The 227156-nt window shown below is 51.6% G+C and overlaps 3 protein-coding genes, 1 long non-coding RNA gene and 1 other non-coding gene across 24 annotated transcripts; 2 read left to right on the top strand and 3 right to left on the bottom strand.

Annotated features, from left to right (window-relative positions):
- Positions 1-12150: 12150 nt before the first annotated feature.
- Positions 12151-59219, top strand: CTNNBIP1 (catenin beta interacting protein 1). 9 transcript variants are annotated; one of them, XM_045776853.2, is made up of 8 exons: positions 12154-12381; positions 19791-19844; positions 23126-23202; positions 25864-26043; positions 34132-34216; positions 38840-38958; positions 39520-39610; positions 56807-59219. In XM_045776853.2, exons 6-8 carry the CDS (start codon positions 38863-38865, stop codon positions 56863-56865), a joined length of 246 nt encoding a protein of 81 aa, XP_045632809.1. In that variant the 5' UTR covers positions 12154-12381; positions 19791-19844; positions 23126-23202; positions 25864-26043; positions 34132-34216; positions 38840-38862; the 3' UTR covers positions 56866-59219. The 9 variants fall into 9 exon arrangements, with proteins under 9 accessions (XP_087714477.1, XP_045632809.1, XP_045632814.1 ...); XM_045776858.2 differs by lacking the exon at positions 25864-26043; XM_087858349.1 differs by lacking the exon at positions 19791-19844.
- On the bottom strand, positions 24471-27948 carry LOC148107244 (uncharacterized). The gene is made up of 3 exons (XR_015722700.1): positions 27741-27948; positions 25641-25786; positions 24471-25421 (listed from the first exon to the last, which is right to left on the bottom strand). It is a non-coding gene; the product is annotated as an uncharacterized LOC148107244 (long non-coding RNA).
- Positions 59220-78970: 19751 nt separating the features above from the next.
- Positions 78971-155185, top strand: CLSTN1 (calsyntenin 1). 8 transcript variants are annotated; one of them, XM_087858344.1, is made up of 19 exons: positions 78971-79283; positions 118931-119053; positions 131258-131287; positions 132493-132688; positions 134284-134492; positions 135812-135961; positions 136077-136262; positions 138647-138895; positions 139267-139388; positions 143894-144056; positions 147016-147072; positions 148234-148391; positions 149487-149635; positions 149855-150081; positions 150769-150963; positions 151341-151486; positions 152510-152645; positions 152962-153146; positions 153607-155185. In XM_087858344.1, the coding sequence occupies exons 1-19, from the start codon at positions 79193-79195 to the stop codon at positions 153802-153804; spliced, it is 2970 nt and encodes a 989-aa protein (XP_087714470.1). In that variant the 5' UTR covers positions 78971-79192; the 3' UTR covers positions 153805-155185. The 8 variants fall into 8 exon arrangements, with proteins under 8 accessions (XP_087714470.1, XP_087714472.1, XP_087714471.1 ...); XM_045776819.2 differs by having other exon boundaries at positions 78972-79283; positions 150793-150963; XM_087858346.1 differs by lacking the exon at positions 147016-147072.
- LOC123779120 (small nucleolar RNA SNORA40) lies at positions 121203-121327 on the bottom strand. The gene has a single exon (XR_006776079.1). It is a non-coding gene; the product is annotated as a small nucleolar RNA SNORA40 (small nucleolar RNA).
- Positions 154120-205284, bottom strand: PIK3CD (phosphatidylinositol-4,5-bisphosphate 3-kinase catalytic subunit delta). 5 transcript variants are annotated; one of them, XM_087858343.1, is made up of 24 exons: positions 205181-205284; positions 184027-184145; positions 168153-168325; positions 165929-166157; positions 165623-165852; positions 165043-165222; positions 164585-164734; positions 163990-164079; positions 162705-162926; positions 162026-162122; positions 161807-161937; positions 161347-161397; positions 161111-161275; positions 160867-160988; positions 160576-160719; positions 160363-160462; positions 160041-160219; positions 159847-159959; positions 159648-159726; positions 158916-159083; positions 158189-158312; positions 157915-158060; positions 157674-157806; positions 154120-157011 (listed from the first exon to the last, which is right to left on the bottom strand). In XM_087858343.1, exons 3-24 carry the CDS (start codon positions 168291-168293, stop codon positions 156874-156876), a joined length of 3132 nt encoding a protein of 1043 aa, XP_087714469.1. In that variant the 5' UTR covers positions 168294-168325; positions 184027-184145; positions 205181-205284; the 3' UTR covers positions 154120-156873. The 5 variants fall into 5 exon arrangements, with proteins under 5 accessions (XP_087714469.1, XP_087714466.1, XP_045632770.1 ...); XM_087858340.1 differs by having other exon boundaries at positions 161111-161278; XM_045776814.2 differs by lacking the exon at positions 205181-205284 and adding an exon at positions 185930-185957 and having other exon boundaries at positions 161111-161278.
- Positions 205285-227156: the final 21872 nt, after the last annotated feature.

Genomic DNA, 227156 nt, shown 5'->3' on the forward strand with positions numbered 1-227156 from the left:
GAGAGAGAATCTCCAGCACACTCTGCGCTGAGCACAGAGCCCGACAAGGGGCTCGATCCCAGCACCCTGAGATCATGACCTGAGCTGAAACCAAGAGTCAGATGCTCGACTGACTGAACCACGAAGGCACCCCTAGTGTCTTGTTTTCTTGTCTTTTGTTTTTAATGACTCTTTAGGAGGCACCTGGGTGGCTCAGTTGCTAAGCATCTGCCTTCAACCTGGGTCATGATTGCCAGGGTCTGGGAGCCCCAGGTCTGGCTCCCTGCTCAGCAGGGGTCTGATTCTCCCTCTCCCTCTGCCCCCCCCACCCTCTCTCTCTCTCAAGTAAATAAAATCTTTTAAAAAATGACTGTTTAAGAGCACTCGGGTGGCTCAGTTGGTTAAGCGACTGCCTTTGCCTTCAGCTCGGGTCATGATCCCAGGGTCCTGGGATCAAGCCCCATGTTGGGCTCTCTGCTCAGTGGGGAACCTGCGTCTTCCTCTCCCTCTCCCTCTGTTGCTTCTCTGCCTGTGCACGCGCTCTCTCTCTTTCTCTGTGTCAAATAAATAAATAAAATCTTTTTTTAAAAAAATGATTCTTTAGTATTTATATAATTAATAGAGGTTTAGGGGTGCCTGGGTGGCTCAGTCGGTTAAGCGTTTGCCTTCAGCTCAGGTCATGATCCTGGGGTCCTGGGATTGAGCCCTGCGTTGGGCTCCCTGTTCAGCGGGGGTCTGCTTCTCTCTCTCTGTGCTCTCTTTCAAGTAAATAAATAAAATCTTGTTAAAAAAAATAGAGGTTCAGATATCCAGCTGCATTACCAAGAGGCTTATTTTACAGTGATAAAATTAGATTTTAAATGGACCTAACAATAATAAAAAAAAAAAAGATATTTGTTGCTCTATCATAGTTGGCTGGGTCCCTAGAAACATTACTTCGATGTGTATCTATATACTGTAAAGAATATTATGCTTGGAAATAATCCTGATCTATATAATTTGACCTAAATGATCTCTTTCATCTATAATATTTTACTTCACCTTTTGGTCAATCTTGGAAACTACATAGCTCGCAAAAATATTTGTGCCGTTTTTCAAATTCCTTCGACTTAAAATATTCCATGTGCCAAGGTACCATATTTTGAGGAAGCATGTCCCGAAGCCTTGTCACTCCATTTCTAGTCCTAATTCTGCCACTCTTTCATGTCTGTCCCACTTTGTGACGTTGCCTTGCATGTGAGAGGCACCCTTCCAGTACCTAGAAGCAGCAGCATCCTTATCTCCCAAGACAAGGGATAGGGAGAGGAATCCCAACAAAAACAACTTGCTAAGATTCAGTTCACTACACTTCTCTCATCTTTACTACACTTTATCAACATCTTTATGTGACTTTCCACTCTTCATCAAACCCAGCATAAAAGCACTCAGGTTTAACTATTTCTTGGGACTTCATTTCCTTATGAAGACTCCTGTGTCATATAAAATGTGTATTAATTAAATTTGTGTCTTTTCTCTTGTTAATGTCTTTTGTAATAGGGGTCCCAGTCAACAGCATTAAAGGGTAGCGGAAAGATATTTTTCCTCCCCTACAGAAGTATTCCACCTTTCTCTCCATTTAGTATTCTCTAAAACAACACAAATATTTTCAGACATTCAGGTAGCTATTTTGTGAAGAGTGGCTACTAAAGGTATAAATTGCTTTGAAACCACCGTGTAAGGAACTGTATAAAAGCTAAATAATACCACTTTTATTAGAATAAAATTTTAAATCTCAAAACATGCATTTTACTTTTTTAAAAAATCTTATTTATTTATTTGACAGAGAGAGACAGCCAGCGAGAGAGGGAACACAAGCAGGGGGAGTGGGAGAGGAAGAAGCAGGCTCCCAGCGGAGGAGCCTGATGCGGGGCTCGATCCCAGAACGCCGGGACCACGCCCTGAGCCGAAGGCAGATGCTTAACCGCTGTGCCACCCAGGCGCCCCTCAAAACATGCATTTTAAAAATGCTAAATAAAATGGAGGCATTGTGTTTGGTTTGACTAAGGGAAGCTCACGTTCATATTCCAGATGTTTGAAGTAATGGGAAATTAAGATCATAAAATTACCTGGGAGTACCTAATGTGGGAAAGAGCCTACCTTTGTTACTTTTGTTTTTTTCCTTTCCTGGACGTGAGATAAATTACTTTTTCTGTTCTATTTCCTTTTAATGATAGAAGTTCTGCTAAGGAGATCTTATAATAACCCAAGACATTCTACTGAAAGAATGTTCCTGGGAGTTTATGGGAATTTGTGTGTTAATATTATAGTCTGTCTCAGCAGGGTGTCCTTAGCTGAAGAAATGGAAGGCATATTAAAACTGGCCTCTTTATCTTTTCCAGACACTGCAGCCCCTTTAGCACGCTGTTTCTATGTGTCTCTTCTTACTCTGAAAAGAAATTAAATGGAAATTGCCTGCTCAAAGTTGTTTTAAAAAGTCACAAGTGTCACCTGTATGTTTGCTTGAGGACTCCCTGCCTCCTGTGAGCCTGTCTTCTCTTTCCCAAGAAAGCTTTTCTACTTATTAGTGAAATAAGTGTCCCTTTCTGTTCTGTCTGTACTTAGCCACCAATTAGTAAGATGAGCAGAAATGCTCCCTTGCTGAGCCTGTGCTGGGGGCATGGAAGCAGCTGACACGACTTCAGGAGGCAAGCTATATAAGCACCTTTTTATCTCCCAGGAGAGGTTCTCAATAGGTTTGGTCTACCCCCTGGAGCCTGGAGCTATTTCAGTCTTAACTACTCATTAAAGTCAACCTAAGATATTGCGAAAGCCTTTGGGTTCTTTAAGTGAATTGCCACCACTTGAATTCAGCTAAGAATAGTTCACTTTTACTCCCCAGGGCTGCTTCTGACTTAACCCGAACTTACCCCTCACCCTAACACCCCACCAAAAATACTGATGCCCATAACAAGCCTAGCTTCTTAAAGACCCAGGACAATTGCTGTGAATACATGCCTAACTGCTAAAGCTGAACCCAAGAATATGAGATAAGAAACCAGGGCTTTGGGGAGAAAAACAAACAAACCCCCAGATTTTCTTTTTCCCACAAAAAATAAATTATTTTTTTTAAAGCAAAAAACAAAACTATCTAAACATTGATCAGCGAGGGGCGCCTGGGTGGCTCAGTTGGTGAAGCATCTGCCCTCGGCTCAGGTTGTGATCCCGGGGTCCTGGGATTGAGTCCCGTGTTGGGCTCCCTGTTCAGCAGGGAGCCTGCTTCTCCCTCGGTCCCTCCCTGCTCTTGCTCTCTCTCTCGCTATCTCTGTCTCTCCCTCTCTCAAGAAATAAGATCTTTTAAAAAATAAACACTGATGAGAGTACATAGCACTGTGCCAGACCCATCTGTCATAAATCAGGTATTTACTATGACTTTCTGTCCTGTCCATTTGGAACCCATTGTAGAAGTGGTAGCTGAAGAAGAGGGAGTGTTCCCCGGCAAGGCGGAGGCAGGAAGAAACTCCTGTCATGTTTGCAAAGAAGTGCAAAAAGCAGTCGATTTGTTTCTGAAAACTTGTAAAATCATCATTGCATCCATAGATCCAGTGAAAAAATTGGGGTTGAGGACCCTAAACTGTTTTGTCAATGATTGAAGTCGTTCTAGGCCAGTAATACACCAGTTTTATACCCTATCCTACCTGTTAAAGAATTCTGGGAGGGGTGCCTGGGTGGCTTGGCCATTAGGCGTCTGCCTTCCGCTCGGATCATGATCCCAGGGTCCTGGGATCGAGCCTCACATCGGGCTCCCTGCTCGGCGGGAAGCCTGCTTCTCCCTCTCCCACTCCCCTTGCTTGTCTTTCCTCTCTCACTGTCTCTCTCTGTCAAATAAATAAAATCTTTATAAAAAAAAGAATTCAGGGAAAATTAGAGCAGTCGTTTGGGGGCTAAAGCAAGGTGGCTCAGGATGAGGAAAGCAATAGCCTCTACCATTTATTTGGTGTCATCAGAATGGAAAATGCCTTGATCATCCTCACTTCGTTATGTTGGCATATTACTCACCATCCCCCTGTTTTGGGCTCGGCCATGAGACTGCATGTGGCCAATGGAAGGTTTATGGATATAACTTTGGAGGTCTTCAATGTGCATCCCCGGTTTGGCTTGGCATTCTTGCTCTTTCATCGTAAGAAGAATATGTCCTGTGTAGCCTCTGGTCGAAGGAGAATGAGGAGACATGTGGAACAGACTTAATCCCATCCTGAAGCTAAATCCTGCTGATCCCAGCCCGAACCAGCAGAGTCAGTCAACCCACAGCCTGAAGCAGACCCACACCAGGCAATTCACAGACCCCTTAACAAAAATTATAAATGCTTGTTTCTGCCATTGAGTTTTTGAGGTGTTTTTTTATGCAGCAATAGTTGACTGATACATCATTTTTTTAAAAAGTTTTTATTTGAGAGAGAAAGCACGCATGAGCAGGGGAAGGGGGAGAAGCAGAGGGAGAAGCAGGCTCCCCGCCCAGCAGGGAGCCTGAGATGTGGCGCTCAATCCCAGGAACCCAGGATCCCAGGATCATGACCTGAGCCAAAGGCAGAGGCTTAACCGACTGAGTCACCCAGACGCCCTGATATATCACTGTTGTTCTATTTTAGTCCATTCTCCATGTTAAAGCCATAGTTCTCTATTTATTTACTAGATAGAGCGCGTGCAAATCAGTGGTGGGGAGGGCAGAGGGAAAGAGAGAGAGAATCTCAAGCAGGCTCTACGCTCAGCACAGGGCCCAGTGCAGGGCTCAATCTCACGATCCTGAGATCATGACCCTGAGATCATGACCTGAGCCGAAATCTCACGTTGGATACTTAACCAACTGAGCCATCCAGGTGCCCCATAGTTCTCTATTTAAATACAAACCCCCCGTATCACGTCCTTGTTTAAACCTCTCAGTAGTTCTTATTTTGGAATAAAGACCAAATGTTTAGCATGATCTATAAAGAGTTGTACCCTCAATGCCTGGCCTCTTTCCCATCGCTCTGCGCTCCAGCCACCCTGCCTTCTCTCAGTTGTTTGATCTCACCGTGCTTTCTTTTCTCCCCATGACCTTTTTATGGACTGGTCCCACATGTGCTAACCTCTCCTCCCCACCCTCTGCTTAGTTAATGCCTAGTTAAGAGGAAGCTTAAATGTTACCTCGCCAAGTAGGTTCTCCTTGACCCTAATGCAAGGTTAGATGGTCAATAATATGGTCTCACAGCCTGTTGTATTTCAGCTTTTAGCTCTTAACTACAGTTGCGGTGAATTATTCACTTGTGTAACTCATCTTACCCATCTCGAGGGCAAGGACAATATTTGTCTGATGTGCTGCTTTATCCCTCGCTGAGCTCGAGGACATGTACCTGGGAAGCAGTTCATCGTTCTTGAGTGAGTGAGTACAGAGACTGTGCTTGAACAGAAGTCGGGGGACACAGGACAGGTCATCCGTGATGTTCATGATCAGTTCATCGGAAACATCTGGTAAGGACGGAGCATCAGAGGGTGTGAATACTGGAACAGGGTAAAACAAAACAAAACAAAACAAAACAAAAACAAAAAAAACACCTGCAGAGGAACCAGTCTCTTGTTAGTCACAGAGCCAGGTTTGTTATAATCATGATGAGAGTTGGATTTCTAAACGGGACTGAATTAGAAAAGAAAACTGATTACAAGAGGAAATGTCATTAGGCGAGGGACTGGCAATGTGGGAAGGTTGGACCGCACTAGAACGCCCAGTGAGCTTCAAGCGAGTAAAGATGGTCCAAGAATTTGAAAATAAAATCAGACCTGTGCCCTCCTGTATTCACAGCGTTTGGGTTCTTAACTTTTTAAATCGTGTCACGGTTGACCTGAGAGAGAAAAACTGTTCTAGGTATCATGATATAGATACAGAGAAAAAGTCAAACATAGCAGGAATGACGCGAGCTTTGAAATTTGAAGTGAAAATCTCATGAAGGTTTCAGTCCAAAGTACAAAGGAAAGAAAATCCGGGTGGAGGGAGCTTCAACTTTCGAGTTTCAACGTCCTTACCGCTTATGAACACAAAAGACAGGTCTCCAGGGGAGCCCTGGGACTCACGGCCTCAGGATTCACTAACACCCGCGAACACCCGACTGAGCCTCTTCCAGTCGCCCCCACGCGCCACTGCCCCCCCCTTCCATCCCTGAAGGGAGCCTGCGGAAGCCATGTCACTGTCCTGTTCCAGTTTATCAGCAACATACACAAATGGAAGCTAAGGTATCTTTTCTTTTAAGGGACAAAAAGTGGTAAAGAATCTTTAAAACTTCTTTAGCTATTACGTATCTTGGTCTATTTCCCCTGGCTCTGTAGCTTGTGCTAATTAAAGTGGTTTCAGCAGAGGATCTTAGAGTGCAGCTTCCTTTTTTTTTTCTCCCCTGCCTGTGTTGGCTCTCATGTTCTTTGCTTAAATAATTAATAATCATTACTATCTGTTATGCAGCATGGGGGAGAAGAGTGAGTAATCTCTGATCCCAGGACATTTGCACCATGCCTGTCCCCTTTGCATAAGCTTTCATCTGAGGCTCTTTGGTAGCTGGCACTGGCGTGTACATGAGCCGCCCTCAGCCTTCCGTGTTTATTAACTATAAAAAAGAGCCCCATCTGATGCACCAGCTGGGGGCTAATACTGCTGATGGGAAGTAATTTCCCGGAAGAACAGTAATGAAGACAGTGAGGGGAGGAGGACGGGGAGGAAAGAAAACCACAAAGTTCATTTAGATTGAGAAATCTCTGCTGGATCAAAACACAAAATCTAAGTGTCTGTTACATTACCCCAAAGCCAGACTTCGGGGTCACAAACAGCAAAGGATTTCAGGAACCCCCTGGCAAACCTATGAATGTGAAACAGGAGGGTTTATAGTCTCAGATAGGTTTAAAAATTTCTGCTCTGAACACAGTGCAGGGTAGGAGCAAAGCTACACAGATTTAATCGTAACAGGCCCCTCTTCTTGTTCACGACAATAAACTACTGGGCAGTCTGTACCTCAACAGGGTGACGAACGGCCTGTCAAGAATGTTCTTCAGTCTCACCCTGAGAACACTGGTAGCATTGCACACCTGCTGATAGGAAGCGCGTTGCTGGTATGCGCTGGGGGAAAGAGCTGTTTATTGTTTATTCCCAGAGAGTAGAGGCTATTTGCTTTCAGGAATGGTAATTTTTCTTTTTAATTCATTTTGAGAGAGAGAGAGAGAACTAGGTCCCAAAAGCCAGGGAAGGAGCAGAGGGAGAGGGAGAAGCAGACTCCCCACCAAGCAGGGAGCCCAATCCAAGGCTCAATCCCAGGACCTTGAGATCATGACCTGAGCTGAGGGCAGATGCTTAACTGACTGAGCCACCCAGGAGCCCTGGGAATAGTAATTTTTTAGTACTTAATTAGACGATAACCAGCAGGGGAAAAAGGTGACAAACAGACAAGTATGCCTAAAGGATAATAAGTTGAGTATTGGGGGCACCTGGGTGGCTCAGATGGTTAAGTGTCTGCCTTCGGCTCGGGTCATGATCCCAGGGTCCTGGGATCGAGCCCCGCATCGGGCTCCTTGCTCAGCGGGGATCCGGGTTCTCCCTCTCCCTCTGGCTGCTGCTCTCTTGCTCTGTCAAATAAATAAATAAAATCTTAAAAAAAAAATTAAGCTGAGTATTTGGATCCAAACTGAAGTCTTTTTTTTTTTAAAGATTATTTATTTATTTGACAGAGAGAGGCAGCGAGAGAGGGAACACAAGCAGTGGGAGTGGGAGAGGAAGAAGCAGGCTCTCAGAGGAGGAGCCTGATGTGGGGCTCGATCCCAGAACGCCGGGATCACGCCCTGAGCCGAAGGCAGACGCTTAACCGCTGTGCCACCCAGGCGCCCCCAAACTGAAGTCTTATGTTGGTTTGTCTTCACTAGGTGATTAAAACGTTTCTGCACAGACAAAATACACTTACAAGACATGTTGGTCTATCAGAACACTCAGCCAAGGAAACGAATAATCATTTCTTTCTATTGTTCCCAAGTGCACTACGAACAGGGTTCTGTGATTTAGGAGGACCTACCCATGCAGAAACCATCGCTCTGGGGACAGCCTGGCAGAGAGCCAGGTGTTCACAGCTGCACATAGCCCACTCGTGACACAAAATATGTATATTCACTGATCTACAAAATGCTTTCATCGCTGTGTTTAGTAATTCCTTATTATCTCCAAAGTAAAATTAGATGACAAGTCATTGCCAAAGCGAAACACAGGAGAACGGCGCATGACTGCGACGCTCCTTGCCTGCGGTGCCCTTAGCCTCCTTATCACCCTGTCCTCTGAAAAGTCAGAGCTGCACCGAATGTAAACAGGAAGGCAAACATCGGGACCAAAAGACAAACTCTTTTACCTTCTATCTTTCTGGAAATTATTAATTAATATTTGAAATGTGGTTCTCAAAATACAAAAAGAAAGGGTTCTCATTTTTCTGTGCTATCAAACCTCGTCCTATTTAGCGCGAAGTCTCTTCCTTTCTCTCCTGTCCTCGTCTTGTACTTGCTAACCTAGACAGCAAGGCCATCTTATGGGGTAAAACTTGAGGACCGCTCTTGGCAAACCTACTTCAGAATAGGTCTCCTTCCCTGTAACCGTTGGCTCCGCTGTTGTTTCACATGTGGCCTAAAATTTTTTACTGTTAACAGTTATCCCTTCGGCAGAGGGGATAGAGATTTTTTTTTTGGCCCTGGACAACTAGTATTTAAAGATACATACGTGTCTGGGAGCACAGAGGGACCCTCCCCAAAGCTGAAAGGATAAAATCCAGAATCATAAATTCGATGAGTGAAGAGCGAGGAGAGGGTTGATAGCACTGGGGTTGGGGGTGGAGCTGGGCAAGTAGGAGTGGGTGCCCAATAGAAACGACAGTCCTGGGCAGGGTATCTAAGCGGGTTTTATTCATTCATTCATTCATTCATTCATGCAACACTATTTGGAGGGCATCTGCGTGTGCCAGATCTTGTACTAGGTGGCAGTGGTTTTCAGGGACGTCCTTGCCCCCCTGGAAAGTATGGCCATGCTGGACTGCGGCTAGCACAGGTTAAGAAAAGCCTCCTTAAAGAAGATCAAATATTCAGTCGAGTGACAAGGGAGAAGCGGAGAAGAACTACCGAGGCAAAGGGAACTGCACACCTAGGAGTCGTGAAGCACGAAGTACCCTATGATCAATGGACAGGGAGAAGGCCCACGTGTGGCTGGAGCCCAGTCAGCAAACGTGGTTCAAGATCAGGCTGGAACCAGATGATGCAGGGCTTCGCAGCCATGCTGAAAGCTTTGAAGTTCATCACAAAGTCAAAGAGAAGTCATTGAAGAGCAGAGGACTCACAAGATTGGTACATTTTAAAAAGGACAATGGGGGGGGCCCTGGGTGGCTCAGTCTGGTAAACATCTGCCTTTGGCTCAGGTCATGACCCCAGGGTCCTGGGATCAAGTTCCAAGACAGGCTCTCCGCTCAGCTGGAAGTCTGCTTCCCTCTCCCTCTGCCCCTCCCCCGGCTTGTGCTCTCACTCGCTCTCTCTCAAATAAATAAAATCTTTTTTTTCTTTAAAGATTTTATTTATTTACTTGACAGAGACACACACAGAGAGAGAGTGAACACAACAGGGGGAGTGGGAGAGGGAGAAGCAGGCTCCCCGCTGAGCAGGGAGCCTGATGTGGGGCTCGATCCCAGGACCCTGGGATCCTGACCTGAGCCAAAGGCAGACACTTAATGACTGAGCCACCCAGGCGCCCCAAATAAAATCTTTTAAAAAAGAAAAAAAGAAAGTTTTAGGGAAGGACTCCAACTGGCTCGGCTTGGGACATATCCTGCTTCTTATCCAATAGTCAAGAGAATGTAGCACTTAACTGGTCCAGTTTGCATCCCATGTTTCCCCTGTTTGTTTGTGGGCTTTTTTTAATGAAGCGGAGAGGGCAGAATACTGTAATTGATAGCCTCATCAGACCCTCTGGAGGGTAGATGGTAGGGAGGAGCAGTTTTCCAAGGGGAAGAGACAGTGCTGGGCTGTCAGAACTAACAGATGTTCCCTACATCCTAAACCTTCAGTGTTTCATTCTAAGACCCCACAGATAGGTGGAGCCTGCGTTAATCCTGAAGTAATACTGTTGTCTAGAAAGGAAGAATTTTCTGCTATGAGCTGATAGGGTAGCTGAGGGACTGACTGTGATGAACGTATTATAACTTTGAAATATAAAAACAATAGATTTATGAAAAATTTGAGAAAAGGAAAAGCATCCATTATTTCACATGGACACATTTGCATTTTATGCATTGCTTTCCCACCTTTATCCTTAAGCATATGTCTCTCTTTTTTTTTAAGATTATTTATTTATTTATTTATTTGAGAGAGAGAGAGAGAGAGAGAGCAAGAGCAGGGGGTAGAGGAAGAAGCAAGCTCCCCACTGAGCTGGGAGCCTGACGCGGCACTCAATCCCAGGACCCTGGGACCATGACCTGAGCCGAAGGCAGATGCCCAACCAACTGAGCCACCCAGGTGCCCCAGCATGTCTTTTAAAAAGGGTATGCATTTGGGGCACCTGGGTGGCTCAGTTGGTTAAGCATCTGCCTTTGGTTCAGGTCATGATCTCAGGGTCCTGGGATGGAACCCCACTCAGGCTCCCTGCTCAGTGTGGAGTCTGTTTCTCCCTCTCCCTCTGCTGCTCCCCCTGCTTGTCCTGGCTCTCTCAAATAAACAAAATCTTTTTTAAAAATGTATTTATACATTATGTCTTGAACACCAAGCAACTTGTTCAGTTTTAATTCATTTGTTTAAACATCAATATTTACATAAAAATAATTCGAATGTGTACATTTTTTGCATTGGTGTGCACTGGGAAACTTGAAGGATCAGCTGGTACACTGTATGGGCAAATATTGGTTGAGCCCTTGCCCTGGGGATACAGGCAAGTCCACCTAATTTTGATAAAATTAAAATATTCAATTATAACTAAAATAGTCATTAACTCAAAAAGAGTAATATGGACATTATGAAATGTAAACACAATAAAGTAAAAATATATATATATCTCATATTCTTGCATAAGAATGGGGAAGAAATGTGAGGGGAGTGGAGAAGGGTGGGACGGAAAAGAGGCGAAAGGAAAGGCTGGAAAAGCTGGGCAGGAGGTCTTCTTAAGTGTGGTTAGTGTAACACTACGTAACTGTTAAAAATGTTGAAAATGGGCCACTCTTAAAGACATGCGTCCCTTTAAAAGGGAAAGTGGGTGTTCAAAGCAATTCATATTTTGCCCAAAAAGGGCTATTTCTCCCTGTACTCTATCCAGACAGAGCCATCTAGCAGATTAACATTTTTTAATCATGGACCCCTTCTCCCCAGAAAAATGTACTTCCCACCAAAACACATGATACTTTAAGTTTAATGGGCCCACGGAGGCCCATCCCTGAGCTTTCTGGGCTCCGTGGATCCAATTCAAGAGTGGACCTAGCTGCTTCAAAGGTAGCTATGTTCCCAGTTCCACCGCGCAGGAAGACCACGCCTCTAAATGTTTTGCAACCTCGTCCGTTTCAAATTTTTCAGGGGTCCTGGAGAAACCGGCCTCACCGAGGATTCCGCCCCGTCTGACCGCTCCCATTTTTAAACACAGACTCGTGTGTGGGAGAGGCCATTATTTTTATGGGATCTATGTGCTCCTGGAGCAGCTAGGGACAGGCAGAGTCGCTTCACCGCAGAGGCAGCTCCATCCTTAATTTGGGCTCCGCCCTCAGACCGCCTCCTCCTCCGAGCCCCCGCCCCTCTTCCCCTGCCCACCCTCCGCTCCACCTCTTTGCTCTGAGCGCCGCTCGGCCACTACTCACGACCCTGTTCCACCCGCCCATCTCGTGGCCCCGCCCCGGGATCCCTGGCCCCACCTTCTCCTGCGGAGGCCAATGAGCGTCCCCGCGCTCCCCCCAGCACCCTCCCCGTATGCAGGAGACCCCGCCCCATGGGCCGATTTAACCAATGGGCGCCCGACGGCCCCGCGGCCCCGCCCCACCCTCGGGACCCTCCCCCGGCGCCAGGCCCTCCTTCCCCCCCCCTCCCTCCCCCTCCCCGGGGCGTTGCGGTGGCCGCGCCTCCGCCGCCCGCGCGGAGCCAGATGCCGCCCCCTCCGCCGGTCCCTCCCCCGGCGGCCTGGCGCCTCCCTCCTTCCCCGCCGCGGTGACTCACGGAGCGGGAGGCGGAGGCTCAACCGGCCGCTCCCGCTGCTGCTGCTGCTGCCGCTGCTGCTGCTGCTGCCGCCGCCGCTGCCGCCGCCGCCTCTGCTGCTGCTGCCGCCGCCGCGGCTGCTCGGGCTGAGCGCGCCCCGGAACAGGCCGCCGCGCGCCGTGCACGGACCCGCAGCCCCCGCCGGCCCGGCCGGGTCGGGCGGCCCAGGTAAGCGCCGAGGCCGGCCCCGCGCCCACAGCGCCGCGCCGGGGCTCGGGGGAGCCGCCGGCCCTTTGTCTCCCGGGGAGGGGCCGCGGAGGGCGCCCCCGACCCCTCTCGGACCCACTGGCTGGCCCCCGGTGCGGCGCCCTGGTCTGGGCCCGGCCTCCTCGCCCCGCCTGGTCGTCGCCGCCACCCGCCTCCCGCCGCTCGCCGCCCTCGACCCCGCCACAGACCACCCTCCAGCCGTCCTCACCTTCGCCCAGGGGTCGCCTCCACAGGTGTCCAAGCCACCCACTCTGTTGTTCACCCCACCGCGTCGGCGCGGTTGTCACCGTCTGTCAGCACTCCAGGTCCCGTGCCCTCCTGACTCTCCCCTCACCTGCTCCTCACGCTCAGCATTCCGATCCTCTGTATAGAGCCCGTCCATATTTCCCCAAAGTAAATGCTGCCAAGGTCTGGCCACTGGGCCGCCCTTCCTCCCTCTCGTGTGATTGAACTGTCGCTTCCCCCTTCCACCTCTCCCCGTGAGTGTTCCTGGAAGGTGCACATTGCAGGCACATGTTTCACCTGTATGGCGGGTGTGTATACGTGAGCCTGCAAAATGAACCACTGGGAGCCCCAAACTGCACTTGTCACCTCCTTTTCATCACCCCCACCCAACCACCTTCCTTATTCTTGAACCTGGTAACCGAGGCACACAGATAGGTCTGGACACCGAACCTCTGTTAGGCCCCACATGCTTCCCTCTCTCTTGTGTGCTGAACTTGTCTGAGCAGTACCTGCTGTCAGGTTAGCCCCTGGGAAGGCCGAGGAGGCTTGCGTTGGCAGCAAATCAAGAGTTTTATGAATAATGAGATGTGTGGCTTGCAGCACCTCCTATCTGAGAATCTAAGTATGCTCTAGCTGTTAATTATTTTGTCTCCTGTCACTCAAAGAACTTACGGAAGTGTGCCTGGCCGGCTGCTGGGTAAATTGAGGCACGGAGTGTGCCAGTATAGGACCTGGAGGCAAGTCAGAGTTTGTCCTGAGGTTTTGTTCCCAAGTGCCTTGGATCTTACCTCCCTGCTGCAACTACTGGGCTCTTGTTCCTGGCTTTAGACCCTAAGTGATACTCATCTTTTGGGCCATTAAAATGTCCAGAGATACTAGTTTCCTCTGATTTAAAGCAGGACTTTGAATCATAAAAAAGGTGCTGGCTGTTAAATGTCAGTGTGTCATTCATGGTTTTCTGGTGGAGTTAGTGGGCCTTGTAAATACAAGTTGCCTCTGTGAGGTGGAGATTCATCCATTCAGTGGTGAGCGCTCCCTATGTGACAGGCACCATGCCGAGCACTGGGGCTCCAATGGTGAAAACAGACCCAGCCTCTGTCCTCCCGAAGTAGACACTCTAAAGAGGAGGGAGTAAACAAATAAGCAAAATAATTTCAGTGGCGTTAAGTGCTATGAAGGACCGGTTTGGCTCTTATTCCAAGTGCAGTTAGAAGCTGTTAGAGGATTTTAAGCAGAAGGTGATAAGATCTAAGTTTTCAAAGATTGTTCTGGCTGCTGTATAGAGACTGGATTGTAAGGCGCAAGGGTAGAAGCAGGGATACCAGCTGGGGGATAGACGACTGCAGCTTCTGGGCAAGAGATGGTGGTGGCTCGGGGGACCAGGCTGGTGGTAGTAAAAGTAAAGAGCTGGAACCTGTCTCCTCCGCCCAGAAGAGGCTGAGAGCTGTAAAGCACACCTTCAGGAAACACCGACTCAGATCTACCCGTCTAGCAGATCATTTCTGGATCATAGTCAGGTTTAGCTCAGCTAACCCTGCTCAGCCCCTGTTGTGAGTCAGCTATTGTGCTAGACTCTAGGGTTACAGACAAGAACAAGGGAATATAACGACGTGCTCACAGAAGGGTCACCCCCTCTTTGACGGAGAGGGCTTGTGGGTTTAAAAGCCAGTTAGAGGTGGAGGAGCGCAGAGCACACTGGGCTTCGGTCTCATATCTGGCTGCATTATTTAAATGAAAGCATTTTTATTGCCCTGCCGATGCTATAAGATGCTCAAAGAAATTGGGACTGTTCTCATGGTAGATGAGACAACTAGTCAGTGGCCATGCACTTGAACTATTAACCAGAATAAAACTTGATCTCTGTGCTGCTCCAAATCTGTGCTGTCAGAACATGTCAGAGGCAGAGGACCTTGGGGGTTGTGTAGGCCAGCCCCCTCTTTTCTGGCCAGGGACCTATGGCCCCTAGAGGCTACATAACTCCTGAAATCCCATAGCAGTTTGTACATTTGTAATGGCACCTGCCACTTTCTACCTCTATTTCAGCTCCAAATGTGTGTACCTGCATGACTCTCAGCTTTCTGAGGCTAGGATCTGTGGTGGATTCATCTTTGCATCCCTCCCAATGTCAAGATCACTGTCTTGCCCAAAAAATAAACTCATCAAATATTAGTTGACTTGTGTGGGTGTCTCAGCACCTGAAACTAGAAGCCAGGAATCCTGGCCCTGTCCCTGTCTCAACATCAGAGCACACTTCCCTGCAGATCCCTCCTCATCCAGGGTGCAGTACAGTGGTTAAGCCAGCCGTCTCCACCGCACTGACCTCACAGAACAGGGCAGCCCTTCCTCGATGGATCTGCTCTCTCTCCAGCCCTGCCTACAGAGAACAGCTGTGGGGGGCGCTGACCACGTCGTTACTCAACACTCAGCAAAGATGAAGTGTAGCTCTTACTCAGAGCATGGACTTTGTACCAAGGCTATCTGGGTTTGGATCTTGGTTTCCGCGGTTACCAGCTGCGTGACCTTCAGCAAGTAACTTAACCTAACCTCTCTGTGCCTCAGTTTCCCCATCTGTAAAATACTAACCAGTTAGGGAGTTGTTGGGAGGATTAAATTAGGTAACACCTATCAGATGCTTAGAATGGCTCCAAACCCAAAGTATGTGGTTAGTTGAAGTAGTAGTTATCATCCCACTGTTATTTATCTGTTTCTTATCTGCCACCAGAAGCTCTTCGAGGGCAGAGATTTTGTCTTTTTTTTTTTGTCTACTGTTGTAGTCCGGTGTCTAAACTTTGTAGGCACTCAGTAAATATTTGCTGAATTGAAACACGTATTGAATGCCTACTTTATGCCAGGCCCTGTGGTAGGTGCTGGGGATATAGCCAAGAACAAGATGACCAGGATCCTCGGTCTGATGGAGACTATGTTCCGGTGGGAGAGACAACCAGTGAAAAGGTAAAACAAAATAATGCAGGATGGTGAAAAGAGAGGCAGGGAGAGTAAAACAGGGCACTAAGATGGAGATGACTGGGATAGGGGTCAGGATCAGAACTCTAGCTTGCTCTCAGGACGTGACTTTGAATGGGGGCCCAGCTGATGGGCACAGAGGACAGCAGGAGCCATAAGCCCAGTGGGGCTGGAACATGGTGAGCGACGAGTTGACAGGGGCTGGACCTGTGGCCATGGTGAGGAGTTTGGGTCTTACTCACCTATTCTGAACAGTGGGAAGTCACTGCACGAGAACTCTTCCATGAGGGTGCACGCTAGGAGAAAGAGCAGGATGGCAGGAAGAGCAGTGAGTGGGCTCTCCTTGTCCTGGGAAGGCTTTTAGAGGCCAGCAGCCTAGCAGTGTTGGCTTCATTCCCATCAGGTTCCTCATTTCTCTGGCCTAGGTGCCCAGGAGATAGGGGAGCCATCAGCTAGGTGTGTGTCTGTGTGTCCTGCAGATTCCTTTGAGCCTTCTTTCCCCGCCCTGAGAATGAGGGTAATCAGAGTCTTGAGTTGAATGAATGAGCATTGCCAGCTCTTAGCATCTTGCCTTGTACCGTGACATGTCCTATTTCTCTACTCCTCTCTGGATGAGTTAAAGCTTCTGGTTTTTTGTTTTTTTTTTTTTGTTTTTTTAATTAAATACCTCTCCTACTTTTTTTTTTTTTTAAGATTTTATTTTTTTTGTTTGGCTCAGGGCGTGATCCCAGAGTCCTGGGATCGAGCCCCACATCGGGCTCCTCTGCTGGGAGCCTGCTTCTCCCTCTTACACTCCCCCTGCTTGTGTTCCCTCTCTCGCTGGCTGTCTCTCTCTCTGTCAAATAAATAAAATAAAAATCTTAAAAAAAAAAAGATTTTATTTTTTTATTTAGAGAGAGAACACAAGCAGGGGGAGCAGCAGGCAGAGGGAGAGGGAGAAGCAGGCTCCCCACTGAGCAAGGAGCCCGACACAGGGCTCAATCCCAGGACCCTGAGATCATGACCTGAGCTGAAGGCAGATGCCTAACTGACTGAGCCACCCAGGCGCCCCAAGTTAAAGCTTCTTGTCCTGGCAGTGACACTGAAAAAACAGAGTTTTGCGACTGGCCTTCATGTGTGCGTCAGGGATGGCCACACACGTGAATGTCACAGAGTCTTTGTCGGGGGTATCCTGAAATTGACTGCGTCGCTGTCCTCCCCCAGCCCACCACCACTTCTCTTCCAGGCCCCTGCTCAGTATCAGCTGTCCCTCTGTAGAGGGTCTGGCCACACTGTCACCCACGAACACCTCCTGTTTGATCAGGACCATGGTGGTACCGAGAGGGCATTGGCTGTCCTTGGTCTGGGCTGAGTGCATGCGTGCAGTTGGGAAGCTCAGCAGAGCACTCCGAGAAGTGGCATTTGGAACCCAGGGGTTCAGCTGGCCAGGAATCCCGAGCTGGCCTCGTTAGACGGGGTGCTGTTGGCCGGCTTCTCATTCAGGCATCCGCCTTGTCAGTTGTGTTCACGATGCCACTTGCTCTGCTAACCTTGAGAGGCCAGCACAAGTCGGTGGGAATCTAAACTTGGTGTTGCAAGTCACTTTCAGGCTCCTGGGACATTTCATTGGCAGAATCCAAAATGCCTGTTAGTCGTATGTCATCTGCAGCCTTATAAAAACTAAGCCCAGAGTGGGTGCAACCCTTTTCTCAAGTAACTTCTTTTTTTTTTTTCCAATGAGAGTGATATGTGCTCATTGAGAAAATGAATGAAAATGGCATTTTACATACATTGTCTCATTTAATCCTCACGCTAGTTTTGGAGATCGCACCATTAGTACCATTTTACACATTCAGACGCTGAGGCCCGCAAAGGTTAAGTAATTTGTTACAGGTCAAGCTAGTCAGGAACAGATCAGGATTCAAACCCAGGCAGTGTGTCTCCTGGTCACCAGCTCGGAGCCCCATGTTAGATACTGCTTCTCAGCACAAACAGTAGAGAAGAGAAAAATCTCTCTTAAGCCCAGTGTGGGTGACACTGGCCAGAGTTAGCTGACTGGCTGCTGCAAAGGGTTTGAATCCTACACCCTTTCCCTGTCTCATCTGACCTTGGGCAAGCTAATTAACCTCCCTTTACCTTACTTTCCCCAACTGTAAATGGGGATAATGATACTTGTACCTTCATAGCTCCCAGGGGCATTGTGATGTTTGAGCCAAAGTGCTTTTGAACTTGTTTTACGAAAGGGCGCTGAGCACCAATTGCTGTTACGCGCAGTTATTAAAGACCCATTATGCCTTGATCCTCCACAAAGGCTTGTTAAAAGGGAAAGACAACAGTCCCCAGAGGGAGAGGTGTCCTTGTGGAGGACACAGCTGGACCAAAGCACTGTTTTCCTCCTTCCAAAGTTTCTTAAGGATCAAGGGTCATGACTGTTTCTCCATTTTTCCTGGTTGTGTTGTAGTGTGTAAGCTTCTGTAAGTAGGTCTCTATGCCTCATACAGGATTGAGGACTACCGATGGCAAGGCAGAGAAGGGGAATAAAGGGCTCGGTTTCTAATCCTGGTTGTGATGTCTTTATAGGATAAGCCAAGAACACAGAGATACCAAGAAGTGATGGCGGTTTTCCATTCGTCCTTCCTTCCTACCCTCCTTCCTTCTAATGATTCACTGATTCAATTAATAAATATTTACAGAACTTTTATTATGATCTGTGTAATGAGCAGAGTAAAAATAGTTCTTCCCCATGCAAAGCTTCTAGTCTAGGGCCAGGAGGCTTATTATCTAGATGGAGCCATGGGAATAAACAAAGAATGTGTTGGTGAATGTTTTGAACTCTCAAGGAAGAGTCAGGATATAATTTCCAGGCGTGTACATCAGCTCCCCGTGGATACCTGCCCCAGGTGGGCCTTAAGGTGTGGGACGGTGTTTGGCTTCCCAGAAGAACAAGGGAAGTGTTAACAGATTAGAGCCCCTCTGTGTCGTACTTAGAGCCCCTCTGTGTCGTACTTAGCAAAAGCTGCACATTTCCACCGAGAGCCTTGACCCTTTGTTATTTGAATTCAAGTCAGGAAGGAATGATCATAGGTTCTTCCCAATTTTTTTTTCTTTTTTTAAGTTTATGCCACCAGTCTGGTGCCTTTCTTAAGAAATGACCACTAGACCTTGTCTCTCCTGCCTGTCAGGTCTCCCTCTGCCAGCCCTGGAAAGCAGGCATCTGGCAGCAGGCCCCAGTGGGGCTAGCTGCTTGGTGCTCTCCGGCAGGCCTGCGGAGTTCCCGAGGGGACTGGTGCCTGTAGACACCTATGTGGGGTCAATTTATAGATACGGGGGCGGGGAGGGTTATTTCTTCCCCAAGTCTTCCCAGCATCAGGCCTCGGGATCCCTTCAAAGAGCGAGGTCAGGGAGGCCCAGCAGGTCATGGGAAAGCACATAGTGTTCTTCCTCTGTCCCTCCAGCAGGGCTGGGGTGGAGAGGGCAAAGGGCTGGCAGAGACATCTGCCCATATTCAGAGTGAGAGGAGGATCCAGGACAGCACACTCCTGGGTGACGTGACTTTTACCAGCCCCTGACATGTCACTGCCTTCCTGGTGCTAATCAGCTGCCCCTTTGGTCTGGGGACTCATCACCATCCGCTCCGGGATCAGGAGCAAACGGCTGGCCCAGCAAGAAGGCCAGGTCCCTCAGTGTCCCCGGACTTCTTTAAGTGTGGTTGGAGCCCACAGTGATGCTGGTTCAGCCAGGAGAATGTGACACTTCCATGTCCTCTCCCATGTGGGGAGCTGGGTGGGAGGCTTTTGGAGACCAGCTCCAATTAAGGTTTTTTCAGGCCCGACTATCTCCTGAGTGTCCCACCCACATGTTTCCTGCTGCTGGAATCCTGTGGTCCGTGCCCCTGAGCTGAATAACAGCTCCAAGACAGATGAAGTTACCGCCTCGTCATCCCGCAGTCCTGGATTCCGCGAGCCAGGCTTCCTGTGGAGATCAGGATCCCGTGGGTTCAAACACCTTTCCTGATGTGGGCCCCACCCTTGTTCTTCCTGCTAAATCACCAGGCAAACCAGAGGCCCTGTTGCCAAGGACAGGCGTTAGCCTTGACACGCCCCCACCCAGACCAGGGCTCACAGCCCCCTGCTCCAGGCAGCCCTGGCTTCCCACAGACCCCTCCTGACCCTCGTCTCTCACAGAATGTTCTTCTGCTGCAGGAATATGAACTGAAACGTGTTTCGGACCTTCCGGGTTTCTTCTGTTCTCTTCAGGTAGAGAACATTTGAATGATTTTCTCTTTGTAATTTTGTTTCTCCCGTGGGGGTGGGGGATGGAAGAAGGCCGATTTATAGCCATGAAGATGTAAATACTACCGAGATGATTTGGGGATTTTAAGCGGGTCAAGTGGTTCTGAGCCCCCGAATGATCCAATCATATTTACAAAGGTAGGGGCAAAAGGTGGTAGGTCAGCTCGGGGAAGCCATGATCTCAGACCTGTGAGGGCCATTGCTGACCGTGTGCTCAGCTTCCCGACTGAGGCAGAGGGTGTGTCAACCCCCTGTCCCCGACCCGTGTCTGTTCCCGCTGTTGCCACTACCCGCTGGCCTCTCTCAAGGCACACGGCGTCCCTCCGGCCGATCGCTGGAGTTGCAGGAAGATGGGGTGCCAGTGATATTTAGGAGGATGTGGGGGGGCCTACAAGCCAGCAGGTCGACTGTGGGGGTGTCTCTCCAGGGCCCTGGCTCTGCTTTTTTGCACAGGGCAGCCTTCTGGAGCTTACGGTAGAGTGGAGTCAGCCAAAACACGTACAGAGTCCTCCCACCCCCGCCAGGGGGAATCTGCCACTCTGCCTGAGGCCGCGTGCGCCCGTCACCCCACGTTTGCCGCAGGTGTCGGCTGCCCACGGGAGAGAAGAGGCTCGTTAGGCCTGAGAGCCAGGACAAGGGAGTTTGAATGTTCCCCACCAAGCACTTCCTGGACCGGCGGGACCATCCAGAGGAAGAGCTCTCTCTTATTCCTGTCTTCTGACCCCATTCCCCTTCCTTTAAAAAAAAGCACTCATTTCTTTTGGCCTGGGTCAGCGAGACATAGTATAGAATTCAGAAGGCTACACAGTCTTCCTTCCTGGCTTCCCAGCCCCAGAAGAGACCGCTGTCAGCCTGTGTCCTGTGCGTCTTAGCCAGCGACATTCTGCACGTGTGCACGTGTGTCATGCACACGCGTGATCACACACACATGCACTGTTTTCACACTGTCATACACAGTGTTCTGCGTCCTGTTGTTTCCCACCTCACAATAAATACTGGAACTCATTCCATCCCAGCACCATCTTCGTTGTCATCATTCAGCTAATACCTCTCGAGCACTTCTCATGTGCTGGGTATTGCTTTTTTTTTTTTTTTTTTTTTTTAGATAGGCTCCACGTCCTGCGTGGGGCTTGAACTCATGACCCTGAGATCAGCAGTCACATGCTAGATGCCCCCACATGTGCTGGGTATTGTTAAAAGTGCTTTACTTATAGTACTCATTTACTCCTCACAAAAATCCTGCAAACTAAGTACTGTTATTGTCCACAGTTGGCAGACGAGTAAACTGAGGCATGGAGAGATTAAGTTACTTGCCTAAGTTCATTTAGAACTATCTTACTCATTTTAATGGTTCCATAGCATTCTTTTGATGGGTCGTATTTTAATTTCTTAAAACCAGTCCCCTATTGGTGAGCATTTAAGTTTTCCGTCTTTTATTACTATTAACAAGGAACATTCTTATACACATTTTTGTGCACTTAAGGGTATCTGTAGGACAAATTCTAGCTGAATCGCTAGAGCAAAGGGTGCGTCTGTTTAGATTTGCAGTATTGTCAACTCACTGTCATGGAGATGGTAACATTTTATGTGCCCATGAAAATTGTACAGGAATACCTATTTCCCCCATCCCTTGGCAGAAGTTGTCAAACTTTTTGATTGCTGCTAATCTGATAGGTTAGAAGTGGTATGTCATTATAGTTTTAATTGGCATTTTCCTTATGAAGAAATAGAGGAATTTTTCATTTCATAGCTTCAAGAGCCATTTATGAGCAATGTGTTACACCGTTTGCTCATTTCTTTCTTGAGCTGGCAGTCTTTTCTTATGGCTCAACAGGTGTTCTTTATATATTAAGAAAGTTTGTCCTACTGCTGTGATATAGTGTACACCTAGCTCAACAATTCCTCGTTATTCTTTTGATTATATATTTCTTTCTATGCGTAGAGTTTTGATTTTTGTATGATCAGATTTCTGAATCTTTTATAATGTTTAGGTTTCATTTCATACTATTTTCTTGTCCCACCACTTTCCTGCATTTTCATGCAATATACTTACTCTCTATTTTAGACATTTAAAACGTTGTTCCAAAGCGAAGGCATCAAAGCCGGCATCACCAGAAATGGGGCGAACCAGCCCTGGGTGCCTCCAGTGGGGTGTTGGCAACAGCTATGATAGCTTCTTGCCCAACAGTTAGCCTTATTCTAATTCTAGGGAACAGATAGGCAAATCCAGGTTGTGGGACGTCCTAAATACAACGTTCCCGGACTCTAAAAAATGTTCTTGTCGTGATAGACAAAGAAAAGCTGGTGAACCACTCCAGGCTAAGGGAGGTGAAAGAGCGTGGAGATCGAATGCACTTGAGATCCCCCACTGGATCTTGGATTGAAAACCAGGGACGGCCAGGGTGCCTGGACTCGGTGGATTGTGTGACTCTTGATCTCATGGTCATGAGTTCAAGTTGCACGTTGGGTGTTGGGATTACTTAAAAATAAAATCTTTTTTTTTTTTTAAGATTTTATTTATTTATTCGACAGAGATAGAGACAGCCAGCGAGAGAGGGAACACAAGCAGGGGGAGTGGGAGAGGAAGAAGCAGGCTCATAGCGGAGGAGCCTGATGTGGGGCTCGATCCCATAACACCGGGATGACGCCCTGAGCCCAAGGCAGACGCTTAACCGCTGTGCCACCCAGGCACCCCTTAAAAATAAAATCTTAAAAAAAAAAAAAAAAGGAAACCAGTGATGGCCACAGAGGGGGGCTGGGAAACTGGGACATGGGCATACGTCACAAAATACTACTGGGTCAATATGAAATTCCTGGGGGGTGCAAATAGTGTCCCAGTTCTCTGTGGGAGGATGGCCTTAGGAGACAGTGATGAGACACTGAGCAAAGTATTGTGGTGTCCACAGCTTACTTTCAGATGGCTCAGGAAGAAAAGCAGGGTACACATCTCCATATGCCCACAACATGGAAAGACATGAGGCAAATGTGGCAAAATGTTAGCAAGCGGTGACTCCAGGGGCAGGTATTGGGACGTTCCCTGTACCAGTCTTTCAGCTTTTCCATGGCTTTGACATTTGTCACAATAAAAAGGTGAGGGAAAAAAACCCCAACTTTGTTCCATCTGGAATCTATTTTGGTCTGGTTCCCTTGGCTTTGCCTGGTGCTCCTGGGTTACCGTCCTGGATTTCTGGCTTCTTTCCTCTTCCCTTCCAGTGTATACCGTTGTCTATTTCCCTTTCTCTTAGGAACCTCTTTTTTGGAGCTGGAAATTTTTATGACCTGGTATCTTTCTGGCAGACTTACGTGGCTTTTCTAGAAGCAGGTAAGACCAGTGCGCATTGGTGCTGGTATTCTTGTTTTGTTCCTACGTGGCATTATGTGCTCCAAGTAAATTTGCAAGGAAGTTTAGTTCTCTGAGACTGGAAGCCTCAGTCCTTGAGATTACCATCAAACTAGTATGTAGTGTCGTTAACCTCTCTCCCCACGATCCTTGATAGAAGCTTTTTCTTCTCAGCTGCGAGTTTTTGCAAGAGGTCAGGCTCCGCTTGCCTTACGTGGACACGGGCTTGTAAAAGACTCCTGTGTCTCATTTTATGAAATGTGACAGTCTTGGGTGGGTAGCTGGCCTGTAAAACCAGGAGCCTTTTTGTCAGGGGAGTGGTAACAAGCCAGTTTTGCTGGGAGCTTCTGCTCCCCGTCCGTGGCTTGGTGACTAATGGTTTCGTGGCTTTGGGAATGAAGGATGTCATTACAAATGGATGATGGGGATTTGGCGGCTGAACTCGATTATCTGGGTGTGCCTCGTCTGGGTGTTTATGCCTACACCCTTTGGGAATGGGGACAGTTTCTTTCTCAGCCCTCACACGGGCCCCAGCAGCCCCCAGTCCATTTCGGTCCACTGTTCTGAGCTTCTCTGTGGTGGCCCTGGCCTGGAGCAAACCCTCTAGGTGAGCACGGCTGGATTCCTGCTGCGCTCCGTGCTGCGTTTTCCCACCCCCTAGGAGCACGTGTGTTTTCCCTGACCACCCCTCACCTCTCCAGCCGCCACCACGTTTGCCCTCAGGCTGGAGTTTTGTGGCCCACTGGGGAGTTCTCATCTTCATGTTACCTCCCCATCCCCCCCACCTCGAGCTAATGGAATAAACGCATGTGGATTCTGGCGTTGTCTTTGTTTAAAACATTTTTGTTTTTGATTATCAGCTTGTTAAACATTTAGAGAGGGAGGAAACTGAGTCTCACAGCCTCTTCTGGGGAGGTTTCCTCCCTCCTCGGATTATTTTTTTGTTCAGAGGTAGCTGGAGGGAAAGGAGAGGGGAGGTCACTGCCTGTGTCATAGAGCAGAAGCAGTTACCCAAACAAACAGTGTGGCTAATGGGACGCGTGGGTAGAATGGATCCTTGCAATTTGTGGGAATGGCATGTGTATGGTTTTGAGGTCAACAAACATACCTATGCTTTATACAAATCAATGCATACCTAGATGTTGAAAGCTTACAGGGAAGAGGAGGCAGTAATCCTAAAATTTATGTTCTTTTTTTTTTTAAGATGTTTAAATTTATTTATTTGAGAGAGAGAGAGAGAGCAAGCACCCCGGGGGGAGGGGAGGGAGAAGCAGGCTCCCCACTGAGCAGGGGCTCAATCCCAGGACCCTGGGATCATGACCTGAGCCGAAGGCAGATGCTTCACCAACTGAGCCACCCAGGCGTCCCCTAGAACTTACTTTCTTAAGAATTTATAGGAAGAATTTTCACCCAGGAGGCCATACTTGGAGCCTCCCAGCGGATCCCAAGGATAGTCATCCCAGAGCTGGGCGGGAAGGACCTGCGGGCTCTGGGGGCACAACCAGGGGACTGAGCCCTTGCCCGGCAGGCGACCCCATTGATTTAATGACCTAATTCTCACAACAGGAAGTTGGAGGCCTTCCTGCCCTGGGATTCTGAGGGGATGCAGTGAACCCATTCAGGAAGCTTATTTATTTGAACCAATTATAAGAGACTTTAATGGAGGGAAGGGATGGAGGGAGAGCTGAGGCAGAGGGAGAAGAGCTGCTGAGGCCGGTGACGGGAGGGGAGGGGAGGGCCGGGCCGGGCCGGGCCATGCCTGGGCCTGCCTCTGGGAATGAGGCTTGTCCCTGCCATTATGAGGGTGGTGTGAACTTGTCCATAGGTTTCTGAGTGAAGGGACCTCATGTAGCTCCTGATAAATAAATAGCGTTGGCAGTCTTTCCCCTTCCTCTTTAAAAAAAATCTTTTAAATTTCCCAATTTAATTAAAAAATTTAAATGGTGACCCTGTAAGAATTGGCATAGCTGTGGGCAGTGGGGTTGACAGGATTTCCATGGGTTGAAATTTCCACTGTGGCCTCCCTCCTTCTCTGGAGGTGACACAAGGTCTGTGAAACCTCCCGGCCAGGCTCCTTCCCGCTAGGCCTGCAGCGGACTTCCGCTCTCTCCCTCGGAAGACTGACCGGCAAGGCAAAGTGAGTTTTCTCTTGGTAGAGGGAGCAGGGGCGTCAGCAAGCTGGGGACATCTCAGATATTGATCTAGGTCACAGGAGAGAAAAAGGGTCCTTCTGTCACCAGCCTGCACGGGGTGGCTTTGGACACCACCAGGTGCTCAGCCCGTGGTGAGGATTGGGTCATCCAGCCTGGGACACCTCCTGCCCGGGAGGGGGGAAGAGTGGGCTTGTACCCATTTGAGAGCTGACGCTTCCAGCTCTACCATCACTTATAAATAGACCAGGGCTCTGGAGTCTGCATTACCCACTCCCTGGAACCTGCCAGAGGCCGAGGGTCACGAATCAGACTGAATCAGAGGAAGATCCGGAGCCGGGTTTTGTAGGCGCGCTGGTTCCTGACTTCAGGTCTCCGGCTCTGGCTTGGCCAGGTTTCAGGGCTCCAGCTGTTCTCTGGGAAGAAAAAAGAATCTTTTAAAATTGGGTCAAAAGATGCCTTTTTCCTTCTGTCCTCTTCCCCTATTGTGCAGAGAGAACACCGCCACCACCTGCGTGTGCCTTGGTCAGAACCACAGTCTCGTCACTCAGCCGGGGATCAGGAGTGTCCCCGGGCAGCTGGGGAAACTTCCTCCGGCTCTGGCTCCGCGTTCCCTTCCTGTTTGCATTGTTCTCAGCTGAACCGCAAGAGGCTGTCAGAGCAGGCCTGCCAGGTACTCTTTCTTAGCTGTAAAAAGGGGGGTTTCACCCAAGTCAAGACTTGAAGATACAGTACTATCTGAGTAACTTACTTTTATCAGTTAGGCCAAAATCATTGGAAAAATGTCTTTTGAGCCTGAAGGTCTAAACAGATGCTTCTATCAGTGCAGCCGCACCAACATTATATAGTCTATTCAGACGGGCCCCTTCTGTTCCTCCATGCCTCAGATTCTCTGTGGTGATGGCGCTGAGGCTGGGAGCTCCTTTGTGGTTCCCAGGTGACTCTAACAGGCTCCCCAAATCCTTTCATTCACATGACAGAGCCCCAGATGGGACCAGCGGCGCTGTTCTCCCCTCCCCATCCAGATTCTTCAGCACACAGCCTACGGCCTGCAAGCTCTCTGAGGGTCCACAAAAATACTGGAGACTGAAGAAAAAGCATCAGCTCCCTCTATGACTTAGAGCAGAATCCCACGTCATGAGATACATGCGTTCATTTTAATGTCTCTGAGAATAAGGCTGCCTGGGGCCTGCCCACAGACAGCTTCCAGCTGGGAGGTGGAAGGAGATGTGCAGACACCCCCCGGGGGGAATGTCAGGCGGCACCATGAGGCAGGAAACTTGGGCAGGTGTGAACCCAGGGCTCAGGGCAGCCCAGGGAGGGTGGTACAGAGCAGAGAACAGTAAGTAGGAAAGGGTGTTCTAGGCCGAGGGACCCGCAGCTGCTAAGGCCCAGAGGTGTTGGAGGAGCCCCGTGCAGCTGATAACTTGGAGGTGGCCGCTGAGCGGGTGTAGGGGCCGGGGCTGCCACAGGCATCCCAGGGCATTCGGCAACATCCCTGGCCCCTACCCACTAGCATCCTCCCCATTACGACGACCAGAAATGTCTCAGACATCGCCAGATGCCCCCGACTGAGCACACCCGCTGCACAGGGATGTGGTGGACAGCGGGGTCTGACCACCTGCCCCTGCCCAAGGCGGGGTGTGGGGGAGCCCTTTCTTCTCGCCTCCTGTCCAGTGCGCAGGTCCCGGGGAGCCCTCTCTGGGCAGGTCTGTGCCCGTCCTGCAGCCCTTTGTTGTTGTTGTTGAAAGATTGATTGAGGGGCGCCTGGGTGGCGCAGTCGTTAGGCGTCTGCCTTCGGCTCAGGGCGTGATCCCAGCGTTCCGAGATCGAGCCCCACATCGGGCTCCTCTGCTAGGAGCCTGCTTCTTCCTCTCCCACTCCCCCTGCTGTGTTCCCTCTCTCACTGGCTGTCTCACTGTCAAATAAATAAATAAAATCTTTAAAAAAAAAAAAAAAGAAAGATTGATTTAGGGGAGAAAGAAGGAGGGAGAGTAGGGGAGAAGCGGAGGGAGAGGGAGAGGGAGAGAATCTCCAGCAGACTCTGCTGAGTGAGGAGCTCGACACGGGGCTTCGTCCCTGGACCCTGAGATCTGACCTGAGCCAAAATCAAGAGTCAGCCGCTTAACTGACTGAGCCCCCCAGGCACCCCCTAGAGTGCCTTTGGTTTATGTGACATCCCCTCGGATGCCATGTGCCTGAGAGCCTTGCTCTGCTCTGAGGGGGAGTCTTATCCCCGAGGCCCTCCTGACGCTTCCAGGTGCCGCCCTCCCAGCCTAACTGTGCTCTTCTGTGTGGCTGCCTTCCCCTGGTTGTCAGGACAGCGGCTGCGCTCTGCTTTCTGTTGGGTTGTTTTGAATCGGGTCTTACCGGTTTGATTTTAAAGCTGCAAGAACCTTCACCCGGGGCCTTCATCAGAGCCGTTCACGCCTGGAATGGAATGAGCCGACCGCATTGCCGTGAAAGGCAGGTTCAGCTCTGAGGTGGGAGGTGTTTGGGGGGTGAACCCCAAGAGTTTGGCATCACTCCTGTGCCCACGGGCCCGCAGCCAGAGAGGAGCAGGGCTCAGCTGTGTTTAGGCCTCAGTCCCCACTGCAGCAGGGCCTTCCGATTGGGCTACACACAGCTCCCCACCCCTCAGGGGTGCCCTCCCCAGAGAGCAAGTGCAGGCCCCTCCTATTTGACCATGTCCCCGTGGCTTTTCAGTGTTTTCACAGCTTTTCATTTTGATTTCAAAGCTGCGGAAAAGTCGAAATAGTAGTGAACTATGCCCTTTACCTGGTTTCAGCAGTGTTAACCTTTTGCCACAGTTGCTCATGCACTCAGTGCACGCTCGCACGCACTTACGCGCACGCATTTTCCCCCTGTACACTTGAGAGTAAGCTGCAAGCCTCGGGGCTTTCACCCTTGCATACTCCAGCCCGTATGGCTTAAGGACCAGGGTATTTTCCAGCGCAACCAGGATAAAATCACATTCAACACACACAACATTGATACAATACCATTATCGAATCAATACTCCCTAGTAAAGCTTCCCTAATTGCCCAATAATGGCCTTTATGACTCCTTCCCGCGTCCCCCTCCCCTGGATCCCATCAAGGACCATTCACTGTGTTTAGTTGTTATGCTGTATTATCTTCTTTTCTGATTGGCAGGAGTTTGGGGCTCTGGCCTTTTTTTTTTTTTTTTTTTCCTCTAAAGTGGATTTTCATTTTAATTTCAGTTAAAATGACTGACACTTCTCTCAACTCCTGAGCCAGGAGGGGCTTGATAGGATGGAAGGAACTCATGCATTCAAATCCAGGCCCTGTCACTTCTTAGCTCCGTGGCCTTGGGCAGGTTACTTACCATCCCTATCAAATGGGAATAATTCTTACCTTGCAGGCTTGTTGCAAGTACTAAAATTAAACGAGACAATGTGGTGAATGTGACTTACCGTGTGCCTGGCCCTCGGAGAATGCTCCAGAAACAGCAGTAATTATCATTGTTGTTCTGCCACATGGCCTGGCTTCACAGAGCAGGAAGGAGCTTTGAGTCAGGGTTAACTTGGGTTGGCGACCTCAGGAGGAACTCCTTATCCCAAGCTCATGCCCGGAAGAATGATGCTGCGTCCTGCAGACTCCCGGACTGGCCAGAGCTGCCATTAGACCTGTTTTGCTCCTCCTGGTGGAACATGGTTCGAGAATGCTGAGCCTGGCTCTGGATTGAGGAGGCTGCAATATGGAATTTATTAATTAAGGCAGTTGCTCATGAGGCCCCAGAGTCCAGGAGGTTGCAGTTTAATTACTGAGAGCAGAGCTTATGGAAATTCTCTCCAGTGCCCCAGTTTTGATGTCGCTGAGGGTCTGAGCTGCCGCCTGGTACGGAGCAGCAGACCAGGCTCGGGCCCGCCTCCCTCTCCTTGGCCCTGAGTGCTTTCTGCCCATTTACATGTAGCCTGGACAGCATGTCGCATAGTGGTTCAGAACTTGGACGGTCTGGGTTTGAATCCTGCCTCAGTGGAGAGTGGAACGGACTGGCTGAGTGATCACTGGGTGATCTCTGCAGCTCCGTGTCCTCCTTTGTTGAACCTTATAAGGACGTTTGTTCTGAAGCCTGAATGATTCATGTACATGAAGGGGTGAGCGCAGCACTTGGCCAATAGTTAGAATGCGCGTCAACTATTTCTTTAAAGGCGTTCTCACCCCGGGGTGATTGTGCCTCCCGGGGAACACATGGCAATGTCCGGAGACATTTTGGTTGTCACAACCAAGGAGGAGCCGCCGCTGGCATCTCGCGGAGAGAGCCCGGGGAGGCTGCTGAATGTCGTATGATGCCCCTGACCGTCCTCACAGCAAAGAACTCCAAAATCTCCATTGTGCCAAGGTTGGGAAACTGCTTGAAAGCACCCCAGTGATTTAGGGCACTGTGTGGAACATGGAGGTGGGGTCCTGCCCTCCCCCCCCACCCAACCCCGTAGTTCTTCACCCCTTATCATTCCTTTGAGCCAGTTGGGGACCGATGGTTGAACTGGGAGGGAAGAGGGAAGAAGGGAAGCTGGGTGTGTTAAGCCTTTGAATTCTTACTGTGTAGTCTTGTTCCCACCACCCCCCATCCTATAACAAAAAGATCACCTACTCACATTGTCTGTTGTCACCTTGTGATCTCATTAGAGTAACTAGTGTTTATAGAGCGTTTGCTGTGTGCCAGGCACTGTGCCGAGTGCTCTCTCTCTCTCTTATCTCATTTACAGCCCTGATAGGCAGGTGCCATTATCATTCCCATTCTACAGATAAGGAAACTGAGGCTTTCTGATGGGAAGGCTCTAAGCTGTCTGCGGCTCAACCCCTGGTCCTTTCCAAAACTGTTCCGCTGCGTCTCTCCCGTCTTGGTTGATAGGAGTGCCGCCTTCAGCTGCTCAGCCCCCAGGCCTGGGCGACCCTGTCTCATGCACCTGCCCCCACTGCATGCCGCGCCTGCTGGCCCTCCCGATGTCCTGTCCACTCCTCTTGCCTGGATTCCCACCACGGCCTCCCCTTGCGTCTGCTCTCAGCCTCCCGCCTCCTCTCTGTGTCAGACTCAGGGCGGTCCTGCCAACACCCAAGTCAGGCCAGGCTATACCTCTGCTTGCTGCCCCTTCTTACAGGTCCAGGTCAGGTTTTCCAGAGGCCTCACTGCTCTTTGCCCCTTGTCCCCGTGCGCATTCCCTTCCTGTGGCACCCGGGGCCTTCCTTGCTATTCCTCCAGCACACCCACCCTGGGGCCTCCATCCAGCTCTGCGACAGCTCCCTCCGTCACCCCGTTCCAGTCTTTGCTGAGGAAGGCCCACCCAGCCACCCCACATTCCTGGTTCCCCTCACCCAGCTCGATTTTTATCCTAGCACCTGTCGGTCACCTTCTTCCATCCACACTATATTATTTCCCATTGATTGATTTTTATTTTGTTTCGTCTGCTCTCCCCTCTCACCAGAGCATGTAGGGATTTTTGGTTGTTTTTTCACTGATATATCCCAATACGTAGTAAAATACATTTGTTGATTGATGACTTCCCCAGGGCCACCGGGCTGGTGATGCGGTCGCCAGGATGCCAGATCTTCACCTTTACACATGTTGCTCCGTCCCCCTCACCCCGTTCAGGGCCTCGTCTCCCAGATCTGGCTGCTTACCACGTTTTGACTCTGTCTCCGGAACACTTTGCAGATGTCCACTGTAGGAGCAACTTTCTCTGAAGGACGGTTCCGCCCTACTTGCCAGCCCTCGTGGGCTCCTCCGTGGCCCGTGGAGCCCAGTCCTCGCTCTAAAGCCTGTCCTCACGGCCCTTACCAACAGGCCTCCCACACCCCTGCCCGCGGCCGCCGTGCCAGCCACACTCTCACCCAGCTGCCATCCTGCAGTTCCGCCTGCCAGCATGCCCCCATCCCCCATCCTCACCATCCCTTCGCCGGCATTCCCAGCCCAGGCCCCGGCTCCCTGCTGGTCCGGAGGGGGCTTCCCCTCCAGCTCTGCCCCACGGTCTCCTTCCCGCTGCAGCCACAGTGGTCTCGTGAAGCTCAGACTGAGTACCCCGGCTTCAGTGCCTCTCCTCAGCCCTCTCAGAGCCCCTTGGGGCCCAGTACCAGCTCCCCTTGACGCCTCTCACCCGACACCTTCTTCCTCCAGGTTTTCCAAAGACTACATCTTCTCCTCTGGATGCCTTCCCTCAGGGCTGAGTCAGGCTCCCCGCTGCGTGTCCTCAGGGCACCTTGCACTTATCCTGTGCACTTATCCCTCCCGGTGTCTGGGGGTGCACGCACCTGGGTGTGACTCACTGGGAGCCCCTCATCACAGGCAGACCACGGCTGTTTTCTCTCAGCTGTGTATCTTCGATGCCTGGCACGGGGCCTGGCATGGAATAGACGCTCAGCAATCGTTCAGAGAACGTCCCTGTGCCTCCAGTGCCCTTCTTCCTCTCTGCCGGCAAACTCCTATTCATCCTTCAAGACCTAGCTCCAGGTTGCTCTCCCCGGAGCTCCTCCGCTGTGTTCTTGCAGAACTTTGCACACTCCTATTCTGCCACTTACTGCACTGGGCCCGAGCCCCCGGCCTTTCCCTGCGGCTGCTGAGCTGCTCTGGGGGAGGGGCTGGGCATGGCCACACACGCATCTGGCTCTCTGGCAGTGTTCGTGTCTTAACCCGATATATTTCTTTGGCTCGTCCTTACGTACTGTTTGTGTTGTTTTCTGTTTGCTTTGTGTAGTGTGATTTCCTCAGCCGCTTGGTGGCTTCCTGGAAGGCAGGCTTGATGTCACAGCCCCACTTTTGTATCTCCTGTTCCCTGAGCCTGACACGGGGCTGTATACCCCAAGGAAGGTGTGAATCCTGCTGGAGTCAGTGTCGCATCTACTTCAGGTTCCGGGGCCCACGGCAGTTTGCGAGGCACCTTGACATTCTTTTTCTCATTCTGGACCACTTTATAATTTGCAGGGCCCCTCATAGGGCCCCTTATTCAAAAATGATTAAGCATTTCAAGATGGTGATAGCCGAGCTCTAAACCAAGGATGGGATCTGCTAGGCCTCAGCTCATGAAGCCCGCCCTGATCTCATTGTAGCCAGTGCAGGGAGACATGGTAGAGGTCATGATTTCCTTTTTATGGTGGGCAAAATGAAGGGCCCAAAGGGCAGTGACCAAGCTCGGGGAGCACAGTTGATCGGCAACAAAGCAGAACTGAAAACAGTCCAGCTCCTGGAGCACGCTTACTGCCTTCCACTGGCTCAGGAGCCCCCAGAACTTTGAGCCTCAGTTTTCTTCTCTGTAAAATGGGGACATTGACCTGATCCTAAAAATGGCAAATAGAACAGCTGGTCACCAATCCCCGGACAGTCCCATCTGGAACAGACCTGCAGCCTTTGGATGCCTTCCCCTTAAAATCACTAATACAAGGTCCTCTCTGCTTCTTGGAAGGACCCGGGTCCTGTAGACAGTAGGAGGCTAATTGGCTGTTGTGGTAGTTGAAGAAATTAAAGACCCTCAGAAGTGGGAGGAGGCTGCCTCTTCTCATCTCTTTTTGAAGGAACGTGGGGACTTGGGTGGAAGGTTCCCCAGGGAGCCTTGGTATTTCGGTGCTTTGATATCTAGAGGAATAAAAGAGCAATTAATCGCTAAAGATGCCTGTTCCCATAGGGGCGGCTGTTCCCGCAGTCTGAGGGCAGAGGGAGTGTTCCCACAGGGGTGGGTGACGGTTCCTCCCTCCGAGGGCCACTGCTGCTTGAAGAGATGCACAGACCAGAGACCGGAGGGTTCGGTCAGCGTCCATCTGTAGGGCAGGCTTTTGAAATCTCACTTTCTCCGGGAAACACGTTTTCTTCAGGCCACCCCCCCTCCCCGGGTGAGTGAGCATCTTTCTTTGCCAAAAGATAGTGGAAGAGGGGCTTCCCAGCTGTCCTCGGTCCCGCACCTCCCGCAGAACAGGTGTCTCAAAGTGTCACCCTCAGACCTCTGTCCTCACAGCAGGGCTGAGAGTTGGGAGTCCCCCTGTAACCCGGGGCTCCGAGGTCAGTGCGCACAGCGGAGGAGGTGGCCGGGCTGGCGCGGTGGGCACCGCTCCCTGGTGCCCCCCACCTGCCTCAGTAACCTGCACGGGACCTCCGCAATGAGGTTGTGCGGCAGAGGCGAAAGAGGAGAAGACAGTGTTCTTTGATTCCTGCAAGAGGGGTGTTAGGGGCCGGGAGACGTGTGGGCAGGCGGGCAGCCTGTAAATGACCCGCAGCTGTGTTTTATGTGTGTGTGTGTGGGGGGGGTTAGTTTATGTTTACACGTCCAGCTACAGATGTTCACCAGGCACAGGACAAACAGAAATGCACATCTGAGCACACAGCAGGCGGAGCACGCGGTCCCGGCGCCTGGCTCAGGTGACGTGCAGTGGGTGGGACGCCTTCTGGTGCAGGTGCGGGACTTGCCCGTCAGCTGCCTCGAGTGACTCACTCTAGCGGCAACATCTCCCAGCTCAGCTCTCCATTGGACTTGGTGACTAACCCGAGGCAGGAGGGTGTGTGGTGACCTGCTTTAGCCGGAAACGACAGGCGAGCCTAGCTGCAGTCAGCACCTGATCCCAGAGGTGTTGGTGCAGGTTCCCCGGGCCGGCCAGACACACAGGTATTTCCAGACCGCGGCAGAGCCCGTTGCCACGAGCTTCCCACCAGTGTGGTGGGTCCATGGGCGTGGGCCGTGTGCTCTAGCTTCGACTCCCGTAGCCCCGCGGGCCGTCCCGGCTCCTCCCATGACCCGTGTTCTGTGTTTCCACAGGGCCCCACCTTCCTATTTCTCCCCGGCCACAGCCCGCCCATCACAGTCGAGCAGCTGTTTCCCTGAAGTTAATTTCCAGAGGCAGGTAAGGACCCCTGGGGAAGGACTCTGGTAGCAGGCCGTAGGGCAGTGCTGGGGAGCGGGCCTTGGGTTTGGGCTGCGGGGCTCGAATGCAAAGGGAGCTCCTCTCGCTTCCTTCTCCCACCGTGCCCGATACTGCTCATAGTCACCTGCCCGTCAGTGCCATGGCACTGCTCTTTGCTTTTAGGCTAAGATGTGTGCAGTGTCTGAATTAATATTTTGTGTAAGTTCTGTGAATCACACAATTATAGAACGTTGTTTTACATTGCATACATGTAAACGTACCTTTTTAAATGTAAGCGTTTAAAATATATCACAACTTTAAAAAAAATGGGTAGAACGAAGACAAGTGTGGGGACCCACAGAGCAGAGGTGGGTTGTGTGGGTAAAGGACACCCCCGTTGTCTTGCCCCAGCTTGAAGTGACTCACTGTTTTCCAAGCAGGTGTAAGACCACCCCGGGTGTAAATGTATATTCCAGTTTTATAAATGTGGGTATTCAAACAGCATGAGCTTCAAGTTTCTACATAAGGATGCACGCAGGTGGCTGTGTTTGTGTGCAGGGCCATTCGTGCCCATCAGAAGGAGGCCAGTTTTCAACGCTGTTTATCAGAATGGCCTGATTGCTGCATGGAACACTTGGCTGTCCTGCTCTGGGGTTCCTTCTGAGCCGAGGTTCTTCTGAAGTGACGGCCGCTGCTTCAAGCTGGAGACCGTGTGCTGGGAGAGGCTGGGTTCCTGCAGGGCAGGGCAGGAGCGTGCTATCTCACGTGTGAGCTCGATGTCTCCCACGGACTGCAGTGTGGCCTCTTAGGCCACGGGCCACCTTGTCACTTTGTATGGATCCCTCCTAGTGGTTGGGATCCCCGTGCCAATCAGCCTTCCTCCCACAGAGATGCGGGCTCAGAACCAACAGGAACGAAGGGGGTGTGCTGGGGAATATGTCTGTACCTTGGTTTCCCTTAATCACATCGGTCCCTATCAGATGTAAGTTTCTGGACTTATACCCATGTCTGTAGCCACGGGCCTCTGCCCTCACCATTTCATTTGGGTAGCTGATGGTTTCCTGTTTCCGTTTTCCATTTTCTGGCTCATCTACATTTTCCCTAGTTAGCTCCCACAGTGGTGGCTAGGAGAGGGAGCAGGTCTGTCTCTGACTTGGGCAGTTAACATCGAGACATTTTCTCAGGACTTAGAATGGAAGTACCGCCTTTCTAGATGATGGGATGTTTCCAGAGCAGCTGGGAGACCATAACTGAGAACGGCTTGTCACCTTTGCCTCACGGCTCAGGACTGCACAACTATTTTGTCCAAATTACTTGCAGTTTGGACTTACGTAATTCAGACCCATTTCACTGGAGCCCAGTTCCTCATCCCTACAGGGGAGGATGAGGGTTTTCTAGTGAAGTTAATCTGACGCTTGTGAGAATGGTGATGGAAATCGAATAGCATGTTTGCTGGGATAGGCACCGAACCCAAGAATGCTTTAGTAGACTTGCCGCCTGTCAGCGACTGTCGCGTGTGTGTTGTTTGGGTGATTATGATTTACTCTCTTCAGTTACTAATTTTCTTCACGTGGACACCCCCGCTGCAGATTCTGTTTAGGACAGAACCCTGTAAAGCAGTCATGATGTCCTCCTCTGTTTTGGATTGAAGTGTGAAGGGCGGGCGCGTGTGCTCGTGGCTGCTACTTTCTGCCCCAGACCCAGCCCTGGGCGTTTCCCCTAGCAGGCAGAAGGGCAGAACAGCTCCCGTAGAGCTCGAAGAATACTAGAAAGCCAGAATTTTTAGAAATGATGACTCTTCCTCAAAGCAAGAACAGACAGTTTAAGAAACTGTTTCTGCCAAGGAAGCTGAAGTGGGAGTAACCTGGCCCCAAACACCCACTCAAGCCCCATGACACCTGAGGCCCATAGCTGGGTGGCGTTTACCCCCCACCCCCCGTAATCACAGTTTGAGTGTGGGAGGTCCCCCGGACACCGAGGCTCCAGTGGAGGACAATGGGATGACATCCATCTGTACGTGATGCCAGGATTGCTGGACAGAGCAAATTCTGTAAAATAGACCATGTAGAGATTCACACACACCCACGCTCATGGTCACGCTCACACACTTCTGCAGTTCTGAGCCCACGTCTCTGGTTGGAGGAAGCTTGGCTGGTCAGGGACGGACAGTGAGGAAGGGGTCCCCAACCCCTGGGAAGCCAGGACCCCTAGGTCCTGGGATATGCAGCATGACCAGATACGTATCCTTGCCCGAGTGGGGCCGGCCCCTGGATGATGACTAGATCTCGCTGTGGGAACTGGGGCTGGGGTGTGCTTTGTGACATAGGATCAGAATAGGGGCTTGAACCAGATGGGCCTGTTGGGGAGTTGGGGTGGGGGTAGGCGGGGAATCTTGCTGGAATTCTGGTTCTTTTGTGTGTGGTGACACCTAGTGGCAGGTCACCACCGGTCTTCGATGCTGTCTTTCACAAGGAGAGGGCAAACTGACTGTTTAGCCCTTGGACACAGGACGGGGGTGGAAGATTTTTACTCCCCGAAGCCCTGACTCCCAGTTTGAAGGCTTTGTGGAGTGTGTCAGAAGTCCTCTGGGGAACAGGACAGCCCACGGCACTCCACCCGCTTGAACGGGAGCCCTCTGCCACGGCTCAGCTTGGTTATGGAGCCTGGATTAGGCACTTCGGTCAGTTTCAACACGGCGACATTTGGCCCTAAATCAGTGTGGATACTGTAGAAGGGAGAAGCTTAGACCCCACAGACCGTCCTGATTTTCTACTCAGCCAGCCGGCGGTATCTGTTAAGGGCCTCCCAGGCACAGTGCTGGGCTGTGGAGGATGGGGTGAGCTAAGCGGGCCCTGGCCCTCTAGTCGAGCAGGGGAGAAATGATAAGCAAGTACTCCAGCAAGACCCTCTCAGAAAATTGGGATGAGCCTGGGCTATGTGACCCAGAGGATGTAAGGGTTGGGGGGACACAGAACCTGCTTCAGTTAATGCTGTCAGGAAAGGTTCCTTGGGAAGCCATCTTTAAGCAAGTCAAAGGATGAAAAGAAGCCAGCCCGGGCTCAGGGGACACCCAGTGCAAAGGCTGCTGGGGGAAAGATCTTCTTGGTATGTTCTAGAAATAGACCGGGGTCAGGAAGGCAGGACGCGAGGGGAGGCGTGAGAAGGAGGCAGGGCCGCCCGTGCAGGCCTCGTGGGTACTCGCGTGGCTTAGTGGAGTGGAAGGAAGTGAGGAGGGGCTCCATGTGAGAAGTGACGTCCCACAACAGGGCTCTCCCACTCAGTGGTACTGGGGAGTTAGTGTTGTCCACTGGGCATGGCGGGGCTGCCTCCCATCAGTGGCCCTCTGGAGGTGGCTTACCCGTCTTTCCTGGTTATCAGTGTTCATTAGGTTTTTTTCTGAGCCCAGAGGAGGTGGCAGGTGAGAAGATGGTACAATAGGGAGTCTGGGGGGGAAAGAATGTGGGGGGAAGGAAGGCCCCAGAAGGAGACATGCTACATCCAGTATACAGCTCTACGTAAGCCCCAGCTTGCCAGCTTTTTAGCCCATCGTGTGGACTTTTAGGGCCAGAGCCCCTGTGAGCTTATGGGGACTGAGCAGTTGACAGGGACCTCCAGGGAGGCTGGTGCCCAGGGCTCTGGCACATTTCTGAGTCCACCCTCTGCACAGAGAGCAGGCCGGCCTGGGAGAGCCTGCTGGTCCAGGGCTTGCTGGCCCCTGGATGGACGGCATGAGGAGTGTCCTTGGCTCACGAGCCAGGTTCCCTTGGTCTCCAAGTGCAGCTCCTTGGCGCCAGGGCTGCCGAGGCTCCACCCCCACCAGCTGCTGCGTTATTTCTGACTCATCCAGGAGTTACAAGTGTGTAACCCAAACCCCTCCACGCCCGGCTTCCTCTCAGCCGGCTCCTCCTAGAGGGGGGAAACCCTGGGACTTCTCTCCTGGGACCTTTGTGCAGGTCGGGTCCTTGCTGTCCCTGGACACAGCTGCTGCCTGCAGGCGCTGCCCTCTGACGAGGGGTGGGCGTGTGAGGGTGACGGCAGTGAGCTCAGGTAGGTATCTGTGCCCCATAGCCCGGGCCTGCCTGACCCCATCGAGGGACTCCTTGGAGCCCAGCCCAGGTGCCGGCCTCTTGAAGTCGTCAGGGGCTTTTGCGGAGGGGGCTGCCCTAGTGTTCGGGGCTGGGTCCCGATCTCACGGTATCTCCAGCCAGAGGCGCCGGCTGGCTGCCTCTGGTCGTGTCACTTTTGCTCCTTGTGGAAGTTGCACAAGGGGCACTTTGGGCTTCATTCAGCACATCTCCTGTGGCTCATCTCAGGGTTCTTGCTGAGGGGGTGGCTGGAAGGTTGAGCTGGCCAGAAGTCCTGGGTCAGCTCAGTGTCCCTGGGCCCGACAGCTCCTCGCAGAGGGTGCTGGCCGCCAGCGCCGCTCCAGGATCGAGCCGCTCAGTCTGGCTGTCTGGGGCCAGGAGGGGTGAGGGAGGAACGTGCAACTCGCCAGCTGCTCTGGGCTCTCAGAAGCGAGACCCTGAAGCCCTGCGGGCTGCCTGGCAGCTCCTGCCGAGCCCCCGTCTGAGTCTGGTGTGTCTCGTTCTGACCCCCACTTCAGTGCTTCTCCTTACCCTACAGGAGTCCCTAGGGCTGGCCAGGGAATGAACCGCGAGGGGGCTCCCGGGAAGAGTCCGGAAGAGATGTACATTCAGCAGAAGGTCCGAGTGCTGCTCATGCTGAGGAAGATGGGATCAAATGTGAGTGCCTTCAGGGTGCCGAGCCACGGGTCCCCCAGGGAGGGTGCAGAGCAGAGAGCGGCAGCCACCTCCTGTGACAGCCCTGCTCTGGGAAGGGGGGTGCTGGCTTTGTGGTTCGGCCAATTCATGTCACTCAGAGCCCTGCCCGTCCGTTCCGGGGGGACTGCTGGGGTGGTCTTCCCATCCCTGTGCTGAGCTTGGGCCCGGGGTGGGGGCAGGGCGGTGAGCCCCTATAGGCCCTGGACTTACTCTCCTCCCGTCTCCCCAGGAGCTGTCCGAGGGGCGCTGGGCAGGATGGGCCCTGAGAGGGTAGCATTATTCAGCAAGAAAGGGATGGGCTCCCTGGGCAGGCCCCGTGCTCCTCGGAACCCAGTCTCAGATTGGATCTGAGCGGCAAGGCCTGTGGGACCATGGGCCAGGCTTCAGGGTGGGGGGAGGGGGTGCTCGCTCTGGAACTGAAGGGTCAGGACTCAGGGACGGGATGCCAGGGGTAAGAGGAGGAGGTACCTTTGGGGAGCCCGTGCGTGGCGCCCCTCACCCGTGGCTGTCTCCCCCTTGCAGCTGACGGCCAGTGAGGAGGAGTTCCTGCGCACGTATGCGGGGGTAGTCAGCAGCCAGCTCAGCCAGCTCCCCCAGCACTCCATCGACCAGGGTGAGTCCCAGCCGGGCGCCCAGCCGCGCCCTTCCTGGAGGCACTAAGTTGTGGTTCCTGGGGCGGACCAGGAGGGGTGTAGCCGCCTCCCATCCATAGAACTCAGTCCCAGGCCTGGGCCCATCTCTTTCCCCAGGTGGGAGCCGAGGACCCCATCAGGTAATGTTGGGAATCCCCCTTTTTAAGCCTGGAGAAGGCGAGAGATAGAGGCATTGGGGAGCCCCTGTGACTGCAGAGGCTCTGGTTTTTGCATTTCCTGTTTTTGGCTTGATCCCCGCCCACCCAGCACCCGGTGCAGGAAGACCACCCTCGTGGGCTAGACCTGTCCTGGGCACCAGCCGTGCAGGTGCTACCCAGGCCAGAGGCTCCAAGGGCTCTGCATGCCTGAGGGCTCCATCTGCCCGGGGGAGTCATTTCCATTCTGGTGCCCTTACCCGATCATGATAATGGTGGCGGGTGACACTAGGGTATTTATTGTCTAGCAGGCACCTGCTGAGTCCCGGACACACATCATTTCATTTAATCGTAGAGCGGAACCGGTGGTATTACTTGCACTTCACAGGCAAGGAAATGGGTTCAGCAGCAGTAAGGGGTCGCCCTGGTCGTATAGCCCGTCACCAGAGGGCTCAGGATGCACAACCTGCTGCCCGGCTCCAGGGCAGGGCTCGACGCGGTCTGTCCTGGAGCAGCAGGAGGCTGGGCACTTATGGGCTTTCCCATCCTGGAAGGCTTACTCTGACCCTGGAGCCCGCAGTGTCCTCACCAGCACATCCATCTAGTCCTTTCCTTTTATTTTTCTCCTCGTTGGCATTATCGGCCATGAAACCGTGCGGCCTGGCCTGCGGGGCATCCGATGTGAGCTGGCCCCCATCATCGGAGCACCGAGGGGCGTGTGGCTGATCCGTGGGGCCCAGGAGGAGAGCAGGTGTAGCACTCGAGGCCGCTTGTCTTGAAGCTGTCCTTGCTCTCCTGGAGATCACAGGCCTCAGCCCTGGCGCAGGGCCCGGCTCCCTAGCTCTGACGCCAGCTGTCACCTGGCCTGTGCACCCCACTCAGCAGAAACGTACAGGGCGTCCCCGTGGCTCCGGCAGCTCCCGGGACAGGCACTCGCCAAGCACAGCCTGCCTGGGTCACGCTCCTGCCGCAGCCTGTTCTGTACCGACGGTACTGCCAGGGGTGGAGTCCGCCCCTCCTGGGGTTTTGTTTCCGGGAGAGACCCTTTCTCATCCACGGCTGGTCTGGGTTTCCAGCACGGGCCCCCCCTCACTCCCCAGGCTCCTGAACCATATCTCCCTGAAACCCTCAAGCCCCTGTGTCCCTAGAACATCGCTTTTTCTCCCACCCCAATTTTAAGTCACTGAATTAACCAGAATTGGGGCTGGGTGATAAGGATGCCTCTAGTAGGGTGCTCTTAAAGGAAAAAATCAGTAAGTTGTAGAACTGTATGTCATTGTGGAAAACACCCCCACAAACACACACACACTCACACATGTATGTGTATAGGAAAACAAGCTGAAAGAACATAGACCAGGCTGTTAATAGGAAATTTTAATAGAGGGTAGAACTATATAAGGGACTTTAACTTTCCAAGTCACATGTTTTTGAAAAACTAGTATTTTTACATTGCACATGCATTTCTTTTGTAATAAGGGGAAGTTTAAAAAAGCATTAAGAGACCTCTGTCTCTCACCTAGCTAAACCAGCAGTTGAGAATAAAAATGAACTGTGTGGAGTTAAGGTCATGATAACCTCACCTGGCCTGAAACTGCTGAGCAGTCAGAAGTAAGCCGTGGGCATGTGGGTGTGGCCCCAGAATCTGGGCCTTCCTAGTTGTGGGGTGTCCATAGGACAGCCAGGCAGGCCTCAGATACATCTCCCCAGGGAGCAGGCTTCTGGAGCTGCACCAGGACCCAGCTGGTGGCTGGTGTGGTTCCCTGCTGTTGGGGCACCCTGCCTGCTACCCCGGGTCCCCACAGTCACCCCCGAGCTGAACCACGCAGGAAGACACGCTGCCGCAGAAAGTCCTGAGGATTCCTGTGAACTGAGTAGGAGGCGAATGGGCAGCCGTGTGTGGAAGACCTTTACGATCTTGGCATTATTTTTGTGTGCGTAAGGACCCTACAGACAAATGCACAAATGCACAAATGCACAACAAAACAGCAATCAGTAAGTCTGTCCCGTTCTGGGGGTACAACCCCGAGAACAGGACCCTGCGTCTCTGCCCATACTGTGGGGCCAAATGGGGCTTGGCTAACTTCCTAGCCTGCCCACCTTATCTGTTGGCAGGACCTGTTAGCTGATGCCACAGGGATGCTGCTGGCAGGGATTCGGGTGCTGTCCAAGTGGTAAAAGTCCCGGATCATTGCTTCCAGTGCGTGGGATCCCAGCATAAGAGACCCCCCCCCCCCAAAGGCCTAAGAGCAGTCAGCGTGGTGCGTGACAGTCTGGCAGAAATCTGGTGTGAGCACCTCCTGCCACGAGGTGGCACTGTGTCTCAGCAAATGCCCAGCACTGTCCTCTGCAAGAGACAGAACAGCCTCCTTGAGCTCCCCTCAGTGGGGTCCTGAGACCAGCCACCAACAGGACAGAGCTTGGCATTGGTCTGCCATCATTAGACTCACACACGCTTCCCCTCTGTGGCTGGAGGGGTCTGGTACAAGGAGCGCTGCTGGCCCTCCCTAGCCCCAGGGAGGAGAGGGGGCTGGGCATCCCTCGCCCCACGCCCAGGCCTCCCGGTCTTCCCTCAGTGAAGTGTGATCCTGTACTGTATCTGCTGGGTCCGGGCAGGTGCCAGACACCGTGCTGCATGGGCCTGCACCATAGGGGCTCCCTAACCAGCACTGAGCCTTGGGCCTGCCTGGCCTCTGTTGGGCCGAGACCTCCCATGATGGCCTCTTTCTGGAAGCCCTCCTTCCCCTCCCTTGTCCTCTGTGATACACCTCTCTCACCTCTCTCTCTGTCTCTCCATCCCCCGCAGCTCATCTTCTGCCCCCTCTGCTCACTGTCCTTGAGCGCTCCTTTTCCCACACCACACTGATGCTTTCCATGTTCTGCCCTCCCTTCTGTCACACCTTCCCCTGGGGGGGTCTCACCGGCCCTGGTCGACGTCCTCCAAAAACACCCTCAGCCCAGACCCTCTCCTGACCCGCCAGAACTTTACATTCCCCTCCCTCCCCACCATCTTGCCACAGACAACCCACACTCAGATCCAGATTCTGGATCTACCCCCACGAACCTATTCTTCTGCCTGTATTCTCAGTGGCGGATGTACCACCAAATGCCCAGTGCGCCGGGCACTCCTCTTTGAAGACCCGAGTGTCTAGTAAGTTACCAAGCCCTTGTGATCCTTCTGCCCCAGTGCTCCTCAGATCCGCCCTGTCTCCATCTTGGTTCGAAGCCTCATTTTGTCCAGAGCCATATTCATTTTTGTCTTGACCCCTGCAGACGGTTCTGGCATCTTGACTTCCCACCACGCCCCTCCAGTGCACTTCCTACCCTTACCTCAGCAGGTCTTTCCCCTACTTAAAATCTTTCAGTGGCTCCTTACTGCCTTGCGATTGAAATCCAGCCCCCTTGCGTGATAAGCAAGACCCCCTGCCACGGTGACTTCATGCACCGTGAACAGCCATAGCGAATGGCTTTCAGTTCCTGTCTCGGGCTGGCTGGCCGTTGTGCCTTTGCATTTGCATGTGGGCTGCCGGGAGCTCAGCCCTGACCCCCAACCTTCCCCTACCTCTCGCAGGCTGGGCCAGGCCCTCCTGTGATTACCATCACACATGTGCACCCCACCTGTGCTTCTCCCCACACCGTCTCCCGGTCCGTCTCTTGAGCAACTCTGAGCCCCTTCAGCTTGGGACTGTGGCTTTCCCCCTTTGTATTTCTGGGGCTGGGCCCCCATAAGCCCCAGGGCATGCTTGGACAAATGAATGGACCAGGCTGTGGGCCTGAGGGCCCACTGTCTCCCAGAAAGGCAAGAACATGGAGCCAATTCTCTGAGCACTGTCTCCTACTCCCCGGGGGTGGCCAAGCAGACCCGACAGCCAGGTAGGGCTGACTCTGAGCCAGAGGAGATCAGTACCGCTCTGGGAAGGTCGCAGTGCTGAGAAAGCCAGCTGGAAGCGTGGGGGGTCGAGAGCTGTAGCTTCCAAAAAGCAGGCTCGACAGAATGCTGAGTTCATTCCTTTCTTATCGCTGGTGCTACTCTCTCCATAACACATATTGATCTTTTTTCCTGGTTATAAAATAATGCACAGTCATTGTAGAAAGCGGGGGAAGGGAGAAGCAGCAGAAAAGCTGGAAGGATTGAATCCGACCACAAGGCTGCAAGCTCTATCACCTCCTGCTCAAGTTCCCATCAGCCTTTTAAAAATAGGCTCGTATCGGGCACCTGGGTGGCTCAGTCGGTTAAGCGTCTGCCTTGGGCTCAGGTCATGATCCCAGGGTCCTGGGATCGAGCCTCACATCGGTGTCTTTGCTCAGCGGGGAGTCTGCTTCTCCCCCTGCTTGTGCGCTTGCTTTCGCACTTGCGCTCTCTCTCTGACAAATAAAATCTTAAAAAAAAAAAATAGGCGTGTATTTACATCATAAATTTGGGACCATACAGTATGAACATTTTAATATCCATTTTAACATCCACGTTTCACTTATGATAATTGTATAGTATTTTCTAAAATATTTTGTGTATTTATTTGAGATAGAGAGCCTTAGAGAGAGCACGAGCAGGGGGCCGAGGGGGAGGGAGAAACAGGCTTGCTGCTGAGCAGGGAGCCCGATGCGGGCCTTGAACTCAGGACCCTGGGATCATGACCAGAGCCGAAGGCAGACGCTTCACCGACTAAGCCATCCAGGCACCCCAATAATTTTATAGTATTTTCAAACAATTTTCAGGAAAACATTTTAGCGATCGCATGACGTGCGGCCAGCTGGCTGTGGTATAGTTCGTTGACCAATCCTTTCCCATTGGGTTTTTCTTTCTCATTTTTGCTACTAATTACAGTGACAGCAAACATTGGTTGAGCTCCTACTGTGTGCCGGCTTCGTTGTCAAGCCGCACACAGGAGTGACCCCGGTGAGTCCCCGCGGCAGTCCTGTGAGACAGGTGCCGTCGCGGCCCCACCTTCGAGAGGAGAAGACAGGCCTGGAGAGGGTTAGTCGGCGCTGGGCCGCAGAGCCACGAGGGCAGGTGGGCGCGGAGCACCCATCCTCACACTTCAGCACTTCTTTTAAGATGAATTCTAGGAGTAGCTTTCAGGTCCTGTGCGTGTTTGAGCAGGGCTGTTTTATCTGAGGAACAGGCGTGATTTAGGCGATAATGTATTTCAGGAAGGTGCAGAAAACATTTGGAGTTTGTCGCTGCCTTTTAATCCCAGGCCCTTCACCCGAGGTGCCTTTGAATGTGCTGGTTCTCTGAGCGCTCTGTTGAGGGGATGGGACGCCCAGCGAGGGCCAGGCCCCGGCCCCCACTGGCACTCTGCCAAGCCTCCCTGTGACAAGGTGTCTACAGAACTCTCGTCCTTGTGCGGTGCCGTGGATAGGCGCTTGTCCGGTCTAGACGGGGCCCATTTTGTGAAGGAAGCTTCTGTCCCTTCCCTGCCCCGGGGCCTCCCAGGACATCCCTTGGTCGGCCGCCGCCCCCCCCCTTGGCCGTGGGAGCCACAGTGCTGGCGCGGCCGCCGCTCAGGGCTGTTCCAGCCTCTGTCTGATCACACTCTTTCTCCAAGAGACTTTCCAGGGAAGGTCCCCAGCCTGAGCCAGCTGGGCTGTCCCAGGGCTCTTCTGGCTTTCCCCCCTGGAAGCCAGAGCTGCTGCTCAGGGTATGCCGCCAGAGAGCCTCAAATAGGTCATTTGGTCTCAGGGTTACACTGGGAACCTTGTTAAAATAGTTGTGGTCACAGGCAAACCCGCAGGAAGCCAGCGACTCCGGGGGAGGGCCTGCCACCACGCGGGCTTCACGGTTGACCAAGGGAGTGCCCTCCTCCACTCATGCCCCCCTTTGTGGCCCTCTCAGTGCCCCTGGTGAGGTGCTGGCATCACAGGCCCCATTCCCAGCCAGCTTCTTCCTGGAGCGCTCTCCCCCCCCCCCGCCCGTGGCTTCAGCTCTTTCACTGCCTCCACGGAGCCCTCTCGGACTCCTTCCGGGGTCAGCCCGTGCCCCTCCTTTCGCTCTGCAGCTCCCTGTGACCGTTCTTGCAGTGTAGCTGCTGTGCCCTTTGGGACCCAAAGCTGTGCTGTGTTCTCAGTGACACACTCAGCCCCTAGGCCAGCTTCTGGCCCTGAGCTAGGGTTTCCTGAATACTTGCACAGACCGGGCCTCCGGGAGGTGAGTCCTGTAAGAGCGGGGACCGTCTGCTGGGGGTTCTGTGTCCTCTCGTCCCCCAGGTGGGGCTCCAAGGCTTTTCCCAGAGGCTCCCAGCAACGACAAACTCTGGACTGAAATGGCAGTCAGGCCTCGGGAGAATTCCAGTCTATGGGGCAGGAAGATGATTTTTTTTTTTAACTTTAATCAACACTTAGATGAGAATTACCTGTAACCTAGTAATAATAAAAGTGAACCAAAAAGATCATAAACATTGAATCAGACTGAAAAGTCAATCAGAAGGATTGGGTACGTGATAACCCAGGTCACAGGAAAAGAAAAAAGCATCCCAAGACCGGGTCAGGGGTGTGCTGAAATGCAGGGCCGGTTGCCCCTTCCAGCCTCTGGTCCTGGCCTGGGAAGGGCTGCTTTGACCCTTCTTTACCCAGCCTAGTGGGTTCTAGTGCATAGAGCCAGATCAAGGGCCTCAGAGTCCTCAAAGCCCTCCTGCAGGACCGCACTGACCTCCCAACACCCCATCAAAGGCAGGTCTCTGTCTTGGAGCGGGGTGTCAAGGGGCTGCTCGGTCCAGCGTGGATGGGACAGTGTTGCTCCCTTTTGGCCATCAGTCCATGGGCCGGGCATGGTGCCAGGTGACAGCCCCCGCCCTCGAGCTGCCAGTCCAGCAGGGCAGACAGACGCACGAACAAATGCACAGATCGCAGTGTGACTCATCCCGAGGGAAGGGAAGCCCACCCAGAATTGCCGGAGTCCTGATGGATGTGTGGGAATGTGAGTGGGGGGGAAATCGGAGGAAGCCTCTGGAGCCTGCCCAGCGTGAGTGTTGGGCGTCTTTGTGTCCCCCTAAGAGACGGGTGTGGGGTGGCCAGGTGGGTGGTGAGTGGCTGGGAAGGCACATGGGCTCTGGACAGAGTTCATCCTGAGGACTGCAAGGGGTCCCCACGGATCCAAAGGGGGGGATTGGCTAGGTCAGATTGTCATCCGTTTAGGGTGAGCGCTGGTGAGAGGTCACAGGACACAGGGTAAGGCAGGGCGATAGTTGGAAGGTCACAGTGACCTTCCACCACATGTGAGGCAATGCAGATATTTTTCAGAGGCAGGACGTTTAAGACCGAGGACCTGCAGGCTGTGTGAACCGGTGGGGTCAGGGTTTGAGACCCAGGGCCCAGTGGCCCAGCGCCAGAGGCACCGGATCTGAGTAGCTGTGGCGGAGAGGCAGGAAGGGGAGCTCCGAGGGGGAGTTGCCTGGGGGTGTCTGGCCGGGGTGGGAGCCAGGTCAGAGCTCAGGTTCAAGGTGGGAGCAGGTGAGGGGTATGGCCGGGGGGAGGCGGGGAGTCGAGGGAGGTCACACAGGGAGAGCAGGCAGAGTGAGGGGAGGACGGAGCCCAGTGAGCACAGCTGTGAGGGCAGTGGGGAACGTGGTGCAGCTCCGGAAGGAGGGGAGGGGCAGCAGGGTCTTTGTCAGGGTCCCCCAGGCTTGTCATGAAAGGGTCAGGGGCAACTTTACTAAAACAGTTTCTGCGGAGCCCTGGCTGGGAGCCAGATTGCCGTGGGCCTGGGATCAGTGAGGAAATGGAAGTGGGAGGAGAGGTCTCTTTCAGAATGCTGTTGGACAAGGGACATCAGCTCAGGGGTGGGGTGGGGGTCAGGGGACTGTCTGTAGCATTGAGTTCTCGGCGTACAGGCCACAGACCACGACCCCTGAATCACCGAGTGTATTTGTTAAAAATGCAGACTCCTGGGCCCCACCCCAGCTCCACTGAATCAGAATGCCTGCCAGCTGAGCCTGGGAATCTGCATTTGAAACACCCCCCCCACCCCGGGTGATTCTGATGCCCACTAGAATTTGAGAATATACCAGGGCTTTAGATGAAGACCTGGTCAGTCCTGACCCCTTACACCCAGTCCTCCCAGATTCTGTCCCTTCTGCATACAGCCAAGCTCTCTGGTCTAGGAGAGCTTACATTTTGGGGGGAACCGAAGAATTTGAGGAAAACAAGTACCTCACTGGGAAAACAAGCCCAGAGGTAGGGGGTATGTGTGTTGGGCTCAGTGGGGGTGTGGGAGGGCACGAGGTGGGTTTGAGGGAGCTTGTCTGGGACTAGAACAGAACAGGCGTACTACAACTCCAAGTTGTGACACCCCCCCCACACACACACCAGAAGTTGTTTATGATGCTTTCTGCTGCAGACGTCATCCTGGCTGGTCAGATGGGTGGGCCAGGTGGGACTTGTCACGTTTCACAGATGAGAAAATGGAGGTAGGTGTGCGGACAGGTTGCTCAGGTGGGCAGGGTCAGACCCAGGCCCAGCTGCTGGGGTGCCAGTGTCCCCTGAGGGCGCCTAAGCCCAGGGAGGCCCTCGCTGGCTGGTCAGGAAGCCCAGCGCCTCTGCCAGGATCCCGTCCCATGTCTGGTGCCGCGTGCTCACCTTCTGGCCGCCGGAGTGCCTGGTGCTGCGACTGTCAGCCTGGAGCCCAGGAGGCGCCCCCGAGCCCGGAGCCTGGTTTGGCTGCTGAGACCTTGGTGGATCTGTGGCCGCTGTCCCCATGGCAACCAGCCTCGTGCTGTCTCTAGGTAAAAGCCATCCCCTGGGAACTTGAGGCATCAGCGCTGAGATGTATCCGGCTCCGGGCTGCGGGGCCGTGGCTGCTAAAAACAGCGCATGCCGCCCAGCGGCTTCGTCTGCGAGGAGGCCTCGTCCAGGGTGGCACTGGTGCCTCATCCCCATGGAAACTGTCCCCCGTGGAGGAGGGTCTGGGACCTGTTTTTCCAGAAGCCTGGCTGCCTGGCTTATCTCCCCGGAGCTCGGAGCTCGTAGCTGAGCCACGCCGCTTGGGGTAGCTAGGGAGCAGACCCTGTCGTATCGACAGCAGGCTCCTGGGTCTCAGGAGAAAGTGTCACAACCGAAGAGCCTTGGTGAGAGAAGGGGCAGACCAGGAGGTGGGAGTTACCCTGGACACTCTGGAGCATGTGGTCATGCTTCCTCTCCAGCCCATCAGCCGTGTGCGTGGAGGATGGCCAGGGTTTGGCAGGTCAGATGCCCGGGACTGTTTGGAAGCCCTTGGCCAAAGCGAGCTTCCTTTGTTGTCTCTGGCTTCCAGCAGCCATGGGGATTTGAAGGACTACTGGACTAGTCCTAGGAGGCTCCGGCCAGCGAGGGACGCAGGGGTTTCAGAGAACCTTGCTGCCTTCAGAGCCCGCCCCTCGGTTGTGAGAGGCAGGGCCTGCAAGAGCTCACCGCTCCAAGTTGGGTGATGGGGACACCCCCACCAGTGACTGATGCTGTTCCTGCGACTCCCCCCTCACTCCAGTGACACCTGTGCAGGGCTGTATCCTGGACCATGGGGCCGGGGGCCGGCCGCCTTTGGGAGCTGGACCAGGCTTTCCATACCATGTGTCGATTTCTAGGCAGGGTCTGCCCTAAAAGCTGTCTCCCCTCCCCGTCCACCTGTGAGTGCTGCTGCGGAGGTGGCCTTTGCAGCCTCCAGAGCTGGAAGAGCTCCCAGGGTCCGTCTGTTCCCCTGCAGCCAGGCGCTTTGGTGCAACGCAGGCAGGAACTGCATGTTCAGTGCGTCATAGCTGCCTAGGAGGCCTGGTCTCTTCCTTCCCCCATGCCTGCCTCTCGCTGGGCAGGGTCCCTCCTGGAGAGGGAGGGTGGGGTTCGGAGCAGTCCTTGTCGGCCCGAGGCTTGCGTGGTAGGGTCTGTGCATTTCCAAGACAAGCTCCGCCTTTCCTGGAAAAGGATGAAGGGCTCTGCTAGGATTTCTCCAGACGGGTTTGTGCAACAGGCCACGTGTACCCTCTCCACATCGGCCTCAGGGCTGTGGCTACCTCCAGGCTCCTCTTTCCTGTTCTTTGTCATGCATGATCACTGAGCCACCTAGAAACTGACGCTGATGGGAGAGTGTTCTAGCAATTCAGGAAACATACTGAGGTGCTTACATATTGATGAAAAGACCTTTAAAAGACTTTATGTTAGAGCCTCCATTAACGAGAGAGATTCTCCAGATGCTGGGGCTTGTCTCTGTGCCCCTGGGGCGTTCTCCATACCGTGCTGCCCTGGGCCCCCTGCCCCCAGCCCCCTGTAGGGAGCCTCACTTCTTGAGGGCCGGGTGCAGGTGCCACCGTAAGCCGACACGGCTGTGGGTGGGGCCGGTGCTGGTGTGTGGAGCCTGTTCTGGGATTTCTGCGGCTGTGAATTCATCCTGAGCTTGCAGACAGACCAGTGAGCCCATTGTCTGTCTCCCGCCCCCGGCGGGGGGCCGGCTTCTCTTTTCTAAGCTCCTGCATAGTTGTCATTTTTCTCTGCCCAGTCACTTGACTGGACTCTGTTAAAGGGGCAAAGCTGGCATTGGGCGTGGGATGGGTACCCTGCCCTGGTTCAGAGAGCTGTGTTCTCACCAGCGCCTTGGCCCTGTTGCCCTAGCAGGTGAACCATGGGACTAGGGAGACATCTGGCAGAGCTCTAGGTCAGGGCGGGGAGTTGGGGGCAGGAGGGAGGGGTCTGGGCTCAGGGGTCCTCCCGGGATGGTGCTCTGGGCTCCACGCTGAATTCTCTCCAACTCTCCCAGAGCTGTTTTGGTGGTGTTTTTTAAATCCTGGGTCTTGGTTCCATTCTGATAGGGGCAGAGGAATGGGTCTGGTCTCTGATGGGAAGCCTGAGCCACCACGGTGCTCTGGGTGACCGGAGCAGGTCAGTTCCTGCCTCCTCCTGAGGAGAAACGGCGATGTGTGGTGGTGGTGAAGACATGGACTTCAGGGTCTAGGTCAGGGTCCTCCCTGTGCCACTGACACACCGAGGTGCTTTGACTCTCTGAGCTTCAAGTTCCCCGTCTATAAAATGAGGATTCATCCTGTGTCCCAGGAACTCTCCCAGGTGCTGCGAATATGGGAGTGAACAAGATAAAGTCCTTGATTACGTGGAATGTACTTTCTGGTAGGGAATCAGATCACGTCAATATATAACTCTGGAGGTCACTGACACAGGGCACGGCTTTAGAAGCTGTGGTCCGGGAGGGCCTGAGGAGCTGATTTTGCCCAGGCACTGGTTTAAAGTGCAAGAACTATGACATGAACTTGGGGAAGAGCACTGAGGCAAAGGAAACAGCAAGTGCAAAGGTCCTGAGGTGCAAGTTACTTGTGCCTGAAGGACGCAGAGCCCAGGAGGCCCGTGGCGATGGAGTGGAGTGAGGAGAGGGGTATGTATAAAAGGAGGTGAAGAGGCCGCCAGAAGCCAGAGCATGTCGGGTCTTGCAGGCCAGGTATGGGGTTTGGAGTTTACTTTGAGTGTGATGAGAAATCTTGCCTTAAGAAGCCTTTGGAGAGTTTTGAGCAAAGGAGTGGCAGGGTCTGACTTATGTTTTTACGAACTTCTTTCTGACTGCTGTGTGGAGAATGGACAATCAGCGGCCAGAGTGGGGAGATCCAGGAAAAGGGTTTACAGGAAGCTAGTGAGGGATGTGGGAGCCTGGACTGGGTGGTCGTAGAGGAAACAGCGATGTATTCAGGATATCGTTTTAAAGTAGAGCCAGGGGCACCTGGGTGGCTCGCTCACCAGTGGCAGAGCGTCCGACTCTTGATTTCGGCTCAGGTCGTGACCTTGGGGTCATGGGATTGAGCCCGTGTTGGGCTCTGCTGAGCTTAATCTCAGGGTTGTAAATTTGAGCCCCACATTGGGTGTAGAGATTACTAAAACAAAATGAAAACAAAAGCACTTCAAAAAAATAAGAGGGACACCTGGGTAGCCCAGTCGGTTGGGCGTCTAACTCTTGGTTTTGGCTGGGGTTGTGGTCTCAGTGTTGTGAGATCGAGCCCTGCGTGGGCTCCGCACTAGGTTGTGGAGCCTGCGTGAGATTCTCTCTCTCCCTCCCACTTCCCCTCCCCGATCTCTCTCTCTTTCTCTGTCTCTTTCAAATAAATTAAATCTTTTAAAAAATAATAATAAAGGTAGAGCCAGGAACATTTGCTGGTGTGCTATACGTAGAGTGTGTGCGCACAGGACGGGGTGGGGGTGGGGAATCAGGAAGTACCCCCACCCTGGGTTTTTGAGCAACTAGAGGATGGCGGTGCTGTCACCGAGGTGGGGAAGGCTGAGGGTGGAGTGGGCTTGGGAGCCGCACCGCTTGGCATTCCACCAGCAGCGTGTGAGGGTTCCAACTTCTCCACCTCCTCCCTAACTCCTGTCATTGTCACTTTCTGATTCCAGCCATCCTAGTGGGTGTGAAGTGTCTCATTGTAGCTTCGGTTTGCATTTCCATAGTGACTAATGATGTTGAGCATCTTTGCGCGTGCTTGTTGACCATTCTTATATCTTTGGAGAAATCTCTATTCAAGTTCTTTGCCCATTTTAAAAATTGAGTTGACTTTTTATTATTACCGAGTTGTGTTATTTGTATATTCTGGGTACTGGTCCCTTCCCAGATTATATGACTTGCAAATATTTTCTCCCAGCCTGTTGCTTGCCTTTCTACTTTTTTTTTTTAATAGTAAGTCTTCTCATTGTAATTTATTTTAATTTTATTTTTTAAAGCTTTTCTTTTTTTAAGTTTATTTATTTACATTTATGTATGTATGTATGTAATCTGTAAACCCAGCGTGGGGCTCGAACTCACCACCGTTGAGATCAAGAATCACATGCTTCTCCAACTGAGCCAGCCAGGTGCCTCTCCACCTCCTTTTCACTTTTTTGGTGGTATCCTTTGAAGCATAAATGTTTTTAAGTTCGAGAAAGCCCAATTTATCTATTTTTTCCTTTATTGCTTGTGTTTAGGGTGTCATCTCTGAGAAATCCTGTCCTAACCCAAGGTCATAAAGATTTACTCCTGTGTTTTCTTGTAAGAGTTTTATAATCTTAGCACTTACAGGTAGGTCATTGGTGCATTTTGAGTTAATTTCTAAAATAACGGTGCAAGGTAAGGGTTCAACTTCATCCTTGTCATGTGACTATCCAGTTGTCCCAGAACCACCTGTTCACTTCTTTCCCACCCTATTGTCTTGATACCCTTGTCAAAACTTAACTGACCCTAAGTGGGAGGGTTTATTTCTGAACTCTTTGTTCTGTTCCATCGTCCTACACGTCTCTCCGTACACCAGTCCCACCACGTCTTGTTTACTGTGGCTTTGTAGTAGATATAAAATCCAAAAGTGTGGGTCCAACTTTGTTCTTCTTTCTCAAGATGATTTTGGCTGTTCTGGACCCTTTGCATTTCCCTACAAATTTTAGGAGCAGCTTGTCAATTTCTGCAAAAAAGGCACCTGGGATTTTGATAGGAGTTGTGTCGAATTTCTTTCTATGATGTTTTCGCACAGTGATGTTTTGTACTTTTCTGAGTACAAATTCCATACTCCATTTGTTAAATTTATTGCTAAGTGTTTTATTATTTTTGATATTATTGTAAATGAAGTTGTTTTCTTCATTTCATTTGCAGATTATTCATCGCTAATGTATAGAAATACAAATGGCATTTGTATATCGATCTGGTATCCTGCAACTTTATTTGTTCTAATAGTTTTTTAGTGGATTCCTTAGGATTTTCTGTATACAAGATCCATGTCATCTTCAAATACAGTTTTACTTCTTTCCCGTTCCAATTTGGATGCCTCTTATTTCTTTTTCTTGCCTAATTGTCCTGAATTGAACTTTCAACACGACGTTGAATAGAAATGGCAGGAGTGGACATCCTTTCCTCCTTCCTAATCTTGAGCGGCGAAAACTTCCAGCCTTTTACCATTAAGTATGATAGTAGCTGTGGGTTTTTAGTAAATGCTCGTTATCAGATTGAGGAACCTCCCTTCTATTACTAGTGTGTTGAGCGTGTTTCCATGAAGGGGTGTTGAATTTTGTCAGATGTGTTTTCTGTGTCTGTTCAGACAGTTGTATGGTTTTTCTCCCTTTTTACCTTTCGATAGTCTGTGTTACATTAGTTGATTTTCAGGTGTTAAAACACCCTTGCATTTCTGGGGTAAATCTCACTTGTTCAGAGCATGGAATCCTATTTGTATATTGCCGTATTGTTTGCTAGGACTTTGTTGAGTATTTTTGGATATCACAGGTATTATGAATATCTGTATTTGTAAGAGAGACGGGTGTGTGTTCTCTTTTCTCAGGATGCCTTCATCTGGTTTTGGCCATCTTCATCTCTCGGTGTGTCAGAGAGTGTTGAACAGGAAAGGCTGCTTAGCTTCTCCCCTTCCATGCTCACCTGCATCAGGTGGGAAGGGATGGACGGAAGCTCTGAGTCCGAGTCCAGACAGGGCCAGCCGAGCTAACAATGGGATGGACACAGCCCCGTCTGTAAAATGGTATAGGAAACCGGCTGACAGCCTGGAGGCAGTGGGCTGGGCCTTCCCGTTCTGAGCCTTGTGATGGCCAGCAGTGAGAGCACCCAAGGGAGCCACCACTTACTGGACTTTAATGAGGGAGGGACCGTGGGGACCCACCTGAGGCCCCCAGCTCTAAAGTTCTAAGAGCTCGATTACAACAGCTAACTGAGCAGCTCACCCTCCCTGTTAGGCTGTTGGGCCAAATTTCATGGAGAAGAGGAGAGAGGAAAGCAACATCCTTGCCTAGAGGCCTGCACGGTTCCCGGTCAGGCCCTCGTGGAATGACGAGAGCCAGCCAGCCGATGATAAGGACAGGTCAGACAATGCTCTGCAAGGGCCTGTCCCCTCTTGGTGAGGCCTGGAAAACAGCAAGCCCTTAAGGAACGGAGCAGGGCACAGGATGGGCAGCAGCTCTGTGGGCCCTTCCACACCCGGCCCCAGCGGCAGGGTGGGAGGCTCTAAAAATGAAAGCTGCCGATTTCCCCACCCCAGCCGGGGACGGGAGACCAGCTGGCACTGTGGCGCCAGTGGGACTCTAGCAAACCTTCTGCTTCAGGTGTCTTGCTAAAGAGGAGGCGTCAGAGTCCCTGTGTGACCTTGAGGAGGTCACTTCCTTCCCCAACTCAGAGCGTAGCCCAGGTACACAGGCCAGGCAGACTGCAGTGATGGGAGTCCTAGCCCCTGGGTCTGTTCCCCCTGCAGACTCACCATTCCCTCCTAGGGTAGCCAGTGCTATTTTTGTGCCTGCAACTCAGTATAGAGGCCTAAGGTCCCTGTGAGAGAGCCTACGAGGCAGGCAAGGAAGGAAGCAAGTGGGCTGCCACTGCTCGTGGCTGACCACGCCCCTTTCCCAGCCCCCGCCAGCCCCTCCTGATGAGTGCACTGGGCAGGCGGCGCCCGCCCGGGAAGAGCTGGCATCTGGTAGGTAACCAGCTCGGCTGCCATGCAGGGTATGATGTCATCTTGGATTCTGTGGTTGCTAGGAAAATTCTGCCTGCAGTGATATTTCGTGGTCCTAGGACTGAGGCGAGAACAGAATGTTCCCAAAAAGACAAGGGAAGGATTTGTAGGGCCTCCCAGGCAAAGGAGCCCCTATCCCAAGAAGTCAGATAATTTGAGCTTCTTTCTAGACGCCTATTTCCCTGTTCAGGAATGGAAGTTGTGCTGGCAACAGCAGAACCCCTCAAGGCAGATCGGGGTGTGAGTGGTGGGCTTGGTTCCCTTGGTGGCACCTTGGTGCGCTGGTGGACAGAGTGAAGGCCATCTCTGCGATGTCACATCCTTGTGGGTGAGCCCTCCTCCTGCAGCACCCACAGCTGCAGGTGTAGTGGGACAGTTAGGAAGGAAGGGGGGAAGCCCCCTTGTGGTGTGGAGGAAGCCGGCCGACTCTGTGCTGGGGCTGGCCAGGCAGAATGCTGCCCTTCCCGGATTCTGCTTCACACTCCAGAAAACTCTCCCATGCACCACGCACACTGGCTCCCTCTTCTGTGGCCTTTCCTGTGTCCGCTCTTCCCATCCTCTCCTCCTGGGGAGAATCCCTCCAACGGTATAGAAGAGAAGTATGTCGGAGAGGCCACAGGCCACTGATTCTTGTTCAGGGCATGACCGAGAACCGTCCTTTAGAAAAAGGGGAGGGGCACCTAGCCGGCTCAGTCGGTAGAGCTGCGACTTGATCTCGGGGTTGTGAGCTTGAGCCCCATACTGGGGGTAGAGATTACTTAAAATTTTTTTAAAAAATGCTTAAAAACAAATACTATGTTGAAAGAAAGAAAGAAAGCGAGAAGAGAAAGCAAGCAAGCAAGAAAGAAAGAAAAAGAAAGAAAAAAGGGAGAAAGCAGTAGGCCCCAGGGAGGGCAGGGCCCCGGGGGCGGGGCGGGACCTGCAGGTCGGCTCACCTTGCTCTGGTGGCTGCGGCAGGTTCCAGGTTCGTATTTTAAGCTCTTTCCCTCCCCCCCCCCCTTGCCTTTTCTGGCTGCATGTCAGAGCCTGTCTTGTGGAAAACAAGACAAAGGAAGTGATTTCATGAGTGCCTGGACCAGAATCTCAAATCCATGATTAAAAATAACAATAATAAAGATTCTGGCCATTATCTCTCTGTCGGAGCCAGGCCGACTGCAGGCTGGAAATGGGCCCGGCTGTGCGCCTTTGAGCAGGTGCTGGGTTTGGGCAAAGAGGGATGGCTATTAGAAGTCCCAGTGAGCAAGAACCTGCAGCGAGATCAAGACCCGAGTCTGGAGAAGAAAGACGGAGGTTCCCAGTGCCCCTGGCTTTGGAGACCACGGAGCAAAGGATGTGAGCCCTGCTCTAGGACCAGCAGCCCTGTCGGTGGCATAGCCTTGTGCAAGCCTCCGAGCCTCACCCCGACGGCCCCCCTGCCACCCTCCGGTGGGGCTGCTGGCATGTCCCCTGGCCAGGCTGCCTTGGAAGCACTGGGTACTGGGAAGGACCGCACTAGGGCAGACCAATGCTGAAACAGGGGCCCCGGCCGACTTGCATTGTCCTGACTGCAGCCCGACGCCAGAGGCCCATCCAACGGTTCTTTTCCCCTGGTCTGCAGGTGCAGAGGATGTGGTGATGGCGTTTTCCAGGTCGGAGACGGAGGACCGGAGGCAGTAGCGGTGAACCCCTTGGAACACCCTGGAAGCTGGCAAGGGCCAAGAGATCTGTGTGGACCTCGGCCAGCTGAGTGGCAGCAGATCACCTTCCCGATTCCCCAGGCCCCTACACCCCCCAACCCCACCCCACAGTCACTCAGCAGGGCTGACATCGAGGGAGTCACCGGTGGTGCAGTTACAATTGGCTTAAAGGGACGGACTCATGATTGGCTGCAGAAAGAAACCCTTTTATTTTTAAATCTTGACCAACAGAAACCTTTTATTTTTATTTCTGACTTTTTCTTTTTTCTTTTTTTTTTTAATTTGCGCCTCGGTATATGGCTTCCCAGGAAGCTCTCCGAGATCTGGTGCTTTATTTAGGTCACTTTTTAGGAATGTGAAGAGGCCCGATTGGCTGCTTAAACTGGAAAAGGATTTTGATTGGCCGGCTAGTGGGAAACGGTTTTTTTTCTTTGATTGGCTGCAGGTGTTCTGCTGATAGCAACAGCTCCTCTCTTGAATGCTGAAAACAGGGTTCGGGACATTGGTTGTTATATTTGACTTGAAAAAAAAAAAGAAAGAAACCAAGTGCGCTTTGCAATATTTATTACACAAAGAGCTTGCTGCTGCTTTCCCATGTTTTGTTTGTGTTTGCTGTTGATTGGTTTCTGATACGTGTGTTTGGTTTCTCATTGGCTCATCCATGACTCCCGTTGCCATGGGTTGCCCCCACTCTGCCGCGCAAGCAGTCCCTCTCCAGCCGGGGATCCACCTGGAGAGTGCATTTGCTTTAACGACCACACCTGGCTCCCCCAGCGAGGGGACCTCCAAGACCCCATGCAAGGTCTACAGCTGGAAAACAGAGCCCCCGAAGAGGTTTGTGCTGTCCTGAACGCGCAGACCGGAGCTTAGAGGTGACCGTTAGGCAGGATTTATGTGCGTCACTTCCAAGGGTTGGCAACCAGCCAGCTCCCCGTTGGGGGAATGGAATTGCTCGAACGCTGGCTGGGCCTCTCCGGCCTGCCCGTGCTGAGCAGAGGAGGACCACACTGGGCGGCTGCCTTTTCAGCCCTTCCCTCCAGATCTACTTCCGGAGGCCTCGTCTGGGGTTCCTGCTGTAAAGGGCAGGAGCTTCTCCCAGCTGTGAGACCCCACCGTGTAGCAGAGGTCTCTGCCTGGGAGCCCGGAGCCTCACAAAGCCTGGCTCACGAAGCCCGGGAAGCCTTCAGCTCTAAACCCCCAGCCCTGACCTCCGCCAGCCAGGCTCCCAGGGTGCCGGCCGCTGGGCAGTAGGCCCTGGGCAGCACTCGGAGTTCTCGGATCCCAGGCCCGAGCCCCTCACTGCACCGCCTTCTGAAGGGTCTCTCTCCATGTCAGCCTGGAATGGACAGAGTCGTTGTTTGTTTATGAAGTGCCACCTGAGACAGCTGGCTGGGCTGTCACTGAGCAGGTCCCACCAGGCTGGCCCTCAACCCAGGGACACACACTGGAAACACACTGCCAAGCAGCTGTATGTGAAGAGCTGGAAGGACCCCAGGTCTTCGAACTGTCCTCCCCCTTCCCTTGGGGGTGGCCTGCCCTTCTCCCTGTATCTCTCACCAGAGCAGAACCTGGGTGGGGAGGTGGTGAAGGATTAGGCCTCAGGGATGGGAGCCTCTGCCCTCCTCCTGAGATAGTAAATGGCTGAGGCCTCCTTTTTTGCCCCAGGTACCCAGAGCCAGGAGAAGATTCTCGGAGCCAAATTTCTGCCTTCTCAGGGCTGGGGCTGTCATGGATCCCAGGAGCTGACCTGGGACCATATGGGCAGTTCATGCTGTGCTCTGAGCATCGTCTGGGCCTTGCTCCAGGAGGACCTGTGTATCACAGCATAGATGGCCCTGACGTCCTCCACACGCAGGCGCCTGGCCCTAGTTAGCTGACCTGGTTAGGCTACCCTGCAAAGACTGTTGATCCCCAGGGAACGAGGACCGTGCGGACTCCGGCAGGGGCCTGAGAGCATCTTCTTCCAGGAGAGGTGGGACGTGTGTGTACTCACAGACACACTCCCAGCTCGGTGTCCTGCGGCTCCAGCTGAGCCCCTGGGGAAGCCCCACCTCCCAGGTTATGACATCTGTCACCAGGCACCAACACAGTGTTGCCATTTGCCCTCTCTTTGTACCTGTAGCCCCCACGAAGGGTCCGTGTCCTGGCCAACGGCGTGTTCTCTGCCCCAGCCTGCCCTTGTCAAGGTCACGGGCCTCCCTCTTGTAACAGCGATGGCCCGATCTGTCTTGTCATCTGAACGGGAGACGCGAAGGTGTTGCTGTGGCTTCATATTTCAACTAAAAATATTATCTGTTAGAGAAAAAAAATTAACAATAAAGATTTTTAATAGCTTGTTGTGTGAGTTGAGTTATCTCCCTCAGAGCTGGGTGCACTCACTGATTCCCTGTGTCTCATGGGCTCTGCTGCCGGGCCTTCTCTCCTCAAGGAGGCACCATAAGGAGGGTCAAAAATACCACATTTGCTAGTTTAATTGTCTGCGACCTGGAGTGGAGCTCGGGCTTTGGAAGTATTCTGAGATCTACCTAGCCCAGCTCTTGGGTTCATAGAAGGCTGAGCCCCCTTTTTGGGAGATTCTAAATATCATCCTAGATCGGACTGAGGTCAGTAGTCTTCAGAGGTGACCTTGTCCCTCCATGCTCCTGAGCAGACAGACACTGAGCACCCTGAAAGGTGCTCCCTCCACCCTACACACCCAGCATCCTGTGTGATGGCAGTGGTCTTGGGCTGCTTGTAACAAAAGTCCAAACAAAATATCCGGTCCTTCCGTCATCCCAGAAATGAGAGATTTATTGGTGTTCAGCTGTACGTTTAAGTTTAGAAGCTGAAATCATTTCTCCTTTAGGAATTTTTGCTTTGGAAGCATTTTCTAGAATCTATCATTTCCACCCTTCATCATTCCATTTTAGGTCTTTTTTTTTTTTTTTTTTTTCTGCTACATGGACTCACTGCTTCTGTTTTCTTTTCAAAGAGTTTCGCTGGGTGCTAAACACTGGGGTTCATAGACTAGGAGGACAGATGGCACAGTCAACATCATTCACTCTTGTGAACGTGTTGGGAGAGAGGTTGACGGTTGCCTAGCAGCCCACGCAGTGGCCAGATGTGTGTGTCACCTCTGAAATAGCTCTAAAAAAGGTTTATCTAGCCTTTGCTCGAATACCCTCTCGGACAGGGGACTCGCTACCTCACAAGTCAGCCCATTCCACCTTCAGGTAACTTACGTTCATCTTTACATTGAGTTGACCCGCCTTTCTCTGTAACTTCTATTTCCAGGAAGGACTTTATGGTTCTTGAGAAACAGACCAAAAAAAAAAAAAAAAGACAGTTATGTTAGTCAAACATCACAGAGACACACCAAGGGCTCGCGTTAGGTAAATTATTTGTGTTCTGAGTTGCACTGTCGGGGAGTTGACCTCGGAGCCAATCTGCTCTTCTAAGCTGAACCACAGAGCAGAGGAAAGGGCTGGCTGGCCCTGGTGCCACTGCCCAGCCCCCAGCAGCGAGCCTGGAATTGGAGCCAGGAGGGAGGGAGGCAGGCATCCGCTGGGGTTGTCTAACTAATGGGAATTAGGCCACCAGGAAAGAGGAGTTGGGACACCTCAGCAGGCCAAGGGAAAACACTGGGGGCAGCACGGAGTCTGCACTGAGTCTGGGAGGGTCCCTCATCCTGCACAGCAGGCAACCTTCTGGGTTTACCTTCCCAAGTACAGGTGCATGCAGCCAGAACTGACTACAACAGGTGGGACTGGGACTGCCGGGGCCTGAGACCAGCTGGGGGCCAGGCTGAGTCTGGGGGAGGCCAGGGATGGGCTGAGAAGGGGGGCAGGGCACCCTGCCTTCTGTTGGTGTTTCCCAGCCCTGGGGGGCGGGGGGTGGTTGAGAATGAAGGGCAGCTTTTGCCTGATCCTGCAGGTGCTTAGCAGCTGGGAGAATCCAGGCTGCTCCAGCCTTTGAACGGAACCCTTTGTAGCAGGGAAACTGATCCCTCCATGGCACCTGGTTCGGTGGGGGGATAGGAGCCAGCTTCCAGGGCCGGGAGCTCGGGGGTCCCAGGGGACCCCACCACTACCCACCTGCCTTGCCTGCCCTGGGCACTCTCTCAGTTTGCCTGTTGCCCATGGCACCCACCCCTTTCCCAGAAGATGAAATAGTCCCAGACAGACCTGAGGCCATGCTTAGGAAACACTTCTGTGTCCAAGGAAGGAACTGACTTTTCTCGGGCAATAACTGTGTGTTTAGAAGATTGGAGGGGAGGGCTTGGGGGTGACTGTGGCTGCTAGTCCTGATTTAAAGAAAGGCCTCATAGGATAAGGGCAGTGAAATGCTTGTTGAATATCAGCCAGTGCTTTGCCTTCATTTTCCTCCTTGACCTTGGAACTGCTCCCTCATGGATGGTTTCCCACAGGGACCCGCCAGTCCTGCCAAGCGGGCAGGCCAGGGGAGCTGCTGACAGGAGCTAAGCCACACCCTGCCCTGCCTGGGCGTCTTCCTGAGTCCCCAGGGAAGGAGCAGGGTGTGCAACAGGTGGCCTCCCTGTTTGCACACCTGTGGGAGCCCCACCCCACATACACGGCCCCAGGAGGTGATTTCAGACCCAGAACCTTTGAGAGTTTCCACCTCCTTGAAGAGTTTGGGTTTTCACAAACATCTTTTATGCAGGTAACTGCCTTGTCCCCGTCTTAATAACACAAGGAATGTTGGGGCACCTGGGTGGCTGGGTCGTTAAGCGTCTGCCTTCGGCTCAGGTCATGATCCCGGGGTCCTGGGATCCAGCCCCGAGTCGGGCTCCCTGCTCAGCGGGAAGCCTGCTTCTCCCTCTCCCACTCCCTCTGCTTGTGTTTCCATCTCTCTCTCTCTCTCTCTGTCTAATAAATAAATAAAATTTTAAAAATATACTAACACAAGGACTGTGTGTTTGAGTACCACCTGTGTGCGGAGCACACTGCATACACACCAACTTCAGTTGTGTGTGAGGTAAGCATGGTATTATCCGCATTTTTCAGATGAGGGAATGGGGGTTATGTAGTTTGCTAGTGGTCAGCGTGGTACAGTCAGAACTTGGACCCAGGTTGCCTAACCCCAGACTCCATGCTTGAAGCCACTACTTTGGGGCGGGGGAGGCAGGAAGAGCGGCGGTGGGGGGTAGAGTAAACGCTACATCACCTGGTTGCCCGGTGCCCTCTCTGTGACCCCAAGACCAATCTGGGGTTTGTCCTTGTTCTCCTGTCGTGTCCGGCTCTCGCAGGTTGTTAAATATTTGTCAGGTGCTGGGTCCTCAGGCCAGTCCTCACCCTCCGGGGAGAAGCCGCTGCCTTTGCAGCCTGGGTGTGAAGCTGGCCTCCCACCAACTCACGGTGCCCCAGCAGCTGCCCGCAGCTGGCCATCGAAACTGCTGCCCTTCACCTTTCACCCACTCTGATGCCTCACATGGGGACATGGCAGTTCTCCAGACAAAGCTGGTTTTTCTAGAATAGGTTCCTCTTCCACTTCTCCCTGCCCCTTCCTGTTCACAGCCCGTGGCCCGCATCTGGCAGTCCAGCCTCAAAGCACACCTGTCCCCATGGGCGGTCAGTGAAAGAGCTCCGAGTTGGGGGACTGCAGGCGAGGCTAGGAGCCCTGCCACCCTACTGTGAGCTCTGGACTCTTGGGCAGGTCTCAGCCTTAATTAATGGGAAAATAAAACCAATTGTACCTTTAACAGATTCTGCACAAAAAAATGCTTTGAATCCAATAAAGCCCTAGATAAGCATGATTCTCTCTTGACCTTGGTTTATACTGTTTAGTCCCACAGTATAAATCTTTATGTCCATGCGGTTGGGGGCTGGGGAGACAGTGAGACCTCTGGAGGCCAGCTGGTGGGATTGAGAACTGGCCCTGCCACTCGGCAGCTGCGTGACTTGGGGCAAATTATCCAATTTATTGGAAAAATGGGAACAATGAGAGCATCTATGCCATAAGGCTGTTGCTGAGAATTATGATATAATGCAAATGACAAGTTTAGCAGAGACCTGCCCACAGTGGGTGGTCGGGACATATGGGCATCGTTAAGTCACATGATGGTGTCTCCCACCCCCATCCTCTCTACTTAGAAGTCATTCAGAGCAAGGCCTGCGTGCAGCTCCTGGAGGGGAGGAATGTGGCCCCAGGTCCAGGCAGGTGCTTGTTAAATGGTGGGGTTTTTTTAAGATTTATTTATTTATTTGAGAGAGAAAGAGAGAGAGAGCGAGAGAGCAAACAGGGGGGAGGGGCAGAGAGGGAGAGAGAGGATCCCAAGCAGACTCCCTGCTGAGCACAGAGCCCAATGTTGGGCTTGACCCCACGACCCTGAGATCATGACCTGAGCTGAAATCAAGAGCTCGATGATTAGCCAACCGAGTCACCCAGGCGCCCCTGTTAAACACTTTTTTGTTGAGTAAGAAAGAGCTGAGATGATCCCTTGATCGAGGCTGAGGGAAGAGCTGCTCCCCTCCCCACCCCAACTCTCCCTCTGCTCAGCAGCTTTGTGAGGGGGGAGGGCGTGGATTGGAGCAGTCCCTCAGCCTTCGCTCAAGCCTCCAGGGCTGAGGGGGTCCCCCAGATCAACCTTGTCTTATCTGGACGGGCAAGGAGGGGCCTTGCTGAGCCAGAGGGTGGGAGTCCTGTCTTCCAGGGACCCTTCTGCTCACTAGCTCGTGCTTAAACTCCAAATAGAATCAGAGCCAGCCAGAGAAGGGGATAAAATTAAATCCTTGATCATGATCAAGTGGTTAAAAAAAACCCATCACAGCCAGAGGCTCCTTCCCACTGCAGCCGGCTCTGCTTCCGAGCAACCAGGAGGAGGAGGACAGGGGAGCTGCTGTGCCCTGAGGCCTGAGCTCCCAGCACCCTGCCCTCCCTGCCCTCCTCCAGCCCCTCCCAGGTCACAGATCTCAGCCCCCAGGGCCTCAAGTTACCCTTCCCGCACTGAACCCCAAGGAGTGGGATGAAGCCGCTACAGGCCTCAGGCAGTGGCTGCTGTCAGGGGAGGCCCTCCTGGGCTCTGGGCTCAGCTGCACACACCTGCGTTCCAATTCAGGCTCTGACAGTTATAAGCTCTGTGTGTGTGTGTGTGTGTGTGTGTGTGTGTGTGTGTGTGTGTGTGTGTGTGTGACAAGGCCCATCTGGGGGACCCGCTCAGCTCTGTGGTTGCTGGAGGGCTGAGGGACTGCTCCAGTTAATGCCCTTCCCCCTTGCAAACCTCAAGTTTCTCTCCTGTGTGGAATCCAACTCCGGGCTCCATGTCGACCCCGAGATCCAGACCCGAGCTGAGATCGAGAGTCAGATGCTTGAGCGACGGAACCACCGAGGCGCCCCTAGTTCAAGCTGTTGGGTGGGGACGCAGCAGTCAACACCGTCAAGCCTGCTTCCCAATCTGGAACATGGGGTAGTAACGTCAGTACCTCCCGGTTGCTGCCTGGAGTGGGCACGTGAGCAGCCGGGGTGCCTGCCCCCCCGCCCCCCAGCATCGTCAGGCAATAGGGGGTGCATTGGCTGGGGAGAATTTCACAGCCACAGGACTATCGGCAGGCCAGGCTCCTCCTTTCCGTCTCCAGGAACCAGCCGCTCGAACCCTGGGGGCTGAGGGAGGGGGCGGCCCCAATTTCATCCTCCCCTGAGGCAGGGGCCGGGCTGCTCGAGGGGTTTCTTCTGAACAGGCCGTGGTGGGTTGAAACAGCCAGGTGTCGGGGGAAGACAGGCTGAGATGCCCTCCGTGGCCATGGGCGGGCCCCCAGGCCTGGCTCGGGCGCCCTCTGGGCCCTTCCCGGCCTCAGGCCCCCTCCGCAGCCGGGCCGCCCGAGGGAGAGCCTGGTGGCCGCGGGCGCCGGCGGGGAGAGCGGTGGTGGCCGGGCAGGCCCCGGAGCCGGGGAGGCTGCGAGGAGGGAGGACTGAGGCGGCCCTCGGCCTGGGATCTAGGAGCCGAGAGCGGAAACAATGAGGCGGTCAAAAGAGCTTTGTTCACCGCAGGCCGCACATCCTCGTGTGTGCTTGTGTTTGTGTGAAGGAAAAGCACCGACCACCGCGGGGAGCCGGGGCAGCACACCCCGGGCCCGGGCGTGCTGGGGGGCTCAGCTGTGAGTGGAGAGGGGGCCTGGCTGAGGGGACAGCGGGACAGGTCCCCGGGGGGCCAGCCTCGCCCTCGGCTGTTCCCACACACGCTCCCACCGCCACAGTGCTCAGGCTCGAAATGGCCTCGCGGGCCTCGCGGGCCTCCATGGGCCGCTCCTGACGCAGCTGCCTCCGCGCTCCCTCCGCGACACCCTGTCAGCCCGCTGCTCCTGCTGGCTGGGCCCTCGGGAACCGGTCTGGGTGTGGTGGTCCAGCATCCCCGGAGAAGGTGGTCTGTGCACTTTCCTCCGGCTGAATCACCCCCACACCCCAGCCGGAGCTGCCATTCCCTGGGAGGGGCAGCCTGGACTCTGGTCCCTCCAGGTTTCTATCCGGAACCTTCCTTCTTTGTAGCTCCCACAGATCCTCCCAGCTCACGCGGCTTGCTCCAGAGGTGGGCGAACCCTGAGCCATCTGGATGACCCCCAGACTTCTCCAGACTCCGGGGAGTGAACCCGGCCCAGCTGCACCGCTGAGCCAGTGAGGAGCTGCTGACCAAGGACCCGCCGTGTGCGAGCTGAGGGGGCAGGGACGAGAGGGCGCAGCCTGGCCCTGTGGTGTCCGAGGCCGCCGGGGCTGACTGACCTGGAAACAGGCTGCAACAGAACAGCGTCCCGCGGAGAAGGAAAACCCTGGTCACTGAGGAGGCGGAGCAGGGCTGGCACCCCCAGGCTTGTCCGCAGGGAGCTGAGGTCGTCAGGAGGGCCCCTCAGAACTCCTGCACCTGCCCGTGGGCCATCCTTCTCCGGGCCATGCCGTGCGGCTCATGCTGTGGTCAGGGCCAGGTGGTGGCAGAGGCCTGTGTGTGCCCTGGCTGGTCCCTCGCTCCTCCCCAGTAGCCAGACAGAGAGAGGGCAGCCGGAGAGGCCCCTGAAGCTGCTTCAGTAGGAGAAAACACTTGGAGCGATGTGTCAGGGCGAGTCCCGGATTCAGGCTGGAGCCTGGGGTGGTGGGAAAACCAGCCACACGCCATGACCCGCCTGGCCTGGGGTGTTCCTGCTGGTGCCGGGTGGGCCTGCTCTTGCCACCCCCTCCCTCCCCAGGCTGTGCGATCTCCTCAGGGCCCCGAGCATTTGTCCCTGGGGGAAGGAAAGACAAAAGGGGTGTCTTAGTACCCTGTCCCCCTCTGAGACGCCAGCAGGACAAGCTTGGGTGTGGAAGGCAGAGAGGCTTAGGAGATTAAGGTCCTCAAGGTCATTAGCCAGCAGAGGAGGCCGGGCACTAGGGGCGTGAGGAGGGGGTGGGGCCCTGCAGACAGAGCGCCGGGCCACCCTCAGTCCCCTGATCTTGGTTGATTCTATTCCATGTGTCCGAGCCTCAGTTTCCCAGCTGTAAAACAGGGTTGTGGGAGTCAGTGCTGCTCCTTGGATCCTCCTGGCTCCCTACCTTCCAGGCACGTGGAAGGGTTGTGTCCCCCTCTCCCTTTTTTTATAAGGACTGGCCTTAGCTAATGAAGTAAGGGTGGAAGTGATGGGTCATTGCAGGTAGAAGCTTGAAGAGCCGCTTGGGAATATTCCAGAGGCTGCTGCCCATCCTCCTGGGTCCTGGCCAAGCCCCAGCCAGTCCAGTGAGCCCCAGCCAGTGAGCAAGGAAGTGTGTGGTTTTGTGCCCTGGGGGTCTTGGGTCTGCCTGTGTCTGCGCCATCGGCCGGCCTCCCCTGACCACTACGTGGCCTCAGGGATCTCGAGCTTCTGAAGCTATGTGGCTTCTGACTCTTGTTGTACCTGAGAATACTCTGGTCCACTCCCAGCCCCACGGCTTCCCTGAAAGGTTGTGTCTGGGAGCTGCCGCTCTCTTTTCTGGGATGTGAGAAAACACCAGTAACACCTCCTGCCCCAGTCCCCACCCTGGAGTCTGTAAGGCAGTGGCTGCCCTTTGCACTCAGGATACGAACCTCCCCTTCCTATCGTGGGCGGCCGCGGGGCCTCAGGGCCCTGGCTCCTGGGGATCTCCGACCTCCTCTCCCACCGCTGTCCCCTCGTCCTCACTCCCAGCCTCATGTCCCTCAGACACGCGAGCCTGCCCCACCTCAGAGCTCATGTGCGTGTCCTCCCGCTGCCTGCGCTGCTCTTCCCACACCCCTGAATCCTCAGCTTCTAGTTGTCAGCTTAAATGTCACCCCCTGCCTCAGACTCCTCGGGCTGCTCTGACAAAATCCCACACTCTGGGCGGCTCATAAGCAAGAGGAATTCATTCCTCGCAGTTCGGAGGCTGGAGGTCCAAGATTAAGGTGTCAGCGTGGTCGGGTTCTGGTGAGACCCACCTTCCAGGTTCTGTCTTCCCTCTGTGTCCTCCCGTGATGCGAGGGCCAAGCGAGCCCTGTGGGCTCTCTTTCACGAGGGCAGCAACCCCACCCATGGGGCTCCAACCCTGTGACCTAATCCCCTCCCCAAGGTCCACCTCCTAAGACCGCCACATCAGGGGTTAGGATTTCTACAGGTGAATTTTGGGGGGGGGGACACGAACATTCAGACCATAACACCCCCACAGAGGATTTTTTAAAAAGATTTTAGGTATTTATTTGAGAGAGAGAGCATGTGTGTGTGAGCAGGGGGGAGGGGAAAAGCAATGGGGAGAAGCAGACTCCCCGCTGAGCAGGAACCCAGTTGGGGGACTCGATCCCAGGACCCTGAGATCACAACCTGAGCCAAAGGCAGACGCTTAACCAACTGAGCCGCCCAGGCGCCCCAACCGCTCAGAGGATCTTAACTGACCCGCCCTATTTTGCTTTCTAGTCTCTGACTGCTCTGTTTTCTTTATCTGAAACATCTGCTTGTTTCTCTCTCGTTCCACCAGAAGGTAAGCTCGCGGGCGCAGGCCACCAGAGCCACGTGCAGGGGGCAGCAGCGGTCCCAGGGGAAGAATGCTGGGTGGTCGGGGACAAGCTGTCCACTATGGGGCTCTGGTGCTGGCTGAAACTCTGCGTCAGGAAACCCCGCGGTGACACCAACCCTGGTGCTCAGCCAGCCCGCCATGGGGGAGAGGAAGAGCAGGGGGAGGAAGGGGACCCTCCCGTGGAGCCTGAGATCAGAGCTTTCTTCTTCCCCATTCGGACCTGGTTATGCCATCCGAGAGCAGGGCTGTGGTGTCACGCAGCTCTGTCTGAAACGGGAGGTGTCCCACAAAAGTAAAAGAAGGCTGGAAGATGTTGCACGCTGTACAAGTTCATTTGGAGAGTCACAATATAGTGAAGGTTCTGAGAAGTCCTGCAACGAAGACATCCATTTCGTTTAGCTTCTACCTTACCTATTAGACCGCAGAACTCTTAAGTTTCTTAGGTATTCCATAGAATATTCCATAAGAACTGCTCTTGTAAGAGTACAAGGTGTAAAATCAGAACTCAAGTTCCGAGTCCTGCTCGTTACAGGTTGTGTGTGGCTTCTCTAAGCCTCAGCCTCCCCATCTGTAAAATAAGGGGTAATACCAACCCCCGCAGGGTTGTTGCAAGTGTGGAACAAGAACAGGCCTTTGGTAAGTGTCTCCCAGGCTGCGAAGCACTGTGCGGCTACCTGACCGTTATAACTGGCTTAACCTGGAAAATAGCATACACTACCTTGCAAGGTAAGGGGATGCCAAAGGGAAAGGAAGTGATTCATCCAAGATTGGCCAAGCGGGTGCCTGGTTAGAGATGCGCTCCGAGGGAAGGAGGAGCTCTAGCAACAGGACTGTAAAGAATGAAGGCCCAGGGGCCAGGAGGACAGAGATGACATTGATGGGTGGCAAGCCCTGGGAACAGGTGCCTGGTGGGAGGGAGGTGCTGACTATCTCTACTGATCCCTTCTTGAGACTTCTGAGCAGACAGCAATGCTGGTGTCCCCTCTCCTTGTCACCCTCCTGCCCCAGGGCGGGGACTCTGCCTGGAACAGAGTGGGTCTATGAGTTTGCTCGGGCTGCCTCAGTGAAACCCTGTAGGTACTTAACCAACAGAAACAAACCATCTCACGTTCTGGAAGCCAGAAACCCGAAATCAGGTGGGAGTCGGGTTAGCTCCTTCCGAGGGCCGTGCAGGAGAACGTGCTCTAGGCCTCTCTGCTCGGCTTCTCCCTTGTCTCTTCATACTATCTTCCCTCTCTGTGGCTCAATTTCCCCTTTTTATGAGGACTCCAGTCATATTGGATTAGGTCCACCCCAGTGACCTCATTTTAACTCAGATGATGTCTGTAAAGATCCTTCCTCCAAGAAGGTCACATTCCGAGGTACTGGGGGTTAGGACTTCAGCATACGGTTTTTGCGGGGAGGGGGGGCTCGCCATCCAACCCATAACAGTGGGCACTTTCCCCAGTGGGCACCCCCTCCATCTCACCAGCCCAGTTCCTTGGCCGAAAGCATGTGGATTCTGGCCTGCCGGAAGAGAGAGCCCATAATTGTGTTAATTGCCACAATACTAGATCTGCAATTAATATGCCTTGGGAACAAAGAGCAAATGCACTAATAGCACATAATTGGACCTAAACTACACCCTCGGCAGAGCAGTGCGACTGAGCTCTGCTGTTTATGCTCCTTTTCAAATTAGCAAAGATGAGCAAATTAACATCCGCCTCCCCTTCACCCTGCTCCGAGGGGAGCTATGGGGGGAACCTCGGGGATGGGGAATGGTTGGTGGGGCACCCCGGTCAGATCCTGTCCAGAGCCAAGCACCCGGGCCTGACTTTTAGAACTGGAGGCAAGTGAGGACTTTGAAGGAGTGAGGGATCCAGACATGTCCTCAAGTTCTGACATCATGACAACCTGTCTGGGCCTCGGCAGATGCCCGGCCCCGGGGTGGCAGGGATTGCTGAGATTGGGGCGTGTGGAGTGACTCACAGAACACTGCAATTCTTTGGGGCCCTGGGGCAGGTTTGAGTCCATTTGGAAGCTTGAGGCTTAAGTGCTGCAACGTCTCCTCCTCCGTTCCTGGGGTGGCGGTCAGGTCTGGAGGCAGGGGGCAGACCCCCCTCAGAAGGGCCGATAAATGCTCTTGGCCTCTCTGCCCTCTCAGCGTGCAGGCCTGACTGCCCTGTGTCTCTGTGGCTCCGGGGACGGGCTGTCTGGGGCCTGCCCTGCCCACGCTTGCCTCCTTCGGCTGGAAGGCGCCCTGCTCAGGCCTGGAGGCGGCCGGCAAGAGCTATAGTCTCAGCTTGTCCCATTGTCTACCCAGCTAGTGCCAGGCAGAGCCTCCCCGCCCCCCACCGCGTGTCTGGGCCTCCTTGTCCTTGGTCTCCCCATCTTCCTCTTCCCTCTTCCTCCAGCTCCCAGGCCTGCCACCGCGGATGCAGCGTGGTCTCAGCCTGCAGCCTGCAGGTCAAGTCCCCTTTCCTCATCCACCCATCACTGCGCCTTGCAGGGCCTGTGAAGCCAGGGGGCCCGGTGGCAGTAGGATTAAGACTCCTCCGCTGGTCCCTTCCCCTCCCCTCTAGGCCACCAGGTCGCCCCTGCCTCCCTGGACCTGGGCAGAGGGTGACGGCACTATTTGCTTGGCGCTTTCCTGCAATTTGCCTCCTTGCACTTCCCGGGCTGTGCTGGCCTCCTCCCTGGCTCCTGCCAAGCCAGCCACAGCAAGGCTCACTGAGAATTCTCTGAGTCCTATCTGCCAGCCTCGAGAAGACTCTCTTCCTCCAGCAGACAGCCTCCTCATTTGCATCCCCGAAATCAATGCCCTCAGCTGATCAAAGCCCAGCACTGCTTGGCTTGGGAGGGGAGAAGAGGCAGGACTCCCCTCCCCCTCTCCTGCTGCCCCTTGAGCCCAAGGGGAACTGGAAATAGGAGGCTCTTGGGAGTGCAAAAAGGGGCAGGAGCAGAAGTCCTTCTCTAGGTAAGGTTCTCTTCCCCTGCTGTGATGTTGTGGGCCCTGAACGTGACTGGGCCCCTGAGTCAGGACTAGAGGGAAGGGAGGCTCTGGGAGGGAGCCACCTAGCAATTCCTGCCTGGTCAGACATGCAAGAGCTGAGGCCTCAGGGCCCTTAAAGAACCAGCAGGACTCGGGGAGGCAGAGGGAAGAGGGTTAATTCCCCTCCACACTCTTCCCCATCCATGTGTGACCAAAAACATCCTCACTGGTATGATAGCGAACATCGATTGAGCACTGACTACGTGCCGGGCACAGTGCTGAGTCCTTTCTGTGCATTATCTCATTTAATCCACACAGCATGTGTCATTCTGATCCTCATTTTATAAATAACAAATCAGAGGAGAGGCCACCAAACCAGGAAGTGGCAGACTTTGGGTTAAATGAGAGAAGGTCCAAGAAAGGCGGAGTCATCTGACAAGAGATATAGGTAGGAGAGCGGGCCCTGGCTGCAGGTGTGTGAGGGTGGGAGCCCGCCTGGGATGATAAGGACAGGACTGTCCTTACACAGAGGGGACATCTTGGCTGCCCTTTGCGATGGAGCAGGAGGCCTGGTCCTTGGTCAGGGCATCTGCTTCTCCTCATGGCCCACCGAACTTCTTGGCTCCCTCCTGACTACCCACCACACCATGAGCGAGACGGGGATCAGCCAAGCAATTCTCCCATCTTGATGTCTTCTGACCTTCCAGGGCCATGCAGAAACTTCCGCCATCAGACAGCTTCTGCGAGATAGTAACGTCATGGGTAAGAGCCTCTGTTTTGGAGCCAGAAAGATCTAGGTTCAAATCCTGACTCTCCCACTCAACTGTGTGGCCTTGGCAAATCACTTAATCTCTCTCAGCCCCTGTGTTGTGCTGTGTAAAGGAAGGATAATAACAGTGGTCATTGCTGTGAGCACGGAATCAGACCACGCACGCACAAGGCTTCGGGCAGGGCCGGCCCACAGCAGACACTCCCTGTGTGAGTCCTGGTGTCTAGGGGCCGTTAATCCCTGCTACCCAGATGAGGAAGGAGGAAAAGGAGAAGAAATCCTGAGCAAGTAAATGAGCTAGAGGCTTGAAAGGACCAGAAAGTCTGAACTCTTGACTTTCACCGGTGCTTGCTGGCCCGGGGAGTTTGAGGGCCAAGGAAAAAGCACAAAAAGCCAGAGGAGCCTCACCTGAGGCCAGCCGAACTACTTCTCCACTGACAAGTCACTTAACCCCTCTGAACTCCTGCTTCCCATCGGTTAAATAGGGATGAGTGAACACCTGTACCAGGAAGATTCCCGTGAGGCCCCAGAGCATATAGATGCCCTTCCAAAAAAAAAAGGAGGGGTGCCTGGGTGGCTCAGTCATTAAGCGTCTGCCAGAGTCCTGGGATCGAGCCCCACATCAGGCTCCTCCGCTGGGAGCCTGCTTCTTCCTCTCCCACTCCCCCTGCTTGTGTTCCCTCTCTCGCTGGCTGTCTCTCTCTCTCTGTCAAATAAATAAATAAAATCTTAAAAAAAAAAAAAGGAGTATGCTGAAAAAATGCAAACTGTAAAGTGCTGTGTGAACGCAGTTTTTTTTATTTTTTATTTTTTATTTTTTTAGAGAGCGAGAGGGTCAGGGGGAGGGAGAGGCAGAGGGAGAGAGAAAATCTTAGGCAGGCTCCACACCCAGCTTGGAGCACAATCGGCGCTTCATCTCACAACCCTGAGATCATGACCTGAGCCAAAGGCAGGTGCTTGAGTGACTTAAGTGACACAGGCACCCCTGTGAAAGCAGTTATGACCATTATCATCTCCTCAGACTTTTCAAAGCATATTCACACATATTGTCATCATGGTGAGAAGAGTTACTGCTAATTGAGCACCTACTATGTGCCACACACAGAGCTAAACCCTTGATACGCCTCCTCTCATTCAATCTTCCCAATAACGCAAAGGCGGTATTATTACTGTATGCCCATTTTACAGATTACAAAACTGAAGCTCAGTGTAATTACGTTGTCCGGTCTTTTCTGCTAATAACCGGAACCCAGGTCTGTCTGAATCCAGACGATGTGAGTAAGACATTTCTCCTATATTTTTAAAACCACTTTGTCCTACCACCACCAGTTCTCCCGTCCAGTTTCGGGAAATCTGATGGAACGATGGCTAGAACCCTAGGATTGGTGCTGCTTCCACGGAGCCCGAGCAATGGCCGCTCTCCGTCAGTGGTGCGGGGGAAGCAGTGCTCTTTCTGCCCCTGCCTTTCTCTCCTCCCTTGCTCCTCCCCAGACACCTAGCCCAGTCCTGTCCATTGGGATGTTGCGTGCAGACAGGGCACATCACGTTGGGCTTGTGCATCCACAGAGGGGCCATGCTTGCCCATGTGTTGTGTGTGGGTAGTGCACTGGGTGTATAATTCATGCTGCAGAATGACAGAGCCACCCCTCCCCTCCACCACACAGAAGAGTGAGGAGTAGGTCCTGTGCCTTTCCCAGCTGCCCATCCAAAGACAGTAGGGGACTATGCTGTGTGTTACCTTTGGGAAAAGCGTAAGTAGGAAACCCCAATCCTTGTCTCACCTTTTGAGGGTGCAAAAGCGAGCGGCCTGGCTTCTATGGGAAAGTGAGATTTTCCTTCTTTGGAAATTCTCAGCAGCTAGGGATAGCTGATGTTGCCTGCGTGGGAATGCCTACTTCCTTTGCAAATGGAGAGCCATAGAAAGCATCAGAGGGAGGCTGAAACAAACCGTCAGGCCTCAACCTGACTCCCTGGAGACCACAGGGATGTCCCTTCCTAAGTCAGGGTTTCTGCCCCTGCCAGAAAGGCACGACGCTCTGAGCCATGGACAGTAATGAACAATAATGATAGCGACTGCTGTGTGTTGGTTCATCTATTCCTCACCACCCCCCAGTGAGGCAGGCACCGACTTATCTGTTTTACAGATGAGATACTGAGATTGGAGAGATGAAGTGCCTTACCCAAGAGTTAGAAATCCACACAGCAAGAATCACAAAAAGGCTCCCTGCAGCTCTCTTTGTAAAGGCAAAAGACTGGAAACAGCCCATTAGTGTGGGAGAAAGAGTCAGGGCTGATTCAGTCAATTCCGGTATGTCCCCATGAAGGAAAACATGACATGTACACATGTTGGACGTATCAACATTATACGTATGTCACACTTCTGACACCACGTGTGTGGGGTTTCCACACCAAGCAATTCTCTGATTCTCTGCAGACACTGACTAGGAGTGCTACAATTAAATTCAGTTCCGACACTAACTACCTAGAGTTAACACAAACCCCACGGGTTAAGGGCTCAGTCTCCCCCTGCCCCCACTGCAGAAGCCAGTTGTAAGCAGCAGGCTCCCAGGTGACCTCCACTTCTGTCTAACTTGGCCACTTTTCCAGGGATCCCATGACCCCTCCTCAGGTTCACTATTTTGCCATAAGGGCTCACAAAACTCAGGGAAACGCTTTACTTAACATTTACCAGTTTATGCTAAAGACGATTATAAAAGATACAAGGGAACAGCCAGATGGGGAGCACCTAGGGTAAGGTGTGTGGAAGGGTCCTGGGCACAGGAGCAACGTTCCTGTGGAGTTAGGGTGCCCCACCCTCCCGGCACATGGATGTGTTCACCAGCCCAGAGGTCTCTGCACCCCTGTAGCTCAGGGATTTTGGGGAGGCTTCACACATCGGCATGATTGATCACTAAGTTGGTCTTCAACCGCCCCCGCTCCCCCAAATTGGTGGGGGCGGGGGCTGAAAGCTCCAAGCTTCTAATCGTGGCTTGGTTATTCTGGTGGCCAGCCCCCAACCAGGGGCCACCCAGGAACCTGCCTAGAGTTGTCTCATGCAACAAAAGATGCTCCTCTCGCCCAGGAAATTCCAAGGGATTTAGCAGCTCTGTGCTAGGAATTGGAGACGAAGACCAACTGTCTATTTCTTATCATATCAGAATATCACACCGCATAAGGGAGTGAGATGCAGCTCTGAAAGGGATACTGACATGGAGCCATCTCCAGGATAGTTTATTAATTGAAAAAAAGCAAGATGTGGATGTGATATGCTTCTTTTTACCTAAGAAAGAGGAGAGAAGTATATTGGAATACTTGCTTGTATTTTAAAAACCCACAGTGGAAGGATAAGCCAAAAACAGACAGAACGGTAATTTTAAAGGCAGGAAGGGACAGGGAGGAGCAGACAGGAATGGAACTAGACTTTTCCGAGCACCTTGTTTTCTGGATTTGCCTTTGGAGCCTTGTAACTCTTTAATATGGCTGTAAAAGAGAATTAAGTGGAAATTCTGCAAAAGGAAAGGAAATGGATAGGGATGGGTTTGAGCCCGGAGGGGCCAAGTGAAGTCCCGGCGGCTCTTGCCCCTCATAAACTATCCCTTCTCACAGCCATGGAGATAACTGGCCAGGCCACCAGAAGGCAGAGACGGGGCCAGATCTTGAAACTTCTGGGGCTCCAGAGGGAGCTGGGGGCTGTGGTTTTAGTATTTTGGGGGCGTTTGATTGCTGGCTCTCATCAAGATTCCCACAGCCACCTTCTGCTGCGTCCCTAAAGTGGGTTAACTTCCAAGCATATCATTCCTAGTGGCCACAATGAGTGCTTACTGCCTCTAACTCGGTCCCACCAACACTGGCCACACTGTGCTAACAGTCCTAACGCACCACCTGACAGGGCTCAGCTTCCCGGCAAAGAGTTTTCCTTCATGCGACCATGTTTCCTCCTCTCGGCAGCTCTGGACCTGGGGATGACAGTCTTGGTGAGAAACCCAGGCTGGATAAGGATGCCTCCCATGTCTTCAGAAGAGCTGCCAGGTGGAGCCAACCCCCCCCCCCCCGCCCCGACTGTGGTGGACCAGGCTGATGACTCCACGCTGCGGGATCCTGGATAGGGCTTCCCCCCCGCCTTTGGTATTTGAGGTGTCATTTCACACAGGGGCTGAGGCATTGTTTGGGGCTCAGACCTACATGACATTGAATCCCAGGTGTCCTGCTTTCTAGCAACGGGCTCTTCATCAAATGTTACATTTTTTCTCATCTAGCACAATCAGAGTACCTTCTGGAAAGGTTGCTGGAGGCATAAATGAAACGTCCCCAGTAAAGAGCTCAGTGGAGACTGTCACTACTAGCAAGAATCATTACAAAAGATGCAGCACCCTGGAAATTCCGTGTTCTTCGACCTATCTCACAGACAGGTCGACTACATGCCCAAGCGCTCAAGACTTCTTGGCCTGGTCACCAAAGCCTCCTCCTTATCCTCCCACGCCTGACCCTGACTAGGACAAGCCTGGGGTGCTGCCTCATTTCCCACTGCTCTGGGACCCCTGGTGCTCTCTCAGCGGCTGGCTTAGCTCAGGAGAGGCCCCTCTCTGCTAACTGTTAAGGCTGGATCGATCCCGTCTCAGGGCCATTTTGAGGATTAACTAATTCATCACGTGGAGACCTTTGAAAAGTGCCAATATGGCCGAGGCTATTGTCAGGCAGACTGCAAACTGAGTTCACTGCTTTCCCTGGCTTCCAAGACAGTCAAGCTGAGCCTTGCAGCTGGATGAACTCTCCTGTGGGCAGAATCTCAGCGTGTGCAGTTGCTCTGAGCTCACTGGCCGTCTGTCTGCCCACCTGCCACTGAACCTTTTTGATCTGCCTCTTTGTTTCTTTAAGGGACAGTGAGGGTAAGAAGATAAAGGGATCAGGATTCCAGACACCAAAGCGCTTTTGTTTGTGTTTTTAATAGAACCGAATACATTACCTGTTCTCTCTTGGCATCAGCCTATTGACTCAAGACATAGTTCTGAGATTTATACCTTTCCGATTCTATGTTTTGTTAATGTCCCTGGAAACCTACAGGGTATGTTTTTTTATTCTCTGAGGTGTGATCTCCACAATATAAAAATGAATACAGGAAGTCATTGAGCTCGTCGCGGAGTATTTATTGAGTGCCTACTGTATGTTCGGCAGTACACAAGCAGCCCAGAAGTTTCCCAAGGGAAAAGGAGAAATTCCTATGTGTTTAGACCTACCACATATTAGGCTCTGGGAGGCACATTCATTGCATCATCTTATTTAATTCTGACAACTCCAGGAAATAGGTATTGCTATCCCATCTCACAGGTGAGGAAAGAGACCCAAAGTTCTGTGACTTGTCGAGATCATTCATAGTAGAAGCAGCCAGAGTTCCTGTCTGGTGCTGTCTGACTGTACTGTCTGGGTCCCTCCCCCTAGAACACAGTGGGGAGCAGAGAAGGACACACATGGGTTAGTCAATGGCACAAAGTAGCAGATTATCGATCCTGGACTGCCAGGTTCAGAGCAGGTGGCGATGGGGGAGGGACGGCCTGATGGTCAGGAGGACTTCCTGCAGGAGCTAGCCCAGGTGTGACTCAGAGCAAAGGTGGGGGAGGATATGCTATGTAGCGCTGGCCCCGGGTAGACATGACCTTGAGCACAGACTGTGTCGAGAGAGCAGGCCCTGAGGTCAGCAGGGTGGGACCCGAGGGAGAGAGGTGGGAAGCCTGGCAGAGCTGTCTGGACCAGATAAAGTGGCAACAAGGAGCTAGCAGAAGCCGGAGGGGGAGGGAAGCAAAAGGAGTGCCTGGAGAGGATGACTCTGCAGTGCTGGCTGGGAGGCGTGGCGTGGTGAGGCCTGGAGATGGTAGGGGCCAGGCAGGTACCTGGGAGGGGTCCACCCAAGGGGAATCCAGTCCTCCTGGACCCAGGGAAGGGGGTGGCAGGGGAAGGACAGATGGAGTCTGCAGGCTTTGGTAGAGGATGCCTTTGAGGGACGAAGGACAGGGAGGAGCATATCCCATCACAGGATGTTCTGACACCCCCATCAGGTCACATTATGCCTCTGTTCACTGCTGTTTGAGGTCCTCCTGTGGCCACTTAAGGAACCTCACACTCTGGCCTGAGTCTACTTTTTGGGCTCTTCACCCACTACCCTCCTAAATAAGTCCTCTGCTCTCCTCTTACTTCTCGCAGCCTCCAAAGGGGTGCATCTCCTGAACCCCACCTCAAGCTGGCCTCCACAAAGCCCACCAGCCTGCCCTACCCTCTTAGCTCTCATGGCTATGACAATCACAGCGTTCCAATCACCTTCCACAGCTCTTCCAACACAGTCTTGAATAATTCACGTTTTATTGTTATCTAGCTTTTGCTGTTGGGGTCTCCCTAACGTCACCTCCCTGTCCTTGAGGGCTGAGTGTTCTTTTCATTGCAGTTGTCAAAACTGGGGCTGTCATTTTGCCTTTTAGTCTTTGTTCCTTCATCTGCAAAATGGGGACAATAATGTCTCATAGCGCCAGGCACAGGAGCCCATCCATGACTGTGCCAGCCCTTTCCTGTAGTGTGGGGTGGTCCCAGGGGCCGAGGGAAGGCGGGGGACAAAAAGGGAGGGCTCAAGCCCCCGGGAGGAACCCTTCTTTATCCAGTTGGATCTCTGCATTTCTAAGGGACCATTGGCATCGCACTAAGATCATCCACAAAGGGCACGCACAAGCCGCCTTTAACAAGCCATCACAGATTTCTCCAGCAAAAGAAGGAATTCGGACTTAGAAATTCAGGACGGACTCCCTGGGGCAGCTAATGCCCCCTCCCGGGATTGAACCCTGGCAGCACGTGCTGCGCGGTCATTGACTGTTTACAAAGTGCGTTTCGCTGACCTCCATCTCCTTGAAAACCTTTCACGACCCCGCAGGCTCCCTGTCATCACCTCTATTTGGCAGAAGAGGACACCAAGACTCTGGGAGGCGACGTGCCTTGCCCGAAACGGCCCAGCGTGTTGGCGCTCAGGCGCCCCGGGCTGCCCCCTCCAGCGGGGTCTGCACTCCGCGGGGCTGCGGTGCGAAGGGCTGAAAGGCCGGCGCCGGCCCCAGGGTGCCGCTCGCTTGGCTCCCGAGCCTGGGGCGCGCGGGAATGAGGAGTTGATGCTTTCGGCGGCAGCGCGGGCAGGGGGTGCAGCCCCCAGACACCTCGCCGCTGCTCGGGAGGTACCCCAGGCGCGGCTCCGCGGGCGCGCGCTCCGGGCTCCGCCGGCGACTCGAGGCGCGCGCCCCGCCCCCGCCCTCCCGCGCGCGCGCCTCTCTCCGCCTCTCCCGCGCGCGCGCGCCCCTCCCGCCGCCACCCCGCCCCCGCCGGTACCCTCGCCGGACCCGAGAGAGCGCGCCGCCGCCATCTTAGTTGCTGCCGCCGCCTCCAGCCAAGCGCTACCTCGGCGGAGGGGAGGGCGCCCGCGGCCCGAGCGCGCGGCCCAGCGTCGCGGCGGCGGCTCGTCGGACCCCAGACTCGCCGCGGCGCGAAGCAGCTGGTCCCGGGCCGCGAGAGCCCTGCTCGGCGCCCCGCGCGCGTGCCTGCCGCTCCCGCCTCGGGCCGGCCGCGGCGCCGGGAGCCGGAGCGATGCTGCGCCGCCCTGCGCCCGCGCTGGCCCCGGCCGCCTGGCTGCTGCTGGCCGGGCTGCTGAGCGGCGGCGGGGTCTGGGCCTCGCGAGGTAAGCGGCGGGCCGCGGCGGGCGCGGGGGACTCGGGGCGGGCGCGGGCGGCCGGGGAGGCCGGGCTCCGTCCCCGGGCGGGGCGCCGGACCCCCGGGTGGAGGCTGCGCGGGTCTAGGGGAACGTGCAGACGGGCCCAGGGGTCGGTCCCCTTTCCTCCGCAGCGCCCGCAGGCGGGGGTGCACCCCGGTGAGAGGCCGTGTACGTGTGTTGTGTGCTCAGATGTGCATCAGGCTGGGGTGCACGCACAGTTTTTGGTGTGTGCTTACATAAGAGCCCACTCCTCCGCATCCTTTTCCAGGATCCCGGTTTTCTGCTGCTGCACCGCGGACACCGCATCCTCGCCCCTTTCCGCCTCCTCCCGGGGTCCTTTAAATCTTGTCTGTTTTCAAAGGAGCAGAAGCTGAAACTTCTCTCGCTCCCCTCCCACGTTTCATCCAAAGGTGAAATTGTGACGAGGTTTACGATCGCGGTCTCACCCCGCGTTAGAAACCTGCATCTCCTCCACTCCCGACACCTTGGTGCAGTTTTTCTGACGGTAATTTAGATCGTTCGAGGGGCTTACATATCCTCAACAGAAACCTCTCTGATCCTTCAGGGCCGACATTATTGTACGGTTACTTGGCAAAAAAAAAAAAAAAAAAAAATAGTGAATTGATTGTTTTGTTGTTGTTTTAACCTTCATCCACTTAACCTTTTAAACAGTACCCGCTTTCTGATATTGACTGATCTTGCCAACGAAAAGCTTACGCATTGCAGATACATGCTTCCGAATGGATCTTGGAATCGTAAACCTTTTCCTTGGCCTTGGAGCAAAGTAATCTAGGTGTAGTCTATGGAAGACTTAGGTCTATTCTTTTGATTTTTGATTTTTAATAAAAAATCTTGGGGGGAGAGAGCTGATGAAAGTCTAGATGAAACGGTCATCCTATTAGCTGGCTTTAAAAAAATCCTCATTTTCTCTTCCTTGGCATGACAGACGGAGAGAAGTATGGTGCTTACAAATTAAAGGGCAGAAGAGGCAAATGCATCTTTTGTTTCATGTTCCTTTCTTCACATTGGGGATGATAAACTTTGAATACTTCATTTCTAACATTCTGTTGACTGTCATAGTCAAGTATCAGTCACTAAGTATCTATTGCTCTCTGTTTGAATTTTAAAAGTTACATCAAGCTGAGTTTGAAATGTTCTTTCCAGATGTGGAATGGAGGTCTGAAAGTCTAATATATCCAAGAGAAAATGTCAAAGTTCTGCTTCTCTTGGGGAAAACCCACACATTTCAAAAATATGTGCTTGGATTGAGTATTTTGGGAACAGCTCAAATATATTTAGTCAGTGATAACATTTCTTGTTCAAATCCGTATTTTCTTGTTTGTCCATTCACCTCTATTTGCTATTCATTATTGAATTACTTGGGTTATTCAACAAATATAAATTTCAGCTGTCAAGTATCTTCATTGTGGTGGACTAACATTAATCTTATGTGAAAGATGTGTTGAGTGCTGAGTCCTTTGTAATTTGCTGACTTTCTAAGCTTTTCTTGGTGCGTTTATAGTACTTAAGAATAATTAGTCTTCAAAATAAAAACACATTCTAAACATCATTCCGTTGCTTTTTTTTCTTTTCCCCAGCCTGCAAGGTAGAAAATGTCTTGTGAATATTACAAGAAATGCTAATAAAATGGTTTCATTTTGAGGGGTTATAAGTGGATTTTATGTGTAAATATGCAGTTTGTAGAAACACTTTCTGTGGGCTTATTTTAGAAGGTGATCATTTCAACTAATAATCTGACTTTTTTTAAATTGCTGTGAGACAGTATGACGTGAACTGCTGGCCATACTCTAGCTATCTCTAATAATTATTCATGGAATAAGTATCACATATAAATTGATGGAGAGACTGTTAGGTTTTGTAATATAAATTGCATTTGACTTTTAATTGTTTAATAGAGAACTCCGAATTTCACTTTAATTTGTAGCTGTAGTTCTTAAAAAACACCGAGTAAATAAAAATATTAGGCATATCCTTGGCATGCCCTAGGCTGCCTGCTTTCTCTCCAGTCAGTCAATGATCAGGAAACAGTAAATTGAAATAGAGCATATAGAAAACATACATATATATATATATATATATATATATATATATATATACACATATATATATATGTATATATATATTTTTAATGCAAGCACAGACTGCATTTCTAAGCCAAAGAAATAATTTTCATTGTTATTTTCCTGTTCGCACACAGACTTCTCGGTGGGGCCTCTCCATACCGTCCTATGGGCAATTTCATCTCTCTCTGACCCCCTGAATCCTCCCTTCCCTGCCTCACTTTTTCTCTTTTCTCTTTCCATAGCACTTAATCCCATTCAAACAGCCTCATTTTGTTTATTGTCTGTCTCCCCTCCCTAGGACATAGGCCCCAAGATGGAAAGGTGTTTGGTCTGTTTGGTTCGCATGTGAATGCTAGCACGCCCACACAGTACCAGTAGGTATCTGCTGAGTGATTGAATGGATGGACAACTGTATCTCACCTTCCACAGCATAGTATTATGTCCTAATTTTCATCTGACAGATAAACGTTATATACTGAAAAAGGCATTACAGACTATAAAACAAACCTAAATTCTGCATTATGATATAGAAATTCATTAGCAGATAATTTTTCAAGGGTGTGTTCTGTTGATTGCAGTGTTGGGGATATTAGACCATAAAAATCCGTAGCATTGTGTGAAGGCTGTAGCGCTCTGGCTACCACTCTGAGTCTCATTGTTAAAAATCCTGTCATTCTCTGCTTTTTTGGACGGTGGTTTCTTAATTTGTTACCTTGTTTTTCAGAAGTAACTTTGAGGAAAAGTCCTTTGACTATTAATCTAACAGTTGTGTTGCTGGGAGTAAATGTCATTTATTTCATATAGGAGACCTATAATTACTAAAGAAATAAAAAAATATATTTTTTAAATAATTTATTTTATTTTTTAAATTTTAATTTTTTTTCTTTTTGATTTTATTCTCGAGAGGGAGAGAAAGAGTGCAGGAGCAGAGGAGAGGGGCAGGGGGAGAGCAAGAGGGAGAAACAGACTCCCGGCTGAGCAGGGAGCCCGACGTGGGCTTGATCCCAGGACCCTGGGATCATGATCTGAGCTGAAGGCAGACGCTTAACTGACTGAGCCACTCAGGCACCCCAGAAATGATAAAATATTAATAATTCTGAATGTATTCCAGTTTAAGAGCTCTAACTCAGTTAACTGGTACCTTCAATTAACTAGAGTTCATCTTCTGACTGCAGACCCCTTTTAGGAGGAAAAGCATAAAACCAAGCAGTTTCATGGGAATTCTTTTGCAGAAGGAAGTTTGAGGAGTTCATGTCATACATTATCTATGTCAGTACTATTTGATTTTTTTAAACCAAAAAAAGCAATTAATATTTTGGTTTTAGATATGGAGAATATGACCCATAAATGAAATTTTAATGAAATATAACATTTTTTGCATTCAAGTTAGAAAATGCTGTAATTCCATGATACTGGTTTCAGGACTGGGCCGTTTATTAAACCACTTCTTAATGTCTAACGTGAGGATGTTAAAGTTTTAAGACATTTTAAAAAAGGATTGAGTTATTTTTATTATTGCTTCCTAAGGCAGGAAAATATAAATTCAGGGGCAAAGATAAAGTTTTCACTTGTAAGAGTTGAAACAAAATAGGAGGTCTGATTATCCTGGAAATCACCAAGAGTCTATTTCTCACATATTTTGGTTAATTGAGGTTTGGGATTATTATGCTTTTTAAAAAATGTATCTTGCTTTTTCTGTGGTCTTGATCTGGTAAGAGCAGAGGCATTTGAAGAAATGTGTCTTTTATAAACAGAATTTAAGATAATTGATTTGTTATAAAATACAGAGTTTGATACAGCTTCAGAAATAGGGATTCAAGATTGGGGGAAATGATTTATGCGGCGCTGTGTTCTAGCACTGTGAAAAACCAAACCAAAACAAAAGTGACATTTTGATAGCAGTAGAGACTGTGCAAAAGCCAGAGATGGGAACCCTCAAACTGGCGATGTTCCCGTACCTGCTGTCAGGCTGGTGACGTGCCCTGGCCATCCGTTCGCAGGGCCGCCACCACCTCGCAATGGGGATACTGCATTTATTTGTCCCCGATTATAGAGATTCTTTCTTCTCTGTGTTTTAGGCATATTTTTGTTCATTTTCTCCTTTAGCTGCAGGATGATATCGTTATTCAAGTTTTTTCACAAGATGTGTTGCTAAGGCTTTTTCATTTTTAAAGTTTAAATGAAAATTCATTTACTTTAAAGTAACCAAATTGAGGGGCGCCTGGGTGGCACAGCGGTTAAGCGTCTGCCTTCGGCTCAGGGCATGATCCCGGCGTTATGGGATCGAGCCCCACATCAGGCTCCTCCGCTATGAGCCTGCTTCTTCCTCTCCCACTCCCCCTGCTTGTGTTCCCTCTCTCGCTGGCTGTCTCTATCTCTGTCGAATAAATAAATAAATAAATAAAATCTTTTAAAATTAAAAAAAAAATAAAGTAACCAAATTGAGACCATCTTAAAAACCTATAAAACACATCTATTCCAGGGGCACCTGGGTGGCTCAATCGTTAAGCGTCGCCTTTGGCTCAGATCATGATCCAGGTGTTCTGGGATCGAGCCCCGCATCGGGCTTCGTGCTCGGCGGGAAGCCTGCTTCTCCCTCTCCCACTCCCCCTGCTCCCACTCCCCCACTCCCTCTCTCACTGCCTCTCTCTCCGTCAAATAAATAAATAAAATCTTAAAAAAAAAAAAGTCTATTCCAGAAGCCCAATAAAAAGTAGGAAGAAAGAATCGTGTTTTTCCTTTTTACCTTAGGTCAGAGTGGATATTATCTTTCAGCCATCCTGTTTTGGACCAGTCTGATTCTCTTGTGACAAGAACTTTTTAGAATCTGCTGCTTTTCAAGTCTACCTTGATCCGTGCTTTCTTAAACTCATTATTTAGGGCAAAAAAAGACTTTCTTTTCCTTCGTTCCCTCTTTTATTTATTTTTTTATTCTTTTTAAAGATTTGTTTTAGAGAGAGAGCGCCCACGTGTAAGTGTGCGTGAGCAGTGGAGGGGAGAGGCAGAGAGAGAGAGAGACTCTCAAGCAGACTCCCCACTGAGTGCAGATCCCAATGCAGGGCTCAGTCTCAGGACCCCGAGATCACAACCTGAGCCAAAACCACGAGTCAGGTGCTCAGCTGACTGTGCCCCCCAGGCACCCTTCTTCATTCATTCCCTTGTTTTAAAGGTATTTTTTGTTGTTGTTTTGAAGATTCTGGGTTTTTTTAAATTTTATTTTTAAAATTTTTTTATTTTACTTTATTTCTTTAAAGATTTTATTTATTTGACAGAGCGCACAAGCAAGGGGAGCGGCAGGCAGAGGGAGAGGGAGAAGCAGACTCCCCACTGAGCAAGGAGCTCGATTCAGGACTCGATCTCAGGACCCTGGGATCATGATCTAAGCCAAAGGCAGCTGCTTAACCGACTGAGCCACCAACCAGATGCCCATAAAATTTTTATTTTTTAAACTTTTTTTTTTTTTTTTAGAGAGTGTGCATGAACAGGGGTCGGGGTGGGGTGGGGTGGGGGGGTAGGGAAGGGCAGAGGAAGAGAGAGAATCTTAAGCAGGCTCTTATACCCAGTGCAGGGCTCGATCTCATGACCCTGAGATCATGACCTGAGCTGAAATCAAGAATTGGTTGCTTAGCCAACTGAGCTACCCAGCTGCCCCTAAACATTTTATTTTTAAGTACTGTCTATGCCCATTTGTGGGGCTTGAACTCACAACCCTGAGATCAAGAATTGCATGCTTTACTGGCTGAGCCAGCCAGGCACCCCTAGTAGGTTTTTTTGTTTTGTTTTGTTTTTAAGTAAGTTCTCTGCCTAACGTGGGGCTTGAATTCACGACCACAAGATGAAGAGGGGCATACTCTACTGACTGAGCCAGCCAGGTGCCCTCATTTCAGAACATTCTCATCACCCCAAAGAGGAGCCCCTGAGACCTTAACTGTCCCTCTAATTTCCCCTTTCCCCCAGCTCTTGGCAACCACCGGTCTACTTCCTGTCTCTGTGGATTTGCGTGTTTTGGACATTTCGTATCAATGTGGTCTGTCTGTGACTGGCTTCTTACACTTGATGTTTTCAGGGTTGGTCTATGTTGTAACGTGCATCAGCACTTCATTCCTTTTTACGGCTGAATAATATTTGCCATAGGTGTGTGTCCCTCCCGGATTCGTATGTTGAAACCAAATCCCCAATATCACGGTATTGGGAGGTGGCTTTTGAGAGGGGATTAGGGCATGAGGGTAGAGCCCTCACGAATGGCGTGAGTTCCCTTATAAAAGAGAACCCAGAGAGCTCACCAGCCCCTTCCACCAAGCGAGACACAGCGAGAACACGGCCGGCTGCAAACCAGAAGAGGGAGCTCACCAGAGCTCAAACACGCCAGCGCCTTGATCTTGGACTTCCCGGTCTCCGGGTCTGTAAGAAATAAATTTCGGTTGTTCATAAGCCACCCAGTCTATGGTGTTTTGTTTTGGCAGCCCAAATAGACTAAGACAACATTTCTTTGTGTGGTTGGACCACCTTTTGTTGGTATGTTCATCAGTCGGTGGACGTTCGGGTGGTTTCTGCCGTGCGGCTCCCGTGAATAATGCCGTCGTGCGTGTTTGTGTACGGGCTCGGTGTGCACACGTGTTTTCGGTTCTCGGGGGCGTACACCAAGAGTGGAGTTGCTGGGTCACATGGTCACTGTTTTACACGTTGGGGATCTGCAGAACCGTTTCCCAGAGTGGCTGCACCACCTTACACTCGCTCTTGACCTCTGTAATCGCTCCTGGGAGCTTTTGTCTAATCAGGAACCTATTTCACAGTTGTCTACGTTTTCTTACAAGGGTTTTAAATTGCTGACGTTTTCCTGCTCTAGGGATAAACCGGCGTTTCATCCAACCAGCCCCTTCCTCCACCACCCTCTCCCGCATCATTTCTAACGTTGAAAGGTCTGCCCTCTACACCTAAGTAGCCTTCCCTGTGAAAACAGATATTTCTCCACACTTCCCTGACATTTGATCATTCAGCCTGGGCACCTGCTAGCACAAAAAGCAACACTTCCATGAAAAACACTGAGACTTCAGTTGGCGTGGCTTAGGTCTGGAGCTTGCCAGTCCTTCAAATCCTTGCCGCGTCCAGCCCTGCAGCTCTTTTGTTTTACCACCTCTCACTCTAAGGAAGGCTGAGCCCGTTTTCCAGCCTGCATCCAACCCCAGGCTCTGATTTCTGGTTGTGTTGAGGAATGATGAGCTCTCAGGGTGCAGACTCTGCGGTTGGGGGACAAGCAGAGTGAACCTCCAGCTTCCAGGAGCAGGGTTCAGCTTTTTGAAAGGAACTGGATGAAATGCTAGAATTCTTTTTTTTTTTTCCCTAAAGATTTTATTTATTTATTCCAGAGACACAGAGAGAGAGAGAGCCAGCAAGAAGGGGGAGGAGCAGAGGGAGAGGGACAAGCAGAATCCTCACGTAGCGTGGAGCCTGACGTGGGGCTTGATCCCAGGACCCTGAGATCATGACCTGAGCTGAGACCAAGAGTCAGACACTTAACTGACTGAGCCACCCAGGAGCCCCCGAAATGCAAAATGCTTAAGCAATTAGTTTATGACATTCCTTCATTCATTACATTATTCAGCTAATTGGCTAACAAGCATGCTTTGTTAAAGTTAATTATTTTGTCTGGTCCTTTGACTTTATTCTTTAAGTAACTATTTGTTATTTACCCAGTCTTTTTTTTTTTAAGATTTTATTTATTCATTCGGCAGAGAGAGAGACAGCCAGAGAGAGAGGGAACACAAGCAGAGGGAGTGGGAGAGGAAGAAGCAGGCTCCCAACGGAGGAGCCTGATGTGGGGCTCGATCCCAGGACTCCGGGATCACGCCCTGAGCCGAAGGCAGACGCTTAACGACTGAGCCACCCAGGTGCCCTGTCAAGTGGCTTTTAAAGAGCATAATTTATTCCATCTGAAATGCAGAATCCAGTCACATTTAATTTTACATATTTCAGATGTAGTTAATGATAAATATTGAGAGGACAAGCTGCATAATATGTGGGGCCAAGTGCAAAGTCAAAGTGTGGGCCCTTTTGCTCAAATATTATTAATAATTTCAAGATGACAGAGAGCATTAAACCAAGCATGGGGCCCAGCAAACCTAGAAGATTGTCTTGAGGTTTGATAGACTTACATGGCAGGGTATTCATAGTCGGAAAGTGGGCCTGGCCCTGGGATTTTCACCAGAGCGCTTGGTCTTCTAGACCTGCGCAGATGAATGAGCTGATGCCCCCCTCCTCGTGGCAAGACTGGCATTCTCTGGTGGCCTTAGGGTGGGGGGTGTGTACTCTTCTCTCCTCCACACCTAGCAAAGGACAGCGTATACTCAGCTCACAGTAGTGCCAGCAAATCAGAGGTAGGAGCTAATTGAGGAATAGGGTCACTTTTGATTTGGGGGATTAAAGCCTTTGCGTCAGCGGATTATGTTTACTTTTAAAATGCCTTGACTAATTCATGCCAGTTTCCTGTTACTTATGGAATCCGTAACGAGGACCACAGAAGTGATTAAAATTCTTGGATAATCCCTAATCTTTTTTTGCCACGCTTTTCAAACGTTTATCAGAGCAGCTAGTAAGTAGTGAAATGCACTGGCTTGAATTGAATTTTCTTCCTAGGCCCTACTCACTTGGGCTGCAGTTATTATAGGAACGGGGTAGGGATTAAAAGGTGGGCGGTGGCTGTTTTCGGTATGGGAACACCTCGGTTACTGGTGCTGTGATAATGCCAGGGTACCTTGATAATCCCCAGCCTGTGTTATAAAGCCCTGAATCGGCAATGTTCTTGAGCTTGCTTCTGAGATGTTTGTAAGATATCCATTAATATCTGCCCATGATTCCTGAATGTAGCATTTTCATTTGGCAAGGGTTTAAAAAGTCCATGCCCAAGTGTAGGAAACTGCTTGTTTAATTAAGAGGAGCAACTAAGAAGCATCTTCCAAACATTCAAAGCCCAGAATAGAAAATGACTTACATGCTTTTTTTTATATGAAATCGATCATTTTTAAGCCTGGAGGAACATGTGCCAGTGGGATTTTGCATAACGTAGTGTCCCTTTTCCCCTTGATGATGACTTTGGTTAAGAACAACTGCAGTATTGATATTTGTTTGATGAAATGTTTTAGATAGGTCATCAATGCCAGTCAGTGATCAGGGCGCCCGGGTGGCTCAGTCAGTTAAGCGTCTGCCTACCGCCCAGGTCATGATCCCAGGGTCCTGGGATGGAACCCCGAGTCAGGCTCCCTGCTCAGCGGTGAGTCTGCTTCTCCCTCAGCTCCCGCTCGTGCTCGCTCGTGCTGTTGCTATCTTCATCTTTCTCTTAAATCTTTAAAAAATTAAATAAATACCAGTGATTAGTATATATTTGCTTATTCAGTTGATAAAATTTATTAACCCCACTTTTTGTAGAATTGTTGGGTATTCTTGAAAGGTTTGAGGTTTTTACCACTACTTTAAAAAAGTAATGAATAAGGCAAGTATGTATTTGTTGTGTTTTTTTCTTTTCCTATGAAGTGTATGTTTATGTGGTTTTCAGTACTGATGGACAGAGTGAAACCAGGGGCAGTGAGAAAGGAAGTATGGGCCACTTCGACCAGGCTTTGATGGTTTAGGCCTGAAGGAAGAACACTAGAAGGGTTTCCTGAAGTTTCTGTTTTATCTGGAAACTCAGCTCCGTGGTGTGGGAGAGCAGACAGGGACGTGGGGCAAAAGCCTTGGCTTGGAACAGAGCAGGCCTGACTGTACCTTCTTATCTTCTGGGAATTCAAGTACAGGCAGGCACACTGAGGCAGGCTGGTGCAGGGAGCCGTGATGGAGCCCCAGCGCCCTCAGCGGTCGCTAACAGTTAGACGCCTGAGTACGAGCTCCTTGACTACCTCAGCTCTGTGCCGTCTTCTCGTCTTCTCGTTCAGTTGTTAACGAGCCTTGGCTGGCTGTGTTGTTTCCTGGGGCCCATTTCTGATTCCCAGATGACCTGAAAAGGAATTTGTATCCACCTATTAGGAATTCAAGTTAGAACTCAAATTGCATTTTCCCCGGAAACATTGTTATACACCCTTTAAGCTCTAAAAGTGATCATCAGAAACCAATTTGACCCATAACACAAGTGGAAACGAGGCAAATTTGTAGTAAAATACAGCACGCCATTGCAGTATTAATTTTATAAACCAGAGATGAAGTGCTAGTTAAAATGTGGTAAGTAGGTCTTGAAGTAGGTAGAGTAGCTCTTAAAGATTTTGTGGGGGGCATCGGCTGTGATCAGTCACGCTCGGCTCACACCTGGGCCGAAGAGGGTGACTTCTAAGTGACCTGGCCCGTGAGAGGGATGGGTGGGAATGTGACCCCTTCACTGTGATCTTGGAGAGGAAGGAAGCAGAAGCGGGGAGACGTGGGCCCGCAGGCCGCCTGGCGACCAGGTGGCGGCACTGCAGGGGTGGCTGCCTGGGGGGACCCAGCGGCCGGCTGGGTGCCATTGGTCTTCCGCTCACAGCTGTGTGTCCACGGCGCGGAGAACCGCCGGAGCGTGCAGGTCACCCCTTGCAGAGAGTGCTTACCGATGTGCGTCACTTAAAGGGATGACTTACACTCAGATGTACTTTGTGTTTTTCATCAAAGAAGATTTTACTTAAGAATTGCCGTTTAAAACCATTGCTTGAGGGGCGCCTGGGTGGCACAGCTGTTAAGCGTCTGCCTTCGGCTCAGGGCGTGATCTCGGCGTTATGGGATCGAGCCCCACATCGGGCTCTTCTGCTATGAGCCTGCTTCTTCCTCTCCCACTCCCCCTGCTTGTGTTCCCTCTCTCGCTGGCTGTCTCTATCTCTGTCGAATAAATAAATAAAATCTTTAAAAAAAAATAAAAAATAAAAAAATAAAAAAAAATAAAACCATTGCTTGAATTGTCCAAGTACCAAAATGTATACGAATTAAATTTACTCCTTGTAAGAGCTATTTTACTAAAGCAAATGTAAAAAAGGTGGTTTACATAACCCCCAGTATTCTTGATTAGATGTGTACGTGTTGTTTACTGGAGGTCATCCATTCCAAATAGTGGTGACCTGGTGACTTCTAACAGTAATGATAAAGGATGCCTGCAGACCCCCTCTCCAGATCATTGTTCAGGATGATCTCTGAGGCAGTGTTTCCCTAAGGGTGTTATGTGGTAAAAGAGCTCTGTCGGTTACCTAAGTTTGGGAAATGCTGTCAGTGCTGTAGGACTTCTCAGAACCTTTAGCGGACTGTGTTGAAGAATTGCTGGGGATGGGGAGGTATAATCCACATTCATCCAGCTAACAACCATGGACTCTTTCGTGACACCACTATACCATAGAACACAGTTAGGGAAATGCTGTCACCTCCATATTGTAGAAGAAGAAAAATCTGATTTCGTGCAAAAAGAGTAGGTTAAAATGACCTAAAATGCTGCCTCTTTGAGATCACTAGTCTTAAACCTTTTGTGTATATCTCTAGATTTTTTTCTCTTGTAAAAATTTATCTATGTAGTCAAAGTTTTAAACAAAATGAGTTCATCTTATATGAGTTGTTTTGTAACTTTCTCAATGTCATTCATTAAACATTTGTCCCGGGCATGATGGGTATATCCATTAGAAGGATGTATGTGGTAGGATCTATTTAACTAATCCTGTTGGGTTCCAGACTCTTTGGTCTCATGGAACGTCTGTGCTCTCAAAAATTATTGAAGACCTCAAAGAGATTGTGTTTAAGTGGGTTTTATCGATCAATATTTACTCTTAGAAATTAAACTGAGAACCTATTAAAATATTTATTAATTTATTTAAAGTAGCAGTAATAAACCCATTAAGTGATAACATTATTTACTATATTAAAATTGAAATATAGTTGGGTAACATTATATTTTTAAGGAAACACTGTATTTTCCAAAGCAAAAAACAATTTAGAAGACTGGCATTGTTTTACATTTTTGCTAATCTCTGTAATGTGGGTTTAAGGGAAGTCAGCCAGATTTTGTATTCAACCCCTTGCTACCTATTGTTTAGTTGAAGTCGGTGAAGAAAATTTAGCCTCACCAAATACGTGGCTGGAGAAGGGAGGACTTTGTGGACCTCCTGAAGGGGTCTTGGGGACCCCAGGAGCCCTCAGACCCACCACATTCTGATAACAGTGGTTGATGTCAAAATACAGTTGAGGGGTATGCCGCCTGTAATTTGCTTCTAAATAATAGATGTAGAAAGCACAGCTTGCAAAGGATTTGCTTAAAAAAGAGAGAGAGAGAAATTAGAGTTAATTCAGCTGATTCCTGTAATCCTGTCTCTCTCTTATTTACATTGTCGTTTGCTTTCTTGAGTGTAGAGGACAGTGCGGTTCTGGGGCCCAGGTGTGGGCTAGCCTGTGACATGCAGATGGACAGCACATCTTGCTGCCACCCAGTGTGGGGCCTTTACAGGTGGGCCGTTAATACCCTGTGTGTGAGGAATCGGGATCTTGTGTGCCTGGGCTTGATTACTTGGGTTTCCTTTTTAATTTTGCTACACATTTTTAATGAGGGAAAGGCAAGAATAGGTGAAAAAGTAGAGAAAGATGATAAAATCAGATTTATTTGGGCTTTTTCTTTGGGAGTATATACTTTATCAGTATTTCTAGAATGAGAGCTACAAAAAAATCAAGCTTTTTTTTTTTAAGTTCAATATTAAAAAAAAAAAAAGATTACCATCTTCCTTTTTCTTCCTAAGACGGCCCCTTTGAGACCTTTAAATGGCTGATTTCATTGTAAAAATGCTTTTCATAACGACCCGAATAAAGGAAGTCTCTAGTGCTATTTGCTTTCTTTTCCTAAAAAATCTTTTGTAGTTTTTTCAGGATCTGAAATAAGTTCTTCATCCGTACCTGTCGTGCGTGTCTTGGTGGGCCGTGGTCGGTTGGTGGTTTGGGCGGCACTCTTGGTTAACCAGTGACCGAGTTCTCGGTGGCACTACCTTCCATAAATCCGGTTTCCGCTTGAAAGGTCATCTAATCCTTTCCCCGCTTTTACGATAAAGTCCTTTACTTTCATTTTTTTATTCTTTTAAAGATTTTATATTTAAGTAATGTCCAGACCCAACGTGGGGCCCAAACTCACAACCCTGAGATTAAGATTCATGTACTCTTACGACTGAGCCAGCCAGGCGCCCCAGTCCCAGTCCTTTACTTTTTAAAAAAAAATTTTGTTATTTTAAAAGATTTATCTATTTATTTTAGTGGGGGTGGGGAGGAGTAGAGGGAGAGGGAGGGAGAGTCTTAAGCAGACTCTGCACTCAGCACAGAGCCCGACGTGGGGGTCGACCTCACAACCGGGAGATCACGACCGAAGTGGAAACCACAAATTGGACACTTAACCAACAGCCAGCCAGGCGCCCCAGCCCCAGTCCTTTACTTTTAAAACCCGACAATTTCTTTTCCCACTTAAGTAATCTCTGGTTACTTGTATATTATTTCATTAGAACAAGTACTTTTTTAAACCTAGCCTAAAAACCTCATCTATCTAAAAAGTCAGTTTTTGAATTATATGGCTAGAATTCTAGAAATGTAAAGGATTTTAGAATCAATTTAGCTTAATCAGCCCATTTTTACCAAGGAAGAAACAGGTGAAGTAGTTACTGTTGTCAGGATGATATGTTATAGCTTATCCTATGAAAAGCAGAATTGCGGAGCCCCATCTACAGTCTTTAGCTGCATTTTTCTCTGTAATAAGGAATATTCAGAAAGCATAAATTTGAGTGACTAGTTAGGAACTTCTCATGTGCAGTTGAGTCAATGAGTCAGTAATGATTATGAAATTGGAGTAGAGTTTTAAAAATTCTGGAGAAAGTACATTGTATTAAAGTTACATCATTTTTAATTTTGTACCACTTGTTTGTGCAAACATGCCAGAAGTTTGCACACTATGCCCAAATCAGTGTCAGAGTTGACAGGGATTCTTGGCATGTGATTCTTCTCTACAGTGAGGACTGGCATCAGTTAGCTAGTATCTGCTGGGGTTCGTCTAATCTGAGAGCTCCTTTCATTTTGGGGGGCAGCCTTCGTTGCCAGATTTAAATTTCTTTAAAAGACTTTATTTATTTGAGAGAAAGAGTGAGCGAGTGAAAGAGAGAGCACGAGCAGAGGGAGAGGGAGAGGGAGAAGTAGGCTCCCTACTGAGCAGAGAGCCTGATGTGGGGCTCGATCCCCGGCCCCTGAGACCATGACCTGAGCTGAAGCCAGATGCTTTAAGTGACTGAACCACCCAGGCGCCCCTGTCAGATTTAAATTAATGAACTTTTTTTTTTTAAAAAGCGGTTCAGAGCAAAATTGTGCGGAAAGTATAGAGTTCATATACCCTGTTCCTCACACATGTACAACTTGCCCCACTATTGACATCTGTAGTGTTACACGTATTACAATCAAAGACACATCATTATCACCCAAAGTCCATAGTGTACGTTAAGGTTCACTCCTGGTGTTTGTTGTACATTCTGTGGGTTTTGACAGATGTGTGATGGCATGTATTCAGCACTGTAAGATCAAGTGTCACTGCCCAAAAAATCCTCTGTGCTCCACCTGTTTGTTCCCTTCTCCCCCCAACCCATCATCCACTGACCTTTTTACTGTCTCCATAGTTTTGCATTTTCTAGAACATCTCAGAGTTGGAATCATATGGTATGTGGCCTTTTCAGATTGGCTCCTTTCACTTAGTAATCACTTAAAGTTCCTCCATGTCTTTTCATGGCTTGATAGCTTTTTTTTTTTTTTTTTTTAAGTGCTAAATAGTCCTTGTCTGGATGGAGTACAGTTTTCCATTCACCTACTAAAGGACAGCTTGGTTGCTCCCAGGTTTTGGCAATCATGAAAAAACTTGCTGTCAACATCCATGTGCAGGTTTTTGTGTGGACGTAAGTTTTCTAGTCGTTTGGGTAAACACCAAGGGGTGTGATTGCTGGATCATATGTTAAGAGTATGACTCGTTTTGTAAGAAACTTGCCAAACTGTCTTTCAAAGTGGCTGTACCATTTTGTATTCCCACCAGCAACGAGTGAGAGTTCCTTATGCTCCACATCCTCCCCAGCATTTGGTGTTATCAGTGTTTTGGATTTTGGCCATTCTCATAGGTGTGTAGTGGTATCATTGTTGCTTTTTTTTTTTTTTTTTAAAGATTTTATTTATTTATTTGACAGAGAGAGAGAGAGAGACAGCCAGCGAGAGACGGATCACAAGCAAGGGGAGTGGGAGAGGAAGAATCAGGCTTCCAGCGGAGCAGGGAGCCCGATGTGGGGCTTGATCCCAGGACCCTGGGATCACGCCCTGGGCCGAAGGCAGACGCTTAACGACTGAGCCACCCAGGCGCCCCTCATAGTTGCTTTAACTTGCAATTCCCTAATGACATACGATATTGAGCATGTTTTTACATGCTTACTTTCCATCTGTATACCTTTGATGAGGTGTCTGTGCAGGTCTTTTGCCCATTTAAAAAATCATACTGTTTTCTTGTTGAGTTTGTGTGTTTGTTTTCTTATTGTTTGTACATTTTGGATAACAGTCATTTATCAGATGTGTCTTTTGCAAATATCTTCTCCCAGTTTGTGGCTTGTCTTCTCATTCTCCTGACATTACGTTTTACAGAGCAGAGGTTTTTAATTTTAATGTAGTCCAGTTTATCAGTTCTTGACCATGCCCATCAGTTATCAGTGTCATGACCATGCCCAAGGTCATCTACGTTTTCTCCTACATTATCTTCCAGGAGTTTTGTAGTTTTGCGTTTCCATTTAGGTCTCCTACATGCATTTGGATTTAGTTGTTGTGACGGGTGTAAGGTCTGTGTCTGGATTTGTCCTTTTCCATGCGGAGGTCCACTCGTTCCAGCATGACTTTGTTCCGCTGTGTTGCCTTCGCTCTCTCATCAAAGATCGTTGACTGTCTGTGGATCTGCTTCTCGGCTGTCCGTTCTGTTTCATTGATCTATTCATTCTTTCACCCATACCACACTGTGTTGATCACTGTGGCTTTGTATAAAGCTTTGTTCTTCTTCAGTATTGAGTTGGCTGTTGGGGGTCTTTTGCCTCCCTTTATAAATTTTAGAATCAGTTGATTGATACCCACGATATAACTTGCTGGGATTTTGATTGGAATTACATTGAATCTGTAGATCGAGTTGGGAAGAATTGCCATCTTGACAATAATGAGTCTTCTCCATGAACATGGAATATCTCTCCATTTATTTGGTTCTTTTTTTGATATCTTTAATTAGATTTTTCCTCATATAGCTCTTATGCATAAATACCTTAGATTTTTACCCAAGCATTTCATTTTTGGAGTGCTAATGTAAATGGTAATGTGTTTTAAATTCTGTTCTGTTTGTTCACTGCTAGTATGTAGGAAAGTGATAGATTTTTGCATATTAATCTTCTATCCTGCAGCCTTGCTATAATCACTTATTATTTCCAGGAGGTTTTTTGTTGTTGTTGTTAATTCTTTCAGATTTTCTACATAGATGATCATGTATCATCTGAGAACAGAAGACGGTTTTACTTCTTCCATCCCAGTCTGTAGACCTTTTATTTTCTCTTTTAGTCTCATTTCATTAGTTAGGATTTCCAGGACAATGCTGAAAAGCAGTGGTCAGAAGGCATGTCCTTTTCTTGTAAGTATGATGTTAGCTGTAGGTTTTTTGTAGATGTTCTTTACCAAGCTGAGGAAATTCCTTTCTTTTTTTTTTTTTTAATTTTTGTTTTTAATTTTATTTTGAAGTAAGCTCTACGTACAATGTGGAGCTTGAACTCATGACCCTGAGATCAGGAGTTGTGTGCTCTACCGAGTGCAGTGAGCCAGTCAGGCACCCCAGGAAATTCCTTTCTATTCCTAGCTTGCTGAGAGTTTTTTTTTTTTTTTCATTTGTCTTGTTTTTTGTTTTTTCCCAAGAAAGAGTGTTGGATTTGGTCAAATGCTTTTTCTCCATCTTTTTTTTTTTTTTTTTAGACTTATTTATTTGAGGGACGCCTGGGTGGCTCAGTCAGTTAAGTGTCTGCCTTTGGCTCATGTCATGATCCCAGGGTCGTGAGATCAAGTCCTGCATCAGGCTCCTTGCTCAACAGGGAACCTGCTTCTTACTCTTCCTTCCGCTTCCCCTGCTTGTGCTCTCTCTCTGGCATATAAATAAAATCTTTAAAAAAAAGATTTATTAGAGAGAGAGAGAGAGCATGAGCATGGTGGGGGGGCAGAGGGAGAGAATCTCAAGCAGACTCCCCACTGAGCTCAGAGCCCATTGCCCCATTGCCCCATTGAGGGGGTTGATCTCACGACCCTGAGATCAGGATCTGAGCCTAAACCAAGAGTTGGTTGCCCAACAAACTGCACCACCCAGGTACCCTGCTTTTTCTCCATCTTCTGATATGATTGTGTAGTTTTTCTTCTTTTGCCTATTGATGTGATGGCTTACATTAATTGATTTTTGTATGTTGAAACAGCCTTACATACTTAGGATAAATCTGACTTGGTCATGCTGTATAATTTTTTTAACTTGTTGATATAGATTTGGTAATGTTTTGTTGAGGATTTTTCCGTAAGAGATATTGGTCTGTAGTTTTCATGTAATATCTTTGCTTGGTTTTGGTATTAGGGTAATGCTGGCCTCATAGAATGAATTAGGAAGTGTTCCTTCTGCTTCTGTCTTCTGGAAGGGATTATGGAGTACTGATAAAATTTTTTTCTTAAATGTTTCGTAGAATTTTTTAGTGAACCCATATGGGCCTAATGCTTTATATTTTGGAAGGTTATTCATTATTGATTCAGTTTCTTTAGTAGATAATGCTATCCCCTCTTTCATTTCTAATACTAGTAATTTGTGTTTTTTCTCTCTCTTTCTCTCTCTTTCGTTATCTTGTTTAGAAGCTTATCAGTCTTTTTAAAGAACCAACTTTGGTTTTGTTGTTGTTGTTTTTGGTCTCTGTTCATTTCCTGTCTTCAATTTCATTGATTTCTGCTCTCTTATTATTTCTTTTCTTCTGCTTACTTTGGATTTAATTTGCTCTTCTTTTTCTAGTTTCCTAGGATGGAAGCTTAGAGTATTGATTTTAGATCTTCTTTTCTAATATATGCATTCCATGCTATTAATTTCCCCCAAAGTACTGCTTTAGCTGTACTCCACACATTTGATTCTTCTCTGATCTCTGTGTTATTTAGAATTACAATGTTTAATCTCCAAGTATTTGGGGCTTTCTCAGCTGTCTTTATGTTATTGATTCTTATTTAAATCCATTGTGGTCTGGGAGTAAATGATGTATGATTTTTATTCTTTTAAATCTGTTAAGGTGTGTTTTATGGCCCAGAATGTGGTATATCTTGGTGAATGCTCCGTGTAAGCTTAAAAAGAATGTGTGGGGTGCCTGGGTGGCTCAGTCGTTAAGCATCTGCCTTCGGCTCAGGGCGTGATCCTGGCGTTATGGGATCGAGCCCCACGTGGGGCTCCTCTGCTGGAAGCCTGCTTCTTCCTCTCCCACTCCCCCTGCTTGTGTTCCCTCTCTCACTGGCTGTCTCTCTCTCTGTCAAATGAATAAATAAAATCTTAAAAAAAAAAAAAAAGAATGTGTAATCTGCTGTTGTTAGATTAAGTAGTCTATAGGTGTTAATTATACCCAGTTGATTGGTGCTTTTCAGTTCAGCTCTGTCCTTACTGATTTTCTGCCCAGTGGATCCATCTATTTTGGATAGAGGGATGTTAAAATCTCCAACTATAATAGTGGATTCATCGGTTTCTCCTTGCAGTTTTATCAGTTTTTGTCTCATCTATTTTGATGCTGTGTTGTTAGGTACATACAAATGTGCCTGACTTTTTTTTTTTTTTTTTTTTTAAGCAATGAAAGTGATTTATTGGCTCTCAGAACTGAAAAGTCCAAGGGAGGAGAGGCTTCGGGTGGTTTGATTTGGTAGCTCAGCCGTGTCGTCAGAGGCCTGGCTGCTGCTCCTCTGCTCTGCTTCAGGCTTCACAGCCTCGCTCCAAACCTGGCTTCTCTCAGTGGCAGAAGGGATCCAGAAACCCAGGTTTCCTACCCATAAACCACTCTGCCCAGAGGGGAGAGTGTCCTTTTGGTGGCTCTTCCAGAGAAGTGAGAAAGCCTCTTTCCTAGAAGCCCCAGTCCTATGAAGGATACATTACATGTTACTGGACAGAATTAGTCTAGCTGTCCTTCCCGAACCATCGTCTGTGCTTGAGAACTAGCATGTGCTGTTTGGCTTTGGTGCGGGTCAAGTGTGCCTAACGTTTCATATTTAAGGGTTGTTAAGTCTTGGACAGTTGACTTTTTCGTCATTATGTAATGCCCCTCTTTATTCCTAATAACTTTCCTGGCTCTGAAGTTGGCTCTGAAATTAGTTAGCTACTCATGCCTCCTCTCGATTAGTGTTAGCATGGTATATCTTTCTCCATCCCTTCCCTTTTACTCTATATGTATTTTTATATTTAATGATTTTCTTGTAGACAACACATAGTTGAGTCTTATTTTTGATCCATTCTGACAATCTGTCTTTTAACTGGTGGATTTATACCTTTGATGTTTACAGTGATTATTGATTTAATTGGTTTAATGTCTATTGTCTTAATTACTGTTTCCTTTTCGTTGTCTTGTTCTTTGTTCCTCTTTATGCCTTCCATTATCAAGTACATTGTTGCTGTTGTTATTTTGAAAAACTGTATTCGTTAGATCAATTAAGAGTAAGAAAAAGAAAAGTTGTTATTTTACTTTATTCGTACTCCATTGCCCTTCCTTCCTTTCTTTGTGTACATCTGAGGTTCTGTTGTTTCTTGGGGTTTTGGGGGGTTTATTTATTTATTTGAGAGAGAGTACACTTGGACGCCTACAAGTGGGGGGGGGGGCAAAGGGAGAGAGAAACTTAAGCAGGCTCGCTCAGCTTGGAGCCCAGTGCGGGCTCCCTCTCACATCCCTGAGGCACAACCTGAGCCAAAACCAAGAGTCCAACGCTTAACCATCTGAGCCACCCAGGCGCCCCTTGTTTTGTTTTTATATTTATCCTGGTTGGTGTGCTCTGAGCTTGTGTGGTTTGGTGTCTTTGGGGGAAATTCTGTCATTGCTTCAAATATTGCTTCCGTGCCGTCCTTCCTCCTTCAGTTATTCCCCTTAGCATGTGTTACTCCTTCTAGCTGTCCTGTGGTTCTTGGATACTCTCTTCTTGTGTTTGTTTGATTGTTCAGCCTTTTTCTCTTTGCTTTTCAGTTTGGGAAGTTTCTGCTGTCATATCGTCAAGCTCAAAGAGCGTTTCCTTGGCTGTGCCCAGTCCAGTCGGAATGAGACCTTCGAGGGCATTCTTCATTTCTGTGACACTGGTTTTGACCTCTAGCATTTCTTTTTTATTTATGCATAGAATTTTCATCTCTCCTTACATTGTACATCTGTTCTTGCACGTTGTCTGCTTTTTCCATTAAAGCTCTCAGCATATTTATCCTAGTTTAAAAAACTCCCGGTCTCCTAATTCCCACACTGCTGCCGTATGTGAGTGCTTCTGATGCCCGTTCAGTTTCTTCAAACTGTGTTGTCCTTTCTTACGTCTTGTAGTTTTTTGTTGAAAAGTGGACATGATGTGCCGGGTGAAAGGAACTGCCATGAACAGGCCTCCCTTGAGGTAGTGGTGAGGGGTGGGGGGAGGGTACTTCTTAGTGCTGTGATTAAGTCGGTCTTCGAGTAACCTGTGCCCTGGGACTGTGAACGACCCGAGCACCTCTCAGCCATCCCTCCCCCGCTGAGGTGGGACAGGTGGTAGGGTGGGCCGGAGGTGAGTATGTGCTTTCCTCCAGGTGGCTTAGGCTCTGATCAAGTAGTTCCCCCCAAGGGCAGGCCCCGTAAAGCACAGAGTGCTCGGGTATATTTCAAAATGCTTCTTCTCCTTTCCCTCTGCTGGAAGCACTAAGGGATTTTCTCTGATACTCACTATGAGGATCTTGTAGGGCTCCTGGAGATAAAACTCACAAAACTGTGGGGGCCTCCTGAAGACTGGGTGCTCCTGGAGTTCTTAGCTTTCAGACTCGTCCACACTGAGCCTCCAGCTCTCATCAGTTCCTGTTCTCTTACCTGCGCGCTGGTTCCTGCGGAAGTTGCTGCTCAGAGGAATTGTTAATTCTCTCTCTCTATTCCTGTCCCTACCGTTTAGGGGGGCAGTGGTCTGCCCTGTGACCTCACTTCTCTGGTGACATAAGAAGAGTTGTTGATATTTCAGTTAGTCCAACTTTTTGCTTGTTGTTAGGACAGAGTGGTGACTTCTTTTTTTTTTAAAGATTTTATTTATTTATTCGACAGAGATAGAGACAGCCAGCGAGAGAGGGAACACAAGCAGGGGGAGTGGGAGAGGAAGAAGCAGGCTCATAGCAGAGGAGCCTGATGTGGGGCTCGATCCCACAACGCCGGGATCACGCCCCGAGCCGAAGGCAGACGCCCAACCGCTGTGCTACCCAGGCGCCCCCAGAGTGGTGACTTCTAAATTCCTTACATGCTGGACCAGAAACCACAAGTTCTCAATATCACTTCTCTCTCTCTCTTTTTTTTTTTTTTTTTTTTAAGATTTTACTTTTTTATTTGAGAGGGAGAGAGGGAAAGCACGGGCAGGGGAAGGAGGAGAGGGAGAAGCAGGCTTCCTGCTGAGCAGAGCCCAATGTGGGGCTTGATCCCAGGACCCCAGGATAATGACCTGAGCTGAAGGCAGACGCTTCACCAACTGAGCCACCCAGGCGCCCCATCAATATAACATTTTAAAGCGTACAATTCAGTGGCATTTAGTGTATTCACAGTGTTGTGTAACCACCACCTCTGTCCAATTCCAAAATCCAAAACATTTTCATCACCCCAAGTCACTTCCTCTGCCTTTCTCCCCTGAGTCCTTGGTAACCACTAATCTGCTTCCTGTCTCTGGATTTAATTATTCTGGATATTTCATGTAAATAGAACTATACGGTATGTGACCTTTTATGTCTGACTTCTGTCACTTAGCATAACTTTTTTGAGGCTTATTCCCAGTGGAGCGTGTGTTAGTACTCCGTTCCTTCTTAATGGCTGAATAATATTCCCCGGCATTTTGTTTATTCATTCATCTGTCAATGGACATTTTGGCTTGTTTCTACCCATTAGCTGTTGTGAATAGTGCAGCTGTGAATATTAGTGTATGAGTATTGGAGTACCTGCAACAGTTTTTTGGGTATGTACTGAGGAGTAGAATTGTTGGGTCGTACAGTAATTCTTTGTCTGATTTATTGAGGAACCAGCGACCATGCCTGAATTATCTTGCATTCCTACCTGCAGAGGGTGTTACTACCCCTCCACCCCGACGCACATCAACTTTTTACCTCTCAAAGTAAAGCATCGTCTATTCCTTCAACTGTCCTTTGTATCACTTATGACTTTATTTCCAAATTCTCTGCCAGCCTCCTCTCTTTCTCCTTGAGTGCCCCACGGTGTAGATACTACCTTCCAGATGGGGCAGAGGGTTGAACAGAGCTCTGCACACAGGAGCAGGGCTGGAGCGCTGTGGGGCTAGCACCCCCTGTCTGTGCTTTTCAGCCACCCGGTCACACCAACTTTATTTAACCAAGTCCTTCCACCATGTTGGTGTTGAACCACGCTTCTCATCTTCTAACTCGATGCTTTGTTTTAGTGCGGGTCTTTACATTACATCTCGCTGTGCGTGACCCACCACCCCATTCTGTCAAGTGAGTTTTGATCCTGACTCCACATTCCATCTTTTCATTCTCAAATTTGGTATAAAGGCTGGAGACAGCCAACCAAGTATGAACTTTGAAAGGTTACGAGAGACTGTGCTAGGTTTCCCCAGGTTCATTATTCAGTGACATTTTGGGGTGTCATTAAACCCATTTAAGTCCACCCATCTTTACTTCCATCCACTTTCCATTTTGCCATCTTAGTCACAAGAAGACGAAAGTCTTCGTCAGATGCCTCGTCACAGTTTAATACACTCTTCCTGGAGTTTCAGTTGAGTTGTGGTAAGCATCGTTTTTATGGACGTGCTCGGCACTTCACAGATTGTAGCTGGCGTTCTTCTTCCACCATCCCTGTGACTTTCCTAGTAACCCTCTCAAAAGAGGAAATGTGTAAATCACTTGTGCTTGGGAATAATGGTACCAGCTCTTTGTGATTTCTTTTCCTTCTCTAAAGGCACACAAACCAATCTAGAATTTTGTTCATGATCAATGTCACGCTCACTGAGATACAGTCTTGAACTGTCCATTTCTTCCCATTTTGAACATTCAGGTATTATGTGCTTTGCAATTCCTTCAAGTTAAACTGTAGTATAGTGTGGCAGTTCTGTTCATACGTCTTCTCCGTGTCCTATGACTTAAAACACCCCTCGTAAATTAGGAGAAGTGTGTCCTTTTCTTCTTCGTCTGTATGTCTTCCCCAGTCTTGGACTGGGCATCTCTCATCATTACAGCGATTCTGCTCTTTCTACTATAAACGTGCTTCTTTTTTTTTTTTTTTTTTAAAGATTTTATTTATTCATTTGACAGAGATAGAGACACCAGCGAGAGAGGGAACACAAGCAGGGGGAGTGGGAGAGGAAGAAGCAGGCTCATAGCAGAAGAGCCTGACGTGGGGCTCGATCCCATAACACCAGGATCACGCCCTGAGCCAAAGGCAGACGCCCAACCACTATGCAACCCAGGCGCCCCTATAAACGTGCTTCTTGAGACGTGCGGTGGCAGAGTAAGATGGAACGGTTCTATTTTCTGTGTTTATCATAAAAATGTTACATGGATTTTTAAGTAATGTAAGAACTCTATGTAAAAGCATTTATGTTGCTGTGGATAGTATTGTAAGAATGTAAGCAATGAGCAAAAAATAGGGGAGCACGGAGAGAATCTTCATTTTTCTGACTAGCTGTCCTTGATTTATTAGGCAGGTCTAGAGAACTTATGACAGGACTTGGGGTAACGGCTGTTAAGGACTCTGCGTTGATAGTGAATGTCAGCAGGTCCTGAATGCTAGGTGGCCTTTTCTGAACCACATATGATAAAGTTTTCCATTGTATATGAAGGTCAGGAGACTAAAAAAACACGCAGAACTTGGAAATTACCACCAGACTATTATATTACGATTCGGGACAGCGCCCTGTCCTATTTGAACTTGAGACAAATGTGGTGATGATAAAGAAGAAAGGAAAGGGCAACCTTGGCCTGTATTTTCTGATAACATTGCAGAATAGGAAATTGAAGGAAATCATGGCCTGCACTTTGTTGTGTCGCTAGGTTTCCGATCAGCGTGCATCGTAGGGGTTAATTGATAAATGGATGAATACGAACCAACGACTTGAAATGTTCTGACCGTGTTTTGGCAGTGACTTTGTTACTGTCATGTTATATATTTAATTCTGTAGAAGCTGCATAAAAATATATGTACTCTGAATCCTTTCCATGCTCATAAGCTAGGAACTGAGAGGCGTGAAAGGGCTCTGTTCCAAAAATATTTTCCTCCAGCAGCTTGCAGCTTGCCTCCACTTCTTACCTTACTTTCTACTTTTATATTAAATCCTTGAAGTTCTTTGCAAAGTGCAGGTGTGGGTACCTTAAGTCATTGTCGTTGATCAGCACCCAACTCCAGGCCGTTTCTCAGACCAGCTGGCCAGTCTTAGCAGGACTGTGAGGAAGTGGAAAGTCGCTGCAGGTAAGTGTTGATTTGGTGCAAATGAAGAGGTCAGGAAAATCCGGAAGCACATACTGATGGGGGTGGGGGCAGTCGAACACCCTGGAAACTCTGGCCCGCCAGGGGAAGCTCTGGGAACCTGTTAGTAGCACATATAGAAAGGCAGGGGACGGACACCGAAGAGAAGGTTCGTACTTTCGCATCGCTTTGCCTGTGAGAAATGCTCTACGTTACATTTCCGAGAATTAATAGTCATGCGTGAGATGATTTTGCTTAAGTGGGGGGTTCTTGCGCTAAAATAAGGAGCCAGTGGCCATAGTTGGTACTATGAGTAAGTGTCCTAGAAAAGCTAAGCCGAAGACAGGTCCCTACCAAAATAGCTCGGAAGTGGGGGCGTTTTGGGGGGGAGGACAAAGGGCAAAAAAGCATTTAAGAGAGCAAAAGTGAAAATCGCCCTGTTTCTCTGACAAGGAAACTCTCCAAATGCCTTTATTCATGAGCCTTCTGTGATACGTTTGTTCTTTGTTGGGGAGTGCGTCAGAATCTCCTGGAGAATGTTCCATTCCAAACCTGCCCAGCCCCAGGTCAGCCTGCCTGACTCAGACTCCAGAGTGGGGCCCAGGAGCTGTATCTAGGGGATTCTGCCTCACGCCAGGCTAGGAGCACTGCTGTGGCTGATGAACTGACGCATTTTCTTTGCTCTCTGGTTTGGTCTCCCCTCCTCTGTTAGGATACTAATTTTAATAAATATAGTGTCTCCAGTTTCACACCTCCTCTCCTTGCTGCAGAGATAAACATCTGAAGGAGGAAGACACGTTCTCCAGCTCCATCTCTTCCTCCCTTTTCACTCCTCCTCATAAAACTTCGTTCTGAAATGCATACATCAACAGCCACCACCAGAGGGAACAGAGCTTGAGAAAAACTCAGGACCCTCTGGACCTAACCCAGCGCCCACCTGTGTTGGTCAAAGATCTCCAAGACCCCTGGGGATGTAGACCAGCAACCAGCGCTCTTCTTTCAGGCACCCATCTTTATGCATCCCTTCTGGGGTATTGCGGGATTCGGGCCAAGTGCCTGCTCTGTTGCCAGGGCTACTGTAGCTAAGGGCAGGGCTGTGGGCCCCAGGGCAACGGGGTTGGCTGCAGGGCATTAATTACCAGCGCCTGCGAGGGATCCTGGACTCTGGGAGCACGTCCACCTGGACCCCTCCAAATGGGACAGCCTTGTCCTGAGGGAGACCCCTTATTCCTTAAAAGTTTAAGAATGATCCTCCGTGTGCCCATTGCCCGTCACCTTTGGAACTTCTGGAGGGGTTATGTGAGAGCTTTTGCCTTTGGAAACCTAGCTGGACGCAAGGTTTCCATACTAGCGTGCCTGCCACACGACATTTGTGACATTAAAGAGAGGCTCTCAGTTAATACGTGGGACAGTGGCTCAGGAAGCTCAGGAGACTAAGAATGAAACGCGGACATTAAATTCCTATTAGACTTGCTGGTTATGTTTTGGGTTAGTGTCTGGCCTTTTAATTTGATGTGGCAAATCTTAATATTGAGTAAAACAAAATTTGATTAGGAAAGTAATTGATTTCTGCACTTCATGCTAGTGAAATGTTCTCATTTGATTACTAGAAAAGTTTGTGAGTATGCTCCTGAGTTACTTTGGAAAATTAAGTGTAACTTGTTATGAAATCCGGGTGGTAGAAAAATGAGACAATAAGCCACTGAGGTGTGGCCTCTTTAAATGTAAACATAAAAAACTTTATTAAAGACTTCTTTAAAATATACACATTTTCCTGATAACAGTGAATAAAGTATACCACCTGCTCTTTGGGTAGGTTGTTATTCTGTGCTCTGGTTGGGTGCGTACAGAGCAGAGCTTCAGAGACCCCTCTATATAACGTACTGGAACTTGTTTGTTTGTTTATTTATTTATTTATTTATTTTAAAGATTTTATTTTATTTATTTGACAGAGATAGAGACAGCCAGCGAGAGAGGGAACACAAGCAGGGGGAGTGGGAGAGGAAGAAGCAGGCTCATAGCAGAGGAGCCTGATGTGGGGCTCGATCCCAGAACGCCGGGATCACGCTCTGAGCCGAAGGCAGACGCTTAACCGCTGTGCCACCCAGGCGCCCCTTGGAACTTGTTTAAAGAAAGAAATCCTTATCTTGTCTGTCTGTCCATCTCTGTGTATATCCATTTACCCACCCATCTAGCTAGCTTCTGTTCCATCTTTCTCGTAACAGTGAAGTGAGAATGCTGAGTTAGATAACGTGCTGAATAAGGTAACGAAAATGTCCATCTATAAAATGAATTAGGGGAACTAAAAGGAAGCAACCCTCTTGGAATCGGGTTTTTTAAATTATTATTCTCAATTAAAGCATAATGTGTTTATTATTTACTTCTTACCATTATTCAAAGCATACGCTGTCATTTCAGCTTCACATTAACTTCTTTGTTGCTTTCCACCCTCCTGTGTCACTCGCCTATGCATCCTCTGGAAATGCAGCACCAGCGTCACACCTTATTTGTATCTCCTCCCTAGGGGGTCTGTTTCCCCAGAGTAGCACTTGGGGAAGTCTCCTGTGAACTGTGAAGATATTGTTGCTGAAGATAATACAAGTAACATTTGAGAACCGCAGGCATAAAAGAAACAGTGTTACAATTTGATTTCCAGTTAAGGTTGAGGTGCCAGATGAAGATGCTAGATTTCTTTGGGTCATTAATAGAGATTTCACTATGGTTTAGAATAGTGATTCTTAACCTGGACTGGTTTCAGCAGGAATCTGAAACCCCTAAAAACTCCTGCCACGTGTTTTGTATGTTTGCATACTTTCCTTGGGAGGGGGTTTTGTGCCTTTCTGTAGGTTCTTAAAAGAGTCCATAATGTGAAAAGGTTATGAGCTTTGAATTAGGAGGTCATGCTACTTCCAAAACAGTTCTCCAGTTATTCGTCTGACTTTGGGGATGCTATATTTAAGCCAGATTTAATATCAGAAACATTCATTCCACTTGACTTTTTTTTTTTTTAATCCTAATTTTTAAAAGCACATTTGAGATCATCACACTCTGATTTCTCAAAAACAGCATTGTGACTGTTGCTGTCTCTTGCCTAATCGTGTAGCTAAATCTCTTTTAGAAAATTAGTCTTAATGGTAAGCAAAATTGAGCATACAAAGTGCCTGGAACGTGGCTGATATCAATGAGGACATGCTGTATTTGATATTGAATATACAAAACTGGGCATTGTTAAGCCATTATTAAGGATTTTTTTAAAGATTTTCCTTAATCTCTATACCCAACATGGGACTCGAATTTACAACCCCAAGATCAAGAGTCACACGCTCCACTGACCGAGCCAGCTAGGTGCCCCTCAGGCCAGTAGAATTTTCAGGTCAACACAGAAGTGCATTGAAATATATTATTGAAATATGATTTTTTAGAAGATTTTATTTATTTATTTGAGAGAGAGTGAGTAAGCGTGCACGAGAAAGGACAAACGAGGCTGGAAGGGTGGGGCAGAGGGAAAAGCAGACGCCCCGCTGAGCAGGGCTGATCCCAGGACCCATGAGATCATGACCTGAGCCAAAAGCAGATGCTTAACCAACTGAGCCACCCAGGCGCCCCATATTATTGAAATACTTTTTAAAATGACAATCTCAGTAAAGCTGTTTGAAAAAAAAAATCCTCAATACAATATGAGCAGATCAAATCGAACAGTGTATAAGAAGAAGTATATAGCACTACCAAATGGGATTTATTCTAAGTACACAAGGCTATTTCAATATTCAAAAAATCAATAATCCAGGGGCGCCTGGGTGGCACAGCGGTTAAGCGTCTGCCTTCGGCTCAGGGCGTGATCCCGGCGTTCTGGGATCGAGCCCCACATCAGGCTCCTCCCCTAGGAGCCTGCTTCTTCCTCTCCCACTCCCCCTGCTTGTGTTCCCTCTCTCGCTGGCTGTCTCTCTCTCTGTCGAATAAATAAATAAAATCTTTAAAAAAATCAATAATCCACCATATCAGCAGGTTAAAGAAGAAAAATCACCTGATGATGTCGATCAAAGCAGAAATAGCATTTGACAAAAGCTAATACCTATTCATGACAAAAATTCTCAGCAAGTTAAGAGTAGAGGGGAGCGCTCAACGTGATAAAGAATTGTAACAGAAAAATCTAGTTAGTAGACATAGGTGAAAAAAGTTGTGGAAACCACGGAAGCATTATTGTTTAAAGCTTTTTTCTTTCATAGCAGTAGACTTCATGATGAAATATGGCAGAGAGATGTATTGAGTTAAATCATTGCTGTAGCAAAACGTCCAGATAAATATGAATCCTGACTGGGTATTTGATGCTATTAAATAAGTGTGAATTATTTAGGTGATCATGCCCTTATGGTTTTAAAAAGAGTTAATTATCTTTTAGAGATGTATGTTGAAGTGTTGAGGGGTGAAGTGATACGAAGTTTGGGATTTGTTTCAAAATATTTGAAATTGGTGGTGGGAATAGGGGTGTAGAAATCAACAAGATTGGCCCTGTGTTCTAATTGTAGTGGTGGAGTCATGGGCACTCTGGGTTCATTATTCTATTGTGTCTACTTTTGTATCTTATGTAATATAAGAAGATAAAATTCCTCAATGTAAAACTTGTTTGGTCACACCCATTAGGATGGCTACTATCAAAAACCAGAAAAGAACAAGCACTGGCGAAGATGTAGAGAAACCAGAGCTCTGGTGCACTGGCGATGGGAACGTAAAATGGTGCAGCCAGTGCGGAAGACAGTATGGCAGTTCCTCCGAACATTAACAATACAATTACCATACGATCCAGCAATTCCACTTCTGGGTATATACCCAAAAGAATTGAAAGCAGGATCTCGAGAAGATACTTGGACACACATATTCATGACAGCATTAGTCACGAGAGCCGAAAGGTACAGCAACCCAAGTGTCCATTGATGGATGAAGATAAAGTGTAGATACCCACACAGTGGAGTCTTACTCAGCCTTAACAAGGAAGGAAATCATGACACAATATATAACATGCATGAGCCTTGAGGACATTATGCTAAGTGAAATAAACCAATCATAAAACAAATACCCACTTATTGGAGATAGCATAGTCAGATTCATAGAGACAGAAAGTAGGATGGTCGCCAGGGGCTGGGGGAAGGGAGAATTAGTGTTTAATGGGGACAGTTTCAGTTTTGCGGGATGAAGAGAGTTCTGGAGATGGAAGGTGGTGATGGCCGCACAACAATGTGAATGTTCCTAGTATCATTGAGCGGTACACCTAAAAATGGTTGTGATGGCTAATTTTATGTTGTAGTTGACTCTACAATTTAAAAAAACTTGATTGGAATTTGAAGGAATGATTAGAAGGCCCTCTTTAATCTTTGAAAAGTTGGATTTATAGAAAGTGTGATTTCGCTCCTTAAGAATTCTTTTGCAGAATGTGCTTAAAATTAATATATTTTTAAAGATTTTATTTATTTGAGAGCGAGAGCGTGAGTGAGTGAGCATGAGTGGGAGGGCAGAGGGAAAAGCAGACTCCCCGCTGAGCAGGGAGCCTGATGCGAGGCTTGATCCCAGCACCCTAGGATCATGACCTGAGCTGAAGGCAGACGCTTAACTGACCAAGCCACCCAGGTGCCCCTAAAATTAGTATTTTAATCATCCATAACATAAGCTCTACAAGGTCAGGGACTGCTTAAATCACCATTGTCTCCTCAGCGTGGAGGAAACTACCTGGGGCTTAGTAAAGTTGGGTAGACAAACAGATGGATGGATGGGGTGAGTGGACGGGTGGATAGATGGATGGAGTGGGTGGATGGATGGATGGCAGGTGGATGGGTGAAGTGGGTGGAAGGATGGATGGGTGGATGGATGGACGGACGGACGGATGGATGGATGGATAGAGTGGGTGGACAAGTGGGTGGATGGACAGACGGACAGATGGATGGGTGGAGTGGGTGGATGGGTGGAAGGATGGATAGATAGATGGATGGAGTGGATTGGTGGATGGGTGGATGACAGGTGGATGGGTAAAGTGGGTGGAAGGATGGACGGATGAACAGACAGACGGATAGATGGATGGATGGATGGGTGGGTGGGTGGAGTGGGTGGATGGATGGGTAGAGTGGGTAGACAAGTGGATGGATGGATGGATGGATGGATGGATGGATGGATGGATGGACGAATGGATGGGGGAGTGGATGGACAGATGGATGGGTGGAGTGGGTGGATGGATGAAGGAATGAAAGAAAAAAGAGGCCCCTTTCCCTGGGTTCTCCTCAGTCCTATTGTCCCTCCTCACCTTTCAGCCCCAGATGGGACGAGCTGCCCCACCAGCCATGTGCTGCAGAAGCCTAGACACTAAGCCACAACCTTGGTTCAGCCCCTTAGTGTTTCTCATCTTGCTCCTGTAGCTGATCTCTAACTGGCTCAATGATTCCACTCTCACCCCTCCTGTCTCTTCTGTGAGGCAGCTAATCTTCCCTCAGGCACAACATTAGGTCTCTCCCTGCTTCCCCCTTCACTGCCTCCCCACTTTGCATACACTGTGAGATTTGAACTTGTAAAAAAGGGCATTGAGGCTCCTCCTCATTGCACTTCTGCTTCCTTTCTGGTCTCATCTTGTGGCAGCCCCCGTGGGCCATGTTCCTGGCCACATGGAACCACGAGGAACTCCTCACTCTGCCAGCGTGGCTAACAGAGTCCACGCCCAGCACAGACCCAACAGTGCCCACCGTCACCCAGGGCCTATTTGAGGGACCAGCCGGCCTCCCGGCAGGTCACCATTCCTACCTTTTGTGAGATGGTAGCGCTTACCGTGAGTGCTCCTGGTAGCCACGTGCAGTACGTGGAATGCTTGTCAAGTGAAGAGTGAATAAACACAGGAGACTTTTCACTGTACCACTCAAAAGACTAATTGTTTGCTTAATTTAAGGATTTATTTCACACAGAAATGTTTTATTTTAAAAATGAACTTCACATTAATGTAATACACATAAATTATAAAGTTGGCTGTTTTGAAGTCTGCAAATGATTTTAATGTGGAGAACCTTGCTTTTCTTTAAGGAAGTGGGTATGTCAGTGGTTCTCAAGGGGTCTGGGGAGGACGTTTGCCTCCTGAGCACACTGGCAACGTCTGGAGACATTTTTGGTTGTCAGGCCTGGGGAGGGTGCTGCTGGCATCTAGTGGGTGGAGCCCAGCAATGCGGCTAAACATGCCGAGCCCAGGACAGAGAATAATCTGGTGCAGGACAGTTGAGAGACCCTGAGACCCTGAGCTACGTGATAGAGATTTCCCAAACGCTTTAGTATTAAAAATACTTGGGGTTGTGATGAAGCCCTTAAACCTGTGCTGACAGTTTTTGTTTAGAGGTTGTTTGGAAGTGTTCCATTTTAGAAAACAGTTAAGAGTAATTTAAAAAAATGTATTTTACAAAGTCAGAGGAAACCGATGCTGTGTTAACCAAACTATTACTGGGAACATGTCAGCTGAAAGGGGGAGCTACTGTTTGTAAATATCATGCAGTGTTACTTTGGTTAATTAAAGTTTCTTCTTTCACTAGAAAAAAATGCCACTTTGTTTGCTTTTTGTTTTACACTTAACAGCGTAACTGTGTATAATACTCCTTTCTTTCCTGAATAAAAGGGATAAAGTGAGGCCCCTACAGGGTCCGAGACTGTAGGGATTTCCTGTAGCTCTGGGCTGTACTGAGGACGAGGATGAGAGGGAGGTCATCACAGGAATGCCTCCTGAGTCTTCTTAGCTCTGCCCTAGCAGCTATTGCTTATAATTAATTTATCCACAAATATTTGTTGAGCCCCCGTGTGACAGGCACAGAGTGGGCTCTTCACTTATTTATAATCTGTCAAACAAGGTGTGGAAGGCGATCCCGTTCCTGACTTACGACGCAGAAATAGGGGGTGGTTAAAGAATCCACACCTAGTTACAGAGTGAGTCAGAAACATAATTCACGGGGCGCCTGGGTGGTTCAGTCGTTAAGCATCTGCCTTCAGCTCGGGTCATGATCCCAGGGTCCTGGGATCGAGCCCGCATCGGGCTCCCTGCTCCGTAGGGAGCCTGCTTCTTCGTCTCCCACTCCCCCTGCTTATGTTCCCTCTCTCGCTGGCTGTCTCTCTCTGTGTCAAATAAATAAAATCTAAAAAAGAAAAAAAGAAAAGAAAAGGAAAACAAAATTCACTTACTATGTTCCATCCGATCCCAAAGTTCCTGCCTTAGACTGCATGGTCTAAAACTTTTAACTACATCTTGCTGTCTAAAGAATCAAGAGAGGGGCGCCTGGGTGGCACAGTGGTTAAGCGTCTGCCTTCGGCTCAGGGCGTGATCCCGGCGTTATGGGATCGAGCCCCATATCAGGCTCCTCCACTAGGAGCCTGCTTCTTCCTCTCCCACTCCCCCTGCTTGTGTTCCCTCTCTCGCTGGCTGTCTCTATCTCTGTCGAATAAATAAATAAAATCTTAAAAAAAAAAAAAAAAGAATCAAGAGAGCTCTTTGGTGTAGCACTGAAGGGGGGTGCTCACCGTAAGTCAGGCCCCTGTCCAGCTACACCTCATTACACTCTTAGAGCCATACATTCAACAGTCTTGCTGGTCCCAGAATGTGCCGTATGCCTTACTACCTTTAGACCTGATACACGTTTTTATTCTGTTAAAATACTCCCTCACACTCAAGAGACCTCAGTTATCCCTTCAAAGATGTCCTTGGGAGATCTCCGCTTGTACTTTGATGGACCCTAGAGCCGATCTCAGGGATTTCCAGCCCGTCTCCCGGGCACATGGTAGAATGTCACTTCTCCATCCTGGTGGGTTTGGTGTGACTAGTTCTGGCCGAATGAGTGAAATGTGTAGCTCCCATGAGAAGACCCTCCAGGGTGCCACCCTTTCCCTCTGGCACAGGGCACGGCCACACTTGAGATGGTGGCTACTTGGTCATGGTGGTCTCTGCGGACTGATGAAGTTCCCAAGACTGCGTGAGTCCCCTTCTATAGTTTGTTGTTGTTGTTTTGTTTACCACATTGTATAACCCTTTAATTATAGCCACGCCATTGTGGAACGTTTGTAGATGGCTGTTGCTATGTTTGTGTTCTCGGCGAGACTGTGATTTGATTCCCCAAAGCCCAGCACCTTGCAGCTTACGTATAGTAGATATTCAGGAAGGATCTCTTGGAACAAAAAGTCAGGGGGATGTGCTGCTGAAAGGACGTTTGATGTTAAGCTGATTTGAATGACCAGGCTTGGTCCGATTTAAGGAAGAATTTATGAGTGGGGACTGTATTTATGAGACTCTGCGAAAATGTATGCCTTTTTATATTTTGATTTGGGGACTGTATACTTATTCTAAACGTTTCTTTGAGGTAAAAAAGAATCAGCTGGACGTTGTATACTTACACAGTGTCGGACACTTGTCTGCACAGATCGTCTTCAGCGGAGCGCCTGGTGACTCAGGGACATTCCCTTCCTCAGTGAGGAGAGGGCCAGAGGCTCTCCTGCAAGCCGATCAGCGGTAGCTGTCGGCATCTAGTGGCAGCGCTCCTTAATTGCAGATTCTTTTGATGGCCCGAGATTAAAAGCTCATTCTGTAAACAAAACATAACACCGTCTAGGATTTGCTGGTGAAATGCTAGCAGTCTCTTCGGACATTCAGCTGTTATTGTTTATTATGTCCTTCTTGGCCCAGTGTGACCAACCTGGGTTGCTGGGAATGAGAAGGGGCACACATCAAGTTCCCTTTCGAAAACAGCGGATGTCTCTTTATAGTAAAAGAAAAGAAATCAGAGGGGAACTGCTTGGTGCTGGGTTGATGTCAAGGCCACAGCACCCCAGCTCCAGAACCACCTCTCCACGGGTGGGTGACTTGTGTGGCCTGGATGAGGGTCCAGCCTCTCCTCAGCGCACGGAGTTGGGATGTACTGGGAAGGCCTAAGAATTATATTTGAAGTTAACCCTTAGATTGACTGTTGCGTTCTTTTCCTCTTGATTTTTATTTTTTAAATTAATTTATCTTTTTTAAAGATTTAAAAATTTATTTATTTGACAGAGAGGGAGCCCAGTGCAGGGCTCGATCCCAGGACTCTGGGATCATGACCTGAGCCGAAGGCACATGCTCAACTGACTGAGCCACCCAGGCACCCCTCCTCTTGATTTTTAAATTGGTGGAAATTTCTAATGATTAAAATCTACCACAGGGTGCCTGGGTGGCTCAGTCGGTTAAGCATTCGACTCTTGATTTCAGCTCAGGTCATGATCTCAGGGTCATGAGATCGAGCCCGGTGTTGGGCTCCACACTCAAAGGAAGTCTGCTTGAGATTCTCCCTCTCCCTCTCCCTCTGCCCCTCCCTCCACTCACATTCTCGCTCAGGTAAATAAATAAATCTTTTTTAAAAAATAAAATCTACCACAACCACAAAAAACTAGCCATGTCCTAAAATCATAGGTGTGTCCCCAGATGGAACTTATGTGTACGGAAGGTCTGATTGCCAGCCTTGCTGTTCCATGATTTCAATTAAGACTGTGCCATTCAAAATTGAGCTGGCTTTTTAATGATCTAGAATGTGGTGAAAAGAATCAGGTGAAGACTCAACATGGGTGACATGTTCCTTTATTTGTGATTTTTGAGAGGAAGATTACAGAAATATCATTCACTTGTTTCTATAAATATTTGATAAGGCCAATTGAATGTGATGAAATATTAAAAATATCATTTATTAAATATTTAAAAGTTCAGTCCTTGAAACTGGCTGAATCTCTTCATTCTACTGCCAGCTGAAAGGAGCAATTTATAAATTCTGAATTACAAAATTAGAATACTGGGAATATAGCTATACAATTCTTTTTGCCTTGAACCATTAGCCATTTTCAGCTACGGGTCTGTCTTTCTTTCTTTCTTTTCTTTCTTTCCTCCCTTTCAAGATTTTATCTTTAAGTAATCTCCACACCAGCGTGGGGCTCGAACTCCTAACCCAGAGATCAAGAGTCGCATGCTCCACTGACTGAGCCGGCCAAGCACCCCAGTATGGGCCTTCCCGTTAGGGTAGCAGAAGGGCACACACTGTGCTCCTTCCCATCACAGGCTTTCTGCAATTTGCTCTGCCTGGCATTTCCACATTCCTGCTGGGCTGAATACGGTCATTCAGTTTAAGTGTCAGGACTTTTATGGACTCGCACACTGGAATAATCCAGCTTTATTTGCTGTGCTTATAACTTTAATAAAACCTTAAGTACGAAAACAAATTGGAATCAAATATTGCTATTAATGGTGCATTGTTAATAATAGGTCAAACTCACATCTTCTGTGTTTTAAAATGAGATTAGTGACAAAAAATGGAGGGCTTTGCACTCCCTCCTTGCAGGTGCCTATCTCTCGGTAGTGTATCTGTAACTGCAGGCGGCCTTCCAGGCGCCATGCCCTCGTGGTTTAACGAGGTATCTGGGGAGGATGGGAGTCTCGGCACCTGGGTAAAACACCCAGCCTGACTGCAGAGTGAGCTTATTTCCTGTGTTCGGTGGGACCTTCTCTGACCAGCGGCCGCAGCCAACTGCGGTTACTCCCCTGCAAGTTACTCCCCCAGGTAACTCACCTCTGTCCTGGGGAGTATTTCTGAGGAAGGGCAGGTGGAGCATAAGCACCTGAATTCTCTTTACCCAATCTCTTGTCCCGGCCGCAGCTTTGGTGAGGGGAGGAGATATTTTCCAAAGGCCCCTTGAATTTTGGGTCTTTATGATCGGGGTTTGGTTTCACATCATATCCGCCTGTCGTCTGACTGCAGCTTACCTTTCCAGGCAGATCCCACAGTATTTTGATGTATTCTGTGCCTCCAGATTCTCTAGTTTCCTTTCCTTGGAAGGAACATCCACATGCCAGAAACCAAAAAAACAAAAAGCACCTTCCCAATGTCTAAAATATCACATATCACATTATACCCGTTTTTCAGTTCTCAGCACCCAAATTATCTTCTCTGTGAGAGAATTTACAAACCAGAGCACTGACTTTAATCGCACCATACATGAGATTCCTTATATAGTCACCCATCTACCCAGTAATCCTGAGTAGCGACAGTGCTGGGAATTAACAGAGAATAAGAGGTCTCCCTCCCCTGGAATCTGTTTTCCTTCACCTATGAGTGGAGAAGAAGTCACAGCAACACCTCATGGCATTTACTGAGCGCCAGACTCTGTCCTAAGCATTTCACCAAACCAGCCTATCAGGTGGGTACTGTTGCCGTCCTCAGTTTATCAGTGGGGAAACTGAGGCCCACGGAGGAAGCCAAGTAACCTGCCCTGAGGCCCCAGGCTGGCACCGCTGCCCCCTCCCTTACAGTGTGGCGAGTAGCAGAAGAAAAGGAAAAGAGGAAGTGGGGACCAAACCAGCAGGTGCTGTAGTTAGAGGAGGGAACGTCTGAACAGACCTGAGTGAGGTGATGAGTCCCCTGAGACCCTGTCGGGTTTGAAGAGGTCAGAGCTATTTTAATAACATGAAGACGTTACTTGCCTTTTTCCTCCTTCTCTTGTGTGTCTGCTGGAGCTCCCTAGAGGCTGCGTGACATGTGACAGTGTGGCCCTCTGGCTGCATGAGAAGCTAGGACTCGGCTGACAGTAGAAAGCTTTGCAGACATGTAACACATTGCCACTCTTCTTCGTAAACTCTGTTTTAAAAAATATAGTCACTTCCACAAAAATGTTTTTTATAATAACATAATAGGCTATTGTTTTTAAAAATGAACTGATAAATAATATCTCTTGATTTTGATTCCCAGTGCAGTAAATGCTGATTAGGTAGCCAGATAATAGATAGATCCCACAAGAAGAAAAGCCACGTGGGGTCCTCAGTAACATGTGGTGTCTGCGGGCTCGAGAGCAGAGCTGGAGAAGCGTCCTTCTGGCTGCCGTGTGAAGGGCACGTGCTGGGGGCAAGGATGAGGTTGGCTAGATTTTGTGAATAGTCCAGGCGAGCAGCACAGACGATGAGAAATGGCTCCGTCCGGATTGATTTTGTGTGTGGATTTTTTTTTTTTTAAGATTTTATTTATTTATTCAACAGAGATAGAGACAGTCAGCGAGAGAAGGAACACAAGCAGGGGGAGTGGGAGAGGAAGAAGCAGGCTCCCAGCGGAGGAGCCTGATGTGGGGCTCGATCCCAGAACGCCGGGATCATGCCCTGAGCCCAAGGCAGACGCTTAACCTCTGTGCCACCCAGGCGCCCCAGGATTTTTTTTTTTTTTAATTGTGGTAACATACACTAACACCTGCCGTCGGAAGTGCACGCTGTGTCAAGTACATCCATTCACGTTGTGGCCAATCCCGGACCTGTGTTCCTGTTACAAAACCGAAACTCTGTATCCATGAACCCACAACTCCCGTGGGCCTGGATTTACTTGGAAAGTGAAGACAACGGGATTTGCACTTGGTTTGGATGTGACTGTGTGACTGTCTGGTAAATGCGCCGTCAGTTAGCGAGGCGGTAGCTTCTTGTCCGCGATCGCTCTAGTTTAGAAGGCGCACGTGAGCGCCGCTCCCCCCTGCGCCTCGTCAGAGTAAATGCAGGTGAAGCCCAGGCTCCGTCGTCACGTGACCGCAGACACGTGACCGCAGACACGTAATATCACATCATGACTAAACATTGGATCTCAGTTTTAGCTCCTTCTGAAGATGGCCTTACGGAAAAGAATCATTCAACAAATAGGCACCATCTACGTGGAAATAAAACTTCATACCATTTCTTCTGCTTAGATGGGCTCAACTGGGGCGCTCCGCGGTGAATACCACACGAGGTTATAATGTGAGCGCTCGTAAGGTGAAGGTAAAAACAAACCGCCCAGACTGTGCTGGGGGAAACGGGGACTCAGAGAGGGCCCCGGCTCGGAGCGGGAGAAGGTCTTGCACAGGCCCGCTGGGAGCCAAGACCCAGGCAAAACGAATGGAGACGAACGAAACTTGGATTTCATCGGGTGAGCGGACCGCCAGCACGGCAGTTCTTGCCTTAGGAACCGGAGCATCCGTGCCAGTGCCCAACCAAGAAGGACACAGGTCGCTTCTCCGGTGATCTGCCCCAGCCTTGTGGGTCGTGCGCATGTCCCTGGTGTACAGATGAGGAAACTGAGATTAAGAGGCCAGTTATGTGCTCAAGGTCATGTAGCCGATAATAGAAGGGAGCTGGAGTCTGACCTCCACACAGCCTGACCCTCAAAGTGGGTTATTTGTAAACACTGTTTTCACTCAAGTTTTTCAGAAATTTGCTTTCAGTTTTATTTATACTCTGTAATTTTACATTCATAAATTTTCTTTTACATTTTTATTTGTAATGCTAGTTTTAAATAGGCAGTACTGTATTATTATTGCCATAAGGAAGTGATAGTATACTTTTCTTTGTAACTTTTCTGTGATGGGTTAAAACATGGTTTGTCTATAGCCATCAGTCTCTTTTCTTTTAATTTCTAGAGCAGTTTATTTCTTAATTCTGATTCCTTCATAGACTCCGTTTCTACAGTACTTACTCTGGAATTAAGAATTTCATCCCATTAGGGTCTCGATATCAAACTTTGCAACAAAAAATACAACTGTTGGGGTATTTGGGTGGCTCAGTTGGTTGTCTGTCTTCGGGTCAGGTCATGATCCCATGTCGGGCTCTGTGCTCAGTGGAGAACCTGCTTCTCCCTCTCTGCCCTTCCCGCTGCTTGTGCTCTCTCTCTCACTGTCTCTCAAATAAATAAATAAAGTCTTTAAAAAAATACAAGTGTTGCCTTCCAGACTAATGAGTGTTTTATTATTTTAGTAATAGATGTGTATCTTTAAAAGCAGTGGAGTTTAATAATTCTAATCTGGTCTGTTTCCTTTCTTTTTCTCTTTTTAAACACAGTTAACAAGCACAAACCATGGCTTGAGCCCACCTATCATGGCATAATCACAGAAAATGATAATGCAGTGCTCCTCGACCCTCCTCTGATTGCCCTGGATAAAGACGCACCTATGCGATTCACAGGTATGAACGTGGCTTTTATCTTACGATTGATAAATGTGGACTGGATGGGAAGCATTTCACATATCCCATTCAGATTATAGCTGAGGCTTTCTGAAAATGTGTTGATAGCTAAGAGGGGTTTGTGGCTTCTTTGTACGACATTTTTTCCTTTTCATTTTAATAGTTGGAGTAGCTGAAAAAAACCCTTGTTGAAAAGCAAAATATTCATTGCATCATTGTATTCCTCGGTGTGAGCAGATAGAGAACACCTAGCTCAGTGTATCTCAGACTAGCGTGTGCACAGAACACCTGAGGGTCATTGTTAAAAATGCGGATCTGGGTACAGTGGGTCTGGGGGGACCTGAGATTCTGCCTTTCTGACCTGTTCCCTGGTGCCGCTGGTGCTGCTGCTTCGTGAGTGGCTCGAGGCTGTCCTTGCATCACCCAGACATCAGATACCAGGAAAGACCGAGCTGAAAAAAACAGAGCCGTGTTTATAGAGGAATCCTTTTGGCTTAGATTTTTACTTTTAATAAATTTTTAACGTGAGTTTCTTCATAAGATTGTAACCTGAGTATTTATAAGAGATAAATCTCTGGGATTGCTTTGGAGGTTTTCTGCTTTGTAACATTTAATAGCACTTCACGGATCAGAACTGTGCTTGCTTTGACGTAGTGACCATAGTAGCTTCCTTAGTGGGGGGGGGGCAGTGCTGCTTCACCTTTTCTTTGCCTCAGAGTCAAAACTGACGTAGTGACGTTAATTTTTGTAAAGAGTAGTTTTTGCAGGATGTTTTTCCCGAACACAGTTTCTCATATTAAAGAAGGTATTCTCTTTGCCTCGGGACAGATTGGGACAATGATTCTGTCGTCCGTTAATTTTACTGTGGTGGATCGAGGGGAGTGAATGCACGTTGTTTCTGAAGAGCTGTTTACAGCGAACGTGTTCTTCGTACTCTGTCCGAGTGCCACATCCCGGGCTCAGGAGCCTGACCTGAGAGCCAGTTTGCACGACTGGAGTCGGTGGTGGAGACAGACCCATTCGTTTTCCTTGTTTATTGGTGTTTGCGGAGAAACCCGATTAGATAGACAGGAGAGGAGACACTCTGTGCGGTGAACACACATAGTGTCTGTCAGCTGAGGTGGTTTGTTCCGTTTTGTTTCCCCCTCGATTTAAAACGACTGGAGCATTGCATATTGCTTTTCTCTGTAAGTGCCTAGGTCTTGGGGGCTGTCTGTGTGTATCTACACGGACATCCCGCGTGTACCGCGTGTCCAGTGCGGCCGCGGGAGCGGGCCGTGTCGTGCTGTGTAAGTAACCTTACCGGATCGTCCAGCTCATGTTTTTGAGCGGACTTACACATTTCATGCATGTTAAGGGGTGGCTGCAGTCAGGAGTTCTAGACTCACTCGCCTGGGTCTCTGTGGCGTTTCCGCTGTAGACCTGTCGTGTCTGGAGCGCCTTCCTGCCGCGTCACTAACAATGCGGAACGCGTGGAAAGCCTTTGCCATGTTCCAGGCGCTGTTCTGAGTGCTTTACAGATTCAAATTTGTATGTCATCTCCACAGTCTTACGAGGTAAGTACGCTTCCTGCCATCCCTGGTTTGTTTCTTTTTAAAGTCAGTACGTTACTATGTAAGGAGTTTCACATGTGATTCCTTCCACTCCCGATCACCTTAGTTCCTCCAAAGTCCGAATTGTAGTCTTCAGAATAGCCCTTTTCAAAAGGACTTTTGTTCGGTCCCAGTTGCCACTGTCTCCGTCCACAGTTCTTGCGGTTGGGCTCCTTTGACCCCCGCTTGAAGATGGACATACTTCAAAAACGCCCTCGTGTTTCGGGTGAAAGTAGATGGATCTGCCTGGTGCTCAGTTTCGGACGCCTTCTTAACGTGAGGAAGGTCAAACCATGTTCACCCCGGAACTCTCACCCCCTAGCGCTGGACAGATCTGGGGGACACACCAATACCTTGATGTCCAGACATTGTGTTCTCAAGGGAAAAGTCTGAAAAAAGAAGGCGTCTTTGTTTCAGGCCGACATAAAAATTAGAATATTAAATTCAGTATAGCTGAGATTTCCCTCACGTCCTGTGCTTTTAGTCATTCTGGGGTCCTGGTACCAACCTTCATGCCGATCAGTACCCCCGCCGTCACTTCCCCCCGTTTTAGGTGTCATGTTCCTTCTTATCCGTGTCAACACTCAGAATGAACAGTGAGTTCTGGGCTGCAGGACGGGACTCACCTTGGGCTCTCGTCTAAGTCTTTGTCCTCAAACGAAACAAAAGCAAACACAGTGCTTTCTTGCCATACCCGTTTTAAGGAGAGAAGCTGGGACACAGGGCAGTGGCCTCATCTGTCGGCATGTGTCGGGGGCAGGGTGGCTCTTTGCCAGGATGAGGCCCGGCGGGCACCGCAGGAAGCTGCAGTGGAAGCAGGAAGTGAAATACACTTTGAAGGAAAAAGTCATATTAGTAAAATGTCATCTATTTTTTCTTTCTCATTGGGTTGAATGTTATTGCAGATTTATCAAAACCTAATGTATTATCACAAATGAAATTATACTTATTTTAAAGTCGTATGTTTTTAGGGGTTCCCAGCTGTTTGTTATTGATATGCAAAAGTTAACATACTGACATTTAAAACACTGTAAGGAGAAGCAGTTGAGAGCCAAGTCACAGTGCTAACGTGATTGTATTTGCCATAGTAGACAGGTAAATCAGTCCTTTCCTTCTGGAGATTTTCATGGGGGACCAGTTTTTCATATGTTCCTTTTAAAAAACATAATTCACACAGCATAAAATCCGCATAGCATAAAAGTATACCGTTCACAGGGTTTGAGTATATTCTCAGGATTGTGCAGCATTAACCCCTGTCTAATTCCAGAACGTTTTCGTCACCCTCAAAGAAATCCTCGCACCCGTTAGCAGCCACTCTCCACTTCCCCCGCCCCTTTGGCAACCATTAATCTGGGTCGTGTCTATGGATTTGCCTGTTCTGGATTTGCTGTGACTAGTCTTCACTCCTGTGGTAATTTGAAGCTTCACCCATGTGCCAGTAGTCACATGCGCCCGTCCTTTGTTTTTATTGCCAAATAATATTCCATTGTACGGACATGGCACATTTCCCGTGTCTCCGTTCATCAGGTGACACGCATCAGGATGGTTTCCACTTTGTGGTGATTAGGAATCATGCTGAGGTGAACCTGAGTGTACAAGGCTTTGCGTGGACGTAGGTCTTCGGTGTGCTTGGGTGTACACCTGGGAGTGGAGTTGTGCCAGCGCTCTTACTGAAGCACAGCGCTGGTCTCCTGCCTCCAGGGGAGCCGCGGCAGGGCCTGCCTCCCTCCTCTGTTGCCACGGCACCCATCCAGCCGCAGCACGGAGCACTGCCCCCCTGGGGCCGTAGCAGGCAGGTACGTGGGAGCACAGACCCCAGCCTGGCCTTGACTCCTGCCTCGGCCAACTCCTGGCTGGATGGCCTTGGGCAAATGACTGGACGTCTCTGTGTCCCAGTTTCATCCATTGTAAAACAAGGGTAGTGACGTCACATACCTCAAGGGTTTGGGGATTATTCGCTTACTTAAACATTTGAAGAGCTCAGAACAGTGCCTGGTATGTAGTAGGTGCTCTACACGGCGTTTCTGCTGCTGGTGTTATTCATAACAGAAACTTTCAGAAACATCTTTTTATTTAACATTCTGCGAGGAATGTTTTTCTGTCTTTCTGTAACAGTCTTCATAGTGTTCTGTTTTCGCACTGGGTTTCTTAAACAGCTTTTCGCGTAAGGCAGAGGCCGCACCTGGAGGCTTACAGCGGTCTTAGATTGGTTTCAGTGATGACGTGGGGGTTAGCTTCCTGCCAGGATGGTGCTGGTGCTGTGGCGGTGGTGGCATCTGTCACATGCTGAGCGTGTGGCAGTGGTGGTCCTCAGGGCTTCACATGGCTCCCTTTCTCGGAGTCTCTTCCGCAGCCTCCTGCCGTGGGCGCTCTCGCTGCTGCTGGCTTTCCAGAGGAGGGGCTGGAGGTCCGAGTGTCAGCAGCACCTCCCCGTACTCCCCGCGCCCAGGCCGGCATGGGGAGTAGCAGATGCTGCACACACACTCGCAGAAGGAGCAAGAGGCTTTGCCCAAGATCACCCAGCTCAGAAGCGCCAGAGCTGCCTTCGAGCCAGGCGCTCTGGCTCCAGCGTGGATTCATACGCCGCTGTGGCCCCTTCCCTGACGTTACCTTTAAAACCCTGTAAGTGTCCTGGCTCACGGTCCTGTCCCATCACGGGACATGAGCGTGGGCAGCCCCCAGAGTTTCCTTGTTGAAGCCCCGAGATAAATGCACATAACGTTGGAAGCTTAGTCGCCAGAGTGCGTTGTAAACGGTCCCCAATTAGATGCTAATGTGGAACATAGAGGGCCCAGGCCGGATTGTTTCCTTGGGGGAAACCCAGAGACTACAGTCTTGGTACTTGTCAGCTATTCTAGGAAATTAAAATGAGTTGATTCCTTACTCAGCCCCCTTTCCGGAATCTGCTAATAGCCTGAGTAGACATGGCTATGAAAGTGTGTTGCGTGTTTTATGTATCCATGGGCAGTGAAGAGCCTGCACCCCTTATACAGGCCCCGTTCCGCTGTTTTGACAGCCACCCCTCCTCACTGCCTGGAGGAGAAGCCTGAGCCTCCCCTTCGGCCCCCGGCCCCTTGTTTGCAAGCTCTTCCCTTTACTATGTGGTTCCAGCCCAGCGCTCATTGCCCACCTCCCCAGAGTTCAGATGGTTTATAAGATGTTAAACGGTTATGATACGAAGAGAATCCAAAAGAAATTTCAGGGCAAGAATGGGAACTTTGTTGATATTTAGTTAGAACCAGCTCCGATCTGGGATACTTTTCTCCATATTCTGTGTAATTTGTGTGACTCATGTGGCCTGAAGATGGCCAATGGGCTTGACTGCCACACATCGCCACCCAATGCTGGTTTTTTAGCATACGCAACTGGGCAGACATTGTGTGTGCCACAATGAGTTGGATATATTCAGTTAAGCCACCTGAAATCGCCATTGTTGTGTGTTGAAAATGTCAAGATATTTGAAAAAGTAGAATGCCAGAAATTGCATGTGGTTCAACGTTAGGGCAGGACTCCACTGAGTTAGCAGATTCAGTGTCTGGATGTGAGGCCAGAAACTCCACGTTAAGTTACAGACTAGAGTGGATTCGTTCTGAGCGCAGTTACCTTCAGGAGGGGTTTGAGATAGTAACCCTGAAATATGAGGTAGCCATGCCAGGTCTCCTAGAGAATAGAAAAAAGCATAAAAGTTGGTCCCTCTTCTCAAAGCACCGATAATCTCGGTGGGAAGCAAAACCGGCATCGACCAAGAGTTAAGTGGGGGTACTTGGAGTTTATAATTTAATGCCAAGTGAGAGCAGCGACACACAGTCTGGACGGGAGTTCCTAAAAGGCAAGATGGTGTGGGTTAAAGCAGGTGCAGAGGTGACTGGGCGTAAAGGATGAGCGGAACTACATACCCAGTGAAGGTAGGGGAACAGTCGAGCAGGGGTGGGAACCGGAGGGGCTTCCAAGGGAGAGAGGGATAGTCAGCTCGTGGGGTGTGTGGAGTGAGCATGCAGTGTGGGAGCGGAGGGTTGGAAATCAGCTTGGCTCACAAGGTTTCTGTTGCCAACCTGAGTAGATGGGATGTTTCTGCACATGTGGAGTTTAATACTGTGTCCAAATCACCCAGGCCTGCGTGTTGAGTGCGGTCATTGAGGTATGGGCTCAGCTGTCTGAGTCTCTGCCTCCAGGAGGAGAGCCTAAGAAATCTGTCTCCGGCCAGCGAGGTTTGGAAGCCGCTGGCAGGCCGGACTCAGGTGTGGACTGTGTGCTATCTGCATTGGAGCTATCTGGTGGCCCTTGTTAAAAATGCAGATTAATGGGCTCCACCCCAGCGACGCGGAGTCAGAATTTCTGGGTATGCAGCTCGACAAACCACATTTTTAACAAACTTCTTAGGCAGTTCTTGGCACACGGAAATGGAGAGTCGTGGCTGTAGCCAGTGAGCTTGGAGGGGGTAGCGCTTGGGTTGCTCTGCTTGGGTCGTGCGGGGTAGCCCTTGGGTGTGTGGTGGCGGTTGCTCTGCTGCGGGTTTAAACTGGAAAACTGCTCTGACAAGAGCAGCACGTGAGCTTGTCCCAGAAATTAGCCTGGACATCCAGCTGGCGAGCATGGGCCCCAAGGCTGTGTGGAGAGAAGTGGGTTAGGGACCAGAATGGGACTAGCAGGGACATGGTAGTGGACACTTGCTGCTCAGCAGATGTCTGTTTTTCCTTCTTAACAGCCCCTGACTTCTTTCCCACTGGGTCCAGATTGGTGGGTCTGCAGTCCATTACCACGCCTTCCCCAGCCAAGTGCACGCACAACCCAAGCTTGGCCAACCAGATGCTCCGTCCGTGGATGTGAATATTGAGCAGAGGGACAAAGATGCTGGTACAGTTTGCAGTTGCATTCCATCCACCCAGAACGTTTTGCTCTGGGAGTGTTATAGTCCGTATTCCTGCCTTGGTTTCTGGCTCTTTCCAAGTCCTTTTCTCTGGCTTGTAGTCAATTTCATGAGCTCCTGATGGCTTTTCACCGAAGTCCCTTTTTGCCTGAGTTAGCTAGAATGGGTTTCTGTTGCACCCACAGGACCCTAACTGTCCCAGCCAGCACTAGTGACCATAAGGAGTGCATATAAGGGCAGGACTACCTGGGAGCTGGGAGATCGTAGGATAGACCTTAGAGACACGCCTTCCATTTAGGGAGGAGCCGTGTAGTGTGGGGCCGTATTCCGATTTGGAAGAAGACAGGGAGAAGGCAGGGCCAGCCTGAATCTGAGGTTTCTCAAACAGACGGATGAGGAAAGTGAGAGCTACCACTGTCAGCTGAGCACCCTGGACGTGACTTTGGACATTGAGAAGTCAAATCTATACTTTGTTGGTTTAACCATTGTTATGTTTTTATGTTTTGCTTTTAAAAAATGCCTCAGCAAAGTTCTTTTGACTATTTTAGGTGCTCTTGGGGAATGAGAGGAGAGACTGGGGGCAGAGGGCTGGTGTATTTGGAGGCCAGCGTAGCTGGAGAGGTCCTCTGGGAAAGCCGGTGGGGCGTTTCGCACATGAGGAGAGCGGGCGTTTCTGTGCACTTACCCAGCAGAGCGGTAGTAGGTGGTCTGAACTGGGTGGGAAGGCGCAGGGCAGAAAGTAGAATAGGAGAGGTGATTTTGAGAGGTCTTCCTTGCGAAGGCTGAGAGAAGGCTGCGTCCAAGGGAGCAGCCTGGGAATACAGAGGGGCAGAGATGCTCCTTGATACACGGTCACCGTGATGTGACCCATGGGATGGATGTGATACACGTGTGTACCTGTCATGCGTGTAACTGATAGAGCTGTAGGTACAAGGATGGAGGAGAGAGTGAAGAAGAATGGGTTACGATGATCTCAAAGTTTAAAAAGTCAGCTCCTGGGAGAATGGGCACAGAAAATAACAAACTGGCCCCGGTTGTGGGGAGGAAGGTCATAAACGAGTGTAGTTGGAGAGGCGGTAGGGTCCTCACGAGGAAGATTCCTAAGGAATTGTTAATCTGTTGGCCGTGTAATGTTACTGTCTGTTAACTGTCTGCTAGAGATCTCTAATGATCGATGGATGGAAGTCTGGCTTTAAAATACTCCAGCAGACCAACCAGCAGGCAGCTGGGGGGTAAGGGAAGCAAACCCCAAACACTTCCCCTTTCTCTGTGCCTTAGTTCCCTAACTGGTACCATCAGCCACACTCGGGGGGTTGCCCCAGACTCCTGTCTGTCTGTCCAGCCGGCCCTGAAGGATCCCTTCAGTGTTTCCTCTTGAAACTGCCTTTGTTTTTTTTTTTTTTTAAAGATTTTATTTATTTATTTATTTGACAGAGAGAGACAGCCAGCGAGAGAGGGAACACAAGCAGGGGGAGTGGGAGAGGAAGAAGCAGGCTCATAGCGGAGGAGCCTGATGTGGGGCTCGATCCCGTAACGCCGGGATCACGCCCTGAGCCGAAGGCAGACGCTTAACCGCTGTGCCACCCAGGCGCCCCTTGAAACTGCCTTAGATTCGCCCTTTTCAGATCCCGTCAGAGAGACTGCAATATTTTAACTTGTTTACTTGCCCCTCCCTTGCTCCCCCGGGGCCCGTCTTCCTCACTAAAGTCAGGGTCGTGGATGGAAGGAGGAGACGGTCTGCTGCCACATCTGCAGATGGTGGCTCGGCGGGCTTAGGGACACATAGGGTCGCGCAACTGGTACGGAAAACCCAGGTCTGCCCGCGTGTGACGCCGGCCCTGCTCCTGCTGCAGCAGGCATCACCTGGCGGGACGGGGTCCAAAGCCGTTCTAGGCGAAAGGACCCAGGCTGCCAGCGATTTAATAAGTACGTGGATTTGAGACACCGAATCCTTTTGATGCAGCCCATTATTCAGGTAGCCCACTTAGATACAATAGGTGGGGATATGTAGGAAAGACAGAAGTACACCCTTTTGCTGTTCTCATTGTAAATGGGTCCAGTCTTTTAGGGAGCAGCCTGGGAATACAGGAGTTGCAAAATAATTTATGTTCTTTTATTTGATAACCATACCTTTTGAGACGCTATTGCTTAACAAATTGCAATACAAATGCGTGTTCAAAGCCGAAGTATGCATTCCCATTCCCCCATCCAAACCTTCAGTCCATGGTCTCTCCCACGTCGGCTGAAAGGAATTTATTAATCCTTGGGTTTCTCACTCGTAATCCCACGGCATTGTCCATACTTTCAGAACACACCCCGAATCTGACCACTTCTCACCACCCCATGCACCCCCTCGTTCTGACTTTCAGCTTCTCGTGCCTGCGTTACTCCAGTAGCCATCCTTGCCTGCTTGTAGACTTATTTCTAACACAGAAGCTGGTTGAATTCTTTCAAAATATAAACCATTTTTTTTTTCACTACATAAAACGTTCCAGTCATTTCCTTCTCACTCGGAGGACAAGCTGCAATTCTTGTAGCAGCCACTGTAGCTTCAGGTTACTCGTCTTTGTCGGACCTCGTCTGCTGGCCTCCCCTTTGCCCAGCCACTGCAGCAGCATAGGCCTCCTTGTTCCTAAGCCAGGCCTGGCCCAGGCCTGCCTCAGGGCCTTTGCACTTGCTGTTCCTGGTCTGAAATCTTCCCTAGAAATCACGTGGCTTGCTCCCTTAGTTCCCTCTGGTTTCCAGTCAGACATTATCAACAAAACCTCCCCCGAACACTGAAATGTAAAGTTGAAACACCCCATTGCCTTCCTACACACTCCGCGCTCTCCTCCTCCCGCCTCCCAGCCTGGTATGCCAGAGGAGGGAATTAGGGAGTGTACCTCTTTTGGCAAACAGTTCCACTCCTCATGATAATCTCCGTCAGAAACAGTCTCAAGGACATTGCTTGAACGAGCATCTTTATCCTTTTACTCAGCAATGCACTAGTAGGCGGCATGACCCACCTCAGCATCCTCATCGCAGGGTCTTAAATCTGCCCTCAACGCACGCAGCAGCCTTTGCCCCAGAGGCACCCAGGTATGCCGACTCGGATAGTGTGGGTCTGAGTCACTGTTTTCTCTTTAGAAGAGTACACTTTGAGTTGAAAACTGAGCAACTTGACTGATCTTAAAATGCGTTATACGGTATTAATATACACCCCAAAGAAACGTAAGCATAATGGAGTGAATAGGACATTCTGAAAATTGGACGTGCCTGGTCCTCCGCAGTTCTCTACACAGAGGTGTATCTGTGAGGGATCAGCAAACGTCTGTAACGGGCTGGTAGTGAATGTTTTAGACTTTGTGGCCCATAGGGTCTCTCCTGCAGTGCCCTGGATTTGCCACTGTCGTGGAAAAGCAGCCGTAGACCATATGTAAATAAAAGAGCATGTCTGTAGGCCAATAAAACCTTACTTATGGACACCGAACTTGGAATTTCAAATGGTTTACTTGTGTCACAAAATAATATTTTATTTTTATTTATTTTTATTTTTTTAAAAGATTTTGTTTATATATTTGGCAGAGAGAGAGACAGCCAGCAAGAGAGGGAACACAAGCAGGGGGAGTGGGAGAGGAAGGAGCAGGCTCCCAGCGGAGGAGCCTGATGTGGGGCTCGATCCCGGAACGCCGGGATCACGCCCTGAGCCGAAGGCACTTAACAACTGAGCCACGCAGGCGCCGCCACAAAATAATGTTTTAAAAAGTAAAAACCATTCTTTGCCTCAGGCTATTCGAGAACACACAGAGGCTGGCTTTGGCTTGCAGGCCGTAGCTGGTCTGCGCGGACTCTGGGCAGCTCTGTCTGGTGGAACTTGACTGTGATGACGGAAGCGTTCTGTGTCTGCGTCCCCCTCAGTAGTTACTCGTCATGTGTGGCTACTGAGCACCTGAGGTGTGGCCGCCCGGGCGCTTCAGGAACTGATTTTCAGTATTATTCAATTTTTTGAAAAGATTTTATTTATTTATTAGAGCAAGCACGAGTTGGGGGGGAGGGGCAGAGGGAGAGGGAGAAGCAGACTCCCCTGTGAGCAGGAAGCCCGATGCGGGGCTCGATCCCAGGACCCTGGGATGGTGACCCAAGCTGAAGGCAGATGCTTCACGTACTGAGCCACCCAGGCGCCCTAATATTATTCAATTTTAATAGGAATTTTAGTTTAATTTTAAACAGCCCACGTGGGCTAGTGGCTCCAGTTTTGGGCAGTACGGGGCCTACAGTGACTGTGAACGTGCAGCAGAAAGCACGTTTAGAAATCTCCATCACGGCGTCGTTCAGTAGCAGAAAGCAGGAACGGTGGCGCACCCACACGGTGGAGGATACGGTAACAGCGAACCCTTGGTGAGTGCGTTCTTTAGGCCAGGCCGTGTTCTAAGCCCTTCACCTGCTCTAACTCCTTGGATTCTCGCTGCATGTCGTAGTGAAAAGGAAGGAACTGCATTCCGTATCCTCCAGCAGGGATGAGTGAATCTTGGATCCACAAGGTTGAGTGAAAAAAGCAAGTCACGGGGCATCTGGCTGACTCAATCGGTAGAGCACGCAACTCTCGATCACGAGGTTGTGAGTTCAAGCCCCATGTTGGGCACGGAGCCTACTTAAAAAAATAAAGTAGTGGCATCCGGGTGGCTCAGTCAGTTAGGCGTCCGAGTCTTGATCTCAGCTCAGGTTTTGATCTCAGGGTTGTGAGTTCGAGCCCCTGCATTTTAAGTAGGCCTCCACCCAGCATGGAACCTGTTTAAAATGAAAACAGACAATGAATAAATTTTTAAACAACAACAACAACAGCAACACAAAAGCTAGTCACAAAAATTGCACACCATGTGACACCATTTTTCAAACCTCAAAAACAAGCAAAATGAAACCCTGCTCAGGGATATACAAATATATGGTAAAACCACTGGAAAGCAGGAGAGATCGGGGAAGTTGCCTTTGGGGGAGAGAAGATGTCCCAGTGAGGCCGGCTCTGTCTGAAGAGGCAGTGGGACTCCCGACCTCCTGACCTCCCGACCCCTACGTGCTGGCAGTCCTCGGTGGTAGCCCTGGGGGGCGAGGAAGCAGCACTTCTGTTGACTTCAGAGAACAGTGTTTCCACTACAAGCCCCGGTCATTGTGGCGTCACTGCAGTTAGGCTCAAATCCGGTTTCAGTTCACGTTCAAGCACATGTTCCTCAGACGAGGGGTTTATGTGCGCTGCCTTGGTTGGGTCCTTTAGCTTAGAAAATGTGGTTATTTCTCCAGCTCAAGAACAAAGAGTGAAAACCCTTTGCTCCAAATGTTTGTTTTCAGTTTCATCAAATCTCGTGCTGAGTTGAATGTTACCAGAGTTGAGCCGCAAGAACTTAGCCTGAAAATGAAAAGTCTGAAAACTGTAAAATAACAAATAGGTTTACTTATTAACAGTTACCGTGAAAGTGGTCATTAAAAATGGTCCCGGCGACCCCTGAGGGCATCATGAAGTTTTATAGTAGATTTCACCTCCAGGCCGGTGTAATTTCAACATTACATGGTGGTTTGCGGTGTTGGGTTCAGAGATGTTTGTGCCCGTGAAGATCGTCCTGCTCTGGCGATTCTAGCGAGTGGCTACCGAGCTGATTGTTGAATTATGTCGAACTTTTCTATGTAATATGTGCATCTTTGACTTTTTTCCTTATTGTTCCATCTTTATTCTTTCCTGCATTACTGACATGGGTTTATCTTTTCTCCCTTTAGAGAGTTTTGAGGTGACAGTCACCAAAGAAGGTGATAAAGGGTTCTTTCTATCCCTCTTATGAATATTAACCCACTAACTTTGTTTATAAAATTGGGAATCAGCCCTTAAACAGAAGAAACTGTCATGCTTTTTTACCCTAATTTATTCTCCTACTTTGTTTCTATTTTTAAATATATTGATGGAAATTGTATGTAACCAAACCCTTGGTTAGAAATATCTGGAAATCAGACATCCATTTGAACTGTACGGATAATACTGTGCATTTTTTTTCTCATTTAAACTTCAGAGATTCACTTTGTAACCGTTTTCCGTGAGTTGTAATTTTGGAAGAGGGCAGTCTTATTTTTATGTGAAATACATTTTTCTGAAGTTTTATATGTACATCAAAACATTTATGTTTGTTCTCCCACAGGCAAGAATGGAAACCTAGATTTTTCACCCCTAATTAAGCTTGTGAGCCAACTTAGAGGTACTGATGTCCCCCAGGCAGGCTTCTTTTCTAGGTCTGATAGTCTAGTGTTAGAAACGAAGGCAAGTCTAGTCAATCCCTCCCCGTGACACAAGTGATCTTAGTAGTAGACTCTAGCTGTTGAAATGGATGCCTGAGAAGTTGGTATTTCTACCGTTCTCATTCAGTGGTTTGTTTTGATTCCCTAATTTTAGCCAGGCTCATTGCACAGGAAGACTTGTATCTTTTGATTTTTCTTTTTTCTTTTTTTTTTTTTTTATGGACAGAATTTCTGTAATTATGGCGCTGAACCTATATGTCACACTTCTTCCTCTCTCGACACTTAACTGCATTTTAGCCTTCTCTCTGGTCCAAATCAAAATCGCTGCGCGGCTGTCCCCAGTAGCTGGGGACAGTTCCTCCATGTTATCAGGCCACTGCTGTTTGCTAATGAAACTGCTTTTACCCTGGAGCTATCTTAAGTACTCCTGTGAAATGCCTGTCTATATTTTCTCTTTTTCTCTTTTTGTACTCCTGCATGAATGGATGCAAAGTTAAGCAAGTTGCTTGGAAAGCCAGAACATGCTTCTTTTTACTAAAGCCCCGGAACTTACCCCGTCAAAGCACAGTGCCCTTGCTTTGTCCACAGACCCTCTAAACCCCTGGCTGCTGAACTGTTGTCGTTTCTTTTCTTTTTGGGGGGCGTGGGGCCGGGGAGGGCAGGGGTGGGGGTCCGTGCAGACTCATGGGGCAGAAAGTCTAACCTGCGCTGCTTTGACTCCCTAGGTGAGATTTGTGGATTTAAAATTCATGGGCAGAATGTCCCCTTTGATGCAGTGGTAGTGGATAAGTCCACTGGCGAGGGAATTATTCGCTCAAAAGAGAAACTGGACTGTGAACTGCAGAAAGACTACACATTCACCATCCAGGCCTATGACTGCGGCAAGGGGCCGGACGGCACCAGCACGAAAAAGTCTCATAAGTAAGTTAAGCTGGGCAGGGAGAGGGCATGTGAAAGCAGTAGTGACCGTTGTCCCTGTCCCCAAGACTGTGTTGGGTTTTGTTGGGTTTTTTTTAAGATTTTATTTATTTAATTTGAGACAGAAAAAGAGAGAGAGCACAAGCCCTCTTTTTAGGGGGCGTGGGGCCGGGGAGGACAGAGGGAGGGGGAAAAGCAGACTCCCTGCCGAGCAAGGAGCCCAACATGGAGCTCGATCCCAGGACCCCTGAGCCAAAGGCAGACACTTAACCGACCGAGCTACCCGGGTGTCCCCCAAGGCTCTCTGTTTTTAAAGATGAGGCAGAAGGTATTTCTGGGTTGTCCCCCATGACAGCGTAAGCTCTTTTGAGAGCAGGAATCCTGTCTGTTTGCCCCACAGCATTAGATGTTGAATAAATGAATGAGTAATTTTATCCCACCAAGTACTCTGTTACAGTAACTAAGGCCCTACGCTGAAAACTGGAAAAGGCCACTTTTTCCTGAGGGAAGTATTTTGCTGTTAGGTTTCTTTTTTCTGTGAATTCTAAGGGCGCAGAATTCCTTGGTGCTGGCGGGAGCAGACTGAGTGCTGCGCCCCCTCCTGGCTGTGAGAACTACTCGTGTAACAGAGGGACTCTGGACTAGACCTAGATTTAGGTAGAATCCGGTCTTTTCTCTACCACTTGCTATCCCTTCGGCATTAGGCCAGTTCCGTTTCATTGAGTCTCAGTTTTTACTTAGCGCCTGGGCTAAGGAGAGAGGGACGCGTGGGGGATGATAGCACGTGACCCTCTATGAGGGTCCGGAGGGTGCATGGCGCTGGGCGTGGAGGGTCTTAGTGAACGCTCGGGGGCTGAGAGCCAGCAAATCGCTCCTCATCCCTTTCGCATGGTGTGACCTTCCTGTTGTCCTTGAAAAAGGCCTTATTTCAATCAGAGATCTTGTCTGAGTCAGAAACATGCCCTAAGACTGTTTCCTCTCTTTGCAGCCAGGTCTGATGGCGCCTTCGTTGCCTCTTGCCCGAGCTGGGGAGGTGGAACGTGGCAGCAAGGGGTCTGCTGGGGGGGAGGGGGATCGTTGAGGTCACATTGAGGTCCCTCGTTTGTTGGATCAGTAATGGGGGATGGGCAGCAGTGGGTTGCTAGTGGTCCCCGTTCCTTAGAAGCCAGACAGAACTTGTTTCCATGCTCCCACTCAGGCTCCCCGTCCATGTTTCCCATCTTCTCTCTATGTCTTGCTACTTCTTCCTTAGTCTCTTATTTTGTCTTCTCTAGTTTATCTCCCTTCTGCATCCCCTGTCCCATACTGTCGAGAAAACCCCTAGCCCTCTTCTATTTTACATTACTGCCTTTTTTTTTTTTTTTTTTTAAACCAGCTCCCTTTCTCTTGGGACCTGGAGGAATCAACTCAAATTCCTATTCTAACTTTCTGCAGTCATCTGCACATGGAACTAAAAACAGTGGTTTCATTTTGCTCTCCATCATTTGAACTTCATGAAACAAGATAGTAGCCAAAGGAAATTTAAGGCCAGGGCAGAATTGGTATCTCTGGGTAAAAAAACCAAATCGACCGCACAGCTTTTCTTCTTCTTCTTCCAGAGCAACTGTCCACATTCAGGTGAACGACGTGAACGAGTACGCACCGGTGTTCAAGGAGAAATCCTACAAGGCGACCGTCACTGAGGGCAGACAGTATGACAGCATCCTGCGAGTGGAGGCCGTGGACGCAGATTGCTCCCCTCAGTTCAGCCAGATTTGCAGCTATGAAATCGTCACTCCAGATGTGCCGTTCGCCATCGACAAAGACGGTAAGTCAGAGGAGCAAGCCTTCCTTACCGGGGCGACGGTCCGTGGCAGGTGCCGGCGAGACTCAGATTGGACACGATCTTCGTCCGTACCTTCAGGCTACTGTAACAAAGCACCACAAGCCGGGGGCTCAAACGACAAGACGCTTACTTCGCATGGTTCTGGTGGGGGGAGACCAGGATCGAGGTGCTGGCCGATTTAGTGTCTTGTGAGGCCTGAGGCCTGGTTCACAGGTGGCCGTCTTCTCGCTGCGTCCCCATGTGGCGGGGAGAGAGAGAGCCCTCTGGGATCCCAGTGTGGGGTCCCCACCCTCACAACTCACCTAAGCCTAAGTTCCTCCCCGAGGAGGACCTCCTCGTGACACCGTCGCATGGGGTGTTAGGACTTCAGTGTAGGAATCTGGGGGGACACAAGCATTCAGTCCATAGCAGAGCCCTAATGGTGTGTGTGTGTGTGTGTTTCACATTTTTTTTATCCTGTCCCTTGAAAGCCTCGCTTCTGGCACCTAAAGTTGTGTGTTCTTTATGGGGTGCCCTTCTTTTTCCTCTCCCACCAAGGTCTAAAAAAACCCCCACCAAGCATGTTTTTGATCTGTACCTTCTCACCTGCCCGTCAGTGTGCATCCGAGAAGACCGACCTTCGCTTGGCCTGTGTTCTGTCCCCATTAGATTTGCATCTTCTGCCTCGTCTGCAACGTGAAGGTTTATGCCTTCCTGCCGGGTCCTCCCATCCTTCGTCACTGAGCAGAATGAACTCATGCTGAAACTCTGCTTCTTGATTAGGGTTATGGCTTCTTGACGGCGATACAGTGTCTCTGTTGCTAATGCACAGTCCAGAATCTTCTAATGAAATCATGGACATTGCAAACACTTTGCAGACGTACGCATTCAGATGCAACAGCAGGCTGCTGTTCTAGTGGGTGGGGGTGGGAAATCTCTCTGTCTCTCGGTCTCTCTGTCTCACACACACACAAAGTAGATCTTTTAGCAAGAAATATTTAGTGCAGCTTGATTTTGTATTTCATATTTCGGCCACCTGTGAACCAGGCCTCAGGCCTCATGAAATTGCTTAATCTTAAAGCAAATATATAAAACCAAAAAAGAAAAACCGTAAGAATAAATGAAGTTGAATTGTGTAGACTCGTTCCTTCTGTTGGAACAATCCTTAAGTGTGAGTTCAAGCTCGGGACAGCCAGACCGGGTGTTAATTACCTGCAGCCGAAGTTTTATTTCCCCGGCGGTGTTTATGACGCCCGAAGCACGCGCACTTTGTGTCTCAGCCCGGCTCTGCGTTCTCACTGTTGTTTCTGCCCCTCTGGAAGGTTATATAAAAAACACAGAGAAGCTGAACTATGGGAAGGAACACCAGTACAAGCTGATGGTCACCGCCTACGACTGCGGGAAGCGGAGGGCGGCGGAAGACGTCTTGGTGAAGGTCAGCATCAAGCCCACCTGCACCCCGGGGTGGCAAGGTGAGCTTCGTTCTCCTTTCTGCTCTCGCACCCGTTCTTAAACGCCGTCTACCAGAGAAAACTAACGTGTGAGTTTTCCTCCTTTCTTCCCACCCGGGTTTGTGGACCGACCCAGGATGGAACAATAGGATCGAGTATGAGCCTGGCACGGGCACCTTGGCCCTCTTCCCCAACATCCATCTGGAGACGTGCGATGAATCCGTGGCCTCCGTGCAGGCGACGGTGGAGCTGGAGACCGGCCACATCGGAAAAGGCTGTGACCGGGACACCTACTCAGAGAAGTCCCTTCACCAGCTGTGCGGTAAGGGTTGGGGTGGTCTTCAGGGAAGGCGAGAGACCCCCTCTCAAATGGAAGGGAATGCATGCGTGTGTTGCTGGTCAGAATCAGACTCTCTGAAGTGGCCATTACTGCCTTCCTGGCTAATGTTCCTGCTGGATGGGCTTGAGGACGTTCATAAACCCCTGAAAAGTCTGTTCAAAATGTTACGCACGTGCACACTTTAAGAACCAGTGATTGGAAGAAAGTATTTCTCTAACCCAGGGAATCCTCAAAAGAGGGATTATGTAAGCGGAGTGAGTTTGAAACGAGATGAGATGTTTATCTCAGGACCGAAGGAAAAAACAGGTAACGCGATAGCTTTAGGCAAACGTGAGGCAGAAAATCAAAACTAGGGGCGCCTGGGTGGCACAGCGGTTAAGTGTCTGCCTTCGGCGCAGGGCGTGATCCCGGCGTTCTGGGATCGAGCCCCACATCAGGCTCCTCCGCTGGGAGCCTGCTTCTTCCTCTCCCACTCGCCCTGCTTGTGTTCCCTCTCTCGCTGGCTGTCTCTATCTCTGTCAAATAAATAAATAAAATCTTAAAAAAAAAAAAATCAAAACTAAGGACACTCCCGCCTAATTTCAAGTTTCAGCACATTCTGTTTACCACAAGCATTACGTGAAGTTGACCCGTGGTTACAGATCTGAGCAAAGCCTCGAGCTCTGTCTTCACCTGCAGTTGCGGGCATTTTTCTGGCTTACCTACATGAGGTAGAGGGGAGGGGGGGTGCCTGTCGTGGAAACTGCTGAGGGAGAGTGTTTCGCTTCGTCAGTGACAAGAGACCCGTCACCCGAACGGGCTTCGTCCTCGGAGAGTGTTCTGTGCCTCGAGAGCTGCTCAGTGTCAGTTCTGCAGGGGGCGTTCGCCCACGTTTGCCTGTCTTTCCTCCGGCCTCGTAACAGCCCGCAGGTTTCGGACTTCTTACAAAACTGGAATAAGCAAAAGCAAAAAAGCGTATCCTCTGCTAGCTTGTCCCCATGATGAATACACTCTGGTGTGGCGTGACTCTGAGTCCACATACTCGTGTACTTAAATATATACGTACAGTTAAGAGCACTGGGACATATTCTGTTTTAAACGATGTGTGGGGAGGGGTGGGGCAGAGGCAGGCTCCCCGCGGAGCAGGGAGCCCAATGTGGGGCTCGATCCCAGGACCTCGGGATCATGAGCTGAGCCGAAGGCCGACGCTTCACCGACTGAGCCACCCAGGCGCCCCTGTGTCTATTTAAGTATAATGTTTAAAACTCATTTTCTCTCTCATAAAAAGTGCCATGACTTTTTATGGTATTAAATGAACATTTTCTCCGCAGAACAGTCTAAAGTCATGAAGAATGGAAGGAATTTCATATGCGAGTGCTGACTCTATGCTCTGCATTTCCATACGTGCCCATCAGGCCTGCAGAGGAGGTGGTGTTGACCTCATTTTTACTGAGGAATGAACGGTGACTAGAGGAGGATAAGTTCACACTTTTAGGAAGTGGCAGGTGCTCGTGCCTGACCGAAGTTATACATTAGGTCACGTGGCTCCAGGGAACAGGGAAGGGCCAGGTGACTGGGGGAGCTCAGTCAACTTCTGTGGACACGTTTAAAAGAAGATTGAACTTGGCAATACATAACGACAGCTGGAAATTTTTTTTCATGTTCTTTGGCTTACTAATTCCATTTCTAGGAATTTATGCTAAGGGAATAATCATTGAGTCACACAGAGATCCTGATAAAGGCAAGGTTTGTCATAGAAAAAAGTGGGACAGGAGACGCCTGGGTGGCTCAGTCGGTTAAGCATCTGCCTTCAGCTCAGGTCATAATCCCAGGGTCCTGGGATCGAGCCCTGCGTCAGGTTCCCTGCTCTGCCTGTCGCTCCCCCTGCTCATGCGCTCTCTCTCTCTGACAAATAAATAAATAAAATCTTTAAAAAAAGAAAAAAGTGGGGACAACCTCAGTGCCTACTACGGAGATCAGTTAAATAAGTCGCAGTGTATCTGTGCAATGAAATGCCTTTCAGACATTAGAAGTTACGCTGTGGAAGAATATTAGTGGGAGTGTATGTATACCTATGTACATTGCTTGACTCCACTCATAATGCGTATATATTCATAAAGAAAAGACTGGAAGTGTTTATACTCAGATGTTAATAGCGGGTATATCTGGGTGGGATTGCAAGTAAGGCTTTCTTCCTTTTTTCCTTTTTAAAAAATATCCACAGTTATTATTTATGATTTTTTTTTATCGAAACCGGTATTTTTGAGGGAATGTAAACTGGGACTAGCCAATTGTGTGAAGTAAGGATGTTGCCTTAGTGTCACTTCGAAACCATGCCTTTTAAGTCCTTCACGTGACGTGTGTGAAATGTGACTCTGTCGGCTTAGGTGCTGCGTCTGGCACTGCCGAGCTGCTCCCTTCCCCAAGCGGGTCCTTGAACTGGACTGTGGGCCTCCCCACCGACAATGGCCACGACAGCGACCAGGTCTTCGAGTTCAATGGCACGCAAGCAGTGAGGATCCCCGATGGTGTCGTCTCGGTCAACCCCAAGGAGCCTTTTACGATTTCTGTGTGGATGAGGCATGGGCCTTTTGGCAGGAAGAAGGAGACGATTCTTTGTAGTTCAGACAAAACAGGTAGGTTAATTTGCCGTCAGGGCGTCCGTCAGACTCGAGCGGCCCCCGCAGTGGTTGCTGGAGGTGGGGCACCTGACCTCCCTCAGAGGCTCCCACAGGCTGGTTGGCGACAGACAGCGTTCTGCGCTCTGGGCCAGGGCGCTCTGTCCTCAAGATACTGCACTGGTATTTGGTTGTTAGTTTTACTCAGTGAATTGGGCCCCACGTCTCAGTAAAACCCAAGCATGTTTGTTTCTAAACCCTGCCTTGGCCCAACTGGAGAGTTCACGTAGGCTGATAACACTGTGTCCTCAAAATCCATCAAGGAAATGGCTTTTACTTCTCCTTTGGGTCTCAAGTTGGCAATTTACCAGTAGGTTTTCTCTCTGCAGACATGAACCGGCACCATTATTCACTCTATGTCCACGGCTGCCGGCTTATTTTCCTCCTCCGCCAGGATCCTTCAGAAGAAAAGAAATACAAACCTGCGGAATTCCACTGGAAGTTGAATCAGGTATGTGCCTGGAAGACACACCGGTTCTGATCTTTCAGAGACTATAACGAGGTATTGCAGCTTTACACGGGACCGGCTGTATAGGGGCAGTGTGTATTTATATTTATGAATAAATATAAAAATATAAAACTTTTTGCAACTTACATAGACATTTTAGGCACAGTTCTATTATAGTAACCATAGTAACCATGTTTAGTTTGTTCCGATGACATTTAAAAAAACCTTTATTATATTGCCTGTGGGTCATAGGATAGCAAATTAAATCCTTTGAACTCCTTTGCACTGGAAGCCTAAGTTTCTCATTTTCTAAGTGTGTATTTTATATATCCATTATTAATATAGAGAAATTATATGCTTTAAATTGAAAATGGTATGTTGTAATTTATTGAAATAAGCAGCACTTGCTTTAAAATTGGGCTTGAGATCCTTTATTGGTTTATTCATTACTTAAAGCCAAAGCCTGGGCTCCTGAACTGTGCCAAGGAGCCCCCGGGGGCCTCAGCAAATGTAGGGGTTCCACGGGATATTTTAAATTGTCATGGAGCCAGCAATCTTGACATCTTCCAGAAACCACACCATCTACTAGCTTGCAGAGTTTACAGTTTCGACATTAGGTCACGTTATAGCCCTTTTGATGATAGCATATCTCTGCAAAGCCGCTTTCCCAACAGTTTCTGTGATAAAAAGCAAGTATCACGTGAAAAAAATTGACGTGTTGCAGGAAACAAGGGGACTCTGTACGCTGAGGAAGCCTGTCCATTAAAATCACAGCAGGTCACTTCTCCTCTCGATCTTGGGTTGGGTCAGGACGGAAACCTGTGTCCTGAGCTTAGCTCTGTCTCGTGGAGGTAGCGGGCCAGAGCTGACGAATGTGCTTCTGTCGTTGCTGGAATGCAGCGTCGTCCGTAGCACGCACAAGATAGGTCGATGTGTGCGAGCATGAACGAGACAGGAAGGCCGTGTGTGATCGAAGACGAAGTGACAGGCCGGCTGGCAGCGTTCATCTCTTACTGGTGTCGTTTCCATTTTCATAGAGAATCTGTCTCATAGAGAATCTTTTATACATACAGTTTTTCAAGAAACTAAAGAAAGGTACAGTCCCGAAAACCCCTTTGTGGTGTACGTCGAGTTCGTAGGCACAGTTGTGTCCTAATAACCGTAGTCTGTATTTACATATTTAGTTTCTTCAGATGATATTAAAAAAACCCACTTCATTATGGGAAATTTCAGATGTACGTAAAAGCAGACAGATTAGTGTAAAGAACAACCCCACGTACCCTTCACCTAGCTTCACCAGTTAACACTCGGCCAGTGTGGGTTCGTCATTACCCCCACTCACTGTTAATGATTGCTGTTACCTCCTTGAGGTAAATCCCACATGTGGCATTTCGTTCTCTGTGGAGATAATGCAATACGTGTGTCTAAAAGATAAGCATAACCACAGTTCTTTTTCACATCTTAAAAAAATAACAGAGCACCTGGGTGGCTCAGTCAGGGTAAGCATCCAACTCTTGATTTCAGCTCAGGTCATGATCTCGGGGTCGTGAGATCGAGCCCCGCGTCAGGCTCCATGCTCAGTCAGCATGGAGTCTGCTTTGATTCGCTCCCTCTGCCCCTCCCTGGGCTTGTGCACGTGTGCACTCTCTCTCTCTCAAAAAAAAAAACCAAACAATTTCTTAACATCGTTGGATAGCTAATTGGTGCTTAAGTTTCAGATTGTCTCGTAAATTGTTTTTTAAATTTATTTGAGAGAGAGAGAGAGAGCATGAGTGGGGGTAGGGGCAGAGGAAGAGGGAGAAGCAGGCTCACCACTGAGCAGGGAGCCCCATGCGGGGCTCCATCCCAGGACCCCAAGATCACAACGGAGCTGAAGGCAGATGCCCAAGCGACGGAACCACACAGGCGCCCGTCTTGTAAATATTATTATGTTTATAATCTGTTTGAATCAGGATCCATATAAGGATTGGTGACTGGTTGATAAACGTTTTGACTTTATTTTATAATCTGTAGATTTTTCTCTTCTCTCCTGCAATTTATTTGATGACAAAATCAGGCTGTTTGTCCCGCAGAGTTTCCCATAGTGTATATTTGGCTGGTTGTATCCCTGTGGGGCCGTATATTCCACTCTCTCCTTTACAGCCTGTAAATCAGCATTGTGGCCTAGAGGCTCGATCGGGCTCGGGTTTGCATGTTTCTGGTCCCTTTAGGCTCTGTGTCTGGGTGTTTCTGTTTCCGTGCTGTAAGGAGCCATTCATGCTCGCTCTGTCTCAGTCATCTGTGTTGTGGGTAGTGTGTACTCAGGAGGGATTCACGGGAACAGCCTGAGTTCCTCCATGTTTAATAGTGTGCCTGTGGCCTTTACACGGAAGGTCAGTTTGGCTAGATATAAAATCTCTGGCTCCCATTTGAGATTTACAAGAACAGAAGATCTCTCTGTCCGTTTTCTTCTGACACAGAATCTGCTGCTGCGGCCATCTGATTTTCTTTCCCTCGTAAAACACTTGGTCCTTTTGTTTGGGTGACCAAAGGATGAGTTTCTTTTCTTTTTTGAAGCCAGTTAATTTTATGCCTACGTCTTGATTGTTTTGGGTCTGTTTTCCCAGATATGTGGTATGCCCGTTTTCAGTATATAGTTTAAAGCTGTTTGGTATTTCAGGCAAGTTTTTGGTGTCATTAAGAGCTCTTACTAAGCCCCCCTAATCACTTTGCTTTTTTTCCCTGGGAACCCTTCACCTTTGGTTGGTATTCCTTACCTGTTTTCTGTGTCTGGCACTTTCTTTCCGAGTCATTCCTTTTTTGTCAGCTCTTGTCTGAGTTGTTGTAGCCATAAGCCACATTCTTCCGTGTTTTGTGTCACTTTCCTGGCGTTTCTAGTGCATTTTGAGACAATACATGATCATTTTCCTTTTTGTGGCCAGTGTGTCTTGAAAGGGGGTCTGGAGGGATATTATTCCAGCAATTCTCTTTCTTTCTCTTGAAAAGTTCACATGGGATAGAGCTGTGATCCTTTCCCCTCTCCTCATTCTACGAGAAATTACTTTTCCTGTGCTTTCAGAGGAGGGAGTTGGGGAGCATGACCTTTTTCCTAGTTTCTGGGCTCTGCCTCCCCTTTCTGTTGTCATAAATCATCTCAACAAGTAAATACAGTCTCACCGCCCTCTGCTATTCCCCTGGACTGGGAGCCCTGTTGCTTTTCTCCACCTGTGTGCATCTCAGGGGGCACCCGGGGATCTCGGGGTGCACCCAGGCACCGAACTGAGAAGTGTCATGGGTGTGCCTGTGGCTTTGGGCTTCGCTATTCTGATCGCCCAGTTTTCAGGGAAATCCAAAAATTATGCCAGTTCTACCCCTGTCTTCCCAGATTACTCTCAGGGACTTTTGACTAAGGTCAGATGGACTTACAGTATCATTCTGCTGGTGCCCCAGAAACGTGCAGTAATTCAAGAACCAGGGAGACAATAGAAACTGCTTTCTGAAGGAGCTAACACTGCGAAACTTATTTTAAATAGAGACAAGCTGAAATTAAGATACTACCTGCTTCAGAAGTGACTTGCTGTGCAATTCCTTCATTTAAAAATGTTTCGTGTAATAAATACACGTACTCATCTAGTATGCATCTGAGATATGAGATACGCATATGTGCACCATATTAGAGGTTTGAATTTCTTTCTGTAATAAACTCATCAGGAACAGCCGCTTTTCTCTGGGGGGTATTCTTTGGTAATTTCTTCATTTATTGTGATGTTTCTGGTCTGTTGACGTTCTCATCGTTTCAGTTTTTTAGAATGTATAAATTGGGCAAGCTTATTTAGAAATACCTTTTTAAAAACTTTGTCCCACTCCGTCTCTTTCTCTGCCTGCCTCCGTTCTGGAGTGCCTGCCTCTTCCTCCGAGGCCAAAGATCAGGGAGTGCCAGACTGAAGGGGCCTCGGAGGCTGCCGACCAGCGCTTTCCCTCGGCCGCGAGGGAAATGCTCGTTCACGATGGGGAAGGAACGCGGTCTAATTTATCATGCCCTCTGAGCCGTGCGCTCACGTTTATTTAGATCCGCACCTTTGAATTGAAAAAGAAAATACGCGCGCTCCAGCTTGCTTCTCCTGAGGTCGCAGGTGGTGTCCGTTTTGATGCAGAAACGGAGGCACGGTCCGTGGGCGGGCGAGGCTGGCTCGATGGGAGGCCGTCCGCCTGCCGGTACAAGAATCCCTGTCAGACCGTTGGCAGAAGAGAACTGGGCAGCTCCATATTCTGAGGCCCTGTCACATGATGAGTGAGCACTGCCCCCTGGTCTGGAGCGTCCGAGCGGGGATAATGTTGCTTTGGCCCTTTTGGGCGAGTTGTGGTTGAGTGAGTGAGATATATTTTGCTGTTAGATTTTTTAAAATTGGTTTCCTTTTTCAGAAGACATTATTCCTTATGGGCGACTTGCTGTCCGTATCCAGTGGTGTGGCTCTCATTGTTTCTGGGTGAGAGGGTAGACCTCTCAGGCTCTGCTTCTCCCCTCGTAGGTCTGTGACGAAGAGTGGCATCACTACGTCCTCAATGTGGAATTCCCAAGTGCGACCCTCTATGTGGACGGAGTGTCTCACGAGCCCTTCTCTGTGACCGAGGATTACCCGCTTCATCCAACCAAGATTGAAACTCAGCTCGTGGTTGGGGCCTGCTGGCAAGGTAGCGGTCATTGGCACCCTCTCCCCAGTCTCGGGAATTAAATCCTGCCTCGTGGGCTTAGCGGTGGAAGCAGGCTCATCTCAGTGTCTTACCCCCTTACCCTCCCGTCCTTCCGCTTTTCGTCCCTTCTCCTGGGCGTGGCCTTTCTGGGGACACTGCGGGTGCCACGCTGGGGTGGGCACTAACTGTGTATTATACGACTGAAGCAACCAGCCCCCTTTGGGAACCTGGGAGGGAGCGTTACATGGAGGGAGAGTGCCGTTGGTGGAGGGATTGTTTTATAAACTAAGCTGTTTATTGAAAAGTTCTGAAAACAAAGAGGTGGCAGCTGATGTCAGGCCCAGAACTGTAAGTGTCCTTTGACCCAAGGACACTTCTAGAACGTTTAGTGCTGGCGAAGCGGCCAGGAGCTCTGCTAGAGGGGACTCCCAGGACATCTCTGCTGCAAGACCAGGGATGGGATGTGACAACCACCACCGAAGCAACAATACCACTTATTCGGACTTTCTAACTGGCAGGCCGCGAGCTGATTACTTTACATGCGTTCTCTCACTAATCCTTAACGGGAAGTTTAGCCCCATTTTACAGCCGAAGAAACTGAGGCTCAGAGCCCAGGGTTACTCCGCTGGTTAATCTTGGCATCAGGATTTGAACCCTTAAAGCCGGTGCATGGAGAGCCTGTGGTCTGATGGGGACCCCTTCTCAGGATAATTTTTTATTAATCTATGAAACAAAATACTAGGATTTCCAAGGTAAGCAATTAAATGGAAAGAGAGTTATCAAAGGACTAGAAGCCCAGCGTTTTGAAATGGTAGCACCTGTGCTGCTTCTCTAACAAGCGGACAGCAAGCTCTGGCCGCAAGTTTCATAACTGCCGTAGTTTGAAGGTAGTGAGGGGCGTTGTAAGTGCGGCAGCGCGGCCCGCTGGGAGAGTAGCGGTGACAGCCAGTGGTACCGTGCCTTGCGGCGACATTCGTACCCGAAGGAAAAGCTCACCTTCAGAAGTTCACGTAGGGAAGCATGTCATCTTTCCTGCCCAAGTTCACGGGACCCTCCGTCCGCCCTCGAGGTTCACAGCCTCACGTGAACCCTCACACTTGACGGGGTCGCCGTCACTGCCTGTACCTGCTAAACAGACCTTTTGAGTATTTTTTCCTCCCTGTGGAAACATTGTACCTCGAGGTCGGCGAGACATTTATAAAACAGCCTGATTGCCTCGACAGTGTTGGTTTAATTTCAGAGAATTTGAATTTCATCATTTTCCTGCAGATCCTTTTAAATTAAAAAGGTTAAGACAGCATTTTAGAGTGAACTTCTTTAGCTGACTCCTGGATTTAATTTCGGGGACAGTTCATCTATGAGAAAGTGGAACTTGAGGCCAAGGAACAAGGAACAGAGTACCAGGGAAGTGGGAATTGTTTTAGGTGCTAAGTCTTTTTTTTTTTTTTAATTGTTATTTATTTATGTGATAGTGTGAGTACAAACATGGGGAGGGGCAGAGGGAGAAGCAGACTCCCCGCAGAGCAGGGAGCCTGATGTGGGGCTCGATCCCAGAACCCTGGGATCATGACCTGAGCTGCAGGCAGATGCTTAACCAGCTGAGCCACCCAGGTGCCCCTTAGTTGCTAAGTCTTAACATTTTAGTCCAGAGTTGCTTCCCAGATTAAACAATAATTTGTGTCGTTTTAAAAATAAGAATAAAAATATGAATGCAAACCCAAGAGCTTCGCTGCTTGGGTCAAAGTAAAGCCCTTGCTCTGGGCTGCCCCCCGGGGCCTGTTTGGGCCACAGCGTCTGTCACTCAGTGGCCATCAGCTTCATCTCTTTCTGCCTCAGCCTCTCAAGATCCTCAGCCAGAAAAACCCACTTAAGCTCCCAAACCAAGCACACGGTTTATAAAGTGTAGCTACTCGGGGGAAGATCTCCTTCCTCCCTTCAGCAGATCTGAACCCACTTTCCTTACAAATCCGTGGTGGAGGGCCCGTGCTGTAGGCAGCAGCCTCACACCCATCGGCCGAAACGTCATCCCTAACGGTGTTCTGGAGGCATCGTGGGGCCCGCACACTGGGCCTGTCCCCAGCGCGTCCCAGCATGTCCCCAGCATGTCCCCACGCTGCTGCGGCACAGGTGCTGTGGGGGCCTATGCCGTGGGCTGTAGAGTGTACTCCGGAAAGTGGAGGTTCTGGGCTCAGTCACTGGGCATGGGCCTCCCTGGCCTGGCCTTATGTCAGAACACCGGACCGGGGCCCGTGAGAGGGATCAGTGGTTAGAGGCCCCAGGCCCACCACCGATGACTGAGTACCTGTTTCTGGGTGAGTTCCTTAACCCCGGACTCTCCCTTTCAGTTTGGAAAAAGTGGATAAAAATAACCTTCATTTCTCTGTGACTTAGGGGTTGAAGTCTAGACCAAAGTGAACTTGTTTTGAGCTCAAAAAATACATATTTTTATATGTTTACTGTACATATACCAGGCTTTGGATGCTTACTGGTGCTGTCCCATTTCGTCTCTGCAAGTGTCGTCCCTGTTAGGGAGACAAGTGCTGTTTGCCCGGGGTGTGGTTGTGTGTGTATCTGGCTGCCTCTGCCGTCTGTGTGAGCGGCCTCTTTGAAGGCCCCGCCTGGTAGCACAGGCCGAGGAGATCGGGTGTTCCGTGGACGTGGACGTGCTTTTGCTCAGCTTACTTTGAATTGGGCCTGTGTTTTGGCAAGGGAGACGTGCGAAGATGGGATAAAAGAGGAATGCAGAGAGCAGTGGGATGGTAACGACAGCTCCTAGGAAGAGGTGACCGAGTTCGAGCTAGCTTGGGGTGTGGGGGGCATGTCCCCAAGGGGGCCAAGACGGGAATTCTTCTCTTTGTGTTTTATATTCGGTAGCTTTTCAAGACTAATTTTCAAGTTCCGATGTGAAGAGCCTAACCTCTTGGTCCTTTTCTATTGTCTTTGTCTTGCTTTTCTGCAGAGTATCCAGCATTTGAAAATGACAATGAAACCGAGCCTGTGCCTCTGGCCTCTACAGGTTGCTGGATCTTTCCCTACGGTTCTCTCTTGTGTTTCATTTAAAGACGAGACATCAATTCATTCCACATTTCGCATGAAATGCCCGAGTTGCATTTTGGTCCCAGACACCACTTGAGCTGCTGCTTTTCGCATTATGCTCTCCCCACCGCTTCACGGAATTGACCCTTTTTTTGCCCAACCTGATCCCAGTTGAAAGTGAGGGCAAATGACTCATTAATGCACTGCGCTAATGGGACTCTCCCCCGACCATCAAATTTGACCCTGATCCGCCTGCATGAGGCTCCCTGCCGAAATCCCACAGGCCACATCAGGGAGGCCACCTCCTGGTTCCCCTGTGGCCGAGCCACGAGACAGGAAGAGACTCATTACTAGATACTCTATCCTGACCAGTACTAAATTTTAGACATATTTCTTAGAAATCTCAGTCCTCAGTGATGGGTCACAGTGTCTGACGTCCTTATCAGGAACCAGACATGCTGTGGACATTGGTCTCCTTCGTCATTGCGAGAATAAGTTCCGTTTCACCTGCTTTGGGCTCTTGGCTATGGCCCGTCAAGAACCACTTTCTGGGTCTCCATTTTCCTTATAACACCATCGGTTCCCAGATATCCTCAGTAGTAGGGGCTGGGCATGATGGGACTCAACCAGACGGCAGCCACGCAAGGCCTCTCACGGGCAGGCTGGGGGAGTAAGCGTCCCTTTTATCTTCGTGGCCCCATTGGTTCATTCCCAAGTTTGCACGTATCCCCGAGTGCACTCAGTCGGAAAGAGCAGCCCGAGCAGGAGCCAGCTGGTGAAGAAGGCAGCGACCCAGGAGGCTGGCAGTGCTGGAAAATGTCACCAGTGCACCAGGGGGACGGGGGCAGTGTCGGCCACCCTTTCCAGGGAGTGGCGGTTGCGCGGGGACTCTCATGGGATCTCTGGGCTTCGGGTGAGGGACCCCCAACACCTCTTTTCTCCAGGCCATCTGCATGATCATAAACGACTTAATTTCTCCATTGCGCTTCCATGTAGATTGCAAGGCTAACAGGATGTGGTACGAACTAACCCGCATGTCCCTCCATCCAGCCACCACCACCGGTAACACTGCACTGCGAAGCGAAGCAGGATGGCCCGGGCCGTGCAAGTAACTGCCTGCTTTGTTCCCCATGTTCCTAAGGTGGTGACCTGCACATGACCCAGTTTTTCCGAGGTAACCTGGCCGGCCTGACCGTCCGTTCTGGGAAAGTCGCGGACAAGAAGGTGATCGACTGTCTGTATACCTGCAAAGAAGGGCTGGACCTGCAGCTCCCTGAAGACGGCGCCAGAGGCGTGAAGGTAACCTTGGCATTTGCTCACACGACGCTGCTGACCTCGAGCACGAGCGTGTGGGCTGCTGGCAAAGGACTGATATGTGATCGATCCTGACCCGTGTTTACTCATAATACCTCTGCCCCCAAACGTTGGGGGTGGTTTTCCACCAACCAGTTCCCCAACTCTCCAGACACCTGCCAGGTGTCCTACAATTCAGTTCACTTCTGACACTGACAGCCGGGAGTTAGCACGGACCCTGCAGGAGGGGAGGCTCAGTCCCACCACGCTGCCCCCACTACAGATGCCGTGTGCAGGTGCTGGGCCCCTGGGTTACCCACACTTCTGTCCAGCTTGGCTACAAAGTTGGGGACCCCCATTGTTCCCCCCTTTTGGGTCTCAGTAATTTGACTGAACTACTCAGAAATCTGCAGAAAGCACTTTGCTTACTACTGCTGGTTTATTATAAGGCGCCACCCTCCAACACACGGGAAGCTCCCAAGCCCTGTCCTTCAGGGGAGTCTCCGGAGCTTCTGTTAGGTACGCACAGCCGGTTAAATCATTGGCCAGAGGTCAGGGTTGGGGCTGAAAGTGCCAGCCCCACAGTCACACGCCTGGTTTCTGTGACAGTCAGTCAGCTTCATCCTGGAACCATGTCAGGGCCCAGAGTCTGCTCATTAGCACCCATGCTGGTGTTCTTGGAAGGGGCTGACGATGAGTAACAAAAGGGGCTCCTATCGCGATATTTCCAAGGTTTGGGGGGGCTCTGTGCCAGAAACTGGGGACAGAGGCCAAATATATGTATTTCTTTCTTTTTTCTTTTTTTTTTTTAAGATTTTGTTTTTAAGTAATCTCTGCACCCACCATGGGGCTCAAACTGACAGTCCCACAGTCAAGTCACACACTGCACCGACTTAGCCCGCCGGGCGCCCCTGTATTTCTTATACCACAGATACATTTGCGCCTTGGGCGTTGACCCGTGAAGAAGAGGGTCTTGTCGCTGCAGCTCTGTGAGGTCTCTGATCGGACCGGTCCCCAGCTGACCCTCTTTGCCAGAGTGTGTGTGGTTTTAGCTTCTTGCAGTTCGAACCCTTTTTCTGTCCCCCTCTGGCCCGATTTCAGATCCATACCAACCCCAGTCAGTTGGTGTTGACCTTAGAGGGAGACGACATCGGGGAGCTGGATAAGGCCATGCAGCACGTCGCCTACCTGAACTCCCGGCAGTTCCCCACACCGGGGATCCGAAGACTCAGAATCACCAGCACGGTCAAGTATGTGCTGATTTTTAACTCTGGAGAAGAAACCGTGTATGTTTAGGTTTTTAAGACACCGCAGCCGTCACTTACTGGAGGGCGTGGACGGGGTCCGTGAATGGCACTGGGCACTCTGTCCCCCCAGGGGCTTGAGGAATGCATGGGCCATGGCGCGAGTAGCCTGCAGAGCCGCTCCTCGAAGCCCTGACCTTTGCCTTCCCCGTCGCTTGTTGGCAGGTGTTTTAACGGGGCCTCCTGCGTCTCCGTGCCCCCGGTGGACAGCGGCGTGATCGTGCTGCAGCCCGAGGAGCCCAAGATCAGCCTGAGCGGTGTCCGCCACTTCGCTCGAGCGGCTTCCGAATTTGAAAGCCCGGAAGGGGTTTTCCTTTTCCCTGAGCTTCGGATCATCAGCACCATCACCAGAGAAGTGGAGCCTGAGGGGGAAGGGGACGAGGACCCCACAGGTAACAGCTCTTCGGCTGGGCTAGTCGCCCCCTTGGCTCGAACCTGGGTGGCTGACGCCCCACAGCTGCTGCTTACTTCCTGAATTCTTTTTCCCTGAGATTTTGAGAGATTTGGATGTTTTAATGTTATTCTTGGGTCTACTCCTGGGATCTGACCCATGGTCGAGAGCTCATCGTGCTCTTTGGACACCCACCTGGAGAGTCCTTACCTCCTTTTCCGGTGTGATGTCCGGATCTGAGGTGCCCCGTGGAGGCCGAGACGATCCGGGGCCGACTGCAGGGAACAATGCTGCTCCCGCTGGCTGCTCAGGGGCCCCGCATTCTTGGGCCTGCCTGGGGGCCAGTCCTCCCAGACACGTAAGGCACCCCGATTCTTAAAAGGGCCTCTCCTAGGGGTGCCTGGGTGGCTCAGTCCATTAGGCATCTGCCTTAGGCTCGGGTCGTGATCCCAGGGTCGTGGGATGGAGGCCTGCATCGGGCTCCTTGCTCAGCCGGGAGTCCGCCTCTCCCTCTCGACTCTGTGATCTCTCTCGCTTTCAGCCTCTCTCAAATAAATAAAATCTTTAAAAAAGAAAAAAAAAAAAAGATTCTTTCCTATCTTTCTGTCTTTGGACTTTGAAAGGGCTCTGTGAGCTCAAGGACAGCCAGCAGGCTCCCCAGTGTGACTGGCCTCCCGGGGCTCTGCAGTTGGGGCTTGGTCTGTTTCCGCAGTTCAAGAGTCGCTGGTATCTGAGGAAATCGTGCACGACCTGGATACCTGTGAGGTCACGGTGGACGGGGACGAGCTGAACCCGGCCCAGGAGAGCCTGGAGGTGGACGCGGCCCGTCTGCAGCAGAAGGGCATTGCAGTGAGCGCCTCGGACCTGGGCACGGTCTTCACAGGTGAGCGGGCTCAGTGCAGGTGGGGGGCGGAGCGGGAGCCTCAGCCCTGCCCCTGTCCTCTCTGAGCTCTAGGAGAGTCCTGGAGGCGATGGCGGAGGAGAGGTTCAGCGTGGGCTGCTCGCCTTCTCCTGGCAGGAAGGGAAGAACAGACACTGCCCTGCCTCCTGTCTGTACGAGGGGGTGGAAGTCAGGCACGAGTTGGCACCCCACCCCCTGGGGAGGAACAGACGTGCCTGCACACTCGCACTTCTCCCCACAACTAGAAAGCCAACATGTGTGTGTCCGCTTGGTCCAGCCGCCCCTGGGCCTGACTCCGGCCTCCCCTGACCCTGGCTTTGACCCCAGCCACCGGGCGGTCTTCTCCCCTCTCCCTGCAGGTGTGGACACCATGGCCAGCTATGAGGAGGTGCTGCGTCTCCTGCGCTATCGGAACTGGCACACCCAGTCTCTGCTTGACCGGAAGTTCAAGCTCATCTGCTCGGAGCTGAATGGCCGCTATGTCAGCAATGAGTTCCAGGTGGAGGTGGGTGATTGGGTGCCCACCTGCGGCCCTGATATTTGCAAACACCGTTTTTAGAGCATTCATGTGGCAGCTGTTGGGGTGCGTCTCAGGCGTGCTAGCCTGTCCCAGCCCGGGAGCTGCTGCAGGTTTGGGTGGGCCGGGGTGCAGCTGGTGTGCCCCTTTCATGGGCGTCTGAGGGGCCTTTGGAAGGAGGTGGTCAAGAGTTAGAGGCTCTTAATACCTCATGAGTAGAGCCAATGTCATTTGACACTGCTTGAGAAAGAGCAATTCCCAGGGAACCAAAGATTCTTGGCGGACTGCTGGCCTGGGGAGATGGGTCCCGGTGCGGGGCTGGCCCGGGCAGAGGGGTCCCGGCACGGGGCCAGCCTGGGGGAGAGGGGTGCTGTGCTGTCTGCCGAGCCCGATGGTGGCAATTCAGGGCACGGTGGTCAGAAGGTGCTCACCGCGCTCTGAGGTCTTCCACAGGCCTGGACAGCAGCCCCTTCATCACTCAGGGCTTCTGTGGTCTGGAGGAATGGGCCCAGAGTTATTCTCAGCAGTCGAACGTCTGCACGGTGACCTCAGAGCAGCAGAATGCTGAAGTCCCAGTGCTGAAGAATCGATGGGAGTTTTGTCTGAGCCAAAGGCTAACAGATTTGAAAGGAAATAAATGGTTATGATTTGTGCTCTTTCATGTGGCTGTGGTTTTGGGGAAAAGCGGGGAAATGGGCTATGCCGGTGCTTCTCGAATGACCCGCAGTGAAGGACGGTGGTGGCGGTTTTTCTACTCTTTTGTGGACAGGTTCTTTTATGGAATGCAGTAAAAGGGAATTATTAGAACAGTGCTCTATTTCTGGGATGGATGACAGTATCAAGCAGTTATGATGGTTTCTAAGAGCTGACCCTTGATTTTTCTGTTCTCTTCTCATCCGCTCAGCAGTGCTGGTCCAGGGACCCCTCTGAGTAGCGCTAGTCCCGGGAGCTTGGGAACCGCTCTCCCGCCCCCGGGCCGCGCTCAGGCCGCTGTGTGTGTCTGTGCTGCAGGTGAACGTCATCCACGCGGCCAGCCCCATGGAGCACGCCAGCCACATGGCCGCGCAGCCCCAGTTCGTCCACCCGGAGCACCATGCCTTCGTCGACCTCTCGGGTCACAACCTGGCCAGCCCCCACCCGTTCGCAGGTAGGACTGTGGGCAGAAGCAGGGTCATCTGGGTCAGGTCTGTGCGGGGGGTACGTCGTCCTGGGAGCCCAGCACCTGGTCCGAGCAGCCTCGGCTGGCCGGGCTCTGTGATTCTGTGCCACCCGCGAGGGACGAAAGCACCACCGGGGCAGGAAGTGGCTAGCCCGGGGCTCAGAACCTGTGCTGAGACTCTCCTCACATGTCTTCCTGTTCTCCGGGGTCAGACGAAGCAGCCGTGGGGGGGGCGGGGGCTCGAGGGCATGACCGCGTCTGGGGCAGGCGTCAGCCTCACCGCCCCGTCTCCCCTCGGTTGCAGTTGTCCCCAGCACTGCCACGGTGGTGATCGTGGTGTGTGTCAGCTTCCTGGTCTTCATGATTATCCTGGGAGTGTTCCGGATCCGGGCTGCTCATCAGCGAACCATGCGGGACCAGGACACCGGGAAGGAGAACGAGATGGATTGGGACGACTCTGCCTTGACCATCACCGTAAACCCCATGGAGGTAGGTGCCGACCGGCGGCCCCTGCGCCTGAAAACCACTACAGGCCAGGGCCAAAGTGACATGCGCCCCAGAGAAGTCGCATGGCCGTGGCACGTCCACGTTTACGTGGCTTAAACATCACGTGATCCACATGACAAGTCGGTGAGGTGCAGGTGTCCCCGTTCCTCAGGTGGGCAAACTGAGGGCCCAGAGAGGCCTTATCCCAGCTCACGCCGCCCTGTCAGCTTAGAAACACGCTCCCCCCCATGTGACAGACCCTGTGGGTGGCAACCAGAGCTGTGTTGTCCCTTCCGTCAGGGATGAGGTGACTTCCGGCGTGGTCCAGCCCTCCCCCGATGTGGAGTGTGCTGCGGGCAGTTCCCTTCCTCTGCGGCTCCCAGGGGGTGAGCAGCCGTGGACACTCGGCTCGGGTGCCGAGGCGGGGCCCAGGGCCTCGGTTCACGTGCTGTCTCTTCGTCAGACGTACGAGGACCAGCACAGCAGCGAGGAGGAGGAGGAGGAGGAAGAGGAAGAGGAGAGCGAGGACGGGGAGGAGGAGGATGACATCACCAGCGCCGAGTCCGAAAGCAGTGAGGAGGAGGAGGGGGAGCACGGGGACCAGCAGAACGTGAACAGGCAGCAGCAGCTGGAGTGGGACGACTCCACCCTGAGCTACTGAGCCCCGGGCCGCGGCCTCCACCCCTCTCCTTCTGCTTCAGGAGACTCTGCTGTCATCTGTCCTCCCAGTCCCAAGGGTCCACGGTGTACAAAGTCATTCTGGCCAGTAGGTCTGCAGACCCTCCCCCTCGCTGAGCGTCCGCCTGCGCTTGGTGTGCGGCCCCCGCCCTCCACCCAGACCGCTCTGAAGTATGTGACGAGCTGACGCTCGCTGTCCGCGGCCCGCGCTGCGCGGCCCCCTCGCACCTCCAGACACGCTGCAACGACCAGACTCGTCGACAAAGGGTTAAAATTGCTCACTCCCACCTCGTAATCCTTTTTTCTTTCTTTTTTTTTAAAGTTTTTATTTTTTCCAAACTAGTGCATGTATAAAAGGGCAGAATGGGAGTTAATATGTAGATGACGAACTGACTTTTTAATATTTTGTAAATAAATTGGGATTTCTCGTGTCCTCCGTGCTAGCGTGACCCAGGACTGGCATGCAAAGTGAAGCTTGACACAGTGCAGGAGAGACCCCGTGGGCTGCCGCCCCACCCCCATCCGGAGAGGAGAGGGGCCGCTCGGGCCTTGCTGGGTGCACCACCTCGGCAGGTGGCCAGGCAGTGAGAGGGCCACGGACCTGCACCTCTCCCCCTGCCCCCCACCCTGCACTGCTCAGCGGGAGGGCACCGGATCAGGGACCCTCTCTGGAGGCTGGAAACGGCCAGGCCTTTGCTTTGGGATTCTACCCATTTCTGATCTGGCGGAGGGGTGGGGGTGCGGGGGTCCCTGGCCTCTTGCACACACTCCTCCGATGACCGGCAGCTCCTTGCGCAGGAAGCTGGACTCTCGTGTGCAGCCTTGGGTTCAGACTACTAGATGTCCGCTGCCCTGCCGGGGAGTGTGCGTACACATGGTGCAAAGCGTCCGGCCACTTGGTGTGGAGAGAGAACAGGCCTGGGTGGTCCATACTCAGAACGTCCAAGGACAGACGCACTCCAAGGATGCCCTGTGCCCCGAAGGCAAAGGGCTAGCTTTCCCCCCAACAGCCCCAGAGGTAAGCCCACTCGCCAGGAGTGGGGAGCCCTGCTGCTTGGCCAGGCGGGGAAGGAAAAGGAGAGGCCAAGTCCTGAGCTAAAACCCCTATGGCACTTTGTTTTTAATTTACATGTAAAATTTTAGATTTCTAAAACTGGGGGAAAATCATTTTGAATCCTGTTCTGTGATCATAACTGCTAGTTTCGAGGACACTGCGGCTGTCCTGCGTCGTGTGTGGCCGTCCTCCACGTACTGTCACTGTAGCTGCTCCGTGTAGACAATGATAGAGGCTCACGTCCCGGATGTGTATATTGCTGAGGTCAGAGCGTGTATACACTACAATAAAGAGCTGGTTCTAACCCGTGGCGGACTGTGTCAGGTTTGGTCCTGGGTTGGTTTTAATCCTGCATCTTCTTTGTTTGTTTTTTGTTTTTGTTTTTGACCTGAGAACACGACATAAAAAGGCTTTTATTTCTTTCAGTATGCTTTTACCTCTCCGTCCAGCCTTCACAGGGTGCCCGTCTTCAGCCCACACTGGTTGTGTGGGACTCACTTCCCCATACAGAAACATTAAAAGACTAAAAAAACCCAAAAAACAAAACAAAAAAACAAAAAACCTCTTCTCACCAGGCGCACAGGCCATGTACCCGAACCAGAACGCCAGGACAGACTCGTTTAAATAAATAACATAACGTAGAGACATACACTCGGCTTTTCCTATTTCCAAACCGGCGAGGTGGGGCGAATGAATTCAGCACTTAGTTAGGGACAAGAGTGTGGTCAGTGGTGTTCTGGGGGCGGCACTCCCTGCTTACGGACTGCACCTCTAATGAACCAAAGAAGGTCGGCACCTGGGTCCTTTTTTTTTTTAAAGCCATGCACCTGTCCAGAGGGCAGCCATTCCTGGCCCTCCCAGGACTTGCAAGGCCTTAGAGAGACCAGTAGTGGAGCTGGGTGGGGCCCAAGGCGGCTGCTAACACATGAGGCTCACCCGTGGGCTTCGAGAAGCCCAGATTCCTAGCTCCCTCTCCAGAGTTAGTTTCACATGGCCGGGAGGGGCCCAGGAACCTGGCATTTCTAGAGCTCTTCAGGTCCACCGAAGGCGAAGCCTGAACTGCTTCAAGCCAGAGAAAAACATTCCATCACAGACCAACCCCATATTTCTGATACCTGATTGCTCACAGCAGGTTAAAGGGGAGAGTCCTGGAGATCAAGTCCCGTCCTCAAAACCTGCTTCACGAGGCAGGAGACACATAATTGCACGAGTACTCTGACCTGCATTTGCCTTGATCCATAGTTGAGCTCAATCAAGCTCAAATCTTTTTAATGTCTTGAGGACCAGCATATATTATACTTTATGGGGCTGAGGCCATTCTGAGCCATCGAGGTTCAATGAGTAGTCTGGCTATTTTCTTTCTTACCCGCAAAACAAAATCGCTTTACAGCAGAGAGATGAGAGGATTCCCGTACCCAAGAGTCACTTTAAAAGTGGAAAGCAAGCATCCCTGAATCTAGAGGGTACCCAGGCTTCCTCCGGGAGCTGCCCAGCGCTCAGTCAGTGGAGAGCACGAAGGTGGAGGGGGGGACGGAGTCGTGGCGCCCTGTCTGCACGGCAGGCACCAGGGTGACCGCCAGCTGCCAAGCTCCGTGCAGCCCGGCAGGAGCCCAGGAAAAAGGCAGGCTTCCTGGCGGCGAGGAGAGCAGTCTTTGCTGGGGCCTGATTCACCAGCTGGAAGACTCTGGTTACAGTCCTTAGCACAATGCAGCCTCGGAAGTGCCCGACTCACAGTATCTCCTCATCAGAGCCCGGGGCTCGGATCGGGGGGCGCTGGAGGATGGGGCCCCTCCCCTGCACAAAGGATGCATTTCCATTTATGGCTGTTTAGCTCCTGAACCATTTCAAGTCATAAATAAATAACCAGTGTAAACAAAAGGCAGTTGTGTGCGTTCTTGCCCGAGGGGTGCCGGGCAGGCTCTCCGGCCCCAGCGGACAGCGGGGGGGGGGGGGGGGGGGGGGCCGGTGCCCGTTCCCGAGACTGCGGTTCGAGGGCTGCTACTGCCTGTTATCTTTGGACACATTGTGGGCCAGCCAGTTCACTTTGGTCTTCCAGCTCTCCCGGAGGGCTTCGTTGAACTTCACTCGGAAGTGCTTTAGGGCCTCCTCCTCCGTCTTTCCCAACGCCAGAGAGTCCTGAGGCAAAGCCATCAAAGCACTGAGCTCAACCCCAACCCCGGGGAGGGGACAACCCTCCCCCCCCAACATTGTAAATTTCCTCCTGAAAGAATTGCAGGAAGGGAATCTGGAGACAGCCACAACATCTCCCCTGGGAAAAGCTCTCTGTTCTGATCCCAAACCCAGATGGGCCTCCTGACCCACCCTCAGGCAAGATGCCGACTCCACCCCAGAAGCCCAGGGGTGCACAGGTGGCCTCGCCTTCTGCACTGGAAACTAACTCCAGGGGGAGGGGAGGAGGGGGCAGCTTCGTTCTGCATGAACCGGGCACCAAGGAGGGGCTCGTGGCTGACCTGACCCCCCAGCTTCTCCCACACTGAAACGACACGGAGGGAAAAGCATTTTTAAACGAAGAGGGAATATATCTAATTCAGCCCTGTTGTCTGAGTGGAACCACTGCAGCCCGTGGGGACGAGAGGGTCAGCCGAGGGGGCGGGGGGGGGGGGGCCGACACATCAGCAAGGAACCAGGCTGACGCCCCCAGACCCCGCGGCTGGGTCCCGGGGGGCATGAGGACTGAACACCGGGAGTGCCCTGTGGGGTCCACCGTGCTCAGGGGCAGGCCTCGGGGACTTGGGGGCTACCAGGTGTGCCTGGCAGGGCCCTACCCTGGCATTTACCTTGAGATACTGGATGTCTTTGGAGCAGCTGAGCTCAGGCAGGCCGGCGGCCCGCATCAGGGCAAAGAGGTGGAGAAAGAGCAGCCCGTGGCGCCTCAGGATGGTGTAGGCTCGCTCACAGTAACCCCGGAACCTGCAGGGGTGAGGCGGGGGGAGGCGGGGCTCTGGGTCTGCCCACAGCCCCGGCCTCTCCCTACAAGACCTGCCCCCACCCCGGCCTGGGACCCTCCAGCACCCTCACCTTTCAAATTTCTCACTGTTATTCGTTTTCCCCTGCTGGATCACGTGCACAAAGTCATACGTGAGGATGAACGGGACTCGCTCACGGTTGATTCCAAACTTGGTCTTGAAATTGCCCAGAAAGTGGCCGAAATCAATGTGGAAGAGCTAAGAAGAGGGAAGTTGAAGCGGTCAGAGAGGAAAGTGCCCCGGTCGGGGAAGGGGGTGCGGGGGGTGGGGAGAGGAAGCCTGGAGGGCGATGGGCACGTCTGCGTGGCAGCGCGCTCTGCCCCTACCTGCCCGTTCTCGCGGATCATGATGTTGTCGCTGTGCCGGTCTCCGATGCCCAGCACGTAAGTGGCCACACAGTAGCCAGCACAGGAGAGGGTAAACTCCTCAATGGCTCGATCCAAGGCCTCCCTGTGTATGTGTTGGTGGGAAGGGGGATTCGAAACCGTGACCACGCCATTTCCCAGCAACTTCTACCAAGAGGTGGGGTCTGTGTCCCCTCCCCTTGAATCTGCCTTATGACTTGCTTGGACCGACGGGACAGGGAGGAAGCGGTGTTGGGTTCATCCCACAGCCTGGACCTTAACACACGTGGCAGCTCTCGAACCTAACCCGTTGCCAGGGAAGGAAGCCAAGGCCGGTCTGCTCACGGAGGGGAGGCCACGGAGAGACACGTGCCGGGGGCCCAGCCAGGCCGGTCAAGCAACTAGCTACGAACAGCTGCATGAGTGATTCCAAAGAACCACTCTGCTCAGCAGCTCAAACTGCAGATTGGTGAGCCCAGACTCACTGGTGGTGGTTTTACGTCCCTAAGCTGAGAGTGGTCAGCACGGGGCAACATGGTTCACGGACACCTGGTGGAATGGAGACCCGACCCACCCCCAAAGAGCAGACCTGGTCCTCGGCTGAGCCAGGAAGCCATGGAGACTGTCACGGGCCCTGCCCCTCCCCTTTGACTCCTAAATGGCACTCTTGGAAAGGAGAGGGTGTCTGTCCCCAGAGCCCAGAACCTACCCAGGGTTCTTGGACTTGAGCCAGTTGAGCAGGGCATCCTTGTTGAAGGCAGCTGTGGCCGCCATGTTGCTTTTGTTCAACTGGATGTTGGCGATGGTGTCTGAGTGAAGCACCACCTCGATGAGGCCAGTGCGGTCCCCGGTGGAGAGGCAGCCGTAGGGGGTCATCCTAGCCGGGGTGGGGGAGGAGGGGCAGGGAAATGCTGAGGTCATGGGCTGTCCCTGGGGCGGCTTGACAGCCCACCCCACCCAGAGGAGCCCAAGAGAGCCAAAACAGCCCCAGGAGATGCCGCAAGGGAGGAGAGGTGCTGGCGAGGAGTCCCTGACGCCCAGAACGCCGGGGGAAGGCTCCTTGGACAGGTCAGCACCAGCACCCAGGACGCGCAGAAGGAACGGCGGCACTTTGGCCGAGCTCATGTTTGCTCAGAGAGAAATCCAGGTGGCCTGGAAGAAGATGCCACCGCTTCCCGAGATGGGGCAGGAGGCCAGGGATGCGTGGGGCAAAGGAAACAATGGAGCGAGACAGACGCTGAGCGCCAGGCCTGGCCTTCCCCTCCCTCACTCTGTGGCCCCATCGCCCCCCTCGGCCCTAATCTTAGACTGGTCTCCGCTCCTCTTAGAACAACCCCTTTCCGCACGGAGGCGGCAGTGTTGGCTTTGACAGAGGACTCCTCCAGGGCACAGGGTCCTAGGCGTGCCGCGAGCGCGAACGGATGACAGGAGGGCCTCTCACCTCAGGTCCAGTCCCTCCTGCTTCCACAGAACGTCCATGAGCTGGATCATCTGCAGAGTCAGCATGTCCTGGCGGAGGTCTGGGCAGCGTCGCGGAAGGAAAAGCACGAGCTGCGGGTGGGCTCTCCGCGCCCCGCCTGGCCCAGGCCCCCGCCCTCCCCATCTCCCGAGGGCACGTGGGGGGGGCCCCGCCCGCTCACCGTCCCCGTTCTTAAAGATGATGCCCACGCTGCCATCGCTGCCTGCCTCCTCGCTGCTGTACACGAGCCACAAGGGCTTCATCTTGGAGTCCATGAAGGTGCACTGCTCCACACTGCGGGCCGCACAGCCGTCAGCGGGGGCCGCTCTGCGGGGCCTCCGGCGGGGGGGGGGGGGCCCCGGGGGGGGTGCTCACCAGACTTCAGCCAGCAGGGTGCTGGGGTCCAGCGGGGACTGCACGTTGGAAAGGGCCTCCAGGTAGGTCTCCTGACGCATGCACACGTGCATCAGCTCCTTGGTCTGGGGCTTGGTGGTCTTCTGGGAGCTCACTTTGACAAAGTCATTCAGGGCCTTCAGTTTGCTCAGCGCCTCCCCCTGGCAGGGAGAGCGGGACGGTGGCAGTGGCGGTGGCGGCGTGTCGAGGCCAGGAGGGGCAGGCTCTTAGCCTCGCCGCCCCCCCTCCCCGGGGGCTCCAAAGGGGTCGACCCGCTCAGACAGCGCCAAGGGCGGGGCCTCACCTGCTTCATGAGCACCTTCATGTGGTGGGTGCTACCCCGGCAGTAGGCCTCCATGATGAGGCCGAAGCGCAGGGCCACGGACGGCACGTGCATCTCGGAGCTGGAGGGACGGATGGACGGACAGACGGCTGAGCCGCAGGCCCTGCGGCCGGCAGGAACGGGAGGCCGCCAGGCCAGGGTCCCTCCCCCCCGAGGCCCCGGTGGGTCCAGTACCGGAGGTGCCAGAAGAGGAAGTGGCCGATCTTGCGGTTGGCCAGGGCCCGGGCCAGCAGGAACTTGGCCAGCTCGCAGTCCAGGTAGGACTCGTACTTGAGCACCTGCACCAGCTGCAGCAGGTACCGGAAGAGCTCGTCGTCCCTGCGGACAGGGGAGGCCGGCCTCACCTGAGCAGACCCCGGGCAAGGTTCGGTCCTCCCCGGGCCGGGCTCCACCGTCTGGGGTGGGGGGGACCAAACCGCCCTCCGGAGGAGAAGGGAGCCCTGGGGAGGGGGGGGGGGAACGCACGTCAACTTCCGCAGAGACTTGATGGCGAAGGAGCCCACGTGGCGGTCGGGGAAGCTGCAGTCCAGCAGCTCCAGGGCGCTCAGGACGGGCAGCTCGGGCCAGGAGCCCAGCAGGTAGAGCATCTGGGGGCAGCGGTCGAGGTGCCGGTCAAGGTGCGGGCCGGGCGGGAGGCCCTCCCCCCGCCCCCACCCCTCCCCACTCCCCACGTGGGCCACGCCCCCCCACCCCACCCCGAGCCCCCCACCTGGGCCACGTCCTCGTGCTTGTTCCACTTGGTGACCAGCAGCAGGCGGGCCAGCGCCTCGGGAAAGCGCTCCTGGACCTCGTGCCGCATCTTCCACACCAGGTCCTTCTCGTGCTCGTACAGCTCGCCGGACCCCCGCCGCTCCAGGATTTCCCGCAGCTGTAGCTGCTGAGAGGTGCAGGCGGGGTGAGCTGTGGCCCAGCCGGGCGCCCCGCCGCCCACGGCCCCCGGCTCACCTCCTCCTCGCTGAAGCGCCCGTGCTCCCCGTGCCGCCCCAGCTCCAGAATCTGCAACAAGTGGCCCTATCTTAGCGGAGACCCCGCACCCCGGGCCAGCCCTGGCAGGGCCCCAGGGTGGGGGCCTGCGACTCCCGCCGGTGCGGGCCGTCCTGTGCACCGCGTCCCCGGCCTCCACCCTGTAGATGCCAGGAACATCTCTCCCACCAGCTCTGACAACCAAAAGTGTCTCTGGGCATTGCCCCAAGTCCCCTGGGGAGCCTAGTGGCCCTGACAGACAACCATTGCTCTAGAGCACAGGAGGGTTCTAGAGTTAAGGAAGTCCCCAAACGTGTGTGGTGACCAAACCCCAGCCCTGGGCAACTCAGGGGATGGGCGGGGGGGAAGCAGGGTCAAGACAGTCGTCTTCAGCCCCACAGCCTCTGGACCCTCCCAGACCCTGGACGGCGAGGGGGCTGACCTTGTCCAGGGTGGGGTAGTACACAGGGTAGGGGGCCACCTCGGGGAGGCAGATGACGAGGGCCGCAGCGCTCTCCGTGTTGGGGTTACTCCGCACTGTCCCCGTGGGGTTCAGCAGCTCCCCTTTCTCGTCTGGACACAGGGACACACGGGAGTTGCCTGGGGAATGCCACCATCCGGAGCCCGCTCCCCCGCGCCTCTCCCTTCCGCCTGGGTGGACCTGGGACGGACGGCCACATGTACAGGCAGCATTCACCGGTCTTGAGCTGGTCCTTGTAGTCAAACAGCATGAGGTTGGCCCAGGCGATGGGGCAGTCCTGGGAAAGACCACGGGCAGGTCAGAGCCAGCCGCCGCAGTGCCTCCGTGTGCTCGGCGGCAGGACGGGCGTCACCTCCAGGCCCAGCTTCCCTGCCCTCACCCAGACTCCCTGTGAGGAAGCCAGCAAGGTCAGCCCCCTCTCGGCTACCCCTGGCTTCTTGAGAAACCCCCAAACAAACCACACCAGCCCCAGGAGGCTGGCCCAGCTCGGCGGTGGGGTCAGTCGGCGGGGCTCAGTGGCCAGTCACATCCTGGGCCTGGTGACTCAGTGCCCAACCCCCATTCCTTCCCCGCTGGCTGGTGACTCAGGACACCCCGCTGCCTGTGAGGACAGTGCGTTTGTCCCTCCACCCCAGAGTGCGGCCTCCAGCTTCCCAGGTGCCTCCGGGTCACCTGCTCATCAGCCCTGGGACCCAGAGCCTGTCACCTGGCAGGGTGGAGGGAGGGCTGGGGAGGGAGGGTTGGCCCCATCCCCATCCCCGAGATGCCAGCCTGCTGGGAGTGGAACGGGAGTGGCCCTGGGCCGCAGGGTGCCCGCTCCCGGAGGCCTGGCCCCAGCCCCCCAGCCGGGCCCACTCACCGCCTTCTTGGACTTCTTCTTGGTGGAGCGAGCCTTCTTGGCCTTCTCGATCACGGCGTAAAGTGCAAAGCAGAGACGGGCCATGCGGGGCAGGTCACAGATGTTGATGTCAAACTCCAGCCGCTGTTTCCACACGGGCTCCGAGCACACGCTCACCTCCGAGCTGGACACCGTCTTGCACAGCGTCTCGTTGCCGTGGAACAGCCCTGCCTGCACGACCAGCTGGGGGAGGTGTCGGAGTCGGCGCCAGGTGGCAGAGGCCCAGCCTCCCGCTCCCCCCGAGGTCCTCCCGCTCCCCCCCGAGGTCCTCCTGCTCCCCCCAAGGCTCAAAGCTCCTGAAACGTCCTCATTTCACATGGGAATCCCACTTCCCACTCAGAAGAAAGCGGCGCCAAAGGGGACAGCTGACGGCTTGAGCGGGACGAGGGGCCACGGGGTGAAGGGAAGGGCACCATGGGCTATGCATGGGCTCCCCACGACTCTGTGGGACCCCAGGGCATGCCTCTTCCCTGCTCGGGGCCTCAGTTTCCCCACTGGGGCTTGGGAACTCCAGGGGCCCTTCTCGCTCCGATACCCACGGGCTCCCCCCACTGCTCAGAGTCATATGAGCCCCGTGAGCAGGCAAGGATTCCATGCCACCTGAACACCCCGACCCTGCCTCCTCCAGCTCCACCTTGGCAGCCCTCAGGTCCCGGCCAGAAAGCTGCCTCCATCCAGGGCTCCAGGATGCCATCAGGGAAACCCAGCCCCGCCTGCTTGTGAAACCACCCCGACAAAAAGTGCTTCACAAAGAGACCAGGCCTCTGTGGACCCGGGTGTAACGTCCAGCAGATGGGACAATAAAACAAGCACCTCGCAAGCTGTCCTGGGGATGGAGGGAGATGCGGTGTGGCCTCCAGGGGTCCAGGAGGGCACACCTCCCAAGTGCCCCCTGAGAGTCCCAAGGCCCCGGGGCCCAGCCGGAGCTGGCTCTCTCCCGCACCTGTCACCTCCCAGACCCTGCAGTTCCCACATCCCTGGGCCTGGGCCTGGCCCCACAACTTCCACCCAAGTCAAATACCCAGAACTCGCTGGGCCTGGTTTCTACGAATTAGCCTCTCTGGCCGGCCAGCCGGCTCCCCTCCCCCCTTCCTGTTTTGAAGTGCTCACAACCACCCCGGCAGGGATGCTGGGTAATGTGGTCAGGTGGCTTTCATGTGACCCCCCCTTCTTCCTCTGCCACCCCTCTAGACCACAGCCACCTTGTTTGTGCAGAAAACATCCCCCTCCCCCAGGACCCCTCTACCTTCATCCGCTCATCGGCATTCACTTTGCTGCCCTGAATCAGCTCCACGCAGAAAGGCTGCTCCAGGGACCACAGGGACAAGGAGGAAGGCTGGGGCGAGCCAGAGGGGGAGAAGCAGGGCGGTCAAGGCGGAGGAATCCAGGGTAGGCGCCGGTGGCTAATGCCCTGGCCCCTGGCAAGGCCCGTGGCCACTCATGGGTGGGGTGAGTGTTGCAGGTGGTGATAAGGCTCAGGGGCCCACCCACAATACCAGAAAACCTGCCATGCAGTGTCCCAGGACCCCTGAGCTCCGCCAGTCATGGAGTTCTGCCTCTCTCTCCAGTGCAGGGGGCAGGAGGAACATGAGAGGGGCAGCCGGAGGGCCTGGGGGCTGCCCCGAGAAGCTCAGATCGCACCCTCCCCCCCCCCCGCCCCCTGGCACACTGGTGTGGTGGCCGGCCAAGCTCAAGGCCCAGCTCTCAACACTGACCCACCAAGGAGCATGAGATGAGGGGCCCTGGACCCACCACAAGCCTGCAGCATTGCCACTAGGCTCTAGGGTGGGACGTCGCGGGGGGGGGGGGGGGGGGAGGAAAGGCGGAAGGCACTGGCTCACCTTCTTCATGGGAATGGGGGGTGGTTTGGTGCGCGGTTTCTGGACTTGGGGGGCAGGGTCGCTCTGCTCGTCCCGCATGGCAAGGATGGAGGACGAGTGCACCATGGTCAGGTGGGGGGTCAGCCCGCTGTGCAGGCAGCCGCATATGTACTGGGATGGGGAGGGGCAGAGTGAGCGGCCCCAACCGTTCCCTGCATAACGCCCCCCCCAGGACTCCCTGGTGCTGACCGCCCCCCACCCCAGGCCTTCCAGGCCTCTCCTGCTGACCCTTCGCCCCCACCCACTTCCTGAAGACTGGGGAGAGCAGCCCCACAGGGGACACTTTTACTGTGACCCCCAAAGGCCCATCTCATCGCGCTCAAGAGGGGCCAAAGGCCCAGCTCCCCATGCCCCTCCGGGCCTGGCCAGGGCTCTGGGGACGGCAGGAGCGCAGGGCCCCTCCCCGAGCGCGCGCTTACCTGGAACTGGCAGAGCGGGTAGCCGCCGTACAGGTACTCCTGCCTCCCGTTCACCTGCAGCGTGTAGTCCTCGGGCTGCTCCACCAGGGGCTGCCGGAACACGGTGGCCTTCTTCCGCAGCGCGCACGCCATCAGCGCCAGTGGCACGTCCTTGGTGGACACCTGGAAGGTGAAGCTCTCCTAGGGGGAGGAGGGAGGGTCAGGCCTCCACCCTGAGGGCCCACGGGTTCTGGGACACGGAGGGGGGCGCTGCCTCTTTGTCTGGGATAGGTCCCCCCTTCCCCCGGAACGTGATGAAGGCACACGGCTGACACCCCAGAAATAGGTATCGAATGAATGCATGGACCCATGACCCAGGCCATCTGGTCATTCGGCCTTGTCCAGCTTGCCGGGTGGGACCTCTGCCCGAGCCCCTCGCAGGCACGGATGCCCCACAAATCCCACCCGGTGCCACCGGGAGGAGAGCGAGCCTGGGGTGCTCGTGGGGGGCTGGGAAGTCTCCCGGGGAAGCATCCCCGGGGGCCCCGCAGTTCGGACGCTGTGAACGGGCCAGCGTCCCCTGCAGGAGCCACGGGCTCACCTCGCTGCCCTCGAACTTGACGTTGACCAGGAGGGCCCGGTTGGGGACCCGCAGGGTGCCGGCCCCCCAGCTCCGCGCCGAGGGCTCCAGCTGCAGTGGGAAGCTGTACTGTAGCCAAGCCTCCCAGCCCAGCTGCTGCCGCCGGGCGGCCGCCTCCTCGCAGAACTGGCGCATCTTGGTGCGAAAGGCGTTCACTTCTGGGTCATGCAGGGAGTCGAACTCGTGGAGGCCTGAGAGGCGGGGAGGCTGGGTCAGCGCGGGGGCGCCCGGGCAGGCCCGGGTCAGGCCCACCTGCACTCGGGTCACCTTTGCCGATGAGGAGGCTGATCTGAGAATTGACCAGCTTCTTCACCCTGTCGCCCTCTCGGGCCACGAGCCGCAGCACCGGCAGGAAGGGCTGGATGTCGCAGAGCCGCCGCTGCTCGTCCTCCAGCTCTTGCTGCTCGGCCGTCTGGTTGACACAGGTGAACACATAGGCCTCGGGGTCGCTGAGCATGTGGAAGAGTGGCTCATACTGGGCCCGGTGCCACAACACCTGGGGGGACAGTGGCCGGTCAGCTTCTCCAGCCGAGGCGAGCGGGACCACAGGGAGCCGCGAGGGCGCTGGGGGCTGGCCTCAGTCTGGGTATCCCACCCTGCACGACCCTGACCAGAGGGCAAAGATCCCCACACCCTGTCTTCTCCAGACCCCTTGAGCACTGACCTCATGGGTCCCCAGGGTCACCGTGGCTGCCCTCCTGTGGAGGGTGCCTGGTACACGCTCGAAGCCTGGCCACAGTCCCCCCATGTTACCCTGGAGAGCCGGCCGGCTGGACAGGACCTCCAGGCACCCCCCCAGCTAATCACTCTGGGGTTCATCACTCTGATTTCTAAATGTTGGGAAGGAATTCAGAAAAGCTGAACACAATGAGAGAGCCGTCAAACCCTCTATGGGCTGTGTTCAGCTAGGGTGGTCAGCGCGTGCCTTCTGGGCGAGGCGTCCTCAGGGACCCCTGGGAGAGCCATCTAATGGTCAAGCTTTAGTGCAAAGGTGTTGATCACTAAGTCACAGAGAAGACCGAGAAAAGAATATCCCTGTTTTTCTTCCATGCGGGATGGATAATTATGGTCCATCAGCACAAAGGGATAGCACTGGGGCGGGGGGGGGGGGGATGACCCAGAATCTAGGGATACCTGTACGAACAGGCCCAGAACTCTCCAAGAGACATGCTAAGTAGGAAAAAACCCCAAGGTATATAACAGCAGATATAATGCAAGCCCATTTCCATAAAAACAACTCGAATAAACATAGTAGTGAATAGAGACTAGGATTTGACCAAAGGAACTAGGGTTTGCAGGCAAAACCTGGTCCACTCCCAAGTTGCTAGAATACGGCCAGTCCCACTCATTCACAGGTAGCTCCTGGACCCACTCTGGCAGAGCTGAGTGGTTGCGATAAATACCAGATGGCCAGCAAAGCCGAGAATATTTACCAGCTGGCCTCTCGGATAAATAAAAGTATTTTAGAAACTGAAGGCAAATTGGGGTGTGGGCAGGGCCCTCTGTGTTTTGCATTTCCGCACTGTTGGAATCATAGTAGGATGCACGTATGGTTGGAAAAATCAGATTACCTTTAAAATAGAGTTAATGAAAAAGATGTTATAATGTTAACTCAGGAAAAAAAAAAAGATCTCAAAGTTCGTAATCAGAATTATCACAAAAAACAACACTCCATAGAAAACAGGAAATAGCCGAAGTGCTAACTACGGTTCTCTCAGAAGGGCTGGATCACAGGTGAGTTCTTTCCTTCTACTTTTGCCTGTTTTCCCCGATCACATGCATCCATATTACTTTTGAAATGGAAAAAAAAAAAAAAAAGAAGAAGAAGAAGAAATTTAATTTTTAAAGAAATCTCCCAGGAAGGAGAGATTAAAAAGCAAAAAAAAAAAAAAAAAAAAAAAAAAAAAACCCTCAAGGATGGTCCATTGCTTCTTTCCTTTTTTTCGTTCCGCTCCCAAGTATAAGCTTTTAAAATTCTGAGCTGAGGTCTTGCCTTCTGGCATGACCCACTAAATCCCACACTTCGCAAGTGGGACAAGCAAGATCACAAGCCAATCTCTGCCAAATACTTTCCAGATGTCTAACCCTTTGACTCAGTAATCCTCCCTGAAAATTATTCGGCAAAACCCAAAACTATTTCCAAAGATGATGTTTACTATGATGACAGCTCTACAGAGAAAAGACTGATAAGACTCTTTAAAGTGGCCGGGGCTGGGGATCGGTTCCAGAAATGATAGCAGAGTCATGGAGAGGAGGAAAAGCCACCATGGGAACCCCACCCCAGGCTCCCACTGGAATCTAGTGAGTTTAATCCTGCCCTGATAAAGGGGGAAGCTGAATTCAAAATGCTAGCTGGGCTCTAACTGTAAGCTTGTCAACAATTTTAGATATTATTTATCTTTTGAAATTTGTTTTATAGGATCTCAAATCTGAGCCTGAGCGTCTGTTTGTCTTTCCCTCCATGTTCCCAGCTCGAAGGTCAAGATCGTACCTTCTTGATGGTGCTGAGGTTGGCATTCCGGGACACAGGGAAGTTCAGATAGACCCCCGTGGGCAACAGGAAGTCAACGGCCACACTCTGATTCTCCTCCTTGGTCCAGAATTCCATGGGGCAGTCAACCCCAGGGGGCATCCTGTTCTTTCACTTCTCAGACCCCGGTTGTCCTAAAAAGGAAGGAAAGGCAAAATGAACCATCCCAAGTGTGCTGGATGAATCCTCTGAAAGGATCCTCTGGAAAACAGAATGTCAGGACCTTTGGCGGCAGAAGGTTTGGGAAGGAGTCTCTCCCGCGGGCGCCCAAAGCTCGCCTCCTTCTGGGCCCAGTCCTGCCTGGGGTGGCTCATGGCTCCTGCTGCCCCCCAGACCCCACCTCACCTCTCATCACACCCTGCATCCCTCACCACAGTGGCCCAAATTTAAGACACCCAAAGACCCATTCCAAATCATTTTTTCTCAGAAGCACACACATGTGGGAGACCCCGCCACGGCCACCAGCTGGCAGACAGAGGTAGGGATAGTAGGGTCGCTGGTCAGACAACCCAGGACTTGAGAAGGACCAAAGGCTGCAGTTCTTGGAAACTCACTCTCCCTTCCTTCCCTTTCCCTTCCTTTCCTCTCCTCTCCTCTCCTCTCCTTTCCTTTCTTTCCCACCCTCCTTCCTTCCCTCCCTCCCTCTCTCTCTTTCTTAAGATTTTATTTATTTATTTGACAGAGCACAGGCAAGGGGAGCAGCAGGCAGAGGGAGAGGGAAAAGTAGGCTCCCCGCTGAGCAGGCAGCCTGATGTGGGGTTCCATTCCAGGACCCTGGGATCATGACCTGAGCTGAAGGCAGATGCTAACCAACTGAGCTACCCAGGTGCCACTCTTGGAAACTTTCTAACCAGAGATCAAAGTGGCTTACAAATGGCTTTGCCATCAAACAATTTGTTGAAATAGCTCAATCACACCAGACGCCCTCAGGCCTCCCCAGACCTCAGTAACAAAATGCTATAGACACAATTCAGGGTCTTTTGAGTATCTCCCCCTCTCCGGGTTACCACCATCTGCATTCTGGTTGTTTGTAATTTCCATGCATGTTTTTATACTTTGATTATACTAATATGTATCCACGAACAATTCCCAGTATTCCTGCATGGTTTCAAACTTTGAGTCTTCTGCAAGCTGCAATCCACACTCCCCGCCGATAAACGGAGTGCCCGCTCCTTCACAGTAACTCCTGTGCTGTGTCGCTGGGTCAATAAACCACAATTTATTTACTCCTTCTCTTGTTGATGAACCTCGGGGTTTGTTTCTACTCTTTTGGTTATTACAAACAACGCTACAATGTACATCCTTACACACCTCACTTCGTGTGTATGCGGAGCTGGGATGAGTGTCGTCCAAAGAAATACAGCGCGAACACATGCCTGATGTCAAAGTTGCCAGTAGCCACACTCCATAGAAGTAAAAAGAGAAATACTTTTAGTCTCCTATTTTGTTTCATGCAATATATCCAAAATATAGTCATTTCAAAATGTCCATCAACGTGGCAAGATTACGAAGAAGTTATTTCGCATTCTTTTGGGGGCACGAAGTCTTTGAAATCTGGCCACTTAGAGCACTGGCCGCTTGGATACTAGATTTCCATCAGAAATACCTCATCTGTATGTTGATGTCATACACTTTACAGATGAAAAAGGAGGGCCATGGACTCAAGTTGTTCCAAATACACCGAAAAGTTTTCCAAGAAATGAGCTGAGTATCCACTCTTACATTTGAATGCATCAAAATGAGAGAAAATGCTTAGAAATGTTGTTCCTCCATCACTGTCCGCATTTCCAAGTACTCAAGAGCGATGCGTGGCAGGGGCTGTCCAGGGGAACTGTCGGATCACGGCCACAACCTCTGACAGCCAGAACAACCTGAGCTTTAGTGAAGGAAGCCAGTGGGCCCGTTCGCAAGGGCACGGGCGCTGTCCGCCGCTGATCCCGCACCTCCGTCAGCCCTTGCTATCGTCTGATTCACTCGTTTCTGCCAATCTGACGGCCACGGAATGCTCTTTTGTCGTTTTAATTTGCATTTCCTTGATTAGCCATAAAATGTTTATCTTCTGCAAATAGCCTGCTTATAAATTTTGCCCACTTTTTTCCTGCGGGGGTTGTCTTTTTCTTATTGGTTTATAGGGTTTTTTAAAATATACTCTAGATTCCTCTGTTGATTAAATGAGTTGGAAATATCTTCTTTTGGTCCAACTCATCTTTTCACTTTGTTTATGGTGCCTTTTTGGGGAGGAAAAGTTTGTAACGCTGATGTAGTCAAATATCGTCCTTTATGTTTTATGGTTTTTATTCTTTCGAAAAGGAGTTCCCTACCCTAGGGTCACATCCTCCTAGATTTAATTGACTTTGAAAAATAATTGAAAGGGATTGTTTAGCTGACGAGAGAGATTCTTTTGGGGGCTCTGCCAACAGGGCCCAGACCTCAGCCTGCAGAAGGGCTGGATGCAGAGTTTGCTCGGAGCAGCAGGACACGCGCATCACGCTGGTGCGACCATGTTACCACTGCTGGGATCCACTTCCTCTGATTGTAAAACCACATCCTACTTTGGGTTCCTCTTTCTGCGAATGGCCAGGCCAAAGGCTTTCCTTTTGATTCAAAGTGTGGGGGGCAGGCAGGAATCCTCGAGAAGCCACTTACCATGCTAAATGTGCTTTGGCCGCACTCGGGAAGTCAGGGGCACCTTCGGCCACTCGATCCCGAGGCCAAGAAGAGCACATGTAGCATCAGCTCCTTGGGACGCCAGCCAAAGGGACGGCGCCTGAGACAAATGCCCCCCCGTTGCTCTTCTGCCCTTCAGTGCTGTGGAATGCAGCCTTCGACTACGCTCACCCTTCTGGGATGCACGGACATACTTTCACGTACAAACCTCATGCCGGGGGAAGGAAGACCCAGGATGGTGCGGGCAGGACATAAGCAAATGCCAGAGATGCGACAGGAGGAAGCAGAAACCCTCTCTCTCTCTGTGTGGGCCCAGAACCCAGGTGCGGCTGCTCACAAGCCCCAGCTCTCTATAAAGCTCAGACTCATCACTCTGCCATGTGTGGGACAAAGATGCCAACTCATCCAGGGACTTTAGACCTGCTCCAAGAATGCAGATGGGTACAACCGCTTTGCAAAGTACCTACACTTGGCAGCATCTACTAACACGGAGCACGTGGTGCCCTCTGACCCAGCAGTTAATTGCACGCCTAGGTATACACTCGCCAGAAACATGAGTTCACGTGCAAGGAGAAACACAAACCAGAGTGTCGACAGCACTGCTATTCCTAAGAGCCCCAAACTGGAAACTGCCCAAAGGCGCATCAGCAGTATAATGGAGAAATAAATGATGGTCTCTTTTCCCAAAGGAATGTTACATAGCAATGAGAATGAATGATCTCCAAATACAGACAACAGTATAAACGAATCTCGTCAACCCGAGGCTGAACAGAAGTCAGGCACAAAAGAGTGCGTGCTCCCCATTCTCATTACCCAGAGAACACAGGCAGAGCTCATCTGTATTGGCTGAGGAAGAGACACACAGGGGTGACCCCAGAAGGAGGGCAGTTACCCCAGGGGAAAGGGGTGCGAGGGGCTTCGGGGGCTGGTCATTTTCAGTTTCTTGATCTGGAAGCTGTGGACTTTTCACAAACTCAACACACCCTCAGTCCAAGTGGTAGAGCCGAGTGACTTCACTCCTGGCCACTAGCATGGCTGGAGCCTCAGGACCAGCCAATCAGAGCCCTGAATTCTCCCCCTCCCCCCGTCCCCGGCCACAGGGATTGGATAGGAACCAGGAAGGGGGCTTGGGCCCCGCCCATCACTGTGTGTCCTCTGCGGGCCACAGTGATTCCAGCATGAACATGAGAATGGCAAGTCAGTGCAGTGCGTTCTCACATCTGGACTTCTTTGGGTACTGCCTCCTGGGGTAGCGGAAAAGAGAGAAGATCCCCCTCGAGCTGCTGGTGACCACAGCCTGCTGCACTTAGGGGTGAAACCTGAGAAACGAGCACCATGAAGGAGAGCAGAGCTCAGCTGTCGAGTGGTGGGTCCTGAAGACATCCTTTGAGTCCCTGGATCCAGGCATGCCTGATGCTACACTCTATCCCTGGACTTTTCAGTTCTATCAGCCAAAAAAATCCCCCTTTCTCCCCTCCCCCCACTTTTTTTTTTTTTTAACTTGAGCAGTTTGAGTTGGTTTTTGTTTTTTTTTTTTTTTGTCACTTGCAGCTGTAAGTTCCATTTTAGGAAGCTTCTGTGGTTTAGAAAGTTCTTTCCTTGGAAATTGGCCTGCTGCTAGGAGCCAACCCTGATCTTTATGTTGTCATCTAGAGGCACCGAGAGCTGTCTGTCATCTGATGGCTCTTTCTGCTGAACGATGGCCTTACTACCTCTCACTGTTCTCCCTACAACACAGTTTTTAGACTCTTGCCAAAGTTCGGTACCCCGCGAAAACAAGATGATGTGAATGGGGCCTGACAGGCCAACTGTAGAATGTTCTGGGTACCACACTCCCTTTGCTTAGCCTAATAAAAGCGTATCAGCCTCTTCCCCTGAGAAAGTTCTTCAGCGGTCATATCACTGAGCTCACTGGCCGCCAACCTTCTAGCTATTTCTCCCAGGAAGGCAGGTTCTCCCAATGGATCTCCTGAATCTGAATGCAGAAATTCCCAATCCCTGTTGGTGATTTCATCTCATGGAAATAATTGGCACCCATGTATTACTGGATTTGATGTCTTGTACATATGACTCAGTCTGAGATATACGAGTTTACACTACTATTTATTAAGTGCCAGGAGTGGTGCAAGGGGGAGACAGTAATACCCGAGCCCAGAGTAAGCAGGAAGAATGATCACAATGATAGCGACATGGTAAAGACAGCATGCCACGTGGTGATGTAATGGAGAGCAGCCTCCACCCTGGGGGGAGGCCGGGAAGAGCCCCTCTGAGAAGAGGACACTGGAGCAGAGAACCAGAGTGGGCCAGTCATGGCCAGCGTGGACGGAAGGCAGGCCATTGCCACTGGAGCGTATGGGAGGGGCGGGGGGGGGAGGACATGGGATGAGATGGGTTGAAGAGGTCAGCAGGGACCAAGGCCTGTGGAGCCTTCACAGGCGAGACTTGAAGTGTGATGGGCAGTCTTCGCGAAGGAGCCATGGGACCCGATTTGCATCCAAAACGATGCTGGTGGCTCAGTGTGGAAGGACTGTAGAGAAGCGAGCATGCCCACGGGCAGTGGGGGTGGGGGGCTCGTGCCCCTGGGGATGAGAAAGGCGGGAATCAGGGTGTCTTTAGGAGCTTGGCAGATGAGATGGGGGGTCGTGCGGAAGAAGTAAGGATGATAGCCAGCTGCGGGCTTGGGAGACTGGAGGGGTGGTGGGGAGACACTGAATGGGGAAGAGTGAGAGAGAAACAGATCTGGCGGCAACGAGACGGCAAGCGGTCCGTTGCAGACACAGAGCATCTGGGCTGCTCGGTGAATATCACCGTGGAGACAGCCGAAGAGCAGCCCCAAGTGCGGAGCTCAGGGGAGAGGTCTTTGCGGTTCCCCAGGGATAACTGGGGGTCAGTAGGCTACCCACAGAGACACGTGAGCGGGCCTGGAGACAGAGGGTGAGGGAGGGCCAGGACCACCTGAAGGCGTGAAAGGCATCAACCAAAGATGAACTGTGAGCCATCCTTCCTTGCTCTGAGTCAGCCAGACTCAAGGTCAACTTCCCTGTCTGTCTCCATCTGAACCATTAATAAAATAGCAAAGAAACTGGACAAGAAGGAGCACAGTCCCTCGTACCTCCCCACTCAGGCCAGCGTGATCCACAGAACAGCTGGAGGATGGCAGGGCAATCCCAGCTGCGGGGCTCCGTCCCGGGGGCGCCATCCCTCTGCCAGCTGTTCCGACACGCGCCCAGCTGGACGGCTTCCTCCGGCCGAGGCCAGAGCCCAGCTCCTCCGGCTGTGGGTGTCTGAGTCCCGAGCAGCCCACAGGGGAGCTCCTCCCAGGAGTTTGCAAAAGCGTGTACGTTCCTCCATCCTTCCCGGCCAGCAGCACGGGGTGTTTCAAGGGCCTGAATATCTTTTTTTTTTTTTTAAACTGGTTTATTTTTATTTTTTTTTAAGTCGGGGGGAAGGGGAGAGAAGGGGCAGAGGGAGAGAAGGAATCTTAATCAGGCTCCACTCCCAGTGTGGAGCCCAACGCGGGGCTCGATCTCACAACCTTGAGATCAAGACCTGAGCCCAAATCAAGAGTCAGACGCTTAACCGCCTGAGCCACCCAGGTGTGCCTAGGGTCCTAATTTATTTCTAAGAGAAGAGGGCAAGCAAGGGATGTAGCATCCCAGAGCCACAGCGCTTCCTCTAGACTGGGAATGAGGCAGCGGCCCATTACTAGTCCCCCTGGGCTGGCAGACCTGCCGCTGGTGGCTTGTGCCGCGCTCGGGACCCCTGAAGCCTCCCTCTCGTTTCTTTGAGGTTCCACTGTGTTGGGGCTGTGAGCTGGTGTCTGTCTCCTGGGTCGGCTAGGGTTCCACATCTTTCTCGTGGCCATCGCAAGTGTGGCCGCCCCTGAGTAGGAGCCGCAGCCCAGCATTTGTCAACGTAAAGACAGGCTTTTTGGGGCTAGAGTCACATGCCCTGGGGATCAGCTTCCCAATGGAACACGTGAGTCACTCTCAGGCGGCTCAGTGCAGGGGACAAGCAGCAGCGAGCAGGGAAGTTCTATCCTGCTTATCTGAGCAATAAACACCGTCCTCCTCCCTGAGGGCGTCCTGAGCAAGACAGGCCCTGCAACTTCACCTGTTACTCTAGAGCGAGAGTCTAAAGGTCCCCCTGGGTCACTGCTATGTGTTCAGCTATAGAGATAGAGAAATGCTCCTGTTCTCGGAACTCTAGGACAAAACAGCTGTTCAAAACCCGAATTTCAGAGCTGAAACTTACCACCCCAATAGCTCGAGTCTCAGAAACATCTCGAAGGTGGTTACACACATTATCCAGTATCTGCCATCGACCCAGGCTGGGAGGATACGAGACCAGCAGCCACCGGGACAAGGGACGGGGAGCCACGTGGGCTGGCCTTCTGCAGCAGGCCGGACAGAGCACAGTCCAGTCAGGCCTCCTGACCTGGGCTGATTTCAGGTGCTTCTCAGCCTCAAAAAGTCCTTCCAATAAACGTTCTGTTTCCCAGCCTCTCTTCCATGGAGAATGAAGTGGATGCTTTTCCTGTCGCCTAACTTATGTGGAAAGTGGGTGCACGTGGGCAACGTGGGCACTTCAGAGGTGAATTCCAAAGGTGCTTTACCCAGAGGCCCCACTTCCCAGGGGAGCTCCTGGATATTTGCCTTAAAGGAGCTTTCTAGAAACCACACCCTGCTCTGGCATCCAGGGAAAGCCCAGAGATCATTCAATAACCACATCCTCCTGGAGACCCTGGGGCGGGGGGTGGGGGTGGGTGGGGGAGCCCAGGAGGCTGCAGGCTGTAAGTCCTGTTCATTCATTCATTCAGCAAAAATCGATTTGAGCATCAGGGAATGTGCCCATCGGGAATGGGACAGGCACCATCCCTGATCCTACAGAGTTTTTAGTCTAACAGGAGGAAATCAAGAAAAGAAAAAGAAAAACAAATACACAAAATGACTTCAGATAAGAGTTGGAATGGAATAAAACAGGCCTGCGGGGAGAAAGGGTCTCTTCTGGATGGTAGGTCAGAGGATGGTGCTCAAGCGAGATCGTATTGGAGCTGAGACCCAAAGGATGAAAAGAACAGGCAAAGATCCATGAAATAGGGTTCAGGCAGCTGGAACAGGAAGTGCAAAGGCCCTGAGGCAGGAGACCAGGTAGCTGGAGTCAAGGACCCAGAGGGGAGATGACTGGGAGAGGCAGTGAGGCCGACCCTGCAGGGGCTTCGTAGCCACAGTGTGGAGCCAGATTTTGTTATCACTGCAGTGGGAAGCCACTGGAGGGTTTTAAGCAGGAGATCCGATAGGGCCTGACTTTATGCTGGACAAAAATTGCTTTGACTGCGGTGAGGTAAATGGAAGTGAGGGAGGCAAGAATGAGGTGGGAAAGAATTAGGCCAGGGCCCAGGCAAGAGCTGGCAGGGCGAGACTGATGAGGGAAAACTTGGGCCCTCCCTGCCACCAAACCCCCAATCCTTTGCTCTTAACAGCTGAGAAACAGGCATTCCAGCACCCCCCCTTGGAACTCCCTGTCCGTAAGAACCTTCATGACAAAGAACTGAAGCTACAGACCAGACTGAACACGGACTGGTCTAGGGTCCCCCCAACAGGTGCAGTTTTAGGGTAGGTGAGCTGTTCTCCCAGAACACAGAACCTTTCTTGAGACCCGCGTCAGTGTGTCCCCCCCGGAGACCCGGGAGCCACAGCATCCTCGTCCTGGCGCCCCCCCCCCCACCCCGTTTGTAGGGCAGAGTCTCCGCACCGCAGCAGAGGAACAGCAGCCACAGCGAAGGGGACGCCTTTGCCATGTGGGCGGCCCCGGTGGCCCTCTGCTGCGAAGCTGCTGTCCAGCACCGGTCAGGTGGAGGAGGAACCTGCCTCCGGAAAGGGAATGGGAGGGAAATCTCCAGAAGGCAGAGGCCAGCCCAGGAGGACATCCCGCAACCCTTGCCCAGGACTAGGAAGGAAGGGCTCGTCTGGAGGGTGGTCTGACACCCCAAGCTCCTGCCACAGGAGGAAAAAGATGGGAGGGGTGAAGGCCGAGGATGGACGAAATAACAAAGTGACATGAAATCCTGCAAAAGGCGTCCCGATGTAAGCTGAGGACATGGGCTGCCTTACTCCTTTTCTATCTGCGCTGCCTCCCTCTGTTCTTTCTTTGTTTCTTCTTCTTTTTACTCTCTACCATTTTTTGTAAAAGATTTCATTTATTTATTTGCGAGGGAGTATGAGCGCAGCGAGCAGAGGCAGAGGGAGACGGAGAAGCAGGCTCCCTGCCGAGGGGGGAGCCCGACACGGGGCTCGATTCCAGGACCCTGGGACCATGACCTGAGCCAAAGGCAGATGCTTCACCGACCGAGCCACCCAGGCGTCCCATACTCTCTCCCATTTTAAATGTGTCTCCCTTGAAGCCATATTATTTAATAGAAGGGTAACTTTTTATTTTGAATATTTAAAAATGAAAAAAAAATCCTCAGTGGAGGAAAACCAAATAGACAAAAGGCATCGAAGAATGAGAGGCAAAGGTCTCTGGAAATTCTCTTCTATAAAAAAAGAGAGAGAGAGGGCGAGAGGGAGAGAGAGAGAGACTCCTGACTTCTGTCATCAGAAAAATGAGCCAACTATCCTACCAAAAAAAATTCTATCCCAGCTATCTCCTTTGATGTTCAGTTCATGGCCCACCCAGGGAGGCCATGGGCCGGTGCCCAAGTGGAAAATCCCCTGACACTACCCACCAGAATCAAGAGAAAGATCCATGGTCTCAGGTCTGGTAATTTGGGGAACTCGGGAATTGCCCGACGGAAGCAATGCAAAATAAAAAGGGGGGGCACCTGGGTGGCTCAGTCAGTGAAGGGTCTGCCTTCGGCTCGGGTCATGATCTTAGAGTCCTGGGATCGAGCCCCGCATCAGGCTCCCCCTCAGCAGGGAGACTGCTTCTCTCTCTGTGCTCTCCCTCACTCTGTCTCAAATAAATAAATAAAATCTTTTTTAAAAAAGCTGTATTTACAAAAATATTCATTTGCGGTATTCACAAAAGTGGAAAATCAAAAATAACAGGGAAATTCTGATAATTAACTTAATAGGAGTGAAGACAGTCCTTACAATGGCAGCCGCAAACAGCACAGAGCACGGCAAATAGTCCCCCCATGAAATGGAACAAAAAAGTGCCCCCCCGTTTGCCATGGCAACATCTGTTTGTGGATAAAACATTTCAGAACGCATAGAGAGAATGAAAACAGCTATAACATGGGTGGATACGCATGCTGTAATAGTGACTTCAAAATTTTGTTATCTATGAAAGTTAGGGAAGCACATGGTTTTAAAAATTAATTAGAGCTGGGGCGCCTGGGTGGCACAGCGGTTAAGCGTCTGCCTTCGGCTCAGGGCGTGATCCTGGCGTTATGGGATCGAGCCCCACATCAGGCTCCTCCGCTGTGAGCCTGCTTCTTCCTCTCCCGCTCCCCCTGCTTGTGTTCCCTCTCCCGCTGGCTGTCTCTGTCTCTGTCAAATAAATAAATAAAATCTTTAAAAAAAAAAATTAAAAAAAAATTAATTAGAGCTAAACTGTTTGCAGCAAAAAAAAGGTAGCAGCCTCCTGCCCTGCACATCCTACCACTCCCCACTGCCGACTGCAGTCGTTTCTTTGGGTATTTATCTAAAATTTTCTAAATAATCGATTTAGATGGATATTTCTCGATTTTCAACTTTTAACTTCTGATCTCAGGAGATGAGTTTGTGTCTCCCTGCACACACACACAAATCCTCTCCCCCATCTTCTGAACAGCTAGGTGATAATTTTTTTGTTAATCAAGCTTGAGGGCGCCTGGGTGGCTTAGTCGGTTGGGCATCTGCCTTTGGCTTGGGTCGCGATCTCAATGTCCTGGGATCGAGCCCCGCGTTGGGCTCTCTGCTCAGTGGGGAGTCTGCTTCTCCCTCTCCCTCTCTCTCAAGTAAATAAATAAAATCTTTAAAAAAACCCAAAACTTGAGTGCTTCCGTTATTATGACTACATAAATACGGTTCAACACCCAACCACATAGTATACTCTGGTTTCATTCCCTTTCTCGTTCCACTCTTTGTTATTTTTACAGTTAATAGTTGCCTCACTTATAATTTGCTTCATTTTCTATGTACAAATATAATTCCTTTGTTTTCTATGTACAGATACGTACATAGAAACTTCCTCACTCTTTAACAGATCTATAAAGCTCTTCCTAATATGGCAAATATGTCAGATAGTCCATCAGCTTCATTTTTTTCTTGCAGATGTTCCTCCTGGGGCCCTCAGCCCTACTGCTCCCAACTCGCCTGGCTGATCCCTAGAAGAGCTGTGCAGCTTCACCATTACTGTGGGAATTCTCCTCACCATTCTCTCTCCCAGTCACGGTTCTTGGTTGCAAGTAAAGGAGCCGACTCCCACTGATTAAGCAGAAAAGTTGCTGACAGATTATTTGGCTTATTTGCTGCACTGTGAGGAGTTTCACAGTTCTGTTGGAGAGTTTGAGGAAGAATCGGTGATGAGGACATTGCAAGCATAGCAAATAAAGAGATGAGGTGCTTATCAACTCCAGGAAAAACAGAAAGTTGAACAAAAAAAAAGAAACAGAACTTAGGACACTGGATTCCATGATGCACATCTGATGGCGAAATGACCTCTCCTGCCACTGAATCCTGAATGCCAGTTTGCACCTCTGCCCCAACAAGTTGACCTTGCAGCCCATCACTGCTGCCACTGCCGTAACCATGGAGACAGCACATGCTTCATCCTTCTCCTCTGTCAAAACACAGCATCGGTGCATCTCATCCGTGGAGTCTAGGTCACAGGTCCCGGCAACAGGGAAAGCTTGAAGTCAGTTCTTTTCAGTTCCCATGGTGGGGTAGGTGTTTGGGTTTTTTTTCTCCGCACTCACAAAACTCAAAGTAAGGTAACAGCTGAAATACTGAAAGCCATTTGGAAACGGAGCCAAATGAGAACAAGAAACAATTACATATTGTATCACTTGTTCCTCTTTCTTAGTTTACTCTCATTTTCGTAGAGCACAACCTCCACTAGTTTCCTTGAATAGCGATACAAAGGTGTGTGTGCATGCATGCGTGCACACACACGGAGCTTTGGGAAATTCTCATCTACAAAGGTGCCTTTATTCTATTATTTTGCCTGAATGACAATTACAGAATTCTTGCTCAGGAATTAATTTCCCTTGGAAATTTGAAGGAGTTCCTCCTTTGTCTTGTAGCTTCTGGTGTTGCTTTTGTGAAGTGCGGTGCCATTCTTTTACCGGACCTAGATGTGGTCCCTTTCCTCTTGGTTGGCTTTCGGCAATTTCTGTCTCTGGAGTTTTGAAGTTTGTGATGATGTCCTGTAGTACATGCTTTACTTTTTTTTTTTTTTTTAAGATTTTATTTATTTACTTGACAGAGATAGAGACAGCCAGCGAGAGAGGGAACACAAGCAGGGGGAGTGGGAGAGGAAGAAGCAGGCTCATAGCGGAGGAGCCTGATGTGGGGCTCGATCCTGTAACGCCGGGATCACGCCCTGAGCCGAAGGCAGATGCTTAACCGCTGTGCCACCCAGGCGCCCCCATACTTTACTTTTATATAGTATGTCTTTTATTATTCATTGTTGAGTACTACTCAGAGACTCGTCATGTAGAAACTCCTTCACCTCTAGAATTTTCTTCCTGTACTTTGATAACTTTCCCCTCTTCATTTTTCTCTTTGTCTTGAGTTCCTGTGAGGTGGACATCAGGCTTCCCAAACTGATTCTCCGTTTTCTTGTATTTTCTTTCCTATTTTCCATCTCTCAAGTCTTTTTGCTCCACGTTCTAGAGATTTACTTTTCAATCTCCAGCTCTATTCTATTGACATTTTTGCTTCTCCTATTCGTTTTTTTTTTTTAACATTTAATTTTTAAGTAATCTCTACACCCAACATGGGGCTCGAACTCACAGCCCTGAGATCAAGAGTCACACGCTCTATGGACTGAGCCAGCCAGGCACCTCTACTATCATAGTTTTTATATCCAAGAGCTTATTATTGTTTCATGAGTATTCCTATTTTTAAACAACCATGTTTATGACTTCTGACTCCCTTTTTTCTGTTTGTTTGGGTCTCTGTCTTTCATGCGAGAGGCTTCGTTCTATGTGGAAGGATCCATAGCTGCCCATCCAAACTTAAGACGGAGGCACTCAAAGCTATTTGTGCACTGGTAAGGCCAAGTTGCTTGGCAGGCATTGCTGTGAAATGACAAAGTAGCAAACTAGCTTTCCAAGAGGGTTCCTTCAATGTCAGTATTTGAGGGTCATTTTTTCTTGTGAGCTCAATTTCCTCAGAGAGAAGTTCTTCGAGGCCCTGACCAGAGAGGGGTATAAACTAGGCTGCCGTGTTCTGGAAGCCAACCAAGAAAGGATCTCCCTGTTCAGTATACAAACTTTCACTGCATCTTTCTGTTCTCAATACAGTGCCTCTTGCCCTCGGTTGCTCCCCAGACAGCCTCCTTTCACCCCAGGCTGGGCCTGAGCTGCTGTGGTTCAGGAATGCCTCTGGGAAAACAGGCATCCTCTTCTGGGATGGAGGAGGGAGCCACCTGACTATGTGGGCTGAGAGAGGGGTCTATTGCTCCTACATACACCTCCAATCAATCTTCCTGCTTCCAGCCCACCCTGCAGCCCGTCATCAGGAACACTGTAGCTCCCACTCTTGAGTCTTTGGTGGGCCCTTAAACACACCAGCCTTCCTCCACCATGGCACGGAACACACAAGATTCTAAGCTTTGCATCTCTTTTACCGACCTGCTTTCTGTCTCTCAAAGTATTTGCTCACTCCTCCTCCTCCTCCTCAATCACTTTCTTTTCTGTTTTCTTAAGGATTTAATCCTTTTTTATTCCTTTACTCTCATGTTAGCGGACTTTTGAAACAGAGCCAGGAGAAACATACGCATTCAATTAGTTATGTTTTCATGGAAGTTCATAATGATATTTAACAATACATAAAAATCAAGTTTCCAAAGATAGGCACATAGGAGGCTTTCTGGGGCATTTGAGGGAGGACATTCCATCAAGGAAACAGTGGTTCTCTGGGGGGTAAGGGAGGGTAGATTATGCTAATGTTTTGTGAACTTTCAAAAGTAAATGGGTGGTTGTTTGGGGTTTTTTTAAGATTTTATTTATTTATTTGAGAAAGAGAGAGAGTGAGAGAACACGAGAGGCAGGAGGGTCAGTGGGAGAAGCAGACTCCCTGCTGAGCAGGGAGCCCGATGCGGGACTTGATCCTGGGACTCCGGGATCGTGACCTGAGCCAAAGGCAGTCGGTTAACCAACTGAGCCACCCAGGCGCCCCTGAATGGGTGTTTTTTAACAAATAAAAACATATGAGGGTTAAAAATTATTAAAAGGCATCTGCTGAAACAAGAATCAAGATACTGTTGGGGCATCTGGGTGGCTCAGTTCATTAAGCATACGACTATTGGTTCTAGCTCAGGGCATGATTTCGGGGTCGTGAGATCAAGCCCTGCATCAGGCTCTGCACTCAGCGAGGAGTCTGCTTGGGATTCTCTCTCTTCCTCTTCCTCTGTCCCTCCCCCGTGCTCTCTCTCTCTCAAGTAAATAAATAAATCTTAAAAAAAAAAAAAAAAAAAGAGGGGCGCCTGGGTGGCTCAGTCCGTTAAGTGTCTGTCTGCCTTCAGCTCAGGTCATGATCTCAGGGTCCTGGGATCGAGTCCCAAATCGGGCTCCCTGCTCGGCGGGGAGCCTGCTTCTCCTTCTCCCTCTCCCTCTGCCTGCTGCTCCCCCTGCTTGTGCCTGTGCTCTCTCTATCAGATAAATGAATAAAAATCTTTAAAAAAAAAAAGAGAGGAAGAATCAAGAATTGTAAATAGATGTGTAAACAGGTGAGCAGAAGAAACTCTAATCCCCCAACAGAGGTCTGCACCATTCATGGTTTTTTACTATGTTCCAGGGGGCCCTGGGGTTCCATAGAAGCACCCCAAGGTCTTCAGAGGGTGGCAGAAGTGGGACAGGGTGCTGAGCGGAAGTCCTAGGCCAGTCTCTCCCTGGACTACAGGGCACTCTGCTTTTATCTACTCTATAGGTCAAAATTCTAGTTTTAGAGGCCCCTGGGTAGTGCAGTCGTTAAGCGTCTGCCTTCGGCTCAGGGCGTGATCCCAGCATTCCGGGATCGAGCCCCACATCAGGCTCCTCCACTGGGAGCCTGCTTCTTCCTCTCCCACTCCCCCTGCTTGTGTTCCCTCTCTCGCTGACTGTCTCTCCATCTAATAAATAAATAAATCTTTAAAAAAATTGTTTTTAATATCTTGATCTTTTTAAAGAGAGCCACACTAACAAAGAGGTTTGGAAAGTATTGATGAAGGCCTAGAGAACATGAGGTTGGGGTGGAGCTGGGGAGAAGCTTCCAAGGATGACACCAGGCTGTAACCCTATGCTCCTTTCTATCAGAAGTGACCGGAGCTGCTCAAGCATCCAGATCAGGACGAATGTGCCCTGCCACCAGAGCACGGCTGTGTACCCACAGGGCTTGCAAATGCGACTGCGGCCTACCAGTCTGGCAGGTTGCTAACCATACCCGCCAGCCCCAGACACCAAAACCAGCGCTCAGCCAAAGTCAGTCTCTGGCCTCAGTTTCTTCATTTGCACAATGAAAGGACTGCATTCATCTCCCAGCGAACATCCAAGACGTGCCAAGGGGCATTGTCTTACTGATACACTGACTGCCAGCTCTCTGGAGAAACAGAATGTCCCTACCTAAGGACTCTTTGAGAAGCAATGCCGAGTTATAAGAATTCAATCCACTCTCTTTGGAAGAATGTTTTCGTTTTTCTCTCCCCAGATAGGCTGGCCCAACTCTACCATGACTGAAGCAAGTCAAATAGCGTAATAATGAGCTCCAGGGCTCCTGGGAGCAGAGCCCCCCTTTGTTTCACAGCTAGCAGCACCCCTCTCCTGGGGAGCTGGCCGAGGTCTAGTTCACCACCCCTTGTTGGCTCATAGTACACACTTGGGTCGTTCTCTTCCTCTGCGTAATCTAGTCCTCCATGGGAAGTTAGAGAACTCCTCCTGTGGCTGGATGGTCAGTGAGGACAGAGTCTGTTCAAATTCTTAAACTGTCTACAAAATCACATCTCTTCTTCCCCACACACTTGTCTCCTTCACCCAACCTACCTCTCTGGAATGGTCCAAGAAAGACCAGCAGCAAAGGCCCCTCTGTCTGGCAGATCAAAGATGCTTTGGAATCAATGAGCACCATTCCGTCCCTGCCTGACTCTGAGCTCCTTATCTGTCTGGGGGAAAAAAAAAGAACGAATGAATGAATGAATGAATGAATGAAATTTTTAAAAGAGAAAGTCTCTCACAACCTTCTATGCATTCCCTCACAGGACTTTAGCTCAAAGCGACTGTTTCACCTAGGCTCCCGTTTTGCAAACCAATCACATTCTGCTGAATGGGCCCTTCTCACCACCGTGTCGGTGCCACTCCCTTCAGTGGTACTGAAGCAAACCACCGGGGCATTTCCAGAGCCTGAAACAGGAATATGTATATGGAGATAACTCAGCGATTCTTAGTTATTTGTTGGTTTTGTTTAGTTTTTGAAGTCAAAAAGAACGATCTGTGGCAAGCCTGGGTTCAAGTTCATTCAATGGCTGTAAAAAGCAGATTCCTGGACTTGAGGTCCCTACTCAAGTACTAAATTGCATCATACAGGAAGACTCATCCCTGCCTGCTGGAGGTGAAAAGGGTGGGTGTGTGGGGAGAGGGCTGCCCACTCACTGCATCCGTGGTGTTTCTTTCCCCCCACTGCCGGCCACTCCTGGAAATAATCTGACCCCAGAGACAGGAAGACACCTGAGCTCCGGAAGCCCAGCTGGCTGGATTCTATGAGTAGGACCCGCCCCTTTCTCCAACCCGAGGCCGAGGGCACAGCTACCTCCACAGCGGGGAACCCACCCCCCCGCAAGGCTAGGGAGGGCTCTTGAGGATCAGGAAACCTAAATCATTTGCTTCTCCATAAGCAAAAAGCCCAGTTCTGGGAAGCCGTTGGAAAAGGTGTCCATGCCACGAACGCATTTCCCAGGGACCAGGCTGGAGTTCTCACTGCTGAGAGCCTAATCCCTGGAAGGACACCCCATGGACCCTGCTGCAGGAGCCCAGGAACACGGGCTTGGGTGGTCTCTTCACTCAGCATCCAGGGGAGGGTAGCAAGGGCTTCCCAAGAGAAATGAGAGGTCAGTGCCAGGAGCTAAGGAAGAAAGAACTCCCGCTGCTGACCAATGGAGTTAACAAGGGGACAACCCAGCAGTTTAGTCACAGGGAAATGAGACACGATTACAGAGAAAGCACTTTCAAAACGAGGAAAGACAAAGCAGAAAGCCTGATGGAGCTGAGGGAAGGAAGAGTTAGGGAAAGCAAGAAGGAATCAGTCCTCAGGAATTCAGGTCAGGAAACAGGGAGCTGGGGCAGAATTCACAAGAGGGCGGCCAAGAAGGAGGCTCTTCCCGGAGGAAGGTGCGTCTTCTGCTCTGGCCCTCACGCTGCCCAGGACCTCAGGATCTGGGTCGGCCGCCCTCTAGCCCTCTGGGTTCAAGGGCAAAGCTTGGGAGGCAACGCCAGGAATGGACACAGCGCAGGATGCTCCGTCCCGAATCGGGGACAGGGGGAGGGGAGGATGCGCACGGCAACTGCTGGGTCTCTCTGTCAAGTAAACAGCTTGCCCTGGACAGGCGCGTCCACGTCCGGAGCCCGGCTGAGGGCCCTGCTCAGCCCATCAAGGGCGGCAGCGGGACACCCGGATCCCCGCCCCCCGGAGGCACAAAAGGGATGCATGGAGATCGGGAGAGGAGGAGAGCATGAACCAGCCCACCACCCGAGAATCACAACGCGAGCGCGGCCCCCTGCCTCGGCCTCCCCAGCGGGGTCCGGTCCGCCCCGGGACGCGCGCGCCTCCCCCAGCCCCCACGCCCCTGGACCCCGATTGCCCCAGGCGGACAAAGCCCGGCGCTGGGCGGGGCGGGTTGTGCACAGGGGGGCACTGGGACCCCGCAGACGCCCGCACAGGTGGGCTCCGTACCGGGTGTCGGTGCCGGGGGCGGGGCCCGATCTCCCTGGAGACGGTTGCCCAGGGGACGCGGCGGGCGGGTCCCGGAGCTACGCGAGCCTCCCGGCGGCGGCGCCGAGCCCGCGGGGGCCTGAGGGCAGGCCCGCGGCGCGGAGCCGGCGAGCCGGGCAGCGGCGGAGGGGCGCGGCCCGGGGCGGGGCCCGGACAGCGGGCCGGCGCGGGCGGGGCCGGGGGCGGGGCGCTGGCCGGGGGGCGGGGCCAGGGCCCGCCGCGCCGCGGGCACCGTCCGCAAATTCTCGCAGCCCCAGCCAGGCGGAGTGTCGGAGAGCCCGCGACCGCGGGGAGCTCCGCGGACGCCGCTGCAAATCCTCCCCGACCCCCGCTGCTCCCGCTGGGCCGGTGGGGTGTGCGCCTGGAGCCGGGAGCGCCGCAGCAGCCGCGGGACACCGGGCGGCGTGCTCACCCTGGCCCTGACCCCCCTCCCGCCTCGTAACCGGAGGATAGAAGTGCCGTTTGCAAAGGGAGCGGGGCTGGTGGTCCGCCAAACCGCTGTCCCCTCCCTGCTTCCCAGGGAGTCACCAGAATCGACGGGCCACTGGACCTCCGTCACTGATCCGGAGCAGGGGTCACCCGCGTAACTGGCCATCCTGGGCTCTCTAGGCTCCCATCCAGCGTGCGGGCTGTTGCCCAGCCGCTGGGCCCTCCTTTCCATCGGAGTTCCCCTTACAGGTCTGATTCAGAAGGTAAACGGGTTTGCTAGGGACCTTTGCTTCTACATCCATTCATTACAATGAACCACGTGCGCGCTGGCGGGGCGTTGGCGCAATAAAGCAGTAACCCCCTCGCCCTGCACTTCGTACAGGGGTCCCGTGAATCCACGCATTCCCCTGCGAGGCGGGTGCTGTTTTCTCCCGGGTTGTAAATGAGAAACCCGAGGGCAAGCAATTCACCCTCACAGGCACACAAGTCCGCACGCAGCGGCAGGGCTAGCTTCGGAACCCCCTTGGTTTGGTACCGGACTACTATGCTTCTTGCCACACAGTGTCCCGTGTCCCTTAGAATGTTCTTTGGGGTCCACAGCCCTAGACTTAAAGGTTTGCCACCGTGGAGCGCAAGAGGAGGGGAGCGTGAGTTCAGAATCACCCCGGGTGTCCCAGCAGGTGGACGAAAGTGGTTTGAGGACCATTCTGGTGGTCGTCGCCGCCAGCATCAATTGTTCCAGGTGAGGCGCCCCGGTCAGGACCCGTCCATCCGAGCCCCCAGAGCCTCCCTCGGCTCCAGCGTCGCCCAGTGCCCCCCAGGAGGTAAAGGAGAAAAACAGCCCTAAGCTCCTGGAATCGTGAAGAAGCCTGAGAGGAGAGGACCGGGTGGCCGGGTTGTAGGGGGTCCCGCCACCCTTGATGACCTTTGTGTCCCCACCTCCAGTACCCCTCAACCCTGTCAGGGCCGGGGTCCGGAGTCCCTGGCATCTCAGGGTGGGAGGAGGCAAGCCCCCTCTGCATCCCAGCCCAGGATGTCACAGACACACTCACAAAGACAAACACTCCCATACACGTTCACACACACACACACACACACACACACTCAGGCACACGCCAAGTCACAGACTCCCTCACACGCAGGCAGACACAGAGATCAAAGGCACACATGGGGGCCCTTTCACAAAGACACACTCCCATACACAATTATGTAAACTGACACACGATGACACAGACACACAGATCACACACACACACACACACACACACACACACATCCATCGCGCACATTCACACACCGAACCTCACCCAGCCACCCACGCGGCGCAGCGTGGCTGTGCACTTGGCAGACGACGTCTGGAAAAGGCGGAGCCTGAGCCACCGGATGGGGACCGCCCAGCGTGCCACCCCGTCCACCCCAGGGCTGCACCCGGGGCTGCTTCTTTGCCTTTCACTCCTCCCACCCCCAGCTGGGAAGGGGAGCGGTGCAGCAGAAGACAGTCCGAAGGAGGTCAGGGTGGTGGAGGGCGGGCCTCCTGCTGAGCTGCCCTTGACTCACAGGCCAAGAGTCTAGGGGAGGGGGTGGGGTGGGGTGGGGTGGAGGTGGAGTACCAGGATGAGACATAAGCCGCCTGAAGTCACGGCGGGACCTTAGATTGGCTGACTGAGCTGAGGGTTCTCTCTGACAGCCGTCCTGGCCGGGGGTCGGTAGTATCCTCAACAAGCCCCAACCAGGAAAGGATAATGACCCCATGCCGCCAAGCCTGGGGACAGATTCTCCAGGGGCAGACAGGCAGCCGGGTTAAACTCCCCCAACCTCACCGTGCCTGCCCTTCTCCTTGGGGGCGCAGTCCTGCAGCCTTCCCTTTCTTTCCAGCATGGAAAGCCAAGTGCAAAGACGAGGTCCATTATCAGCAGTGGAGCTCAATGACATGGCTTGGGGTTCAAACTGGGAGTGTCAGGTACTGGTTTCTCTGGCGGCCAGAGGAAAAGCCAGCATTCCTTGAAATGGCAGAAGCCACCGAAAGTCATCCTGCCTGTATGAGAACGATGTACTGGAACTGCCCTCGCAAATCCAGAAAGGCACGTCACGTAATAATTGGGGAGGGAATGAAGTGAATGACTACAGGTGAGTGGAAGTTCTCTAGAACAGTGCCCGGTGTGTCCAGTCATTGCTCGAAAAGCGTTTGCTCTCACAGATGGGAAACGTGAAGAGACGGAGTGACGTGCTCAGCGTGGTGGAGGGGAAAGGAACACCAAAGTGCCCCGATTCCTGCCTCATTTGGGGCTCAGGTATGTTAACTCCTTTCTGAAATACAGATGAGGGTCTAAATAAATTAGTTTTTACCACTCTTAGGAAATCCGAGTAAATAGAGAAATTAGATTCCCACCCTTCTACTTGCTACAGCCAAAGGATTGGATCCTCTTTCTAAGTTCCCAAGCACAGGCCACATGAGCCTCTGCTCCCACCCATGAGAACCCTTTGCTACAATCAAAAACCCCATAAGAGGGAAACTTCTCTGCTCCGTTAGTCACTCCTCCTCCTCTCTCCTGACACCTCCAGGTAAGCTCACAGTGAAGAAATGTCAGCTTCTCCCAGCTGCCCACCGATATCCCAACCACCAACCTTCCTGGAATTCTGGTGGGCTCTTCCTGTTCACCTTTGGCACTCTGCTTTGTAGGGATTTCGAATATGTCACCCCCAAATATGCCACTGTGGCATACTGATTATTTTGCATTAAAGGTATTTGAGAAACAGCAGTGCGAGAAGGACACTCTGAACCTCCTTTGTCCCCCTGACAGCAGGAGATAAATCTCGAAAGTGAAAGGTACCCCTCCCTGTACAGGGGCGGGGCTGGGGTGGGGGGATGGGGAGGGCAGAAGGCATCTTTATCACCAGAGACAGGGAATTTAGGGCCAAGAAGGCCATATAAACAAACCTTGTTACTTCACCATTTTACTACCCCAAGCCCGAACCCCTCTGTCTTGTGAATCCTTCATACATTTATTGTTTCTTTGTCTAAAAAGTACAAAGCTTCCTGCTCTGGTGACTTCTTTGAATCTCATACTTTTGTGGGGCCCCATCCTTTAGTAATTAAAATTGTTTTTCTCCTGTTAATCTGTTTTTTTATCTTAGGGTGGGGGATTCTCAGCCAAGAATCTAGAAGGGTAGAGCGGAATTTATTCTTCTTGCCCTACAGCATTTTTAGGTGTGATCAGATAAGATGCTGAGTAGAGTTGAGAACAGGAATGCCACAGTCGGTAAAAATAAGATGCAACTAACAAGAAAAAAAAAAAAAAAACCCACCCAGCTAAATGCTTTTAATTCTTTTAGGAAAAACAGGAGGACTCTAGAAAATAATCCTCCTCAAAGGGGAGAGATAGTTTCCCTAGTTATTCACATAATCCCCCCATGGCTTTGTCTCCTTGATCTTTTTACTCTCCAGGCACACAGACGAGGGAGCCTAATTACAGGAACTGGGGCCCCTGCCCTCCTGCCATCTTCACATATTTCCATTAATCTTTCAGACTCTCACCCTCCATTAATTCAAAAAGTGGCTCATCTGTAGTTAAAAAGCAAAGTTAATTAGAATCTGGAGCTTCTTTCTTTTTTCCTTTGGCCAATTCCCCAGGCTTCGACCAAAAGTCTGCCTTAATTGAGGCTTTTTGAGATTGTGACCTGGGGTGGAGAGGGGAGAAGCAGAGGGAAAAAGTGATGCTTGTGTTCACGGGCTCCCTCTCTCAAGTGTATACCAAAGGCACTCATGCTTGCAGGGACTCTCTGGCAGAAGGCAGGAGCATGAGCCCTGGCGTTAGATCTGGATTTGAAGGGGTCTGCTAACCACTGTGTCCTCAGCTGTAAAAGCAGGTGCCCTCCCACAGTGCCCAGCTCGGCCAGCGGAGGCAGACACCGAGGGGGCAGCCTCTGGAGGGGGGCTCCTAGCCAGGACCTCGCCGCAGAGCATCCGGTGACACGGTGCGTTCTGCCACCGTTTCCTGGAGTCTGAGGTCTCTCCGGTTCCGGAATGTGATCCCGTGGGAGGGTGCCCCGTCTTAGACGTCTTTATATCTTTTATAGAAGGAAAGCTATTCCTTGTTTGTGGGGAAAATCGGTTGTGAATCCGTACTGGGAGAAATTAGGGACTAAGGGGGTAAATGGGACCAACAGGGCTTTCATTGTGTGAGTCACCCATCAAGGCTCCTGAAAGATACCCTGGGGACTCCGGAAACGGATCTGGCGGCCGCTCCGTGACGCTTCTAAATGCGTTTGAACCTAAAACCGCTTCTCACGACAAAGATTCCAACTACTTTAGGGTACGAGGCTCAGTTGCCCCTTCTAGCAAGACCTGATCCAGCCCCTCAAGATAGTCTCATGGGCCATCTGGGAAAGAAGGTGTCTCCAGCGACTTCTGTGAGATGGTGCGACCCCGTGCCATGGAGGGAAGTGTCAAACCCTCTGGGATGGGTCGCGGGGGACGGTTCTAGTCAACACACGAATGAAAGGAAATCCCAAAGCTGGCTCATCCGTTTGATAGAAATGCACACGGAATTCACAAATACCGGGAAAATCATCTGTAAAAATTATCCTGTGTGAAGTGGATAAATCAGGCGGCACCAAGTACAACGTTTACACACACGGGCTCCGTCCCCTGGTTACAAACACAGAGCGGGGACAGGCGGGGGAGGCCCGAGCGGAGCATGGAACCGAAGAACTCACGGCTGACCCAAGGCTCGCTCAGAGGCGGCCCGGTGGGCCCTTCACGAACGAGCTGGCCGGGAGCTCGCTAACAGGAGGACCGTTCTCCATATGAACCATATCCAGTCACTCGACCCTCTTGGTACTCATACCTCTTTGCAGCCCCCACCACATGATAGCAGGATTGCTCTGTGTGACCAAAGGAATCTGGCGGAGTGATGGCAGGTCCCCTTCAAGATCAGGCTCACAGAAACGGTGGGCTTTAGCCTTGCGCTCTTGGTCTCTCCCATCTCTCTCTAGGAGGTAAGCCGGCCACCATGTTGTAAGGACGCCCCCGCTGCTCTGTGAAGAAGCCCACCTGGGGGGGGCGGAACGGAGATAGCTGGCCATCAGCAGGACAGTCACTGAGACCCACCGACAGACCGTCTCCAGACACCTGCGGCCCCAGCCCCTTCCAGATCCTGGACCCACAGCCGCTGTCAGATGGTAATTAGTGTTTGTTGTTTCAGCTGCTACGTGTTGGGATCATTTGTTACACAGCAGCAGATGACTAATACACCATCCGCGGCTGCTGTGCTCCTTGCCGTGTGGCCCCGCACCTTCTCCAGGCTTAGTACGGCAGACGCCCCATCAATATTTGTGGCAGAGTAAATGATCAGTACAAACAACTCCTCTACTGTAACTGTATGAGTCAGACATGTTTCTAAAGAAGAGGCAACAAGCTGAGTGAAAGAAACTGGCCACAAAAGACCACATCCTGTATGATTTCATTTACTCGAAATGTCCAGAATGGGCAAGTTCATAGAGACAGAAAGTAGACTCATGGTCGCCGAGGGCTGGGAAGACTGGGGAGAAGTGGGGAGTGACTGTGAATGGGTATGAGGTTTCTCTTTGGAGTGATGAAAACATCCTAAAATCAACTCTGGTGACAGTTGTGCAATTCTGTAAATATAGGGAAACCGAGGAATTGTGTACATGAAGTGAAATATAAAGCTTGTTTTATTAAAAAGGAGGAGGAGGAGGAGCTCAGGCAAGGTCACTGGTCCCGAGTAAGGAGTGGCACCTAGGGAGGCTGGCCCCGGGCAAGGCTGGGGAAACGAAGTGGCGGGGTCTCCCCGAGCCCGGAGCAGAGACTATGGGGTGAAGGATAGCTCACCAATGCCTCGGGTGCCAGTGTGGGATGCTGGGTGCCAGCCCCCCGAAACCTGGTAAAAGGAGGTTTGCCTGCTAATCTTCCAGGGAGACCCTACCTGGTCTCAAGCTGCCTGGAGCCCAACGTGCCGAGCCTGGACATGGGCTCTGCCTTCCCATTCTCCGTAGATAATGCCCCCCACCTGTGATGTATGACCACCTCTCCTTGGCCCTTCCACCTGCCAAGCCAAAGGAGGGCCACAAAACCACAGGTGGCAACGGTCCCAATGGTCAGCCACCCCATAAGTGAGCTGACCTCACAGGAGAGAGTCACCAAATGATTCGGGTGAGTTGGTCCTTGCTGAAAGCTCCCCAGAAGGAACAGCAAATTTAAGACCAAAGAAATGATTTAAACAGCATAGAATGACCTTGTACATGGTACCTAAGAGGTGGTCAAGGCTGAAAACAGAAGCAGCTTCAAAGCAGACCTCTTTTTTTTTTTGGACAGAGAGCACATGAGCAGTAAGGCGGTGCGCAGGCAGAGGGAGAGGGAGAGAGAGAATCTCAAGCAGCCTCCATGCCCAGCGTGGAGCTCTGTGTGGGACTCGATCTCACAGCCCTGAGATCATGTCCTGAGCCAAAATTCAGAGTCGGATGCTTAACTGACTGAGCCACCCAGGTGCCCCTCAAAGCAGACTTTGAACAAGTTGTAGGGCAAGCATGTTTTAAGTTGGAATCTTTTGTCCTTCTCTGGCCTTCGACACTGGTTTTGGAGGCAATATCCCATAATGCAGAGAAGCCAGTGGTTGGACCCAAACAGTCCTTTGGTGCACCCTAATGTGCCTAGGATGAACTTGGGGGACACCCAGGAACCCCCTGACATTATACTGGAGGAGAGGGCCATGATCTTTAGCAGATTTTCAAAAGGATTTAAAATCTGAAAAAGATTAGGAACCACTGGGTGGTGGGGTTTTTCTAGGATAGGTAGATGATGAATTTTTTTCTTCTTCATTTGGCAAATCTGTATTTTACAAACTTTACTAACTTGCACTGATCCTGTACAATTAAAAATATATAGCATACATGCATACACACATTTGTAAAACATAGCACATGTATTTAAAATGCCCACGGCAAGATCCCAGCCTATCATACCCAGAAGATCCAATATCAAGACCCCCCCAAAATTAATATCTTTTCAAACTGCAAAGTCCACTTCCCTCTTCTGTCCTGACTCCCTAAGCTAATCCCCCCCCACACACACACACGGTGGCAGTGGAGATGGGTCCCCTTCTCAAGGGTCTCAGCTAAGTGGTGGTTTACCCCCTTCTGTTGGGGTCTGGCTCTGCAGTGCCTACCCAGGCACTCACCGCTCCAGTTCCCCATCCGGCCATGGGCTTACATGTCCTCCTCCCCTCCTGTTCTCTCGAGACCCCAGACCTGCAGACTACTTGTACGTGTTGGGACGACACACAGTGCTCAGAACACCTCCCTCCATCCTCCATCGTCCGGTCAGTCTCTCCTCGGCAAGTGTCCCCATGTCACCTCCTTCCCCTCCTAGAGCAGGTCTCCAGACCACTTCTGCCCCTGGGAGCTTCTGGGATACGTTCAGACTCTGTCCAGAACAAACAGCCTTGTGTGGTTTATCAGGGTAGAGCCCACACTGGGCACCTGCCATCAGCCGGCAAAGCCTAGGTGCCTTCTGTCTCTTTTCTCATTTATTCATCATGCCAGGCCCCTAAGGCAGGGCTTCTGTTTTGTGAAGGAGGAAAGCGGGACTCAAGGAGGCTACAGCTGCATGGCTACTGAATGAGAGAGGCAGATTCAGACCCAGGTTGACCTCGGAGGCTGCTGTCACTGCTGTGCCACACCGCCTCTCCCGGGTCAGTGCAAAGGAACTGGACTGGGGCCATTGGCTGAAGAGACACCGGAGTCCTGTTGCCCTGATCCCGTCACCCACCAGCTCGAGGACTCGCAGATGGACTTCCTGCAAGAGTTGGGCAAGAAGGGGACTGAGGTTTCAGATACCAGGCCCTGCTTCCTCGGGACAGTGGGGGAGAATTGGCACTGACCTGGGCAGATGGGTACAGAAGCCGTATCCTCCTGGCCTCTCTCACTGTAGAGAACCAGAGCCCAGGATGCCAGCTCTCCCAGAGATGCAGGACCAGCAAGAACAGGGAAGACTGCCTGGAGCCCAACTAAGTCATGGGGGTGGAGGGGACAGGTGAGGATGGGCAGGGAAGCCCCTCTGCATAGTCACGGACCCCCAGAGGCCTCGCCCATCCTCCTGTCTGGGGTCCAGATCGCCCTGCCCCAGCCAAGTGCTCCCTCCCAAATGCAGCCACATTTGGAGACAGCACAGGGGTGAGGAACAGGCCCTGCCACTTCCTCGCTGGGCAACACCTAAGTCAGTTACCAAGTGTTTCCGTGCCTCAGTTTCCCCTTCTGTAAAGCAGGAATCACAACAGCACTTAGAAGAAGAAATCTGCATTTTCAAAGTGCCCGTAACCCCGCCTAGCACAGAGTGGGTGCTGCAAGAGTATTTGTTGCCATTATAATGATCGGACAAAGAAATAGCCCGGTTAACGAAGGTGGCAATTCTGCGCTGGCTGATGGGGAAACTCCAAAGTACGAATGCTGGCTGATCGGTTCCACAGAATAAGACTGGTCTGGGTGCATCCCCTCTAGAGCTCGTGGTCCCCGTTCTCAGAGTGAGGGGCTGGTGAATTTCAGCCGGAGTTCTGACCCGCCTCCAGCCCCTGCTCTGCAAGTCCTCCCATCCCTCCATCTCACCTGACCTCTCCCAGGAGACTCAGGGGCGAGGTGCTCCCCATCCCCTCTCCAACACGTCCTGGCTGATGGCCTCAGCATGCTGACCACTGGGAGCCAGCAGTCTCCTCCTTGCAGCCCCAGTCCCTGTACCCTAACAAGAATCGGCTGTGCTTGGTTGGGCCCACAGAAGCTCAGGCCAGTTGCTCACCTTAGTAATTACATGACGCCGAAGAGGAAAAGCAGATGAACGATGGGTGTGTAAAGAAAGAGCCGTTTCCATGACAACGAAGCAGAATGCTTTAGACACCCAATGAAGAGGAGTCATTAAAACAAACTTTCCATTGCAGTGGAATGGCCAAGGCATGAAAGACTGAGGGGAAGGAGCAAAGTTTACAGGGACCGTCCCTGCAGTGGCTTTCTGCAAGAATGTCGAGCCAGGTCAGGCTGAAGCCCTTGGCCTTGCCTCTGGGCATCAGAACCACGTACATGGATGCGTTTTAGGTTAAAATGTCTGGATTTAAGGGATAACAGTTTATTTTATTTTAGTTCTTTTTTACATAGACACCGTGCCCAAGGTGGGGCTTGAACTCACAATCCCAAGATCAAGAGCGGAGCTGAGATGAGTCGGAGGCTTAACCAACTGAGTCACCCAGGCGCCCCTGGATTGGAGGGGTAGCATTTTAATACTCTCAACACGAACCGGAGTTTCAGCGACTCAACCAGCAAATCACATAGGAAAACAGGGCTCCTTTTAAACCGTGCGTTTCTTGTCATGATTGCGGCCAACCATCCTTCATGCTGTTTTGCCCCAGTCCACTCTTTCAAACTATGGTGGGAGACGCTGTCCTGGGAGTAGCAGAAGCCACCGAAAAAACACAGACATCTTCCCAGAGCATCCATCTGACTCAAAGTTTAGGGGGAACTATGCCTCCTAGTAAAATAAACACGGGCTTATCATGGAATAGAATGTAAAATTAACATTAGTGTTAAAAATAAAACTGGAAGCTTCCAAGCAAGGTCATGGCTAGAGTGGGCTGCTGCAGGCCAGGCTTACACATCCCATCGCCTCTAGGAGAGGCATGGTCCGTGAGGGCCAAGGTCACCTCCAGCCGCCAGACCTTCCCCCAACCACTTTCCCACACACTGGCAGCGCAAGGGCTCCTGTGCTGGCTGCCTCCAGAGCACCTCGCCCACTTGGTAACCCCCGTCTCGCTGCTGGCACTCACAAATGACCGGGCTGACCCAAGGTCCACTGCCACGCCACGGTCACTGGATGGCCGACCTCACTGGCAAGCTGCTCTTACCTGCCAGTCCAGGCCAAGCGGGCTAGTCCAGGGGCTGCTCCTGCCACCCCCTCCCTGCGGGAAGGAAGAAAAGGCCCGGAAAGACCTCACCCCCTCAGCCCTCCGCTCTTGTTCCCCAACCTCCTTTAGACCCTGAAGGATTAGAAAAAGCTGGAAAAAATAAACTTTGGGCTTTGACACATCTGAGAGGAGCAAGCTAATAACAAAGGACAAAGCTATTCCGACCTTTACCTATAAAATGGTGGTGTTTGTTGCCATGGGCTCTGTGCCTTTCCATAGGGGTCAGCCCCGGGAGGTTCAAAGAAGATGATGGGTGGATAGACCACGACGCAAGCAAACCCCAACAGTATGTGACAGAGACACCTGTCATTTATTTTTTTTTTTTTAAAGATTTTATTTATTTATTCGACAGAGATAGAGACAGCCAGCGAGAGAGGGAACACAAGCAGGGGAGTGGGAGAGGAAGAAGCAGGCTCATAGCAGAGGAGCCTGATGTGGGGCTCGATCCCAGAACGCTGGGATCACGCCCTGAGCCGAAGGCAGATGCTTAACCGCTGTGCCACCCAGGCGCCCCACACCTGTCATTTAAAACCCATTTGCTCCCACGATGTGGGCTGCAAGGATTCATTCACCCAATGGCAAAAATAGCGATTTTTTGAGAGCCCGTTACTCATGACGGGTTTTTCCTTATTTCTGATCTTTGCAATAACCCAGTAAAAGAAGTACTTGTTCCCACGCATCAGAAAAAACCTGGAGGGTCACAAAGGGAAACTTGCAAGGTCATCTGCGTCTTCAGCTTCAAAGCTAAGACCTGGACTGCCATAGAATTCTGAAGTTCTGGCTTTTGACACTAACATTCACTAACATTAAGCTTCCTTTCCACTCTTGAAACACTGTGCCTTGCGCTGGGCTTCCCACTGGAAATATGAAGACACGCATGTCTTCAGAAACTATCGCATTGTCCATGTACTGCTGCATTTCATTTTAAAAAGACCGCAGCTCATCACGGCTTTCCAAATGACAGAAGATGGGCTGTCCTACTCAATAGGGAGCAAAGATTCAGGACCTGGCGATCCCAGCGCCTGGACCCAGGAACCACCCGAAACAGGAGGTATGGTCTTGCTTGTCCTTCCCTTGGCTCCGAACACAGAGACAGGTGACGGGGAAAGTTGAGGGTTTTCAGTGTTATTTCCCCCTACAAGAAAACTTCCTGAGAAAAGGTTATTTGAGACCCAGACCCCAGTCTCATTACCTTCCTCCTCAGCCCCAGGTGGGCAGCAGAGAACGCATGCATTAAGCGTGCCCCAGCACTGCCTGCTCCGCTGACGTCACCCGGGGCTCCCAGTGGTCTACTGGAAAGGAAAGTGGCCCCCACCTTCTTCTAAGGGTCTGCAAAAGCAGGCTCCATGGGCAGCAACCCAGGCTGGCGCCAAAGCCCAGGGGTCCCGCCCTTGAAATGCCTGCCTCAGTTTCCCAAGCTGTTTCAAGGAGCATCTGGATATCAACAGTGAACAGCCACCAAGATGAGCTCTGGCCTCAAGCATCTAGTGGTCTTTATTTGCCCGCTACAGGGGCTGCGGGACAGCGGGGGGACAGGGTCCTGGAGAAACAGCCCCGTCGGGGGCTCAGGATTCTGGGCAGCCCATCACAGCTCTTCTCATCTCCCAGGAGGTAAACGTCACGTGGCATGGGCTCATCTGCTTGCCTTAGGGAGGCTCACCCCCAAATCCAGCCAGACAGCCAAGGACACTGTCCATTTCACCAGAGGGCGGCTGTCAGCTTCCTTCTAGGACCGTCTGTGTCTAGAGCAGGACACTGATCCCTGTGCTTCACCTAAATCCCTTTGGCGTAAGTGTGTACCATCTCCCCTAGTTGAAACACGATGAATCTTGAGGGTGAATGGAGACTTTTTGACTTAAATTAGAATAATGGTAAGGACAATAACAGCTAATATTTCCTGACTGTCGACTATGCGCCAGCTAATGTACGTTATCCAATTATCTCATTTAATCCTTGAGACAACCGTAGGAACAGGTCGCATTAGCTTCATTTTACAGAAGAGGAAACCGAGGATCAGAGAAGGTAAGTAACCTACTTAAGGTCACACAGCTGGCAAGTGGGGAAGCTAAGGTTTTGAATCCGAATCCATCCAATTCTAGAGTTCAGGGGTTTAACAGCTGCATCACACTGCAGCAAAGCTCGTGTCATGCACACAGCTACAGCCAAAAAGAAAGCTATTTAACCTCATTAGCAATAAAAGAAACACATTTAAGATGATTACCTTTGGGGCCTATGAGTAAAACATTTTTTCCCAATATTATTCAATACTAGTGAGCCTATCGTGAAACTATATGTATCACTGGGATAAACTGGTCCAGTCTTTCTTGGAAAACCATTTAGCAGGAAGAATCATCAAAATGTTCAATGCCTTGGGGCGCCTGGGTGGCACAGCGGTTAAGCGTCTGCCTTCGGCTCAGGGCGTGATCCCGGCGTTATGGGATCGAGCCCCACATCAGGCTCTTCTGCTATGAGCCTGCTTCTTCCTCTCCCACTCCCCCTGCTTGTGTTCCCTCTCTCGCTGGCTGTCTCTGTCTGTCAAATAAATAAATAAAATCTTTTAAAAAAAATGTTCAATGCCTTTGATGCAATAATTCTTTTTTCCCCCAAATTTATTTATTTGAGAAAGAGAGAGCACACATACACGACTGGGAGGGGCAGAGGGAAAAGGAGAGTCTCAAGCAGACTCCCCGCTGAGCATGGACCCCACCCACCCACCCCCCCGACGTGGGGCTCGATCCCATGACTCTGAGATCATGATCCGAGACAAAACCAAGAGCCAGACGTTAAGCCGACTGAGCCACCCAAGCGCTCCTGATACAATAATTCTCAAATATGGGATAATGTCAATGACGGTATTTTGAGTCTCATGTGCGTGTGTGTGTGTGTGTGTGTGTCTGGAAGCAACATAAATGTCCCACGATGGAGGATCCTTGATAAAATGATGGTGTCCCTTAGGACACTTACAGTGCCACTGGGAAGGATGGCTTGGTTGCAAAGCAAAGTGGAAAAATGCCAAGGAGCCCACATTAAGGGAAGAAAGCAAACTACAGAAACACACACCTTGCTCGCCAAAAAATTAAGCATAGGATTACCAACTATAGGATCCAGCAAATTCCCCTTCTGGGCACGTACCCAAAAGAAAGATATTTGCACACCCGTGTTCATAGCAGTATTATTCCTAGTAGGCAAAAGACAGAAGCAACCCAAGTGTCCGCGGACAGATGAATGGATAAAACAAAACGCGGCATCTACACCCAACGGAACGTTATTCAGTCTTAAAAAGGAAGCGCATTTTGACACAGGCCACGACGTGGATGAACCTCGAGGACATTATGTGAAGTGAAATTAACCAGTCACAAAAGGACAGACATTGTAGGATTCCACTCATTAGGTACGGCAAGCAGTCAAATTAGGAGAGACAGAAAGCAGAATGGTGGTTGCCAGCCGGAGGGGGGAGCGGGGGAGAGGGAAGAACGGCGCCTTATTGCTTAATGGGGACAGAGTTTCAATTTTGCAAGATGAAAAAGTTGTGGAGATGGCAGTGCTGGTTGCACAACGGCGTGAATGTGCTTTAATGTCACCGAACTGTACACGGTCAAGATGGCAAAGTTTTTTTGTGTATATTTTACAATTGAAACACAAAAATTAATATAAAAACCCACATGCTTACTAGGTCCAACAGTATTACAAGCGCACCCCCCAATAGAAAAGATCGTCCAGTTGGCAGTGGCTGCATTGGGACAGTGGGATAATGATGCTCACGGACCCCCCGCTGTACCCCCAGCTCCTTAGAGGCGTCGCGTGTTCCACCGCGGGGCTCGGTGCCTGGCGCTAAACACGTGACAACATAGGAACTCTTACAGGCAGATGGTATTACTGTACCCGTGATACCACGGGGGATTCGGAGTCTCAGGAGGGTTAAGTGATTTGCCACAGGTCACTCAGCAGATAAAAAGAGGTTGAGATTAAAACCCAGTCTGGCTGGCTCCAAAGATAATGTTGTTTCCTCCATGCAGCGATCCCTCCATCACCTCGGTACCCAGCCCCATCCCACCATACTTAAGTGACTTTTCAAAGTTTCAATAACAGGGCTATGACCTTGCTTCCCTGTTGATAAGAAAAGACTTCTCCCAGATTTCACAACCAAAGCAAAGAGTAGCAAGGCACACACCCCCCCCTCTCCTGCCCTGGCAGGGGCGGGGGGGGGGTGTGCAGGGGAGCTAAGGGAGGGGGAGGGGATGCAGGGGAATGGTCCTGCCCTCCAGAGAGCCCTGGAACACTCTTTAATTGTACCCCCAGGTCTGGGGAGCTCCCCGATCTCTCTCAGTACCACCAGCCCCATCCCACAGCAGACACAGCAGCAAAACCGAGCCCTGCCCCCACCTCTCCTGGTTGGGGGGGGGTGCTGCTCCACAGAGGAAACTCCAAAATGAGAAGTGTCCTGTGGCCCCAAACGGGGGTGGGAGGGGGAGCCCTGGCTGGGAGAGGCCCTGAGCTGCAAAGGAGCTGTTCTTGAAGGGAAGGGGGAAGGTCAGGAGGGAGACCAGAGGACTGCCTGGAGGCAGGGGCAAGTCTCTGCAGGTGCAGAATTTAGCTTGTGGGCAGCTTCTTCAAGCTTGGGAGTTGTCTTTTCTGCTCTTGGGACCCTCAGGAGGGGGCCTGCCATTGGCAGAGCCCACTACTAAGATGGCTACCAATTCACAAAGCCGGGAAAGGGAAACTGGAGATAGGAGAGGAACGTTAGAGACTGGGAAGCAGTAGCCCAGGGCCCAGATGCAGGGGACGGCTTGTTCCCTGCAAAGATAACTGTGTTCAACACCTTCCCAGGAGATACTGAAAGAAACGTGTTCCTGTCCGTCTGCCGAGGGCTGAATGGTGACCCCAAAAGGATGTGTCCGTGTCTCAACCCTCGGAACCTGGGGATTATGTGGGAAAATCATTATCCAGAGAAAGGGTCACTGCAGACATACTTAAATTAAGGGTGGGCCCTAAATCCAATGACAAGTGTCCTCTAAGAGACAGCAGAAAGACACAGACACAGAGGAGAAGGCCACGTGAAGAGGGAGCAGAGAGTGGGGTGGCGTGGCCACAAGCCAAGGTCAGCCCAGAGTCACCTCGAGCTTGGAGAGGCAGGAAGGATTCTTCCCTCGGCCCCTGGAGGGAGTAAAGCCTTGCTGACACCTTGACTCGGAACTTCTGGGCTCCAGAACCATGAGAGAACACGTTTTTGCTCCTTGAAGCCACAGAATTTGTGCTAATTTTTTACAGCGGCCCCAGGAAGCACACAGAGCTTCGTTCCAGAATGTAAATCTGACCCAGGCACCGTGCTCCCTTTCGGTGGCGGCTCCTCTCCTCCACCACCCACCCCCCACCTCCTGGCATCTTCTCTAAGTGGAAAGCATTTCCCCCAAAGTGAGTGAGTGAAACAGAAGCTAACTGAAACATCACTTTAGAAGTGCCACTCCCATTCCTCCCATCACTCTCCCTCTCGGCCCAGAAAGTAGGCGGCCTTGAGAGGCACCGTTTCTAGGAGAAGTCCTGACCACCCCCCTTATCTGAGGGAGCCACGTTATCACCTCTGGGGAAGGGGTTGGGGGTTCTCACAGGCCAGGGCAGCTAGAGACTTCACTGTGCCGACCTCAGGCCCCACGGACTGTGCTGGCCCCCAGGGAGGGGAGTGGGCCATATTTTGGTAGGGCCCACAGAAAGTCACCGTGTGTGTCTGCAAGGGAAGAGTGGGGAGGGAGGTTCCCGGGTTTTTAATTTTTTTTTTTTCCATCTTGAAACTGGCAGCATTTCTGATATGATTGCGGGGGATTTCCACCAACCAAATTAAAGAAAATTCAGTTTAGCATTCGCTGCAAGGAGAGAGAGGAGGAGTTTTGCAATACTCGTCATTTATGAAACACTGGCCGTGGCACAGAGGAGAACGTCTCCCTACCTTCCTGACAAGTCAGGCTCCTGCCATCCTGCAGCCGGTGGTCAGTGACCACATACCTCCACCATCAGACAGGGAGGCACCCCGGCCCCATCCTCCGGGAGCACTTCCCTCTGGACCTGCCCCTCCAACAGCTTTGCTGGGAAACATGTTTGTCCCCTGGGAGTGGCTGAAAGAGCTTTTCTAAGGTCCCACGGTAAAGAAACATTTGGTGGGGCCCCACGCCCCATACCAGACCCGCAGAAACAGCTGGCTTCTGGAAGGGAGGAGACTGCTCTCTAAACAAAAAATCGGGTTGAAAAATAAGCCAGGCAAAGGGGACTTGCTTCATGAGTTGCACATTCACTTCTCCCTTTAACTGTGCAATTGAAGAAAAACAAGGTGAAGCAGGAACTGACCCCTCACACCCCCATTCACATCCCCATGAACTCCCTGGACACAGCAGGGCTGGGAGGGAAACTAACCAGGCCTGAGGCTGGTCTCTAGTTACGTGTGGACCGCCTGTGTCTCGTAAGCCCCCTACCCACCCACCGGGGGCTGGTACCCTCCCGGCCTGCCTGCCTCGTTCTTAGCGGATCCTCTGTGAGGGTGATTGCAATAAACACTTGTTAGACGTAGGAAAGCCAGAGAAAAGTCCTGGTGGAAGGGGACCATCCGCGGGGCCAGGAGCGCCTCTGGGGCACTTGCCCTAATTCCAGAAACATGTCTATTTGCAGAGTGGCCCGCACTGTTTCTAAACGTGGGCAGAGGAGGTCGGGGTAATGGGGCTCAGAAAGAGGTAAGCTCAGATGTCTTAGAACAGGCAAAGGCCAGCTAAGTTTCAAGAGCCCCCCCTCCCCCCCAGAGTGTCCGCTGCTACTTGTAGGAGTTTGTGAAAGCAGCCAAAGAATCAGCCTCAGCATGTGATGGCAGTGTTCTCGTGAGGCACGATGGATGGAATCCTCAAGTCAAGAAATCAAACCACAGCAGGGCATGGACGTGCTAAACAGTTGGCAAGTTTCTGCTCTAGAGAGCAGAAGAGAAAGTTCTATTCCCATCTTTTTGTATCTGGTGACAGCCTCCTTAATCAGAAGATTCTTTATGCCCACTTAAGCACCGCAGTCAAACCTGGTGGTTGATCTAGGGGCAGCTTCTACTGGGGATTACCAAGGTGGATCCCTTAGAGGCTGCATCTCAGAGAGGACACCCCAAGGGTCCCCGTCCCTCCACCAAGAGAACTATTAGGAAATGTTCTCCTTAATGGGCAAGCCACAGCACCTACAGGTGCCGGCACACTTCGGCGGGGGAAGATGCTGGGGTTCTGGATCAGCTGCTTGCAAATTGTGTGGGTCCACAAGTTATTTAACTTTTCTGGGCCCTAGTTTCCTCCACTGGAAAATGGAGAAGACATCATTCAGCTCCTATAACTTAACTGAAAACACGTATGTAAAAACGACGGATTCTTTGTGAGGGGGCGGAAAGAGTCCCAAGGGTGCCATTCACCAGACCAGAACACCAAGGCACCTCCAGGTGCTCCAGCCCCCGCCTCTCTCCTGGAAGCGAGCAGTGGCATAAACCCTCAGTTTCGCGGTCCCTTTGGAGCGGCGAACTTTCCCCTCGAAGCCCCTGAAAGAGGACCTCCCACACACACAGAGACACAGCGAGGGCACACCTGCCCCGCAAACACCCGCGACCGTGCAGCACATTCTGTGGGTGGCGCGCAATGGGGCTTTCTGCAGGAGCCCAGGGGAAGCAGCCCCACTGGAGAGTCTGTTGGGGTTTGAGACCTTCAGCTCTCTCCTTCCAGGGGACCTGAACAAGTGAAAGCTACTCGGTCATTTCAGGCCTCCCGAGCGCTCCATCTGCAAACTGGGCAGATCCCAAGGGTGCCCCGGGACCACCTAGTACGTGGACCGCCAGCCTGGGCGCCCCAGGCGCCCGACCCCAGTCCGGGAAATCCCATCCCCACCTTCGTCCCCTCCGGAGCGCGCTTTTCGGGGCCTCCCATCAGTCCTTTCCTGGCTCTCTGGCCCCCCATCTCCGCACCCGGGCAGAGCACCGCCCGCTCTGTGCTCCCGCATCCTCGTCCCCACCAAAGTTCTCCCTGCTCCCCTCTCCTAGATTTCAAGGGAGGTGGAGAGAAGGAAGACAAAATAAAAACAGGAAACCCGATTTAAAAAAAGAAGCCTCATTCTGGCTGAATTACGGGTAAGAGTATTAAAAAGAAGGGGGGGGGAAAGTCCGGAAATGCAAAGCTGGAGGCGGTTTTGCCGCCGTAACCCAGGCTCGGCCGCAGATCCGGGGGCTGGTCTCCGCTGGCGGCTGCAGTAAACACGCGGCAAGCGGCGCCCAAGGCCCGGGGCCCCCAGGGGCTCTGGGCGGGGCCGGAGGGGGGCGCCCGGCCGACTGGACTCCGGCGGCTCCCCAGCCCGGTCCCCGCTCGCCGGCGCCGGGGAGGGCGCGCTGGGCCAGGGCGCAGGGGACAGTGCGCGCCCCTCTCCCCGCGCCAGGGCGGGAGCACGGGCTGCACCGCTAGTGGGAGCGCGGCCAGAGCGCCCCCTCGACCCACTAGCCAGCGCTCGGGGCAGGGCGCACGCGGCCGAGCGCTGCCGGGCTCCATGCCCCGCCGCTGGGAGCGTAGCCCGACCGACTCCGCCGCGCCCGTGAACTCCCCGCAGGGCGCGCAGTAGCCGCGCAGGGGAGCTGTGCGCGCCCAGGTCCTGGCGGCCACCCCGGGGGGCGCCCCTTGCCGGGCTCTCTCCAGACGCGGGAGGCGCACCCGGCCAGGACGCACCGCTTGTGGGCACCGGGAGACGCCCGCGAGCCGGTCCCCGAGGTCCCTGAAGCCCCGGGTCCCGGAGTTCTCCCTGACCTCCCCAGACGCAGCCAAAGGCGAGCGCTTACCGGTCCCGGCGCGGCTGGCAGGGGCTGGGCCGCTCGGCCCGGCGGCCGCTAGCAGCGAAGACTCTGGGCGCGAGTGAGCCTCGAGGGAGGGAGGCGGGGCGCGGTGGGGGCGCCCCGCCCGCTGACAGCCCGCACACTCCACTTCCCACTTTGTTTCCTTTTTACTTGCAACAGGAAAAACAGCAGGTCCTCCTCCCGCCAGTCTGCCCCCTCCCCTCCACCCCTCAAATCCGCACCCCGTCTGCGGCTGCAGGGGCATCACCCCAGGTGTCTCTGGAAGCTGCATCTTGCCCTTCTTCAAAACAAGTTTTCTTTTTATACAAAGGAAAACAACCAAATAAAGGTCCTAAAGCCCATAAAACCCCCACGCCTTCCCCATTCACACACCAAGAATTTCCACAGTGGTCAGAGAAAGCCTGGAGGGTGGCGGCCTTGGCTGCAGCTCCAGGCACCCGGGGGTGCCCCCCAGGGACAAGAACGTGGTAGCTGGGCCAGAGGGAGGTACGGGAGGCCAGAGAGACAGACTGGAGCGCAAAGTCCCACGGGCTTAGCCCTGGAGGGAAGCCGTGGCCTCCACGCTCAGGGGAGTCAAGGGTAAGGAGGGGATGTGGGAGTAGCCAGGTCACAACAGTGGCTTCAAATCCTTCCAGGGTGTGATGGCAGAAGAGTCAGTCAATTGCTTAGATAATAACTTAAAAGACCCCCTCCAGTCAGGTCTGGGCGATAAAGCACCTGTTTGGGCCCCTTGGAGATATGAGGAACCTGAAACTTGGGAGAGGCTCTTTCCACCAAGCAATGCCCTGGCCTCCCGGGCCCAGCGTGGGCCCAGCTCCGGCTGCAGCAAAGGGAGCAGAGCAGAGACTTCTGTGTCCAGCCAGGAGCATTTTGAGGCAAGACCCACTGGGTACTAAATGCTTCCAGTGTTTTCAGATCCAGGCTGCAGGCTCTGGATTCTCAGCTGGACACGGGTGGAGGAGCCAGGAGGCACCCTATTGTCCCTTTAGGGAAGAATGTTGGGTCTGTCCCCAGAAATGTACCCTAACATCCTTCCCAACAAAACATTCCAGGCTCACAGCCTCACTCCTACCCCGGGTCCGGCTCACTGGTCCTTGGCAGAGATCTCCAGCCCACTCCGAGGAGGTACTGACAAGAGCCCAAAGAGAAATGGGCACATCAGAGAGGAAATCTGATGTTTCCGAACACCTGTCCCAGCCCGGCTTTTGCTAGTTTGCAATTTAAACAATGTACTCCCTGGCTTTCAGAGTTTGGTGCAAGAAGCCGGCGGGTGAGGAGTGCTTTTTTGCCTCATTCAAAAGAACTCTTCACTGAATATTTGCTGACAGCCCTTCACATCACGGTTTGTGACATGTGCGACGGGGAACCGAGGCATGCCAAGTGCTCAGATGCGCTCGCCCCACTGTTATCTCCGATGCCTACAGCAGTCTCCAGAGGGAAATCTTAGCCCCACTTTACAGGTAAGAAAACCGAGGCTCAGGAAGGTTTAATCATTTGGGGGCCACACGGTCAGTGTCTAACAGCACCTCTGACCATGTCACACTGGCTATGCCCCAATCTTAGAAGCTTCACTTTCCTGAAAACCCGGCACATTTCCTTTCTGAGACCGCACCAGAGGACTTATCTCCCTCTGTTGCCTGGGGTGCCAGGAGAGTGAGGCCGCCGGTAACACGGGGCACAGCCATCACTGGCCCTCGTCTCTCAAGTTCCCAATAGACTTGCCTTGTGCCTTCCTCTCTATGGTTTCTGATCTCTCTTTCTCACTTTATTTTTAACTGTTGTCATGTGTGTTTGGAGGAAGCTACTTCAAGTTCCCTTTGAATTGTAAACAAAATAGAGCAGCCGTGGTGGGGAATTTATAGCAGTCCTGGAAGACAAGGAGCATCTTAGCTGCATGGAAGCCAACGCCTCATGACTCATGTGACCTCCTGAGGGGGCAATCCTTCCGCCCCATTTTATGGAAGGGGAAAAAAGAGGTCTCGGCTCTTCAAGGGGCCGCTGGTCAGCGGAGAACAGGCTCGGGGCGGCAGAAGGTGCCCTGCAGCCCGGAGGAGCACACACAGCCCTCCAGCCTGGTTTCCTTCTGCCCCCCTCTCCTGCGCAGCTTCCCCTCCAAAAGCCATCCAGCGTCTGCAGCTTCTCGAGGATGCAGTAAGCATCTTTGTTCGACCTTGAGCAGCTTCACCGCTGACACCCACACATGCCCTCAAGCAGGGTTATCTCAGGGCAGCCGGAGCCAAGCTCAGAACCCCGGGGCAGGGGTGCGAGCACGAGGAGCCCACTTCCTCAGCCCCTCCACGAAGGCTCTGGGCACCTGCCTCCGTGCCCCGTCCTGGCAGGAAGCCCACTTTGCTGTGGGTCTTTTCCTCCCAAGCAAACGTTATCCAGCTCAAATCCTTGCCCTTTTGCCTTGGCGGAGAAATGCGGGAGGAAGCTTCGAGAGCACCTTCCCTGGAGCCGACCTCCCAGCACCGCCCCCTGGGTGCTTCAGGCAAGCGGCTTAATTCTTCTGAGCCTCCTCTTCTCATCTGAGGAAACGCGATGCTGATCCTGGCTTTCGGCGTTTAGAATTGTTCTTAGAGGGGCGCCTGGGGGGCTCGGTCGGTGAAGCGGCTGCCTTCAGCTCAGGTCATGATCCTGGGGTGGGACCAGGACTGAGCCCTTGGTCGGGCTCCCTGCTGAGCAGGGAGTTTGCTTCTCCCTGTCCCTCTGCCTCTCCCCCTGCTTGCTCTCTCTCTCAAATAAAATCTTCAAAAAATTGTTCTTAGAATTACCCGAGGTAATACATGGAAACCGCTTCTAACGGTACTGACAGAGTGAACCCCCAGCAACCGTTAGTTCTCGAGCTATCCGAGAACAGGGTCTCTGTGCTCCATGGGACTGGACATTTCTGCTCTAAAGCAGCATTTCCCCCACAGCAGCAACAGCAGGCTGTGACAGACGAACCCACCAGTGGACTGGAAGCCCGGTCAGCACGTCAAGTTTACCAAAATGGAATAGAAGAGAAATGATCAGATTGCATTCCACTTGGGAAGGGAGAATACCACTGCCTGCGGCTTTTCCCCGTTTTTAGGTACGTGTGAGTGTGCATTAACTCAAGACGTAAAGTGCATTTCTTACTGCAGCCCCAGTCCGCACGACGAGACCGCTGCGGCCTGCGGCAGAGTCATGGTGGCGGTGCGAGGGCGTCCAGACGACGGGAGAAGCCGGCCAAGGTCAGAACTGACTCCTGGAAAGTCTGACTTCTGGGGACACAGGCTTGGAGGAGCCCAGAGAGCTGGCCGGGTGCAGGTGCCTGAGGAAAAGAAGACAGGGGTCTTTGTAGCCCCCGTCCCCAGGCTGTGCCCTCTGGAGAAAGACGCAGAGGTGGACGGATCGTGCCCCTGCGCTTCATGGAGGGTCTCAGCGGGACCGAACGGTCCAGAAAGACCCAGATGGCTCAGAGGTGGCCCAGGTGAACCAGGCCCTTATGGGACCAGCGCTGAACTGCTGGAGATTGAGTTTCTGGGCCCAAGTAAATGGCTGCCCCAAACAGAAGTTGAGTTATCCTTTTCGTAAAACACAAACACTCCAACCCCAGGATGCCTGCGTTCCAATCCCAGCCCAATCCCAGCCCAACCCCCTACCGGCTGTGCAACCCTGGGGGAATCCCTCCGGCCCTCCTGACCCGGGGCTAGGGGAGGGTCCTGCCCCTGTTACCAAATCAGTGTTCCAGAAAGAGCATTTGGCTTTTAAACATACCTTCTAATGCACTTCCTAGTCCAGGGTGTGGGAGTATTGGGGAAAGGGGGTGGTGGGGAGCAGCAGGGTTTGGGGTCATGAGGCTGGATCCAAACTCTTGCCTCCATACACTGGGGGTGACCCAGGCTTTGCAACACTGACTCATTCAGCCCCCATGCCTGCTGCAGTCGGGGCCCTGGAATACAGCACTGTCCAAGCCAGGGGCCCGCCCTCCCGGGGCTTATACTCCACAAAGAGAAACTATGGAGAATAAAAATAAGATACAGTGTCGTGAAGTAGTAAGTGCTGCAAAGACATAGGAGGTGGGGAGGAGGGGAGAGACGGAGGAGGGACAGTGGGGTCTACGAAAACACCTGACCAGTCCTCAGACGGTCAAGGTCATCAGAGACAAGGAAAATGAGAGCAACTGTCACAGCCAAGAGGAGCCTAAGGAGAACGTGACAAGTGAGTGTTACGCAGTGCCCTGGCTGGGCGCCTGGAACAGAGAGAGGACAGTAGGTGAGACCTAAGGCAGTCAGGATTTAGTTAATAATAAAGTATCAATGTTGGTTCATCACTTGTGACAGATGTACTGTTAGTAGTTAAGATGTTAGCAATAGAAGAGACTAGGTGTGGGGTGTGTGCGGACTCTCTAGCTTCTTTGCAACTTCCCTATAAATCTGAAACTGTGCTAAAATTAAACATTTATTTAAAGAAAAAAATAATAGGGCACCTGGGTGGCTCAGTCGGTTAAGCATCTGCCTTGGGGCTCAGGTCATGATCCTGGGCCCCGGAGGGGGGGGGGTTGGTGTTGGGCTTCCTGCCCAGCGGGGAGTCAGCTTCTCCCTCTCCCTCTGCCCCTCCCCCCTGCCTGTGCTCTCACTCGGGCACTCTGTCAAATGAATAAATTTAAAAATCTTCAAAAAAATTAAGAAAAAACAATAGAATGGGGAGGTGCGGGAGGAGGAGAAGGCCAATCACTCTCCCAGGCTGGAAGCAGGGCTTTCCCTTACAAGCCTGGAATACTGTGGTTTGGGATGGGGGGGCAGGGTCACAGAAGGGGGACTGCAGAGAGTAAGAAGAAGTGGCCTCATTCCCCGCCCTTGGAGTCTGATGGAGGAGGGAGTGTATTTTTGAACCCTGTCTGGGGACCCTGAAACCCAGCCCTGCCCCCACATCCTCTGGTCTGTCCCCTCCTCCATAAGATGGGGTTTATTACTCCAGCTTCAGAGAGCCTGTAAGACTAATAGATCTTTCAGTGAAAGTGGTTTGGGGACAGTCACAGCTTTGCCAACAGGGCGCAGAAGAGGGAGTGCTCGCAGGACCTGGGGTTTGCTGCAGTCCTGCGTCCCACCACACTACCACCTGCCCTGGAAACCTCCTTCTATCTAGATAAGTACCCCTCTAGATAGATATTTATCTTTAAAGGCATCAATTCTGAGGAGCACCCCCATGTGAAACCCCAAAAACCTCAACGAGAAGGCATAAGTCGGGTGACTTCTTCTCCAGACAGGAAAAAGAGAACAAAAGAGCATAAATGCTGAAGAGAGAGAAGAATTAGAAGGAGAAGGAAAGCCATTTTCTACCTGGAGGGGGCTGGCTGGTGACCTCCAGAAGGGTATGTCCAAGTCCTAATCCCTGGAACCTGGGAATGGGACCTTATTTGGAAATAGGGTCTTTGTAGACATAATTAAGTTAAGGATCTTGAGGTGAGGTCATCCTAGATGGTCTGGGTGGGCCCTCAATCCAATGGCAAGCGTCCTTATGAGAGAAAGACAGAGGGGAAGTCGAGACAGACAGAGGAAAAGGCCACGTGCAGCCGGAGGCAGAGGTTGGAGTGACGTAGCCACGAACCAAGGAACGTCAGGAGCCCCCAGAAGCTGGAAGAGGCAAGGAAGGCTTCTCCCTAGAGCCTCCGGAGGGAGTGGCCCTGCTGCCACCTTGATTTTGAACTTTTGGCCTCCTGAACTGTGAAAGAATAAATTTCTGGTGTTTTGGGTTTTGTTTTTTAAGTCTATTTATTTTTATTTATCTATCTATCTATTTATTTACTTATTTATTTAGTAATCTCTGTACCCAAAGTGGGGCTCAAACTCACGACCCTGAAATCAAGAGTCGCACGCTCTTCCAGCTGAGCCAGCCAGGGGCCCCAAATCTCTGTTTTTTAAGCCACGGGGTTTGTAGTGCTTTGTTATAGCACATATGCGACCCATAAATGTGGCCTCGTGGAAAGCGTCCGGGCTACACAGCGAATGAAAAAACGTAGAACTGTAGTGAGAACAGCACGCTGTCGTCATGCATTACCCCGTCTCCTCCCCTGGGACCCCTGGATGGTGCGTGCTGTTCTTACCCCCACCTTACAAAGAAACTGAGGCAATGCCGCAGGTAACTCTCCCAGGTCACCCATCTGGCAGGTGGGAGTTCATTAGGTGGCCGCCTTCCTAGGACGCTGAAGTCAGGTGACGGAAAGGGTGTGGGGTCTCTTGGACCAGCAATGGCAGGAAGCTGGACCGTGAACCAAGTATGGGAGGAAGAAAATGTGTCACCTTAACACTGTGGAGGGTCTGCCTTCGTCCCTTGGCCAGAGGAAGGCACGGGACATCCACTTCCTGGAATACTGTGCAGCCATCGACAGTGGTGACCCTGGGGCACCTGGGCGGCTCAGTAGATGACGTGTCCGACTCTTGGTTTCCACTCAGGTCATGATGTCCTCCTGGGTTGTGGGCTCGAGCCCCGGGTCAGGCTCCATGCTCAGCGGGGAGTCCGCTTGGAGATTCTCTCCCTCTGCTCCTCCCCTGATTCATGGGCACACTCTTGCTCTCAAATAAATTTAAAAAAAAAAAAAAAAGCAAAGAAAGTGGGGATCCTGAAGACCCGCAGCATCATGGGACATGATGACATCAAGGGGACCACGTTCAATGCAGAATTCCCTCTGTGCAGGACCGCCACCGTGTAAGCGTTACACACGCACACGTGTGTTGTAGGAGCTGACCGAACAGTGACAGGCTCTGGAGAGGAGGGTTACGGAGGTTTTCATTGCCGTTTTTCCTTCCTGTTCACATTTTGCCAAATGTGCACTAAAACTGCAAAAAAAATGTAAAACTTTGTTTCCCTTCCCCAAGTCAGAGCTAATCCCTCTTACGGCCGTTCACACCCGTGCCTTGGATGAGTCATTGTTCCATTCTGGGCTCCGGTCATGCTGTATGACCACATGCATCCCTCACGAGCAGGGATGAGAAGCCTGGAGAAGGACTCCCCTGGGAATACAGGTGGCGTCAGGGAAGACCCCCAGTGGATAGTAGGGCCTCAGCCAACGGGAGCTCCGGGGTGGGGAGGGGCCGGATGGCAAGAGCACGGTGCTGCTGGGGTGTATACCAGCTCCCATCTCTAGGAACACGGCCCCTGCATCCCCGTGGCCATACCCGCAGTCCCCAGGCAGATACCCTGCCTTTAAGCATGCCCAAGTTGACTGCCCCAGGGGCGGCCCCCTGGCCCCCGGTTGGCAGCCAGTGGTTTCCTCGGGGACACAGAATGAGAACCAAGAGCATCGTGCTTCCTCAGGTACCTGGGTGCTGTACACACACGCTGGGGAGCGCTGGGCCACTGACGCCTCTCGACACGACTAAGGAAATCGGAGAAGCTGCCGTGCAGAGAGCGAGATTGAGAGAAAACCGGCAAGCAGAGGCACAGAGAGGAAGAGAGGATCCCAGGTGAGAGAGAGGATTTCGGGCAACTTTTCAGTTCCTTGTCCTTGCATCGGTGTGAGGCTCCACTGCATTCTTGCCCTTGGGTTCCTCTGAAAGTCCCCTGCACCCTTATGCCCGACTCCTGTATTCTGCTCAGGTTTATATCCGTTTCCCAGGACCGAGGTAACAAATAGCACAATCCAGATGGTTTGAAACAATGGAAATTTGTTCTCTGGCAGTTCTAGAGGCCGGAAGTCTGAAGTCGAGGTATTGGCCAGGTTGGTTCCTCCCAGAGGCACTAGCGAGAATCTCTTCCAGGTCTCTCTCTCTCTTCTCTTCCGGGGCCGCCTGCAATTCTTGGCGTTCAATGGCTTGTAGAAGCGTCCTTCTGATCTCTGCCTCCATCTCACTGGCGTTCTCCCTGTGCATCTCTGTCTTTGTCCAACTCCCCTCTTCTTATAAAGACACCCTAATCCAGGATGCCCTCACCTTCACTGATTAGATTGAAAAGACCCTATTTCCAACAAAGTTTCCATTTTGAGGTTCCATGTGAGCATGAATTTTGGGGGGATAATATTCAACCCAGTACAAACTCTCTTGAGTTGATTTCTGGTTTTCGAAACAACACTCGGAATTAATACGGAAGTTGGTATCAGAAGTGGAGCGCTGAAAGAAACAGCTTTTCAAGGAAAGGTTTGAACCTAGGTGACCTGAGGCAGAGTGAGGGGTGATGAGGATTCCCTACCCTGGGATGGAACCCAGGAGGCTCCTGCTGTGTGGTAACAGATCAGTTGAACTACCTTCAATGGTCTCATGGGACTCAGAACACGGTAGCACAGTGTCCACCGCATTAGTAAATAGTAATAAATACTTCTCGCAGCCTTCAGAACGTGCTACAAGAGGAGCTTTTGTTCAGTTCTGCACAAGACTGGGGGATAACAGGGCAAGTATTTATTCTGCAAAGGGAAATCCCTTTTTCTCCTGTAGCCAGTGACACCCAAGCGTCAGATAATTGCTGTATAGCCCCGGCCACGTTCTCTGCCACACCCCGTGTCTAACACTAAGGTTAGCACACAAAACAGAAAAGTCTGCGAGCTTAGCATTGGAAAGGGATATCTGGGAAGAGCCACGGGACCCTTAACCTCTGGTCCTTTAGCCTCTCATTGTCAAGTGGTGTGAAGGCAAGTAGGGGTAGTATTCTAAGAGAAATTAGATAAAAAGCCTTCTTTCCACCCAAGTTAGATGATGATTTCCTCTTCACCTTTAGGCTAAAAGAAGAAACTGAAGCCACCAAGCTTGCTGCTCAGACACCCTAGCCCTGGGGGACGGCCCAGCCTAAGGCCAAAGATTCAAGCAGACATGATTCCATGGCAGTGGTTATTGGTAAATGACATGACCCAAAATAAAATCAGCAGCCAGTCCACTACGCGTCTGTGGGGACTGAAACTCCAAGAAACCCTAAAACCTGGCACACTGGGGCTTGGGATGTCTTACCCTCCGGGGGATTCCTAAGCCCACGTCCCAGCTCCAATATGAAGCAGGCTACCAGGGCAGCTGTGTCCCTCCTAGAAAAAGGTTTCCCAAGAACCTCTCAAGGACAGGCCTGAAAGACCGCTAGAGAAGGGATCTCTTCCCGGCGGGCAGAACCTGGGACAGCCCTGCTGGCCAACAAAGAAGCCAGAGAAGGTAACCAGCCGAGCACACCCCATGCCATATCTTGCTCCTGCCGTCTCATGTATTCCTTGCCTGGCTAGAAGACCACGGTGTGCTCTGCATGGTGCTTGCATCTTCTGCTCCATAGATCAAGCAAGGAAGGAGAGGTGAAACCTGTCAGTCGGTCTATAGATTGAGGGGGATCCGGGGGAGCCTTAGAGGAGATTCAGGAAAAATAGACGGGGGCGCGTGTCTGCCTGAGATGACGGCTCTGAGAATGGAGTCCCGGAGGCAAGAGTTGGACCTGACGTGGACTGCCTCACGTTCGGCAGGGCGAGGGATGTTTGTGGTGGACTCTGGGGTCTAAGGATGAAGCAACAGTAACTGGCATGGAGCTTTCCGGGGAAAGTCGGAGGAATAAAGCACGTGGATGTGTGGACGTGTGTGCAGGGAGGTGGGGTGGGGTAAAACGGAATGGCCTAGAGTGGACACTGCTGGCTTTTAGGCTACTAGGCTGTCCCTCTGTCCCCCTTTCCTGGTAGCCGTTCCTCACATAGTTACAGCATAGACGCCTGAACGCTGGCCGTAACTGACTCCTGCTTCCCGGGGCTTAGGACCTAGTTCTCTCTGGGTGAGGGGATCCAGGCCACTTCCGCTTGGCCGGTTTGATGAAGGTGGGTGAATGGGGACAGGCAAGCAGTGCTGCGAAAGTGTCCGAGAGCTCTGGTTCCAGGGCTCCAAGCAGGGCTGCATCTCTGGGTTCCATGAGAACACCCCGAAACTTTGCTAAAAGCCCCCTTTTCAGCTTTAGCTACCAGCGATTCCTTCCTTCTTCCTTCCTTCCTTCCTTCCTTCCTTCCTTCCTTCCTTCCTTCCTTCCTTCCTTCCTCTCTCTTTCCTTTAAAGACTTTTTTATTTTTAAGTAATCTCTACACCCAGTGTGGGGCTCGAACTCCTAACCCCGAGATTAAGAGTTGCTCTCTCGGGGCGCCTGGGTGGCACAGCGGTTAAGCATCTGCCTTCGGCTCAGGGCGTGATCCCGGCGTTATGGGATCGAGCCCCACATCAGGCTCCTCTGCTGGGAGCCTGCCTTCTTCCTCTCCCACTCCCCCTGCTTGTGTTCCCTCTCTCGCTGGCTGTCTCTATCTCTGTCGAATAAATAAATAAAATCTTTAAAAAAAAAAAAAAAAAAGAGTTGCTCTCTCTACTGACTGAGCCAGCCAGGCTCCCCTACCAGGGACTGATTTCTGATCCTTGGAGCTGCTTATTGGCTGGGACAGTGACCTGCACTGGGGTATGGAGTCAGCTGTGGCTGGAGAACAAGCTTAAGACATCTAATAATCAAGGGAGCCAACCCGGCCAGCCCCCCACTCCCCCACCCCACCCTTCATGCTGCACCATGGGCTGTGCCTTGCAGCTCCAGACCACCCCAGGCTCTCTGACTCTGGGCCTTTGCCCATGCTGTTCCCTTTGCCTGGAGTGCCCTTCCCAAACTCTTTCTTTGACCCTCCCCCTCCTTATTTGCCCGGCCAGTCCGTACAGATATTGCCCACTCGGCCCTCCTTGTCTAGAAGGGTCTTTATTCCAGGCTGGGTCTGCTCAAGTGTGCCAGCCTGGGTGCTCAGCTGCTCGGGAGTGGGGCCTCCACACGGATCCAGGCTGGCATCCGGGCCCTGAGCTCTGTGTCGGGCACCCAGAGTGGTACGAGTGAGTCTGTAGGAATGTGGAACCGATGAATGAATGAATGACCCAGTCATGGCTAGACAGGCCTTGCCCAGTGGAAGAGTCAGGGGTCTGTAGGCAGGGGGGAGGAAGGACACACTCGTCCTGCCAGTGTGAGAGCAGCACCTTCATTCCCTCCCAGCAGGAGCCCAGCACCCAGTGACCTGGGAGCCTCAGGGAGTCCAGCCTCACCCTTCAGAGTGGCCCCTCCACCCTCATCTCACCAGAGATGCGGCTTCAGCCTGGATCTGTCCATCCCTAGGTCCCGCCCCCCCCCCCCACCCCGTCTAGGAGAAACCACCGCTTCCCGATGGAGGATGGGAACAAGGACCCCTTGCTCCTCCCATCAGGCAGCCCCCCCCCCCGGCTTCTACCCCCCCCAGCCTCCCCACCTCCACTGCGCATGTGCTCTGAGCTGGAGACCACAGGGTCCAGAGCTTGGCGGCTGGATGGCAAAGCACATCCCCACTCTGCTCTCCTGGGGTTCTGACGCCCCCCTGGGATCCTCTGACCCCCAGGGCTCCTTCCCAGGCAGGCCTCGGCCTTCACTTCACCACCCCCCAGCCTCTCTGATGAAAGAGCAATGGTGCAAAATTCGTTGGGGAGAAAAACAGGAAGTGGAGCCTGAGAGCAGGTCTGCCGCAGCGCTACCCAGCGAACGTGGCAGCCCCGGCACCCGCAGCCTTACAGGAAAGCGGTGAGGGGGCAGCCCCAGCCTGAGCTGTGGGGGCACAGCGGGGCGGGGGGGTGCGGATGGGAGAGTCCAGTAAAGACCCTTCGGCTGTATTTTTAGGGGCCTTGTTTACGGACCAAACGTTACATCTGTGTTCGGCATTGCGCGTCTTCTCTCACCTGCTCACAGCAGCTCCCCAAGGTTAATACCGCCACCCTAGTTTACAGACGAGCAAATAGACTCAGAGAGGTTAAGTGACTCGGCCAAGGCCACACAGCCTTTCCCACGGCCGGGTCATGGCTCCTTGATTCTTTCTCAGACTTTGATTTCTATTTGTGGCGTGTTTTTGTTCTGGGCCTGTGAGCGGACAGGGGGCGGGGGGAGGGCAGAAGGGGGAACACTGTTGCTGGCTCCTTCGTCTCAGCACATCTAAGCTGGTGGTAAGAAAAGGCTTCTGAGGGCTCATCCCTTGAGATTCGGTTTCCTGCAATGTGTGAGCTGGAAGGCCCAAGGGCCCTGGTCCCTTTGTTAGAGAGGGGGTGGGGGTGCCCTGGGGGGGAAGTCAGCCAACTGACAGTCATGGGGGGGTGGGCATCGACCCCCAATAAAACCAAGTACTGGTAACCTCAGTTGGCTGACAGCGCAAAGGACTCAGAAGTTCAGGGGAGTCCAGAACCCTCTTTCCCTTCCAGGCCTAGGACTCAGGGTAGTCCCAATCCTATCGCTTCGGGCCTGAGAGTCCAGGGAGAAGAGGGGAGGCCGGCTCTGCGTCTCCAGACAAGAGGGAGGTGACGAGGTGGGGAGAGAACCCGCTGAAGGCCATCCCGCCCAGACGCACTTGGACCCTAGCTCTCCCAGCCCAGGACATGACGCCCAGTTCACCCAGCTCCCCATGCCAGGACCAACCACAGCAGGCAAACCAGGACGGCTGGGGAGCCCCCGACAGAGTTCCACCCCAAGCCTTTCCTGGCCCCGGCTCCACAGATCTGAGGCCTTGAGGCAGGAGATCGCCCTTCTGGCCCCCGTTTCTCCCAGGCCTTGCCCTGAGCTTCGGCTCCCTTTGCCACCCACACCTGCTTCCTGACCATCGCCTCTTTACCTCCAGCTACCTCTGGGCATCCTCCCACGTTCCACAGAACTCTCGAGTGGAGTTTCCCAGGCCCACCAGACCTGGCTACCCCCTAGACAAGGCACTGCTCCTCCCCACCCCGGTCTCTGAGGTTGAAACCACAGTGTGTCGTGCTGTGGCCTTCACTCACCGGCCACGACAGGGGTGCCTTTCCCAGAAGCCTGGGGCTGTCAGACTACCACAGAAGCCAGGTACGGCCCGGACAGGAGGCCCGGTCTGCCTCACTGGTCCCTCTGCTGCTCTCTGAGTGGTGGGTGGACTCTGCAGGCAGGATCGCTGGGCTGCAGGACTGGAAACAAGAGAGGCTCTGGGCCTTTAGCGTGAGAAGCGTCCCTGTCTCTTTCTGCCCTCTTGGGGTAGCAGTCCCCCCTCAGTACTGAGCAGCACCCCAGGGTCAGCAGGATGTCTCCTTTCCTTTGCAGAGAAGACCCAGCCTCTGCCCCCACATAAAAGGGAGCTATTAAAATGAGGTGTTATAGGGGCGCTTGGCTGGCTCAGTCGGAGCCTGTGACTCTCGATTTCAGTCAGAGTCGTGAGTTCAAGCCCCACATTGGGTGTGGAGCTTACTTAAAATAAATTAATTAAAATAAATTAAAAAATAAAATGAAATGAGTTATTCTATGTCAAATGGTTAGAACGATGTCCGACCCTTAGTAAGATAAGAGCTCAATATATGTGTATTATCATCACCGTCTAATGTAACCTTTACAACACTCCTGTGAGGTCAGGGTTATGCGCCCACTTTGCAGGTGAGGGAAGTGAGGCCGCCTGCCTACGTTTAGGCAGTATTAAGTGGCTGAACAGGGATTTAAAGCTAAGTGTGTCGGAGGCTTGGTCTGGAGGCCGGCTTTGGATGCACACCACCCCACACACCACCCCTGGGCTGCCCCCACCCCCGCAGGAGGACAGGATGGGGTGCGAGGCTGCACCCGACGAAGACGCAGAGGTGGAGCCCGGGGCGGTTCCTCCCGGCTGGCCAGCCCCCCTTCTCTCGCGGGGCGCCAACCTCGGGACCTCCTGTTGGGCTCCCGGGAAGCACAGGCGCCACCTGGTGGTCAACGCCAGCACTGTCCCAGCCGCGCTTAGCCGCGCTCAGCACGCGCTCCCTGCAGCGCGTGTGGCTAAGGTGTGCCGGGCGGGACTCTGCCAAGCTAATGATCCGGTGCCCACGGAATTCCCTTTCCTTCCTGCCCAGCTTCCTCCGGGGGTGGCGGCGAGCGCGGAAACCCTTGCGTTGCTGCGCTGGGGCCGCTGCTGGTTTGCGGGCAGGTATCGAGGTGGCAAGCTCATTTGCTGAAAATACTTGTTTCTCCACGCTTCCTATTCCTTTCTCAGTTCCTGCACGCAAGAGGCAGACTATTCCAGAGCCTCATTCTGGCTGAGGTTGGGGCTCGCAGCACAGCCCCAGCCTCTACCCCGTTCCCCAACCGCCAGCCTCTCGGGGCTCCTGGGCCCCGGCTGCTGCGGCTCCCCGCGGGGCTGCCCTCCCAGCTCCCCAGCTCCTCCCTTGCAGCCCTGTGCCATCTCTACCGGGGCATCTGGCCGTCCCCGCCAAGGGAATGTGACCCTGGCCCAACTTCCCGCCCAGCCTCGCCCGGTCCTTCACTTCCTTCCTGCCTCAGTGAAAGTGGTCCCTCTTCACCCCGTGGCCAAAGCAGAAACCCGCCTCACGGTTCACTTCTCTCTCCTCCCCACCACCACTGCAGGTGTCACCAAGCCTTGTGGTCTGTGCCACCATCAAGGGGCGGGGCTCTAAGTTTCACCCATTCAACATATGCTGTCAAATGCCACTAGACAGGGTCCTGTGCCCTGGGGATACTGCGGTGACCAATGTCCCTGCCTCCAGGACATTGGGGGGGGGCGGGGCAGATGATTCAGAAATAAGAAACAAATGCATTCATAATACCTTGCAAGGTGGGTGGTACTTGGGAGAACAAAGCAGAGTAGGGGGCCACCAGACCAGGTGCCCCCCTCGCCCCCCCGCTTGGTCTCCACACCCCACCTCAGGCAGCTGCTGTTTGCCTCCCTGACTCTCTGGGCTACTGACCCCAAGCAAGGATTTCCCCTCCTTTCTCATTCCTCCCTCGGGCTCTGATGTTTCCTCACTGGGCCTGGGGTCCAACATCCCCACCTGGCCATCCAGGGCAGCTGCTGGCTGGTTCCCTGCTTCCTACCCCGCCCCCCGCCCTCCGCCCCAAGCCCTGCCCCATGCACTTTGGACTGAATTGTAAAGGAGGGAAGGGAAGGAAGGGGAGCAAGCAGACAGGGTAGTGATCCCTCAACTGGATATTTTGAAAATTTCAAACCGTCCAAAAAACAGAAAGAGTTCAGTGAACGTCATGCACCCTAAAGAAAGGTGTCTCCTGATAACAGAGGAACAGTCTGGTGGGAATTGAATGCAGTTGAGGGGTAGGAGGGAGGGGGATCGGGTGCTGGTGGAAGGGTGGGGCCTGGAGGGCTGTGTGGACGGTAGGGCAGGGGCAGGGAAGCTCCTCCATAGGCTGGTAGCTCTAATGGTCGAGTCTGTGGACTTCTCTCCTGGGTTTTGTGCTTTTGTTCTGTGCAGTAAGAAGCAAGCTCATTGGCTGACGGAGGAGATGCTGAGAATGAGGGCAGGAAGTGAGGGTGTGGAAAGTGTCCACAAGAGCCCCTAGCAACCCCCAGGAGTGGAACTGCGGGGCTGCAGAAGGCCCCTTGAGGTTTGGTGGCCATGCAGCCAAAGTGAGACCCATCCCCGTGGCTGCTTTTCTCCCAACTTTGGGCTTTGGTCCGAGTGGGTCTGCACCTGCACCCCTCCATCATCTCTTCCTGCCCCTTGGGCTGCTGCCCCTGCCCACCTGTCCTCACCCACAGAGCAGCGCTTGTTCCGAACACCCAGCCCAGTTACCTGTCCCCTAGCGACAGGGGTCACGTCCCAGGCTCCCTGTCTTTGGGATCTGGGCCAAGCGGAGGGGAGTGAGCCGGGTAGCTGGAGGCCTCCTTCCTGGGCCCTGAGAGGCACAGGGACAAGTGGTCCAGCCAAGTCTTGCCTGGGGGGCTTCCGATCCTGGCACAACCAGGGTGGCTCCTCACCTCCCCCTGCCCAGGGCTTCTCTGGCTGAAGCTGATCTGAGCTGGATTCTCCCACTTTGTCAGCTGGCACATTTCAGTCCCCAGGGTCTTCTCTCTAATCTGTCCTCCGGCGCTCTTCTGCCCCTTCCCAGTCATGACCACTAAGTAACAAGCAGTGGTTTGCTCCCCGTGTTACAGACGAGGCACCTTTACACTATGGACTTTTCCAGCTAACAGCAGCTCTAAGAGGTAGGAAGCAATTCCCAGGTGTTGGGTTTTTTGTTTTGTTTTGTTTTGTTTTCCAGGAGGAAACAGAGTCTTGGCAGAGTAATTAATTTATCCAAGGTGGGTGGACCAGTAACTCACGGGTAGAGGCAGGATTCCACCCACTTCTGCCCATCCTGAGCCCACATTCTTTCCACGGGGCGGCTGGATTCCCCCTGAACATCTCTCGCGTTCTGGACGTGCATACATAAGTTACCAAAGTTGGAGTACTTGTAACACGGACGCGGCACAGAAGCTTACAGGAGATCCTTGCGGCGTTTACTCTGCCGGGGTCCTGTTTCCCAGGGATAGCTGTGGTTGCAGTCAGGTGGCAGTCCATTCCTGCCAGCACCGGCTACATAATTGTGGGGCCTGGTGCAAAATGAAAAGGTGAGGCCCCAGGTTAAAAAATGATGAATAATTTCAAGATGGTGCCACAGACCCGTAAGTGGAGCCTGGGCCCTTCTACGTGGGGGGCTCTGTCAGGGCATGGGCCTCACGCCACCACGGCCAGCTCTGCTTCCTGGTCTGCTTCTTCAATACACTCCTCAAATACGTCCAGGCCTTTAAATATGTATGAAAAGCCAGCGTCCTAACGTGCTGTTCTGCAACTGGCATTAGCTTTTGTATTTATGAAGAACGACACCTGATGCCGTGGCCCAGGCACTTTGCGTGCCTATCTGCTTTTCAGTGAGATGAGCAAGGATCACAGGATATAGGCAAACTGTCCTTGTCCCCATTACACAGCTGAAGGAACAACAGGCAGAAGAGGAACAGCGGCTCGTCCAAGGCTGCAGTGTGAGTGGCGGACGGCGGACTGGAGGACAGGAGGTTTGGTCTGGGGTTTGCCCAGCGGACCTCATCCTGGTTCCTCCTGGGGCAGAGACTGGGTGATGAGCCGGCTTGCAGGTCAGCACGCGCGGGGCTCTCTCTCCTTGCTGCCAGCAGCTGCCTGATGCTTCGCCAGCGGGGCATGGGCCACGTTTACTTCATCAGTCTTCCCATGACCGACAGGCAGGTTACTTTCCAATTTCTCCATCTCATGACCAACCTGCGTTTCTGGGGAAAGGATGTTTCCATGCGGTGGGCTGGGAGCTTGCAGGCTGAGCTGAGCCCCAGCCAGTGGGAACGAAAAGTCCTCGGGAGAAAGAGAGGGCAGCGCCAGGGAAACGTTCCCCCTGGAACATGCAGGCCGAGGATGAGAGTGTGGAGGGTGCTGGCAGGTGCGGGAAGCTGCGGGGGGCCCCGTGTGTGTGTGTGTGTGTGTGTGTGTGTGTGTGTGTGTGTGTGTGCTCTGCGCAGGGTGGCTGGCTCTGGGCTGGGGGCCAGTGCAGGTGCAGGACAAAATCACAGGAACTCTGGATCTCAGCTCCACAGCCGGTGAGAGAGAGAGCCAGCTCGAGTGCAGGGGGGTCTGGCCTGCTCCCCGTGCATCCACGCCACCAGCAAGGTCTCCGGGATGGCCCCCGCAGCTTCAGTAACAAGTAACCACACACGTGCATCACGTGACAATTCCACAGGTTAGATGTGCCACAGGGGTCTTACCAGGCTAAGATCAGTCAAGGGGTCAGGGCTGCGTTCCTTCTGGAAACCCCAGGGGAGAATCCGCGGCCTGGTCTGTTCCAGCTTTTAGAGGCGCCCGTGCCCCTTGGCTTGTGGCCCTTCCTCTATCTTCCAAGCCAGCAGCAAAGCACCTCCCAACCTCTCCCCATCCAAGGGGTTCCAGGAATTAGGGTGCAGACATCTTTGGGGGCCATTTTATTCTGCCTGCCACCACATCCCCTTAATCAAGTTGGGGGCCACACATCTGAGACAATGAAAGAATTTTTAAAAACGTCTTAAAAAAAAATTAACCTGTTGGAGTTATAATTTATGCAGTGCAAACTGCATCCATTTAGAGTGTCCTGTTGGCTGAGTTTTGACACATGTATTTACCCTTGAAACATGGCCTCAGTCAGATTGAAGAACATTCCCATCGCTCCTCAAGAGTCTTTGGACCCCTTTGTATCTACCCTTCCCTCTGCCCCAGTCCCAGCAACTACTGATCTGTTGTTGTTTTTTTTGTTTTTTTGGGTTTTTTGCTTTTTTTTTTTTAAAGATTTTATTTATTTATGTGACAGAGAGACAGCCAGCGAGAGAGGGAACACAGCAGGGGGAGTGGGAGAGGAAGAAGCAGGCTCACAGCAGAGGAGCCCGATGTGGGATCACGCCCTGAGCCGAAGGCAGACGCTTTAACGACTGCGCTACCCAGGCGCCCCTGCTTTTTGTTTTTTTAATGACAAAACCCAGTATTTATTGAGAACAAAGAAAACCAGTTTGCACAGAGGCCCAATTTCAGTTCATCAAACTTCAGCTGAGGATGGGGAACAGGGGGGTGTCCAGCCCTGAAGTCACCCTCGCAGGGAGGAGCCAGTGCTGGGAGAGAGGGGCTGTCCCACCTCAGGACTCGGGGGTGGGGGGGGCTCTCTGGCCCAGATACATGTGGAAGGAGGAGGGCGCGAGAAGACAGCAGTAAGAGGCAGAGGGGGCTGCAAGCTGGTGGCCGGCAGGGGCGAGGAGGGGAGAGTGTGGTCTGCCCTCAGGGATTGACTGGGGGCAGGGAGCTGAGCTCAGGCCGCAGCTCTGGGAGGGGGTTTGTTCTGTTGCTGGTGGTTAATTACTATAGATTGCGTTTTCTAGAATTGTACTACTCCTTTGTGTCTGGCTTCTTCGGCTTAACATAGTTGATTGGTGACCCGTCCATGCTGCTGCTGTGTGAGCCGCCCGGTGCTTGTTTCTCGGCCGTGGTCCGTTCTGCGGGTATCTCAACTTTTGCTTATGCCTCCACCCAGTGACGGACACTGAAGCTTCTCTGTGTCTGGCATTGTGAATAAAGCGGCTATGAATTTCACGGGCGAGGCTTTGTGTGGGGTCTGTGCCGGGAGTGGGGTGCCAGGTCACGTGGTAACTTGGTGCTTAGCGTTTGGAAATCATGAGGGCTGCAGTCCCTCCAAACCCTTGTCCACACTCGCTGCTGTCTCTGTTGTTTCTGGCCGTCCCCAGGGGGTGGGAGGTGAGGTCTCACTATAATTTTTATTTCCATTTCTCTAATGACTGCACGGTGAGCGACTCTGATGGGCACGGGGTTTCTTTTTGGGGTGCTGAAAACGTTCTGGAATTAGACGCTGGTGATGCGTACACAGTGGCGATCAGTTAGGGACCAAGTGCAAGGGTGAAGACATTTATTAGGGGGGATGCCTAAGAAAAATATTCAAGTGACTATCCCATTAAGCAATGTTATTATAAAATGACCAGTTCCCCACATTCTGTCATTTTTAAAAAATAACCTGTTTAGTTTAGAATCGTTTTAGACTTACAGAGAAGATAGAACAGAGCTTCTGTCCACCCCACGTCTGTTTTCCCTGTTTGCCACCATCTCACATCGTTGCTGGGGGCCCTCTGTCTCAGAGAATGAACCCGTAACACTATTAGCAAAGCCCCATAACCAGGTCCTGAATTTACATCGGCTAATATTTAGGAACTGTATACCAGCTGCATGCATGTTAATGATTTTGTGCAGGAAAATGCAAGTTTAACACAATGTGCTTAAAAGCCACCTGGGGCACCTGGTGGCTCAGTCGGTTAAGCGTTGGACTTTGGCTCAGGTCATGGTCTCAAGGGATCAAGCCCAGAGTCCTCAGCCTCCCTTCTCCCTCTCCCCCACCCTCGCTCATGCTCGTGTGCGCTTTCTCTCAAATAAATAAAATCTGAAAAATAAATAAATAAAAGCAACTTGGGGCGCCTGGGGGGCTCAGTTGGTGGAGCCTCCGACTCTTGATCTCAGCTCAGGCCGTGACCTCAGGGTCGTAAGATCGAGCCCCACGTTGGACTCCACGCTGAGCTTGGAGCCTGCTTGATGTTCTCTCTTTCCCTCTGCCCCAACCCTTGCACTCACTTTCTCTAAAAAAATAAAATAAAAATAAAAACAAAAATAAATAAAAGCAACATAAGCTGGCTGTTTGCTGAGCATAAAGGCAGAAGGGACCTGCTAATTTGGTCGTTTTCTAGATTGTTCCATTGTACCAGGGTCACTTGGGGATACTTACATCGGCCCTTTCGTAAAGTCATCAGGGGATGCAGTTGGTAGTTTGGCAGGTTTGAGTGAAGGGGCCAAATAAAAATGAAGTATTAAATTCAACTGCCCCCTCCTTTACTATTTATAAAGTCGAAATAGAGAAGTCTGTTCTTCAAGCCAGACCACAGTGAGTTTGGAAGCTGCAAGTTCATGACAAATGTCAGTGTCTCGGCAAAAAGAAAACGAAATCTTTAGACAGAATCCCAGCTCAGCAAACCTCTCAGCAGCTGTGGGGAGGACTCAAGGTCACAAAATGCTCTGACCAGCGACGGCTGCTCTGTACTAGCCTTTGCCGTAAAATCGAAAACACGTGCGGCTGGGTAGCTCCGTTCTTCCTGCTCTTCCTTCCCTCCGGCCACAGCAGGTGGAGAAGGGGAAACCCCGCCTCTCCTCGCTGGGAGGGAACACCCCACAGGTCCTGGGCGTGGGGGCCCTGCCATGGGGATTTGTGCTAGTGTGCATCGGTTGGGTGCATTAATCTGGAAATTTCCAGCAGCGGCGAAAGGAAGCGTTAAATTCATTTACAGGAATTATTTCTGTTAAAGGCGCCAAGGGGCCCAGCAGCCTGTCTGCCGCCCCTGTGATCCACGCTGCCTGATTCAGGCTGAGAGGCCCCAGGCGTTAGTTTATTGATTCCCACGTGGGATTCAGCTAAGTAAGTGACTAGCTGATTCGGTTGAGTAGAGGAAAACAACAAACGTGGAAAATGCTTCTCTGCACATAGATCTTGGACTCGGATCTTTTTGGTTCTCCAAAAATTGAACAACTTTTAAGTTCAAAAAAATTCACCACCTGAAAACTCTCCCCATCTTTAGAATCCATGGGAACAATGAAAAGACCCCAGTAAATTTCGCCCTGCACCCTCAGCCCTGCACGCAGCAGAGAAAGCCCTGGGAGCCACACCCAGCACTGGTCTCTGTCAACCCAACAGCGTATAATAAAGGCATTGCCTCTTCTGGCCCTTGGGACTCTTTTTTTTTTTTTTTAAGATTTTATTTATTTATTTGACAGAGACAGAGAGAGAGCAAACACAAGCAGGGAGAGTGGCAGGCAGAGGGAGCAGTAGAATCCCTGCTGAGCAGGGGAAGCCCGATGCGGGACTGGATCCCACAACCCCGGGGTCATGCCTGAGCTGAAGGCAGATGCTTCACCGACTGAGCCGCCCAGGCGCCCTGAGGGGACTCTTTCTTTGATATCATATGTACTTTCTCTGGGCAGCAACTCATTCAGTTTTTGGAGGCTCCCCCTGACCCCAGAGCCTGCACCCAGGCCCCAAGCAGCTCCTAAGCATTGTTAACATTAGGTCCTTATTCGGCTTTAGGGGGCAGGACAGATACCCCAAGGGTCAGCTGCAGCTTTGTCCCTGGTTCTGTGCAGGTCCAAAGCAAGCGGCTTCGCACACATTCGCCACGGTCTGCGTGCTTCTGCTGAGGTCGGAGGTCCATCCCTGCGGTGGCAGCCAGGGCAGTGACCTTGGGCCCCCGGGAGGCCATCCCTTTGTCCCTGCACTGCTCTCTGTGATGGCCTCCCTGCTGGCCAGCAGACCCACTGTCCCTTGAGGTCCCTCCTGCAGCCCCAGATCCAGCCTGACATCCTTCTCTTTTTTTTAAAGATTTTGTTTATTTATTCGACAGAGATAGAGACAGCCAGCGAGAGAGGGAACACAAGCAGGGGTAGTGGGAGAGGAAGAAGCAGGCTCCTAGCAGAGGAGCCTGACGTGGGGCTCGATCCCATAACGCCGGGATCACACCCTGAGCCGAAGGCAGACGCTTAACCAGCTGAGCCACCCCGGCGCCCCTGAGATCCCTTCCTTTGTTAGGGTCACAGCAGGTCGGTGGCTAGACTGGTCAGGACACTCACAAATGCTTGTCTCCCCTTCCTCCTCCTGAGAATCACCCCCTTCCCTGACCCCCAGTCAGCAATGTGCCTCACCTCTGAATGTGGGTGAC

The sequence above is a fragment of the Ursus americanus genome, chromosome 33 (assembly GCF_024610735.1).
Source record: "Ursus americanus isolate L20-20 chromosome 33, mUrsAme1.1.p, whole genome shotgun sequence".
Taxonomy (NCBI): domain Eukaryota; kingdom Metazoa; phylum Chordata; class Mammalia; order Carnivora; family Ursidae; genus Ursus; species Ursus americanus.

Coding starts and splice junctions, on each gene's coding strand:
- CTNNBIP1 (XM_087858351.1), top strand. CDS start 38,863: ATGAACCGCGAGGGGGCTCCCGGGAAGAGTCCGGAAGAGATGTACATT. Junction 38,959..39,519: donor TGAGGAAGATGGGATCAAAT/GTGAGTGCCTTC, acceptor TCCCCCTTGCAG/CTGACGGCCAGTGAGGAGGA. Junction 39,611..56,806: donor CCAGCACTCCATCGACCAGG/GTGAGTCCCAGC, acceptor CCTGGTCTGCAG/GTGCAGAGGATGTGGTGATG.
- CLSTN1 (XM_087858344.1), top strand. CDS start 79,193: ATGCTGCGCCGCCCTGCGCCCGCGCTGGCCCCGGCCGCCTGGCTGCTG. Junction 132,689..134,283: donor AGCACGAAAAAGTCTCATAA/GTAAGTTAAGCT, acceptor TTCTTCTTCCAG/AGCAACTGTCCACATTCAGG. Junction 149,636..149,854: donor AGAATCACCAGCACGGTCAA/GTATGTGCTGAT, acceptor GCTTGTTGGCAG/GTGTTTTAACGGGGCCTCCT.
- PIK3CD (XM_087858340.1), bottom strand. CDS start 168,293: ATGCCCCCTGGGGTTGACTGCCCCATGGAATTCTGGACCAAGGAGGAG. Junction 165,223..165,622: donor TCAAGTTCGAGGGCAGCGAG/GTGAGCCCGTGG, acceptor TCCTCCCCCTAG/GAGAGCTTCACCTTCCAGGT. Junction 161,938..162,025: donor CATGTGGCCGTCCGTCCCAG/GTCCACCCAGGC, acceptor CCCTGTGTCCAG/ACGAGAAAGGGGAGCTGCTG.